The 276,012-nt window shown below is 35.5% G+C and overlaps 1 protein-coding gene across 2 annotated transcripts; it reads left to right on the top strand.

The window, feature by feature from the left end:
* The first annotated feature begins 100,256 nt into the window (after positions 1-100,256).
* Positions 100,257-268,191, top strand: TRANS11 (translocase 11). Of its 2 annotated transcripts, XM_089832319.1 has the most exons (8): positions 100,257-100,515; positions 100,792-100,872; positions 101,081-101,268; positions 194,516-194,963; positions 195,100-195,164; positions 199,077-199,270; positions 265,806-266,014; positions 267,329-268,191. In XM_089832319.1, exons 1-8 carry the CDS (start codon positions 100,378-100,380, stop codon positions 267,509-267,511), a joined length of 1,506 nt encoding a protein of 501 aa, XP_089688445.1. In that variant the 5' UTR covers positions 100,257-100,377; the 3' UTR covers positions 267,512-268,191. The 2 variants fall into 2 exon arrangements, with proteins under 2 accessions (XP_089688445.1, XP_089688450.1); XM_089832324.1 differs by lacking the exon at positions 100,792-100,872 and having other exon boundaries at positions 100,263-100,515.
* Positions 268,192-276,012: the final 7,821 nt, after the last annotated feature.

Below are 276,012 nucleotides of genomic sequence, written 5' to 3'. Positions count from 1 at the left end.
GTAATGAACTAAGATCAAGGATAACATGGAAGTATGGTGTGCATGGGATGATAATTCAAGAAAATTATGCAATTAAAATGCATTACAACGTTGTTAAATCTCATGTAATGCTCTAATGATCCCTAAATTGTTTTAATGGATTTCAATTGGTCCTTGTATATGCCAACCTAACATGTAACTTTAAATAATTCACACTTTAGTCAATTCATTATAGTTGATTTAATTGATGATTTATGAAATTGAATATATTTTTTGTTTTTCCATCAAACATGTAGTCAAATACGCAAATCATCAATTTAATTTATCATAAACTATGGACATATCATGCCTATAATAGCTTTTTAGGGAGGGAATCATGGGTGTGAGTTTAGAGTTTAAATTCATGAGATTAAAAAGTGTTTACATTTATGAGAAAAAAAAATGATCAATATCAAATTTGAGCTCATGAATTAAAATCGAGATGGTGACTAATTATATATAAATTTAGATTCAAGTCTTTCGTATGAGTGGAGGAAAGAAAAGTTAGAATAAGGTTATATGTCAACCTTCACACAAAACTCCTCAATTTGCATATTAGTTAATGCATAAAGAACAACCCGATTGCATGGGTCCAAAACATAAGGGAAAAAATGTATAGATATAGAAATTTCACCATTTATTTTATACCTTCCACTTTGACTTGCATATACACTACTATGAGGATTCAGGTTGAAATAAAATGAATTAATCAACATCAAAATTAAATATTTTAGATATTAAAAGGATTTGTATATGAACAATGATTCTTATCCTCTCCGCATAGTAGTGCCTCCATCTACCTACAAAAAAAAATTACAATAAATATCACGTATCACACTGAAAAAAGACATTAACTACAAATTACTTGTGAAGTCTCTTCAAAAACAATAAAAATTAAATAGAAAATTAGTTAGAGATTTCATCTATGTATAAATTGATAACTCTAGAATTTTATCAAAAAAAATGTAAAAAAAAACTCTAATCAAGTGGATAAGGCCTTTATTTATGTAAAAACATTATCAAAGGACTCCAACCATACAACAAATAATATGACACTATCATAATAAAGGATCCAACTAAGCCAATAGCCAATCTTTACATGAAAGAGACATGATGTGTATGCTTCAACTAGTATAAGACACATTCTACTATACTCACACCCATCTCATACAAAACATGATGGTGTTGACATTTGATAGAGAGAAACAGAACAATTTAAGACTTCTTGGCTAGTCTTGTTTCATTTTAAAAAGTTATCTCCTTCCCTAAATTTAAAATTAGTTTCCTACCCAATATATTTTTTAATTCTATTATCACACTCTTGTTATGCTATTGCATAATATTTCTACCTGTAATTTTTATGGTGCTCTTGTCATGTCATTTTTGCGTTCCTTGTTATTTTTACATTACTTTTAGATAGGTAACAAGTAGAAGCCTAGATTATTTATTTATTATTATAATTATTTATTAAAATTAATTAATATTATGTGTTAAGCTGGAGTAGACTCAAATCCAAGACCTCGCAAATAAGAGGCTCACAATTTACCATTGTGTTGTAGACTCTTGTCTTTTTGAGATAAAACATTTGGTTTCATGTTTTTTTTGTAAAATTTTATGGGTATTGCAAATAATATGATATTCATTATGTGTCTACAATATCATTATCATTGATAGTGGACAATGAGTGAAAATCATGAAAGTTGAAAGTGCTCGTAGCCGTGATGTATTTAACGTAGATTTAAAGGTTCCAATAAGAAATTTTCCATATTCTTCCTACCATGTTGGAAGTTATTTTGAGTAACAAGTTAGTGGTTTTTCTAAGGACAGCGTGTTCATCAAATATATCATGAATATTGACTTTTCAAAAGGCTTATAAAAGAAAAAATATTTTGTTAAAAGAGTGATTAAAGACTCTAATATTAGTATTATCTAGTCAAAAAGGTATTTTAGTGAGCATAATATTGATACAATGCATGAATCCATACCTAGAAGTAAGACAATTATTTGTTCTGCAGTTAGGATATATATAAGACAATTATTTGTTCTACAATTAGGATCTATATGATTCTCTTCATGAAATGGCTTCTCTTGCACTATCCATATGGGTTGTTAATTGCATTGTTGAACCAAGTGGGGTTACTATTAATCTTGATTGGTGTCATCCATATTAACAAGAAATTCATCTCAATTCTTTGAAACCTTGAAATAGCCATTTAAGTAGAGCCTTCTCGAGTCAGATCACAGATCCATTAGAAGTTTCTCGCCTACATTTGAAGATTCGTCCATGTACTTGCTAGACATACTCACTTCCAAGGTTTTTTTATGACTTTCATTTTTGCTATGCATTTTATTTGATTCTGTAATTTTTGTCCAGGGTTAATTTTAAAGTTTCTTATATTTATTTGTGTCAACTTTTTTAGCTTCGACAAGTCTATGAAGAACAAGGTATTAGGGTTTCAAGTAATTGATTCTACCTTAGAATTGGCTGGGAACATAATGATGGATATGTTGTTAATTATTGATCATATAAAACTATTTGCAAATGTGTTGTGTTATATTTCATTAGTGGTGGACATAATTAATTGTTTTAACAAATGAAATTTTGGATTATAATTGTGGTTTACTATATGTACATTGGCTTCAGAGGATATGAGGAATGTGACTGATAACAATCATTTGAACATTTAAGATTTATTTATTTTTTCAAAAAATTCTTATAAGATGTCTAAGCATAATGAAATTATTTCCATTATATTTTTTATAATTAAATAATTACAAATTATACATATATACTATTAAAAAAATTATAATAAAATAGAAAAATACTATCTAATCGATCTAAGCATTTTTTCAACTAAAAACAATAGCTTAAAATTATCGAATTGATTTATTTGTGTTATTCATTATTAAATTAAATTTATGAAAAATATAAACAATTAAGAAATATACATATATACTATTAAATAAATTATAATAAAATAGAAAAATACTACCTAATCAATCTAAGCATTTTTTTCAACTAAAAATAATAGCTTAAAATTATTGGATTGATTTATTTGTGTTATTCCTTATTAAATTAAATTTATGAAAAAATATAAAAACTATATAAATATTAAAAATCAAATGAAATAAATTTGAATAGTAAATTATTTAATTCTATATAATAAAAAATTGATATATCTTAACATATAGTGTAAAATAAATGTTACATATAATTATAAATATGATGTTTGAATTATCATTAAAATTCAAATAAATATCATAGAATATGTTGTTTTCCCTTATTTTATACCTAAACTTTAAAATATTAAATTAAAAAATGAATTTGTCTATTTAAGTTATACATTTATGTTATAAAATGGTATACATATTATTAAATATAAATTATAAACAAAATCAAAACAAGCATGAATAATAGGAATTTTTAAAATAGAATAACTATATTTTGTAATCTCCAACTTTAAAAGGGATAAAGATATATGTATTGAGGGAGAGGGAAGTAGAGAGGGAGATAGAGAGAGGGAGATAGAGTGAGATGAAGAAAATCATACAAAGGGAAGGAAGGAAGGAGGGAGAATCACAAAGTAGATTAATTGTGTGTGTGTGTGTGTGTGTGTGTGTGTGTGTGTGTGTGTGAGAGAGAGAGAGAGAGAGAGAGAGAGAGAGAGATTTGTGATGAAATTATTTCCTCTTTAATCTAAACTTAGAAATTTAATAGAGTTTATTAATAGTAGGTACACACACCCTTATTTGGAAAATGACCTCCTAGGCATGTGCATCTTTGCAATGTTTATTACTAAAAGGAATTTAGATTAAGATAAAGGTTGATAGAGTGGGATGTCAAAAGCCATACAAAGGGATGGAAGGAGGGAGGGAGAATCACAAAATAGATTATTTTTTCAAGATGGAGGGATCAAGGGATATGGAGATAACGAGAGAGAGAGAGAGAGAGAGAGAGAGAGAGAGAGAGAGAGAGAGAGAGTTTGATTTATAATGAAATTATTTCCTCTTTAATATAAACTTGGAAATTCAATAGAGTTTTCATATGATTTAAGACAAGTGATAAAGAGTTTAGTGATATCCTACAAAATAAAATGATAAGAGTTAAGAGTAGGGACACACACCCTTATTTGGAAAATGTGCTAGAATATTTAGAATCATTGGGTGGGGGGGTGGGGGTTTGAATCAATTTTCCTTAGGTCTGGATGTATAAAATTGAATTTTAACAACTCCATCAAACTTAATCAAACTCATGAACAACGCATGAAATTGTTCATCACCATTCAACTTATTCATTCTATTTTAGCTCTTTGTTTAGTATGTGCCAACTAACAGAATAATATCGCAGTTAACAACAAACTTCAAACTTAAAATAGTAAGTAGCATAAACACATAACAAACATCCACACAAATGTTTGACACTAGAATTTAATGTGGAAACCCAATTTGGGAAAAACCACCAAGTAGCATGCTACCACTTTTTACTCTTCTAAAGTGAGCTCTGTTAGGAGCCAACCCTATTAAAGGTTATAAAATACATTGTTATGTGTGACCCTATTAAAGGACTTAATCACCCTGTTAGGAGTGACCTTGTTAGAGGACTTTAGAATATTCCCTTAGAATGCCACCTTGTTAAAGGATTTACAAATGACTATTAGGTCAACCTTAATAAAAAGGATTTTACTACTGCCACAATGATTAGAAAGTAACAACTAGGTTTGATCTGATAACATACAAATCACTTTGCAAATTTAAATCTCCATTCGGCTCAATCTTGGTTCATTGACTAGGCCCCATCTCGCTTAACAACTTAGATCTACTTGGCAACTCTTCAAGCAATCTCCCGCATCATAAACTTCACACTTCTCCTTTGCAAGTCTATTCTCCACTTGTCTCTACAAATTCCAGTCCAAAAACTACATAAAACATAACCATGGGTAGTTGAGATCTTTGTCTGCTTAAACATAACCATAGATCTTAGGGTTACGATTAGATTTAACAAATTCAATGAATTTAGCCATCTTTTGAAACTTATAGAAACATTTTGTCAAGTCTTAGCCTTTGATCACTCAACTAATCTTTTCCTTGCATTAAATAATCCAACTAATCAATCCTTATCGTCAACATTTTGATTATTTAAAAAATTCAATTGTGGTAGCCACAAATCTTGATTCTTTCCCTAATAATAATTTGTTGACACTCGATCATAACTACGTTCTACTACTTGGTCATCACTAAACTGTCTTGCTCAGTTTACATTGTACAACTTGGTTGTTACTGTCACTCGATATTTTATGCCACTTGGCTAATATTGATACTCAACCAATGTTATTCTTCTTGACAATGCTTAAGTTCCTTAATCTTCTACTTCAGATACTTAGTTGCTTCAGAGCTAATCTTTCTTCCTTGCTTATTGTAATGAATAAACAACACATTATCTTGTCAAGTACTAACTTATCAAGTGTCCACTATAATTCCATCACACTTTCACATCATAACTTAACCTTTCATTGGGTCATCTCATGATCTCTTCTTTTCAAATCCTCTTCATCAATCAAATGATATGACACTCTACACTATTAGTAAAAATATTACCAATAACGTTTGACATCAATGACAACATAATAATTGCTCCACAGTTGTAGATTCAACAAAATGACCTCCTAGGCATGTGCATCTTTGCAATGTTTATTATTGAAAGGAATTTAGATTAAGATAAAGGTTGTGATACCCTAAAATTATTTGAGATAACACCAAAATGAAAAGAAGAATTACATCTTGGTAGACATTAATTAAATTTGTATGTTTAAACATATGATGGGTAGCTCAACCTAGAACTTCAAATTTACAATGAGATCCTATCAAGGTGAACTTACCTCTTTCGCAACATGGAGTACTTTTATTTAACCACTTCAAACAAGTTTCCTTCCAAATAAATATGGAATAAATCACAAACCAAAGTAACAGGAAAGCAAGCCTATAAACATAAATGATAGAAGCGTGGAATAAATATACAGAATAATATTGTGGACAAAAATACAAATATATTTCATGATTGGTAAGATGTACATTTTCTTTCTCATTTGGTGCTATTTAAAATTAAATATTGGATATCGAACCCATGTTTTTTAGGTAAAGGAGATACGTTGACCTTAATAGGATTTGATTGTAAATATGAAGTTCTATGTTAAACTGCAGATCGTGTTTCTCATCCTATAGAAAATTTGTGGTTGTTATGATATAATTTTCTTCATATTTAATGCTATCTGAAAATATAGGTTGGATATTTAAGATTGAACCTCTTTAGGTAAAATAGATATGTGTATCTCAACATTTGATTGTAAATATGAAGATCTAGGTTGAACTACACATCGTTCCTTCTGATCTACGCAAACTTAGTTAATGGCTAGTAAGATCTAGTTTTTTTTATCATTTGATGTTATCTCTAATTAAAGGTTTGATCATATCATTGTTGGAAATATAGATGGAGTAACTGAGAGGGGGGGTGAATCAGTTACCACAAAAATAAATCCACAGATCCCTTAGATGTCTAATAAAACTAGTTACTACTGTCACTCGGTAAACATACTTAAAATTTTGTAACTCGGTAAATGTAGTGTATGTTAATTTTAATAGATCTTAAACATTACAGAGATTAACATGCAACAATAAAAGAAATAACATGAACACATGAGACACCAAATTTAACATGGAAACCCAATATGGGAAAAATCACCAAGTAACTAGCTACTGATTTTCACTCCTCTGAAGTGAGCTCTGTTAGGAGCCAACCTAGTTAAAGGTTACAAAACACATTGTTAGGTGTGACCTTGTGAGAGGATTTAATCACCCTATTAGGAGTGGCCTTGCAAGAGGTCTTTAGAACAATTCAATGGAACTATCACCTTGTTAAAGGATTTACAAATGGTTGTTAAGCAAACTCTATTAAGAGATTATGGAATCACTGCTACAATGATAAGAAAGTAACAATGACATGACCTAAATGAGATGCAACTGAATTGCTGATTACAGATCTCTATTCTACTTCACTAGATCCTTTCTGATCAAATAAAACTTTGCTGCTCCTCAAGGATATTTGACCATCCTTCAAAGTTCGCTCACACTTTTCTCTTCAAACAATCAATACACTTGCATGCTCACTCATTACACCTTAGAATCTCAACTTGACCATTCATTTATACCTTACAAATTATCAAGTTGGCTAAATTACAAGTTACAATCTCCAATGATCATTACCTCAGTCGGCTAGAATCATTACTTGAAATAATTTAAACTTTATTCCTCAAATTAACAAAATCCTTCATTGGTCGACCCTGCCCAGTAAACACTGTCCCTAAAAAGATTTCCCGTGTTAACCAATAGAAGCTCGGTTAACACTGTAATCCTGCAAAATCTTTTGGTGACCGAGGGAACTCGGTAAACACTAACTTACCTTCATTAACCATGAGAGCTCGTTTAACACTGCTTTTTGCCACATTTTCCTTCGACACCCAAGTGAGCTCAGTAGACACTGTTTCCACAAAGTAATTTCCAGGAATGCTCGGTAGACTCTGAAAGTTGCTTTGTTGACCAACTAAGCTCGATAGATATTGACTGCCAACTGATATGACATTTGTGTAACATCAAAGACAACACACAATTAGACAATTGTATCCAACAATCATAACCTTATTCTTAATATAAAAGAGTTATGTACACCTTGATGGGATTTGATTGTAAATATAGAGAACTAGGTAGAAATAGACATTGTGGTTTTCAACCTACACAAACTTTAAAGAAACATCTCAATAGTGCACTTATGTCTTGCTAATGTGGGAGTAACACCAAGTTTTTCATCAGACAAACTAAAGAAAAGATATTAGATACATGCATATGTCTTGCTAACGTGGAAATCACATCATGTTTTTTATGACAACATCAAACACATGTCAAACATTATTGATAAAATTTCTAAGTGATATATGTATGTCTTATTGTGTGAGAAATAAATATAGTTTTTTATTAAATAAACTAAATAAAATATCCCAATGATGCACTCATGTCTTGTTGATACTGAAAATACATCATATTTTTTGAGGCTTATATGATAACAAAAGTCATTGTATTTTTAAGAAACAATGCAAATGGTACACAAAATACACTATGCACCCTTTAATTTGGAAGCTTAAAGATCTTGTAAGCCCCACTTTAGCAATATTCTCTAGAACATGGATACATTTATGCTTGATTTGTCATATTTTCCTCTAGTTTATGTCTATTTCCAACTATTTCTTTTTCACTCTCAATATTTTCAAGATAGTTCCAGTAAAAAAAATCTTTCAAGTATAGGTCAAGATCAACCTATACCTCATATAGGTCAAGGTTAATGTAATGCCCCACTCGAGAACCCAAAGAACCAAAGAGAAATAAACCTAACAAGTCACAATGTTTACTGAAACATTTTTTTTTTAAAGTTTAAACAACATCAAAGTAACAATGTGGAAGCAATATACACATACACATCAATTACACATAAGAAAATACAATACAAATTTTATTCCTCAAGGGTTCCTTCACGTTAGTTGTGTTTAAGAAGTTTTATTAATTAGTTTAAGTCTCAAGTACAATGTCATGATCACAAAGAAATAACATATACATTATCTCATAGGAACATGCATAAATACAATTGATATAATGAAAATATATTCAACAAATAAAATCCACTGCACATGTTGCAAGGTATGCAAGAATAGATACAAGTACATCAAAATAAAAGATACATTATAACATATATACATTCAACTAAATAGAAATATTTGAGTTAGAAATAAGGATGATAATGGTACAACTACATCAATGAGCATCCAACATTTGTCCAACTGAGGGGGACCCAAATGGTAAGAAGACACTACCTCTTGACTATGTGGTCACCTAGTCAGGCTTCCACTCCCACTGTACAAGGAAGATAATGAATGATCCACGTGCAAATAATCAAACCATAAAACATTCCTAGACAAGGAATCCTAATAGCCAAATCTACCTTAAGGGTAACACAAACTACTCAAGGAGAAAATATAATCATAATCAAATGAATACTTAATCCAATACCAAAACCACATAACAAATCAACATGCATACTATACCAAATATAAATTGAATACTAAAAAACCATGAGATAAAGTCAACAAAGATATCTACCTCAAGTCAAAAGCCACATGTAAAAGTACAACAACCATGAATCACCAATCACCATCAATGAAAGTAAACACCAACAATAAATACATCCAACAATAAGTATATAACCAATAATTACAAAACCAGAGGCAAATACAAAATCTATGGAGGAAACTTAGGCTACATAATAGGGAGTGTCATCACATGGTCAAACTACTTGAGTTACCCTAGACTGGTCTCTCATTAGATCCCAGATCCTGAAGCGTTGAGTTACCCTAGACTGGTCACTCCGGACCCTGGACCCTCAACGTGAAACATGTGAAACTAGAATACCCTCTCATGAAGATGAGGAAAATCAGTCATACCTCTCACTAGGTATCATCCCATTCCCATCCTTAGCTTATATGAGCACTCAAGGCATGGATGAGGCAAACATTTCTAACTTATCTTTTTAGTATGTCTCAAGGAAAGGGCTAGGCAAAATATTTTAATTACTATGTTATCACTTGTTATACAACTTACAATAGGTTACCCTAGTACTAACCACTTCGGGTCCTGGACCCCTATTGAAAGTCACTCCTAAAGACATGTACCTAGACAACCTCCCCTAATTGCATAAACCATAGTTGTGTCCCATACCACAACATCCATAATGATTGAACTCAGTTTCCTAATAGGAAACCCGACCATAAGTTGGTTCTTAAAGCCCAAGTCAAGTGTTCAACAACATAAAGCTTATAAAACATAATTCTCAATTCAAATCATCAAATACATCTTGACACCTAGTCAAATAAACAACATAAAATAATTCTTAAAAAAAAACCTTTGGTGCACATCTAAACTTGGCTAGCTAAACAAATATGCATAACCAAAACAAAATGAAAAAAACCTCAAAACTTGGAATTAGATACCCCAAGACCTCAAGTAAACACTTATAAAATACAGAGTTTTTGGTCATATGGTTTCAATTAACATCGTTCTCATAATTCATTTTGACCATAAGGGAATGTGTGATAATAGAACAACAATGTGTGTGTGTGTGTGTGTGTGTGTGTGTGTGTGTGTGTGTGTGTGTGTGTGTGTGTGTGTGTGTGTGTGTGTGTGTGTGTGTGTGTGCGCGTGTGTGTGTGTGTGTGTGTGTGTGTGTGTGTGTGTGTGTGTGTGTGTGTGTGTGTGTTATGCAATTATAAATTTCAAGGTTTTTTTTAATACATAATATTCCATATCCATAATAAAAGAGCTTACGAAAATTAGACATAAATATCATATGAATATATACCAATTTAATCACATAATAACTAATTATCTAATATATGGCAATTACTCATATAAAAAAATCCCTCAAATATGTATTTTAACTATTTTACTTAAACTTTACTAACTTTTAAATAAATTAAATTAAATCACTTTCATATAAATCAATTTATAAAAAAATATACTTATTAAATATCTATTTTATTTTATTTTTTAAATAAGGTTTACTCATTCATAGGTAGGGAAGAATAAGGTGTTCATTCGTTCATAAATAGTCCATCTTAGTTAACGTTCCTTCCCAACCAATCAATTAGTTGTTCCTCTACAGGGTGTGGTTATGCTCTCGAACTAGATTTTCCCATGGCTGATAACTTTATTACATAATAATCTAATAAACTAGACATATCTTTTTAAACCCACATACTTTTTACTTAAACCAGGCACCAAATAATAAGAGGGGGGGGTGGGGGGTGGGGTTTGAGGGGGGCTAGTTACATGACCCCTCCCCCATGTTTTTGATAAGTCCATGTGTGTACTTTTATAATAAAAAGTTGTCCCATTATTACTTTTAAACAGGAAGATGGGTATGATGTGGACAGAGGTGGGAGGCATGGCACATCTTCCCATAACAATATTAAATTTATTATTATTATTATTTATTTTTCAAAAATAAATTTTATGTTATTTTTATTTTGTGTTTATATGTGTGTGTGTGTGTGTGTGTGTGTGATGCATTCAATGTGTAAATTAAATCGATGTAATTTTTCAATCAAACTCTAAACGATCTACTACATTTTCTTCTAAGGAATTTAAATCAAAGGTTTGATAATCGCAAGTTTTTTTTATAAATAAAATGAGAGGAAATTAAACAAATTGTTTCTTCAATCTAAATAAATTTTTCATCAAACCCTAGGGCCATGATATAAAGGACTTATTCTAGATGTATTACCTTATATTCTTCTTGGGTTATGTTATATCTTTCATCTCCCTCTTATATTTGTATTATTTTATGGTACATTCTTTTATATAGATATGTAATACTTTGTTTCATGCACAAAGTGATTGTTGTTGCTTAATAATGGCTTACCATGCCTTGAATTTTTATGCTTATCATTTAATAATCTTTTATAGTTTACTTCATAAGTGATATCTTTTCTACCATATTATATTGTTAGTAATTGCATATCCTATGTTGTTTTTTTCGGTCTTTTGCTCTATGGTTTCAAATTTTTTCATGATACATCTTGTTGGATACGGGGTGTTTTTTTTTTGTACATGACACAATTCCATTATTGCTTACAATTCATATTTATACCTTGCAAGATTTTGTTTTATAATCCTCCATAGAATTTATTTCTTACCTCACACTTGGGGGGTAAGGTTGTTCATACATTATTTTATCTCTCTTTGTCTAAGGACTGATTTTCCTTAGTACAGTGGAAGTTTTTTATCATGTGACATTATTTTCCTATAAGGAATTATGTCTTGATCATGACTCTTTCTTACGTACAAGAGGTGCATGTCTGTGATCATTGCCTCTTCTTTATTTGCAAAATCATGTTCATTATAAAAATTTACTATGTGATTTAAAGTTTTTCACCATTCATCTAAGGATTCCTATCTCACCTATACACATGGAGCTGAATACGTGCATTCTTGTTCTTCTTCCCCTATTTTGTTTTGAAGTTCTTATCTTTGTATAGACACTCCTCTTAAAGTTAGATGTCTTGTAAATAATATCTCTTCCTTTCAATGGCCTATTCTCATTAGTGACATATCCTTTCATAATTTATCTATCTTCTTAGATTACAAGAGTCAATGTTCTTTACTAAGTTTTTGGTGTACATTGTTGCTAGATGATATCTCCTTTTTCTATAAGTAGGTATCTATGATTCTCTTCCTTATGACATTTATATCTATACAATCATGATAAGGAGGGGGGCATATATACGACCTCCTTGTACTATAGTTTATTAATACACTTTTTCTTTTTATTTTACATTCCACTCCCTAATGGTTATCAGTGATACATCTCCATCCTGTGGAAATGTACACATGCATTGTTTCTCTATGAGTAATGAATACTTATCCATCCACAGAGAGAACAAATACATTTGCACTCCAAAGTGATACCAAGGAATTGATCCATAGGTGGACATATGTACAGATGCATGCAAAAATCATCTACAAGTGCACATGTTTGATTATCGGGCATGCAAAACCACTAAACTATTTGATCTTTCTTTTTTGCTTTTTGTTTTTGTGATTCATAGTAAGGCACTCAAACCTTACTAGGCAAGATAATCATGCTCTATGTCTCTCTCCTATGCTTTCATCCTCACGGGATAAAATCATGAGGGATGTAGTTCTATATGGTGCTCTTGCATTTCTTATATAATATCTTATGCTTTGTAATATCTTTTCAAATATGATATTGGTGGGTGAGACATTTCCTTAGCTAAGGTCTCTTTCACTAGTTGATTTGAGTTTTAGTACAGAACCCCTTTTGTGCCTTTTTTATTTTCTTGTTTTGCTTTATTTTCCTTCTTTTTCCCTACTCTTATGCATGAGAATTGAGTTAGGATCCTAGGTTTGGGAGCTTGTGTCCTTAAACTTGGTGATATTCTATCTCATTATGACATTCTATCATCTTCTCTTCTCCTTCCTTTACTGAGAGTATGACTCGCTTCATACTCCCACTAAAATGGGGGCTAAATATACCATCCTAAAATGGACACACTTCATTTTGAGACCTTTTAGCCTTCCTTACTATGGTTTTTCTCTTTTTCTCTTCTTCCAAATTTGTCCCATATTTCTAGATCATCTATCATCTTCTAGAATGGTCCTTTAGGTGTTATTTTATTACTAGCCATATCTTTTGGCTACTTCATTTTCTCCATATTCTTTCTACACCCTATCCAAGGCCTCTAAGATCTCCCTTAGGAATAGATTGACTTGTTCTAAATAGAGGTTGACCCAAGTTGCCCAAGTTGACCTCTTCCCCATGAAGTTTTTATTGTAGCGCCCAAAGTGCATCGAGTTTTCCAATTATTAACTCTCAATCCTAGGTGGGTCTGCCTTATTTTTTATCCCAAAAACAAGCATATAAGGAGGCTTGGAAATTTTATTTTCACACATCAAGCATCATAAAAGTTATTATCATCCATTAAGACCAAGCGTACACATCAAGCATTTCCTTCTTGCATCAAGCTTCTTCCTTCAAGGTGATAGTGGAGTTTGGCTTCTAAGGAGGAGATTCATCATTCAACATCATTCAAGATCTTCCATCCTTCATCATAGCATGTCACATACATTCCTATTCATGAGGTTTTGGCTTCTTTGATCTCCTTTTGATTTCTTTGAATCAAGGATATTAAATTTGCATACTTGAACACATATTAAATTCAATTGCATCTACAAAGGCGATTGTATCTCTCATTTGATATATATTAAATCTTACCACATGTTAGCATTTCCTTTATCAATACATCTACATCTCTATTTCAAGTTTGATTCCTCAATCTAGAGATTAACCAAGGCAATACCTCATCAAACCAAAATAAAAAAACAAGTTTTACTGTGTGTAAGAGTAGGATAGTCAATTTGCAACCTCAAATCTGAAAATTAATCCTTGAAACACTTATGAAGAAGTTGGGTAAACTTTGATATTGTGCCCCAAGAAAATGTTGGCTTTGTCATAAAGCATTTGGAACATGTTGCACCAGGTCAATGTCTTCTTGAGGCCCTAAAAAACAACACTTTGTAGATTTTTTGTTGGGATTGCAAATCCACGATTAGAAGTTCAACCATAGTCTCAAATCCATGATTTCTTGAGAAAAAAGGTATATTCCCTTACACGTTTTGAGGTGAGTAATTTATCATTTATTTCACATTTTAGCCTAGACCTATTTCCATATCTTAACTAGTTTGATTGCATATATTTAGCAACTAGACTTATCTTACACTCCTGATTTAATCAATTAGCTCAATTTCATATTTATATTTACATATTGTTAATAAAATCTATATCACATTAAAGAGGACTTTCTTGCATTCTTCCTTGATGTAATTTGGGTTAAGAATTGACATCCCATTATCCCATAGGGTTTTTCTAATCTAACTTGAGTTATATTGAGAGTTATGTTTGGAAGCCCCTCTTTCTCTTATATTGAATGTTAGTGCAAAGTGGAGGCCCTATCTTATTGAGCACTTCCATTTCACCCCTAAAGAGTTCCTACAAGTATAAATACCTTATTTTGTTTACAAATTTAAACATGTCATTTAATTATGACTATCTTTGTAAGATGTTCTCAATTCCCATTTAATATTTTCAACATGATTGCCTCCCTGCCTTTTTTGGTATCCATGTTTATGTTGTCCACAAATATTTTCTTTATTTTATTTTCTTTAATTTTCACCATTTGTGGATTCTTATATACACAAATGTTTGCTTCCCACTTTTCTATCAATTATTATTGTGTGTATTTTTCAATTTCTCATTGATGTGTACTTATATTTACAACTTTATCTTTAATATATTATATTGATTTTATATATACTATTTTTTGTTCAACTTTTCCCTCATTTACTAATGAGGGATGATTTACCAATATGCCTTGTTCCTTGAATGATCATGGGTACTTTATATCAGTATAATGTTGATGAATCATATTAAATTTCAAGTTGGTGGATTATTTACAACTATAGTGTGATCAAAAAATGCTTGATAATGGGCTTTATTTTTTGGTATAAGCTACATTTTTTTGTGTTTCTATGTTTGTTAGAGGACACACATTTTCTATGCTTCACCCAAACTATACCATTTGTTGCAATTGTTACTTAATGTTATCATAAATTAAGTGCTTTAAACTTCATTTTCAACAAATAAACTTTTATCATTAATTAAGAATTACAATGAATTGCCTATTTTAAATGCTACTTAGACAATCATGAAAATAACTATGTTTTTCACATTATTTTTTGGAAATTACTTTTCTTTAACACAACTCCCACTTTATTTTGAGCTAGTATTCTACCTACTTACATATTTTTTTCAAGAACCCTTAGTCTATTCATCATTTTGAGAATCATATATTATAGGAGTTATGTCAAAGAAGGGGATGATGAAAAAAATTACTATAGTTGGCTCACATACATTATGTAGAATAATTGATGACTTTTATCTAACTAAGGAGGATCTATTTGAGAGATGAATCTCCCCTTACCCCATCTTTAATAACCACATTTATCATATAAGCCTACTCAATGGCTTCATATATCTTACTATGATAGGCATAATATTCTTCAACTAGACCTTTTATTTGTTTTAGGAGGATAGCTTTTTTACATTCTCAGGTAAAAGCACAAACTCGTGTCACCTTTTATGAAGAAAAAGGATCCCAAAATGCAAATTATTCAACTTTAATGAAATAAAAATGGTGTTTGTGCTTAGAATTTGAAGATGATGTAAACTGATGAAATGTGTGAAATTGGATGGATTTTAGGCCTATATTTTTTAATTAAAAAATTGAGTAAGAATTTATTCATTTAAAAAAAAAAATTAAGTCCTTTTTTAAACTGTGAAAATTATAGGGTGTAGCTCTTGTCAAATAAGTATATGCAAATCATCTTTTTTTGCTCTGATTTAAAAATATGTTATAGATCACATGTATAACCAGGGAATACAAAAATAAATATAGGTTTTTGATGTATATTTTCTTTGTTATAAGTACTCATGGATGACCTTATCAGAAACCACCAATTTTCTCCTCCCGTCAAAACTTCCCTATTAAACCTACACCTTTTTGAAAAAAACATACATATTCTTGAAGAGGACTCTCTCCTAGATAAATATTAATTTTTATTGATCTTAATATGATTTACTATTTTTTTCCTTTTTTGAGGGATCATCTTCTGAAATGTTAAAATACCTACTTATAATATTTTGAAATTATAACATATTATAACTAATCAAAACACTATAAAATTTATATAATGATGATATTGACTCTTAGATCTATAAAAGGGTATATTTAGTTTTTTTTTTTAAAGTTGATTTTTGATAAAGAAATGAGATTTGATCAAAATAGGTTTAAAGGTCTATTGTTACCCATATGGACCCAATATTAAAACTTTTAGTGTGGAGTCTTGAACATCTTTGAACTAAGGTTCAAAGTAGTTTGAAGTGGTTCGATCTGATTGGAAGAGGTTCAGTGTTTCCTTGTTTTGAAATGGTTCATCTTGCAGGTTCATTGGTTGTCAATATTGAAGTTCAACTTCTAGTTTCCATTCTAAGTTCATGTTTAATAGTTCAAAATTTAAAATTTAAAGACATCAAGTTAGCTTCAATGCGACAAGCTTATTAAGATTGCAATCTGAAGTCAGAGTTCTAGTTTCAATTCAAAGTAACCCAAGGCATAAGAATTTAAATCCCAATGTGAAATTCCAAATCCTATTCCACTTAATACATGAAAAGTTTGAGGAGACTCCCAACGGTGAATGCAAGTGATGTGATTTCAGGGTTGTTGGTATTGGCACCTTGAATCTTATTACAAGAATCAATCTTCATGCCTCCATATTGTAATATGGGTGATGTGTCCATCAGATAGTGTGGATTTCTAGCATAAGTTGATCCAATTCGAAAGGCCTTCACATCATTTCAAAGGTTGAACTCATCACCATGACCGTGGCATGTGCAAAAAGGCATTTGAATTGGGTTTTCAAATGAGATGCTTGATTAGACACCCCACAATACATTTCAAATATGTGTATATAGAAGACATCATAAAAGCTGCCTAAGCTCATCCTTATGTTATTTTATGCTCGGGCATACATCAGCGATGTATGTGATATGTTTGACATAATGTCAAAGAAAATATTCTGAAGAATACTGCAATCATGTTTTCTCCATCAAGATAGAAGTATTGAGCATCATGTCTAAGGAGGAGGGATGATACTCTAAGCATTTGGAAGGATTGAATAAAGCCAAGTGTGTGCGAGACTATTCATGAAGTCAAGAACACGTATACCATGTGTCTATTGATATGAATCTCTACATCAGTCCAAAATGGGTTACGTATATTAATACAAGAGGAGGAATGTCTAGCAAGGTGTATACAGTCATGAACCCACCAAGCACATGAAAATTATCGAACAAATACAGATATTATTGCGTAAAATTCAATCAAATTGAAAAATGATGAGAATGCAAGGTACAGAAGACTTAAGGATGGCTCCTAAATCCAAAGGATAGTGTGAGTAATCTTTGACCTCATGGGTGTTTGAATCTCTATGTGAGATAGATTATTCCGCCAAGAATTTTGAATGGCATGGGTGCAACAAAACTGACATACACCCTAGAATTGACTCTTTGATAACGGCTCAGTGTAATGGGATTCCCTATTCCCATATATCTGCATAGAGGATGTCTATGATGTGCTTAACAAAATGTGATCACCATTATTGAGGGGACGCATGATATTCCCAAGAAGATAATGATGGCTGCCACCCATGGGGTTGAAATAAGTTCATTAGAAATAATGGTTTTTGACATCAAAAATCATTTGCATTGGGTTCCCAAATAGATGATTATTCTAAATGTTGTCCTCATCAAAAGATGACTATCATTATATGAGACAGTCCATAAATAACCCGGCGCATGCAAATGAGATGTTCTAGTACCTCTATCTACTCATGGTCAGTTCTATATTAAAGAGGTAGGCAATTTGTTTGATATAATGGCTTAGGTGGGGGAACTCGGTCTATCCTAAAGAAGAGCAGAGGGACACGGGCCATTGGCGAGAATGGTGAATTAAAGCCTTCGTGATGCTTTGTGTCGAGTGCAAGGAGTGAAGCTTCATCAGATAGAATCAAGCCAACATATGGATGTGCACCAGTCATTTGAGAATTGTTTTGAAATGGGAAAACCACACAGAGGATGAAGCTCAAGGACCCCATGACTCTTTCCAATATCAAAGAATGAATTTAGCTAAGATGGAGCACACCATGATGTCGCGATAATGGAATCTGAAACACATTCTCTATATAAAGAAAAGATTAAACTACAAGATTAAGAATCTTCTATTTTCATAGACCCTGAGGTTTATGTCACTAGAAAATGGAGGTTTCATGCATAAAGAATGATTATTGAAACATCAAAGGTGCAAAGCTAGTTGATTCCCACATTTCAAAAGAACGGCTTAACATATGAACATCTTCGTGTGAATCTCAAATTACCAAAACTACCAATTTTGCAACTTGTCTGATTTGCAAATTTCCCAAAATGCATTGAATATCATAAGAATCATGTGGTTCAGGCTTTCGATGGTGTCGGGAGTCTTTACACATCAAAGGATTACTACAGAGGCACGACAAATCTAAGGAGCAGTTGAAAGGAACTCATAAATCTTAAAACTCAGTTCAACATTGAAAATGGGTCTTCATTAAGGCTTTCAAATTATTTTATTCCTTCAATTTAGAGTAGCAACACTTGCCAAATTTAAAGGAAGATTCTCCAATAGGTTGAAGTCAATGAGGACAACTCAAGTGCCAACTATTTAATTATGGAGTGACTCTTAATTTCACAGGCACCTTCTTTATTTATTTATAAATGTAACACTTATAAATACGGGGCCCAAGATTTAATGTAAAAGGGGAAATCAACTTATACAACTTTCAAAAAGTTGGTCATTTAAACTAATTTGAGAGGGAGATAGTTATTCAGATAACACAAGGAAAGAAGAAAAAGAGTCAATTGTAATAACTGAAAAGTCCTCACTAAGTGAAGGGAGACAAATATGTAAAATAGATATGAAACTAGGTTCCAGTCCGTTAGGGAGGGAAAGAAAGCAGAGCTCTTGTTCTTTTTTTGAATTTTGTGTTAGGAAAAGGGGGAAATCTTGATTTTAAGCGTAATGTAAGGGAGGGAATTTTTGTTTTTTCTAGGTAGTGATTCTGATGCAAATATGTAATGAGATCTATGTAATCTTTTACATTTTAGAGAAGGCAGATTTGAGGAATAATTGCACATCAAAACTTGGACTTTGGGCAATTATCTTTCTACTGATTGTGATCTTTATTTAACTTCCAGTTTTCTCTAAATGCATTTTAGTGTCATTTTTTCTGAATATGTTTTGATTTCAAGATGTCTTTGAAGCTTTGATTCTTCACTTTCTCAAGAGGACAGAAAGTCCATCCCTTGTTTTTGTTCTTTTTGTTATGTAAAATTTGGGTAAACGAACTTTGTGTCATTTATTTTCTTTTAGCTGCTTAGTTTTTTCGCATCTATTTTGTGTTTACAGATAATGTAAACCTTTTGTACTTTCTGGTTAAAAGCATCTGTATTTGTATTTCTATGAATTCATTGTAAATCATACATGGGGAGCTATACCCGGATAAATTCAGAGGGCACTTGCACTTTTCAATAGCAAAGTGACCCAACTGTTAGTGCATATTCAGTTTTTCTATCTGGGCTTTTGGGGTTAAATTGCATGTATTTCTTTGGAGGACAATCTATTCACTAACATATTTTTGGTTACTCTATTGGGGAATCTAGAAACAAAGATCAGTCTTAATGTTTGTTTCCTTAGTTTTCTGATTATCGCCATGTGTAGGAGATTTGCGACTCTATAAAGACCATGCTGAATATGAAAACCATGAGAAAACCAAGGCCCAATCCCACTCTCATGAAACTTTATTCGATGGAGGATAAAGTGTTGTGTGAATTCGTGGACAGCTACAAAGAAAGCATTTTCGATCTGTTAGGAATAATATAAGGCTAGAAAATGATACTACATCTTGGCTATTGTGGAGAAGCCTTTGTATTAGATTCCACAAGTTGAAAGAGTTAGAAGAAAAGAACAAAATGTTGCAAATATACTAGAAAAGGGTATCCCAATTAAGTAAAGAGTTGAAAGTTGATGATGAAGAAGCTCTGGTTATCTCAATTTCATCCTTTTATTTTAATCATCTTGTCATAAATGACCAAGAAATCCAGCCAAATTTACTCTAGTCTCATGTTGATCCAGTTTTAAAAGATGAGAATATCTGTGACAACACTAGAGAAATGGTAAGCAATAATGATGCAATCTTGCCTCAAGTTCCCTTTTCACCTCATGTAGAAAGTTTCACATTTGATTCTTTGTATGTGAATGTTGGAGAAGGCCCCATTCTAGGATCCTTTCACTTTGAAAATAATGCAGCAGTAGATCTTATTGTTAATGTTGATGTTGAAAATGGTGTTGAAGTTTTTCCTAAAGGGGATTTTGTTGTAACTAAATATTTGGCTAAAGGACTGAATATGGAAATAAAATTGGAGCAAGTGGCATTCCTGCTTAAAGAAATGTTGCAACCTTAAGACAACCAGACATGGGTAGATAAAGACATTCAAGCTAAAAATGAAAACCATGGCAGTAGTGACAACAAAGATAAAGAACAGTTGACAGTGAAAGAAAAAGATTCCCCGGTAACATCATCTTACTTCACCTCTCAAAATTATGCAATTTTTGCTGAGCATGATGGATCTCAAGGAAACATTGATGAAGGTGATCTTGAATTCTTTTCCTCTTCAATTTTAGAAAGCTTGGAATTTGAAATTAATGATGGTCATCTTGCTATAAATTTTCTTGTTTGTGAAAAAAATGCCAATAATATGTTACCAGAATTTGAATCCTTTGTCTTTAATGAGAAAGCTAAAAGTAATTTTTCCTGTTGTGAAATTGGTGGTCAACCCATGGGAGAATCATATCAATCTGAAAAGAAAAGTGATGTTTGTGATGAAGAAAAGATGCCTTTGGTTGGAGCTTCTCACAATGAAATTCTTTTTGAAAAACTTGATGACTCAGCTAGAATGCTGAAAAAACTCTTTTTAATGAAGAAGAAGAAATCATACATGTATTTCTATCATCACTCAAATTGGATCATCTCTTCAATAATGACTTAGGTATTTGTTCAAATTAGATTGAAAATGAAATATTCATTGATAACTTTTCTTTTCATTCTTCTATGTGTGGATTTACTGATTTGGATTGTAGAAGTGATGACACTTTGGGAAAGAGAAGGGACAACATACATTCCATGCTTGATGGCAGTTTAATTCTTGAAAGGGATGAGGAGAGCATGTACATAAGAATCAACCCTATGTTGGATGAGGCATCTCTTTACCCACAAGTTGAACATGATATCAAATTTCACGTACAAACAGTGAGTCTCTGTGATGACATTTCTAGATATTATGCATCTTTTCTTAAGGAGGTTTCTTCATTTCATTTTTTCAGCTTGAAGTGAAACCTGGCCGAATGCATGTTGAAGATAAATTCTTAGGTAGAAAAGAGTGTTATGATGAGTTATGGTTGTTCAGGAAGAAGTGCTTGGTCAACATATTTATATGCACTTTTAGTTTGAAGTTCAACATTGAAGAAGTTGTTAGTAAGCAATGGTTTGGAGCTACTCTATTTAGACACAATTTGTTGTGGTGGAAAGGCTCCTACTTCTCGCAACTGGTAAATGGATTCATGTGACTCTTTCTTGTTTTTGGTTCTTGTGGTAGGTTCTCTTCCTACCTTTGTATATATTGTAAATGTTCTTTTGGTGTGCATAGTGTTAGTTTGAATAATGTACAAGCTTCGCGCTTGCTATTAGTTTTGGTTGGTTGATTTTTCCCTGCTCCCCTCCACCCTGTTTAGTAGCAACTCTCAATTTCCTTTTTCTTGGCGACTCTGTCGCCTGATGGATAAGGCACTTGTCTTTTGCCAAAGATTGCTAGAGTTCTCTGCTTTTGAGTCAAAAGTAGTCCCACAATTAGAGCCCTTGTTGGTACCCATATGGACCTAGTATTGAAACTTTTAGTGTGAAGTCTTTGACTTCTTTGAACTAAGGTTCAAATCAGTTCGAAGTGGTTCGATCTAATTGGAACAAATTTAGTTTTTCTTTGTTTCAAAATGGTTCATCTTGCAAGTTCATTAGTTGTCAATATTGAAGTTCAACTTATAGTTTCTAGTCTAAGTTCAAGTTCAATAGTTGGAAATTTATAATTTAGAGACATCAAGTCAGCTTCAATGCCATAAGCTTATTAAGATTGCAATTTGAAGCCGGAGTTCTAGCTTCAATTCAAAGTTACCCAAGGCATGAGAATTTGAATCCCAATTTGAAGTTCCAAATCTTATTCCACTTAATACATGAAAAGTTTGAGGAGACTCCCAATAGTGAATGCAAGTGATGTGATTTCAGGGTTGTTGGTATTGACACCTTGAATCTTATTACACATTTTAGCAAAAGATCTTTTACATTTTAGAGAAGGGAGATCTTTCACTGATTGTGATCTTTGTATAACTTTCAATTTTCTCTAAATGCATTTTAGTGTCGTTGTTTTCTAAATACGATTTTGATTTCAAGATATCTTTGAAGCTTTGATTCTTCACTTTCTCAAGAGGAAAAAAAGTTCATCCCTTGTTTTCATTCTTTTTGTTATGCAAAATCTAGGTAAATGGACTTTGTGCCATTTATTTCCTTTTAGCTGCTTAGTTTTTTCTCATCTATTTCATGTTTACAAATGGACATTTGTAAACCTTTTGTGCTTTTTGGTTAAAAGCATTTGTATTTGTATTTTTGTGAATTCATTGTAAATCATACATGGGGAGCTATACCCAGATAAATTCAGAGGGAGCTTATGTTTTTCAATAGCGAAGTGACCCAACTATTAGTGCATATTTAGTCTTCCTATATGGGCTTTTGGGGTTTATTTGCATGTATTTCTTTGGAGGACAATCTTTTTACTAATAAGGTCCTAAAGGGTGACACATGTTTCTACTTTTCTCCTCTCTTCCTATGATACCGTCTTTATTTGAACTAAACTTAGGATAATTCTTTGCAGATAAATATAACCAAGGTTTTAAACAGTCTCCATGTACAAAAATAATTAGTCTAATTATTTTTTTGTATTGAAATTTTCATTGAAGAATATTAATATGAATTTATGGAAGCAACTGTAAAACATTATATTATGAAGTTTAAAAAGTAGGATGTTGGTTAAGCCAACAAATATTACCTAAAATTCATAAAATCCTTCATGAGTACTGAACCTATATTTCTTTAAACAACTCTTGTCTCTATATTTGCAATTGTCACTTTTCTAATGACTTTTTTGGTTGTCCCACATAGAAGAGAAAGATAATATTATTCACGTCTTTCAACACTAATATTTTTTTGTCTTGCTTCTATCTCTAATCTGTAGCTGCAAAATAATTTATGGTTTTAATCAGTAATCATTAATTCTCAAGTATTTTTATCTAGATTCTCTATATTGGAAGCAGATTGACCATATGCAAATATATATGTTTTTTCACATACACTTTATAACTTATTCACATCATATTTAGTACTACAAGGTTTCAATAAGGGATAGGGATTGGGGTTATGGTTAGAATAAGCATTTTCATAATGACTAGTATTATGGTAATTAGAATTCGGTTTATGATTATTATTTGGGTTAGAGTTATAGATTTAGAAAGGGACTAGTGTTATGGTTTACATCATGGTTAATATTATATTTACAATTGTGGTTTACGATTTGTAGTTAGAATTCAAGTTTAGGGTTAGTCTTGGATAATAGTTAGGATTATGGTTAAAATAAACTATTAGGTTTAGGAATAGGTTTTGGTTTAGGTTAGGATCAAGGTTTAGATTTTAGGATAAAAATGATGGTTAGGTTTAGGGTTTAGGGTTAGTGTCAGGATCATGGCCAGGATACCAATTAAGAATATGGACAGGGTAATGAGTTACATTATAGTTAGGATTATAATTTAAACTATCCCAGCTAGATAGAACCAAAACAGATGAATTATTACATGCTCATCTGATAGATGTTAGAGGTGAAATGATAATTACCTTTGATGTTACTTAAGAATTAGTTCAAAAATTTGAACAAAATAATGCAAAGATCAACCACTTTTATAACATCGTTCCTTATTACTCCAAAAATGGATTATAATTATGGAGATTATGATTGTATTCTTATTTTAAAGTAAATAAGTATTATTGAAAAAATACCTTACCTTTGCAAAGAATATAGTTTCATACCAAGCACAACCATTAGTCAACTATTGACAAGCATATATGCTTATTCCATTGGATCAACTGGTGCACTAGTGATGACCATCACAAAACTACCTTTATAATATGTAATCAAGATAAAAGTTGAAGATTCTAGACTAATAGAGCATATGTATTTAAATATCCTTCCAACACTTTCTCTGTATTTACTTTAATTCAACTACCCCTTTCTTTGTATTCTTTTAGCTTAACAAAAAAAATCTCTTTCCAATAATTAATAGTTGATATTGCTTTTGATTCTAGCACACCATTTCATCACTATGGAGGAGAAAATGCATAGATATAAATTTCCCACAACTCTATTAAAAAATATTGTAATACATAAATATACAAATAACAAAATTTACAAAGGTCAATCAACATTCATTTGCAAATTGACAAACAAAAGAATACAAATTTTTTTTGAACCATTACTACTATTAACATTTAAGGTACTGATCTTGAAATCATAAAATTTAAAAATTTAAAATAAAAGTAAAAACACCTTCAAAGAATAATAATTTATATTGACATATGTTGCAAGTTAATGTAACTCTAAATGTTGCCAGTACACTATTGAATCTATTTCATGTACTCTATCCAAAATGAAACTGCAAGTTTGACAACTATAACACACTTGAGAGAAATAATACACATTATGTTAAATTCAATGAAGATTCTAGATGTATCCACTCCTTAAATCTCAAAATCATTCTAGTAGATGACAATAAATCTACCATAAATTATTCCTTTGATAAATCCACGATTCAAGTGCTCTTTCCCAATCTACAAAATTTTACATATGAATACTACATTAAAGACAAGAAAACTATCATTTAATTAATGGTTCATGATGTAATGTCCCTATTTTAGCTAACCTTGGGTCACAATGTGGATTAGCCTACCAGTGCTCCTCATAGGATAAGTTAGAAGGATAGAGGGTCTCAAAAGGTAGAACCAAAGATTGATTCCCACTCTAGAGGACATGAGTATTCAAGATATCTTTTCATTTGGAATTACTTGGCACACTTTATTTATAGTTCATGTCTATTTTAGGAAAGTTAGGGTTTTTATCTATAGTAGGGTGCCTAAATGACTTGGTTACAATGTTGAGATTGGTATCATTGACTGGAGCAATTATTCAAAGACTTACTATTTATAGTAAGTCAATATTGAGGAGTTTCTATCTCTAGCAAGGTACTCAAATTTGTAATACCCATCCTTTCTTACTATCATTGTGTATTCTCTGTCAAGCTCTATTTGAATCTCCTATGAGCATATTAGGCCTTAAGTGACATTTCAATGCAAATTCTTTAATGTGATTATTTTCTTGAGTACCATATTATATGTATTTAAATGATGATTATCGTATATTCCTGATGATGAGTTGTTATAGTGAAATCTGATATTATTTGTATTCATGATTTATTTGTGGTACTTACCCTATACTTGTATGTGTATGATGTACATGTTTATTTTTTATTTCTGTCTGCCATGCCTGATGTGTTGATCTTAAATTGGTTTTGACTAGTGAGTGTCTATACACGTAAGTCATTTACTTAGTTCATGTTGAATAAGTAGTATATGCCAAGCACAACATGTATAAGATAGAACATGTCGAGTCCATAGTGAGTGTCAAGTCACTCATGTGCCAAGCAGATAATATATGTTGAATGATTCAGGAGCTAAGTTAGAAGTGTATGCTGAGTCATTTAGATGTCGAGTCACAGTATAGAAATCAAAATATGTCGAGCATAAAAGACTTCAAATGTCGAGTAACATAGTTTTGTCATAGTTTTTTGTATTGGCACAAACTACTATGTAAACCATTTTTTAGCTGACTTATAGATTAAATTATGATATTCTGGTGATAAAGATGAATGTTAAGTTGGAATCCCTATTAAGTACATGCATCTAATCAAGTAAAAGGGAAGGTTTAGTGGCAAAATGGATGAATCAGAACTATTGATTCATACCTAACCCTAAGTCACCTAGGTCTTCTTAAGGAGGACAAACCCTAAAATTTCAAGAGTATGTAGAAGGAGCGAAGAGAGAAGTTTGTATGCACAAACAGAGTATTCATGGTGGCTAAGGAATTGTGACTTGAAATTGCATTGTAGAATCAGTTAAAGGAGAATAGAGGAAGGAATTATTAAACAACAAAGAGACGTATAATTAAGAAGGATAAAAAATACATCAGTTTAGAGGTGATTTTTCATCAAGAAACAAAGTGCTAACCACAAAATCAATGCTGAGACATTCTAACAGGTGAATCAGTTAAATCTCTTAATAGAGTCGTCCTAACATGTTGTATTGAAATCCTTTAAAAAGGTGCTTACTTTATTTTGAGTTAAAGTCCTTTACAAGGCACACTTTTAACAGGGTCTTGAAATCCTTTAACAGGGTAAGACCTAATAGTCTTTGTAAGCCTTTAGCAGGGTAGATCATGTCTCATGATCAAATATTGTAACCCTCATTAGATACACTTTATTACTGCAGTAGTGAAGATTTGTGGGTGTCATCCCTACCCTAGTTTTACTTTCTCATTGGAGGGATTCTGGGTAATCATATCTAGTGTCATATATGTGTGAATGCTTACTTGTTTACATGATTTAGATGTACATGCTTTACATAGTATTTTAGTTGAATTATTGAATGTGTCAGTGGATGTGTGGTGAATATTTTATGGGTCAAAGTTTGAAGCAGTGATTCACCCTTCCCCCCTCCCCCCCTCCCCTCTCAGAAGTTTACCTTTTTTGTTGTAAATTCCAACAATTGGTATTAGAGCATAGTTGTCTGAAAGAAATGCTTTGCAGCTTTGAGTAAAGATTTTGAAAATAGAAGTTTACAAGTTGGGAAAGATCATTGAAAATCAAGGAATTGAAATACAATTCATTGTACATCAACTAAATGAAGCAAGAGAAGATTTTAAAAAATCTTTAAAGAGAAGGAAGGAAATTTCTATTGAGGAGAATGACACACAATATAGAAAGATGGACACTACTAAGCTATTTGCTAATGGAGACTCCAATGAATTTGATGCAACAGTTACAAATTTGATGAAAAAGAACAGAGCCCAAGCTGAAGAAATTAGAAATCTCAAGTTAGAGCAAGAATCACAAGCCATACTACTATGTGAGGTGACTGAACAAATAAAATAAAGCTATGGAAGACAAAACCATGATTGGAGATGACAAAAGAGTTTTGACCAATAGACTGGAAGAGAAATCATTAGAGCTAACTAGGATTGCTAACATGTAATTGGATACTCTAGGTCAAATGATGAATACCAACTATGAATTGAATGTCAAGAACATTGAGATAACAATATTGAACTTACGGAATGAGAAATTGAATAATGACCCTAAAAGGGAAAAGAAATTTGCTAAAAGTGTTAATAAACATAATGAAGCCATAAAATACTTTGAGCAATTATTGAGATCCCCTAGATCCAATAATGATACATCTGGACTGGGATACACAAGTACTAAAGAAGGAGAGTCATCCAAAGTGCTGAAGAAAGGAGTAACAAAGGTAAGAATTCCAAACCTACTTGTCATAATTGTGATAAGAAAGGACACACTACAAATATATGTAGGAGCAAAACTGTAAATCTAAATGTTAAGCAAAAGAACATGGGTCACTGTCATAAGTGTAACAAACAAGGTCATCAAGCACATGAATGTAGAACTAAGACCATGCACACTCAAAGATTTGAAGAATAATGTTATAACTATTAGAACTATGGACATAGAGCTTTTGAGTGCAGATCCAAACCTGTGTGGTCATCAAACAGGCAAACAAAGGTAAAGAACAACAACAACTCTTATAACTAGGATTATAATACAAGGTATAGTTGTCACTATTGTCAAAAATATGAACATGTTCCTGAGAATTGTATTAGAACACACTTTAGAAGTGACTACAAAAGGTGGTTGAGTCAAACCACATGTTTTAGCTATTTGAAGATTGGTCACATCGGTCGATATTGTCCAACAAGGTCAAAGGAACCAAGTTGTGAGTTCAATAAAGGCAAAGGCAAGGCAGATATTGAAAATATCATAAATAAAATGAACATGACATGGAAGAAAAAGGAGGATTGTAGCATAGCAAGTGGAGAAGGGAGCACATCAAGTGGAGAAGCAATCACTTCACCCAAGGGGTTAGGTGATCACACCTCATCAAACTAAGCAATCAAGAGGTATGTGGGACTGATATTCAAAATTTATATATTACATCATTTCCAAAGGATTTAGTTCTAAAAAGTTTACATAAGCATGAATAAAGATGCAAGGTGTTATTAGGAATCAAATAAAAATCTTTAAATTTTTTATGTTACTACCATGCATGAAAATTTTCCTATGAGTGTTGAGTGAAATTCTCGAGGATGCTAAGATAACAGATTGGATAGTTATTGCCAAGCTCGTAATGGTTTCCGAATGAATGAAAAGACTAGTGGATGTTGAGTGAGCCAAAAATTAGTTGATGTTGAGCTTACAGCTAAATAAGCACTCAACATTAATTGTAGTATTTCAAAGGATTATTTGATCGATTTCTACTCATTTGAAATTGAGAGAGAGCAAGAAGAGATAGAGGCAATTTGGAAATCCATCCAAAGTGATTGCAGGAGATTTGAATAGCTATTCAACATCATTTCATCAAATTTTGCAAGGTATTTATTGTGTGCCAAGCTACGCTATTTCTAATTTTGTAAACCCTAGTTTTTTTAAATGGTGTATAGTTCTTCAAATGAAAAAGGTGTTGAAGGAAAAGAAGTTTTAAATGTTTAGTTATTTAGCAATAAGGTGAAACAACCTATTTTTAAGGCCATTCTAGACATTGCATATAAACAAGATCCCTCAGGTGCGTTATCTATGATACATTTGAAAGTTCTAATGATACAAGATGTTAAAAAAGTGTTACAATTGTAAGATTGGTAGTATTGGTGACATGGAAATTAGAGAAGCATATGATAAACTATGTGAAAAATGGTGTGTTAAGGGAAGAATTCAAGATTGTAGAAAAGAAAGAGTTAACTCGTGCCCTAGATTTCCCTAACATTTTCAAAACTAAATAGACCAGGATTGTTTTGATTAGGATTCATGATAGTTCACAGTGGTTAGATAATGGGCCAATCAAAATATCAAAGAGAATAATCCATAGGGTAATAGGGTATCCAACCCTAGATCTGCCAAAGGCTATGAGAGTGAGTCCAAAGAAGTTATTGAAAAGAACATAGGGGTTGTGTGGAATAAGTGGGGAATGACCATTGACACCATCACAGATCCTCTAATAGATTTTGTAGTAAGGGTAATTGCACATAAGTTTTACCAATCAAACAGATTGAATAGTGTACCCTATATTGTAGTGGATGTGGGTTACAAGATTGTGAAGAAGGATCATACATATGATCTTGCCGAGCTGCAACTACAACAATTGATTGAAAACCTAGGAGCAATAAGGAAAACAAAGAGTGCTTAGTGAAAATTTGGATCTATTTTGATATGTATTTTCTTTTATGTTCAAAACACATTTCCTACATTTGGCACTATGGCAACGAAGACAAACAAGTTTGTAGCAATTCAAATAGGAGAATTCATTGAACAGTTAGATGAAAATTTTGAGTTAGTAATGACTAGTTATTTTGAAGACTTCAAGTAATCTATGAAGAAGAGATTGAGGATTCGAGTATCATTAGTGGAAAAACATTATGATGATGTTTGTTTCCTACTTGATTTTTATTATACATATGTTCAAGTAGCAACTCCAAGAGTAAGGTGGCTAAGGCCATTAGGCTATGAAATTAATGTAGATGAGGCTTCTACAGCAATAATAGCATTACTTGCAGAAGAAATAAACAAAGATACCAAAGCATTTGGTAACTATGAGATGGCCAAATATAAGATTACTATGGAATTAAAGACTACCTCTGTCATCAAAAAGAAGGAGAAATTAGTAAAGAAATTGAAAGCAAAATTTGGTGAAGGTGTCAAGCAAGAAGAGGATGAAGAGGAAGAAGACACTCAAATTCAAACACCACTTACATTGACACAAGGAAAGATTGAAGATTAGCAAGAGGAAGAAATAGAAATTGTAAAACGTGTCAAGGGAGAAGAAGCTCAGGAAGCACCTATTCCTACTTATCAGAAGAAGAGAAAAGCTAAGGCACAAATAGTGACAAGACCCAAGAAGGTTGCAAAATCAAGCCAACCCAAACCTACTGCACCTACCACAAGGGATAGTGCACATGTCACTATACAAAAGGCTAAAGAGAAAGCCAAACCTATAGAGCAGGAAGGAGGAACACAAAAAAGACCAAGGAGAAAATACATTACTCAGGCCAAATCTAACAAGGAAAGAACTGAATCTGATGACAACAACCAATTTCAAGTGGTGAGTCATAATCCATCTTCAGATCTAGACAACCTATGTGAGAATGTTAGAAATAATGCAGATTTATCAGGATTTTCTCGCATTGATTTTGAAAATCTTAGAAAAATAGAAAAGAATCAAGTGGAGGAGGAAATATATGCCATGATGGAAAATTTTAAGAAAACTCCTCTAAAAATTTCCAACTCTATGCCTAAAAGTTTATATGAAAGAATTGAACAAAAAAGGCATTGTTGTTTGAACTTAGAAAGGGAAATTAGGGAGATGTCCCTTGCTCAAGTTATGCCTAAACTCAGTAAGGCACAGATAGCTAAAGCCATAAAGAAATATGCTATTATATTTTTTCCTAAATATAGGGCATTTAGCATGCTGCAAAACAACATTGAAGATGTAGTAAACAAGACCACATAAATGTGGAAAATTACATATGGGCTAGCTATAGCCAAAGCAAGTGAGCAAGAGTCTATTAAGGTTAAAGATAATGAAGATAATGATGAAAATGAAGAAGGCACAACTGAGGAAGATACTGCTGTGCACATAGATGGTCAGACAACAACTCGGGTAGAGCAACAACAAGAACAGAGTGTACAAGATACACAAATGCCAAATGTTAGTTATCCACAAATAATAAGTGTAATTACTAAAACTATCACATCAAAGGATGTTTTTGATCTCACTATTCAGAACATCAACCCCTTAACAAAGGAAGACTTGAAAAAGATACTTGATCAATCTACGCTACAAGCTAAATTGTGTAACAACCCTATATTGGTGAGTGTAGATGAAATTCAGAAATCAATGACTAACATTACAAGGGAGGAGGTGAAAACACAAGAACTTACTACAATTACCCCTCAAGTCACTAATGTACAATCTTCAGATAAAGTACCAAAAGTTACACTAGAAAGGGTTGATACAATTGGAGAGGATAAAGTGGAAACTCAAGCCACTACTAAAACATAGAGTCAAATAGGTCAAAAAGATTCATCTGCACCTCCAACACAAGTTCAAGGTGCAATTCAAGGTAATGTGGTAGAAAATGGAAAGCCTAAAGAGACTGAGTTGACACCAAAGTCGAAGGAGCACACAACAATTCAAGCACTAGTAACTTTACCAGAATCTGGCACCCGTTCTAGTCACACTCTTCAGAGGCCAAGCATAGATCTAACACCTTTGCAATTCTTAGTGCCAAGTCCAAGTTAATCAAAGGAAAAAGAGGTAATAACATATGGATATGTAAGCCTAGATGAAGAATTTTTTTTGCCAAAATAACAATTGAGCAGATGGGTATACTTCAAGAAGCCTTGGCTAGAAAGAAACATCAAGAACTAATTAGAAGGGAGCATAGGTAGAATAAAGCTTTTCTTGATATTAAAGACATCTTCCTAGATGCATTTAGTCTACCTACTCTAGATGCAACAAAGCCACTTACTGAATAATTGACAAATATAGTGGAAAAGGTAAGTAATGCAAACCTTGATACTAATGCAAAATTACTAGAATGGTCTGAAAAGAAATTTCAAAGTAAAGTGAATGAGAAAATATCCAGTGATATAACACTTACACAAGTTGCATTGGAAACTAAGGTAGAAAGTGTGAAGAACGTAGTTGAGAACATTTTCTCTCTATACACCAAACTATGTAATCCTACACTCTTCACACAAGAGACAAGGAATCATATTCTAAGCTTGGAAAGTCAAATAAATTCACTAGGTGCAAAATTGCCCATGACTCTAGCTCAAAGTGAGAAATATTTTAGGACTTTATTGCAAACTCAGAGTTAGTTAGCAACATTATCTGTGGATGAAGCCAACATAAGGGCCAAATTGATAAGCATCCAAACTACGTTGACTCCTCACATGGAGATTTTACATAAGGAGTTAGGCTATGCAGAAACTCTTATGAAGAAAGACCCCAATCTTTCTACATTATATGGCCTAGTTCACCTTGCTACCGAGCTAGTCATCCAAATTAAGTCTTTGGAGGTAGCTTGTGAAAATTGGGATGTTGCCCTTAAAATTATCCTTGAGGTCCATAAATATTTCTTGGATAAACACACTATTAGTGTATAACCAATTGACATCAATGTCAAAAAGGGGGAGTAAGATAAGCTTAGGAGAAAGAGAGCTAAGCTAAGGAAGAGAAAGAGAGCTAAGTACAACAAGCAAGTAAAAGAGTATCAATTGAGGCACATCTACTTAGTAGGAGTAAGTTGAGGCACATCTATTTAGCAGGAGTAACATTTTGAGTACAAAACCAAATCTAACAACTCAGGGGGAGTTATAAGATTTTGAGGTATAAGTTGTTGCAAAATTTTGATATTTTGAAATATTGTATAGAAGTTGAATAAGGGATATGTTATGCTCATAAGAATAAAATTATTAATGCATGACCAAGTGTTTTTGACACTCATGTCAAAGGGCAAGATTGTTGATCTCAGATTGGTTTTGACTAGTGAGTGTCTATACACTTAAGTCATTTACTTAGTTCATGTTGAACAAGTAGTATATGCCAAGCACAACATGTATAAAATAGAACATGTCAAGTCCAAAGTGAGTGCCAAGTCACTCAAGTGCCGAGCCAAATAGTATATGCCGAGTGATTTAGGAGCCGAGTAAGCAATGCATGTTGAGTCATAGTATAGAAATCACTATATGTTGAGCATCAGAGACTTCACATGCCGAGTAACACAATTTTGTCATAGTTGTTTTTATTAGCACAAACTACTATGTAAACGATTTTTGAGCCGACTTACAGATTAAATTATGATATTTTGATGATAAAGATGAATCTTAAGTTGGAATCCCTATAAAGTACATGCATCCAATCAGGTAAAAGGGAAGGTTTAGTGGAAAAATGGATGAATCACAGTTGTTGATTCATACCTAACCCTAAGTCACCTAGGTCTTCTTAAGGAGGACAAACCCTAAACTTTCAAGAGTATGTGGAAGGAGTGAAGAGAGAAGTTTGTATGCACAAACAAAATATTCATAGTGGCTAAGGAATTGTGAATTGAAATTACATTACAAAATTAGTTAAAGGAGAACAAAGGAAGTAAATAGTAAATAGCAGAGAGATATTTGATCAAGAAGGATCAAGAATACATCAGTTTAGAGGTGATCTATCATCAAGCAACAAAGTGCTAACTGCAAGATCAATGCTGAGATATTCTAATAGGTGAATTAGTTAAATCTCTTAACGAAGTAGTCCTAACAGACTATATTGAAATCCTCTGACAAGGTGCTTACTTTATTATGAGTTAAAGTCCTTTAACAGGGCACACTTTTAATAGGGTGTTGAAATCCTTTAATAGGGTAAGACCTAAAAGTCTTTGTAAACCTTTAACAAGGAAAACCTTTCATAGGGTAGATCATGTCTCATGATCAGAAATTGTAACCTTCATTGGATACACTTTATTACTGTAGTAGTGAAGATTTTTGAGTGTCATCCCCACCCTAGTTTTACCTTCTCATTGGAGGGTTTTTTGAGTAATCATATCTAGTGTCATATATGTGTGAATGCTTATCTATTTACATGATTTAGATGTACATGCTTTACATGGTATTTTAGTTTACTTATTGAATGTGTGAGATGGATGTGTGGTGAATATTTTGTGGGTGAAAGTTTAAAGCACTGATTCAACACCAGCACCCCCCCCCAGAAATTTAACTTTCCTATTGTAAATTCCAACATGATGTAGTTAGGGGAGGGAGTCACAGCATATACATGATGTACCACTTCTTGTAATTAGTTGTTTAGCTTAGATATATATGCACATGTACATGCACTCATCATTTATGCAGGTTGCAGATACTAGGCATTGACTTCCCTCAATTGTCAGAATGAGTGTGTCTTATCTCAATAACTCAATAATAAGAATGGGAAGATAATGTCCAGGTCCAAGCCTAGCCAAAACCAAACTACTTTTCTTGAGAAGGAGGACATGTATCTGCCTACCTACCCTTTTTAAACCTGTGAGTCTTTCTTTGCATGTGTTGTTTGACTTTAACTTTGGCTAGTTTTGCTTATGTATTTTTATGTGGTTTTGGCTATGTGATTTATTTTGTAAATAATTGAACTATGACTTTTCGATTAATCTTATGATATTAAAAATATTAAAATATGATGATATTTAATTAATTAGAAATTAATTACAAATGTGCTTTAATTTAAAATTCTAATTTGAGAAATTGGATTTATATATATATATATATATATATATATATAATATTGATTCGTTATAATTATTTAATTAAATAATGATTAAATTAGAGCTACACTTAAATAATGGACTTTTTTTTATAACGGTAATAAGTTTTGTATTGATTTTTAAAAATAAAAGCATTACATCAATTTCAAGTCCAAGAATCATCTATCTCTACATTTCTACCTCCCTACCTTACTAAAACCCCCATACAAGCTTATAATCCCCTACATTCTTCACATCTATATTAAAAACTAACTAATAAGCCTAAAAGTCCATACTTTAAAGAGCGAAGCATAGTAAAAAATGCCCATGAGCTTTAATGTATACACAAAAACAAGCTTTGTCGATTTGTTGTCTATGGCTTCTTCCTATCTCCGCCCATCCACTTTGACAGCAACAAAAAACCAAAATCCTCCTAGCCCACTCCTCCATCAAATCACAACCCACCAAAACTATATTTTCTTCTATCACCCAGTGTCCAATCTCATTTCCTCTTGACCCAAACCAAGGCCCAACACTGCTCCTTCGACATTGAGGGATATTTCTCCAGGGTCCTAAACTAGCTATGTTCTCTGCCTGTTCCACTCATCACAACTCTCGCACAACCCTCAACCACACTTCCTCTACCTTTCAATACATTAAAGGTTTATCAGCCCCTACCTTCCATCACAAGAAGGGCACATATCTATAATGGCGAGCATCCTCTTCATCAACAAAACACTCGCAGATGTCCTGCCTTATTCCAGGGATCGATCAGTCCATGATTAACCCCAACCAGTCTAGCATATCATCTAAAAATAGGGTACACATCACAGATTCCACCTCATAAGTGTTCTTGTTTAACTCCAGACCCCACGCTATGAATATTGAAATCACGTCCAAATTTGTCCTCCTTTTAATCGCTCTTTCTTGGAATTGGTCTCTAATCAGCCCTAATATTGTTGAAATCATCTCCTCTGTCTTTATTTTTATTAAACATTTCACCCTTTCCCATCCAACTGGCCCTTTGAATGCCATCATCTATCTTTCTAAGTCTATAGAGAATGTAGCTTCCATCTTTACTATTTATTCGCTTTAGTTCATTACAAAAATCTCCCTTCACTTTGCTAATTTATAAATGCATTCATTTTTGCTTTCCCTTCACTCTACCCTTCGCACACTTAAATCACTTTTCTTCATTAATTCCTTTATGATTACTTATTTGGTGAAAAGCCACATCTTATACTTTCCTTTACTGCATTTAATAAATCCCATCATTTCACTCTGTTAGCACATCTCCCACCTTCTTAAAAGGGTGTTGTCAACCTTCCACCTTTAACCCTCACTTTTTCCTACACTGAATTTATCTATGATTATATCACCAATGTTAGTTAGTGATATTTCATAATTCACTAATTTATTAGCTTCCTAGTTTGCCTCTCTGTAGGTGTGACTAATGTTAAACTTGGTAAAGCTATTTAACAATACAATGATATCTTCTATTTAACTCTGTAAAAATCAACTATGTGATTTTATTTTTTTCAACATATTGGCTATAATTTATGAATCATCCTTTAGATGAATATTATTCACCTTCAACTTCACCCTTAATTTCACAGTGAGAAGAGTTGTTTGTGCTTCCCTTACATTGTTAGTCCCATCTGACAACCCTTTTGCTGCTATAGCTAATAATTCTCCATTAGCCATTCTAGCAATTACCCCTACTCCTGACACTCTTGGGTTCACTTTAGATGCTCCATCAAATTTAAATTTCACCCAATCTTTATTCGATAGTTTCCATATGGCATTCTCCCTTCTTAAATTCTTGTCCACTCTCTTGTTTCCATCTATAGACCAATCGATTCTAATCTCTAGCAAATATCTTTGAATCAAGCAATCCCAAGAAGAAAAATTTCTATTAATTTGCCCCTGAAAAGTAAAAACTTACAAGGTTTTTCCTATTGATCTATGGTTTTGTTCCCTACTCTATCTACAAACTCCATCTTTTCTTGAAAAAATTGCTTGTTTCTCTCCTTCCACACCTCCCATATTACTATTGAGGGGCTTATAATCCATAATTTTGAAAATGTGGATTTTTTGAAGTCTCTTGGCCATCCTTGGAACAAAGATAGCTTTTTTGGAAGTGGACACGACCAATTTAGATGTTATCTTAGATTTTTCCAACACTTCTATGCAAATTTGCATTGGACTAAGAAATGATCAGTATCTTCCTCCTCCTTCTGACATAAAATACATCGAGTTGGTCCAATGAATTCATATTGCTTTCTTCTTTCACAAGTTAAAATCCTCCCTTGGATTGCTAACCAAGTGAAGGCCCTTGCCTTCTGCAAATAGGCCTTATCCCAACATAAATTTGAAGGCCATTCTTCTATACATTCTACTCTACATAACATCTGATAACCCACTTTTTTTGAATAAGCCCCACTTTTTGCAGCACACCATATGATCCTATCCTCTTTCTCCCTAAAAATCACACATTTATCACTGAAAATCCTCTGCATCACTCGATTTTGATCTGCATTTAGTCCCAGTAGAGTCTAATCTTTCCATCCCTAGTAAGATCCTATAGTAGATTCCTTTTTTTTCCCATATAATCAACAACTTTACCCCCCTAAGCTCTGACAAAAATATCTTTCAAACCTAAAACCTCATCTAATTCTACAAGAATAGGTGCACCATTCAAGTATTCATCCCAAAAGGAAAACATTTTACCATTTTGTATCTACCATGAAAGATGATTTGTTATAACTTGTCTACATTCCAAAATAAAATTCTAGACAATAGAGCCTTTTGGTGGATTTCACACTGTCAAAATTCTTGATGCCTCCCTAGAATCAAGATATTTGGCTTGTAGAATCTACACCCACAATTGAGAAGGGTTAGTACACATATCCCACACCAATTTGGCTCCAAATTCTTTGTTTACCAAGTGCCATTTCCTTAGACCCACACCCTTTTGCTTCTTTGGGTTACAAATCCTATCCCACGCTATAAGTGGAATCTTCTTCTCCTCTTGAGCCCCATTCCATACAAACTTTCTCATTCTTTGTTTGATATATCTCAACACTTTTAAGGGATTATTAAGGAAACTCATTGGAAAGATTGGAATACCTGATATAACTGATTGTAACAATAGAATTTTGCCAGCATATGTTAACCATTTCCCTTTCCAGCTATCCAATCTTTTAATACATGCATCTATCAGATCTTTCCATAGATTGGCTTTGTTAGCTCCATTGAAAAGAGGAATCCCAAGCTACTTATTAGGTAGAGAGCCTTGCTTAATACCCAAAATTCTACTAATATGCTCTTGGGTAGAGGTAGGTGTATTAAAGAAAAAAGATTTCTAATTTAGTCCAATTAATGAATTGTCCAAATGCTTTACTATACTTTTCCAAAATTGATTTAATACACCTTGCTTTCAAAACAGAATCCTCTCCCATAAAAAATGTATCATCCAGTATGTAATTGGATCAAGTCCTCTGGCTATAATTAAGCCTTTCTACACTCTATCCAGATTTGTGTTTTTTAAAGACCATCCCAAGGCCTCTATCATAATAATAAAAAAGAAGGGGGAGAGAGGATCCCCTTGTCTAATACCAGTAGTAGTCTTGAAAAAACCTTTTGAACTACCATTGATCAATATCAAGATCCTTGGTTTGGAGATACAACTACATATCTAGTTACACCAAATAAAGGCAAACCCAAACCGATGAAGAGCTTGAAGTAGGAAGGCTCTATTTACATTATCATATACTTTCTTGATATCCATTTTAATCATCATTCCCATTTCTCTAGCCAATTTAACAAAGTGAATGACTTTAGGCCCTACAATAATCTTTTCATAAATAGATCTGCCTAGAGCAAGCCCACTTTGCTCCCTTGAGATGACTGTTGGCATAACTATTTTCAATCTATTTGCAATTGCCTTGGCTATGACTTTGTATATAGTATTGCAAAGGGCAATTGGTCTAAAATCCTTAAAAGATTTCTTAGCACTTTTTTTTGGAATCAAAGTTAAAAAGGTGTTATTAAAGTCTTTAAACAAAAAACCACCCCTCTGATATTCATCCACCACCTCCCAAAGGTCCTTACCAATCGCACTTTATGTTTTTTTGATAAAATAGTATTTGAAACCCATCCAACCCTGGGGGTTTGTCACTTCCTAGACTAAAAACATCCTTTTTAACCTCCTCATCTAAAATAGGTTTCATTAACCGAACCTTTTGTTCCTTACTTAGTTTGGGAATTTCTTCCAACAAATCCTTAGTATCATTCTGCTCCTTATTGTCTTTAGCAAAAATATCTGAGAAGAAGCCTATAGCTTCCTTATTAATATCATCTATCTCTTCAAGCAATCTACCATGTCTATCCTTGATAGTAAAGATCTTGTTGATTTCTCTTCTCCCTTTGACTGAACTATGAAAAAGCTTTGTGTTTTCATCACCCTCTCTTAGCCAAAGCTCTCGAGGATTTTGTCTCCAAAAGGATTCCTCTCTTTGCAAAGCCTCATTATACTTCTTTAACAAACTCACCTCGTGATTGTATAGGGATTCATCCATTCCCCCTTTCATTATTGCATCGTTAACATCTACCAACTTAGTTTTAATATTGAGATTTTCATCAAAAATGTTTTTTAAAAACAACTATATTCCAAAATTTTAACTATTCCTTCAAGGTATTGAAGTTTCTTGAGAAAAAAAAGGGTTAAGTTCCCTGATCAGACAGCTAGTCAACATAGAATAGATTGAGTTGATAAATGGAATAATCGACTTCACCAAACTTATATCATCCCTATACAACATATATTCAAAAGTGTGGTATGGAGGAAATGTCAGCAGTGTGCAATTAACATTGATAAACATTGATATACTGACATACATCTTCAAATGCTCAGAAATCACTTTAAAACAAAAGCATTGATTCCAAATCATTAGTGAGTTGTCTAATTGAATCACAATATCACATGTAGGTGCTTTGTCAGCTCAATAAAAAGAAATAATTAAAAAATAAATGGTTGAATACCAGTCCAAAAATAGTCCTCTTCATTTCCTTTTGGCTTCATGGAGACTCCAAGGTAACAACAATGGGTGAGGTGCTTCAAAGGTGACCTCATCACCAGTCTCTCAATGGTGACTACCTCAATTCCCCCCTACCATGGCTAATTGTAATAGTCAGAAAGCATATATGATATTTGGCTCATAAACTCTATATGACAATATGCAAGCATTAGCAGATTACAAATATGCAGATGTATATAATTCTTGTTGAAAGTAGATTATAGACATGTGTAGGAAGTCCCAAGATGATAAATATACCAATCCATTTGATCCCATAAAGAATGGAGATGAGTTTTGACATGATATTATATGTACTACTATGAGAAAAGGTAAAAAGTAGAGGGAGATTGATATTGAGAGGGAAATTGATATTTTAGGCAACCTTGAAAGAGAGGGAGCAAATAGATGATGTGATTCAATCAACCTTTGCTACTCTTGATCATATTGATTAAGAGGGAGTAAATCATGTTCTAATGATTCTTCGGTGATTAATAAATTCTAGCAGACAAGAGGACAATGATTCATGAATATGCCTCCTACGTGATTTTAGTGGGCCTATCCCCTATGTACATCATGAGGAAGTGACGACTTCCAAATGATGTCACTTGTATTTGCAAAAGTTATTGTAAGGTGACGATCTTACAATAACTTGTATTATGAGATAAAACAAATTGAGTATATGGTGAATGTCTTGCATCTCAACATTCTAGGAGGCCATTACTCAAAGAGTATTTGGTGAATATCTTTGATTTTCTGGGAGGCCAATACTCTTGATATCATATGTGGTATCAAACCTTATTTTGAGTAATTGGTGAATGTCTTATGATATTTTGGGAGACCAATACTTGTGATGTCAAATGTGATATCACACCTTATTTGAGTACTTGGTGAATATTGGATGTCAATATTTTGGGAGGCCAATACTCTTGATATCAGATGTGATATCAAAACCTTTTTGAGTACTTGGTGAATATCTTTGATATTCTGGGAGGCCAATACTTGTAATATCATCAGTGATATCAAAATGATAACTATCATCTAATTAAAGATTATTTTATTTGCCATACCTAATATTACCAATGATGTAATACATATCCTATGTTTATCCTCCCTAACTAAGAGGGAGTGTTGATGTTTTGTAGCTTCACTTGGACAAATTGTAGCATATATATATATATATATATATATATATATATTAGAGATAAGATATATATAATTAATTATAAGATTGTAATTATGTTAACGAATAGACATGTCCCTTCATGGGACATGTATATTCTTTACTCACTTTCTTATATATATAAGAGGTCACTTCCATTTGAAAAACATATACCAAAAACATGGCAATGTGAATACATTTGTAACAGACCTCTAAAAACTAACAAACCATTTCTCTTTCCAACTATACAATCTTTTAATGCATGCATCTATCAAATCTTTCCATAGATTGGCTATGTTAGCTCCATTGAAAAGAGGAATCCAAAGATACTTATTAGGTAGAGAGCCCTACTTCATACCCAAAATTCTACTAATATGCTCTTGGGTGGGGGTAGGGGTATTAAAGAAAAAAAATAGATTTAGTCCAATTAATGAACTGTCCAGATGCTTTACTATACTTTTCCAAAACTGATTTAATACACCTTGCTTCCAAAATAGAATCCTCTCCCATCAAAAAAGTATCATCCACAAATTGTAAGTGTGTAATTAGATCAAGTCCTTTGGCTATAGATAAGCCTTTCCACACTCTATCTAGATTTGCCCTTTTTAAAGACCACCCGAAGGCCTTTGTCATAATAATAAAAAGGAAGGGGGAGAGAGGATCCCCTTGTCTAATACTAGTAGTAGTCTCAAAAAAACCTTGTGGACTACCATTGATCAATATTATGATCCTTGGTGTGGAGATACAACTATGTATCCAGTTACATCAAACAAAGGCAAACCCAAACCGGTAAACAACTTGAAGTAGGATGGCTGTATTTACATCATCATATGTTTTCTTGATATCCAGTTTGATCATCATTCCCATTTCTCTAGCCAATTTAAGAGAGTGAATGACTTCATGAACTACAATAATCCCTTCATAGATAGATCTACCTAGAGCAAACCCACTTTGCTCCCTTGAGATGATTGTCGGGATAACTATTTTCAATCTATTTGCAATTACCTTGGCTATGACTTTGTATATAGTATTATAGAGGGCAATTGGTCTAAATCCTCAAAAGATTGCTTAGCACCTTTTTTTGGAATCAAAGTTAAAAAGGTGTTATTAAAGTCTTTACACAAAAAACCACCCCTCTAAGATTCATCCACAACCTCCCAAAGGTCCTTATCAATCACACTCCCTGTTTTTTTGATAAAATAGTGCTGGAAACCCATTCAACCCTAGAGATTTGTCACTTCCCAGACTAAAAATAACCTTTTTAACCTCCTCCTTCGAAATAGGTTTCGTTAACATAACATTTTGTTCCTCACTTGTTAGTTTGGGAATTCCTGCCAACAAATCCTCAGTATCATTCTTCTCCTTACTGTCTCTAGTAAAAATATCTAAGAAGAAGCCTACAGCTTCCTTATTAATATCATCTATCTCCTCAAGCAATCTACCCTGTCTGTCCTTGATAGTAAAGATCTTGTTGACTGCTCTTCTTCCTTTAACTAAACTATGAAAAAACTTCGTCTTTTTGTCACCCTCTCTTAGCCAAAGCTCCCAAGATTTTTGTCTCCAAAAGGATTCCTCTCTTTGCAAAACCTCATTATACTTCTTTAACAAACTCACCTCGTGATTGTATAGCTCAATTTTAATATTCATCTTTTCATCAAAAATGTTTTTGAAAACCACTATATTCCAAAATTTTAACTGATCCTTCAAGTATTAAAGTTTCTTTGAAAAAATAAAGGCTAAGTTCCCGAATCTTATTGGTACATTACTCCACTAGTTTTGAATTAAATCTACAAACCCTCTTCCCTTAACCATATTTTTTCAAATCTAAAGGGGCCCTCTCCAAAGAAGAGTCATCCCAAACTTGAAGACAAATAAGGAAATGATATGGACCACTTAAAGGCATTACCTTTGTTTGGCATAGCCATTTTGTTTCATTCCAAGCACCCCCAAGTAAAAATCTATCTATCCTTTGAGCAATATTTGTGAAACCTTTATGGTGGTTTGTCCATCTGAAGTTACCATTATTTAAATCCACATCCTACAGACCATTTACAGATACAAAATCTACAAATTCCAAGTGAATATGACTGAGGCCTCCTTTATCCCCTATTTTTTCCCAGGGTGATAGAATAGCATTGAAGTCACCACCTAATAGAAACAAACTTTGATTTAGATTATTACACTTATCACTTAGAACTACCTATACCTGAGATTTTAGAGCTTGATTGCAAGGTCCATAAACATTGAAAGAAAAGAAACCTAGTTTGAGCTAAAAGGAATGCACTTTAATCATCTATCAGTATGTATATGAATCTATCAACTATACACTTACAAAGACTTCCTTCCATAAGATACACAAGTCTCCAGAAGCTCCCTCTGTCTCAATAAATAAACTACCCCACATCCTAAACCTTTTAGCAAAATATTGTAAACTATCCCCACTTAACTTTGTCTCCTAAAGAAAGATCAAGTCTAGTTGGGTTTGATCAAGACCTTGCTTGATCAAACATCTTTTGTCAGAGGCATTGCAGCCTCTGACATTCCAAAGAAGGGTCATCATTACTTATGGGAAGAGGTATAGCCTCTTCCTGATCTCAACAATTTTGACTGGTATGCTGCATTGCCAGCTATAATTGGTTTAAATTTTTTCGATTTAGAGCCTCTCTTCTTCTTCTCCTTATAGTTTAGTTTCTGAATTTGTGAAGGTTTTTGAGAGATAGTTCTATATATGTGTGTGTGTGTGTGTGTGTGTGTGTGTGTGTGTGTCTACTTGATCCTCCATCCCACATTCATCATGTTCCATATCGTCCTCATGAGAATAATAGTTTGACTCTGAGACGAGGTTGTCTCCCCCACTATCTCTCTCTCTCTCTTTGCAAGGCCAAATCTAAATTTTTGATAGGTGAAATTTGAATATCTTTAAATCCTTCTTCATATTCCTCTTAGTTGCCTTTTGGGGTAGAGGAATTTCTTATTGATATATCCATCCCTAATTTAAGATATGGTTTTTGTCCTCTATCCTCTTGAATACCTTCTAGACTAGGGAGGTCCTGATCAACTTCCTCCAAAGTATCGGGTACAATACCATAAATACATTCAAGATTTACAACTAAAGCACTTGCTTTAAATCCTTCAATTCTACCAAGACTATACAATGTATCCTTTATGACTTGAGTTGATCCTTAGGGATTAATTATCTCCATAATATGATCATGTTGTGGATTCCTACTTGTTCCAATCACCTCCTCACTTATATCCTCCAGAATGCTCTTATTTGAAATCATTTCCTCTTCAAAGGAGATAACCCAACAAGGGATAATTTTCTTTTGTTCCTCAATGCTTTTGACAATGTCCATACATAAGTTTTCATCCAAGCCTTTTCCTTTTCGGCTATAATTCCCTTTGCTAATTTCCTCATGCACACAATCCACTTCCTATTTTAGCCTCCATTCCCCTAGATTTGTGCTCAACATTATGAAATTTGGAACCACATAACAATCCTGCATTCTTATAAGTATTCTTGTATATTGGTAAAAATAATTTGAATCTACCATATCCTCATATCCATGATAATACCCAAAACAATCTCCTAATTTCTTTAGGGTTTATTCATCCTTAAACTCCCATGGCAATTTTCTTAGGTCTATCCATACCATTACATCCTTAACCTCTTCTAAACTAGGGTTGAAATCAGGATGCCAATCACAAATATACACACCTCTACCACCTATCATGTCAGGTCCTCCCTTCATAATGGCTTCCTTTTCTGATTTTGAGGGGCATATGATCATCAAAAACTCATTTGAAAGCAATTTCAAGGTAAGAATCTGTCCCCAATTTTGGTCAATCCATGCCTCTAATTTTGTTACAACAACCCATGACCCCGACCATTTTATAAAGAAAGTTAGATGTCTTAATCTACTCATTGAATCTACCCATGCATGATTATTTATAACTAATGTAGTGCCTCTTTGAATTTCTTTGAAACTTGACTCAATACCTACCTTTTCCATAGGGTCATTTCTCTCTTCTCGATATGTGAAGTTTGCCTCCTCCTTCTTTCTCCAGAATTTATGTGCTATATTTTGAAATTTAAAATTGTTTGGCACTGGATAAATGTAATAGCTATGTATTATGCCATTCCTATGGGGCTTTCCTTCCCTTCGATACCCACCGAATCTTGGTACACCTGATGCATTCTCCTTTGGAACATTTTTGTTCACCCTTCCTGATAATTTAAACCCAAGATTGAAAGACCCCATCTATGCTTTCTAAACACTCCTGCATCTCTACCCATAGGTTGTTTCCAAGCCTCATTTTGAGCAATATTAAAGGACCTTCTCCGAGACTAAAAAAAATTTTCCTCCATGGCACTTGAAAACTGCTATTTGTTCTTCTATCACCTCCTTGATCTCTGTATCCATACCTCCTTCCCAGGCCTTGACTGTTAGGATCACCATTGTCACCCACCATTTTGCAAACTTAAATTCATAAAGAAGGGTGATTAAATAATGAACTTTAATTATTATTATTAAATTATGTTTTAAAAAGTGTTTTTCATAAATAGTTACATGGAAAAAAAGAAGAAGAATATTTTAACTAAAAAGAGTTTTAAGTGTGCATGAAAGAATTAAACAATTATAATATTCATATTGTTGGAAATCTGATTGAAAAAGATCATTGCAAGAAGAGGATTGATTGCAAAGAGGGAGATTATTGATAAAGAATGTTTTCAATCATTGTTTTGTCATTGATGTTAGACCTACTATTTGCTAGAATGACAATTGCTTATAAGATCTAAGTAATATCGCTTAGTTGATTAATGAAGAGGATTTAATCAACAAGATGTAACAAAAGCACCTAAGGGAAAGGTTGAGCTATGGTTTTGTAATGAAGTGCAAGGATTAGTTAAGATAATGATAAAATGATGTATTGATAATATACTTGAAGATACAAAGGTTGGCCATACTTAGAAACATTGGAAGAATAAGTTGAAACAAGGTTGACTGCAAAGCTTAACTAAATTCATTAGTGAGTGTCAAGCAAGCTAGTTAGAGTCAAGAAAATTTTCAGTTAGAGCTGAGCAAATGAAAAATCTAGTATGTGTTGAGTGATATAGAAGGAGTTGAGCATGTTCAGGTGCCAAGTAAAGTAACAAGTGTCAAGCGTCAGAAAATCTTAGTGGATGCCAAGTGAATCCACAGTAGGTGTCAAGCATCAATAAAATGTAGTTGATACCGAGTAACATAGTATGTGTCGAGCACCAGAATTTCAATAGTGTCGAGCTGCTGCATTATTGGAAAAGTTAAAGATTCGCCAAATCTAAGCCGACAAGTTTGTTACCTTGAATTTTGTGAACCAGTTGGAGGATAAGGATGATGAGCTGGAAGCACAAAATTTTATATAAACCATTTCTGAGTGAATTCAAGAGGATTCTTCAAGATGTTTCTAGAAGGAACAAGATATGGGTTATTCAATGAATCCTACCTAATCCATTCAAACTGAAATTAAAGGAGGGAAGAATCGAGCAGAAAAAGCAATTCCAAACTTCTATTTAAGGAGTCATTGACCAAGAAGCAAGAGTTGCTGGTGTGACAAAATTGTAAAGTGGTTGAAGGGTGTCAAGGATAAGGCATCAAGGAGAAGGAAGAATAGAGCACAGAGACTCTGCTTTGATAAGTGGTTAGAAAGAGAGGATTACACTAGTATAATCGAGCATGGAGACTTAAGGAGACAAAGCTTGAAAGGAGGACAAGCTGTCAGAGCTGTAGAGATTAAAAGCCAAGTAATGTTATGAGCTAAAGAGAGATCTGAAATCTACAAGATAAGTTGTAAGTTGTAATCAGGTCAAAACCCTTACTCTCTAGCAATTGTATCAGTTAGGGTAAAAATCCTATGGACTTAGTTTGGTTTAATAGCCATTTGTAAATCCTTTAACAAGGTGACATTCCAAGTGAATGTTCCAAAGTCCTCTAACCATGCCCACTTCTAATAGGGTGGTTAAATCCTTTAACCATGTCACATTTAACAATCTGTTGTAGCCTTTAACAGGGCATGTCTTTCATAGGGCATCACTTTAGAAGAGTGAAAATTGAGTAGCATGTTACTGGTGGTTTTTCCCAAATTGGGTTTCCACATAAATCACTGTGTTATGTGTTGATCTTTCATGTGTTATGCTTGCATGTTGCTTTACAGTAACTTGCTAAGTAGAAAAGTTGAAGCTTGGATGAATGAACAGTTTAATAGGTTCACTTTACTTGATGAAAAAGTTTGAATTGAACAATTGGACCTTGAATAACTTATTCACCCACCCTCTCGATTATTCTAAAGCATTTCTAACAATTGGTATCAGAGCCATCTACTAATTTAGTTTAAAGGTACTAGAAGTAGGAAGATCAAGATGTCCAAGAGAGAAGTTCCCAAGCTCAATAGAGATAACTTTGCTGCATGGCAAAGCCTAATGAAACTGCACCTTGGATCAATAGGTGATTATGAAAAAACCTCAATTGGAGTGGAACATGTAGATACAACTAGATCCCTTTCTACAGATGATTTGAACAAAAGGAAGGAGCATAATTAGGCAATGCTGGAGATTACCTCAGCACTCAACTATGCTAAATTTGATGACATCAAAGGACGTGATATTGCATTCAAGATGTGGAAAGCCCTATAAGATATCTATGGAGGAGATCAGAATGTTCAAAGAGCAAAGAGAGAAAGCCTCAGAGGAAAGTTTGATGACATGAAAATGGAGGAAGGTGAAAATGTTGCTCAATATGGTGCTAGAATGAAAGAAGTGGTAAGTACAATAAGAAGTTTGGGTGGTCAATTTGAAGATGATACTATCAATAGAAAATACTTAAGAACCCAGCTCCCTATTTATGCTATTAGAGTTTGAGCCATCCAAGAATTAAGGTGTGTATCAGGAAACACACTAACCTTTGAAGGTATGGTGGGAAGACTTACTGCATTTGAATTGTCAAATTTTGATAACTACAGACCTAAGAATCTTGAATATGCTTTCAGAGCCAAGCTGACATTGAAAGACACCGAGGAGGTGAAATCAAAGAAGAAGAGTAGAAAAGGAAAACATGCATCCAGTGACAACAACATAGATGAGGAAGATGTGGAACAATTGGAAGCATTATTGGCCAAAAGATTTCATAGAGGCAAAGGTAAATTCAAAGGTAAGCTACCTATCATTTGTTTTAATTGCAATGAAGTAGGACATATTGCTGCAAGGTGTACATAGAAGAAGACCTACAAAGAAGGAAACAAGTACAAGAACAAAAGAGAAGATGATAGCAGAGATTACAAGGATAAAGGCAAAAGATGCTACATTGTTGAAGAGGATTCTGATGAGAATGATGATGAAGTAGTCTATGTAGCCATAAGGATGAGTCAGATGAAGAAGAAGCAATAGCATTGGTAACCTGTGTGAACAAAAATGACAAGTGGATCATAGATAGTGGATGCTCACATCACATGATAGGAGACAAAAGTAAGTTTATTACCTTTACTCAGTATGATGGAAATAGTGTTAGATTTGGAAATGATGCTCCATGTCAAATCAAAGGAAAAGGTTCCATTAAACTTACAAAGAAAATTCCATGTGATAATGCATACTATGTTGAAGGATTGAACTACAATTTTTTGAGTGTATCACAATTAGGCAATGTAGGTTGCAAAGTAGAATTTGGAAACAAAACTACCAAAATCTATGACACTGATGGAAATTTGATAGGAAAAGGTGAACAAACTAGGAGTAACTTGTTTTACCTAGATATGGAAGATGCAACCTGTCTTGTTGTTAGACTTGATGATGTGTGGCTATGGCATAAAAGATTGTGTCATGTTAACTTTGACAATCTGATTAGCATCAGCAAAAAGAAAAAAGTTAGAGGTTTGACTAAGTTGAGAAACCTGAAAACACAATGTGCAAACAATGCCAACTAGGAAAGATGACTAAATCTAGTTTCAAAAGCAAAACATACACTTCCAAAGAAGTAGTAAAACTAGTCCGTACAGACTTATGTGGTCCAATAAAAGTACAAAGCTACCAAGGAGATAGATACATAATGTTATTTGTAGATGAATACTCCAGGATGATGACTGCCATGTTTTTAAAGAAAAAATTTAATGCATTTCAAATGTTTAAGTGGTATTTGGCCAGAGTTGAGAAGGAACAGGAAAGAGTCTGAAGTGCCTGAGATTAGACAAAGGAGGAGAGTTTACATCAAAAGAATTTGAGAGATTTTGTAATGATAAAGGAATCGAGAGACAAACATCAGCACCGAGAACTCCATCTCAGAATGGCATTGCTGAGAGAAGGAATAGATCAATGATAGACTATGCTAGAACATTGATGATGGAGAAAAATGTTGCTCTAAAGTACTGGAGAGAAGCTATAAGTACTGCAGTTTGCACCCTAAATCGAGTTCAAGTCAAGAAAGGAACAAATGCAACACCTTTTGAATTATGGTATGGTCACTCACCTAATGTAAAACATTTCAAAGTATTTGGTTGTAAATGCTATATTCTTAGAGATACTAGAAATGGCAAGTTTGATGCAAAGAGTGATTAAGGCATATTCCTTGGATACTCCACTAGAAGCAAAGCATATAAGTGTTTGAATACTAACAATAAAAAGATTGTGGAGAGTGCAAATGTAAATTTGGACGAGCATGCAGAAGTCCAAGTTGATGAATCCAGGAAATCAGAAGATTATAGATCTTTTGTATACTTCTATGAAGGAATACCAGCTGAAGATAATGCTACCAATCAGGTTGGAAATCAACAACAAATTTCAGTTCAGTCGAGTCACAACCAGTGAATGTCGAGTTGCATTCAGAAGTTGAGTTGTAGAATGAAGATAATGTACATTTTGATTCTAAAAATAGTACACATGGGAGAGATGATGAAATACCAAACAGTGATGTGCAAAGTGACTCTGAAGCTGAAAAACCAAACATGGAAAGAAGGACAAAACCAAGACTAGCCAAGTATGTGAGAAGACATCACCCTGTAGAACAAATCATTGGTGACAAGGATGCCAAACCAATGACAAGGAATAGACTAAGGAATGAATCATGTTTATTGAGCAAGATTGAGCCCAAAACATTGAAAGATGCACTACAAGATGATAATTGGCATAAAGCTATGGAGGAGGAGATAGACAAGATTGAGAAGAACAAAACTTGGACCCTAGTTCCTAGACTAGCTAATAAGAATGTAATTGGTAACAAATGGGTGTTTAGGAAAAAACTTGATGAGAATGGTGAGATAACAAGAAACAAAGCTACACTAGTCTGCAAAGGCTATGCACAAGAAGAAAGATTGGATTATGGGGAAACATTTGCCCCTATTGCAAGGATGGAAGGAGTAAGAACACTACTTGCATATGTTGCCTATAAAGGTTTCAAGGTCTATCAAATGGATGTAAAGTCTGCTTTTCTAAATGGTATACTAGAAGAGGAAGTCTACATAGAACAACTAGAGGGATTTGTTGATGACAGCAACAAGGATATGGTTTACAAATTGCATAAGGCACTCTATGGTTTGAAGAAAGCACCTTGAGCATGGTATGGGAGATTACACAAATACCTTGTGAAGATAGGATTTGAGAGAATGGATGACAACAACAACCTGTATATCAAAGCAGAAAAAGGTGAAGACATTTTGATATCTAAAATCTTTGTTGATGATATAATATTTGGAGGAAAAGATGCTCTATGCAAAGATTTTGCTGATCAAATGAAACATGAGTTTGAGATGTCAATGTTTGGAGAAATCAAATTCTTTGTTGGATTGCAAGTACATCAACTAAAGCATGGCATATTTGTGACCCAATCAAAATATATCAAGGAGATACTCAAGACATTTGGATTAGAAAATTCAAAACTAGTTAGTACACCAATGGTAACAGGACATAAGTTATCCAAGAATGATGAGTCAACTAAAGTGAATCAGACAATGTATAGATCAATGATTGGAAATTCGTAGTATGTTATACATAGTAGACCAAACATTGCATTAGCAGTTGGAATAGTGGCAAGATTTTCTACAAATCCAAGAGAAAATCATCTGATGGCAGTAAAAAGAATAATGAGGTATCTAAAAGGAACTGATGACTTTGGTTTATACTACAAGACGAGTGAAAATTTTGAGTTGAGAGCTTACACTGATGCAGATTGGGGAGGTAATATTGATGATAGAAAAAGCACCAGTGGAGGAGCCCTTTTCTTAGGGAAAAGATTGATCACTTGGACCAGAAAAAAGCAAAGTTGTAACTCATAGTCCATAAAAAAAGCTGAGTATGTTCCTACTACTATAAATTGCACTAATATTGTATGGATCAAATATCTATTGCAAGGTATGAATGAAGAAGTAACTAAACCTATGATACTCTATTGTGATAACACAAGTACCATCAACATATCAAAGAATCATATGATGCATGTCAAAAACAAGCATATTGCAATTAAGTATCACTATGTAAGAGAATTGGTAGAAGACAAGCAAGTAAGGATGGAATATGTTAGTTCAAAGGAATAGATTGCTGACATCTTTACAAAAGCACTACCTAAAGATGCTTTTGAGTATCTTAGAGGTAAGTTAGAGGTGATACCCTAGCCAAGGCTACTTAACTAATAGCAAAGATTGCCCTACATCAAATGAGTTGATTGTTGAAATACTACATTGATGCAGAGGATACTTACTTTAGGATTTTTTCTGAAGTAATTAAAGTGCTAAAGTTCCAAATCAGTCACAAGCAAGGTGACAGAGGGAGAAATTGGAATACCTGAAAATGCTACACTAGCATGTTAAGATGTTGAAGTAATAAGTCTGGCATTGTTGTCAAAGAGGGAGAAATATGCAAAAACTGATCAACAATATTCAATTGGATAGAGGAAGAAGTAGCAAGAAACTGATCAAATCTACAGGATCAAGTGGACAAAGGGAGAAGAAGCTGATAACAATACATCAGAAAATGATCAATGTATGCAGAGGGAGAGATAATGTAAGAAGAAGTTAGGAACAATACAAGATCAAAGTGAATAGTGGTAAGCCACAAAAAAGAGGGAGAAAAAGGATGTTAAAGATGACATAGCAAAAAGGAAAGAAAAAGGATACAACAACTAAGAGGGAGAAGCATAAGTAAAATAATCAAGATAGCATATCAGAATGGGAGATGTGAAAACTAATGGTAACACATATTTCTTTTTGGCATTTGACTTACTAGTCTAACCTAGTTAGCATTTTGATAACTTGGTTGAATAGTTTGGTCTGATGGTTGATCAGTTTGGTTTGCCATCAATGCCAAAGAGAGAGATTGTTGGAAATCTGATTGAAAAGATCATTGCAAGAAGAAGATTGATTGCAAAGATGAAGATTATTGATAAAGAATGTTTTCAATCATTGTTTTTCATTGATGTCAAACCTGCTATTTGATGGAATGAAAATTTCTTATCAGATCCAAGTACTATCACTTAGTTGATTGATGAAGATAATTTAATCAACAAGATGTAACAAAAGCACCTAAGATAAATAGGGTATAATATAGTGGAAAATTTTTATATTTGGTGAATTTGACATTTTGCTAGTGTTATTTTTGGCAATTTGTGAGCCCTTCTATGGTTTCCTAGTCACCAAGCTTTGTTGGGTTTACCTGGTTACCTAGCATTGTAATCGGCAAGGCAAATGTTACGTTTGAGTTTTTTCCTAGCAGTATTCACCTTTCACATAGTTGACCAAGTAATGCTTATCATGGAATGTTCGTCGTGTTTCAAGTTTCTATTTCATGCAGTATGGGGGAATTCATCATCCCAGTTTCATTTTACCGTGGAGGAGTCAACTTGTTTCACGTTATGGAAAGTGGAGGAGTCGACTCATTTTTCCATGGAGGAGTTGGTTCGTTTGGTGTGGTGAATTGGTAATTGTATTGATTTATAATATATATAAATCCAAATTTGACCAAGAAATGAGACATTCACTAAATACCACTAGCACTCCATCAAATTTTTGGTAGCGCAGGACACATCGCGGGCATAACTCAGACTCTAGAGATAACTTCCACAAGTGGTGGTACACTAGTATGTGCTATAAAATACTCTCCTTGAGCTAATCTAGTTTAATTTAATCAGAAGCTTATCTACAGTTTCCTTTCTTATCTCATTTTCATTAGAAATTTTTCAAAAAGTGGATGCAATGCTGAAAGTTGCTGGCAACTTTAATGGTTTTTAAAGCTTGCATGCATGGATATTGACCACCTTTATTTCCTTTGTCATGGAATGTCAATTCACCAACTGTCAAAAATCAGATATGAAATTTAACTTTTTTTCTTTAAGTTTTAATTCCTAGTCTGAAAGTAATATTGCTTATTCTCACGAAAGTAAACAGATTGTCAGTGGATTGAGATGTTAGGGGAGGGTGAGTCTATAACTAATATTGCTCAGTCTCAGGGAAGTGACAAGGGTAAGACCCCCAAGGGCTGTGAAGGGATTAATCTTACATCAAAATGCCAAAAACTTAGAGATACTTCCATAAAGGCTTTCTTTGGAATTGACAATGTTTCTGGTCCACCAACTTGTGCAAGTACAAGTGCAAAAGGAAATCACAATACCTCACCACCACTAGAAGACCAAGTTGTTATTCAATTAAATTGAAATGCATCAAATGAGGATAACAATATTCAAACAATAGAAGATGTTGTAACAAAAGATAATATTGATGTTGGCAGGAAAAAAAGAAAAAGGAATGCAAAAATGGGCTAGGAGTGGGAAATGAAAAGGACTTTCCAAGTTGATTGGGTAGCAAAGTACTGGTTTATTGAACTAGTCACAAATAATGATGAACCACCAATAGAATGCAAGTGTACAATTTGTACCTAGAAAACTAAAAGAGAGAAAAAGTTATAGCTACAGCTTGACACTATAGAAAAACATATTGGTAAGGTTTATGAAAAACAAATCATAGATGGAAAGGAAGTAGTGGCAGTGAGATGGAAATCAAAGGAAGAATACCTTCATGTTAAGTATGCCATAGAATATGAAGAGCATTTCAAGAAAATAGCAGTAATTGGTAGTGCTAGTAGCGGCAATCCAATCAAGGATGGGCTTCAACATGCAGCCAATGATGCAAACTTGGAAAAGATTGTTCAGATGAGTGTTATTTTTCATATTCTATCTAGAGGGTGTCCTATGAGACACTTTTCATAATATAGTAATTTATTATCTTTTTTGAGAGTTCCTCACTATCCTATGTCACATTGGTCAATATACATTGGATGGGAAATGGAAAGTTGTCTTGTTGAGGTGGAAAAGAAAAAATGTACAAGAGAGAGTAAAAGAATCCAAGTTCATTTCATTATCCTTAGATGAAGTCACTACGGTAGATAAAATTGCTTGGGTCTATATGCATGTATATACTGTAAAAGATCATGTCCGTCAAACTAATCTACTTTGTGTTCATAAAATGAGGGCCAATTCAGCTGCAAAAAAATTATATTTAGAAGTTAAGAAAGCTTTGAATGAAATTTTTGGTATGGATGACTTAACAATTGCAAAGAAGTTAGTGTGTGTCGGAGCTGATGGAGCTACAGTAATGCAAGGGCAAAGGACTGGTCTTTGTGCAAGATTACAAACTAGTATTGCACTTTACATGCTTGGCATACAATGCATGGCTCACCGAATGAATTTAACATATAAGATTGTAAGTACTTTTCCTACAATGTCAAAAGTTGAAGATCTAATCCGTGAGCTCCACTCGTACTTTTGCAAAAGTCCTAAACGCTTTGTAGAATTTAAGATTTTTTCTAAGGGAGTAACAACAGGGAATAAAATTCTCAAGGATGAACAAACTTGTTAAGAAAGCCCAAGACAGAACTATGTATATTCATGAGTATTGTGATTTACATAAAATGACATGCATGGCTCTGGATTCTTTATATTTAGATCTCTCAGGTCATAGCCCAATTTTTTCAAGGTGGGAGATAATTACAGATTTGAATCATGCTGAGAATTTTTTACGATTCAATGGAAAAAATGAGCTATGTGTATTTGTGAAAGGATTTGAAATACCAATGCACCAATCTAAAACAACCAAGAGAGGCAGAGTACTACCAGTTAGAAAGGATGATTTTGACAAGATTGTTAAATCTATTAGTGAAAATGTGAAGTCTATTTCCTATCAACTTTCAAGTGAGATTCGTAAAAGATTCCCTTGAGAAGAAATTCTTGAAGCCATGAGTTGTGTGTTTCCTCAATTTTGGAAACACTTCGAACATAATCCAACTGATGCAAAGTTTTTTCATAATATACTTGACGAATTGATAACACAGTTTTCAAAGCATACAGATTGCAATGGACAACTAATACAGGGAATCTTAGATTCAAATAATCTTAAAAGACAATGTAAACTTTTTGCATTGTGTATGAAACAACAGATGGAAAACTTTGAGAATCCATTCAATCCTGGTGCAATAACACGGCTCTAGAAAAGGATAAGTCAGAGTGAAGTATTACGTACAAGTCAATATCAGAATATTTCAAACTAGCTGATTTATGTCAAACAATGATATTAGGGTTGGTGGAAGATAAGAGAGTTTTTAGTGCATTGGGGTTTTTGAAATCAAATGTCAGAAACAAACTAGACAAAAATTTGAAAACTTGCTTGAGGTTGTTTGTAACTCAATACAATGTTAGAGATTTTCCTTATGATAGGTCATTGGCCATTTGGAATTCCACACGTGAAAGATGAGGCCTTTGCAACACTTTAAAAGATGGTGGTTCTACTTCTACTGTTGACTCCAACATAAATGATGAATTTAGGTCTCAAAGTCAAAATGAAGATGAAGATTTTACGAATTTTGAATCCCCGATTCAGAATGAAGAGGAACCTAATAGTACTAGTCAGTTTCAAGATCTGGAGTCCATATGGGATATAGAAGCATCACATTTGAGACTGAGTCAATGAAGTGAATCGTGATTTAGCAGTGTAGCATTCAGTTCTAAGGAATTTATAGTAACTCTACTTCAGTTCTTCCATATTCAGTCATATTGCAATTATAATTTACAAAAATTGAGTTCAAGATTTTTGTTACTCTATTGTTGACATAATGTTATTTTTGTATCTTTCTCTTGATTTGAGTACAAGATTTTTTTTAGTTGTTTCTCTATTCATATTGTTGACACAATGTTATTTTTTTATCTTTCTCTTGATTTAGTTGTTTGATAATAAAAAAAGAGAGATAATAGAGATATGTGAAAAGGCCATAATATCAGCTCAGAATATGACACTTTTCATTAACACTAACATCATAGAGAACTACTGACTACAAAACATAATGGAAATACATAGAGTTGGAACAATATGTGCTCTTAAAGCAAATTATACTTAATTTAAAAAATAACAACAGATCGGACCATTTCTAAGCCTTGGGAACTCATATTTATATCACTTGAGTTGCAACAAGCTTCAGGCTTAGAAAGGTTACACCATGATTCATTACAAACGACAAAAGATAACAACAATTAAGATAATCATTACAATTTGTTGAAACCTTTTGTAACATCTTTTAACAGAAAAAGGAGAAACAGTTAGTAAAAGTGACAAGTGGCAAGTGATCATTAAGCCTGTCTTCTAGTTATAACTGCAGCATTACCCATAGTGAATGTATTGCAAAGGTAAGGTAATCTGTTATGATGAACAACTTCTCTTTGATATTCTTCTACAACACTTGTCCTCCAATTGATTTCCCAAGGCCACCATCTTTTTTGCTAATCATCTTCTACTGAAGGGATTGCTTTGATATCTGCTATAACCTCCCAGATGGCAATATCTATATCCACAACAGGCCATGTTGTATTTCTAACTACCTCTAATTCACTGATGTTTTTAGTCCATTTTGCATCTGTGATGGCTTTACCCTCTCCAGTAATTTTGTTCATATCTGCTTCAATTTTGTATGTCATATCAATCATATCATATACAACTTGAGCACTTGATTCATGTCTTGAAAATGCTAGAAATATTGGATGGTCTAATATTAGATCAAAAGATTCAGACCTCTCTTGCCAAGATTTGACATACCCTTCATTGTTCAAAATTGTTGGAATGAAATCTGGGGTACCCATGCTATGCTTTTCAATTTTCCCCTTACTGCTTCGATCTTACCATTGAAGAATGAATTCAATTCTTTAACTTGATGTATCATTTTCCTTATAGGAACAATGATCTCCTTAGGTAGTTCCTTTTTCTGTGTGAGTAAAGGAACTAACCTATCAAAGAATTGAATGTCTGGCCCCCACTGGGCAAACAATGGAGATAATAGTGATAAAGCCTCAGAGCATTGGTATTCATTACTCTGTAGAGTATTGTACAAACTATGTACATTTACAGAGGCTCTCTTTAAAGTAGTGATTCTATGAATCAAAAATTGTTTCATTGTCTTGATCTTTGCATCCTTGCTAATCTCAAACTCATCCACATCCATATGTGTTACTGGATGTGGTTCTTCTGCTATCTGGTCAGTTTGAATATTCTGGTCTTGTACCTCCCTTACTCTTAGTGACCTTTCTTCTCTCTTCAAATCTTCATTCTCCTTTTTTGATTCCTCCAAAGCGTGCTGCAAAACATATGTTCTTTTCATTTCCTCTTCATACTTCTTCCTGGCATCAAGGTACTTTTCATATGTCTGCACCAGTTATTCTTGAAGAATATCAATCTTGTTCTTGCCTAGCATAGTAGCAGTATTTTGGAGGTTGTAAATTTGATCTGAAGAAGTTGAATGTGCATTCCAAAAAAATGCAATACCTACTAGTGTCTTTTTAATTTCCATCAGGGTAGGCTTCTCTGATTCTGGAGCTATACTCCAAATAGCCATTGTCTTACTATCTATATTAAATCCTGCCCCCTGCAACTCACCAAATGGATTAATCTCCTCATAAGAGATTGATTTTTCTTGTCTCCTCATTTGATCAAGCAGGAATGATGAACTAATATCCCATCCTAGGAAAACTATCATACCACTCCTTTGTACCAATTCCCTAGCCTCCTCTGCAATGAGGCTTTCACTGTTAGGATCATAGGCTTGGAGCTTCTACACCATTTCAAACACTTTTTCATCTGTGTCTCCAGGTTTTACATGCAAAGAAAGTTCATTTTGTTTGAGTTTATATAGAAATTTTTTGAATTCTTCACTCTTGATAAAATCATCATCCTTCATGAATTCCTGAGCCTGTATAATTCTATCATCCAGCATCATGGACTAGAGTTCTAAACTATTGGGTCTCCTCTCCTCTTGAGTAGCTTGATCAATTAAGAACTTTTGTCTGGCATCATCAAAATACCCAGTTCCTTGTGGAAGCACTTGTAAGGCTTTCTCTCTAGCCTTTTCCGAAACCTCAATCAATTTTTGTTTCTTCTTGCCCCTTTTATCCCATTCTGAAGGGCCAAGCTGATCTTCTTCGTCACTAATTTCCAATACAACATCTACCTCTGGAGAAGAAGTGTTTACCCTATCTCTAGCATTTTGAGGAACTTGAGCCATAATGTTATCAAACTCCTCAATACACCTATTAATTTGTTTAAAATAGCGTAAATAAGAATAGAAGCCCTAGAAATTAAGATCTACTTTCTTCATTTCTTCCTCTACTGAGAGAATTTCTCTCCACTTCTGCATCCTATCAGCACAGACATCTTCATCCAATTGATCCCTAATGACATGTAGTGCCTCTCCCATTTGACTTCTGTAAGTCATCCTAATGGATGCAACTTGTTGATCTTTTGTTGTGTTGGATCATGAGTGTGACCATGAGTGGTCTACACCGTTGAGGTGTTTGGATTTATATTTCTATATCAGTTGTTTTGTTTATGCTTTGACTGATTTATGAGATTATGATTTGATTTATGGTTCATTGAGGTTTGTGCCAGTGCTTACCAGGATCGATGTGGTATCATGAGGTTGTTTCGTGATTACCCTGAGATGTGTGCAGAGATTGCATTGTGTAATTTTTACCATGCTACACTAGACTAGGTTCATGTAGCAATGATTAGTCATGTTTATGACTGTGTTTGCTTATGTGTTTTAAGTGCCCTTTTGTTGATTCTTTAATCAATCATTATTAAATGCTTAAGTGATTAAAATGGGTTGTTCTTATTGGATTCTTTGGTTAAGTGTTGCAGACATTTGCCTTGTTATATTTTGATCTGTGAGATATCTATACTTATGTGATGTTTTACATTTGAGATGACTTGAGGGTCAAATGTTATACTTTGATTTCAGTATCATAGGTTTTAGACTACTATGTTGTTCAGTTGATTATATTGCATGATGATGCCATTTTGAGATGACAGTGTGTTTTATGATGATATCTGGTTATCTAGTATTTGGACATACCTCTGATTATGTTAGGTGATGGATTTAATGCTATGGTTATTTACTTCATTCTTGCGTTGTTATGCTTTATGCGAACGTGAGTGATGTAAATAGATTATTTTAATAAAATTAAATAAATGGTTAAATTAGGTGATTTAATGCATTTATTGCTTTGGCTATGTTATTATATGCAATTGCACTTGATCGTGTTGTTTAGTGTGTAGGATTTATATCCCTAGCAGTGGCACATGGAGTTAGTGATTCAACCTTTCATATTTTACCAATGTCATCCTTGTATGGTTGACGTATCCTTAATTAAATGTTTAATTTAAACCTTTCAGTGATTATTAAATCCAAACTCATTTGCATTATGTGATTTGACCAGTGAGCGTGTCTGTGCTTTTAGAGGTTTGCATTGTCACGAAAGTTGTTAAGGAGATTTTTGTGTTTTTGGGCTTTCGGGCTTTTTAATTGATTTATTTTAAATTCTGGCAACTTTGCCATAGATGAATTCCTATTTATAGGAATAGCATTTTTTTTTTTGGGTCGATTCAGGGTTTAACTAGGTTGGCTAGTTAATTGCCCTAATCGATTATTCATTTGAAAAGTGAATAAGTATCCAAAAAGTAATTTAATTCCTCACTTCTCACTTTTGAAATAGAAAGTTTGAGAGTAAAACCCAAAATCCTCTTCATGAGGATTTACTGTTTTGTTTTTTGTGGGAGCTATGGGCGTGGGATCATCGCGAGGTTGAGCTCGTTGGATCCAACTCAGGGAAACCTTGGATTATCACGATTTTTGGCTACTTCTGTGGGCATTTTATTTTTTGGTTCAAATTCTCGTTTTGCCCTTTTGGCTATGAAGTAGGGCTTTCCCGTTTTATTATTTTTGCTCTGTTTCTACTTCTATTTTGTATAGCTGTTTGTTTGGAGGCTGAGAACTAGTGTTCCCCTTCATTTATGTATGTTAGTTCTACCCGGTTGGGTGGGTACGAACATTTCCCTATTTTTGAGATGAGGGTTTGGAGTTTTATGCCGTTATGCTGGTCATTTTTGCATACAGTGTCCGAATTTAATTATTTTTGGATTTTTGGAGTTTTTGTGCCCAAAGGCCAAATGGGTTTAAATTTTGCAATGTTTCCAAAATTTGGGATTTTTGCTTTGTTTTGTGTGCCGCCCTGTTTTCTCGAGTTTTCTTGGCACAATGTGGGTCGTGGACCTAGATGATCCATTTGGATATCAATCAGACCACTATTGCACTTTTATGTTTCATTGGGATGTGTGTTGCATCTGTACTCCCGACGTGTTCAGTTGAGTGATTTTATACCTAGTGTTATTGTTTCATTTAGACCGTTGCTTTTGTTTCATGAGCAATAGGATTCATGTAGAATCCATACTCTTGGATTGAGGCTGGTTGAGTGAGTTCATGATGTTTGGTCTTGTTACATCATTGGGATTCATGTAGAATCCATACTCTTGGATTGAGGTCGATTGAGTGATTTTATGATGAATGGTTTGATTAGCTTTGGGATTCGTGTAGAATCCATCCTCTTAAGTTGCTTTCGGTTTGGTGTTTTGTTTTGCATTGTGTTCTCATCCTGTCCTTGTGTTTGATCTTCATGATGGTGGTGCACCATACATGAGTACATTCGCGTACATTTGTTGGTGACTTGCAAGGCCCGTTCTTCCGTGGTACTTTCAAAAGTTATGATCATTAGGGTTAGGATGGGAATATGCATGCACAGGGGCACTTGTCATAGGATGAGCATGGGTAGGGTAGGGTAGCATATGGAGGGAGCTTCTATCTTGTAACCCGACGTTCATGGTGCCATGGGTTGGCAGAGGAAGCTTTATATAAGTAATAACTAAAACAATGTGTGATTGGTAATAAAAACTTAAGATAATAAAATGTGTGAGCACCCGATTAAGTTCGAGGACACAATGTGTGAGCACCCGTTTAAGTTTGAGGACACACGATCTTGCTTGGGCTTGTTCATGCCAAGCGACTCTCCATGATGTGAGCCCCTACTTGGTAGCCTAATGAGTGTCTAACCAGGACCTGTACTCCTTGCATTGTCTTAAGTTCTTGGTTTCAGCCATCATATTGCCTGGCGTGAGTGTTAGCCATGGATGTTTGTTTTGCGTGTGTGTGTGGTTGGATCATTATCTCCATCAACACAGCAGGTGTGGACCTATGGGTGCCACGTGGTTGGGAGGCGTAGCTACCTTCACCACTGCTAGGGACCGGTGTACAGAGACGATCTTTTGTCCTAGTGCGACCATTGTTGGATGTTTTCACTTGGTACTTTGAGTTCTGGAGTATGCTTTATTATGATTTATGCTTTCATTGGAATGCTTGGATATCATGTTTAGATGATGTTAGTTTACTTGACGCATTCCCATATTATGATGTTTAGCATATGATTAGATGATGTGAACTGTTGTAGTAGCATATCTATTGCTTATTGATGTTTAGCATGTGATAGATGATGTTATCTACTGTAGGATTATCTTATGTTTTTCTACTAGCATGTTAGATTCCTTATACTTATATTGTTGCATGTTTTAGTAGTGACGTCCCTATTATGACAGTACTGACAATTTGGTCAGTGGCTTGGGATGTTATGCACAGGGGATGGCTAGGATCCATGATGGTCTTATGATGCTATTAACGGTTGGGAGGAACCACGTACTTAATTTAGTTGTTTTGTTATTGGGATATTATCACTGTACCTTGCGATGTTGTTTATGTTCATTGTGATGTTGCTTTCAGTACGATCTTTTCTGCTATAGTTTTAGATGGATAGATGTATCTCCTTCTTGATCATGACATCTTGTTGATTATGCACTCAAGTGTTCGCTCCTCAATCTTTGTGGATTCGGTACCCCCGGTGTGGAGGTTTTTATCTATGTTTTAGCTTGATGTTTGTCCTTAGATTTTTCTTGTTTTTTCCCTGGGTGACCACATGTCAACATGGTGCGATACAATATAGTGTCGTACACCCATTTGAGGAGTATCGTACGATACTTTAAAGTATCGCACACCCTCAGAAGAAATGTCATACGATACACTTCCAATATCGCACGCCCTTTGGAGAAGTATCGCCCAACCCCTGATTATGTCGTCCTCCTTCTAGAGAAATGTCGTGTGATATTGGTAAAGTATCGCACAATGCTGATAAAGTGTTGCACAATTTTTATGAAACTTGCGCGGATGGGCAATGGGTACTTTTCGGTCTGATCCAAACTTTTCAGAGATGGTTCGGGGTACCCTCTTAGGTGTTCTCCAATCCCTTGTGTAAGGAAACTTGGCAATAAAGAATATAACCGTTTCCACATAACCCATAATAGATCTAAAATAAACACGAAATTAAAATCCACATGCAAGAGAATAGATAACATACCCACAAAATGTGACACAAGATATACCCTGGGAAACCCTCATTGAGGGAAAAAACCCAGCCTCCAAAAGCATCCATCATCATGTATTATTCAGCAAAAATACCATTGCCATACAACTATGGAAGCCTTCATGGCCATAGCCACAACCGAGCAAACTATGTGAACAAGCATGAATCCACACATCCCATGCCATGCTTTCAACCTTCACAAATGCTCCCTTGGCTAACCTGTCAAGCCTTGTCCCGCTCGACTCTTGCCTTTTGTCTTTTCCTTGTCACTCTCTCTCTCTACAACAACTACCCTTGTGGCTGCTTATATAGTAGCAAGTCCCACAAAACCACCAAGTGGTATTACATAAACCATGTGCTAAAACCATGTGCTACCTAACCCACTGACCCCACATTTAATATTGGGCATTTAATTCTTTCCCCCAATATTAAATAATTACATCAAATATTTTTACAATGTTACAATACAACTCATCAAGAATATTCCATGGGAATCTTTACATGTTGCACGTCCATCTAGGCACAACATTACATAATAAAATAACAATATTATGCAATGTGTGCAACACCCATTATCTCAACAATCTCCCACTTGTTGTATACATTGCATAGGGTCAATCCGTAGCCACATAAATGAACAAGGGAACAATCCCCCCCAGCACATCCACCATCATGGATCAAAATACACCAAGTGCTCCATCCTGGTACCCGCAACAAAATCAAAGTATCCAGCATCTCAAACATGAATGATCTCACCTCCTATTATGCCACTACCACTGGACATACATAGAAGCCATCCAAAGAGAAAACCACCCAACCTGTTGCATTAGAAGATCATAAAATCCTGTACCAACTGAAATTCCAAGCACAAAAACCTGATCCAAAGGTAATCACATGTATCCGTAGTTGTCAAAATATCCATAGCTGAAATAGCACCCACAGCAAAGTGCCAAACCCATCCAACTATCCATACCTCAAAGGTATAACAAGTGAATCTTATATCACCGACATATCCAATATGTAACCTGCAATCACAAGCTTCAAGAGCAATACTTGCCACATATATACCAAGAAGCTCCCACTGCAAAAGATAATGTCAAATCTATAACCAATCCACTCAACACATCTCAAAGAAGTGAATCCATGTAGTATCAAGGACATCCACAATACATAAACTAATATCCTGCAACTCTCATAACAAGTCTCCAATAGTCTCCCAAATTTTCTACAACCAACAGAGGAAAGAGATAAAGGAATAACTATGTCATCTCTCACATGACATACATGAGCACAAACCAGTGATCACAATATCCAACCAATCTCAAATCCAATATAGTCAAAATTGAACATCCAGGAAGATAACCAAGACCAAGAGAAAACATGCAAATCATAACCTGTATCATGTCCTTCTACACACACCTCTAGATGTAAACTGTGCAAGTATGATCTCCTCCATAAAACCCCAACAAGAAGCCTCAAAAAACACCCAAACCATACCATATAACTCATCATGGATGTAAGCCTCTCACAAGAAGATCAAACTCAATAAAACCATTCCTAAACCAAGGAATAACCATTCCTAATCCAAGGAATATGCCCAATATAAAACCATCTCCCAAACTCAACCAGCATAACAATATATGCACATGGAGATAACCAATGCTAAACCATCTCTCAAATGAACCCTCCAGAACTAACTCATGTACCATAGCTCAAGATCCATATCCATGAAAGATAAGCATAAATATAATGCAACTGAGAGAAACAATGGGCTATACCTCTCAAGTAGCAAACCGCCGAGTAGACCAAGAGTGGGGAATGAGAATGCTCGTCAAGATACCCAAGTCTCCAACCAAGACTCATCTAAGAACAATCTCCTCTCAAGTCCATATCAGGTGACTGCCCCTCAGACTTCCTGCTGAAACCATTAACTGTCCCAACAAATACTTCTCTAATCCAAGAGAAATTAGCGTCACCACTGTCTCTAAGTATCCATGAGCACCTGTAACCAATCAATCCATGCCAACTCCAAATGCAACATAGCAATATCATGAAGTATCCAGCTTATGATCAGTGTACTCAATACCAAGAAACTAAATCAAGATCAATGTCAAAGTTCCAACCATGGCCTCAGGAACATAAACATGACAACATGATCTTACCATCTCAACTAAAGAGATAATATGCTCCATATGAACATACCATAACATGTCACAACTCTAAACGCGTATCAAGAGTATACCATGACATAATAATGAAACCATCCTCATACCAAGGATAACATGCCAAATAAAAGCATAAACCACACCTTTGCCAAGAACCTTGTGAGTCCTCAAGATGCAACCATCTCTACACACCATGAAGAAAATCATCTCCACATACCAGGAAGAACCATCTCCACACACCATGAAGATAACCAAGAACTCCATGAGTCCTCAAGATCTAACCATCTTCAAACACCATGAAGATAACAAGTGCACCATGCAAATGTCAAAGACGCTTCTGCAGCAACAGGATCTAAGACAAACCTCCAACATCTGCAAACACTCAATAAATATATCAATGCCAAAAAACTCCCACTCAACCGTGGTACCAAGTCACCTATGGCATCATAAAATCCATCCTCTCCAAATCAAGAAGATATAAACCAAACCAGGAACTAATCCTGCACTGTCACCCCATCACTGTCACAAACTCCCACTAAACCGTGTATCCAAGCTATCCATGACATCATGATGAAAATACCATCCTCTAACCATGAGAATCAACCAAGGCATCAAACCATCAAAGAACTCAAAGTGCACATCATGAGCTCCTCAAAAGAAAACTAAATAACCATGATCCTCAACCAAGAAGATATACCACCATAACTGAATCAGAAATCCAAGCTAAAGAACATCAAGGATGTACCTTTATATCCAATCATGTCATGCCAAAATCCATGGCACCATGATCACATCCATGAACCGAGCATCTGGCTCTCAAAGTGTCCAACCTGTCAGCATAGTCAATCATAATCCTCCACCATGACTGTACCTGGTAACAACATCTCATCCCTTCTACATGAAGATAAAATCATGTGACTTAGGGCATAGACAACCCAAATCCAAGCCACCAATCTGAATATGCATCAATAATGAAAGATCAATGGGCAAAGACAACCCATAACCAAGCTATAAATGCAACCTGTAAGTATAGACCGCTTACAACACTGCACAACTTGTAGACCCAACAAGTCATCATGCATATCCAAACCAAACACTGATAACCATATCATCATGAGACCAAACTTGAGTATACAATGACATCAAAACTTAAATTTCCAATGCCATAAACTCACAATGTTACCATAGTCAAAATATACCATAAACTGTTCAGATCAATATATCAATAAATAAATCATGCCAAACCTGCACCAAATCTAAATCAATGTGTAGAGCTCTCCAAGAGCTTTCTGTTGACTACTCGAAGTCCAAAATCCGACTCCGTATGCCCAAGTTATGCCCTAATCCGTGCTCAAAATAAATAACATCTGACTTTAGGGCTCTCAAAACTTGACAAAATTTCAAAATCATGGAACCAAACCTACACCATCTTTTAGTGCTCTGAATTAGCTTTCCAACGCCTGTAAGAACTCTGAAATCTGATATTCTGAGAGAAAGTTATGGCCATTTTACTAAGACAGACTTTTTACCATTTTCAGTACGATTTTTCATTTTTAATTTTTTCAGTGACGAAAATTCCGACGGGATTAAATTTGACGGCCATCATGGGCTGAAACCAAAAAACTCTTTTATTTTCTCTGAACATGGCCAAACTAGGGCATATTATATATCAAAATTTATGGAAATGTTGACCCGGATCCAATGGTGAGGTCTATTTTTACCCAAGAGGTCATTTCTACATGCTACCCCCCAAAACCCTCATTTAAAATGAGACATCCGAAAAAATCCTTTTGTCCAAAAAATTTCACATGCCCAAATATTTTAACATCCCATCATAACAGCAAATCCAAAGTCCTCAGATCTGCAATAATTATTCATATATCTTGCCCTTTTCTTTTTTATCCTCTCATGCATTCCCATGGATTCAATCTAGGGTTACAATAATAAAACCATAGCTCTGATACCACTTGTAAGGAAACTTGGCAATAAAGAATATAACCGTTTCCACATAACCCATAATAGATCTAAAATAAACACAGAATTAAAATCCACATGCAAGAGAATAGATAACATACCCACAAAATGTGACACAAGATATACCCTGGGAAACCCTCATTGAGGGAAAAAACCCAGCCTCCAAAAGCATCCATCATCATGTATTATTCAGCAAAAATACCATTGCCATACAACTATGGAAGCCTTCATGGCCATAGCCACAACCGAGCAAACTATGTGAACAAGCATGAATCCACACATCCCATGCCATGCTTTCAACCTTCACAAATGCTCCCTTGGCTAACCTGTCAAGCCTTGTCCCGCTCGACTCTTGCCTTTTGTCTTTTCCTTGTCACTCTCTCTCTCTACAACAACTACCCTTGTGGCTGCTTATATAGTAGCAAGTCCCACAAAACCACCAAGTGGTATTACATAAACCATGTGCTAAAACCATGTGCTACCTAACCCACTGACCCCACATTTAATATTGGGCATTTAATTCTTTCCCCCAATATTAAATAATTACATCAAATATTTTTACAATGTTACAATACAACTCATCAAGAATATTCCATGGGAATCTTTACATGTTGCACGTCCATCTAGGCACAACATTACATAATAAAATAACAATATTATGCAATGTGTGCAACACCCATTATCTCAACACCTTGGTGTTGCTTTTTGATTTTCGTTGTGTGTGTTTTTGTAGCCAGTCTCTTGGGGTTCAAAATATATCATTTACGTATAAGAATCTTATACTTAAGATATATTTTAATATATGCAACAAATCTTTTGAGATAGGTTTCAGACCTCTCGGAGATAAGTTAAAGATTCTAGGAAATTTCAGGGCTTTAGAAATCTAGACTTAGCCAATTTTCAAGGCTTCAAGATTTTAGGCTTAGCCAAATTTCAAGTTTCTGCATTCTACCCCAACTTGGTGTTTTGTTGATGAGTGGTCATTTCTTGAGCCCTCATCATGTGCATTTGTCATTGTTGGCTTTGTTTATGTGTGTCAGTTTGGTATTGGCATTTGGAGATTCGTTGGTTGTCGAGATTGTGGTGAAATCTTCTATTGCGATCTTTGTGATCCCTATATGATGTTGTCATGTGCATTCATACTTGTAAAAAATAAATTCTTGGCTTGTATTTCATCCTTGTTTCCAAGGATCTATGGGCGGGGCATTACATGACATCTTCCCAAATTTTCCTTCCAATGATGACATTATAACCCCTCATTTGTTTAAGAGCACTTCTAACAATGTTATATGGGTCATAAACCCTAGTGGGGGCATTGGGGAAGTTTAACTTAGGAAGGCATCAACTTCCTCAATGGCATCTTTACCAATTTCAAAATCCCCTACTTTGAAATTTCTACACAAAAAAGACCCCTTTTTGATGGTTGGCACTAGATATTCTCTATTCATGGATAACAACTGCCAGAAAATTTCCACTACACCCACCCTCTCTGGTACATATCTTGGCAAGAAATGAGGGGGTTGGGAACAACCAAAAATTCTAATCATTGTATAGTTATCTAACAAAAGGCACTGCCCCAATCATGATCAACTGGTCCCTCATCATCAAAACACATAGTTGGTCTAACAATCTTCCTGATTAACCTAGGTAATCTTTCCAATTTTGAACCTAACATCCTATGAATAGTTGCAACAAAATCATTATAAAAAGAGAGGGAATTAGAAAAAGAGTAGAACCTCTGCCATAATCTTGTCCATCTTTGAATAGGCAATGCCTCTCTGAAATTGTCCAAAGCTTCAATGAAATTGGAATCCACATGGCCCACATTGTAGAAGAGGATGAGATGCATAAGCAAAGAGTAATGTAGAAATTTGAAATTTCCAAGCTCACCTTATTGAGCTGTCACCATCTGCTGATGAATACTATCAGCAATGAATGTTCCAAAATCATACCGCACATTAGTATGTGGGTCCTGAATGTCTAGAGCTATCACATACAATGCTGGGGAGGCATCCATGGATCCATCTACTCCCAATAGTTTGTTCAACCCAAAAACTATTTTTTGAAAGTATGCATAGAAATATGACAAGGGTATAAAATCAGTAACCTTTTTCAGGAATTTTCCTTTCATCTTGTTTTCCCTCAAGATATGTTGCAACATTGCATGTTTTGTATAGAAACCTCTCTATTTCTAAAATACTGCTTCCAATTTTTCTAGATTAATAGGAACAAACATGGGACTCTACAAATCAAATGCTTCAACAAAAGCATCCTTACTTAACGTACAGAGAATGCTAATATCCTTTCTATGAAAGGACTGAGTGGTTGGATTATATGCATTTACTAGTGCCTTGATAAGGTCAACATCCATGTATACCTTCGACATTATCAACTTCCCCAGGTTCTTTGGACATTAGCACTTTGAGCATTGGAAGATTTAGGGAGAATCTTCAACCATTCTTTTACAAATTTGGCAGACAATGAAACCTTGCTACCCTCTCTAGTGCCCTTCTTTACTGATGATTCTACTTCTACCATTCTGATCTTACTGCAAATTCTTTTTGCTCTGTTAGCTCTAGATATTTGAGAATTCTAGTTTTCTGCAACTTGGTGATGGGCCACGGCTTTAAATTTTGAATGGCTTTAAAATCTTGCATGTGCATGGATATCTATTATCGACCACTACCAGTAGTAAGTACTGCCTTTACTTCATTTGCCTTAGAATGTCAACTCATCAACTGTTGAGAATCAGATAATAGATTTGAAAACTTGTTTTTTTACTTTCAATCTTTAAGAATACAATCTTATGAGTTGTGAAATCCTTCTTTCTATGCTCTGTCACAAGCAGTTTAACTTAACCTTGAATTCTTTTTACGAAACTGTGAAACCCTTCTTTCTATGCTCTGTCACAAGCAGTTTAACTTAACCTTGAATTCTTTTTACAAAACTGTGAAACCCTTCTTTTTCTTTTCTCAAGCTATCGCAACCGTTAAATCAAATATTCACTTTACCCTTGCGACCCTACAACCTCTTCCAATAAGATTCCCCTTCTATCATAGCTTTGAAACTTAAACTTTTCACATTGTGGTCTCACAGTTGTCAAAATCCATTTCCTTCTAACCGGTGCGAAGTGGCAAAGACGGCTTCATCTTAACTTTTAGCGGCTTCACAGGATGATATATCTTTCTATCAAAACCTCAGAACATGAAAATCCCTACCATCGCAGTCTTACGGTTGCCAAAAGTCTTTCCCCTTTAACAGCTACGAACATGAAAAAATTGCCTGAATTAACATTTTGCAGTCTCGCAACCAACAAACTAACTGCTTGGAAAAAACCTTTGATGATGCGATCTCCCTTTTCGCGACTACCAAAAGTCTTCTCCCTTTAACTGCTGCAAACATGCAAAAATTGCCTGAATTAACATTTCATGGTCTCGCAACCAATAGACTAACTGCCTGGAAAAAACCTCCGATGATGTGATCTCCCTTTTCACGACTTTGCAACATAAAAGTTCACAGAATCACCATCATTTAACCGCTACTGCCGATGCTGCAAAATCTCCTTTTCACAAAGTCATAATGTTAACTCTTCATTTATCTTTTCAATTGACGATGATGCAATCTCTGGCCTCCTGACGGTTTCACAACAAACAAACTATTAACTTTCACTTTGACAGTGACATTGTGATAGACCTGTTAAAGCCTTTCTCGTAGTTTTGCAACCGCCAACTTCAAGTTGAGGAAACCCTTTACGAACCTTTGATGCCATCAGCTTCTCATATATTTTTTTTAACCTTGAATACAATGAAATGATTTTCCCAAAAAATTAAAATTTTACTAATTATTTTTTGTTCGCCAATGTATAAATTTTTTGTGGTTTTAAAATAACACAATTTGCCCAGATTTTACACATTGTTTGAAAGTCCTCTAACCAGGCCCACTTCTAACAGGTTGGTTAAATCCTTTAACCAGGTCACATTTAACAATCTGTTGTAGCCTTTAATAGGGTAGGCCTTTCATAGGGTATCACTTCAGAAGAGCAAAAATTGAGTAGCATGTTACTGGTGGTTTTTCCCAAATTGGGTTTTCACATAAATCACTGTGTTATGGGTTGATCTTTCATATGTTATGCTTGCATGTTGATTTAAAGTAACTTGCTAAGTAGAAAAGTTAAAGCTTGGATGAATGAACAATTTAATAGGCTCACTTTACTTGATGAAAAAGTTTGAATTGGACACTTGGACCTTGAATAATTGATTCAACCCCCCCTCTCAGTTATTCTAAAGCATTTCTAACACATATTTTAATAAAGCAAATGGCTTTTGGAAATTAGTGAATATAAACCCTAGTTAGGGTTATGGCTCTTTATTAGAGGGTTTGTAGTTCATTTTTTGACATACCAGTTTTGGTAGAGCAATTTGGGAATTGAACTTAAAGAATTTTTGAAAGCTTAAGAGAATTTAGATTGCATTTTCATTAGATTGTCAAAAATTTTAGCTATCAAATTGAGGTTGGGTTTGAGTACTACATTTTAGAAATGATTTTAGATTGTCTGTCTACCTTGTGTCTACCATGCTGGTGAGATTTATTTTTTGAAGTTTATGGAATGAAATATGTAGAATACCTTTGAATTGTAATTAGGAAATAGAATTTGATTCATGCGTTATTTGGAAACAACTGTCGAATGTACATTGTAGGATTATGCTACTGAAAATGATTTAGAAATTTAGATCTCACAACTAGTGAAAATTCAACATTAGAATTTTAGAGGAAAATGATTATTATCAGCTAGTGTTTGAAAGAAATTATTTGAAAACTTCAACAGAAACCCCCATAAAGAATTCTCAACCAAAATTATATATTTGCCTCTCATTTAAACAAAATTATTGGTTGAAAATGTTAAATATTTAGCCCTATATGAAATTATGGATATTACGATTTAGAAATGGAAAATTTATATTAAATATGAATTAACATATTTTTGGAGGAATTTGTTTGTATATTCAACATGTGTCTTATATTTTATCTCTTATCTCATTCTGGGTCCCGCATATTTGTTGGCAGCAGTTATCTTCCCTTTTGCAGTTATGTATTGTCAAGAGGGATATCACATGAAGGCAACCATATGCATTAAGAAAAATGACAATCAATGTGGGTCTTTTTCTTTCTCCCATCACCATTCATACAGGTCACCATTCCTTCTTGAAGTCATGATGGAATCAGGAGCATTGATTTTTATCCTCAGTATTATCTTACAACAACATTTCATTATTGAGCATTTTAACAAACCTTTTTTAGGAGAGCAATATTATTCAATCTACTCTCTCTTCATTAATGGATCAATGATCTATCAGTTGCACTCTTTTCAGATTCATGTATGTTGCCTTAGTTTCTGTTCAAGTTTTATGTAGTTTTGGTAATGCATTCAATTTACACTAATATGTTTTGTATCATTAGGTTTTACCTGCCTTGATCAGAGGTGATTGAACGAAATGATTGTTCATGTGTTAATAGAGCAGTACCTCCAACTTTTGTATTGAAGTTTTTCTAAATATTAAAAGGATTCATTTTTGGGGCTAGGTTGTTTCCCTCATTTCAAAGGGTTTTTCCCAGGATATATGAAGATGTTTGTTTTTTAGTTTCTAGTCCAAAATTAACATGGTATCAGAGTTAGGCTTATGATCTTTAAGGCTAGAGTAGATTTATTTTTTAATCTTTCTTCTTCATTTCCATCATGGTGCCTGGTTTGAAGTTGAAGAACGACTAGAAGGAGCATCAAATTTCATTTCTTGAAAATCCATAATCTTATTAGTACTTGACGAAAATGATCTTCTTTCTTTTGTGGAATCTAAAGTTCAAGAACCCACTGACCCTGTAGAAAAAAGCAACTTGGAAGAAGAATCAAATTCTAGCCAAGAGGATAATCATTAACAACATGAAGGATCATTTACTGCCTATTGTCTCCAAGCTAAAATTTTCCAAGGAGATGTTTGATTCACTACATAGTGTGTATGAAATAAATAATACTAGCAAAGCTCTAGCACTTTATATGCAACTTCTTCATATTAAGATGTGTAAAAGTGACTCCATTGTCTCTTTCTTCTTGAAGATTTATGAGTTAAAGGATCAGTTAAGTACCATTGGAGAGATTTTCAACAATAAAGAATTGGTTATGCTTGCAGTCAATGGTCTCCCTCATTCTTGGGAATCATTTATTCAAGGCATCAGCAATAGAAGTGATTTACCAACTTTGAAAGGTTGAGAATTGATTGTATTCAAGAGGAATGTCAACCAGAGGCTAGAGGGAGTTCTCGTAAATCTCACAATGTGGAAGATCAAGTGCTTACCTCTCATACTTCAAGGAAAAGAGGAAGAAAGAGGTACTTCAAAAGGTTCGAAGATAAAAATACTTCCTCATATTTTGATTGTAAAAGAAAAAAGACTTCTCCAAGATTAAATGCTTTAGGTGTGAAAAACTTGGTCATTTTGCTAAGCATTACACTGTGAAACTCTATCTTCATAATGTGGTTGTGTTTGATACGAAAGATTCTTCTCCTTAAAAGGATTCTTGTGATCATTTAGAAGGTCTTGTATTTATATCAACTTTTTCTAGTCATGTACAAGTTGATTGCAATACTTAGTTGATAGATAGTGGTTCTTATCATCACATCTCTTGGGTTTAAGCAACATATTTCCAATATAATTAAAACAGATTCTCATCTTCAAGTGATCATTAGTGATGATGTATCCCATTCTATAAAAGGGGAACACCTTCTTAAAATTAAAATTTGGTATTCCTCTTCATCTTAGTGATGTTTTATTTATTCATGGTATCAAGAGGAATTTAATTTCCATTTTAGCCTTAGAATATAAAGGTTTCAATATTGCTTTTTCTAATGGAAGTGTGGTTTCTTGGAATCAATATTCTAATGTTAGTTCTACTCAAATTATTGGAGAGTGTCATGGAAGTCTCTATAAGTTTTCAGCTAATCAAGTTCAAGTTCTAAATCATGTTGCTTCTAATAATATTTTGTTATGGCATAAGAGATTTGGTCATCTCAGCTTTAAATATTTTTCATCCTTAAGGAAGTTTGTTGTAGGTCTCCCTCTTCGCAACCCTTCTCATGATGGTGTTTGCAAAGGTTGTTTCCTAGGAAAATTTTCAAAGAGTCCTTTTCATTCAAGTGAAAGTAGGGCTAAGCATGTATTAGATATGATTCACTAAGATCTTTGTGAACCAATGTCATCAGCTTCCTTAAGTGGTTTTTGGTACTATGTCACTGTTGTCATAAAGTTTGCACCCTTGCCTAAAGTTTTTACCTAAAGGAAACCTTGTGAAACATGGAAACAATCTCCAAGTTGTGGGACTTGAACAATGAGATTGAGTCTCTAGAGAAGGCCGACTTCCTTACTATCAGGGTGCACCTAACTACTCTTGAGAGGAAGAGGGAGAAGGAGATGCATGAAAATAAAACTACCTAATCTAATCTAAAGGGGTGATACACCAAAATAGTTTGTTTGGTTTTACCTCTACCTAACAATGCACTATTCATCAATACATTCTCAAAATACACTGTTCAACCTTTGCTTTAACTGAACAGTAACATGCAGATTAGGAACCAAATGAGATGCTATAAGGAAGGAACTTCGCCCTATATCACTCAAGGCCAAATAGATACTGTCATGCAGATTGAAGAATGAAAAAAATACATTAACAAAAGCAAGAAAGTTTTGCACTTCTTATCAATGGGAGAATAAGGTACAATAGAGAAATATATTCATTCATGGACAAAAGAAAATTATAGTAGAAAAGCATAGAATGTAATACTATAGAATCAAAGAAAATACTGACGCTTGGAAGGGTTACAAAACTTGCTTTTATAGTTCAAGCATAATTGAGATAGATTCTACCCTAAAAAAAAACTCAACTACTACGATTAAAGTTGCAAAGAACAATCACTGCAAATCTGGGGAAAATCTGATCATGGTACACATCTAGATGAAGGAAATCATATCCTTCACTAAATAGGGCCTTAAGAAGACAAAAATGACAACCATTATCATTCTGAATGGGTAGATGAATAAAAAAGAATGGCGGGAAGATGAAACTCCATTTAAATAGGCATGGAGAATGCACAAATGTAGTTGCAAATGATCCAACAGATCTAATTTTCCATTAAAGATTTTCCTACTTCATTCTCGACATGCCAAATCAGATATATTAGCTAGTCAACTATTTTCTACCTTCACCCTGTACCTTTCCTAATATTTTATTGGTCGGGGACCCTCTCATTTTCCAACTTGGACAAGCAAAACACCCTTTATCATGGTCAACCTACGGTCCTATGATCATCAAATTAAGTCAAAAACCCTCATATCATCTTCAGCCTAGAAGCTGGCCCTTATGATCTTATACTTGATCAAAATTAAAATCCTTAAGATCTCATGACAACACAATTTATCGTAAGATTGGAAGATCCTTTGTTGGCCTTTATCGGTGAATTATCCCTTCAAAAATGACCCTCATGATGGTACAACAATAGGAACTCATAAGAAAGGGCCCACTTGCATGCGTGTCTAAAGCTTGCTTCCTCGCATTTACTAAAGTGTGTGCATTTTTAGAAAGCATGCAAGCGATGACCATTGATCCTCTTTCATCTGATGGTTGGGAGGATGTGGTCCCTCTGAGGTATTTCTATGCATTTTTGATATGTGACCATGTGAACAAGGGTTTTGCACAACCTCACAACTTGAATCTTTGACCCATCACTAACCCTTGTGAAAGAGCAAATGAAGACTTTGCACAATCGCCACCTTAACCATGGTTTGCATCATATCCCCTATGAGCATGTGAGAACACTAAGATCGCCACTTCATAGCTTGAACCTTGGGTTAACCTTAATCACTTGGGATAGAGAACAACACTAGAGATCACTGATATGGTTTGATCGTAACCTCACAACCTTTGAATCCATAAGCCCTTAACCACCTATGAAGATGTGTTGACTGTAGAGATAAATGTTTCACACCTTTGTTGTCTATCTGAGGGTTAAGCTATAACTACTTGCGACCATGTGAATCAAGCATGAATCGCGAGATTGCAACCTAGATTTACACAAACGTATAACATGAAATAGGACTGAAGACTTAGGAAAATAAAATATATGCTAAGGTTATGTATCCTTATTAGGGCAAATAAATTTGAAATATCAAATGACTATTGGCCATGTTGCCACCCAGGAGAATTTCAAATTTTGGTAGGCAAGGGCAAAAATGACTAACAATTTTGGCGACTCAAAGGGCATGCTAGTTTGCTAAGCATGGACCAATGGCCTTAAGCATTTGTTGGGCTATAAAGTAAAGGGAAAAAATGACTAGCTGCTAATTGAAACCCCTCAAAATTCTATTTTTCCCCTCTGCAATTGCAAAACATCAAAATTTTGCTATCTCTTCATAGAGAAAGATTGTGCTTGTGCACTTCTTGGAAAATAGGGACACTACTCTATATGTACAGGAAACCCTAACCCTCTCTAGAAAAAAGTTTTGAGGTGGATTCCATTGATTGGAATTGGTAGAACATACCATTAGGCCTGGGTAGCTAGAAAGCATTGGTCTGCTTGCAACTGGTGATAACATAAGGGCCACTCCACATAGTATCAAATTTGGAGTGCCTACCTAGTTTAGCTCTATTAACATCCCACTTGAGAATGAGGTCTCCCTCTTTGAAAACTCTAGTCTTAGCCTTTATGTCAAAACTCCTTTTGATTTACTGCTAATGTGACTCAAGTGTTTGCATAGCCTTCTATCTCTTTTCCTCTAACTCCATTAGTTCTTCCATCCTTATTGTCATGGCATCATCTTCAACTAGTTCCAACTGATGAGCTAATTCAAGAGAGGGGAACTCTAGCGATATAGGAAGCCTGGCCTCTCTTCCATATACTAGCATGAAAGTTGAATTTCTAATTGCTCTCTTAGGTGTAATCCTATCAGCCCAGAGGGCTATATTTAACTTTGAATGTCAGTACCTCTGATTGTCTTCAATTGTCATCTTGATAACCATGATTAGCTTCTTGTTAGAGGACTCAACTAGGCCATTCTTCTGGGGATAATATTTTGAGGAACTGCTCAAATAGATACTATGGTCAATTGTCTAGGAGCAGATGTGAGTCCCAACAAAAGATTTGGCATTATCTGATATTATTGTTGAAGGAATACCAAACCTGGTGACAATTCCATCCAAGAATTCAACTACTAAAGTCTATGTAGTGTCCTTCAAAGCCATTGCCTCTGTCCACCTTGTAAAGTAGTCTATGGCTATCATAATTCACTTGTGACCAACACTAGAGGGTGGGTTTATTGGACCAATAAAATCCAAACCGCATTGAGAAAAGGGTTGGTCAACTTGGATGGGATGGAGAGGTAGAGCTACTAACCTTTATTTTCCTATAAAGAAGGCACACTTCTCACATATCCTCACATGTTTATGAGAGTCATAGAATAGAGTTGGCCAATAATAACCAACTCTCATGATCTTCATGCCTTTTGTTCTAGCTGAGAAGTGGCCACCATCAGGGCCATCATGAAACTCTCTGATCAACCTATCAGTTTGATTAGGGGAAATGCATCTCAACAGGGCTCCATTGTGATCTCTTCTAAAAATAACTCCATCCACAAGGACAAAACGAATAGATTGCAATCTAAAATGTCTTCTTTTAGCCCTATCTAATCCTTGTGGGTACCCTTCCCCCAAAAAGAAGGTTGTCATGTCATATATTCAACCATTCAGATTTTCATCCCCTACTGGTTTTGCATCTTCTATAACTAGAGCAACCTCCTCAGTTGTCTCCTGGGATAAAATCATTCTCTCACATAGTCCTTTACCTCCTACAAGCTTGGTGATCCTAATATCTATGTCATACTCCATGACCTTAGTGGTCCATCCAGCTCTTTTTTCATTGATGTCTCTGTTCAGGAGGAACTCCTTCACACTTGCATGTGGAACTATGAGTTGGACCCTATTATGTGATAATCGTCACCTTTATTGATGATTATTCTCACAAGACATGGATTTTCTTCTTTAAATCCAAAGAGTCTAATGAAGTCCTATCCAAGTTTAAGGAATTTAAAGCCTTAGTTGAAAACCTTTTAGAAAAGAAAATTAACACTCTTAGATCTAATAATGGAGGTGAATTTATTTCAGGTTCTTTTGAATTCTTTTGTGTTGAAGTAGGAATCAAGAGGGAGTTGTGTGTTCCTTACAATCCCTAGCAAAATGGGGTTGCTGAAAGAAAAAATGGGACTATTGTTGAGGATGCTAAAGCAATAATTCATGATCAGAATTTGTAGAGTTTTCTTTGGGAAAAGGCCTGTAGGACAACAATCTATGCTCAAAATAGAAGTCCTCATCATGTCCTTAATAATATGACTCTAGAAGAAGTTTTGTCTTAATCTAAACCTAATGTAAGTCATCTAAAAATTTTTGTTTCATCATTTTATGTTCGTATTCCCAAACATAAAAGATCTAAATTAGATCCTTCAAGTAAAAGGGGAATCTTTGTTGGTTATAGTGAATCTTCAAAAACTTATAGAATCTACATTCTGGGGAAAAAATCAATTGAGCTAAGTAGAGATGTTTCCTTTGAAGAAAATTTTGATTGCTACAAATTTGTTGATTATTCTATTAATATTGATTTGGATGTTCCTTCTATTACTCAAAATCCTCCTCTTACTACTCCCACTTCTTCCAGCTTCTCTGAGAGGGAGGATTCTTCCCCTTCTCCTAAGATTCAAGACATCTTTGAAGCTGGTCCTAGTGTTCACATGAATGAAAAGAAGAGACCTTTGCGAGCAAGAAACATTATGCAAGAAGCTGAAAATTTTTTGGCTCCAAAGGGAACAATTTGGGAAAGTAAAAGACCTCAATATTTTGATAATTATTCTTCTTTAATGTGTAATCTCATTGATGTTGAACCTTCTTGTTTTGAATCAACAATAGGATAGTAGGTTTGGAAGGATTCCATGTTAGAAGAATACAAGTCTATTCTAAAAAATAAAGTCTTGGAGATTGTTCCTTGTCCCAAAGCTAAATCAGTCATCTCCTCTAGGTGGTTATTCAAGACAAAGCATGTTGTTGATGGGAGTGTGGACAAATTCAAAGCTATATTTGTAGCTAGAGGTTTTAGTCAAAAGGAAGGTATAGATTATGATGAATTTTTTTCTCTCATAGCAAGGTACACCTCCATTAGAACCATTGTTGCTATTGCTACTAGTAAAAAGTGGAAGCTTCATCATATGGATGTCAAAAAATGTCTTTTTCAATGGTTTTATTAATGAAGAGATTTATGTAGAGCAGCCTGATGGATTCATCATTCATAAAAAAGAAGCTCATGTATGCAAACTAAAAAAGGCATTGTATGGCCTTAAATAAGCAACTCGAGCCCAGTACGAGCACATTGACGACTATCTCTTAAGTTTGAGTTTCACAAAAAATGAAGCTAATCCAAATATTTATCTCAAAAAGTATAATGACCTTATGTTGATCCTTATTCTTTATATTGATGATCTCTTTATTATAGGAGATGATGAAATGATTGTCAAATGCAAAAAGGATTTAACTTCTGAATTTGAGATGAAGATCTGGGTTTAATGCACTACTTCCTTAGTCTAGAAATTTGGCAACAATCTAATGAGATCATTATCAGTCAAGGTAAATATGCTTTAGACATCCTTAAGAGATTTGGTATGCTTCTTGCAAGCAAAATTTGACTCCTATGGAATCTAATTTGAAGAAGCTTTAAGTAGTTTAAGCTGATTTAGAATTAATTGATTGTACTCGTTATAGGTAGCTTATTGGTTCTCTCATGTATCTTGTCAATACAAGGCTTGATATTTGCTTTGCTATTAATACTTTGAGTTAGTTGATGAGTAAGCCAAGAAAATATCATTTTATTGTAGCTAAACATATTTTGAGATATGTCAAAGGGACCTTATAGTATGGATTGAGCTTCTCTTGTTCTAATGATCTGGAACTGCATGGTTTCTCAGATTTTGATTAGGCTCGTTGTATTGTGGACAAAAAGAGTACCTCACGTTTTCGTTTCAGCCTTGGTTCAACCATGATTTCTTGGTGTAGTAGGAAGCAAAGATGTGTAGCTCAAACTATTGTCGAAGCTGAATATGTGGTAGCCTACTTAGCAGCTCGAGAAGTTGTTTGGCTTCAAAAACTTCTAAGTGGATTATTTGGAAAATCCTCTGATTCTACTACAGTTTTCTATGATAACCAGAGATGTATAAAGATTTCTATAAATCTAGTTTTCCATGACAAGTCAAAGCATATAGAAATCAAGTATCATTATTTAAGGGACATGGTACTCCGAAAGGCTGTAGAGCTGAAGTATATCAACACTGATGATCAGACTGCTGATATTCTCACTAAGCCCCTTTCTAAGGTGAAATTTCATTATTTTACATGTAAGCTAGGTATGGTATTAAATCTTAAGACTTAAATGGAACAAAGTCTAGTTTTGTAAGATTTATCTATTACCATTTTTGATGTGTGAACTAATAAATATTGTAAGATCAACTATGACAACTCTTTCACTATGCGATAGCAAATATCATGTTGAGAGAGTCCATGATATTATCACGTTGAGAAATTATGTGATGAGAGTTGGATGTCATGTTGATAGATTCCATGACTATTCATGTTGAGAGAGTTTGTGAGTAAAGGCTTAGCTATAAGTCTTACAATTTTTTCATGTTGATCAATTCCATGATTATTAATTATGAATAAATTATTTTTCATGTTGATCAATTCCATGATTATAAATTATGAATAAATTATTTTTCATGTGAGCTATTCCATGACTATAAATGATTGGGTTACTGTGTTAAGCATATAAATGCATACTCATCTAGTTTCTAAATTTCATATTAGCTAAGACGGAGTGTTAAATATTTAGCCTTATATGAAATTCTGGATATTATGATTTAGAAATGGAAAATTTATATTAAATATGAATTAACATATTTCTGGAGGAATTTGTTTGTATATTCAACAAGTGTCTTATATTTCACCTCTTGTCTCATTCTGGGTCTCGCATATTTGTTGGCAATGATTATCTTCCCTTTAGGGTTATGCATTGTCAAGAGGGGTATCGCATGAAGGCAACCATATACATTAAGAAAAATGACAATCAATGTGGGTCTTTTGCTTTCTCCTGTCACTGCTCACACAAGTCACCATTCCTTGTTGAAGTCACGATGGAATCAGGAGCATTGATTTGTATCCTTAGTATTATCTCATGGCAACATTTCATTATTGAGTATTTTGATAAGCCTTCTTTAGGAGAACGATATTATTCAATCTACTCTCTCTTCATTAACAGATCAATGATCTATCAATTGCACTCTTTTCATATTCATGTTTGTTACCTCAGTTTCTGTTCAAGTTTTATGTAGTTTTGGCAATGCATTCAATTCACACTAATATGTTCTATATCATCAATTTTTACCTACCTTGATTAGAGGTGATTGAACGGATTGATTGTTCATGTGTTAATAGAGCAATAACGCTGACTTTTATATTGAAGTTTTTCTAAATAATAAAAGGATTCATTTTTTGGGTTGGGTCGTTTCCCTCATTTCAGAGGCTTTTTCCCAAGATATATGAAGATGTTTGTTTTTTAGTTTCTAGTCCAGAATTAACAGAAAATCTTTCTACAAAAATAGATGCATTCAAGATAGAAAATTAAGTATTTTATGTTTGCATGTTTTAGAAGATCATATAAGTGTGAAAATAATAATTGTATGATTATTATTATTTTAAAAATATATAATTTAATTTTCAAATATATATACAATAATTAACATTTATTAATTCCAAAAAAAATTTAAAATATTATTTATTAATTTCAAAAATTAAGTAAATATTACTCATTTATTTGTAAAGTGGATTTTATATTAATGGTTTCTTAAGCCTAGTTAAACTATTAGTTGCATATGAGTGATTATATATTTATTGATGCATGTGGAAAGTTAATAAATTTTTTTTATGATTTTGTTATATTCTAAAAGAAGTTATGGTGCAGTTCGCTATGTAATCATCTAGTTAAGAATATTTAGTATTATGAGAGGAATTATAAATAATTTAATTAAAATTATAACTTCAAGTTTGAGTTATTTGTAGTTGCATAATGAATCAAAAGAAAGTATATAATAATATTAGACTTAAATTGAAGTCAAGTTAATATTTTAGAAATGAAATTGATACTAATATTTAATCTAACAAGTTAGATCATTTATGATTTAAGATTATTTAAATTAATAACATGATAATATTGCATGATATTTTATATGCATAAAGAGATTTGACATGTAAATACTTATTCATTTAAATAAGTATATTAGTCTAAACAATTTATGTAAACATGCATATTCTTACTTTATTGTTACATACCTCTTTATGGCTCAATCTAAACATAGTCAATGATAGAATTAAATCATATGGCTGAAAACTATCTGTTCTTATGTTTTGTCTGAAGTCTCGTGATATTTATTTTGTAATGGTTAAATATGTAACTTGTATAGTTGGCCAAGCTAGAATGTGCATCAGAGGTTTTTGTGATTTGTTTTATGATGATTATTTGAAATGATATTATGATGTATTTTATGATTCAAAGTAAGATTTATGCTATTGGTTTTATCTTTAATGAGAAATGATTTTAACTTGGGTTTTGAAAACCAACTATTTTTTTTTTGGTTGCTTGTTGTGGAACCGAATTCTTCATTATGGCTTTAGTGGTATAGGACACAATTATGGTTTGTGAGCTTTTGGAAGGTTGTCCAAGTGTATTTCTATGGGAGTGGCTTGTAATGGGAGTCGTGGCCCAAAGTGACTACCAGGGTAATTCATTGTAAGTTGGGTAATAAGTGATAACATAATAATTTAAAATATTTAGACAGACATTAAAAAGACAATTTAGAGATTTTACCTTGCCCATGCCTTGAGTGCTTGTACAAGCTAAGGATGGGAATGAGATGATACCTAGTGTGAGGTATGACTAGTTTTCCTCATCTTCATGAGAGGACATTCTAGTTATGCATGTGTCACATTGAGGGTTCGGGGTCTAGAGTGATCAATTTAGGGTAACTCAATGCTTGAGGGTACGAGGTCTAAAGAGAGACCAATCCAGGGTAACTCAAGTAGTTAGACCATGTGATAATACTCCTTTGTATGTAGTCTAAGTCTCCTTCATGATTTTATATTTGCCTTTGGTGGTATAGTTGTTGGATGTTAATCTTGGTGGTTTACTTGTTGGATGTTGACAATTGTATATTTTTTGGTTATTGTACTTTTGACATCTGGCATTGATTCATAAGTTAGTATTATTTCAGTGGTTGTATCTCCTTGGTTTTGACACTTTATTGTATTTTGTATTTAAATGTTGACTTGGCATGTGACGTTGGTATTAGATGAGTGTTCTTTCAACTTTAATCATCTTTCTTTAGCAATAGTTTGTGTACCCTTGAGGTAGATTTGGTTATTAGGTTTCCTTGCCTAGGATTAATTTTATGATTTGATATTTATATGTGGATCATACATTATCTTCTCTGCATGGTGCAAGTAGAGGCCTGATTTGGTGACCATGCAGTTGGGAGGTAGTGACTTCTTGCCATTTGGGTCCCCTACAAATTGGCATTGATGTTAGATGTTTGTTGATGTTGTTGTACCTTTATCATTCTTGTTTCATATATTAGAAACTTCTATTCAATTGATGTATATATGCATCATGTATCTTTTTGTATTTTGAGATCCTATGAGATGTAAAATTGTATTTATTATTACAAATCCTATAACATGTGTAGTATGTTATCTGAATGATCTTTATCATATCAGTTGTATTTATGTATGTGCTTATGAGATTATGTATTTGTTATTCATTTATGATTGTGGACATTGTGCTTAAGATTAAAACTAATTAATGAAAAAATTCTTCAAAGTGACTCAATGTGAAGGAACCCTTGAGGAATGGAAACTATATTTGTAATTTCTTATGTGTGCTTGATGTGTATATGTATATTGCTTCCACATTGTTATCTTATGTTGTACAAACTTTAAAAAAATATTTGGTAAAACATTGTAACATAGTAGGTTAATTTCTCTTGGGTTCCCGAGTAGGGTGTTACATCTGGTATGCCCAAGTTTCAACACTAGAAACTCTGGGCATATTGTGCACCATCAATTAATAAGTAGTTAAACTTGCAACAAGATTAAACACCAAGACTTATCAATAGAAAATATAGACAATAAAATTGGAGACAGTAGAACTTTTGGACTATGAAACTTGGATTTGTAATAGCTAACTTTTTAGACTCTTGTTTGTGGTTGTACATTTTATCTTTATTATCTCTTAGCTTACTTGGAGTTTGTCTTTATTAAGTTATTATGCTAGACTCTGTTGTTTATGCACCTATTTATTTGACATTGATTTCTAGTTGACGCTTAGACTCATGTGTATTGATTTAATCTTATTGAGCATTGTAAATATTGCATGATTGTTGGTAAACTAAGGATTATAATTGTATGGAATGACGTGAAATATATTTGTAATAATCATTAATGATCTATCTATTTATTTTGTTTAAGGTACATTCTCTAACACATCCAACATACTAGATCCCTTGATGTTGTGAAGAAGTTACTCACTAGAGTGTGACTACCATTAGTCACCTTGTTATGTGAAACATGTTATTGTTGAAAATTATTTTTAGTTATTTATGATGTGTTCATGTCATGAGTGGCATAACATTAAAATTTTGAACTTTCTTATTCCTCGATTAGTTACCTCGCTCTCTCTTCGCTATCTATTTTGTGACACTGGTCACCCTTGACTTACTATTGAAATCCTTGCAAGGTGTTTTATGATTTACTGTTGAACTTGGTATTCACCCACTTGGGTTCTCCATTTTAATTCTACGATGACTATCTGAATGTTTGATATTATTCACCTTGCTATGTGATAAGCATTGTTTCTATCAAGTTCATTAAAGACCTTTAATAGTAAGTATAAGGGAGGACATTGTGAGATTGCATTATGATTGCATGTAGAATGGGGAAAGTATTTGGATCACATAGGTTGTGTGAATGCTACATTAATTATGATTTCATGGATATTGCATTAATTAGGATTACATGAGATTCTCAAGGCAGTAATATATTTTAGATGTGTTTTATGATGCTTAATGAACACAAATTTAAACTCATTTAAGAAATTCTTAAAAGATGGATGTATGTTGATCAATGTGGTTTTCGGTTTATGCCCAAACCAAAACTACATTGCTTGTAATGGTTGAATATGTATTTTTAGTAAACTTGATTGTGTTAAATTTGTATTTGATCCTTTTGTATGATAGAAAGTAGTGCATTTGCGTTTTAAGATATCTTAGTAGCATTAGTTGGCTTCCAAGAGTGAGCCTATTTTAAGGGGGGAGGATGTAATACCCATACCTTTTTACTATCATTGTGTATTCTCTGTCAAGCTCCATTTGAATCTCCTGCGAACATGTTAGCCCTTAAGTGATATTTGAATGCAAATACTTCAATATGTAAATGTAATTATTTTCTTGATGATACCATATGATATGTCTTTAAATGATGACTATTGTATCTTCATGATGATGAGTTGTTATAATGAAATATGATGTTATTTTTATTTATGATTTATATACGGTACTTACCCCATACTTGCATGTGTATGTTGTGTGTATTTGTTTTATATTTATGTCTAAAGTGTCTGATGTGGCTAGGGGAGCGAGTCGTAATCACCTGCTAGTTAGGATCTACTTGATGTACCACTCCCCGCTATTGCCTATTTAGATTAGATATATATGCACATGTACATGCACTCATCTTTTATGCAAGTTACAGGTACTAGACATCGACTTCCTTGAATTGCTAGGATGAGTGTGCCCTATCACAATTACTCAATGGTAAGAATGAGGAGATAATGTTCAAGTCCAATCCTAGCCAAAGCCAAACTACTTGTCCTGAGAAGGAGGAAATGTATCTAACAACCTACCCTTTTTAAACTCTTGAGTCTTTCTTTGCGTGTGTTGTTTGACTTTGACTTTGTTTAGTTTTGCTTATGTGTTTTTATGTGGTTTTGGCTATGTGATTTACTTGGTAAATAATTTATTATGATACTAGAAATATTAAATAAAATTTGATTAAAAAGATAATATTAAAATATGATGATGTTTAATTAATTAAATATGTGCTTTAATTTAAAAGATTTAATTTAAAACCCTAATTAGAGAAATTAGAAAATAATAAAATACTAAAGATTTAATATTGATTCATTATAATTATTTAATTAATAATGATTAAATTAGAGTTGCACTTAAATAATGGGTTTTAATTATTATTATTAATTTAAATAATTAATTATGCTTTTAAAAGTGCTTTGTATAAATAATTAAGTAGAGAAGAGAAAATTAAAAGAATATTTAATTAAAAGGAGTTAAATTTTTTTCAAATGTTTATGTTTTAGTGAAGCAAATGACTTTTAGAAATTAGGGAATAAAAACCCTACTTACGGCTATGACTCTTTATTAGAGGATTTGTAGTTCATTTTTTGACACATAGGTTTTGGTAGAGCAATTTGGGAATTGAAGTTAAAGAATTGTTGAAAGCTTAAGAGTATTTGGATTGCATGTATTCACTAGACTGTCCAAACTTTGAGTTGTCAGATTGAGGTAAGGTTTGAGCACTCCTTTTTAGAAATTATTTTGGAATATATGTCTACCTCATGCTTGCCATGTTGCTTAGATTTATTTATTGAAATTTATGGAATGAAATATGTAGAATAATTTTGATTTGTAATTAGGAAATAGAATTTGATTCATGTGTTGTTTGGAAACAATTGTCAAATGTAAATTTTAGGATTATGCTACTGAAAATTGATTTAGAAAACTTAGATCTGAGCAACCAATGAAAATTTAACATTAAAATTTTAGAGGAAAATGATTATTACTAGCTAGTGTTTGAAAGAAATTATTTGAAAACTTCAATAGAAACTCCTATAAAGATTTATTAACCAAAATTATATATTTGCCTCATATTTAAACATAATTATTGGTTGAATATATTTCTAAAAAAATAGATGCATTCAAGATAGAAAATTAAGTATATTATGTTTGCATATTTTAGAAGATCATAAACGTGTGAAAATAATAATTGCATGATTATTATTATTTTTAAAATATATAATTTAATTTTTGAATTTATATAATTTATTATTATTACTCCAAAAAAATAAAATTAAAAAATTAAAATTAAAAAAATTAAAAATTAAAAAAAAATAAGACTAAAAAAATTAAAATTTGAAAAAAAAATTATTTATTAATTTTTTTTTTTTAAAAAGTAAATATTACTCATTTATTTGTAAAGTGGATGTTAGTATTAGTGATTTCTTAAGTCTAGTTAAACTATTAGTTTTTAATTAAGTAAAACAAGTTTTAATGGGTGCCTGAAACCCAATAGTAAACAAAATAAAACCAAATTAAAGTTCAAAGCATGAAGTAGAACAACAAAAAACCACAGGCTATAGAAGGCCACTAAAACTAGTCATATGGAAAAACAATCTCTAAAGGAGCAAGCAAACCTAGCAAACCGAAAAACTAGGAGAAAAAAAGAAAGGCTAGGAGAACAAATCAGGGCACCGTATCTTTGACCAACTCTACAGCCTTGAGCTCCAGCTTTTCCATGGTCTCTACTGCTTTAGTCATCAACTGAATGTCATCTGAAGAGTCCTCCATGTCCCTCTTCTTCTTGTCTGATCTCGTTTTATTGCTTGGGCTCTTAACCAGGGGGTTGTCATCCTCTTTAGAAACCTTGTTATCCTTAATGTCTATGTCTTCTTTCACTCTTGTGCTAACCTGCATCATAGAATGCAACTGTTTGATATTATCATTTAAGCCTTTGATAATATTGAGGCTCTGGATAGCAGAGCTGTGGAGAGTGCTCTCCATCCTATCCATTCTTTTTTTCGATAAACTATTAGTTGCATATAAGTGATTATATATATATATATATATATATATATATATATATATATATATATATATATATATATATATATATTTATGCAATTGGGATGTTAATAAATGAATATTTATAGTTTTGTTATATTCTAAGAGAAGTTATGGTGGAGTTCACTATGTAATCATCTAGTTAAAAATATTTAGCATTATGAGAAGAATTATAAATAATTTAATTACTAGCGGTCACATGCTTCTGTGCATGCAATGGTGAGCTGATAGGAAAGATAAATTAGTAAAACCATTGATTAATTCAATTTTAAGATATTTAAATTAATTTGTGCTTCTATTATAATAAAATTAGACATACAGTTTAAAAAAAAGTATTGTTTTATAATAAAAATCTTAATAAAAAATGAAACATAACAAAAAATAATAATCAATAATTTAAAATAAATATACTTAAAAATTTGTATTATATAATGAATCATTAAGTGATAAGTTTCAAGAAATAATACAATACATATTCAATGCTAGTAGATGGTGAAATAAAATGTAAACTGTATACATCTGAAGAGACAACCATATCATAAAAGCCAACTTGGATTTCTTCCCATAGTCCACAAAAAGCTTCTTAGAAAAGAGATCTCCACTCCGTTTCGATCCTGCCTCTGACTACATGGAAAACAAGAAACCCATGTAGACTAGTGAGTTATCTGTAAGGTTTAGTTTCGATCCAAACATAGATCTACAATCTCCTTACCAACTAAAAGACACAAAAACAAAAACAATGTTACTAGATTTTCAAAATAAAAGAAAGAAGAATGTTGGGAACACTTACGGTTTCAAAACAATTAAAATTACAAGTTCACTCGTTGGTTTAGTGGTCATGGGAGAAGTTATTTGCAATGCCTCTTTGTCATTGATGAGCTACTTCATGTGAAAAAGATGGTGATTAAGTTCCTTGATGTTTAAGTGAAAAACATCGCTGATGTTCAAACCTCATCGATGGTAGTTGGCCTCAAATCTAGAAAGCTTTCGTGTGCTAGTTTCACTGAAAAAAGTGTTGAAAGTGTCATCACCACTGCCAATTGTCTTAGCACTTGGCATCTAACCTTAAGGCTAAGCACGAAAAATTCAACCAAAACAAATCAGTCATTGTCTAAAAAAAACACAGGAGACACTCTGTGAAAAGAAAATCCATTGGAGAAGAACTGATTAAGAAAGGAAAATCAATGAACTCCCATTAACCTAGGCACACAACATGCATAACTCAAAATTTGCCACAAAAATACAAAAGCATGCATATCTAAATATCATGATTGAGATAGAAAAGATTTGAACATGTATTGTTGACCTAAATACGCGCCTGACCAATGCGATAATTCATTGTTGTTGATGAAAAACCCTCAAAAACTTCACAAAGTCAAAAGATCAAAGACCTTGTTAAGCCTATACAAAGATTACAAAACAAAAGAATTGAATACAAATACAAAGATGTTCACATGAAAGAGATGATATAAAATTGCACAATCATAGCAAGAACAAAATAAGCACATGGATGGAGTTTTGTAGAAGGCAGAAAGACCTAGCCATGGAAGATGAAAGAGGATAATAGGAAAGTTGGGAGTGGTTGGCTTTTGCTAGTAGTCTATGAAATAGAATGTAGAATGTTTCTATTTCTCACATCACTTTTCTACATGATTTAGTCTCCTTATTTTAGAAATGTTGATTATTTACTATGTGAGAAAATCACCGAAAAGATAATTATCCACGAATAGTCTTACAACTTTTCTAGCTACAAATATCATTTCTAGAAGCAAAGCTCCGACATAAGGCCTATCGACTTAAAAAATAAAATTTCAAGTTTGAGTTATTTGTAGATTCATTATGAATTAAAAGAAAGTAAATATTAATATTAGACTTAAATTGAAATCAAATAAATATTTTAAAAATGAAATTGATATTAATATTTAATCTAACAAGTTAAATCATTTATGATTTAAGATTATTTAAATTAATAACATGATAATATTACATGACATTTTATATGCACAAAGAGATTTGATATTTAAATACTTATTTATTTAGATAAGTATATTAGTCTAAACAATTTACATAAACATGCATATTCTTACTTTATTGCTAAATACCTCCTTATGACTCAATCTAAACATAACAAATGATGGAATTAAACCATATGATTGCAAATTATGTATTCTTACATTTTGTCTAAAGTCTCCTGATATGTATTTCATGATGGTTTTATGTGACTTGCATAGCTAGCCAAATTAAAATGTGCATCAGAGCTTTTTGTGATTTCTTTTATCATGATTATTTGAATTGATGACATGATGTATTTTATGATTCAAATTGAAATTTATGTTTATGGGTTTTATCTTTAATGAGCAATTATGTTAACTTGGGTTATGAGAACCAACTATTATTTTTTCGGGTTGCTTGTTGTGGAACCAAATTTGATCATTATGGCATTTGTTGTATGGGACACAATTATGGTTTGTGAGATTTTGGAAGATTATCTAGGTGCATTTCTATGGGAGTGACTTGCAATGGGGGTCGGGACCCAAAGTGGTTGCCAGAGTAACTCATTTTAAGTTGGGTAATAAATGATAACATAGTAATTTAAAATATTTAGACACACATTGAAAACACAAGTTAGAGATTTTGCCTCATCAATGCCTGGAGTGCTTGTATAGGCTAAGGATGGAAATGAGATGATACCTAGTGAGAGGTATGACTAGTTTTCCTCATCTTAATGAGAGGGTATTCTAGTTCTGCATGTGTCACATTGAGGGTTCGAGGTCTAGAAAAACTAGTCCAGGTAACACAATGCTTGAGGGTCTAGGGTCTAGTGAGAGGCCAGTCCAGGGTAACTCAAGTAGTTTGACCATGGGATGCCACTACTTAGTATGTAGCCTGAGTCTCCTTCATGGTTTTTATATTTGCCTCTTTTGGTGTACTTGTTGGATGTTACTTTTGGTGGTGTATTTATTGTGAGTTGTTCATATTGTTGGAGTTATTTTTATAATTTACTCTCATTTATGACAATTGTTTATCTATTGGTTATTTTAATGTTGACATTTGACATTGATTCATAAGTTAGTATTCTTAGGTTGATTGTATCTCTTTGGTTTTGATACTTTATTGTATTTTCTATCTGGATGCTAACTTGGTATGTGATGTTGGTATTTGATGAGCATTATTTCAATTTTGATTATCTTCCTTTATCAATAGTTTGTGTACCCTTGAGGTAGATTTGGCCATTAGGATTCCTCACCTAGGATTGACTTAATGATTTGATATATATATGTGGATTGTGCATTACCTCTTTTGTACAGTGGGAGTGGGAGCTTGATTAGGTAACCACATGGTTGGGAGGTAGTGACTTCTTACCATTTGGGTCCCCTACATATTGACACTAATGTGGTTGTACCTTTATCATTCTTGTTTCTTATCTTGGAGACTTCTATTCAGTTGATGTATATATGTACCATTAATATTGTATTTTGAGATCCTACGAGATGCAGCATTGTATTTTGATGTACGTGTATTTATTATTACATACCCTAGAAAATGTGTAGTGGATGTTGTTATCTGAATGTTCTTTATCATATCAATTATATTTATGTATTTTCTTATGAGATTATGAATTTGTTATTAATTTATGATTATGGACATTGTACTTAAGATTAACACTAATTAATAAAAACTTTCTTAAACATGACTCAACGTGAAGGAAGCCTTGAGGAATGGAAATTTTATTTGTAATTGCTTATGTGTGCTTGATGTGTATGTGTATATTGCTTATGCATTGTTATCTATGTTGTACAAACTTTAAAAAAAATTGTTTGGTAAAACAATGTAACATAGCAGGTTAATTTCTCTTGGGTTCTTGAATTCATGGTATAACAGTGGTTAACTTATTCACCTTTTGGCTTATTGGAGTTATTTTTATTGATAACATGTGTAATATTTATCATTAATAAATTTGTTTTATTAATGATAAAGTATTTACAAATTTATAATATAATGTTATAAAGGGGTTAGTCAACTTAACAAGTGCATTAAATGAATATTATAGCATGAGGGTGTATTTATTTATTTTCCTTTAATGCATACTATTGTACGAGGGTATATTTATTCTCATAAGTCAATGTGGGACATTTAGAAAGTCATCATTAATAGTTACTAATTATATTATGAGAGTTGGTGCCAAAGTTCAAGGAGTTAATTATTTTATTATTAAGTTAACTTGGCATCAGTAGCAAAGACCTTTAAGGAATCAATGAATCTTGTTTATGAAGCCTCTTGGATTGAATTGTATTGAGGATATATACAATCTAAAATGGGCAAAATGGATTCATTATGTCAATGAATGAAATGGCTTATTTTTAAGAATCTCTAGATACTATCCAATGGTTTCAACATTTTCATGAAGGATTATTAATTCTTTTGGTTTGAGCACTTTGAAGTAGTGAAAGATTCAATGAAATTGTGTGATTAGTTATGAATTCATTCAAAGGGCATGATTGGGATAATTGGTGATGATTTTTTTTGTTTTCAATCAAGTCTTTATTTAGATTATTTGCATAGAAATAAGGAATAGCTAGGAACCAAATTACATGCTTTTTGGACCTACATTTTGAGTATCTAATGACAACCACACTTTCATTTAAAGATCACATGAGTTGTCGTGGTTGATACCAAAGCTCCCAGATGATACATCTTGGGTTTTGAGTTGTATCTAATCATTAGACATTGGTGCATAATGATCTTGGACATCAAGCATTGACCACAATTCATCTCGAGTCTATAAATCAGAGTTGTGTTCTCATACCAACTTCATTTTTTTTGTAATAAATTCATCCCCATTTCCATCAGCTAAACATTGTATGTAAAATCATTTCCTCAAATTGAATAAGAGGAATTCTTGTGAATAGTTTGCAACACTTTATTTGTATGCAAATTGTGTGAGAATGCCTTTGAATAGTCTGGTGCATTTTCAAAATGATATATGTCCAAGTGTTGTTCTTAATGTCTCTTTTGTTCTTTTGTGCATGTGAGAAGTTAAGATATATATAATATGATTTGTACGTGCAAGGGTCTAATAAAATACTTATCTATGAGTTCAAGATAGTGCAAATTGACAATTACATGTCAATTATCAGAAGTAATTGAATTGAATTAGGAGGGCTCATTAAATGGTATCAAAGCTTGGATACAAAGTGTTTGAAATTACAAAATGACAATTACATGTCAATTATTAGAAGTAATTGAATTGAATTAGGAGGACTCATTAAATGGCATCAAAGCTTGCATGTAAAGTGTTTGACAAAAAAGTCAAACATCTAAAATTGAAAACATAAACCATATTTGAGACAATCTCTTAGTTTGGGATACTACATGTGATGTAGGAGAATCCAACAATATTAGGGAAATCCTACATCACCCAAAAATATGTATAGTAATAGTTTCTATTTGATGATTTTATATTTTGGGATAACCATTTGGGAAAATTAAAGACTCTAACTTTCAGATTTTCATTGCTACTTTTCTAGGCTAGTTTTCAAAATTTTAGACCAACATAAAAAATGTAGAAAAAATGTAGAAAAAATGAGCTATTTGTAGGAGGTCCATAATTATAAAGAATTGGAGGGTGTGAGTTAATGGAAAGGTGGCAATTTAAATTTTAAGCACTCTAGAAAAAGAATCAATTCAAAATGTTTCACCATTTGAAAGTTATTGCAGTTTTAAGTTTTTAAAGATCTCCTGAAAAACCTTTAGAGTTAGATTTGAGGCACTAAACAGTCTCGTACATGCAATGCCTCGCCAAGGGATCCAAAAGAATTAACCTAAAGTTTTATTAAGTTTGCCAAACATTTTTAAAAAAAAAGAATAACATACACATCAATCATAAAGTAGTGGAAGCAATAACATACAATCCTACAAAAGGAAACATAACAAATTACATTCCTTAAGGATCCCAAGACGTTGAATTACATTTGAATTTAAATAATACCAAGTCTAAAAAATACCACATCCACATGAAAGAATAATTATAAGTCCAAGTCCATTTAAATAATATACATTTGTTCTGAATGCCACTTGGCAGTAAAATTTGGAATGCTCAATCATCCACTGTACATGTCATAGGGTATGAAAGGCTAAAAGAATATACAATTATAAAAATAGATTACATCATCCCTTTTGGATCCATGAAATAAAGTACAATACAATAAGTGAAACCATCCATCATAAATATATAACTATCCATCATAAAGATCTAACCATCCATCATAATACACAAAGATAAAATGAAAGGAAATGCAGACGCCACGACATCAATGAACAAATCTCAATGGTAAGAGTAAAAAGAAGAGTAAAAAGCACTACCACTTGATTGTGGGGTAACGCAAAAAGGCCCACTCCCACCATGCTAAGGAGATAGTCTCAAGTCCCAAACAAGATATCAATCCAAATATCAAAAGTAATCTCTAAGTCCAGAAAACCCTAAAAGTAATCTAACTCAAAGGTTCCAAGATAAATCAACATCTAGACCTAGAGGCACACAAAGACATGTAGGGAATCTACTATGTAAGAGGGCAAGTTTCATCACATGAATCAACGCTAGAGTTACCCTGGTAGTCTAACTTGACCCTGGCCTCCTAGTGACTCTATGCATTGCTAGTATCATTTCGTACTAACAAGGCATACTAATGATGCATGGTCACAACCAAGCGTTCTCTCTACTCCCATCCTAGTCTGTACTAGCACTCGAGGCATGGGCAAGAACATACAAAGACTCTTATTAGGTTCATTTTACTCTCATTTAGTGTAGTGTTTTCACTTATTAAACAACTTATAATGGGTTACCCTGATAGCCACTTAGGGCTCTGGCCTCCATTGCAAGCCAGTTCCCGACATTACATATAGATAACCTACCCTAAGCTCATGAAATCACAAATCAAATAATCATAGTATATCACCTCAGTCCTATACAAGTGACTAGAAAACATCAAAAGATAAATCACAATAACCCATCAGATCTCTACAAGCAACTGGAAAGTACCCCAAAATATACTGATCAAAGACTCAAAATGGTTAAGTCAAATATATCATAGCATTTATCTTGCTATCCCACAATGACAATGAAAGCAATAACCAACAATATAATCAAACTCATCATAGAGCATACCAACACATTACCATGGTTGAGTTTAAAAGATCAAGATCAAATCAACATAATACCACGATCACATAACTCCCAAGCCTTTGGTAAACGTCCTAAAACTGGTCAACACTCTAGTCAACCCAAACCCAAAACATGGATAACATACATATAACATAGTGTAGGTTTCATAGTTTGGTTTGATTTTGAAAACATATTGTTGAGTTAAATGTAAGGTTTTAGTTTTAGTTTCAATGTATGTTTCAAGTAGATGAGATTCATAGTTTACCGTTACAAATTAACCCATTCTTATATATGCATAAAATACAGAATTACCCCTACTTGATTTTAAGTCAATTTTCTAAAATACTCTAAGGGTAATTATTTATTTAAATTATTAAAATAATAACTATTGATCTTCCAATAAAATAATTTCAGTTTTATTAAAGACAATATCATTATTGTTAAAATAAATCTAAAATCCATTAAATACTTCTATTTATTAATTAAACTTAATTAAATTACATTTAATTAAATTAATTAATAATTATATAAAACAATATCTATATTAATATTTTTGACAACACCCAATAATAGGAACAATATTGTAGGCCATCCATAGTGTTGTAGATCACACAAAGAGATTTCTAATGGTGTAAATAATTTGTCAATTAGACTCCTCGATCAAAAGTTATGCTTATCGAAAGTTGGACCACTTTTTTGAGAACTGCCTATTTTCAAAATATAATTTTCATTATTGGCTCTAAACCTAAATAGGCTATTTAAGGCCCATCTTTGTAGTGGAAAGTCATTTCTCTGAAATTTGATAACATTGTAGCTCATAGGGCATATAATGGGGTTTATTTTTTTATCATGATAAATGTAATAGATTCTCAATTCATATAACAAAAAATTCCTTTATTGGTGTGATCATTTGTGTCTTGAGTTGTGCCCATCAACACATGAATTTTAAGTAAGGGGACAATTCACATTAAATCAAAACAATTCTATTGTCACTGTTAGTTGGACTTAATCATAGTAAAAAATTTTTAGGCAAAAGGGTATATTATTATTTTTCATTTGGTCTAGAAAAATACTTGTTTTTATTATTTTTGTAGTTGCATACAAAAACCATTAATGTTTAATGACAACTAATTATAGAATTTGTAGGAAGTAATAGGACATACAAAAAAATTAGATGGATTTCTACAAATTAGGTTGTCACTACTTGTCTCAAATAATATCCTATGAGGCAAGAAATTGTGTTCACAATATTTTATTAGGCTAATTATACAATCCGTTATAATGATTACTAATCTAAATTTGTTTAATTTCCTATTGCTATAGCATTTTTCTATATTCTTTATTCATGCTTTTGTTTTTCATCATTACTATAGATTGCAATTTAGACTTAATGATTTTCCTATATGAGACATTATTGTAACTTTAGTGTTAATATTGATCACCTAACTTTGTATTTTGCATATGTTAACATTATATTAAGATTTTGACAATCAAACAATTGCCACTAGAACAATGAATAGATAATTGCATATGCAATAATAACACAACCAAACAACTACATCACTAACATGAACATAACACGTCCTTGTCCTATTATTTTAAATATACAGAAAACAACAATCATAAAAAAATCTATTATGCCTAGAAATATCTCCTATATAACACCAATATTTTTAGTCAAATAATAGTTTTTTTATAAAAATATAAATCTCAACTTTTTTTTGATGAAACATACTAACCAATCAGATTAACTTAGAAATCTAAAAGTACATCTTAATTTAAAATTAATGGAAGGAAAAGGTCACTCCCTAAGAGTCACATGGGTGTAGCTTAGAAGTTTAAGAAATTAGGGCCTAAACTTGAAACATAAACATCATAACACTAAATGGGCCTAGCCCATAAAAGAAACACCCTCAAGCAACTGAAGTAATCGACAAAGGATGTAGATGGTCTGGTTCATCCTTATGTTCATAGCCTGACACGTGATTTGGATTAGGGTTTGGAGATGTCCAACATTTTGCATTATGTTCATCAACCTCCTTATCTTCACACCAAGGGAAAATAGCCAAAGCTATCTTAGGAAAGCCACTCGAAGAGGATGACCAATTCAAATCACTCACATTAGCTAACCAAGAAACACTTATTGGTGGAGCCCAAGTAAGACCTTCCGTTGGAGGCCAAGCCAAGGGAGATCCATGTCAATGTGGATGAACAATAGAGATATGTTATGATAACTAACTTTGGGGTGAATGACGGTGAGGAGGCTGAGAGTAGGAAGTGTTTGTATGTCACCAAGAAGAACTCCAACCCTGATGTTGACCACAAGAAGTATATCAACCACTGAAAATGAAAGCTTATAGATGGACTCTAACTATAGTATAGGAATCATTTCTCCAATGTTGTAATAACTCATAAAGAAGCAACCTGATCTACTTGAACTAGTATCTATAACATCACATTATTGTTTATGCAAGCTTTAGCAAAGATGGATACATTATAGTCAATTAGGATGTGTAGAAAAATCACCACATTTATGTCTTTCCAAATGGAAAAGATATTTTCCAATCTAAAAGTGTGCCAAAGTTGAAGAAAATGAAAGGGAAGTTTAGGGTTATCTCCCAAAATAACCATATGCTAAGAGAACATTTGAGGGCATAATTGTGAAAAGAAATTATGAATCCAAACCCAATAATAATGAGCCATATGATAGAACCATAAACAAATGAAGGAAGGACTCATAATGACTACAAAAATGGCAATGAGGATCTAGAATACCCAAATGATGGAGACAAGATCCTAGTGGAAAGCCTTGGAAAAGAATACACCAAGTGAAATGTGTTATTTTGGGCTCTGTAATAACAACCCAAAGAGTAATAAAGTGTAACCTTCAAGTGGAATGGGAAGATTGCAAATGGAAATGTGGTTTAAAACATCCACCATTGGTAAATGGTGTGAAAGCCAACAATATCTTTGGTGACGTTCATATATTTGGGAAGCAGTTTTTGGGTGTCATCGCCAATCCTTCCACTAGAGTGTAAGGTTAGTGATGCCAATTTTATGCAATAGCTCACCTAGAAAAAGAGAGACTAGCAATTCAAAAGTGGCTCGATCCTGATAGGTGAGTTGAAATTGAGCCTCACCATTCTCCCAACTACAAAGAGATAGAGTAGACCCACATAGGGTTTAAATGCCACGTTTTTGGAAATACAAAGCATTGAGACTCAAAATATTGATAAGAGGGAGGCCCTACATTTGAATTGGTGGAGACCACCAAATGTTGTGTTGGTTGAAAGATAAGCCATCTTTGAGGCCACCTCCATGGAAACGTAGCCACAGTCTAGTTGCTTCCCATGCACGCCAAATGCTTTGTGCAATAAAAGAACCCCATGGATATGAACTAGTTCTCTCATGATCAAAAGAGTCTAGAAACCAAACTCTCTCCATCCAGGACGTTGTAGGGGAAACCCAAAAGGAATGCAGTGACAAAGAACTTTTCAGGCTTCATTCCATGAGACACATCTAACAACCCACTTGACATAACACTCCCAACCTACTCAATGAAAATCACATTTCTTTGTATCTAAGGTCCGTAAAAAATCTCATTGCAACCTCTCAAGCTTGTTTAAAACCCAATAAATGTTTGCATGCAAAATAATCGATTAAGTGTAACATCACTAATTGAATAATGTTATATAGACAAGTGGGGTTTATCACATAGTGCGATGGCTAAATAACTGTATTGTTTATGGTGCAACCAAGGTTCAAATCCCTGCTAGGCTTACATTGTGCTTATTGGAGCTAGGTTGTTAATGTGGGCATGTTGGTGATGGTGATAGAGAAGAAGGTTATATAGCCCCTCATGGGACGTAGAGAGGATGTGAAAGTTGAGGCAACAAAAGGACAATCAAGATGAGGAGGTAGTTGGAAGACAAGAAAGATGAGGATGACTTGAAGGAGGAGGTATTAATAGAGTGTTGATGTTGGGGATGAGGTCCCTCGTTGTGGTCAACGATGTGTTAATGTTAGAATGAAGCCCCCCCACCCTTGTGATTGACATGGTATTAATACTAGGGATGAGGTCCCTTGTTTGTGGCATCACTTGAGTGTTAATGTCAGGGAAAGAGGAGGTAGCTAGAGGATGAGCAATATGACTGTGCGTGAATGTTAGTGGGTCGATCAAGTGTTAACTTGTTATTAGAGGTCCTCTATTTGTGGGCACCTTAGTGTCAATACAAGGAATGAGATCCCCAGTTTGTAACCTCATTTGAGAGTTAATGCTAGTCCCTCATCTGTGGGCCTCACCCGAAACAAGGACGAGACTAAAAGTCCTTGAATGATTAAAAAATAACTTTCAACATTATACTAGTTTTATACATAATTAAATTAAAATATTATTAATTGATCTAAAATAAAAATTTGAACTCTTTATCAGTTTTTCAGCTGAAATTAAAGCATCATACATCACATTTTAATTACTCCAAATTATTTTCCATTATCTTTATGTTTAATATTATTATATAGAAAAATTAAAATAAAATATTATTAATCAGCCTAAATTATAATTTCAAGCTCGTAATCAATTTTTTATAGCTGAAATTAAAACATCACATATCAAAATAGAATCACTCCAAATTATTTTCCACTATTTCCATGTTTGATATTATAATTTCTTAAAAACATTCAACCCAAAAAAATAAAAATCCATTACCTCTTTTTCATTCTATCTTTCATTCATTCGCAGTAATACGACAGCTTTTTTCGAAGTATATAAAATCTGAAGAAATGTTTGTTTTCATGTCTTTGTTGCACGAGTTGCACGAGAAGTTTTTTTCAAAATCTATAATTCCCCTGTAAATGTTTGGCTATGGTAATTTAAGAATGTTTCGAAGCACAACGCTACCGTTCGGAGAAGGATTACCCCTCCAAAAACCAAAAATTTCAGCTTATTCAAAATTCTCGTTGAGATCACGATTCCATTTTCAGATAAACCAGGTCAGTCTCTAAACTGAGATTGATTTGGCAAGAGAGAAATCCATATGAACAGGGAAGTTGTATTCGAATGCGGACTATTAACTGTAGGCTTTATTATTATTTCAAATATTTGAATTAAGAACTGCCGTACAGTGTTGTCTGCCAATTGAGTAGCAAGGATAGTTTATGGTTTAAGTTTCCAGCATTGCATTGCAAAAGGTATATCAAATATAATTGCCATTATTAGCTTTTTCTTGGTGATTGGAGTAGCTGTTTTACTGCACATGGGTTGTGCAGAAAACTCAATTGAGACCGACGAACATGACATCCAGATTGGAATTAAGAAACCACTTGCTCAGAATAAATGCAACACCAGATGTAAGCCGCCACTAAACAGTGTTCGATACTTTCAGAGCAACATTTCTTGAATTATTGTTCGAGGGATAATTTCTTGTATAAGAACAAATTGGCTAAGAGATCGCTTAGGTTTTTCTTGATAAATTTAGGGTCACAAATAACTACAACATAGATGAGTATTTGAGAACTGGTTGTTGTTTTTTAAACTACTTGGTATTTTGTATCTCAGGTTGCTGGTGATAATCAAGAATCGGAATGTGCATCAGGAATGGCTGAGGCTTCTTCAAGTGTTTCAGAAGAGGAAGTTGTCATCAGCTCTGCTAGCGATATTGAATTCGTACGGGATGTCAGCCATTCAGAGAACTCAATAAAGGGCCGCTTGGTGGTTCCAGATAAGCCAACCGTCCGTCTGGCAAGGTATGAATGAGTGCCAGAATTTTTGATATCAAAAGTTCAGGTCATAATCTTACCTAGATTTGGAGATTCAAATTCCCCTTGCTTTTTTGAAGGAATCTGTAGCTAGCAGTGCGATCTATTTTGTTGATTAATGCTTATTTTAAAACAAGTAATGCGTGCAGAAAAGGTAAGTTAGTTCCTTTATAATAGTAGATATACACTTAGAAGAGGAAGAAAGAAGTCGAAAGCATGATCAAAAAGTAGGCCCGAAGACGATCAACTTGGATTCATCAAGTTGAAAGAAGACACGCAAGCATTTCTTTACCTATCGGGTTGAAAGAAGACATGCAAGCATTTCTTTACCTATCGAGGGGCTTGATTGGTTGGAAAGGATTATGGAAACCGATGCCAAGGCATCGAAAGTTGAAAAAACAATCTTGAAAATGTCAATTTCTCATAACCCAGCTACAGATTAATTGCACAATAAATTCACAGAAAGAAGTTCTATTTGATTTATAACAATTGATACTCTGGGTTAAAAAACTGAAACTAAATAGTGGAAGCAAAATAACAGAAGCCAAACACACATAGACAATAACACAGATATACCAAGGAAAATCCAATTTGGGGAAAAACTTGCAACTGTTGAATCTTCTATTCAGCCTAACAACAAACTTTCTCTTCCAAAATACAATAGAGTTTGCTACAACAACTTTACATATATAGAGCCCAACTGCCAAGAAAATAATCTTGCCTTGCTTTCTTTGGCTTTAAAATCACATAAAATCACTTTTGCTTTATGTAAATTCACAAACTCATAATTATCCTATTAAAGAATAAAAACTAAAGCTGTTGCTAAACATCCAACTCCAGTTGCTTTAAAGCAACCCCACCTTCCAAGTTACAAAAAAAACAAAAAAACAACACTCCCTCTTAGCAAGGAAGATGTTTTGCACAACACCTAGCTAATCCCTGAGGAATATAAACTTATTCTTCATCAAAGCCTTTGTCAGGATGTCTTCTATCTTTTCTTCTGAAGGAATGAACTGGAGTTTCACAATTCTCTTCTCCACACAATCTCTGATGAAGTGGCACTTGATCTCAATGTGCTTGGACTTGTCATGAATTACTACATTCTTAGAAAGTTTGATGCAACTCTAATTATCACAGTAAATGAATGTAGGATCTAGCTTCTGATCAAAGAGCCCAACAAGAAGTTTATGAAGCCAAACAACCTCACATGTAGGCATGCTGGCTGCCATATACTCAGTCTCTACAGAACTTCGTGCAATTGACTTCTAGTTCCCGTTGTACCAAGAGACGACAACTAATCCCAAATTGAAACTACACCCTGAAGTGCTCTTCTTGTCTCTTCTTGTCAATTGTATTGCCTGCCTAATTTGCATTAGTAAACCCGTCAAACTTAACTCCATCTTGCTGAATATATTTTAGTCCATAATCAACTGTGCCTCAAAGATATCTCAAAACATGCTTTATAGCTATCTAGTGCACATATCTAAGCTCCACCATAAACTGACTGAGAGAGTTCACCGCAAAACAAATGTTTGGCCTAGGGTTAACTAGATACATAAGAGAGCCTATCAATTGTCTATATAAAGTAGGGTCCATTGCCTCCGATTTGGAAGCATCAATCTTTTTCCAATTGGTCACTAGTGGTGTTGACATGGGCTTATAGTTCTCCATCCCGAATCACTTCAAGATATCAGTTAAGTATTTCCCTAGTCCAAGGAAAATCTCTCCCTCTTTCTACCACAACTCTAATCCCAAAAAGTAGTGCATCAACCCCAAATCCTTCATCTCAAACTCTCCTGCAAGATCTCACTTGCAATGTGTTATGAGCTCCTCTGCCCCTGTGAGAAATAAGTCATCAGCATACAACAACAGTATGAGAAGTTCACCCTTCACCCAAACATAATACATGTTTGAATCTGCCTCTTTTTTGATGAAGCCCACATTGTGCATGTAATTGTCAATATGTGAATACCATCCCCTAGGAGCCTGCTTGAGTCCATATAGTGCTCTTTTAACCTGCAAACATGAGAATCCCTCCCATGTGCTTCAAATCCTTTAGGCTGCTCAATGTAAATTTCTTCCTCAATTACTCCATTGAGAAACGTTGTTTTAACATCCATTTGGTGAATCTTCCACCCCATCTGTGCAACCATAGAAATTATAGCTCTTATGGAAGAGTACCTGGCTACTAGGGCAAATGTCTCATCATAGTCAATTCCTTCCTTTTGGGAAAACCCCTTAGTCACAAAACAAGCTTTGAACTTTTCCACACCACCATTTGCAAAATGCTTAATTTTATACAATCATCTTGAGCCCACCATACACTTATCTTTTGGTCGTGGTACTACCTCCTACACGCTATTCTTCATTATGGGGGAACTTTTCTTCTACCATAGCATCCTTCCAACCTTGGTGCTTGGACACCTCTTGAAAGCTGGAAGGCTCTACTTCAATCAATTCACTCACAAGTGCCACATAATTAGAATAATATTTGGGAGCCTTTCTTTGTCTAACTGAATCTTGTGGATCACCAACATATTCCTGAGCCTCTCTCAAAGTTTGCTTGGTTGGCCTTTTTTTCCTCTTCTCTGTAATAGGGATACGAGGTTGAGGATTTCTTTGTTACTCCTGATCATCCTGTTCGGTTTGCTTGCCTTGCTCTCCAACTTGAGTGACTGAAGTTTGAGGAACTTGTGCTACCTCAATTGTGGATGATTGCTCCTCCTCATTGATCAAGCTGCTAGACTTTTGAAGAGCCCTCTCCTCCTCAAACCTTACATCTTTGCGAACAACTGTTTTCCTTAGGAAAGGATTGTAAATCTGTTAAGCCTTATAAATTTCACTGTACCCAACAAGGATACCCTTCTCTGCAATTGGTTCTAACTTTGTTTTTTTCTCCACAGGAATGTGACAATACACTAGGCACCCAAAAATGTGAAAATGGCCCAAATCTGGTTTCTTACCACTAAATGCCTCTTTTGGAATCAATTTGCTCAACACTTTGTGAGGACTCCTATTCTGCAAATATACAGCTGTATTGCAAGCTTTTGTCCATAGGAACCAAGGCAAGTCCTGAGCATGAAGCATGGGAGATTAGCTGCTCCAACTATAGCCCTGTTCTTTTTTTTCAATAACCCCATTTTGTTGAGGGTTGTACGGAACTGTCAACTCTTTCTTGATACCTTCTTGAGCACAAATTTTTTTGAAGACATTCGAGGTATACTCGCCTCCATTATCTGACCTTAGTATCTTGATCTTTCTCCTTGTTTGCTTTTCCACAAGAGCCTTAAACTCTTTGAACTTGCTAAAGACCTCATCTTTGTTCTTCGAAAAATATATCCATGTCTTCCTGGAGAAATCATCAATGAAAGTAACATGATACTCATACCCATTGAAGGATCTTGTTGACATAGGCCTACATGCATCTGAGTGTACAAGATCCAAAATCCCTTCAGATCTACTGTCAGTACTTGGAAAATTGGTGTTGGCATATTTCCCAAGAGCACAACCCTTACACACCTCATGCTTTTCTGTCTTGTTCTCAGGCAGTCCCGTCACTATTTCCTTGAGCACATTAAGTGCTCCATGATGAAGATGACCCATTCTCCTATGCCATAATTCTCCTTGCCCTCTACAATTGCTTACCAATGCATGTGTAGGCTCAAACTGTAACTGAAACAAGCTGCCATGCCTGACTACAATCACTTTTGCAACTTTGGAATCCTTGAGACAAATATAAACTTTTCCCCTTTCAAAGGTTACGATGTAACCCTTGTCTTCCAAAGTAGAAACTGAAATTAAATTCTTTGTCATTCCAGGAACATACAACACATCTTCCACCAACAAGGGTTTGCCAGAATCTTTTTGAAACTTGATAGTGCAAATACCAGTTGCATGGTACTTGGCATTGTCATCGAGCTCAACTTCTTCTCCTTCAACTTGGTAAAACACTCTCTAATTCCCATAATGTGGCAAGAAGCCCCACTGTCAATATACCAAACCCTATTGGCAATTGAGCTTGAGAGACAATCGATTAGTGAAAACTCATTCTCAAATCATGATGCAAATTTGTCCACCTCGGCTATAGCAGCAACCTGCTTCTTCTGATTGTCCTTATTTTTCTCATTCCTATTCGGACATTGACTGGCATAGTGACCCATTTTATGGCAGCAAAAACATTTTATCATGTTGAGATCTTTCGTTTGAGAAGAACCTTCTGTTTTCCCTTTATTAAACTTCTTCTTACCCTTGCTGGCAAGAGCGAGATTTTCTTCGTCTTGACTCTTCTTTGTCTGGTCTCCTTAATGAGAACCTTCACAGATTTCCTCTTGAACAAAATCACCCCAAAGTCTTGCCCAATCAGGTAGTCGATCTTTGTCGGCCAAAAACTTGACAAAAACTTCCTAGTGCTTTAAAAAACCATTTAAGGCTATACACACCAGCTCATCTTTAGCAAACATCTCTCCAACAACAGCCAACTCTTCTCTGACTTGTGTCAGCTTGGACAAATAAGAGGCCACACTCTCGCCTTTGGACATCTTGGTATTATGCAATTCGTCATTGGGCATCATCTTATGACTCTGGTAGTCGCTCTGATAGAGTCTTTTGAGCGTATCCTGCATCTCCTTGGCAGTGTCTTTCCCTAATAGATGATGAATTAAATGATCTCTCACTCCGTCAAGAATTACTCTTTGAGTATTACATCCCAATTTTGACCTAATTTAAAATATAGCCGTTGTGGTTCACATGAAGTCAGTTGACAGATAAATTTGTTATAATCATGCGAAATGGTAAGATGGTTAGTTGTTATATTTATTTATCACGAATTCATGGAATTGAATAGGCGGTTAGCCGTTATGATTATTTATGATTAAATAACTTGTTATGGTAATATGATTTTAATTGCGGAGAATTTCCTTGTAGGAAGCATATCGAAGGGGTGTAAGCATTGTCAGAAAATAATTAGGCACAGGGGCATCACCATCACTGGGCAAATGGGTTGAGGACCTAGCGACTTGAACATTAGGATACAATCGATGAAATCGCATGAGCTATTAAATAAATAATTTAAAACATAAAATAATGTAATTAAATAATCTAATTAAAATATAAAACATACCTCAAAGGATTTTAGTTGATCTTTCATCATATTATTATTATTATATATATTTATATACGAACATATAAATATAAAAATGAAATGACACCATTATATTAAAATAACTTAATAAAATTATGTCACCCCATTGATATACTTAACATGAACGTATATATATATATATATTTTTGTTGAAAAAAGAGGGGTAAAAATTTATTCAATCAAAATCAAGATACAGAGCAAAAGCCAAAGGCCCAAAACAACACTACAAACTCCTGTCCTCCAGAAGCATCTGATCAATAATCTCATAGTACTCAGAAGGTAACTCATCCCTACCCTTAATATCCCATCTACCCACATTCTCTGAAGCCCACTTAGCCAGACAATCTGCCACTCTGTTCCATTTGCGAGGGATATGACGAAAGGAGACAGAGTCTAAGGACCTATAGAGATTAAGAATTTGTCTGGCTAAAGAGGCATGTTGCCAGCTAACATCTTCCAACCTCTGGTTGTTCAACATATTCACAACAATCTGTGAGTCAGACTCACAGATGAACTTCCGCCACCCTAACGAGCAGCCACGTTCAATAGCAACCTTAATAGCCAGGGCCTCCATCAGATTATTAGAATGTTGACCCTTGTAAACAGAGAGGAGAAAAACTACACCACCATCATCGCCTCTACCAATAGCCCCGATACCGGCATGTCCAGGATTGCCCCTAGAAGACCCATCTGTATTGATCTTCAAGAACCCAGTTGGGGGAGGGGACCACCTCCCATCTCTACACACTCGCTTCTTACCATGGTTCAGTCTTTTTTCAGGAAAGCCTCCTTGACAGTTATCATCTAGGTTCAAATTCCTCACAATAACTTGATCCTAGGATCAATATTAAGAGACATATCACACTTTGCATAAATCGTTTCCTAGAGCCTATTAAGAATCAACTTCCACAATTGGGAGTTGCCAATTTTGGCATCACAAAAAATCTTGCTATTCCTTTCCAGCCAAAGGTTCCAGAGAATGAAGACTAGACCAACCAATCAGGCAACCTGTAAGAAAGACGTCTTCGCTAGAGGTTTGCCCAAGCTTTCCCAGAAATCAATAAGAGAATTAGCATGAATACAACCATGACCCCAAGCCTCCCACCATCTATGCCATATCCCTCTTGAAAAGGGGCAGAGAAAAAACAAGTGGGAGACACACTCATTGTGCAAACAAAGAACACAAATCGAGGGACCCTGAAAACCTCGTTTGCGGAGATTCTCCCAAGTGAGACATTTCTTCTGAGCCAACAACCATTAGAAAAAGTGACACTTGGGCCACGAAAAGCTGCTCCAAACCTTCTTCCACCAATGCACTTCAGCCAGACCGTGAAGGTTCTTGCCAAGAATAGCATAGCCTTGAGCCACTGTAAATTTACCTTTTGGACTTGGACTCCAAGCCAAGCTGTCCCTCCCACTGAGAGAGCTGCAAAACCTATCCTCTAGAACACGAGAGAGGAGAGCACGATCCTCAACAGAGCCACCCATTGGCCACTCCTGAGAATCCTTCCAACAAGTCATCTCAACCTGCCCCAAGTGCTTAACAATCTTAAAATGCTCCACCTTAAGCCACCCAGCATTAGTAAAGGCTTGGGAGAGGGGGAGAAGTTGGGGAAAGCTAGAAAGAATAGAGGATGGCCATCCCACGAGTTCTGCCAAAACAGAGTATCCGAGCCTCTGTTACAAATCCAGAAGAGCCCCTCCTTAACAAGTTGTGCTCCCCTCTTCAAAGTATTCCAAGTACAAGAGCCTTTACCTACCAAAGGAAGTCGTGGCACCTCAGAGCAATCTGCACCAGGAAAGTACTTATGGGTGAGAATCTTGGCCCACTCTTGATCTTGATTGTTACACCATCGCCAGTACAATTTGGCAGCCAACGTTGTGACAACTAGAGCCATCAAGCGAAGCCCGAGGCCACCCACATGCTTAGGCCTACACACATACTCCCACTTGACTAGGCTCCACTTCGAAGGAAAGAAGACTACCAGACCAAAGGAATTGCCGAGATAAAGCATCAAAGTCTCTCACAAAATTAGAAGGGGGAATTTGAACACAACACACCTGTAAATGGGAAGAGACTGCACCACAGTCTTTAGCAGAACCAATCTCCCAGCAGAAGATAACCATCTACAAGTCCAGTGACTAACCTTACTCCTGAATTTAACCAAAATCCCCTGCCAGTAATCCTTCCGTTGAGCACCCAAGGACAAAGGGACCCCAAGATACATCAGAGGGAGAGAGCCAATTTGGAACCTAAGAATTCTAGCAATCCTGTTCTGAATAGGTCGAGGAGTGTTAAAGAAATAAATAGAAGACTTATCCTCATTAATTTTCTGATCTGAGGCTTTCAAATAGATATCCAAAGCTTTCCTGATATTTACTGCCTTACTGATTCTAGCCATGCCCATCAATCTAGTATCATCCAAAAACCGAAGATGAGAGTATGAAGGAAGGTTATTACTCCGACTCCAACCTTGGATAATCCCCTGCCGCACCTGAGCTTTTAAAAATCTGCCAGGACCGTCTGCCATGATAATGAACAAGTAGGGAGATAGAGGGTCACCTTGCCGAAGTCCCCGAGAGGCACCAAACAACTCAGAAGGTTCTCCATTAATGAGAACAGAGAAGGAGGACGAGGTCACACAGCTTAGAACCCATTTGACCCATTCCACTGCAAGCCCAAAAATCGGAAGGATTTTCTGTAAGAACTCCCAACTCACCCGATCATAAGCCTTGGCTTCTCCTTAGAAGTGGCCATAGAATGGACAACCTCTGTTGCTATCACAACTCCATCCAAAATTTGTCTTCCGTCAACAAAACCACCCTGTTCAGCAGAGATCAAAGAACCGAGGAATGGCTTGAGCCACTTAGCAATCAGTTTGGCGATGATCTTATAAACAACATTACATAATGCTATGGGCCTGAATTGACCCAACCTATTAGCTCCTTCCTTCTTAGGTATGAGAGCCAAGAAGGTAGAGTTCAGAGACTTCAGCATTTGTTTATTCCTGGACAACATCTAGGAGATCATACTTTATTATCTCCTAGAATTCTTGGAAAAATTCAATCGGAAACCCATCTGGACCAGGGCCTTACCTTTCTTCATATTAAACACAATTTTCTCCAATTCTGGAAGCAAGATAGAATTTAAGAGGGCTTCGTTCATTTCTGTAGAGACAAGGTGAGGGATGCAATCCAAGATGTCTCGCTCCTCAGGCCCAGCTCCAGGATCCTCCCTAGAAAAGAGATCAGAGAAGTAATTGACTACTTCCCTAGAGATATCTTCACAAGAAAAGATCTAAGTTCCATCTATTAAGACAAGAGAGGAGAGAGAGTTCCCATGCCGTCGTGCCTTAACGGAATTGTGGAAAAAAGCAGTGTTCCTATCCCCCTCCTAAAGCCAATCAATACGAGATTTCTGCTTCTAGAAAATCTCCTCCCGAAGCTCCCATTCTTCTAGCTCCGTAAGAGCTAGAGACTTAGCTTCACTCATCTCAAAGCTCAACCCCTGGTCAAGAATTTGACGGGTAATGTTATCTAGCTTGGTTTGAGCAGTAGCCTTCTGAACATGTAGATAACCAAAATACTGTTTATTCCATCTCTTAAGCCTGTACTTCACATGTTGAAGCCTCTTACTGAAAGTATACATGGCTGTACCATGATCAGGCATCCCCTCATACCACCAACCCACCATAAGATCAGGTAAAGACAAGTCTCTGAGCCACATCAACTAGAATTTGAAAGAGGGATTCTTGGTGACCCTGTATGAAGTGATGGAAAGCTTAACGGGCCAGTGATCTGATCCCTTCCAGTCAAGAATTTCAGAACTGGTAATCCACCTGTTATCCATCCAATAGCATGAAACCAAAAATCTATCAAGCCTTTCCGAGATAGCCTCACCACCACATCTCCAATTATTCCATGTAAAGACACCATTATTTGGCTTCACATCAATGAGAAATAATGAGCCAATCATATCTCTAAGCAGATTAGACGAGTGATCCAGCCTAGTTAGCCCACCTCTTTTTTCCTACAGGCTAATGATTGCATTAAAATCTCCTGCCATGATCCATGGAAGAAAAGGTTCCAGGGAATGAATGAATCTAATATGGGTCCATAACTGAACTTTACCTGCAAAATCCGTAGGAGCGTAAATGTTGGATAAGAAGCACCTTTCTCTGCTCACAAAGCTAGTGGCAATCAGAGAAATGGATGACCGACTGGAGATCCACCATAATGGGAAGACTTTCCTTGGGTCCCAGAAGCAAGCCACCCCTCCAGAACTATTCAAGGCACCCACCCCCTGCCAAGAGCCATGGGGCCAGATATACGCAACACACTTAGGCAAACCATCCAGTGAAAGCTTAGTTTCTTGAATAAAGAGCATATCAGGAGACTGAGACTCAATTAATCTACGAACAACTTTTTGTCTGGGGATGCTGTTCAACCCCCTTACATTCCATGATAGCACAATCATTTATGCGGATGAAAGAAATGAGAATCGATGGGTCACACAGGCCCCGACTCCACCAAATTTTCACCCATTATCTTCACTTTCTCCTGATCAGTCTTCCTACCACTTTTTAACGGTTTATCTAAAGGCCCTTTTTTGAAAGACTTCTGTTGAATGCCCAAAGCAAGAGGAGCCTTATTACCCTTAATAGAATCAGATGTCCCCTTAGGCCTATGAGGGTCATTGGACACCACAGTTGGTCCCTGTGAACCCTATGCTCCATGAAGATCCCCGATATCTTGAATAGGAGGGGGCACTACAATTTCCAACTGCTCGGCTTGTAGGTCCCCTGTACCAAGAATCTGATCCTCACTCTGCATATCCCCTTCATGAATCTCCTGCTGAATATTGGCCTCAGAAGAGAGCTCAACTGGGATACCTTCCTCTTGGACCATGTTTCCAAGCGCATCAAACCTGTTAAAGGTGCCATTAGTCCGCCTATCCATCCAGGTTCTCTTCTTACCTTTGCCCTTGTTACGAGATTTAACCTGAGTAAATACCTCACTGTCAACAGGTCCATTAGATGCTTTAGCCTTTCCCTTGTACTCCCTAGGGGGACCTGGAGCATCCAAGGAGGGATTCTTATATCTAGGACATCGGCATAGAAGGTGACCATACTCATGGCAGATTCTGCATCTAAATGGGAGGGTCTCGTAATCCAACTGCAGGAAACTGAGCCCATACAAATCTCCATAGAATCTGGCAATGGATTATTCAAATCAACCTCAACACAAATGTGAGCAAAAGAAATTACCTTACTAACTTGAGTTTGTGTAGCCGATCCCACAGGTTTTCCTAGAAGCATCGAAATTGAATGAAGAATATCCTCCCTCCAGAATTCCAAAGGAAGTCTCAGCAAGCAGATCCAGACCGGAACTTGAGAGGGGATTTGCTCAGTAGAGTTAAAGCCCATGTGCCAGGGCTTGATGAATAGCCCCACCTGGTTAAAGAAATAAGGGCCACCTAAAAGCCTTATTCCTATCCGACATGCAAGAGAATATAACCATAAAATAATTATTAGTTGCTAATAGAATCTCCATATCTCCTTCCGGGTTCCACACCCGACGCGCCCAGGAATCCAACACCGGCAATGAAAGGCGAAGGCCCTAAAATTTGCATATAAGAGCATGATTACTCTAGTACTTGACATCCTTCGAAACCTATTCAGGTTGAACGACTAGAATAGGCCGAACCTCGGCTTTCTGCAAGCACCCATTAATTTTTTGTAGTCGGAGCTTTCCATTCGAAGAGGATTCTCCTTCCCTTGATTAGGATTTGCCCTTCATAACCTTACTACTGGCATGCACCCCCGAAACCGGCTCACCCATCTCCAGATCTTCACCAGAAGGCCGAGGGGAGGTGACACCAAGATCCCCCATTCACCCCGATCCTGGACTTAGCAATCCAACAAGGAAAAGAAGGGGCAGAAGCCCCTCAATCCTACACTGCCTTAGACTCCCACCCACGACGCAGCAGAATAACCCAACACTCGGCAGCAGACCCTTACCCGCGGCCAAGGACGAGTGAAACACCCCAATCACCACCCAACTCCCCACCGCAGTAGCTCATGAGAAAACCAGCCTGCACAACGACATAGGAAGTAGAGAAGTTGCAGGTTGGGCTATGGCATACAAGCCCTAGCAGTCCGAGCCAAGCCTTCCATCGCAGCCATCTTTCCCTAGGTTTTACTTCTTCGAATAGAATTTAACTATTATATATATATATATATATATATGTATATTATAATAATAGTTGAAATTATAATCTTTCCAACTCTTTCTTCCAACCTTTTTATTTTCCTTTCTTTTACAATTGATTTAAACAGTTGGCAATATGAATTTACATATAGTCTTTTAATCAGTGGAAGCCAAGAAGTCACAGCTAGACTTTTAAAAATGGAAGCTGTGAGGGGAGTCGGACACCCTTGTCTACATTTCCGAATTTCTTTCTGGTATCGTCTTCAAAACTCCTTGCTTCTATAGCATCGGACTCTATCTCATTGTCAGTATTTTTACTTCCGTCAATACCCTTTGCAATTACCGATTTAAACCTTGATTAGACAGTGTGATTTTACCCTTAGCCGAGCAAGTATTTTCGGCTAGAAATCAGAGGTATAAGCTCTGAAGATGACGTCCTAAGCAACGAGAGGGAGCCAATCAGATTGCAAGTTCTTCAAGCAATAGTTATCAGGTCACGAGTTACCTTTCAATGATTTTAAATACATTTTCTATTGTAACCGGCCAAGCTTAGGAATCTCTTTCTTTATGATAGTGATCATATTATTTAACTTGTTGAATATCCCCTATGAATTATATTGAGCTTCCTTTTTACTTCATTGTATCCAAAACTATCTTAAAAGAAGTTGAGTAGTATCTCTTAAAGAGGAGTCTCAAAACGTAATAAGAACCTTCATGAATGTTGCTGATATCAATAATAAGTTTTATGTTGTCACAAATTATGATAAAATATATTAAAAGCAAAATGCTCATAACTTTTCCAAAACACCTGGGATTCACTAGCAATATAGCCATGAAATGGTGAAGAAGCGTAAAAGGGCAGAGTGCTCATAATCTTTCAAGCACCTGGGACTCACTGGCTGTATAACCAAGTAAGGTGAAGAGGTGAGAGAAAGGAATCTGCAATAACATGAAAACAGAATTAGATGTGATACAACAATGTTTATCATTTTAAAAGAAATCATTTAATAGCTCATGCATGGTCATGTTTATTGTATTCTCATGCTATCAAGTTGAGTGGTGTGATTAGATACCAGGATGCTCAGGGGATGACAAGATGTTCCATGTCTACTCCAGGTAGGGAGGGCCTTTCTCGTTAGAGATTGTGTGGGGATAAGTTATGGTCCGAGGTTGGGTGGTTAATGTAGTGTCCCCTTTTTAGCGTTCATAGCATGATGTTGTCGTTAGCCTATTTCCCCACAGTCCCATAGGCTAACTAGGACATTAAAGGGACTTAGAGGCCATTTGGTCTAAATAGTTTCAGTTGCAGGTCTTTCTGAGGGGTTTTGAGGCAACTTTGGGCATACTTACTATTTATAGTAAGTCATCTTGGACATGGTCGGACATCCAGTGGCAGCGGTATGTCGATGGTAATTGTTTAAAATCTACAAGAAGACTTATTTATCATTGATAAGATTTGTTATGCATTAATAAAGCTATTTTATAAAGTTAAATTTAAATATTTAACTTTATTAATGCATAGACTATAGTTTGTGGGAAATATTTAAATTAAAAGAGTCCCTTTTATTTTATAACACATTGGAGACATAAGTTACATAAAGGGAGTTATGTTTTATCCCACATTGAGAAAACGAAGGATTGAGCTCTTGTGAGAACACTATAAAAGAAATAGAAGAGCTTCTTTTTAGGATGCTTGGATGAAGATTAATTTTATGTTGTTGAATATTTGTTTATCGGGCTTGGAGGACGGAATCCCTCTTTGCTAGCATTCTCTTCGCTGTTGAAAGACACAGTTAGGAGGATTAACGATGTTTCCAAACATACTGGGTTTTATATAGTGTTTTGCTACAGTATGGATGAATAGTGTTTTGCTACAGTGCGAATAAATAGTGAATTTGCTACAGTGCGTGAACAGTATTTGCAACAAGTTTATTGTTTATTCTTGCTGATTTGAGGGTTTGGAAGGCTGCCAACTACATCTGCAAAAATACTACAGCAACTAATTCCAGGTTTCTTCTGTCAAATTTTAATACTTTTGCATTGTAGTTGTTGAATACGAGACTGATATTTGTTGCAGCATGTTAAACAATTGTATGAGCACATTTACATGGCAAAAATCAATATTTAATTAGCAAATAAGAAGTTTCGGATTTTCTTATATATTGTAGTATGTGTGCCAAGTGTTTGACAAAAATGCTATGTTGAGTTATTAAGAAAATTAATTGATATCATAAAGTAGCTTGCAAGTTTCTTTATTTGGGAAAAATAGGGGAGGATATGACAGTGGTATCAGAGCTATAAGTCCTGCCATCCTGTGGGGGTCTTATAGGGAATTTGGAACAGTCGGATAGAGGGGAAAGTGTTTGACGAAATGTCAAAACACTAAAATCAGAGCATTTATGTTTGAACATGCGGCAGGGGCCTTATAATTTCCCCAGTACCAGAGCAAGACAAAATAGGATTTCAAACCTGTAGAGCAAACAGTCTAGTTCATCCGTGCAGGTGGACATAGAATCCAATCATACAGACACAGAGGAGGTATTCTTTGATCAAGACAACAATATGGGTGACCGAGATGACAGGAATACAGGATTAGGCAAAGGCGGGAATGCTGGTCCAAATCAGGAAAAGGAAAGATTTTTACAGGTATTAGACACCTTGGCACAGGGACAACGATTAGCAGAGCAGAGAGCACAGGAACAGAGTCAGAGATTGGAGCTTATGATGCAGATGATGGCTTGTCAAATGGGGTTGAATGCTAATGTGGGTGGAGGAAATAATCAGAATGGTAATAATCAAGATGGGACACATAATGGAGGCGAACAAGTTGGGAACAATTTCGGTCATGCACCCCAGCAAACTAGGACAGTGAGTTCGAGGCCCATGATTCCCACATTTCCTCCTAGAGCTCGAGAGCAGCCCGTACCAGAGCCCCAAATCACTGACATACAGGACTAGTTGAGGAGAGATTGGGAAGCCGGAGGTCCAGATTTTACTGTTGCAATTACCTTTAGGGAGTATATGGATGTGTGGATGAAACATATGCCACGTGGACATGACAGGAACCAGAGCTATGAGCTACGAAAGAAAGTAGGGAAACTTCAGTCACCATATTATGATGGCTCGGGGAAGTCTATAGCAAGAGCTTGGGTTCAAAAGCTTGACACATACTTTCAATTGAACCCTATGCCTGAGGAAGAAGCTATTAAGTATACAGCAATTCATCTGGATGGGTTAGCACACGAGTGGTGGCACCATGGTATGGTCATTATGGGACATGCACACATTACCTCATATGTGGAGTTTACGGAGAGACTGATCGAACGATTTGATAGGAAGGATCCAGAAGGAGTTAGCTCAGCTTAAACAATGGGGATCATTGGAAACATACATTTCAGAGTTTCAAAAACTTGCAGTGTTAGTAACAGATGTATTTGAACGGAGGATGCTAGTTCTATTTATGGATGGGTTAGCTGATCTGTTGAGAGGGTGGATTAAAGCTCTCAACCCTCCCACTTTGCAGGAAGCTATTAAGAAAGCTCGTGACATGGATTCCTCTTCAGCTTCTAAAAATAAATTCCAGGCAAAGAGTTTCCCTTCGAGGAAAGATAAGGACAGTAAACCTTTTCATAGAGAGGCTCAGCCACCTAAGGAGGAAAGTAAGAGGTTGGACAATGAGACACTTAATGATCTCAGGAAGAAGAAGCTTTGTTTTCATTGCAGGGAGCCTTGGGATTTGTCACATAAGTGTCCATTGAAAGCAAAAGCTAAGCAGATGGAATACTTTTCAGCCGAAGAGTCAGTGAAGCGAGATTCAGAGCAGTCATCAGAATCAGATGGAGATGATAATTCTTCATATGAGGAAGTACGCAGTGATAGCATGATAGCTGAGTTGTCCAGTATACAGAAGGCCGTCACTTTCAGAGTTAGGGGTACTTTGGATGGACAAAGATTTGTGGCACTCATTGATATAGGGGCAACACATAACTTCATTGATGAGAAGTTTGTGTCACGCAGAGGGCTACATACAGAGGAGCATAGGGGATTTAAGGTGATGGTTGCCAATGGCTTCAAAATCGACTGTACCAAGAAAATCACCAACTTGCAGCTTCGTTTGGAAGATTATGACATGGTGGGAGATTTCTTTGTGGTCAACATTGGTGATCAGGATATGGTGCTTGGGATGAATTGGATGAAGTCTCTGGAAGAGTTTACATTTAATCTCCAGAAAATGGAAATGAGGTTTGAGGCAAATGGTAAGAAGATAGTGCTCAGAGGTTTGTCAGATGGGAGATTTCGAGTGGTGTCACTCAAGCGGATGCAGAATTTCTTGAGACACGACTAGGTGCAGTGGACAACAGAGTTCAGAGTAATGCCTGAGGTGACAGAGCAGCATAAACAGGAGTATCCACCTGATGTATAGAGAATAATAACCAAACACACTAAGGTGTTTGGTGAGATACCTCCAGGGAGACCCTCGGATAGGGGAATCGAGCATGTTATTGAGTTAGAGGAAGGGGCTAAGCTAGTTATCATCACACCTTACCGCCATCCAAAGAGATATAAGGATGAGATAGAAAAGGCAATTAAGGAGTTGATTGACATGGGGCACATACGGCCAAGCAAGAGTCCTTTCGCTTCTTCAGTAGTATTGGTGAAGAAGAAGGATGGTACAATGAGGATGTGCATTGATTATAGGGAGCTAAACAAGAAGACAATCAAGAACTGATACCCTATTCCGCGCATTGATGAGCTTATTGATGAATTGCACGGTGCCTGCTACTTCTCTAAGATTGATTTGAGATCCGGCTACCACCAGATACGGGTTAGAGAGGTGGATGTGGAGAAGACAACTTTTAGATGCCACTACGGACATTTGAGTTCTTAGTCATGCCCTTTGGGTTGACTAATGCCCCCGCCACTTTCTAGTCCTGTATGAATAGAGTGTTCAGAGATCAATTGAGAAAGTTTGTGTTGATTTTTTTTGATGATATACTGATATACAGCCGTACTTGGGAGGAACATTTGAAGCATATTGATGCAGTGCTCAGCATTCTAGAGAGGGAGTCATTATATGCCAAGATGAGTAAATACGAGTTCGGGATGACAGAGTTGCTCTATCTAGGGCATATTATTAGTGCAGGAAGTGTTCGGGTTGACCCAGACAAGATCAGGGCCATTCTGGATTGGCCACCGCCGAGGAACACTTCACAACTCAAGGGATTTCTTGGGCTTTGCGGGTTCTACCGCAGATTTGTGAAGGGATTTTCACAGATAGCAACACCACTTACAGATTTGACACAGAGAGACAGTTTCAAGTGGTCAGAGAGGGCTCAGGATTGTTTTGACAAGTTCAAGGAGCTGATGAGTACATGTCCTGTTTTAGCCATTCCGGATTTCACTAGGCCTTTTGAGCTGCAGTGTGATGCCTCGGGAGAGGGCGTAGGAGTTGTTCTCATGCAGGACAAACATCCCATCGCATATGAGAGCAGGAAATTACGAGGTGTTGAGAGAACTTACAACATCTATGACAAAGAAATGCTAGCAATCATGCACGTGCTAGCTAAGTTCAGGCAATACTTAGCAGGGAGCCGATTCACAGTAAAAACAGATCATAACAACTTGAAACATCTCCTTGGACAGAAGGATCTTAATGACAGGCAACAGAAATGGGTGAGTAAGTTATAGGCCTATGATTTTGACATAGTCTATGTCAAAGGGAAGAAAAATATTGTCGCAGATGCTTTATCCAGAAGGCCTCATTTGCTTGCTGTTGGGATAGTCATGGATGATTGGAGAGAGTTGATCTTGGTAGAGTATGCCAAGGATAGTTGGGCATCTAGTGTTATTAAAGGAGCTATTCAGGATAGTCGATACACTGTTGTAAATGATTTGATCATTTACAAGGGAAGGATTTAGTTGGTACCCGAGTCTGCCATGAAGCAAAAGATCTTGAGAGCATTTCATGATTCGCCTTTAGCAGGACATCTAGGATTTTTTAAGACATATCGGTAGGTGAGAGAGCGCTTCACTTGGAAGGGGCTTAAATCAGAAGTGCTACAGTTCGTTAGGGAGTGCCCAGTGTGTCAGTAGAACAAACAGGAACATTCCTTTCCAGGCGGTTTACTACAGCCCCTACCTATACCAGAGAAGAAGTGGGATAGCATTTCCATGGATTTTATCACAGGCCTTCCAAAGGCACAGGGTCGGGATTGTATTTTTGTTGTGGTAGACAGATTGACGAAATTTGCACATTTCTTTGCGATTTCGTCCACATATTCAGCAGTACAGACAGTAGAGCTATTCTTTCGAGAGGTATTTAGATTACATGGGATGCCACGGAGCATAGTCAGCGACAGGGATAGTAGGTTTATGAGCCACTTTTGGCAGGAGTTGTTCAGGTTGTGTGGAACAGAGCTAACTCCGAGTACCAGTTACCACCCCCAAACTGATGGGCAAACAGAGGTAGTGAATAAATGGGTTGAGGGGTACCTTCGAAACTACATTGCAGGAGAGCAGAAGGCTTGGGTGAAGTGGCTACATCTAGGGGAGTACTGCTATAATACCTCTTTCCATATGTCTATTCAAATGTCCCCTTTCATGGCACTGTACGGGTATGACGCTCCTAATTTTCTGGATTTGTTATTTGGGGACAGTAGGGTGCCTAAGGCCAAGGATATTTTGCAGGAGTGTGAAGACATTATGCGATCCTTGAAGGAAAATTTGCAAAAGGCACAAAATCAGAAGAAGCAATATGTTGATCAGCACAGGATTGAGAGGTCTTTCGAGGTAGAAGACATGGTGTACCTCATGTTACAGCCGTATAGACAGTTCTCTCTCAAGAAGAGTGGAGCAGAGAAATTGAAACCACGCTACTATGGACCATTCAAAGTAATCAGGAGAGTGGGTGAAGTAGCTTATGAGTTGGAGTTGCCTGCAGACAGTAAAGTGCATAATGTATTCCATGTGTCACGTCTTAAGAAGGCATTGGGCCACAATGTGGTGCCTTCAGTAGTATTGCCACCTCTTGATGATGAGGGAGAGCTTATCTTGGTTCCCGAGGCTATACTTGACTCCAGGGAGAGGGTGCTTCGCAGGCGGATCATCAAGGAGTACTTGGTCAAGTGGAGGAATCTACCAGTGGAGGATGCTACTTGGGAAAATGAGTAGATATTATAGCATCTAGAGTTGAAATTGCTTGAGGACAAGCAATTTTGGGAAGGGTAGACTGTAATGTCCCCTTTTTAGCATTCATAGCATGATGTTGTCGTTAGCCTTTTTCCCCACAGTTTCGTAGGCTAACCAGGACATTAAAGGGACTTAGTGGCCATTTGGCCTAGATAGTTTTAGTTGCAAGTCTTTCTGAGGGGTTTTGAGGCAACTTTGGGCATACTTACTATTTATAGGAAGTCATCCTGGACATGGTCGGACATCCAGTAGCAGCGGTATGTCGATAGTAATTGTTTAAAATTGACAAGAAGACTTGTTTATCATTGATAAGATTTGTTATGCATTAATAAAGGTATTTTATAAAGTTAAATTTAAATATTTAACTTTATTAATGCATAGACTATAGTTTGTGAGAAATATTTAAATTAAAAGAGTCCCCTTTATTTTATAACACATTGGAGACATAAGTTACATAAAGGGAGTTATGTTTTATCCCACATTGAGAAAACGAAGGACTGAGCTCTTGTGAGAACACTATAAAAGAAATGGAAGAGCTTCTTTTTAGGATGCTTGGATGAAGATTAATGTTATGTTGTTGGATATTTGTTTATCGGGCTTGGAGGACGAAATCCCTCTTTGCTAGCATTCTCTTCGCTGTTGAAAGACACAGTTAAGAGGATTAACGGTGTTTCCAAACATACTGGGTTTCATATAGTGTTTTGCTATAGTACGGATGAATAGTGTTTTGCTATAGTGCGGATGAATAGTGAATTTGCTACAGTGCGTGAACAGTATTTGCAACAAGTTTATTGTTTATTCTTGCTGATTTGAGGGTTTGGAAGGCTGCCAACTACATCTGCAAAAATACTACAACAACTAATTCTAGGTTTTTTTTGTCAAATTTTAATACTTTTGCATTGTAGTTGTTGAATACGAGATTGATATTTGTTGCAGCATGTTAAACAATTGTATGAGCACAATACATGGCAAAAATCAATATTTAATTAGCAAATAAGAAGTTTCAGATTTTCCTATATATTGTAGTATGTGTGCCAAGTGTTTGACAAAAATGCTATGTTGAGTTATTAAGAAAATTAATTGATATCATAAAGTAGCTTGCAAGTTTCTTTATTTGGGAAAAATAGGGGAGGATATGACAGTTAAACCCTTGACAATGTTTCACCTCTCCCCAAGTTGTCGGACGTGCATCCGACAAAGATAAACTATGCATTCAAATATTTGTGGGAAACTTGTATTTTTACTTTATGATGTATATTCAAGTAGAAGGTAAGATTAAATGAGTTGGATCATTGTTATAGTTATTTCTTAAAATGAAAGCAATTCTTATCGTCAATATAATTGGCAACCAATTAGATCGGTTGATCTTCTAATTGAATATGAAATATATCTATAGGATTGTTATTTCAGTTTTTCAATATATAAGAATAATGATTATGAGCATATCTTCTAATTTTATGTTAATGCCACAGTTTAGCAAATCGGAAGGAAAGGAATGATACAATGGTATCTGAAGCCCTAAATGATATAGTGGTAATTGAAGCCCTAAATGATACAGTGGTATTTGATGCCCTAAATAATCCAATGGTAATTGATGCCCTAAATGATACAGTGGTATCTGAAGCCCTAAGCGATACAATGGTATCTAATGTCCTAAATGATCCAATGGTAATCGATGCTCTAATTGAAACAGTGGTATGTGATGCCCTAAATGATATAGTGGTATTTGATGGTAATTGTCATTTGATTTTGATATAGTGGTATTTAATGGTAATCGTCATTTGATTTTAATCGTCAATTTATCATAAGTGATATTTGTGGACTAATCTGGGTGATTGCAGAAGCATCCCTACAATGAATTCTCGGTTCAAATTCCATGGTATGCTTGTTTTAATTTCCAAAGTAAATTCATTGATGGTGTTTTCAATTCCTAGATAAGAAATTTTGTTTAACTGATTTTAACCGTTAATCTCATTCATATGAACGAAACTGATTTACTTGTTTTCTCTATGAAATGAAGTAATAACTGTATTTCTTTGTTATGTTAGTTGTTAATTAAGACCTGGAAAAATTGGATGTTACATTGAGCTTTGCCCTCCGCGACTTAATGTGAATCGAAAGCAATAGGATCATTCAAAGGCGGTGTCACTACTGTACTAGCATAGTCCACAACCTGTTCTCCTTGAGAACAAATGTAATTCGAACCTTCCACTACAAGAAGTTAGATGCACCCTCAAGTTTGTCCTTGTATCGAACACAAGTTGCCATAGCGACAAGAAAACTTGGAGAAAGAAATCTGATTTTTTTCTTCAGAAATTTGTGTCACAAATCTTGGCTATGTATGCAGAGTTTAGAGCTCTGATACCATGTTAATTTCTCATAACCTAGTTATAGATTAATTGCACAATAAATTCACAGAAAGAAACTCTATCTAATTTATAACAATTAAATACTCTGGGATAATTAACTGAAACTAAATATCGGAAGCAAAACAACATAAGCCAAACGCACATAGACAATAACATAGATATATCCAAGAAACCCCAGTTTGGGGAAAATCTTGCAACTGTTGGATCTTCTATTCAATCTAACAACAAACTTTCTCTTCTAGAATACATTAGAGTTTGCTACAACTTTACATATATAGAGCCCAACTGCTTTACTTAGCTTGCAAGAAAAGAAACTTTCCTTGCTTTCTTTAGCTTTAAAATCACATAGAATCACTCTTGCTTTAGGCAACCTCACAAACTCATAATTATCCTATTAAAGAATAAAAACTAAAACTGTTGCTAAATATCCAACTTGAGTTACTTTAAAGCAGCTCCACCTTCCAAGCTACAAAAAAAAACAAAAAAAACAATAGAAAAACACTCAAAAAAGTAGGTTATTTTAATTTCTTATAGGTGTTAGCAAGAAATCTGGGAAACACAGAATGAAGTTTTGAGTCCTAAGTACTTTCTCAGTGTTGTAGTTTATACCCCAGATTCAGCCATGTGATGGGAACATGGGTGAGACGTTGATTCCAACAGAGCATAAAGAACATCGACACTCCAAAATATCTATATTATTTCAGTACATCGTATACATCCTTATATCTCCTTATACATCATATGTCTTCCTCTATACAGCTCTACTACAAGCTTCTTCTGTCATTTGCATCTTTCAATATATTATATATAAGGGATGGGACATTAGCTGGACACAATATCTCTATCCTAGATACTATCTTCCTAATTGCGTGCTTCGTGGACTTGATACGACGAGATGCAGTAGGATTTGCTAGACTTTCTCTGAATTGTTTATCTTTCTTGCCAACTTTCCAAATCTTGACTTCTGCTCAAGTCAATTCTATTCAGAATTTTGATGATTCTGTTCAAGTCAATGCTACACCAAGAATATCATTAATTTGATACGGTCCTAACCATCTAACTTTGTGTTTTCCTTGCCTTTCGAATTTGCTATCTATTAGTGAACAGATTTGTTTTTATAAATTTATTGGATCTTAACTCCATTTACCCACCAAATTAAGTCAAATCCTACCAATAGTTGGACAGATCACCACTACATTGGTGATCTTCCTCTGGGTTTGAGAGGGGTGGCTCCCTCATAAAATATAATTTGATTTTCTAAGGTATGCTTTTAGTTTTAAGTTTTAACCAAAAAGCAGACAATGCAAACTAATATATGCATATAGCAATGCCACTAATGTGATTTGCAGATTTAGAATAAAAGGGAACGGAGACAAACAACACAGAGGTCACCCACTCCAAATCCACAAAGAATTATCAGAGAGAGGAATAACAATTCCTTTTAGATAATATGAACAACTGAAGACTCACTAGTCATATAATGAACACATCCATAATCTGATATAACAGGTGAAACATCAAAGTGTCATTGCAGATCACACAAAACATGAAAAGAAAAAAGGAAACACAAATGAGCACAAAGGTTCCAAATAAATACCTTTATATTCCTTGATAATATTAGAGAACTCACAGGCTCCACACCCCTGCTCAAAAAATTGTGTCTAAAAAGAAAATTCACTGCCATCTCTCTTGTATTTCCAGAATGAAAAATAATCTCGTCTTTCTTATTAATCTTCACCATAAATAGAGTACTCCTGTGACGTCTCAGTTTCTGATGACTACTACTTGGAGATAACTGCCTCTTTATATTTGTGAGTTTTATAAAGTTTCACAATAAAATATTCCTCTCAATGAATTCCTGTAAACATAATAATATTAATTCATTAATGAATTGAAATGTCATTATAGAAAATCCCCATTTCGATTACTTTCACTTAATATGACAAGCCATTTGATTCCATACTCAATACTCATATTGCTGTATAAGACTAGGTGTCGGTGTGCAAACAAGCTTGGCTTTAAAGTTTGCATCCCGTAACTCTACAACTACTTCCATCTGTTCTTCCAATAGGTCACCACCACCTCTCAAGCAAACCAGAACACTAGTGCCAGTTTCATTCTTACAACTTTTTGCGTTGAGTATAAAGTGGGATCATTTTAAGGGCAACACTATGGTTAACAGCTCCAAGAGAACTTGATATCACACGATTGTCCCAAATTTGACAAAGAAAGTGATCACATCAAGCCTTAATAGCCAAAAGATTGCCCTCAGAAAGTGGTCTACAACTATTCCTCTTCAACAAGTAAGTCTAGAATAAGATTCCATTATGATACTCTACAGTGGATAACATGTGAGCATCAATGAATATATGTCTTGTTGAGTAATACTTTGCAACTGATTTGATTCAACCAATAGCGAAATAGTAGTTGCAACTATGGTATGTAAGACATAGTCTCTCCTCTTTGTAAGGGGAGGCTCCCCCTACTGAAAACAACAAATACTTAAATACGATTATTTACACTACACGAGCAATAGGGTGTTACCATCACCATATTCTCCTTTAAAGATATATATTCTTTCTTTCATCATATTCTCTTTCTTCAGAATAGATGATTCTTTCTTACAGTAATCTCTTAAATACAATCTAGAAGAGTTAGTATCCAAGAAGCCCATGAATGCTCAAAGACTTTCCATGATTTCTTATGAAGTGTCAGAAACAAAGATGAAATATACATGCAGCTCAAAGACTCCAACGTGCACTACACCTTAAACACACAAATGTAGAAGATAAAGACAACAGAAAGACTAAAAGCTATTTCTTAGTTTGATTATATAAAGCTAGTTTTAAACTCAATGAGCAGCTCAAAGACCACAAGATTGAGTTTAAATTCCTTTTAGATAACATACGATACTCACAATGAACTCCGGATAATGTTGTCACATAACAACTTTTTTCATCACAAAGATTAAAAGCAACTTGCCTCTTTTATGGATTGGAATTTGATTAACATCTAATATCAAAGTTTTATAGTGCTTCCCAAATTTGCAGAGCTTTGTTGCATTTCCAAAAGATGCCTATTTACAATAAGTACCCTCATATATACAGTAGAGGGGCTTCAAGAAAAAGTGGGGAGAGATACAACTAACTTTGACTTATTCCATAGTACAGTCCTACTTTACTTTGACTTATGCTGAGATCGTATGTAATTACAATTTTTAATGTAATATGTCGAAATAAAATTACAAACTAATTGTTTGGAGGTACGTCTTGTTGCCAGCACTCTTTGCCATTGGAGTCTTCATATTTTCACCTAGGAGCTCATACCTTAGAGTCATCTGGTTCTAATGTGTGGATATGGGTATTTGGAGTGGAGTTGCAGGAATGGATTGAAGAATTCCCAGAGTTGGACAAATCCATGACAAGATCCATGTAAAGACAGGGAAAACCCAAAAATAAAGGGTCAAAATTGACTAAGTTTGGTAAAGTTGCAATTTGGGTTTTAAAACCCAAATGACAAATGCAGAAGGAAATATCATGCAAATTGGGTTCTAGAACCTGATTTGCAACTATAGGAGTGCATGAACTTACATGGAATTGGTTCCTAGAAACCTGATTGCATGTTAGCAAAGGGAAAGTTTCCTTGCAAATGGGATTCAGATCACGACTGGATATGTGCAAAGGATAGCTTGCAATCAGGTTTCAAAAGCTCGATTGCATGTGTGTCCATAATATGATATGTAAAATGTGTCTTGCAATCGGGTTTCAGAAACCAATTGCAATTCATTGGGATGATATCCACCTGTCAATCTGTTAAAGTATAGCTTCAGTTGGATCTGATAAACTGATGCCAGTATATAATCATATCAAAAAAAAAAAAAAAAAAAAAAAAATAAATAAATATATATATATATATATATATATCTGATATGATGTTTTACATCTGTGGTCACTGACATCGAAGATACATGATCAGATCAAGATTGATATCATACTCATGTCCAAATTGGACTGTATATATATTCTGTGATTGCCTCATATTATCGAGCATTGATAGATTGTGTTATCATCCAGATTACATCTGTATTGTCTCCCAAACTCATATTGAGTTGATGCTATCATAATCACCCAGATTGTAATTGGGTTTGTATCAAATGTGAGTGCCCAGATTAATATCGGGCCTGTCTTGTTATTGCCCAGGTTGTAATCGGGCCTTAACAAATATGATGATCTCAACACATGTTTAGCTATGAATAAATCATGTCCACGTAGGGACATGACCCTACGTGGCTCATGCCACGTAGAGTCATGTCTCTACGGTGACATGTCCATTCCATCTCATATTTATATTGATACAAATGCAATGAAGAACATATCAATAACAAGGAAATATTGCTATTCATTGTATCTGCTTTCCTCAGCAATTTATTCAGAAATTGTATAACATATTGTTGTGATCTCCTTCAACCATTGAATTGTAATGGGCACCCCTGTATGTCCCAAAAACTAAACCAAATTGCTGAAAGGAATTATGTCAAACAGTTTGCATTCAACTTCTTATTTCTCTGTTTAATATTTTAAACCCCTTATAACTCCGGAAATCAAATGTTTATTGTTTGTTGTGTTTCGTGCATGGAATTGGTATCATACAACATAAACAAGAAAGAAACTACAATGATATGCAAAATGGAAATGAACTGCTGCTAATAAAATGTTATTTTCAGAATTCATAAAACCAAATACATGGCAGATTTATCAACTTACTAATTACTTCAGCAGTATTGACATAATACTCCAGCCCATGCTTACGAACTTGTTGCTACAATACTTTGTCCTCCAATCAGTCCACTACCTTCATAATACCATTCCCTCCAAGCAGCATAAGCGTCAGACAAGTGGTGAAGAAGATATGAGCAAAATACCAAATCTGCTTGTAGCCAGAAATGCAACTAAATTGCCTGATAATGAAGCCAATAACAAAGAATTCCAAAGGCCAAACCCAAGGGAATGACGTCTAGAATGTTACAAGAGAGGATAGACGTCCTCAAATGCCAAGAACGGAGCTGCAACTCACACACCAATTTCTTCTCATATTCAACCTGCCTAATGAAGCCACAAATGCTTCCTTTTATTCTATTTCCAAGGGTCCGCTCAACTCATATGGGCAATGTGGGATAAAAGATGTGTAATATATAAAACATATATTAAAATACCCCTTATGTCTCCCTTGGGTACACATCACCATAAAATAAATATTAAAGTAACACTTTAATATTTTACAATTAAATTAGACGTTACTTTAATAAAACTTCAGGCATTAAAATGTATTAGCAATCGGACTCCGAATAATGCGAGTGATAGCTCATCGGAAAGCTCTCACCGAGGAGTATCGAATCCAATCACCAAAATTGACCCGCACTGTGTCTTGCCAACTTACTAAAAATAGTATGCATGCCTGAAACTGAGTAAATCAACTTCGTTTTGGCCCAAACTGGAAATGACTAGGCCAAAACACTCCAGGATCCCATTAAACCCTTCGTTAGCCCTCGGGACCATGTAGAACAAGGCTAACACACACACACTTGGTCAACTGCTAAAATGGGGACATTACATGAATACTTCATATACATTGTAAGCATTGGTAATTCTGCAAACACAATTCAGAGAAACAATATCTGTCATAAGTTCTGAAGATTCAAAGTACAGTACTAGGGAGAGAAATTGATAAGATAATCCAGTTGATATATCGGAAATAAATTATCATATTACTCTATAATAGATCCTATATTTCTTAACATGGTATCAGAGCAAGGCTGGTAGATAGAGTTTAAAAAAAAAGTGAAATCATCTCCCAAGATCTCTGAATTATTTAAAAACTATTCAAAAGTGCAAACATGGTGAACAGAGTCAAGTTAGAAGACAAACTTGATGGAGCATCAAACTTCATATCCTGGAGAATACGAGTCATGATTGTTCTTAGAGAATTTGAATTAGAACAATATGTGGAAGAAAACAAAACTATGCCTGAAAATGAGCCATATAAAACAATATGGAAAAGGCATAGTATTAATTCTATGAAAATTATAATTGATTCTGTAAAAGATCACATTCTTCCATTTATGGTAAAATCTACAACTGCATATGAGATGTTCATGACTATTCAAAATTCATATGAAATCAATAATGCAAGCCGATTGCTTACCCTAAAAACACAACCCATTCATTTTAAGATGAATAAAGGAGACAGTGTCACACCATATTTCATGAGAATATCATAATTAAGAGATCAACTTTCTACACTCAGAAATATTGTAGATGATCAAGAATTATCATTGATAGCTCTTAAATGGTTGCCAACTACATGGGAATCCCTCATTCAAGGGATTAGTGCACATCCATCTTCAACAAAATTTGACCAACTCAAGAATGACTGCACTTAGGAAGAATCACAATTGATGACAAGAGGAGTCATTCCTAATAAAGAGGAGGAAATTCAAGCTCTACATGCGAACTCAAACAATAAAAGGAAGAGACATTCCAAGAAGAAAAGAGGAAAGAAAAATCAAAACTATAAGAAAAGAGATTTGTCAAAAGTTCAATGCCACAAATGTGACAAATTTGGACATACTCACATGTATTGTCCAAAAAGAAAGAAAGCCCTTGCCAACATATCTGAAGTCAAGGAAGCTGAAAACTCACTATTCTTCCTTGCCTTATCAAGTGAGTTAAACTCTAATAAGAAAACCTGGATAATTGATAGTGGAGCATCTAGACACATAATTGGATTTAGAGATCAGTTTGAAACCTTCCAAGGACACTCAACTTAAGAATTCACAATAGGGGATAATTCCACTTATTCTGTGAAAGGAATTGGGACTTATTCAGTTCAACTGAAATTTGGAGTTACTCTACAATTAAAAGATGTTCTATTTGTACCAAGTATGAAGAGAAACCTAGTCTCTATTTCAGGCCTAGCAGATTAAGGGTATCGTGTCACCTTCTAAGAAGATAAGGTCCTATCTTGGCCTAAGAATTCAAATGTTAAAAGTGCAATCTCTATTGGATTTAGAGATGGAAGCCTATATAAATTGTGTAATTCTAAAAACCTAACCTTAAATCATGAAGTTGTTAAAAACAATGAGATTTGGCATAGAAGACTAGGTCACTTGCATTTCTGTGCTCTACCCTCCATAGAAAAGATTGTGAAAGACATACCTAACCTAAAAATTGAACATGATGGAACATGTAAAGTCTACGCATTAGGAAAGAGCTCCGAAACATCTTTCCCTCATAGTGAACACAAATAAAAAATTGTACCTGAACTCATTCATACTGACTTGTGTGGACCAATGTTAGTACCTTCATTGGGGGGATACTTGTGTTATATAATCTTTGTCGATGATTATTCTAGGAAAGCCTGGATCTATTTCTTGAAATTGAATGAATCAAATGAAGCTCTATCTAAATTCAAAGAGTTTAAAGCCTTAGTTGAAAATCAAACTCGGAAGAAAATTAAAATTCTAAGATTTGACAATGGAGGAGAATACATTTCTGAAAACTTTAAAGGGTTTTGCATATCTGTTGGGATTACAAGGGAGTATATAGTACCATATAATCCTCAACGGAATGGAGTAGTAGAAAGGAAGAACAAAACTGTTATTGAAGCGGCTAAGGCTATGATGCATGATCAAAATCTTCACATAACATTCTGGGTTGAAGCCTCCAATACAATAGTGTACATTCAAATCAGATGCCCTCATTCAATTCAAGAGAATTTAGCACCTGAAGAAGTTGTTTCAGGAAACAAACCTGATCTAAGTTGCCTAAGAATCTTTGGGTGCCCTGTATACATCATATTCCTAAAGAGAAAAGGACTAAACTAGAGCTCTCTGGAAAGAAGGGCATTTTTGTTGGTTATAGTGAATCTTCCTAAGCTTATAGAGTATACATTCCAGGATCAAGGACAATTGAAATCAGCAGAGATGTTAAGTTTGAAGAAGATGTTGCATATAAAACTTCTAAAAATATAGAACCAAATGATGATCACATCCTAGAGTTAGATGAAAGTTCCATGATTGAGAGGTAGAGTTGTATAGAAGATCGTGGACCCACAACACCTAAACCTAAGTATGACTCAAATCCACCCAACAAGAAAAGACCATTATGGGCAAGGAAAATGATTGAAGAAAACAATGTGGCTCTTGATGAAATCTTTAGAGAAAATAAGAAAACAAGAAGTCACTCATATAAATGAGTCCAATCAATTAGAACCTTCAGATGTTGAAGAAGCTCTGAAATCCCAAGCATGGAAAGATGCCATAATTGAGGAATATCAATCCATATTAAAAAATGATGTTTGAGACATTGTACCAAGACCCAAAGACAAATCTGTTGTCTCAAAATAGCTATTCAAAATTAAATACGCACTTGATGGTAGTATTGAAAAACACAAAGCTAGATTTGTGGCCAGAGAATTCTCTTACAAGGCTGGTATTGATTATGAAGAAACATTTGCCCCTGTTGCCCGATATACATTTTTTAGAACCATCATTGCAATTGTTACATCCAAAGGGTGGAAGACACATCAGATGGATGTAAAGACGACATTTCTAAATGGTGTCATTGATGAAGAAGTACACTTGGAACAACTAAAAGGGTCTGTTATCCATGACAGGAACACACATGTATGTAAACTAAAGAAAGCTCTCTATAGCCTTAAACAAGCCCCCAGGGCATGGTATGAGAAAATAGACAGTTACCTTATCAAACTGGGCTTCTCAAGAAATGAAGAAGATCCTAATGTATACTTCAAAGAATTAGAGGGTGATATGCTAATACTTGTTCTCTATGTTGATGATCTTCTATTAATAGGGGAAGATCTCCTTATTGCAAAGTGTAAACAAGACCTTACATCTGAATTTAAAATGAAAGATTGGGTCTCTTACACTATTTTTTGGGATTAGAAGTATGATAGAAGGAAGACTATATTTTCTTAAACCAAGGCAAGTATACTATTGACATATTGAACAAATTTGGCATGATGGATTGTAAACCATTGTCCATACCTTAGGAGACAAATCTTCATAAGCTCAAAAGTGAAGTATCTGAATCTGAAGTCACAGATCCTACATACTATAGACAAATAATTGGATCACTAATGTACTTGGTGAATACCCTGCCCTGATATTTGTTATGCTACAAATACATCAAGTCAATTTATGTGTGGACCTAAGAAGATCCATCTCATGGCAGCCAAGCACATTTTGAGATACTGACGAGACACTATTGGACTTGGTCTAAAATATGACAATGTTGAGTTGCAACTACAAGGGTATTTAGATTCTGATTGGGCTGACAATTTTACTGATCGGAAAAGCACTGCAAGATGTTGTTTTAGTCTTGGGTTTGATATGATATATTGATTTAGCAGGAAGCAATCTGCAATTGCTCAGAGTTCTACTGAAGCAGAGTACATAGCGGCATCTATGGGAGCTTGAGAAGTAGCGTGGTTAAAGAAGTTACTAGTTGGACTATTTGGAAAGCCCTTGAATCCCATAATTATACATTGTGATAATCGAAGTTGCATTAAACTCTCAATAAATCCAGTCTTCCATAACAGATCCAAGCTAATAGAAATTCCTTATCACTACATCACAAATATGGTGGACAGAAATGTTATCAAGTTGTATATATTAGCACTGAAGAGAAGACTGCCGACATATTTTGATGTAGGAGCATCTTGGGTCTTTGAGCAATCTTGTATCAACCAAAAATATTTCTTGTTTTCTATTATAGTTTGCTGTTCCCGAAGTAGCATTTGCTGCTTTTGGTTTCGTGTTGTGCACAGTTGATATCATGTCGAGGACCTATCCTAGATCCTTGTCCTAAGTGCGAAAGTTCTAATGTTGCATATTTCTTGAGTTTTGTGCCGTTCTTTACGGTCTTGGTTTTTAGCTGTTTTCATCCAGTGAGGTGTACTGTTTCGATTGGCACTATTTCTTATGCTTACGTGGTGTCTTGCGCAGTTGGGACCCAACTCCTAACACATGTGGAACTATCTTTAAGTGCGCGCAATCTTATGTTGTCCTTTGCTTGGGTTTTGGTTTATTCTTCAAGACTGGACCTATAATGTAATTAAATGCTTGACTAGCCGACTTGTGGCTTAGCTGGCTATTAAAGAAGCTTGGTTAGAAGTAGGAAAACAATTTTTAAAGATCGGATCTTAGAGAGAGAAGATAGGAAATGCGAGCTTGGACTTTGATTTCATAATTCCATTTGTATATGGTCGTAACCCAGAAGGCCTCACAGCCGAGCATGTTGTGGTTTCTTTGTATGTGAAGTTAAATAATTACACCTATGAATATGCTGCATCTGGCCTTGTGTTCTTTATGGTTTATCTGATTTTGTGTATAGCTTCCGTGTGTAACTTTGAGTAGAGGAGTGTTGGTAGGTCTAAGTTGAGTCTATTCCTCTCTTACCCCTTCCTTACCCCTCTCCCCGTGTCAGGTGGTATCAAAGCCCAGTTCTTTCTTGTGGCTTGGATCATGAAGAACCTTGTTGAATTTGGTTGTAGGGTGGTAGATGTGAAATCTGACCTATAACTTGCAGAGGTTACGATCTTGCAGAAACTATTGTCAAAATGGTTCGAGGTAGAGGAAATGTTGATAATGCTATAATGGATATGTTAAGGTAGATTGCAGCACGGCTTGAAGCTGTTGAGACAACCTTAGAGAAGAGATGTACATCTTGAGGATGTTAGTGATGATGAAGAAGGAACACCTAATCCCAATCTTGAACCTGAGGTTGAGCAAGATGAAGAAAGGCTTTGGAGAGTTTTGTGTAGGGGTAAATCCAAAACTGTTGTTGAAGTTTCTTGCTATGATGGACAACTTGAGACTAATGTAGTATTGAATTGGATTGCTAAGATGGATAAATACTTTGAGTATGAAGTCACTCCTGATAGCAAGAAAGTCAAGATAACAGTCACAAAGTTGAAGGGTCATGCTTCGCTTTGGTGGGGTCATTTGCAAATCAAGAGACAGAAAAGGGGAAAAGAAAAGATCAAGACATGGGTGAAGATGATTGAAAAGATGGAGAAGAAATTTCTCCTTGCAGATTACCAAGTTAATTTGTTGAGAAAGATGCAAAATTTGAGGCAAAAGAACATGAGTGTGAAAGAATATACTGAGGAATTATACAAGTTGGATATCAGATCTGGACATGTGAATGATGAAGTTGAGTAGTGGCTAGATACTTGAATGTTTTCAGGATATCAATTCAAGATGAGATCAGCTATTTAAGATGGATAGTGTGGAAGAAGTATATCAATACACTCTAAAGGCTGAAGAAAGATTGGTGAAGAGACATGATCAAAGACAAAGAGGAAGAGGTGGCAGATATCAAAGTAGAGGCAGAACATATGGAGAAAGTAATAGATCTAATAATGCAATGCAAGATAAAAGAAAAATAAGAATGGATGGAAGAAGCTGTTGGAAAAAGAGGTAATTACACTAGAGGTAGCTATATTGGTTACTCTAGGAATAATAGTGGTGGGAAAAGAGAAGAAAGATCTTGGTTTAAAGTTACTTGTTACAAATGCAGTGAAGGGCATAGAGCTTTTGAATGTACTAACTTTGGAAAGAAGATTGGAGGTAATAGGAGGAGCACTTTGGCTTGTGAAGAAGTTGCTGAAACACTTAATGAATCTGAAAATGGTGAGAACCTGATGTTGGGAAGGATCTTGTAGATTAAAGAAGTTGATGGAGAACCTGTTTTGAGAAGAAGTTTGTTCAAAACTAGATGTACGATCGTTGGAAAATGTTGCAAGGTAATCATTGATAGTGAAATTTCTGATAATTTGGCATTTGAGGAGCTGGTCAACAAATTGCGGTTGCAGAGATTGAGACATCCTAAGCCTTATTATGTTGCTTGCATCCAAAAGGAGCTTATTAAATTCAAAATTGGGAATTATCATGATGAAGTCTTGTGTGATATTATGCCTATGGATTGTTGTCACATTCTTTTGGGTAGACCTTGGCAGTTGGATAGACAAACTTTGCATGATGGTAGATTGAATCAATATACTATTTGGATTAATGGGAAGAAACAAGTGTTGTTGCCTTTGGTAGAAAAGCTTGATGAGAATCACTATACCATAGTCAGAGTATGTTTGTTTGCTAAAGAAGTTAAAGAATAGAATGTTTGTTTTTCTTTGATTCTTAGAAAGACTAAGAAACAAGATGAGTTAGAACATGCACCTGAGATTGAGTCTCCGTTGGCGAAGTTTCAAGACATTATTTCTGATAATGTACCTAATGGTTTATCCCCTGTAAGAAGCATAAGTCATTGTATAGATCTGCTACTTGGAGCTAGTTTGCCTAATAAAGCACTGCATAGATTGATACTTGATGAAAAGGATGAATTGAATAGACAAGTGTAAGAGTTGCTTGAGAAAGGTTTGATTAGAGAGAGTTTGAGTCCTTGTCTAGTACCTGCTATGTTAGCACCTAAAAAGAATGGGGAATGGAGAATGTGCACTGATTCTAGAGCTATAAACAAGATAACAATGAAGTATAGATTTCCTTTTCCTATGATGGATGACATAATGGATAGTTTGAGTAGAGCGAAATATTTTACAAAGATTGATTTGAAAAGTCAATATCATCAAATCAAAATTAGAGAAGGAGATGAATGGAAAACTGCCTTTAAGACTAATGAAGGTTTGTATGAGTGGTTGGTTATGCCTTTTGGTTTAACTAGTGCACCTAGTACCTTTATGAGGCTGATGAGTGAAGTTCCGAAGAGATTCTTGGGTAAGTTTGTAATTGTATATCTTGATGACATTTTGATATTCAGTCAAACTAAAAGGGAACATCTTGAGCATATCATAAAAGTATTGCAGCAATTGAAGGAGGAGAAATTGCTGATTAATTTGAAGAAACATTCATTCATGAAGGAAGAAATTGTGTATCTTGGTTTTGTCATTTCAGTTGATGGTTTGAAGATGGATTCTAAAAAGGTAAATGTTATCCTTGATTGGCCTACACCTGAGAATGTTGGAGAGGTAAGATCATTTCATGGATTGGCAAGTTTTTATAGGAGGTTTATCAAAAACTTCAGTTCTATTTGTAATGCTATGATTGAGATCATGATAGGAGATAAAAAGGATTTTAAATGGACACATGGAGCGCAAAAAAGTTTTGAAACATTGAAACAAAAGATTGTAGAATTGCCCACACTTGCTTTGCTTGATTTCAATAAAGTTTTTCAAGTTGAATGTGATGCTAGTGGAAGTGCCATTGGAGGTGTTTTGAATCAAGAAGGAAGATCTGTAGCTTTCTTTAGTGAAAAGTTGAATGATGCCAAGAGAAAATATTTAGTTTACAATTAGAAATTCTATGCTATTGTTCAAGCTTTGAAGAAATGGAGACATTATTTGATGCCTAAAGATTTTGTTTTGTACTGACCATAAAGCTTTGCAGTATTTGGGAAGTCATAATAAGTTGAATTAGAGACTCATGAAGTGGGTTGAGCTTTTGCAGTACTTTTCTTTTTCAATGAAATATAAGAGTGGACAGTCAAACAAGATTGCTGATGCTTTGAGTAGAAGGAAGAATTTGTTGATAGAAATGAGAGTTGAAGTACTTAAATATTTGTACAAAACTGATACTGATTTTGCAGAACCTTGGAAACCTTGTAAAGATCAGATGGTGAGAGATACGTGGATTGATTATTTCATTCAAGAAGATATGTTGTTTAAGGGAATTCAGTTGTGCATATCTAAAGGGTCTATGAGAGAATATCATAAAAGAGAAACATAGTGGTGGACTTGCTGGACATTTTGGGATTGATAAGACTGTGAAGTTGATTTCGGATAGATACTTTTGGCCCCAGATTTATAAGGATGTGTAGAAGATGGTTAGAAGTTGTAGAATTTGTCAAACAGTAAAAGGAACTAGTCAAAATTTGGGATTATATTCACTATTGCCTATAACTGATAGCCTTAAGAAGATATCAGTATGGACTTTGTGCTTGGTTTGCCTAGAGCTCAGAGAGGTAATGATTCTATTTTGGTAGTAGTTGACAGATTTTCAAAGATGACTTATTTCATACCTTGTAAAAAGACATTTGATGTAATGCATGTGGTTGGACTTTCTTTAAGGAAGTGGTAAGATTGCATGGTTTGCCTAAGACTATTGTTTCAGACAAAGATGCTAAGTTTGCTAGTTATTTCTGGAGGATGATTTGGAAGATGCTAAATACAAAAGTGAAGTTTAGTTCTACATTTCATCCGCAAACAGATGGACAAACTACAGTTGCGAACAAAATTTTGAGTAACTTTTTGAGATGTTTGGTTGGAAATAAGTCTACTAATTGGGATTTGATTTTGGCACAAGCATAGTTCACATATAATAATTCTGTGTTAAGGAATACTAAGAAGATTTTGAGGTTGTTACTAGAATGAATCCAAATTGAACTAATGAATTAAGGGATTTGAACCTTGAGACAAAAAGAAATGCTTAAGCTGAGGAATTTGCAGATTCCTGAAGACTTTGCATGAGGAAGTGAAAATGAATTTGGAGGATAGTAATTTGGGATACAAACAGAGAGCCAATAAGAGGAAGAGACATAAATCATTTGAAGTTGGAGATGAGGTCATGATTCATTTGAAGAAGAACAAATTTCCAGTTGGTACCAAATGAAGAAGTTTGGTCCTTGTAAGATTCTAAGGAAGCTTGATAGTGGAAATGCTTTTGAAGTTGAATTACCAGAAGATATGGATATTTTGCCTATCTTAAATAGATTGAAAGTGACTGATAATTCCACAAGCAATAATTAGACATCCACACTATTTTGTTCAATTGATAAATTATGTTAGTTCTTGATAATTGGTGTTTTTTACATTGTGTGGCGTCAATTTTTCTTTTGCTTTTATTGTTTTGTTGAATATTTGATAACAATTTAGTTTCTTTTAAATAAGTTCGAACTAGGATTTGTTTGAATGTGTAGTTGAGAAGTTAAAGGTCTGAAGAAACATGGGTGATTTTTGTGGAGACTACAATGGAACGCATCAAAGGCAAAAATAAGAACAAACACTGTTGCCCAGGCCATTCCTTAGGCATACTGCTTTGTCTCTTTGTTGTGGAAATGATGTAGTTGATACTCCTACCCAATGGTCACCATACACATTATGATATTAAAGCCAATTGGACAAAATAACACTTTACGAGGCAATGGAAGCAACAATAGTTCTTCTTATTGACAAATTCAATTCCTCTATTTTGATAGGCAGGCACCAGAGTGAGAGTTGCGAGAGATCGCTATGCAGGATTGACAAGTGGACGGTTGCAATGAAGCTCTGTTTGGGCCGCCATTTTTTTATTGGATATTTGGAAGGTTGTGGATAGATATGATGATTTTGACTGTCTTGCATTTGGGTTCCAACAACTTGTGCCATCAATGTCTAAAATAAGTGGATCCCTTTCAAATAAGGAATGCCACAACTTATCCTGTTTTGCATAAATCAACGGCTGAGTGTGATGCAATCGTCTTGCATCCTTATGGAGGAGTGCTAATCGTTCATCCTGCTTTCCAGGTCGTTAATTTCAAATATGAAATGCGTTTGGCGTAATTAACATTACAATCAAAATTTTCAGTAGATTATTATTTAGCTCAATCTAAACAAAGAACATAATGACTAGAATGGAAACAAGGGATAAATCTTAGGTGCAAGTGAGACACTTGAAATGACGTCTCCCACAGACAATGGGTTCTTGTCCATTGTCTTCTAGTTGGAGGTTTCCATCCTAAAATTGGCTAAAGATGAGCTCCAATTCTTCTAAGAGAAGAATTTTGAAAACCAAAACCAATATCCAAGAATAGCTGCCAAAGAGCTCCTTTCCCTTCTTTAAGTTCAACCTAGTGACTCTTCATATATCTCCTTTTGTCCTTCGTTTTCTTCCCCTTTTGCCACCTTTTGATCTCTTTTTTTATATTCAAATGACTTAAAACAATCTATCTTAAGCTCCATTTGAGTCACTTCAAAATATTTTATGTAATTGGCTTAATTCCTCTAATGTCCCAAAATTGGAACATTACAATCCTCCCTCCTTGAGATTGCTTTCCCTTAAGCAATCACAACTCTGTAAACCAATACTTGGGTCCCATATCTATCTGCAAGCTACTCCATAGCTCATACTAGTAACTATGTAATTAGGATGTGCCATATTGTGAAACCAAAAGTAAGGATGCAACTCATCCATTAGTAAGATCCTTGGATCCCATGCCAATTTCTGAAACACCATTGTAACTGTATGTTGCGTTACTTTGATCATAACTGTATAAAATCTCAAACTGTGGAGTCTCTCAACATAATCCACAGGGTGCAAAGCATCTATCCGTCAACTCCTGGATTCCAAATCAGCCTATCAACTTGATCATGGGAGTAAAACATAGCGGTCCATACATCCACTAATCTCCTGTATTAGCCAATGGCACAAGTATAACACTTTTTCCATGCCAAAAATATCTCCAGTATGAATGTAGATTAGCCCATTAAGCTACCAATTGTTGCTGCTATAGGATATACTGACATTTGGAATGATGTGGTAGGCTTCATTGTTTCCATATATAGGTGAAAAAACCAATCTATATGCAATATCTAACCCAAAGGCATGACTCTGCAAATACCTATGCAACTCAATATCTTTTGTATTCCAAGCTAAATCTGAAAATGTAATGACTCACCCAACAAGGTATCCAATAATAATTGGAGTAGGCATAAATATAAAATCTCCAATCAATAAGTTAACAATTGCTTTATCATAAAAATTCAGAGGCAAATCTCTAGCTGTAATATAGAAGCCTTCAGTATGCATTAATGATAACTCCAGAACTTCTGATTGATGATAACTGCTACCAATCAAATCTACACCTCCACCAAGGGAATAACCATCATAATATGAATACATTAATCAACGGCTTGGAGGGTAACACTGAAAGGAGGGTTGTGATGATTGATGTTGATAAAGAGTTGGATGAGTCGGGCCCGAGAAAGTGCACCAAATCCAGGAAGAATAAGATTGCTACCATTGCTTTGGTTGATGACCTTGAAGACCTCAAGAAGGTGGTGAGAAACATGACTTAGGTTGGGAACGGGGTGTCTTGCACCTTGAAAGAGCTGGTGTAGGCTTTGGTTGGTCATTGTGTTTTGCTATTATTGTTCCTGTTTAGTTTTTGCTGGCCTACTGGTGTTTTGGATGTTGGATCCCTGTCTCTCCCAGCATATTTGGTTGTATTGGACTTATATTGCTTTAATCTCCCTCTTAATGTATTGGTTTTGGGTCCATGTAAAACTTGTTTTTTCCTTAATTAAAAACCATCATCATAAATGGTGTTAATTCCTTACACCATTTGTATGATCTCCTTGGTTTTTGAATTAAGATCATCTTCCTTGCATTGCCATAGAAATATGATTTTCAACCTTGTACAATGAATAATTTGCGATACTTAGTTGAAGGAAAAGTTCATCTACCTCTGTCTCCTTGTCATCCCCAAATTTGATAGCAAGTTCTCTATCCACCAAGAGTTGCAATTTAGTTGATTTCATCCATCGAATGCTTCTTTGATTGTTTTGTAGTTGTGAACTAGTGACTCCACATGGAAATCTGCATTGCCTTTCATTAATTGAGTTTTCCACGTAAGCTCTTCAATGAATTTGTGAGTCATCCACCCTTGTTAACACTAATACAAATTTATCTTTTGTAGCTGTTTATGTTCAAATTCATCTAGGGAGCAAGGGCTGTTACATATCAATTTTTCTAATTTGTTTTCAACTGCTGAAGTAATATCATCATCTTACTGAATTGTGTCTGCAACTAGTGTCATGTACTCTTCATGAAGTGATAATGGAATAGCATCATGTTCATATATGGATTCATCAAAGAATTTCTCTTGCTCACTAGTTTTGTCAATAGTAATCAACAAATTACCAATTAAGAGCTTAGAATACTTCTCATTTGCAGCAATGGGTTCTTCCATACTATCATCCTCGGTTGGAAGTCAACGTTGTGTTTTCTATCTACATGCTTAAATTTAGGTGTATTGGCTTTAGCTTGTGCCTCATGTATCGAGTCTTTACTCTAATGTGTATCTACGTCCTTACCAATGTTTACTGCATTAACTCTTCTTCCTTATTGACTTCACATTGATGAGCAGGTGTCCAAGACTCATGAGATGTAAAACAAATATGTTCTCTTCTCATTTGGTTCTTACTCATTTCTAAAGATCTTGCAACTTGTACGCATGTTAACATTAGTTCATTTTCAGTCATATATTCCTTGAACCTGTAAAGCTTATGTTCAACCAATTCCTCCACGAGCTCATATGCTATGGGTGAGATTCTATTCCCTTCTCCATATAGCCAACAAATCTGATTGGAGTAGTTTGCATATGTCATCATCCTCATCTAATATTAATGAAATGATTGTTATTATGCAAGATCTCACAATGTCTGGATGATGTTTCTAAATTCTCCTACGAAACATTGAAACAATTGTCGAATCATCTTTTCACAACTGAGATCCAACATGGGAATAAACAATCTGGTTATTTCCATAAGTTCTAAAATCTTTACTTTCTTACCAAAACTAGGATGTTTGACATCATGTAATCCTTCTAGGCTGTTCACAATCTTGCATAAACTTCTTCAATACACTATCATTATAAGGTTTAGTAGGAGTTGTTGTTCTGACAATTTCACTAAGGCAAGAGACAACCGTTAGTCTCACACCTTCACTCGGATGCTCCATTAACCTTTATTGCACTAAAGCAACCCTTGAGGGCTATAAGGCTCAATTCAATAGCCTTCAATCTAACCGGTTCATTTTGGATAAACATGAATCCAATTTTTCCAATTTAGAAAGAAGACTATCCCGAGATTTCATGAGCTCCAATAGCAATCCAATACAGTACATTCCATATTTTTGTTTCCTTCTGTAAGTCTCTCAATTGTTCACAATTAAAAGTGTCATTAAATTCATTTGGGAAAATATGCACACTTCATTTTCAACATACAATTGAATGTATCAATGTGTGCACTGTTGAAGTTTAGCATCTGTCAAAGTAATCATCAGATTATATATATATATATATATATATAAGTATCTGAGTTTTATGATTGCCTCCGATTCATATCGGGTTGGCTGATGACACTTGCTATTACAGCGATCAGGGATTGGGTTCTTATCACTGATCTTGCTATGTCTTAACTTCATGCAAGCATCTGATAATGAATCGGGCTGTATATGATCTTAGACAAAGTTTGATTATAATCACTGTGCATTTTGGATATATACAATGTTTGTATCACAGCCGATAAGTATTGGACTTGTTGTATTGCTGTGTATAACACCTGATAAGTATCGGGCTTGTTATCCTTAACTAATCAGAGCTTACAGTATGAATCATGACCATGTAGAGTCATGCTCCTACGGGGGCATGTCTCTTCTATGTGATATATATGCTCACTGAACTTGGAGACAATGCAATATCAAGTACTAACATATTTGTAGTCCCAAGATCGTTCTTTAACCTGCAGTTTCAAAGTACACATTGTCAGCATTGGCCATTGAAGATTGAATTTGAAGATTTATACATCAGCATTAAGAAAGGTAAGACTGTAATTATCTTTACCAGTATTTCTATCAAAGATCCTGTATGCAATAACATGGTATCAGAGCCATTCTGATAAGAAATTATTACTCAATAATTACAGTCCTTTTGATAAGAAGTAATTATTCAGAAATTGCACATATTTATTTACAAAACTTAGAAAAAGATCTTCAATCTTCTCAAATCAAAATGACCAACCACGTAAGGCTAGATGATAGGTTGGAAGGGGCAACAAATTTTTCTTCATGGAAAACTGGTGTTATGATTATTTTAAGAGAATGGAATTAGAAGAATATGTAGAAACAAATAAAGTCATTCCTGACAATGAGCAAGAGAAAACTACCTGGAAAAGACATAATAACAAAGCTATGAAAATAATTATAGATTCCGTGAAAGATCATATTCCCCCTTCAATCTCAAATCTTAATACAACATTCTAAATTTTCTCTAAAATTAAAGATACTTTTGAGATTAACAATACTAGCAAATTGCTGACATTAAAACAGGATTTGTTATACATTAAAATGAACAATGGAGAATCTATAACATCATATTTTCTGAGAAAATCTGAACTAAAAGATCAACTTGCAACTATTGGTAATCAAGTTGATGAAAAAGAACTTTCCATGATTGCCCTAAGAGGTCTTCCATATCTTGGAAAAGCTTTATCAGAGATCTAAGCTCCCGACCTGAGCTTCCTAAGTTTGAATCTCTCAAAAATGAGTGTACTCAAGAAGAGTCAAGGTTAATTTCTAGGGGGATAAGTCTAAACCAAGAGGGAGATATTCAAGCACTTCAAGTAAGTACAAATAAGAAAAGGTCATTTAAACGAAATAAAAGAGGATCAAATAAAACATATAAGAAAAGAGATTGGTCTAAAGTGCGATGTTTTAAATGTGACAAACTTGGTCACTCACATAATGTTTGTCCTGAACGAAAAAGAATTCAAGTAGCCCTAGTAGAGATAAAAGAAGAAAAGGAGGAAGTAAAGGAGTACCATGCTATCTAGCATTATCCAGTGAATTAAATTCAAATAAAAACACATGGATTATTGACAGTGGAGCATCTCGACATATAACAGGATTCAATGGCAAAATTGAAAACTTCTCGAAATGCACCGCAAAAGAAGTTACCATAGGAGATAACTCCACCCATCCAATCAAGGGAATCATAACCTGCTCAAATTCAACTAAATTCTGGGATCACTCTTCAGCTTGATAATGTATTATATGTACCTGGAATTAAAAGAAACCTTGTCTCTGTATCCGGTCTCTCTGATCAAGGATACCGAATTGCTTTCCAAGAAGACAAAGTTTCGTCTTGGCCTAAAAAGGCTAATATCAAGAAAGCTGTCCCCATTGGAATTAGAGATGGGAGTCTATATAGACTTTGTAACCTTCAGAACTTTGCCCTATGTCATGAAACCTCTAAGGCAACAGAGATTTGGCATAGAAGACTAGGCCATCTCCATTTCCGAGCCTTACCATCTATAAGTAAAATTGTAAAAGGTTTATCTAGTCTTAAATCTGACCATGCAGGAGTTTGTAAAGGGTGTGCTCTAGGCAAAAATTCCAAACAGTCCTATCCTAAAAGTTTTCACAAATCAAAATCTATTCTTGAACTTGTTCACATTGACCTGTGTGGTCCTAAGTCCACACCTTCTATAAATGGGTGTCTCTACTATATAATCTTTGTTGATGAGTACTCTAAGAGAACCTGGATTTGCTTTCTAAAACAAAAAGAGTCTAGTGAAGTTCTTTCTAAATTCAAAGCCCTGGTAGAAAATCAGTCTGGAAAGAAAATCAAAATTCTTCGATCTGATAATGGAGGTGAATACATTTATGATATTTGTAGAGACTTTTACATTTGTGTTGGGATTAAGAGGGAGTTTTCTGTACCTTATAATCCTCAACAGAATTGAGTTGTAGAACGTAAAAATAGGTCGATCATAGAGTCAGCCAAAGCCATAATTCATGATCAAAACCTTCATACTTCATTTTGGGCAGAAGCATCTAATACTGCTGTTTATATTCAAAACCATTGTCCTCACTCAGTATTGGATAACATTACTCTAGAAGAAGTTTTTTACAGGAATCAAACCAGACCTCAGCCATCTTAGGATATTTGGTTGTCCAGTCTATGTTCACATTCCTAAAGAGAAAAGAACAAAGCTAGAACCATCCGGGAAGAAAGGAGTTCTCATTGGTTATAGTGAAAATTCCAAAGGTTATAGAATCTATATTCCAGGACAGAAAACAATTGAGATTAGTAGAGATGTTAAATTTGAAGAAGACACTACCTTCAATCTGTCTAAATACAATGATGAGTCAATCTCAGAGCATATCTCAGATTCAAGCGAAGGTCACCCTACAGAGAATGAGAGGCAGTATAATTCTGAACCTTCTACATCAAATCCTGAAGAAGTTGAAAATAACAACAATAAGAAGAGGCCACTTTGGGCCAGAAAGTTTATAGAGGAAAATAATATTGAAACTGATGAAGTGTTAAAAGAAAGCAAGAAGACAAGAACTCAGTCTTGTTATGTTGTCCTAATAACAAAACTTAACAAAACAGAACCGTCTAACTCTACAGATGCATTAGCAAGCCAACCTTGGAAAGAGGCCATGATTAAAGAATACAATTCTATATTGAAGAATGATGTATGGGATGTCGTACCTCGATCTAAAGACAAATCAGTAGTCTCTTCCAGATGGCTTTTCAAAATCAAGCATGCACTTGATGGTAGTATTAAGAAATACAAGGCAAGGTTTGTGGCACACGGATTCTCTCAAAAGGAAGGTATAGATTATGAAGAAACTTTTGCTCCAATTGCAAGATACATATCTATTAGAACCATCCTAGCTATTGCTGCATCAAAAAGGTGGAAAGTTCATCAAATGGATGTTAAAACGGCATTTCTAAATGGTGAAATTGAAGAAGTGTATATTGAGCAACCAGATGGGTTCACCACTCACAACAAACATGTGTGTAAGTTAAAGAAAGCACTATATGGGCTTAAGCAAGCTCCTCGAGCTTGGTACGAAAGAATTGACAACTACCTTATGAAGTTAGGGTATTCTAAAAATGAAGTTGATCCCAATCTATACTTCAAAATAGATAAAGATGATATGCTTATGCTAGTATATGTTGATGATTTGTTAATTACATGTGAAGATCATCTAATAAGAAAATTCAAACAAGAGTTAACAACTGAGTTCGATATGAAAGACTTGGGTATTCTTCACTATTTCCTAGGATTGGAAGTCTGGCAGAAGGAAAACTACATCTTTCTAAATCAAGGGAAATATACTATTGATCTTCTTACAAAGTTTGGTATGATGGATTGCAGGCCTGTTTCTACTCCTATGGAACTAAATCTACATAAATTAATAGATGATATGATCGAATCTGAACCTGTTGATCCCACTCTCTATAGGCAAATAATTGGCTCTTTAATGTATTTGGTGAATACTCGTCTAGGTATTTGTTGTGCTACTAACACCTTGAGTCAATTCATGTGTGCTCCAAAGAAGATTCATCTGGTGGCAGCCAAACATATTTTAAGGTATCTAAGGGGAACTATTGGTTTGGGTATCAAATATGACCAAATGGAAATCAGTCTTCATGGTTTTACAGATTCTGATGGGCAGACAGCTCTACTAATCATAAGAGTACTTCTGGATGTTGCTTCAATCTTGGTTCTGGAATGATCTCCTAGTTTAGTAGAAAACAATCCTCAGTTGCACTAAGTTCTACTGAAGCAGAGTACATTGCCGCTTCTTTAGGAGCTAGAGAAGTTGTGTGGTTACGAAAGCTGATATTTGATTTATTCAAGAAGCCTTTGAAGCCTACTATTATCTATTGTGATAATCAAAGTTGTATTAAGCTCTCTATTAATCCAATTTTTCATAATAGGTCCAAGCACATTGAAGTTCCCTGTCACTACATCAGGAACATGGTGGATCGAAATATTATCAGATTAGAGTACATCAGTACTACTGAACAATCTGCGGATATATTTACCAAGCCTCTGGTAAAGATAAAGTTGGAATAGTTTAGAGGAAAACTTGGTATCATTTATTTGTAATATTGAATATTGTTTTAATTTCAATATATATGTGTTTTGTACTTGTACAATTTTGATTCAGATGACGATCTTTCATTGACATATGCATTCAGAAGGTAATCTTTGTAAGGTGACGATCTTACAAATGATAGGCCTGTTATTATGACAGTGTTATGATTTTGTCAGAAGTCATGAATAACAAAACAAGTTATGATTACTCTAGATATTGTTTTGGACAATTAGAGATCGTATCTTATGCTTAATAGTGTTCATTGCATGAAAACTTAAATTATTTGACGAGTCTCTATTCTTAGAGTGGCAGTGTCAAATAATGTGTTAAGATTAGATTATTACTTCTCCCTTGCTAAAGAGGGAGTGTTGAGGTTTAGCATCTGTCAAAGTAATCATCAGATTATATGTACCTATGCACACACACACACACACACATAAGTATCTAAGTTTTATGATTGCCTCTGTTTCATATCAGGTTGGCTGATGACACTTGCTGTTACACCAATTAGGGATCGGGTTCTTATCACTGATCTTGCTATGTCTTAACTTCATGCAAGCATCTGATAATGAATCGGACTGTATATGATCTTAGACAAAGTCTGATTATAATCGCTGTGCATTTTGGATATATACAATGTATTGCTGTGTATAACACCCAATAAGTATTGGGCTTGTTATCCTTAACTAATCAGAGCTTACGGGGGCATGTCTCTTCTATATGATATATATGCTCACCGAACTTGGAGACAATGCAATATCAAGTACTAACATATTTGCAGTCCCAAGATCATTCTTTAACTTGCAGTTTCAAAGTACACATTGTCAGCATTGGCCATTGAAGATTGAATCTGAAGATTTATACATCAGCATTAAGAAAGGTAAGACCGTAATTATCTTTACCAGTATTTCTATCAAAGATCCTGTATGCAATAACATGCACTTCATTTTCAACAGACACTTGTACATAGAGCTTGAAATATTCTTCCCAGGTCAGTCAACCTAACAGGGAGTATGAAAGCACAATCATAGAGATGAAATGATGCACAATAAAATTGCCAGTAGGAGGTTACACTTAGCAGTAACAATCAGTCTGTGAAGATTTATGAACCACAATGTAATCTGCTCAAACATAACTTTGATAACTCGTTTAAGATATTCTCAGACAAGGCATAATGGTTCAGAATAGAAACCTTGGATTTTGGTGAATACATACAACTGGCATGACTAGGTAATACTTCCAGACATGCTTACATTGTTTGGTACTCAGTACATGAATTGATTGCCTGAGTTAATAGCATTCCAACAAATCAAATATTAGCCTGTAACTCCTGTTCATGATTATTGATAGTATCAAGAAGATGCTTAAAAAATTCATCCACCCACAACATGTGCTAAAGTCTAGAACCACAATATAAAAAACACTAATGTTTCCAGGTAGTAGTTTATTCGAGCACCATACAAACGTTTGCCATATATTATCATTACTCTTCCACTCTGATTTTTTTTGATTCCTTGAAGACCCAATAGGAATACTTTTCAACACTTGAATTTAATTTCCTGTGCAATAATAATCCACTCCAGCAATTCGGCCCATTATCCTAGATTCATCTTACATCAAAGATAGTATTATTCTGGAAGAATGCATTTCTATAGATTGATGATTCTTTGAATTTTCCATTCAAAAACCTGTCATTCCAGTCACAAATGAAGGAGTTGGACACGTGCAAAATCTCCTGGAAACAATAACCGCTGCTAGGAACTGGAGGAGACCATGCATATGTTGTAACCAAACTGACTTTTCAAAGAAATTTCCATTACTTTGTCTAGGCCATGTTGCTTCCTGCATGGATATCTTATTCTGCAAATAAAGCTCCCAAGAATGAACCTTCAGGTTCTTCTGCTCCTTCAATCTTCACAACACGACTTGTCAAAATCATACGGTACACATGGTTGCAAATCACCCAACAATTACTCCACAATACCAAAATAATGAAAGCGTCTGCAAAAATGAGTATGTGTGGTAAATAAAGATAGATGTCGTAAATAAACTCTCGACTATAGTAAGCCAAATATTTAAAAAAAAATGATCGAATTCTTCTTTGGGTAATACTTTCAACCAATATATTTGATGGACACCTCAAACTCACAAATACGATGCATATACTTCAAGACCATATAAAGTTTCATTTCATATAATTATTTCCTTGTATTGCCACGTGTTTAATATTCTGCACAAACTAAATACTCTTCTTGAATAAGATTTCTCTTTAGTTCAATTTAATATTTCATCTTCAAATATCAATCTCCACCATAAAGTAATGACATATTAATCCTCTAATAAGTCTTCCCTCAAGAGTTTGGGGCCCACTAAGTTTTTTTTCAGAATTAAAATAAGCTTGTATGGATCGATACCACCAACATAAATATTTAATAATAAACCTTTGATATAGTTCCACTTTATTTGTCCTTGCACGGACTTCTGAACCAGAAAATATTAGAATCAAAGAGCCACAAATATGTATCAGACCCTTATCAGCTTAAGCAACTTGTTAAATAATATCAGCTTGTTTGTTCAACCGTGATTTTCTTCCTTGCGACCTTTGACAATGATAATTATGCTCCTTAATTGAAATCTCTGTAGAGAGGATTTATGGCTTGGTCAATGGCCAGTAACTCTCCTTATGCTTGCTCATGTCCGCAGTCATTCATGCCAACAGTCTCAGTACACCCTGTCAACACATGATGCTCCAGTAATCACAAAAACACTCGTTCAACAGCAAGGAAGAGTTCATGTTGCTATTTTAGATTATCCTGTAGCATGTAACGTCTAATTGGATCCATATTTGATTTATCCTTAGCCTTCCATGACTACTCAACGCACCAGTATCGCTTTAATCTACTTCTAAATATCCAACCACTCCTGGACACTTCCACAACAACACCCAGGACCTTCAGTTTTTCCTTGGCAACATTTAACCATATGCTTTTGCACACCCATTCTCAACTCAAGCAAATACACCTTCGATTTGGGTACCGTTTCTACACGTCTGGTAACCAGATAACTCTGCTTAGCCGTCCCTGTTGGTTTTTCCTCTACCTATCTTTTTGTTCAATATCTTTCTCCGCATTTCTTGGAGTATTCTCTATTCAATCTCAATCTTACAGCAACTGCTTCATCAATTCTCATATAGGCATCGATATTAAACTCAACAAAATATTTTAAACTCCCCCTATCTTGTCAAATTTTGAATAAATATACCCTTATTCGTCAACAAAACAAGAACAAATATTATATCCTGTGAATGAACTTAGAAACTTGCAAAATTTTATTACTATCACTTTGAAACTCACGGACTGGCAGGAAAACCAGCTTTGATACCAACCAGTACCACTATAATATCTCAGTTTGGATATTCTCTCCATTATTTCTCACAAACAAATTTCAGAATGCAAACAAAAAATTTCATGCAACTTTCAGATTAAAACCAACAAACAGTACTCTCCGAAAGCTACTATTCCATCCCACATTTTAGCAGTACATATTAAAAATCACCAGGAACGGTATGATTGTTTTCCTAGAATGAACATTACAATCAAAATCTTCAGTAGATTAATATTCAGTCCAACCCTAAACACAAAACATAACTGTTAGCTTGGAAACAAGAGATAAATCTTAGGCGCAAGTGAGACACCTGATGTGATCTTTCCCATAGACAATGGGCTCTTGACCATGTCTTCTGGCAAGAGGGTTTTTGTCTTCAAGCTGTGGCTGAAGCTGAGCTCCAATTCTTCCCAGAGAAGAATTATGAAAACCAAAACCAATATCCAAGCATAGCTGCAAATGAGCTTCTCTCCCTTCTTTAAGGTCAACCAGGTGACCCTTCACATTCTTCCTTTTGTCCTTTGCCTTCATCCCATTTCGTTACCTAATGGTCTTCTTTTTAATATTAAAATGACTTCAAATAATCTGTCTTCAGCTCCATTTGAGTCATTTAAAAATATTTTACCAATTTGGCTTAGTTTTCTCTAATGTTTGTAAAGGTTGTAAAATACAGGCATATATTGTCCAACTTTAGATTAGTTTTATTTTATAAGAAATTCAAATTACCATTAACCTTTAATTTAAAGAGCGGTTTTTACACACATTTGTTTCACTTTATGTGAAAAATGGAATGTGCAAATTAAAACACTAGCAAGCCCAAGATGACATCCTATTTGTTTATTAAACCCTAGAGACCAGGATTTAGGTGTAAGCTTAAGCTTTTGGAGTTGTTTAAGTCTTATATCAAAAGAACCTATGCTGAAGAGGGAGGCTAGTTGAATTTTGAATTTATGCACATGCAAACATTCTTATGCCAACAAAAAATCTGATGATGAGTGTTATTATGAATATTAAAGCTATGCTAAGGTGAATGACTTGTTAGTTCAAAGACTCTTACAAGCATGGCCCTCGTGAGAAGGATTAACAGGTTTAAGATGGTTGTAAACTCTAGAGCTGAGTGCTTGCATTTGTCATGCGTCCTATTTTAATTTTACTTCAACTGGTATTTCAAGGATTTTATATTTACCTTTACTAACTGAAGTTTTTATTTTAGTAGTTCAACTGTTTTTAAGAAGGATACTTAATATCATTTATTAAAACTCTGAAGAGATGTTAAGAATGAAATCTAATAAATGCCTTTCACAGTTCATGAAACTGATGTCTCTACTCTGAGATGGAATCGTATCTTCTTCTATCATTCTTGGATGTGTTGGTTCCCAAGACCACAGGTTGGAATCCCATGAACCTTGCCGATTCAATACTGGGATATCAAACTGGTTATGGTCAACTTGACAAGACTTGATCTGGATGATCTTTGTCTTCTCCACTTTTGACTCTGCAGGACCAAGGTGGGTACACCTACTCCTAAGCCAATTTCCTAGGCCTTAGACTTTTTACAGCAGATTGTTTGATTTTGGATGCAAAATAGTTTTCCTCCAAATGGCAAGTGTATGGGGAGCCTTTAATCTGCACCACTTTAAGCTTAAACAAACGTGAGAAGGTATTGAAAATATGTTTACTTCAAAACCTTAAATGAGAACTTCAAAATCTAAATGCTTTTAGATAATTTTGTTTGAAATATTTACGTCAAGTAATTAAAATCTTTATATGGAATTTACGAGATAACTGAATTCATACATGTAACAAGGAAATATAGATATGTATCGCTAATTCCAATCATAAAACAAATGACAATCTTCCAATGGATTAAAAGATCGGTGCCTTGTTTATTTGGACAACAAAGTCTATCACAATACAAATTCTTGAGTACAACTTTGTAGAATAATATATTTATTTCAATATCGTAAACAATTCCAAATTTTAGAATGCAGAAGATTAAATCACATATGTTATTCAATGTTAATCTAAATGGGTTTTAACTTCTTTGAAGGGAAGACCAATAAGACGAGGACAAGAAGAAAAATACATATCTTTTTTGTTGAAAATTTGGTGTAGCTTCAATAGAGATCTTATCTCTGTTTGTACCCACTGCATCAACACGTGAAGTCACCAGCATTTATAAGCTTCTAGCAATTTTGGTTGTGCTCTGCTAAAGTCGAGCTTCTAGCAATTTTGGTTGTGCTCTTCTGAAGTCAATGGTTGATTATTGGTCACCTCTTGGCAGCTATGATATTCAATATATTTGTCTTTATATTTACCTCATCCTATTGTCGTCCTCCTACTTGGCATTCCACGTGGATGTGTGTTTGCTGGAAGAAATCTTTCTTGTATCACATATCATCATGGAGTGGCTCTTTTGTAACTGCCATTTCTTCTTATTGTGTTCACGTGTCTGACGCTTTGGTTATGACTTCCACTCTTCCCAGAGGCTGTTCGGTTTATGAAGTTAATTTAGATATCTTTGGTGATGACATTGCTCATTGACTGTGTTCTTGCTTTCAGTGTGTTTGTACTTTCAGAAGTATTTATCATTCAGCATGTGTGTGTCTTCAAGGTGTTCGGTGCTTTCAAAAGAGTTTATTCTTCAGCATGTTTGTGACTTCAGTAGAGTTTATTCTTCAGTGAGTTCGTGTTTTTGAGAGTGAATGGTTTCAGTATCATTCTTACCTTTGTTTATTATAGTTGCGTTCATCAAAGTGCATATCGATTTCTGTAGGAAAATCGTTTCTATATTGTCTTAAGCTTCATGTATATTTTCTGGGAGTCACCATGCTTTACATATTGTTTCATTTCATGTTCCTAAGGCGATTGCACTAGTTTATGTCTCATACATATATAGTTATTTGTGTAACGAATTATGCTCCTAAACAGATTACCATTTTGTGTTCAGCTTGGGAAGTTTTGTATGTAGAAGGATAGTCTTTCTATTTAGTTATTCAGCTTTGAGATTGTGAAAGATTGTGAAAAAAGATAGTGAAAGAACATTGAAGATTCTTCCTTAATTATAATAATGAGATCAATTTTTGTGGGGATAGGTTGTTTCCCATAGAATGGAGGGTTTTTCCCAGGATATATCATTCTTTGTGTGATTTAGTTTTTGTTTTTGTTAATCTGGTTCAAAATTAACATGGTATCAAAGCTTGGTTGTTGAAGATCGGATTTCAACCAGGTTGCTTTGTTCCTTGATCCTTAGTTCTCTTGTATTTAAAGATGGTGAATGGACTTAAAGTTGAGGATAGATTGGAAGGTTCCTCAAACTTTTTGTCTTGGAAACCAAGAATCGTAGTTGCTCTTGAAGAAAATGATTTACCGGATTATGTTATCTCTGCTTTTTCTAAACCTTCTAATGACGATGCCAAATCTCAGTGGAAGAAAAACAAAGTTTTGGCTAGAAAGGTCATGATAGATTCTATGAAAGAGAATCTTATTCCAACCATCTCCAAATTAGAATGAGCTAAAGAGATGTTTTGTAACAACCAGTTTTCCTAGGTCTTAATTAACAACTAACATACTCGAGAAATACAGTTATTACCAGTGTTCCACGGGGACGCATCCCCTATGGTTTAAGGGTCATACCCGTATCGAGGACGAAACAGGGATGCGTGGACAGATTTTGGCCATCCCCTAAGTTTTCCCCTTTTTGGCAAATTCGGAAACGTCCCTGAAATGGCCATTTTTTTTTAGTAGGAAACTTGGGGACGGCCAGCAATACCAGGGATGGTTCTGCTGTCCCTTATCCGTCCCCAAAACTGTTGGCCGTCCCCTTTTTTCCAGCCAATCTGGTAAAGGCAAAACGCTTCCAAAATATCATTTTTTTTTTCTAATTTTTGCTGTTTGCACAGCCCCTAGTCGTCTTAAAGACATAATAAAAATATGCAACCCATATTTGGTCCATTAAAATACTAACTCTTCTAATCATTTTTAGATTTGACATACTTGCTAAGAGGAAGAAAAAAAACATAAGAGCAATAGCAACAGTGAGGAAAGATTGTGTTTAGTGAAGAAAGCTTGCATTTAGTATCTACTAAATATTTTAGTTGGACTTCTTTTTATTTCATTCTGATTTCAGCATGATACTTGGAGCCTTTAGGCATTTTGATTTTTGCTATATATGTATGTGATATTGTTATAATGGAAGTACTTGGTATTTGTCATTTGATAATATTCCATGTATTGATCTTCTAAAATGTCTATGGTGAATGGTTTATCAATGTTATGATATGCATATTTGAATTCTGTTTCTATATATAAAAAAATCCCCTATGTTTTAAATTGATGTCCCTTGAGGTCACGTCCTCTAAATTTTGGCTTTGACCTATACCCGTGTTGGAAACACGTCCCCATCCCCTAAAACATTCCCGTCTCGAAAACTCCGTGGAGCATAGGTTATTACTTCATTTTCATAGGAAGACAATTAAATCAGTTTTGTTCATATGAAAGAGATTGATGGTTAAAATCAGTTAGACAAAAATTCTTAACTAAGAACTTAAAACACCATCAAAGAATTTACTATAGAAATTTAAATCCACTTACTAGGGAATTGGAATCGAGAAATCATTGTAGGGATGTTTCTGCAATCACCTAGATTAGTCCACAAATACTACTATAACAATATCATATAACGACTTCCATCCAATACCGCTATATCAAAATCAAATGATGAATACCATTAAATACCACTATATAAAATTAGGGCATCACAAACCACTATATCAATTCGAGCATCAATTACCATTGGATCATTTAGGGCTTCAGATACCACTGTAACACTTAGGGCTTTAGTTACTGCTGGATCATTTAGGGCATCAGATACTACTGTATCAATTCGGGCTTTAGATACCACTGAATCAATTAGGGCTCCAGATACCACTGTCTCATTTAGGGCTTCAGAGACCACTGAATCAATTAGGGCTTCAGATATCACTGTATCATTCCTTTCCTTGTGGCAATAACATAAGATTAGAAGATATGCTTATATTTATTATTCATATAAATGAAAGATTGATATAACATTCCATCAGATAAATCTTTCTCTCGCAACTAAATGTAAAATAACTGTAATGATGAGAAAACTCAATTAATCTTACCTTAGTCTTGCATATACATCATAAAAGTAAAATATCTGTTTTCGGTAATCAATTGAATATATAACTTATCTTTGTCTGTTGTACGCCCGACAACTTGGGGAGAGATGAAACATTGTCAGGGGCTTAACCACCCAACCTCGGACCTTAACTTATTCCCCACACAATCTCTAACGAGAAAGACCCTCCCTACCCAGAATTGGACTTGGAACATCTATCATCTACTGAGCATCCTGATATCTAACCATACCACTCGACTCAACAGCAGAAATAACAAGATCATGCATGAGCTATCAAATGTTTCCTTTTAAAAATGATAAACATTGTTATATCATAACTGATAATTTTTCATGTTATTGCAGATTTCTTTCTCTTACCTCATCACCCATTTCCTTGGCTAAATAGCTGGGTGAGTCCTAGTTGTTCGGAATTCTTAGAACAACCCGTTCTTTTTGTTGATTCTCAATTGTTTCATAATTAACATATATTCCAGTTTATCACAATCTGTGATTACATGATTATGTTCTTTAAAGATTTCAAAATTTAATGTTTAATTCTAATATCCAGTGACATAAGGATCCATACTATGGTTACTTGGTTATCACCTGCCATGAACAAGGCTAATTAAAAAGTTCAATCTATAAATTTAAACAATCTATAAATTTAAACAAGATATCAAACAAGATATCATCATGATAAATATTGAAACTTGCTGAAATCTGCTTTATGCATAGATTCGCTGCTAGTATGCTTATCACAACTATGACTAGAAGATTATATTCTTGAAACCGGTTGAAAATATTAACGAATTCTGATTTCCAAACAGAATATTTCATTCAGGTTTACTACACTTAGGAAACCCCTCTTTAAGAGATACAATTCAACACTCTTTATTATGATTCTAGAAACCATGAGAGTTAAGAAGAAAGTTCATCATAATTTATAGGAATTACTCAGCTAGTAAAGGAAATAGCATGATCACAAGCAAAAGATAAGAGATTTCCATGCCTAACCAGCTGCTATAGAAAATTAAACGTATTGGAATGGTAATCACATGACCTGTTAAGGAGTCGGTATGCTTGATAATCCTCAACTTCGGATCGGTTCTCCTCAGCAAATTGCAACGTCACTTACTGTGCTCACGACCTCTGAACCTTAGCATGATTTACTTGCACGGTAGTATGCACAAAATATCAATAATTAATCTGCAGAGGTTCTGAGTTTGTCAATGTTTCGATGGTAAATGGAATCCCAAGCTTGAGTATGGAATTATACAAGGCTTGAAAAAAGGGTCGAGTTATAGTAGAGATTACTGTTGAAAAGTGCTTAATGCAGCAAGGTAGTCGGGTTATGGTAGAGAATACTATGAAAAACGTACCTCTCGCAGCAAGGCAGTTGGGTTAATATAAAGGACGTCTGTCTATCAAACATGGCTTCGGTTAGAAAGAAAGATTAGTGCCTTCTTGGCTTCCGCTGGTTATAGAGCATATGTCAATTCGAATTTCCAAATGTTTAATTCGATTAAAACAAAGAAGAGGAAAAGAAAATTTAAATGGTTGGAAGATAAAGTTGGAAAGATTATTGTCAATTTATCATGCCAAGTGCTAATCAGTTAAAAGCAAAGAATATTAAAATGGAAAAATAAAGTTGGAAGATTATAGTTCGAATATTATCATAATTCAAATGTTATTATATCTTGAATATTATGATTATAATATATACTTGCATACGTTCATGTAAGTATATCAATGGGGTGACATCATTATATTAAGTTATTATAATATAATGGTGCCATTTCATTTTATATTTATATGTACGTATGCAAATATTTATTATTATAACATGATGAAAGATCAATTAAAATCCTATGAGGTACGATTTATATTTTAACTCAGTTATTTATGTTTCTCAATTTATTTATTTAAATAGCTCATGCGGGTCCCATAGATGTATCCTGTTTCAAGTCTCTAGGTCCTCAACTCATCTGCCCAGTGATGGTGATGCTCTTGTGCCTAATTCTTTTCTGACAATGCTTCCACCCCTTGGACGTGTTTCTTGCAAGGAAATTCTCCACAATTAAATCATATTATCATAACAAGATATAAATAATCATAACGGCTGGCTGTCTTTCCAATTCCATGAATTCGTGATAAAAAATCAACAAGCATGTTATCTTCACTTGAAATTATAACGACTAACCATCTTACCATTTCATAGGATTATACCCAATTTAATTGTCAACTGACTTCATGTGAACTTCAAAGACTATATTTTAAATTAGGTCAAAAATTGGGATGTAACATGTTTGATACCTTGAAGGAGTTCTATGAAATCAATAACACCAGCAGGGCTCTTGCCTTGAGAAGTCAATTGCTGCATGTTAAGATGTCTAAAGGAGAATTTGTGGTTTGTTACTTCATGAAAATTACAGATCTAAAAGATCAACTTGCTGCCATAGGTGAATCTTTTGGTGACAAAGATCTGGTAATGATTGCTATAAATGGACTTCTTCACTCATTCAAGGCATTAGTGGTAGTGGTAGAGGGAATGATCCATTCAAGGCATTAGTGGTAGAGGTGAACTTCCTAAGTTTGATCATTTAAGAGGAAATTGTGTTCAAGATGAATGTAGGCATGAAGCAAGAGGTATTAATAAAAAATCGTTCTCTGAAGATGATCATGTACTTTCTGCTCATACGTCCAAAAGAAAAAGGAAGAAAGAAAATTTTGAAAGGTTTTGAGAGAAAGGCCTTGATTCCTCTCCCAACATCAAGAAAAAGAAAAGAAATCTCTCTCACATTCAATGCTTCAGATGTGATAAGTTTGACTACTTTGCTAGAGTTTGTCATGTGAAATGAAAACCTGCTCATGGAGCCGCTATTGCAGATGTGGAGAACTCTTCTCTGAAAAAGGAATCTTGCAAAAATTCTGAAGGTTTTATTTTTGTTTCTGCTCTTTCCCACAATATTCCCTCTAACACTAATACTTGGCTGATTGATAGTGGAGCCTCTCCTCACATGACTGGCTTTAAAGATAGCTTATCAGACGTGAAGGTAAAAGATTCTCATCTAAATGTCATTATTGGTGATGATGCCAGCTCTTCTGTTAAAGGTGCTGGCTCTGCTTCTTTTCAATTGGATTCTGGTATTCTTCTCCATCTAAGTGATTTTCTTTATGTTCCGGGTATTAAGAGAAATCTGATTTCCATTTCTGCCTTAGAAGATAAGGGTTTCAATATAGCATTTGCTGATGGGAAAGTTTTGGCTTGGAAAAAGAATTCTGATTTTAATTCTCTTGTCAACACTTTCCCATCATGTCTCTTTGCGACTAATAACTAATCAGGTGCGCTTGTATTACAAAACTTATAACTGCTTCATTCCTCTACAATAAGCACTCCATCTTATTACTAAAATGATTACTATCGCTAAAGGTGATGGAGAGAAGAGCTTTCAAGATATACATGTTGGGTTCCAATCATATGAGTTTCTCCTGATGTCTTGCAACATAATCAAATTGTATCACATCTCGAGCCTTTGCAACTTTGAAATTCTGTATTGTTTTGAGAATTCTAATATCCACGGTCTTAAAATTAATGCCGTTTGATCAGTGTATATCAAACATGATCTATACACTTATTATATTCCCGAATATCGCTGGCTGTCTGCTCTAGGACTACACGTGTCTTTGAATCTGGAAATTCTAACGCATTCTCTATTTCTGTGGCCTGATGTTCTTTTCTCTGGCCAATGATTGAATAATGAAATCGACCCTTTCACTGCTAATTACATATGGTATTTCTCTCAAGACAACGCTAGAGTGTTTCTATATGCCTTTTCTTCTCCATTTTCAAGTGGTAGCATTCTTCATGTTTCCTTTCATAAATCTCCTGCCAGTAGACCTCTCCTTTTAACTACACGATCTGTCAAACTATGCGGCTCTTGCATTAACCCAGTCTGAGGATCAAGATACATCGTTTTACTGGAACTGTGATAAGCCTAGACATTGACTAGAAGCTCCAACAGATGGCAGTAACACTGTTTTTCCTCTCTTCTCGAAGCTCCAAAAATCTTCATTGCGAGGCATAGGTGCGAGCGCAATCCAATTTGATGGGAGATTATACATTTTCCTAAATGTATTCTCCAAAACAACTGTGCACATCCCAGAAAATTCACCGTGTCACGAAATAACCAGAAATAATTTTTATGAGCATGCCCCATTCCCTGAATATTGTATTTGTATCTCTATCCATTCGGGCCTAAAAATACATTGTGTCCTCACTGCTTGCTGACTCCACTGCTTTTGCAAGAATACTTTCAGCTTCAGGTGACAAAGAAACCTTTTGTTTGAGATGCACTATCTTTATAATAGGCAGAAGATGAGACATAGATCTCCAGTATTATTATCTGCAGAATGAAAGCATGGAGTAAGTTATACAGAGTGAGTTGTGTTGCTTAAATATGAGAATTCAAAGAATGGTGACACCTTTATAATTGGCTTATGCAAAATATTGCTTTGTATGTGACCTTGAGATTATGAAGATGTAACCTAAGGATATAGGAGAATGCAGAACTTGACTGGCTATATATGAAGATAAATAAATCTTGTCGTAATCAAAATAAAAATATAAAATTAATTGTAGGATAAAAGATTAGAGAGGGTGCTTAAATGGAGGCCTTGATTTGCAAAAAAATGGGCTCCATCAGTCTCTCTTGTTGGGGACATATGCTCCTTGTGGGCATAAGGAGCATCCCAACTTTCTGGGGATGAAGCAGATCTATAAGATGACAAACAAAAGCAATTTATTAATGTAATCATATCAAAACAATAAAAACGTGTAAAAGAAAAGAAAAATGGAAAAGAGAACCCCTTGAATATTTTCATGAGAAAAATGGCTTTAAGTACTATCCATGAACCAGAAACTCCTGCATGTGCCCATTTGTATTTTGCAGAAAGTAAGAGCGCTGTCCTTCCTTTTCTTAAGTGATGAATGGCCCTAACCACAAGGCCTCAAACTTATCGTGCTTTCCCTTTTCTTGGTCCTTAGCATTCTACTTCAAGACCCAATTTCCTACCTTAAAATATCTGCTTTTAGCCTTCTTATTGTGGAGAAACATAACTTGTTTCTGTTTGGTGATATTTTGCTCGTGCACTCCTAATTTCATCAAGTTCCACAAGTGCATTCAACCTCTCTTCCCTAAAATCTATGTCCTTGAGTGTTCTTCAGTCATGAGTTTATATATTGGCAGTAAGTTGTTCAAGGGAAGCCTTGCTTCTTTACCATAGACCAAGTTGAAATGAGAAAAACTAGTCGATTTCTTTACGGTGATCTTTGTTGATGCGTATTTAATGACCCATCAAATAGTAGAACAAAATATTGAAATATCTTATCCTCTCTTGAACAAAGTCTCACATATGCTAAGATTGCTAGAAGATCATACAATAACTTAAAGGTTCCTTCAACGTTAGGTATTGACTGTGGATAAGCTCAGTGATTGATGTGATTTGCTGATGATCACAAGGGGCTTGACATATGTTTATTTAGATTGGTTTCAAGCTATACTGGTCGTGGGAGCTATCTGAAGGTTTTGCAATGAAGTACTGTTGGGTTTTCACAAAATATGCGGAAATGAAATGAGATAGGTTTTAAGAATTTTATTCTAATCCTAAGGGCAGTGATGACAATAGATAATATTCCGGTGGACAAATTCCTTAATTTACTGAGCTCCGCTTTGCAAAGTTATACTACAACTACTCATGAACTGGTGCAATCTTCAAGGGTTATGTGAAAGATTTTCATACCACCATATACACCATCATAAAGAACAATGTATATGAATGACAAAAGTTAAACATATGCATGAAAGGGTGTAGAGTGGAAATATGACTCAAGTTCACAGAGATATGCAAATGATATAGAATAATGCAATTGAGTATACATAAAGTAAAACATTGAATGTACCTTTAATACCACAATACGAATAGGCGAGGAAATGGTTTATTTATTAATACCAAAAACATCATGCATACATTAGCAATATTCCAAGTACTTATAGAAGGGTCGGTTGGGAGAACCAACCGACGCATTCCCTCACCTCCTAGTGTGCCCAACCCAACTAAGCTTTAACAAGTACTAAACACAATAGTTACTTTATTCTGACTACATCTATCCTCCCCAGAAAAGAAGTCGTCTTCTAGACGATTGCTGAACATGAAACACAAAAAGAACTTTGATCTTAAGAAGAGGGATGTGAGGACATCCCAATACTTGGAGCTCCTCATAGCCGTTGCAGGTCACATTCAACTGTCTTTTGTTTTGTCCAAACACCTTGTACCCTTAAGGCGTCCATCTTTTTTGTTTCTCCTGTGGCGACCTTTCTAATTCAGCTTTCTGTATCTTCCAGGCCTCCTCCATGGCAACTTTCTTTGCTTTCCACTGATCTTGAAGAGTTTGCCTTTCCAACCCCCACACCTTAGCTAAGTTTTTTCCCTGGTGAAGTTCCAAGAAGGTCCCCCGAAAGGCAACTTCCATAGCTGCAAGGGCCTCCATGAGAGGCGTGAATTGTTCATATCCACTGGAAATGATAGAACTGCTTGTCCATGTAGTAGCCATGTCCTTCTATTAATCTCCACCTTGCTCTAATAGTCCCCAATCTATATGGCAGCCAGTCTGCATAAACGTGGCCAATGCTTCTGCTGCTGTTATGATAGCTTCCAAATTTCAAGACTTATCCTGTTGCATGAGCTCCCTGGTAGATGGTATGCAACTCAGTGAGAAACAACTCTTCCTTGGCTACAAAAGAGGCCATGTCAGGAGGCTCTCCATGCTCGCTTTGTATCTCTACCTACTCCTTAGCAACTACCGGTAGAGGGGAGGACACCATGCCTTCTTCCTCAAGTAATCTGTTAGCCTCCTCTAGAACTGTATACGGCATAGCCATAGCCGTCATACTCTCCTGAGGGTAAATTTCTCCCTGCTGGTTATCCACTGTTCTTGTCGACTACATGTTACATCCCAAATTTTCTTTTATGATAAAAATAGCCGTTGAACCAAAAATAAGATTTTCATGATCAAGTAGTTTATAACTGTTGTGTTCATGTGAAATGGATTTAGTTGTTAGTCGTTATATTCATGTGAAATGGATTTAGTTGTTAGTCGTTATATTCATGTGAAACGTATTTAGAATTTAGCCGTTATGTTTTAAGCAAAATGAATACAGTTTTATAATCATTATGTTCATATGAAACGAAAATAGTTTTAACCATTGATCAACCAGTTATTATTTATGGTGAAATTCTTAATGATATTATTAAGTAAATTATGAATTATGAAATTGATGTTTTGGCGAGAATGATTGTTTTGAAGGTTACAGGATAAAGACTCAAGAAAGAGGGGGAAGCATTACGAAATGAGGTTATTCGGCATCGGGACTATCATGTGACCTAGTTATCAGGAAGGTCAGGTTGATCAAAAGACGCCATGGCAGGGTTGTTAAGCTTGACAATTAAGGTTTAAAGTGGAAAAGTTACATGAGCTATAAATAATATAAAATTGTAAAATTAAATAATAAAGAAAAAACTTACCTTTAAATTCCTAAACAACGATATCATTTAATATTATATTATTACTTTGATTAACTTACAATCAAATATTGCATAGTGCCACTATGTATATACTTAATTATAAATTAACCAAAATAATAATAAAACATTAACGTATATCTTCTTATCATTGTTCCAACGTATCTTACCTTCTAACCGATGGGGAGTTTCATGCATAATACAATCTTGTAACGGCAGGAGACGAACAGCCGATTGATATCTTTATTTATGCTGCCTTATCGTTTTGGGAGAAAACCTGTCTCTTCTTACTTCCGTTTCAGTCTCTCAATTTATGTCTTCTGTACCCGTGCGGGAAAGAACAAAAAGTCTTGTCTGCAGAACCGGATACGCACGAACTCATTCACCCGACATTGCATGAAGCCATCCTTGCATGCTTCTGAGCCACGGATTCCAGAACCAGTTGAAGTTTACCCCACGCAGAAGCATACAATACACTGAAGATAAGTAAGGATGATCTGCATTTGTCCATATCTTCTTGCACGCGAATTTCATCTCTATTCTGTTCTTTATTTTCTGAGTCGGGTTGGATGAATGTGAAGAGTAGAAATATACAAATTGAGTCATAGTATCTCACATGTGCTTACCACCTTAGTAGAATATCACTGAGCATAGTAACTTGTTAGCAATAAAGCATGAAACGTCCTTGACAGTGGTGATAAGGAAATAATAAAAACCATTAGATCTTTCTTTCTTTTTCACGTATATGTTTGAATTTTATCTCTATATGTTTCCTTGTGATAGAACTGTATCGGAACCACCCAGGTCATAATCTGTGGAGATATGTTAAGAACTGATCCGTATCCATCCATCAAAACAGTAATAAAAATCAAGTCTAGTACCCATAAAATTTGAGAAAGCCGAACTAAAAACTTATGATTAAGTGTAAGATTGAAATGGATTCAGGCATCAAGAATCACTGATCTGAAGATCTATTGATGGTGAAAAGATGTAGATGAATCTGATACAAGAAAAATAAGGTAGATATCAGTAATTGTTAATAGATGAATAATTGTTAATGGTCTAATAATCTATATAGCTCATGTAAATCCACTTGAAGAATTAATTGTCAAGCTGAGCAGTGGAGATCAGGTTATAAAACCTACCTCTGAAATCCCTGGCTAGGGCGATAAAAAGGGCATTCATGCCACAACAAATGATCGCGTTGTTGTCCTGATTCTTCAGCTATTCAAAAGCTGTTGGGACCTCAACCCACCTGAGTACTCCGATGACTGGATCGATGAATATCCCAAGTCCGACCTCAGGGTAGGGAGGGCCATTCTATTCAATTAGAACTTGTGGGGATAAGTAAAAAGGTCCGCGGTTGGGAGGTTAAGCCCACATTAATGCTTCTCCTCTCACCAAAGTTAGAGCTTGGTCAATTAATTGGAAAAGACTCTCAGGAAATCAGTATGTATCCGGTTTTATTTAAGTTTCTTTATATATATATATATATATCTGTATGCATTTTTCTGAAAGATTTCTTCCATGCATTTAGTCGTTGCTTAATTTGAATTCTTTTAAGCATACTAGATAAAATTTTAGAATAATTTGATACTCAGTAATTAAAATAGATTCAGAATCTTAGATATTTGTTTAGATATCTCATCAGATGTTAAATTCAATAGATTTATAATTGTGGAATTAACCGTATGTTACACTGCACCACGAGGGCAACTGGATGTACTACTTCTAGCCCTAGAGGTGTTTGCAACCTCACCTTATGTGCACACTTTGTTGGCACCTCAGAACTATTACTTTGGTATCGATGTGCTTTTTTGGAGAGATTAGTTGCACCACCCTCGAAAGTGATAATCTCAAAGCCCCCCATGTCGGAATCTGTTGCCTGTTGCCTACTCCTTCTTGGACTCTCTCCTAGTTTGGGGCAGAACTATCTACTGCAGTTGTTCCTTCGGGTTCACCAGTCATGCTGTGGTTATGGTAAATCTCTAGAGATTCTAATATTCTAGTTGGAAGTGGCCCCTTGGCGGGTGGTAAAATAGCAATTTCCCATGGGGTCCCCTGTAGGTGAATTAGGCGGTTTTCTACCTCCTGAGAGTCTCAGGAAGACGAATCTGTATTGCTGGCCTCCTCTTTTGAACTCTCTTTGCCCTCCTCATCCTCTTTAAGTGTCTCAGCCACAACTGCCTGTTTCGGTTTCTTTTTCTTTGGTTTGCCACCGCTGCGAGATCCTAAACTCATGGTGTACACATGGAGCCAGTATTTCATAAAAGGTTTTAGTGTTCCACTCTATTGGCTGGTATCAGTGTCCCTCGATGCTCGCTGCTCACCTGAGTCCGTACTCCTAAAATTAGAGCCACAACATGATGTGGCATGTAAAAGGCCTTATGTTTCAACTCCATGAATTCCCGAAGTTTGTCAGAAAGAAATTGAGTGCAGTTATATGCCTGCTTGTGATATTGCTATCAGGATTTAATTGTGTGATTTTGAGTCAAACTCATTGACCCATGTTTCATGAATAGTGATTCAACATGAATCCATCTCTCACGAGAATACACTTAGTACTCATTGGATCTAGGTGATGCTCACAGGGGTGAAGCATCGGGACTTCCCAGGAGGTCACCCATCCTAGTACTACTCCAGCTTGAGCGCGCTTAACTATGGAGTTTTCTCCATGGTTAAACCTAAAGCTTGCAACCCCATTTGCAAAACCTTCACCAAGTGTTGTGCCTTATGAACCATTCATTATAAAGCCCCTTAAGCTCATCAATTGATAAGTAAGAGATAATTTCTACAGCAAGTCAAATTGTGATATTGCTATCAGGATTTAACTGTGTGATTTTGAGTCAAACTCATTGGCCCATGTTTCATGAGTAGTGATTCAACATGAATCCGTCTCTCATGAGAATAAATGAAACACTTAGCAATATCACAATTTGACTTGTTGTGGAAATTATCTCTTACTTATCAGTTGATGAGCTTAAGGGGCTTTTTAATGAATGGTTCATAAGGCACAACACTTGGTGAAGGTTTTGCAAATGGGGTCGCAAGCTTTGGGTTTAACCATGGAGGAAGCTCCATAGTTAAGTGTGCTCAGGCTAGAGTAGTACTGGGATGGGTGATCTCCTGGGAAGTCCCAGTGCTTCACCCCTGTGAGCATCACCTAGATCCAACGAGTGCTAAGTGTTCCATTTATTCTCATGAGAGATGGATTTATGTTGAATCACTACTCATGAAACATGGGTCAATGAGTTTGACTCAAAATCACACAGTTAAATCCTGATAGCAATATCACAATTTGACTTGTGGAAATTATCTCTTACCTATATGCTTGCCCTTTACACAGTCCATCCACCACGAGCAACATCCAGAGGGCAATATCGGAAGTACGGCTGTCAACTGTGAGCTTACTTTTCATCAAATCTACAATACATCGCCATTCATCATTTACAATGAAAACCTTCTTGAGACCCCTACTGTTCTTCAAAATTCCTTCCCATTCCAGATTTGAAAGATCTTTTCGGCACATTAATTTCAACCACTTCTTGTCCTCTACTGTCATAAGGGTTTTTTCTAGTTCCCACCCTCTATTGGGAATTCCAAAAACCCTACTTGTTTCCTCCGTTGAATAAGAGACTATCAGCTCCTACTACAAATACTGCACTATAGATTTATGACATGATCTATCATATCTTGTGATTAAATTCCGTAGTATAGGTTCAAACTCTTTTAATTCAAAAATTGGCATGAAAATTATTTTGTCTACCTCGGCTGTGCACAATTCCTTTTTCAGAGGATGATCCGCTCCTGCTTTCTCCCACTAGGTCTTGCACTCGCTTTCCATCACACTTTCAAATGTGATATTCTCCCCAATGATTTTCTATGCTATTTAACCCTTTCCCTTTGCCATCTTCTTTATCTCTTTCTTTGCTTTCAGTGCCACAGGCTTCTTCTTTTTGGAGTCAATAATGTTCCCTCTGCTCGGGTTTCCTATGCTTAATTTCACCATTGTGTGGTGATGCGTCAATTCCAAAATTTCTTTAATTGTTTGTATATGCCACCTGTACCAACTGTTCCTGTGATGTGATTGCTTGTAACAGACTTCTTCTATGTATAACAATGTGGTATGGCCTAGGTGTGTATATGAACTACCACCCTATGGCTGTGAGTTGCTTCCTACCTTGGAGATGGTGAGTACTGTTGTCCTGCATTTTGTCACCACAAAATGTTGGTAACAGCACGAAACTTTTCCAAGCTAGTTTCGTGTCTCTCTAAGCTTGAATTTGATATTCAATTGCTTAATGTTGATCGATTGATCCATTTCAATTCGAATATCAAATTGTTTTACTGAAGGCCTTCATCAAGTCGTTGTTTTTCTTTCTGTCGAGCCTTTGCTTGATTTTTGAAGCCTTCAGAGTCCGTTCTTTGCTTTTGAGTTTGTGTTTGCTTGTTTTTGGTCCTTTGAATTCGCTCATCTTATGCCTTTCATTTTTCCCTTCGATTTGGTCTAACCTAGAGGTCAATCGGAGTTGTCAGTCAAGAGATATGGTCATGTTAGTGTCTCAAAAGTGGACATTTTAGGTGCAACAGCACGAATTAAAAATATGATGTTATATTTTCATTTTGACATTCACTTTTTGAAAATATAACATTTTATTCACTTTTTGTTATGTTTTAAAGTTACTTTTCATTTAAATTTATAACTTAAAGTGACTATAGTGCACTTTATGTTATAATTTTAAGTTGAGTTACTTTTAAATTTTTCACTTAAAGTGACTATAGAACTATATAGTTACTTTTTAAATTTTTGATTTTTAAATCAAATACTTATATAAATGTCACTTTAACTTAATGTTTATGACTTATATTGATTAATATAATACATAAATGTTATTTTTGACCCATATTGTTGACATTTTTATAAAAATAAGTGAAATGCATAACTTAAAAATCTAAAAGTGGACATTTTATATGCATATACATGTAAAAAAAACTATGAAAAGTGGAAACTTTTCATGCTAATGCATATAAAAATTCATTTTGAGGACCTTTTTCAAGTCATTACATCAAAAGCTTCTAAAAGTGGACCTTTTTGATGCAATGACATGAAAAGTTGAGTTTTCATTCTTGTGCATGAAAAAGGTGAGATATGTTTTTAAAATATGTAAGTGACTCCAAAAAGTGAGATTTTGGAGACTTGCACATTTTAAAATATGTAATGCGCTTCAAAAAGTGAGATTATAACCAAAGACATATTTTAAAACATGCAATTGCATCAAAAAGGTCCTCTTTTACCTTATTACATGTTTTAAAAGATGCAATGAATACAAAAATGTCCTATTATGCGAAGAAAACGTGTTCTTGCTCCAAAAACCTCCTATTTTGATCATAACTTTTGATTCTCTTCATGGATTTGAATGAAATCAATTGCATTCATCATGTTTTGGAGAGGTGATCATTTTGCCCTCATCAAAAATCAAGTTATTGCACCCAAAAACATGTTTGAAACTTTAAGCTAGGGCACGTTTTTTGCATAAAAATCCATAAATCTGCCAAGTTTGATCACGTTTTTGCATGAGATCAAGTCGTTTTTACCTTTTTAGGTGATTACATTGGTTGAGGATCATTATTTTGGTGTTAAATCATCAAAATACTTTACTTTGAAGATCACGTTTTTTGCTTGTTTTGATGAAAACGGCTCAAGAACTTTCAAATCTTTAAAACGTGGCAATGAGGAGCTAATTTAGGGCACGTTTTGTGATCTTGCATAATAATCTCCTTGTTTGCTGCCCTCTATCATTCGGATTTTGGAGATTTGACAAATTCTCATCTTTTTTGAAGAAAATTTCAAAGAAAGAGCATCTTTTCCTTCATTTTTGGCACATATTCATCAAGTAAGTGGACTTCTTCTTTCTTATGTTTTAATTCATGCTTATCCTTGCTGATTTGATGCTTGAAATCGTTAGATGGATGCCATTTGTGAAAATCTTTGCCTTAGAATGTGCATTTTTTCTTTAAATATGAAATTTTTCTTCATTTTGATGTCTTTGGTTCTTCCCCAAGTTCCAAATTCGAATTTCATCTTTGGGAATGCATTACATCTTGGCATGTTTTGAGTTATTTTCAAAGGTATGTTATTCTCTTGTTTTGTTTTTGTGTGCTTGTTGCCGGTTTTTCTCCATTTTGGAGAAGTTGCAAGTTTTTTCCCAAAAACTTGTTTTTCCTTCACTACATGCGAAAGCATTATCATTTCATTTCACATTCCGTTTCCATGTCATTACATCTCATATTTCATCCGACAAATGCGATTACATGTTTTTCACTTCATTCGCCATCCGCACATGTATGTAATCCCATTTTTCGTTTCCATTTTCATCCATCTCATTTTTCGCTTTCATTCGCACGACACGATTACACGAAATGCTTTACGTGTAATTGCATCTAAAAGGTCCGATTTTGATAAGTCATAGTTTGAAAAGACAAAAAAGATATTATTTTCACTTTCCATGAATTTTGACTTCTTTCTTTCTCCAAAAGTGACTATATAATTCATTATCTCACCTCCATTGTTTCATTTCCATCTTCATATACGCATTTGCACTTACATGAATAAATACATGTTTCCACCTCATAACATATTTTACATGTTACCCTCCATCCGCATCCGCATATACATATAAAGTATATACTTACACCTCTTTTCATTTTTTTCACCTTCCGTTACATATTGCATTTACATATATGCATGCTTCATTCAATAAAGCGTTGAAAACATTTAAGTCGCTTTTGAAATCAGCAACTTTCACTTTGCACGCATTCCCATACGTTTCACCTTCACGCATTTTCATTCCATTCCATTTCACTTCACATTCCATTGCATATGCATACACTTCCTCTTCAAAAGTCACTCATTTTCGAATCTTCACTGCTGCTCTGGAATTCACTTACATGGAGATTCCTTCTGACGATGTATTTGTGTTTTGGAATTTTTGTGTTATAGTACAAGCACAAGAAATGTCCTCACCTTCCAAATCCAAGGGCAAGATGAAATACCAATATGACAAAGAATTGGCTCATGCAGTTCCTTCTTCAGTTACGTCTATTCTGGATAACATACTAGACACCAAGATTGGTCACGTAGATGTAGCCGATTTTCTACAAAGGATTGAAGCTCCAGCTACGCATGAGATGAAACGTATTAAAAGAAGCAACATCCATTTGGTTTCTACATTTCCCATGGCAGCCATAGAACCTGATTTTGTCTACGGATGTGCTCGGCGCTTTACTTCTAAGACAAGGAATATCAAAGATGTTGATGGCAAGGTTATTATTAGCCTTGACCCTGAAGTGATTGAACAAGTCTTCAAAGTTCCTCATAAATCAGAATGTGTTGATTTGACCAAAGATTATTAATTGGCTTGTTGGAATGAACAAAAAAGCAACTATCAGAAGTATGTCAACTTTTACTGGTTAGACAACAAAAGAAGTAATTTTTCCAGGTGGCCAAAGACTCTTCATCGATCCAATTTTAAATAGGAATACAAAGACCTCATCATCCTTCTCAGTAGAATCTGTGGTCTTAAGGATTCTTCCGACTTTGAGCCATGGAAGTACAAATTTATGTTTCAAATCATAGAGAACAAAGAACATATCTTTTGGGGAGCGCTTATTAGTACTGCACTCTGTCAACAGATATGCAATGTAGGAACATCAGTACCTTTTTACATGAATTCATTTTTAGTTTACATTGCTGTTGCTATGGGGTCTTTTTCGGGGCTATCCACCAAAGGTGATCGTCTTCAAGTACCTGTTTGGGAATACTATGACCAAATTACTTTGGCTAATAGTATCATTACAGAAGAGTCCAAGATGCTTTCTTTGGACATTACAGGTGTCTGTTCGACAAACAATTGTGTATCAAAAGAGTATCTAATGCAGCATGGGAAAAGGTAAACTAGTACGGCTGCATTTTTCTTCAATTTCCTACTTTCACATACTTGAGAGTTGGGTATTTCAAAGGAGAGCCGTATACCTTACCTAGGTATGCTATAAATCAAATTATTCTAATGGAGTTAGCAAAACAACTCATGGACGTGCAGAATGATCAGCATGCATCACATAGGTCTGGATTTGGCATCACCTCAGCTAGGCCTTTATCTATTGGCAATTATTCAATTGTTTCTGTACCTAAAGCGAAGAATATGGAAGCAGAGTTGCAATTGATTACATTGAAGAGGTTCAAGGCTAGATTTGACTTTGATTATCGAGAGATGAACTCTCAGATAAAGAGGGCTTATACTCATGTTCATCGCATTGAAGATATTTGGATTGAAATGAGAACAAAGCTTGATATTATGAAGATGGATTATTGCAGGTTAACCTTGCAACAAATAATTGATCTTAATATGTTGGAAATCCCTCCAGATTTCCAAGTTGAAGATGACGGCAACATCCTTAATCCGGAATTTCATCAAGCCGATTTTGATAAAACGTGTCCTTTTCCTATTCAATGGCAACAAAAAGAAGGTACATCTATTATGGACAGGTTTCAATCCATCTTAGCAAACACTAACAAGTGGTTGAAAAGTAAAGGCCTAAAAAGAGTAAATCCTAAAATGGGTTTGGATTGTGGAAGCTTTGGTCCTCCTGGCAGGAAGTCACAACTGGAAATTACAGGGAAAGATGGTGCTTCATCTTCAAATGTCAAGAATACTCTCAAAATCAAGTTAAAGGGTGGAAAAGTGACTAAATCATCCCAAGTTCCTGAACCAATTCAAGAATCAGTGACAGAATCAAAAGAAGAATTGGAAACATAATCTGAAAAAGAAGATTCAGATGAAGAAGGAGAAATAAGAATCATATCTCCTCCTAAGCCTGCACAAGCTTGTACGTCTTCTCCACATGAAGAGCCATTTTTGCATGAGGTTGATGATGATGTAGATTCATTTTCTACTATTTTCACTCACTCTATTCCATCTCAGAAGTTAATACCATGGCTCTTCCAATTTCATCTGCTGCTCCTCATGTTCCTACACAGGATCAATTTGAACACTTAGCAAATGTGTTTGAAGATTTTCCGACTCTTACTAGTGGTCAAGTTTCCCAACTTGATACATCTTTGATAGGATTTGAACTTTTCATGGCAGAATCTTCACAACATGTTCCTATGCCTACAACAGTGCAAACTGAATCTTGTTCAGTCGCTACGGATATACAATCTGGATCAATGCCAATGGTCTCCACTATGCTTGCTTCTACAGATGAAAGTTTCAGCCTACCTGCATGGTTGAGTAGAATAACAACGAAGAGAAGGAAGCTGGTTGTTCCTCCTGACAATCTTCCTGTGAAGAAGACTAAATCCAAATCTCTGAAGGACAAGATTGTTTCTAGAATTTTGGTTGATTCTGACAAAACCAAGTATGTTGAGGTTGCTGAGCCTTTAGTAGATAAACTTGCTGAAGAACTCACTAGCTCTGATTATAAATTTACTAAGGTTGAAGTTGGAAGGCAATATCGTTTGAGTTCTTTGCAAGATGCTCATGATGCATTGGCAAATGCATCAAAAGGCAGTCATGAGCTTTGGGAAAAGAAGAATCAATTGAAACAGGAAATAGCTCGTTTGAATGAGATCATTCAGAAGCAATCTTCTCAGAATTTTGTTACATCACAAACATCTAAAGAAAGAAGGTTGATTGAAGCTGCTAAGTCTTGGATACAGGAAATCATTGTTGAAGGAGTTCGAGCTATCACAGAAACACTTGCACTTCTAAAGCGTATCAAAGAGATGAACAAAATGGAACTAAGTTTAATTTCTTCTTTGACTCAAGAAGCAGATAACCTGAAAGAAATCCTTGAGGATTGGGATGAAATGATAAAATTTGATCTAAATGCTATGGTCTCATGTGACGTTCTTCCGTCATGTGAAATGTTCTTTAGATTTCAAGGACTCATTGGTTACAAGGAAGAGACCTTAAGAAAGTTAATCAAAAAATTGCAAGTGGCTCTTGAAGATTGTCAAGCAGTTGAAACAAGCCTTACTTGTGATTTGGAGCAATTGGGATGCCATGTTACTGATAATCTTGGTAATCTTTTGGCAGCAGAGAGAGTGAATTCAGAATATACAATTAGAATCAATGCTGATGTAGATTCTGAAGAATTTGGTTCGCACACAATGAACAAGTTCGTTTTGTACAAATCCTTGACAAAACACTTGTTGGATAATACAATAGCAAATTCTAAAGTTGTTCAATCAGCATATGAAAATGCAGTGAGGATCGAAGCCATACCAAAGACAATGGAGATTGCTGATCTTCCTACAGCGCGTGACGTCATTGTGAAATTCAAAGCATTAAGAAGCAATCTTTAAGATTGTTATGTAATTTTTACTTCATAGTTGTTTTAGATGCATTACATGATAAAGTGTAATTGCATGTAATGCGAATTGCATGTATGTAAAAGGTGTAATGCGAGTTGCATGTAACCCTTTTAGTTTCTGTAGTTAGACTTGGTCAAAGTTGGTTGAGTTACTCCCACTTTTTCCTCCCCCTTTTTCTCAACTTCTTTGCCTATATAAAGGAGTGGCCCCTTCATTGTAAAATCATCATTATCTTTATACAAGAGAGCTCTGGAGAAATTGTGCCAGCAGAACTTTGTTTGTGTAGCACTATTTTGAAAGAAAGTGAATACAAAAGAGCATTTGAGACTTAACTTTGATTAAGTGAAATTGTTATTTGTGTGAATTGTAAGCTGTGTCTATAATTCATTCAAGTTATCTTTGATTCGTACTATCTTTTGTTATTGATATTGTATCTTGTGATTGATAGAAAAGAGTTAAGAAACAATTGAATCTTGAGCTTTGACCAAGAACACTTGTGAAAATCCATAGCTAGAAGCTTTGTCTGTAGCTTGTATTTTCATCTTGATTCGCAAAATAGTTAGATTGTTGTTACTTTAAGGAGTCTTTGTGCCCTAATTGTAAACATTTTACCACATAGAAGTACAACAGGACTTAGAGCCAAACTGGTACGTTTTGGCTAGCCTTTGAGTTAGTTAAAATTTATCGGTATCACTGTTTCCAGCTCGTGATAGAAGTGTAATTAGAGATTCACCTTGCCCATTATTCGCCTTACGAATAAGTGGATCCTTTCTTGAAAGTTAAGAAGAAAGGATAATAGTAACACCCAGTTTATAAATCTCTCAATTTCTTGCTTACCTTGAGTTGATCCAAGGAACAGTGAGAAGGGGGAGCCTTTCCCTTTAAGGTAGGAGAGACTCTGTCTCACACGCTATGGCTGGTCATCCTATTTTGCGACTGAATTTTTACCCAAAACTGTCAGTTGCAAAATATCCACCCAACAAGTATGACTGCCTTTCTCCTTATTACCTTCGTCGTATGGACACCTTCTGCTATACAAACACTTCTTGCTGTACAAACACCTACCGCTGTACGGATGCCACCTACTTCTGTACGGATGCCTCCTCTGGTACATATGCTTCTCGTACGGATGCCTCCTTCGTCCGTACTCCCCTTTTCCCCTTTTGTACGGTTATTGATCCCCTTATGGCTATTGCTCTTCGTATAGATATGGCTCGTCGTACGACTATGGCTTCTTGTATGGCTATTACTCGAATGGATATGGCTCCCCGTACAAATACTGCTCTCCTTTGTACGACTCCTCTTTCTCGCACGACTAGTATGGCTAGTACAACTATTCCTTGTAATTGTTGTAGTATGACCTATATATAAAGGCTTCCAAGTACGATCGCTATATGTAGGTTGACAATAATGGTGATGTTTTGTCAAGCAATCCCTTAATGTAGGTTAGGGTAAAGGTTTTCTATTAGGCCGCTTTTTGTTTTTCTTATTTGTTCATTTCCTCCCTCCATACTTTTAAAATAGCCGGTTACTTGTTTATTCCTTTCTTCATATGCTTTTAACTTAGACTCGTTTACTAGGTTTCTTATAGGTTTATTATCTAGAGTAGATAACTTTATTGCCCCATTCTCTTTATACTCTGTGTACCCCTCCGGGTATCTTTCTTCCAACTCAGATTCTTGTATTTGCAACATATTACATTCTATGTGGAAAACTTTATAGTCTCCCATTTTCGAGTGGAATAATCCATTAAGGGAATTTGTGTCGTCGTCTGAGCATTTCCGTAGTTTGAGCACTCCCCTAGTTTGAGCATTCCTTCCTTGTCTGGTTCCATCCCTTCATAGTCTTCCCCTTTGGAATTTGATGCTAGGTCTTGACTTATGGACTGGTTCTTGAGATCTATGATGTACTTTCTTCCTTCAGACTCAATAGATGTATTCCGTTTCTAGTTATGGGTGGCTGTTGCTGTAACCAACCATCCTCTTCCTAAATAAAGCATCGTACCCTTTCTTCTCTAAGGTGATGACCACAAAATCCAAAAAAAATTGTTGAGTTCCGACTACCATCAAGGTTCCTATACTCTTGATTTTGTGTTGGTCGGCTCCCACTAGTTGAAATGTCAGTGGCTAGAGTGTGGGTTTTCCTATTTCCTTCCATGTTTCTTCAGATAAAACATTTATACTAGAACCTCCGTCAACAATAGTATTTGACAGTTTGCACCTTAATATCTCCATTTCCACTATCATTGGTTTTCTCCCCATTCCTATAGTGAATAAGGTATTGTTTTTTGTCTGTGCCTCTCCTTCCTTCTCTTTTTTAGAAGTTTCTCTTCTTAGGCTTGCCCCCTGTGTTAATGCTACTTGCAGTTGGGGTAATGTTTCTAATAAATCAACAATTTTCACTAGAATGGTGGTTTCCAGTACTTGCCTCACAATATTTAATACACCCCTACTCGAAGTAGGTTTATTTGGCGTTGTCTTCCCTTCCTCTCCCATGCTATCTTGAATGTCCTTCTTTGCTTCCTAAAATCTTTCCATCTTCGTATCAGCATTTGGATAGGCTAATTTTTTGGCTTGCAACCTCATAATGGCAAGGATTTCACTTTCCCGTTCTTCAATGTTTAACATGTTTACCCCCTTCTGTCTAGGGCAATTAGCATCTTCATGATTGCCTGGGCCACACCATTTACACAACATTCCTCCTTTTTGTCCTCCTTCACTCTAGCAATCTTGTGAAAAATGTCCCCATTCATTGCACCTCCTACATTGGATCATAGGTCTCCCCTTAGAATCATACTGGATTGCCCTCCGGGGTGTGTTGTTGTTGCTATTATTATTGCTTCCTCTTCTGTTGTTTCTATATCCTCCTGGTGAGGCTTTCGTATTTGTATTCTTTGGAGGGGTGGAGGGTGGTGTAGATTGCTCTCCTTGGGTGAAAAATACTTAAGCACTCCATATTTTTAGATTGTAGGAACAGTCTTTGATTGTGTCCCCCAATACCTAACAAATCTCGCAAAATGCTTTCTTTGGACATTCCCCTTTTGTATGGCCTTCTTTTTCACAGTCGGTAAACTAGAGCTCCCTCCCTTCTTTTTTCTTCCTTACTCCCTACCACTTCCTTGATTAATCACCTCAGGTCTTTTCTCAAGGCTTGGATGGTTTTGGATTCATCTTCACTTTCTTCTGAACTTTCACTCGCGCTTAAATGCCTTCTTGCCTTGGAAGTTTTGCTCTTGCTTTCTATGTCTATTGCGTGAGTATACACATCCCCAAAGGTTGCTGGTGGAACTATTTTATTCAGTTTCCTAAGGGATGGTGTTAATCCTTCAATGAACCATCTTTTCTTAAGTCCATCCGTAGGCTTGTCAAGTTTCCCTATTAGCTCTTTTAGCCTTCTACTATAGGCTTTAAGGGGTTCACTCTTTGCTTGCCTTGTGTTATAAATCTCCATTTTTATTTCATCATGGTCCCTTAGGAGTCTGAATTCTTCCTCAAAGGTTGTGCGGATATTACTCCATGTGTTTTTCTTTCCTGCCTCTAGAGTGGTATACTAGTCAATGGCTATACCCCTTAGTGTGGCAGGGTAAGCTTTTATCCACTTAATCGGGTCATTTTCTTTGTTGGCTTGCCATATGGTTATGCATGTTTTGCAGTGGTGAGCAGGGTCCTCCGAACTGTCCCTCGTGAACCTCGACAATTTTTGTTTGTCTATTGCCATTATGTTAGTCTTCTTCCCTCCTGGCGGAACACTTATTCCCGATGGAACACGTCCTCCCGATGGAACACTTTTTCATGATTCATGATTACTAGAAGTGCCCTCTTCTTCCAAGTCTTGCTCCTGTCGGAGATCTCTTTGTGTAGGTGTCTCTAGATTTCTGTACCCTAACTTCCTTCCTGGTGTCTCTGAGATGACCAAGTTGGCTATCCCTTCGATTGTATGCTCAATCAACCCTTATTGGATTCCGATGGAATCCCCTTGTCCTCCCCTCAAGTTACGAAGACTCTCCTGCTGCTGCTAGAGACATAGTGTCCTCAAGGCAACTTCCTCAGTTTCTTGTCCTTGTACCCGCCTTGGATATATGTTTGGACTCAAGGGCATGAATTAGTTTTAATGTCTGTTTCCCTTTTTGGAATTTTCACGTTCCTCCAAGTCACGTTCTCTGGTCCTCCTTTTAGCAAATTGTTGGAGTACTTGTTTTCTCCGTTCCCTTTGTGTCTCAGCTCTTTCCTCTTCCACCCATAACAAATTGTGTGCCAATAGGCGAGGAATCTCTCCTAGGAGATTGTACACTGCTGGTGGCACTGAAAATTCGTTGTGTTCAGTACCTTCAAGGACCGTTCTCTCATGGGCTTCCCTTTGTACCTACTGATCGACCGCAACTTCTTAGGTCGTCACCTAATCACGTGTCAACTGATCTTCCTTGGTTATTTCCTCCTCTTCTCCGTCACTATTTGTTACTTGTATTAGTGGTAAAAAGGGCCTTCCCATTACTCTATCTCGCCGGCCTCCAGGTTCGGACTTAGGCAGCAACGCCAAAAATGTAGAGTGGAAATATGACTCAAGTTCACAAAGATATGCAAATGATACAGAATAATGCAATTGAGATACACAGTAAAACATGGAATGTACCTTTAATACCACAATACCAGTAAGTGAGGAAATGGTTTCTTTATTAATACCAAAAACATCATGCGTACATTAGCAATATTCCAGGTACTTATAGAAGGGTCGGTTGGGAGAACCAACCAACGCACTCCCTCAACTCCTAGTGTGCCCAACCCAACTAAGATTTAACAAGTACTAAACACAATAGTTACTTTATTCTTACTATAAAGGGGTTGAGGCTAACTTTGCACGACGATTTAGAATCACTAAAACATCAAAAGTGTAATTATCTGTAGATTCTTATAACAAGATTTGAGAATAAGATCAAAGTTAGGTGAGAATCAAAGTTAACCCTGATTCAAACTTATATTTAGGTCTGGATATGCTGAATATTAATCTGACTGTGATTTTGAATTAATTGCAAATTGGAGTGTTGAAATTATTGTAAGGAACCCGAGTGGTAATGTATGCTTGTAGACCAGACTGTAGATTACTGTGTGTTCTACAAACTGCATACAATACCTGTCTTTATATCCTCATTAGAGGGTATGTCCCTTAAGGGACATAACCCTTGACATACACCTATTAGTGTAATATCTCTAAGTCGGCGACTAGGAATTAGTAACAATTCTTAACTAAAGTTTAGTTAACTGTCAAACTAACCAATCTCATCCTAATCGCCGGCTCCTGTAGAGAGATTATAAATAATACAAATGTCATTCATTAGAGGATATAAGACAAGAAGAATAAGGCACGATCTGTACTTATCGACTTGTAGGTTATTCAGGTTATTTTCTTAACACTCCCTCTTAACTTGATAATCCTACAGAGAGATTATATTGAGCAACATCAATACAGATGTTAGGCAAGAATTAATACTCTATATTTGTCTATCTCTTCATAATACATAGTATCATAAAACACATGATACAAAGTCATATTACTAAACTCGTAATATGACAAATCACTGCTACTAATGATAAGACACGTTGTGATTCATAGAAACTGGTATTTCTAAATCACAACTAGATCCTGAATTTAAGATCTACCAGAATACAGGATAAAACTGAAGAATTTCTAGAATTCTTTCTTTATCCAATTTGTGACCTATGAACATGTCAATGCCACAAGACAATCTAAAATTCACTTGGATCTTATAGTAAAATCTACTGTTAGGACATTATCTAAGAGATCGTCACCTCTCATAATGCCTATTGCACAAATATTCATTATTTCAGAGATCGTCACCTCTAAAATAATGATTACATATGGTGGAGCCCATAATAGTCAATAGCTTGACAAAATAAAACTTATCATTTTATTAATAATCAAATAGTACAAAAATGAATTACAACTCAACCATACCAAGTCTCTTTCTGAAATGTTCTATCTTTACTCTAGATAGAGGTTTGGTGAGTATATCTGCTGTCTGATTTGCAATACAAATTTATTCCAATTTCACAGAATTCCTGTCTACCATATCTCTTACATAATGGTAAGAAATTTCAATCTGCTTTGATCTATCATGGAAAACTGGATTCACTGAGAGCTTGATGTAACTTTGATTATCACAATGAATGATCATAGGATTCATGGCTTGCCCAAATAATCCCACAAGCAACTTCCTCAACCATACTGCTTCTCGAGAGGCCATTGCTGTAGCAATGTATTTAGTTTCTGTGGAGCTCTGAGCTATTGAAGACTGTTTTCTGCATATCCATGAAATCATAGTTGATCCTAAACTGAAACAACATCCTGAAGTACTTTTCCTGTCTCTAACACTTCCACCCCAATCTGAATTGATAAATCCATGCAAATCTGAAGCAACTCTCTCATACTTGAGTTCATAATTAAGAGTACCTTGTAGGTATCTCATAATGTGTTTAACAACAACTAAGTGAATCTCCTTAGGTTCACACATAAATTGACTTAAAGCTTGGACCGCATAGCAAATGTCAGGTCTTGTATTTTCTAGGTACATCAGAGATCCAATTATCTGCCTGTAGAGAGTAAAATCTATTGGAGGTGATTTTGCAACTGCTTCTTTAAGTTTATGCAAATTGGTCTCCATGGGAGAGGACATGGACTTACAGTTCCACATTCCAAATTTCTTCAAGATATCTGAAGTGTACTTCCTTTGATTCAGTATGATACTATCAACATTCTGTTGCACTTCGAATCCTAGGAAGTAATGGAGAAGACCCAAGTCTTTCATCTCGAATTCTCTAATAAGATCTTTCTTGCACTGATCTATAAGATGATCATGACCTGTGATTAATAAAGCATCAACATACAATATCAATATTACCATACCATCTTTATCCTTTTTATAATACAAGTTTGGATCGGCTTCATTCTTAGAGAATCCTAAGCCAGTGAGATATTTATCAATCCTTTTATACTAGGCCCTGGGAGCCTGTTTAAGCCCATAAAGAGCTTTCTTGAGTCGACAAACAAAGGCATTTGGATCATTGGTTTCAAATCCTTCTAGTTGCTCTTTATAGACTTCTTCTGAAATTTTTCCATTGAGAAATGTTGTCTTTACATCCATCTGATGTACCTTCCATCCCTTAGATGCGGCAATTGCTAAGACAACTCTAACGATAGTATATCTGGCGATAGGAGCAAAGGTTTCTTCATAATCAATTCCTTCTTTTTGAGAAAAACCTCTAGCTACAAATCTGGCTTTATATTTCTCAATACTTCCATCAGCAGCATGCTTTATTTTGAATATCCATTTTGAGGAAACAATGGATTTTCCTTTTGGCCTTGGAACTATTTTCCAAACATCATTTTTCATAAATGATTGATATTCTTTTGTCATAGTTTCTTTCCAGGCGGGATGTTTAATAGCATCAGAAGGATTGGTTGGCTCTGTTTTGAATAAATCAATCATATTTGTTGTATAACCAGAGAATCTTTTAGGTCTTTTACTTTCTCTGACTAATCCTGAAGGTGCAACAAAATCTTGAGCTACTTCAACTGTTTTTATGGCCCAAAGTGGCCTTTTCTTTGAACTTTCTTCAAGGTTTACTTCATCTTTGACCTCTTCTAAGTTCTCCCTTTGAGATTCAGACTCACTTATGCTTTTAGAATTAGATAAAAGAGAGGGTTCATGAGAATTTATTGCCTTTTTAAATGCAAGATTTTCTTCAAAGACTATATCCCTGCTAAGTTCAATAGTTTTCCGTCCAGGTATGAAAATTCTATATGCTTTAGAAGTTTCACTATACCCTACAAAGATACCCTTCCTTCCAGACGGTTCCAATTTGGTTCTCTTTTCTTTTGGCACATGAATGTATATAGGACATCTAAAGATTCTGAGATGACTTATATTAGGTTTTATTTTAGTAAATACTTCTTTAGGAGTCTTATCTTTAAGATACGAGTGAGGGCTTCTGTTCTTGATGTATACAGCAGTACAAGAGGCTTCTGCCCAAAGATAGTATTCTAGATTTTGGTCAAAAATCATAGCCCTAGCAGCTTCTATAATTGTCCTATTTTTCCTTTCAGCTACCCCATTTTGTTCAGGGTTATAAGAAACAGTATACTCCCTCTTGATCCTTGATTCTTTACAATTTTTTTTAAACAAATATGAGGTATATTCTCCTCCATTATCTGTTCTAAGGATTTTAATTTTATGACTTGAAAAATTTTCAGTTAATGCTTTGAATTCCTTAAATCTTTGTAAGATTTCTTCTGATTGTTTGCATTTAAAAAAGTAAATCCATGTTTTCCTAGAGAAGTCATCTATGAACAAAACATAATACCAAAATCCTCCAAGGGAGGGAACGGACATGGGTCCACATAAATCTGAATGAATTAATTCTAGTACATTACTTGTTTTTCTAGTACTATCATCAAAAGGTCTTCTAGTACTTTTACCTAGGGTACACCCTTTGCAAATACTAGGGTGATCTTGTTTTAATTTTGGTAATCTAGTAACGATCTTTTCCATAGTAGATAGGGTTTTAAAGTTTAGGTGCCCTAATCTTCTATGCCATATTTCGTTTGAATCTTTTGCTTTGTGAACTAGGGCTTGAATGGGTTCTATATTTAGTTCACACAAATATCCCTTTCTTTGACCAATTACTTTAGCTTTCTTGATGTAAGAATTCTTAGCCCAAGTTAGTACTTTGCCATCCATGAATGCAACATTGTGACCATCTTCTAACACTGTAATTGATATTAGGTTCCTTTTTATCCCTGGTACATATAGTACATCTTTCAGAAGGAGAGTATTTCCTGTTTTTAGCTTCAAAGTGCAGCTACCAATCCCTTTAACTGAATGTGCGGAGTTATCACCAATAGTAACTTCACCGTTGACTTTCTCAGACAAGAAATCTAGAGTTTCTTTGTATCCTGTTATATGCCTGGAGGATCCACTATCTATTACCCATGCCTTATTTGAGATTTCATTTGATAAGGAGGAATACAAAACACGATTCTCCGGATCATATGTTTCTTCTTCTCTAACAATATTTGTGCAATTCGCTTGTTGTTTGGAGTTTTCTGGACAATTAGATCTGAAGTGTCCAAATTTTTCACATTTGAAACATTTTATTTTTGATAGGTCTTTCTTGGACTTTCCATTCTTCTGATTTCCTTTATTTTTCTTGAAATGCTTTTTCTTGCCTTTATACGAGTTGGCATTAAGAACATGAAGTTCTTCATCTTCCACTTTAGGTTTTCCTCCTTTCTTTAATTTTCTTGATTCTTTCTGAAGACAATCATTCTTAAGTTTGTTAAAATCTGGGAGCTGATCTCTAGCACTTATTCCTTGTGCAAATGTTTCCCATGATTTTGGCAGTCCATCTAAGGCCATGAGCGTTAGTTCGGTGTCATTCATGATGGTTCCTATGCTTGCCAATTCATCTCTAATACCAACAACTCTTAGAAAATAGGAGTTGATTGATTCTCCTTTCTTTATTTGGATGTGATTTAGTTGTCTCTTGGGTGCAAGGACCCTCATTGCATTATTTACTTCAAATGCATTTTGTAATGCATTCATCATATCGTAGGCACTTAGGTGTTTTGTAAGCATAGGTACGATGTCATTCTTAACTCCATCCAAGATGATTTGAATGGCTTTCCCGTTTCCATTGGACCATATGGATTTGTGAGGTTCAACAAGTGGCTATTTGGATGCTCCATCAACAAATTGTCTAACATTATTTTCTTCGAGAATCATCAAGATTTTGAATTTCCATGCTTCAAAATGTTCCTTTCCGTTGAATCTATCCTCAGGCCTGATTGTATATGCCATTGAAAATGAAGAATTACTACAGGATATAAACAGCTCTGATAATAAAAAAATCTGCAGAGCCCTAGATCTGATAACAGGGCTCTAATACCATGTAATTATCTGCAGATTCTTATAACAAGATCTGAGAATAAGATCAAAGTTAGGTGAGAATCAAAGTTAACTCTGATTCAAACTTATATTCAGGTTTGGATATGCTGAATATTAATCTGACTGTAATTCTGAATTAATTGCAAACCGGAGTGTTGAAATTATTGTAAGGAACCCGAGTGGTAATGTATGCTTGTAGACCAGATTGTAGATTACTATGTGTTCTACAAATTGCATACAATACCCGTCTTTATATCCTCATTAGAGGGTATGTCCCTTAAGGGACATAACCCTTGACATACACTTATTAGTTTAATATCTCTAAGTCGGCGACTAGGAATTAGTAACAATTCTTAACTAAAGTTTAGTTAACTGTCAAACTAACCAATCCTATCCTGATCGCCGGCTCTTGTAGAGAGATTATAAATGATACAAATGTCATTCATTAGAGGATATAAGACAAGAAGAATAAGGCACGATCTGTACCTATCGACCTGTAGGTTATTCAGGTTATTTTCTTAACAAAAAGCACAAACCTAACGAATTCATCAATACGCCATCATATTCTCCATTGCAATCACAACACTTTAACTAAACTAGACTTAATCTCAATGAGGGAATTTAAGAGAAAAAGCAAGCATAAAGACACATCAAGTGTTCACCAAGCTTCACTTAAAACTCTATTATCTTAGTAGCTCATAGCAACAACCTCAGAAAATCCTTCTTTTACAAATGATAAGTGAGGCCTTTATAGAGGTCCTCCATTACAATGGGTGGCCCGGATGGTCACAATAACCAATGGTTCAAATCATGCCACATCAGCCCTAATTAGGTTTAGGGCAAAGAAAAGGTTAGGACAAAGAAAAGGAGTCTATATTTATGCAATAAGGAATCCATTACTATAGTAGGTAATAAATGCCCACTATGCATGCTTTGTCGAGAAGGGAGTGGGGTGCAATAAATGACCACTAAGAACACCTACTATGCATTAAATGCATCTATCCTTGATTCCTTTGCGTAAAGGCATGAGATCGATCCAACACCATCTCTAATTCTTCTGTATTGATGCTTGGTGCTAATTCTTGCTTGAATTCCAAAACTGCAACTGCTCTTTTTGTCTTTCCTAAACTTTCCTCCCAATCCGGTAGCAAGTCTTGAGTGGTGTACATGATATTCGAGAAGATGGAGAAGTTCTCAAAATCATATCTTTCAAAAACATTCAACTAAATGAACTCTTCCAACTTGACTTTCAAATTATCCGTTGTCATTTCATCCTCTCCCAATCTCTGTGACAACAAGGATGCAACTGTATTGGACACCCCTTGCTTGATGTTGTCAACCACCTTTTTCCATAGAGCGTATTCCTTGGTGAAGCTCTCAAACATTTCCTTTGCTGTGATCACTAAATTGTACCATTGAAGGAAATCATAGATGTCCCATTCGCTGATAACTCGACCATTGATCAATGCTTGCTTTGGGGTCTCCATCAGACTCTGAATATTGAAATCATTGCATCTTGGTAAATATGCTCATCTTCCCTTGATTCCTCCATGCATTGGATCCTGGAGAGTATAGCTAATGCCCTAGTATGCACTTGCACCAATTGTTCTGCATGTTTTAAGGCTTCTCTTTGAATTCTTCCCACCCAAATCTTCACACCTTGACCAGTCTGCTTGATCTAGTCAATATTGTCTACTGCTTCAATTGAAATACCTGTTGGAGGGACAAATGATGAACCTTCCTCTCTTACTGGACGAGGCAAGTTATTGATGTATTGACACAAGGCTTTGATTTCTCTTTTTTGTTTCTAGTATCCTTCTTCCAACTTCTTCAGTCTATCTTTCAAAGCTTGAGTGGAGTCATCAAATTCTTCTATGAATTGCTCACATGAGGCATGACCAAGATTGATTTCTATGACATGGTACTCATTTGGAGTGATCTGATCCTTACCCTTGTTAACTGTAGGAGTTGCAATCTGCAAAATCGTGGACCTTGATTCTCTTCTGACAACCTTAGTGAATCTTTTTGCCTTCCCTTGCTCTTCAGATTGGTTTGCTCGATCCAAAATTTGTTGCAATTCAATTGCTAGATCAATCTCCTTTTGTTGACTCTTCTGAATTCGTTGCTTTAACCACTTTGGAATGGGTATACTCTAGTCTCCCGGGATCACTAATTGTTCTTTCCTTTGAACCGCTTGAAATTTGATCTCTTCTTTACCTCCTGGACTATCCATCATCACTTTAGGAGTGGAAACTTGTACAATTGGAATTTGTATCACTCCTACTGGAGCTTCTTCTTCTTTTGGACAAACCTCAGTCTCCATCATTTCTTGCTCTAAGATTGCAGTGAGACTTTCCTCCGTAGTCCTATCTTGATCTCTTCCTTTCCCTTGCAGAGATTTTTCATAGGCATTTATACTCAGCCTATCATGTATTGGCCTGGCCAGATTTCTTCTCGCTCAAATCTCCTTACGCTTGTCTCTACTTCCTGCCTTTCAAATGTTTCTATTTCTTGTACACCGAGAGTGTGACTCGGGGAAGAGGGAACATTTCCAGATTTCTGCTTCTTCTGTTGAGACTCTTGGACATTTGTCTCACTCCTAGAACACTTTTCCCGAGCTACCTCTTTCCCTTTCTGGTTTCTAAACCTTCTAATGGAGTTTCTCTTTCTTGAATACTCCCTTCAGATATTTTCCTAGGTTGTTCATCCCTGAGTGGTCGGTTGGCAATTAATCTATATGTAAATCCATTTGCTGGCATGACTAATTTAGTGAGTTTACACTCAATCCACCGCTTTGTAAAATCCAAGACTAGCCTTGAAAGAGTGTCAAGATTTGTGACCTTTTTACTTTTCCAATCATATGGCTGAACTTTCATTTCTAGATTGAATCCTTTTTGCATCACATTTGGGTCCTCCTCCATTGATCAGGAACTTGAAATATGTTGCATGCTTTGTCAATGCTCAATGACAATCTTGAATGCATCCTCTTTCTAATCTTGTGCTCATCCGCAACATTTGTCCAAATATCCTCAAGGTGAACTTTATGTTGGTACTTTGATCCCGCTATTGATGCGATCTTGTTGTAGGGATTAAAATTAAACCTTTTTGGATAAAGAAGAAGACAAAAGAAGTGGAGTTCATTTGATGATCTTTCTACTGCCTTCAAACATGGGCACATCTCAGTTTTTCCTTCTCCTATGGAAATTGGAAACTGCAATCCTAACTTCCTCTTCCCTTTTTGAATCTTGTCATAGACTGTGAGTTGCCAAGTGAGTTCCAACAAGACCATCTTATTCGTTGGGTACCTCGGAAGTTAGTAAGGCTCCATGGAAAATCCCTAAACTCGGATGTATGAAAAGGTGGGAAATTGGATGAACCAAGCACCATAGTCTCCACCAACTTCATTGCATCAACTGATAATCTTATATGAATCTTCTTTTGTAGGGTCCTCACTATGCGTATGGCAAAGCCATCATTAACTCTTACATAATCATCCCTGGAATATAAATGCAACTACAGGTAGCATTCATGAACTTTGAGGTGTTGGGTTCCACTTCCAATCAGTCCTTTGTATCTTAGTCCATCATAATTCATCCTTCGTACTAGAATATAGACGGCGTAAGAGCTCATGTAAAACTTTCTTGTGTGCTCCAGATTCACCAATTGTTCATTCAGGGTATCACTTATCAATCCAACCCAATCTATCCTATCACCTTCTCTTGCCACCTGCTCAATGAAGTACCACATCCAAGATTCAAATTTATAGGAATGAGGCAGGCCAAAAATGCGACTAGGCATCATGATCATGTCACTATACTCTCGTTGCAAGTCAAGGCATACTAGTTCCTAAGGAATCTTGGAATGATGCAATCCATTCTTTTTCAACTATTTCTTTACAAAACTGAATTCCAGCAGTGTAGACTCTGAGTGCCTGCTCCTTTGTTTTTCTCACCATCCTAGGGTGTGAAGGAATCCCAAATACTTCCAATATGGATGTCAGAGAAAACTCCGCGAGAACATTGCTGTCTAAATCCTTAATTGTTTTGTCCCTAGGACTATAATGTTTGGCACATTCCATGATCAACTCTGGATGTTGAAAGGCGGGAGGGAAACTAGCTACAACGACAATTCCACTTCTCATGATCTTGGTGGCTAGGTGTGTAGGATGATGGTCGTTGTATCCAAACATTCTTTGATTGAACTCTCTCAAATTGAGGCCACCAAGGCTTGTATCTCCAATTTCTGCCCATTTCAACATGATTTTAGATTCGAGGTAGAATCCTCTCTTTTCATTCTTTATCAACTGTCCTCACGTCTCTCCTGTTGCTCGAGGTTTTGCCATTCCTCCCTACAAACCAAAAAATGTTTAGACGGATGAATACACAAGTATAAAAAAGTAGAGATAATTCTTCCAAAAGATGAAGATTTTGAAACTTTGTCAAGATTTCCAAATTCTTCTCCTTGAAATTTCCTTTTAACACTTTTCTTAAGAAACATGTAATTTTCCACAACTTACTGAAAAAGCTCTTCTTGATGAAATTTACCATCCTTTTCAGATTCCAAGAGAATTCCCTTTCTCTCTTCAAGGATCATGAAAATTTCTTTAGAAATCCTTCTCACAAATTTCATAAATTTCACTCTTGCTTTTAATTCGTTCTTCAACTTTGTGTGTGTGAGAGAAAGAATGAATGGTTTGATTATATAAACCATCCTTCCTAATATTTTCCTTCAAAACTGTAGGCTAAAATTAGGCAGTTGCTTTACTTAGTCACCACGATTCCAACTTTTGTGCCACTTGTCACTTTTTCTCCATTTTTTCAAAAAAAGTTGCTATTTTGATGTTTTTAGCTTCAGGATGAAGCCTAAGTCCGAATTCATCCAATTTTGATTTTTTTAGATTTAATTAATTAAATATTAATCAAGAATCAATGTTTAATCAATTTTCTTAATTCAATGCAAAAAATCAAATTTCTTTCAATTGCTCCCAATTTTTCCTTTTTTTTGGATTATTTTCAAAAAGTAATTTTTGTCACAAAAGCTTGCACCCTTGTCTAAAGTTTTTACCTAAGGACAACCTTGTGAAACATGGAAACAACCTCCAAGCTTTGGGACTTGAACTATGAGGTTGAGTCTCCGGAGAAGGCCGACTTCTTTTGCTATTAGGATGCACCTAGACTACACTTGGAGAGGGAAAAGGGGCAAGCAATGCATAGGAACAAACTACCTAATCTATCCTAAGGATGTGATGCACAAAAATAGGGTGTTCAGACCAATCTCTGCCCATACATGCACAGTACAACTATCATGACAATCCAAAGATATATGGATTCAGACTTGCTTTAATCCATTAGCCACATACAAATCAAACAACCAAATGAGTGACACGAGAAAAAATAGCTTCACTTCTTATCATTCATAGGCCAAAAGAGATACAAAAATGTAGGTTGTAGATATGCACGGTACATCGGTGGTTGAAGAAGATAAGATAGGACGTCATACAATTTAGAGGCAAAAGAGGGAATTTACAGTAGTATGAGAAGGCAATACTAGAGAAACAGAGAAGGTTCGACCCTAAGAAAGACTACAAAATCTACTTTTATAGCGTAAGCATAACTTAGATAGCTTCCACTCTAAGATAAAACTCAACAACTGCATTCAAATTTGTAGGGAATAATTACTGCAAAACTAGAAAAGATCTAATCACAGCGCAAATCCAGATGCGAGAAGATCACTTATCCATCAAACAATCTCTGAGAGGACAAGAATGATGGCCTTTAATCTTCTGACTGAGTAGATGGATCAATAGGCGGCGATGGAGTGTTCTTTTGCATTTATTAGACCTGGGGAACGACGAAAGTGGTTGTAGGAGATCAAAAGATCGGATCTATCACCAAAGAGCTACTTCCTCTATCATCAACTTGCTAAATCAGATAAAAAAGCACAGGTCAACCATATTCAACAGTCGCTCTGTACCTTTCTTGCTCCCTGATTGGTCGGGAACTCCTCTTTTTCCAGCTTGGCGGGTGAAACTCTTTATATGTTTTTGGTCAACACTGGAACTCACGATCCTACGAGCACCGACTGTGGTCAAAACCCTTCATGTCACCTTTTGTTCATAACCCTGACTTCTACTATCTTACGATCGCCTATACCTCATAGCATCGAGCCCATCCTTCATTCTCTTTACGATCCATTGACAGCAACAAGACCTACGATCTCACGACAAAAAAATGGCATGATAACACCCCTGGCATAAGGTCGTGGTGCCATTATTCCCCCCTCGCGATGTTACAGACACGGTTGATTTGACCGTTATGATCTTACAATCGCAGTCCATCGTGATATCGACAGTCGTGGCAATAACCTCGACGATCTTATGATCGTGGTTTATCTTTTGTCGTAACCAAGGGAGGCATCCCTGCTTGTGCTTGCGACCTTACGACACTAAGATCCTATGACTAACCTCCCCCTTCGTAGCATCGGCGACCTGGGAAGTCAACCCCGCGATCCTACGATCCTTGACCTTCGTAGCGTTAGAACACATCCTTTTGGCTCGCGATCCCTCGACTATTTGCGATTGTCACGACAAGCCGACCACTCGACCAATAGGAGCCTCGTAGCATCTTATCACTGCTTGATTCGCTCGATGATCTTGCGAGACATGAGTTATTGTAAGATCGGGACCATACCATTCTATCGTGACTCCGGGACTTGAAATATAACATGAAATTGAATCTTGTGACTGTTGGGTGGGTTTAAATATTTTAAATTCAATCCTTGGCGGGAGGGCACCTTTGGCCAACAGTAATCAATTAAATATTAATAATTAATATTTAATTTTATGTAAATCCAAAATATGTCTTGAAAAGCTATCTCAAAAATTGTTTTTAAATCCAACTTTTTCATCCTTGAAAAATTTTCAATATTCCGCTTTTTCGATTTCGATCAATTCTCCACCATTTCGCTTTTTTGGAATTTTTAAAAATTTCAAACTTTTACAAGATTGATTTTTTCCAAAATTTCCAAATTTTGCCTGTTTGGATGTCATAATTTTTACTTTTCAGAATTTTCACAACATTTTGGATTCTCAAATTTTCTCATTGTCTAAGATTTTTCAAAATTTTCAAAATTTTCCAAATTTTTGAAACTTTTTCAAATTTGCGGAATTTTTCAACTTTTCCCATTTGGATTTCAAAATTCCAGCACTCTTGGATTTTTTAATTTTTTCCATTGTCCAGGATTTTTCAAATTTTCACAAATTTTCTTCTCAACTTTTTTGACCGTTTGGATTTTGCAATTTAATACTTTTCAGAATTCTCATGCTATTTGGATTTTCAAAATTTCCCTCATAATCTAGGATTTTTCAACTTTTCTGAATATTTGAATTTTCTTAGAATTTTCAAATTCTCATTTTTTTTCGGATATTTTTCCAACTCTTATTTTTGCTCTCAACAGTTTGGAAAAGGTGGGAGTTTTCATAGGGTCGAGGAATTTATCAATGGGGCACAAAATCTCTAGCATAGACAAAAGCTGGCTTTGCGAATGACGGAAAATGACATTTTGATTGAGTCATGGATTTTATCCTTAGTTACCGGATTCATGCCCTAGAGGCTGGATCCGGATCAATCTGAATCCGGATCTGTGGTTGGGTTCGTCCAGAAACTTTTTTTTTAAATTAAAATTTTTAATTTGTTTTTTTTCTTTTTTTTCTCAATTATTTTCTTATAATCATTATGGATTTGATCCATAGATTTATACCAAAATCATATATTCATACTATAAAATGATTTAGAATCATAGATTCATACTTTGAAATGATTTAGTTTTAGAATTATGTATATTTCTCTCATTTTTTAGTATAAATAATGCAAATATATATATATATCCACGAATCATAATTGGGAAAAAAAAAATTCACGAATCTACGGATCTGATTCATGCGCCCGAATTGGATTTGTTTCACGAATCGGTAATTAAGATTTTATCCATTTGACCATTCCTTTGGATAAAAAAAATATGCAGTTGGGGTAAAAGTGCATTCTGCAACTTCTAGTGAGCGCGTTTTGGTAAGGGTGTGGAATTTCATCTACCATATACATTTCATGACAAGGTCAAAATTGTGCCCAATAAAGGGGACATGGTGGGGATTTCAGGTTGTTAAGGATTCTATTCTGTAGGACAAAATCCACGTCAATATCAAAAATGTGCTCCATGATGTGCGGAGAGCGGGATTTTAAGGGTCTCAAGGATTTTATCCACAACAAGAAAATTCCTACCATTGTGGAATTGTGCTCCAAGGTTTGAGGAGAGCGCTATTTTGATGGTTAAAATCTCACTCTGAGAAGTGCAGAGGGCGCGGTTCTAATGGAGTCATTGATTATTTCCATGCTAGATGAAATTTGCTATCATAGAAGAAATGCGCTCCAAGGACTTTGGAGAGTGCAACATTGAGGATGCCCTAGATTTTTATTCCCTTCGATAAATTCCATGACGATGTTGAAAGTGCACATCGTCTTTCACGGTGAGTGCGTTTTAGAGTGTGTAGAGGATTTTTTCTTAGTTCGAAGTTTTCCTTGACATAGGTGGAGAGGCGCTCCACAAATCGTGGTAAGCGCAAATTTTAGGGGGTCAAGGATTATTGCTTGGTTTGACATTCCTTGGCCAGCGTTGACGTGCACTCCACATTGCACGAGGGGTTCCATGCTGGACTTTCTTTCTACCTCGTTCCAAACAAAGCACCAAAGCTCAGAAGGGGATACTATATGGTGGACTGCTGCATCACATCAGCCATGCTTGCAAACATGGGGTCCCATGAATGGGCGGTGTATGGTAGGATGTTACAACAATCCTGTCTGTCCATAGTGCCATAATTAGTTTAGAATCTCAAGCTCTCTTGTTATCCAACATTCTCCTAATGATTTATGTTCTTGTTGCTAGATTTGGCTTGCCCATTGCCTTCGAGGTGGTATGGGGATGAATAGGAAACAATTATGCCACACGTCTTGCAAAAATTAGAAAACTCTTTTGATCTAAAACACATACCATTATCCGCAATAATGTTCTGAGGCACTCCAAATCTGGTTAGAATATTTGCTAGACAATATGGCTTCCACCCATTTGGTGAAATAGTCAGTTGCCATCAAGATCCAACTATTTCCTCCGCTCGAGTTGTCATTTATTTCTCCTATGAAGTCTATTCCCCACATATGGAAAGGTTTTTTTGTTTGCAAGCTCCTTAAGGGAAGAGCATTATTATACTTTACCTTTTTGGAGAACTTTTGACATACTTCACATTTCCTTACATAAGCATGAAAACCCTTGAAAAGTTGTGGCCAGTAATACCCTGCATGTAAGATTTTATTCGCTTTTGTCTTTGCTGAAAAATGACCATCACATACTCCCTCATGAAGCTCCTTAAGAATAGATTCTGCTTGATATGTATCTAGGCAAAAAAGCTGGATTCCATCTCTATTCTTCCAATAGAGGTCACCTTGAACTAAGACATATTTTGCTGCTTGAAGTTTAATAGTTCTTTTCTGGTTATCATTCAAGTTATCATGACATTTCATATGCCTTAGATAGTAGACTACCTCACTATACCAAGAGCACCTTTCAATGCTGACCTGTGTATGCTCAAGATCAACTTGATTTACCTGTGCTGCCTCTAGATTTGCATTTTCCATGAGTTTGGCTAGGCCTTGTCCTCTTACTAACTTTGTTATTTGGATATCAATATTGAATTCATGTACCCAATTTATCCATCTACATCTCCTTCTAGTAGTCTGTGATTGTCTGAAGATGTCCTTAACTGCCGCATTAGGCACATATGCAATTACCTTTGCTCCAATTACGAAATGATTTAACTGCCTTGTCAAGTGCATATGCTTGTTTTTCATTAATATCATAATTAAGTTCAGCTGCTTGCAAACACTTGCTGAAAAATGCAATTTGTTGCTCGTGCCCTTCTTCATTTTTCTGTAGCATAACTGCTGCTATGGTATGATAGGATGCAAAAGAAAAGATTTGAAATGGCTTCTTGAAGTCAGGAGACTTGAGCACTGGAGCCTCCTTTATAGCATAATTAAGTTACAGAGAAGAATCACTTATTGATGCTTTCACTGGATATCATGTGCCGTCTTTCTTTCTTCTAGCATCTCCTATTTATATGTTAATGAAAAGATGTACAATGTCTTTCAAACCATTGTATCTCTTCGTGACTAATAACTAATCGGGTGCGATTGTATTACAAAACTTATAACTGCTTCATTCCTCAACGATAAGCACTTTTTCTTATTACTAAAATGATTACTACCGCTAATGGTGATGGAGAGGGGATCATTCAAGATATGCATGTTGGCTTCCAAACATACGAGTCTCTCCTGATGTCTTGCAAAATAATTAGACTGCTACCACATCCCGAGCCTTTGCAACTTTTAAATCCTGTACCGTTTTGAGAATTCTAATGTCCGCGGTCATAAAATTAATGCTGTTTGATCAGTGCATGTTGAACATGATCTCCACACTTATTATATTCCCGAATATTGCTGGCTGTCTGCTCCAAGAGACACACATGACAACGGCATGTTGTGTTGCTTAAATGAGAGCCATGGTTACTGGAAACAACGCGAGACTACAAGTGTGTTTGAATCTGGAAATTCAAACACATTCTTTATTTCTGCGGCCTGATGCTGTTTGCTCTGGCTAATGATCGAATAATGAAATCGACCCTTTCTCTCCTAACTGCCTATCGTATTTCTCTCACGACAACACTAGAGTGTTTCTATGTGCCTTCTCTTCTCCATTTTCAAGCGGTAGCGTTCTTCATGTTCCCTTTCATAAATCCCCTGCCAGTAGACCTCTCCCATTAAGGGCCATAGCCACCTCCTGTTTGGATGATCATATCTGCCTCTTCAGCCAGATCCTCATCCATGGTTTTTAACAATGTAAAAGTGAAATATTTTTCCCACATATGGCCCCTGCGACCTGTCAAACTATGTGGCTCTTGCATTAACCTAGTCTGAGGATCAAGATACATCATTTTTCTGGAGCTGTGATAAGCCCGGACATTGACTAGAAGCTCCAACAGATGGTAGTAACAATGTTTTTCCTCTCTTCTCGAAGCTCCAAGAATCTCCATCATGAGGCATAGGTGCGAGCGCAGTCCAGTTTGATGGGAGATCATACATTTTCCTAAATGTGTTCTCAAAAACAACTCTGAACATCCCAGCATTGACTGTCATAAAATAACCAGAAATCATTTTTGTTATCATGCCCCATTCCCTGAATATTAGTATTTTGTCTCTATCCATTCGGGCCCAAAAGTGTATTGTGTCCTCATTGCTTGCTGACTGCACTGCTTCTACAAGAATATTTTCAGCTTTAGTTGACAAAGAAGCCTTTTGTTTGAGATGCAGTCTTTATAATGAGCAGAAGATGAGACATAAATCTCCAGTATTATTGTCTGCAGAATGAAAACATGGAGTAAGTTATACAGAGTGAGTTGAGTTGCTTAAATATGAGAATTTAGAGAATGGTGACACCTTTATAATTGGTTTATGCAAAATATTGCTTTGTATGTGACCTTGAGATTATGAAGATGTGACCTATAAGGATATAGGAGAACGCATAACTTGACTGGCTATTTACAAAGATCACTAAATCTTTTCCTAATAAAAATAAAAATATAACATTAGTTGTAGGATAAAGGATTAGAGAGGGCGCTCAAATGGAGGCCCTAATTTGCAAAAAATTGGGCTCCATCAGGATGTATCCATATTTTCTGTTTATGTTTGTGCCTCTTTGAAGTAAATTTCATACCAGAAAGTTGGTAGCCTTTGACTTTTAAAACAGGCATAAGAGCTGTACATTTTTTGTTATTAGTTGCATCTCTTAAGAGGTTTGCTTAAATGTTAGTGCCAATAAAGAGCTCAGAATATCCACGCTTTTGGGTTTCCTAGAGATGCTTTTCAAGTTGTGCATCGTTCTTATGGTAGAGTGACATTACAGAATGATGATTACTCAAACATCTTTTATTGTAGAACATGGTTGGTTACAGATTGACTTTATAATTTTCTATCAATCACAAGACATCAATGTGGTTTTTGGAACTTGCTAATTTGAAACAATCATGCATTTCAACTGCAGATGCTTTCCGGGACTCTTGATCACTGCAGGAGTATTACTTTTTATCACCAGTCTTTTACTTCTTGTTGATTGGTATACCCAGAAGATAGTCAGACCAGTACATTCATTTCTTTTGGCTCCTTCCTTCTTGGCTGCAGCAACCATAACAGGATGTTTAGGATGTGTTTGTGTCCCATTATTAAGAAAGTTAAAGTTTGAACAAATATTTAGGAAGGAAGGCCCAACATCACATTTAATGAAGACGGGGACTCCCACCATGGGTGGTCTATATTTTGTTCCAGCAGGTCTTGTCATTGCAAGTTTATGGACAAGATGTGCTCATATAGAAGTATTGGGAGCTTTGACAGTAACTCTGGCATTTGGAGCAATTGGGTTGCTTGATGACAGCCTATCTTTAATGCGCAATCACAACTATGGACTTCCAGGTTGGCTTAAACTTGTTCTTCAGGTATGATTTTAATTTTTGTATGGTGACATTCTTTTTATGTTCCAAAATCAAGGTTGATGGGAATCTAGGGCTGCCTCTTTCTTTTATTGTGGTATTTCCCATACCCCTTGTGATATTTTTGTGGGCAATTTCTCAGGTGGTTGCAGGCACTTGTTTTTCCATCTGGTGGGATTCTGTAAACTTATTATCGCCATATAAAATGTATAGCTTTCTTAAGCCTTTTGGTGCTAATCCTGTTCCAAACCTAGTAAAACTAAAGTCTTGGAATTTATGTTTTGTGATTTGTCTATTTTTTGGAAGTCAGCAAGAGCGTATGGATAATTGCGTCTGCATAATCAGGTCATGAATTACAATCACATACTATTGATCATGTTTATAATGTGCAATCTGAACATTGCCGCCTTGCCACTTAGAACAGGACCTTGCTTGTTTTTCATTGAAAGCCAGAATCTGTTGGTGTTACTGTGAAGTATTCCTTTTCAATTATAACTTTGTTACAGAAAAGTAATTATCTGATCGTCGAGAGATTATTCAAGCAATGATACTTAAATTCAAAAGCACATATGTTTTATTTTCTGTTATGGTACAGAACTATAAAAGGATATGAACTATATATATCCCTGAGATGGGGAGCTGCTCTATATGTAAAAGTAATGTTCAGAATAAGGGCTTTATTCTCTTATAATGCCATAGGTCGGAACTGGCATGAAAAATGGCAATGTATGAGTTTTCTATGAACCAGATATCATATATGAAAACTCCCTAGAATTTATCCATGAGGATCGACATGGTCGAGATGAAGGCAGAAGGTGGAACAATCCTGCAATAAAAAGAAAATATAATCATTAATAATACTCAAATCAGTAACTAAGTTAGCTCATGGAAATCCTTTGTACAAATTCTTGTTGTCTAGTCGAGTGATGGGTTGACACTCTAAATACCAGGATGCTCAGTGGTTGGACAGGGTGTCCTATGTCTATTTCCGGGAGGGAGGGTCTTTCTCAGATGAGATTGTGTGGGGATATTTAAGGGTCCGCGGTTGGGAGGATAAGCCCCTGACAATGCTTCCCCTCTCCACCAGATGCCAAGACATACACACGATAAAGATAAGTTATGCATTCAAACATCTGTTTGTAACAGGTATTTTACTTTTATGATAATTGAAATTACAAGTTTAAGATATGTTAGATTGAATTATATTGTTGAATAAGTTATTCCTTTCAATGAGATAAACTTTTCTCGTCAATGTAATTTGGAACCAGTTAGATTAGTTGATCTTCCATTTGAACATGAAATGTATTTGTATGCATGAGTTAGGCTTATCTTATGGTTGTTATTTCTGTCTTTAATTAATGGGAATAATGAAAATGAACGTATCTTTTAACTGTATGTTATTGCCACAATTAGCAATAGGAAAGAAAAATGATGGTACAGTGGTATTTTATGCCCTAGATGGTGTTTGTCTTTATGATGTGGTGGTATTTGATGCCCTAAATGGTAATTGACATTTCGAAAGTGGTATAGCTATTTGTGCCCTAAGTAGTATATGTGGACTGACTTGGATTTTGTAAAGGCTGCCCTAGGCAGATTCCAGTTTCGGAATTTAGGGTATGGAAATCTTAAAACCTCTATCTAGATAATTTGATGATGCCTTCAATTGTTAGTTTCAATATTTCAGTTAAATTGATTGAAACTGTTATTCTCTTTCGCATGAACAAATAAGATAACTATTTTAACTGCCTTCTTATGCTCATGAATATGGAAAAGTAATTATGCTCATTGATATGATAGTTGTTAGCTAAGGCTTGGAAAAAGTGGTTATTACATATACCCTGAATGAGTGTTCTAGTAAGAGAGGAAGGTTAGATTAGTTGCAAAATCTAATGTCTCCCACAAGGCAATACAAAGAAAAAACCATATCAAGCCCCTATATGTGATGAGTTTGACAATGGTTGAACCAGTGATCACATGTTATATAAACGATGGTCAAAACTGTAAGATGATTGCTAATTGAGTCTGTTATTGGATATACCTGAAACTTTCAATGGCCTTCACATTTGCATATGGAGAAAATTAGGTAATTTTCATTTAGAATTTGCATATCTTTAAAAGAGAAATGGGAATGCGTGAAAGTATTACAATTTACACAACTCCTTTGTGTTTTTTTTGACCCTGCCGCAATATTTTCATGCGGTCAGCACTTCAATTGTGTTCATATGTTTATCTCTTTTTTTTTCAGTCACTAGACCCTTCACTGGCAAAAGTTATTTTAGGGTGCAAAGTCTGGCCAGTTACAAGGGAAATCCCAAGGAGTTCCCTTCTTTGAATACTTGATGGAAAATAGAGGGGTTTACCATGTATAACTGGTGATTTTCAGACACTTACACCAATTATGTATGTCCTCTTTGTTATCTTCTTTTTGTTAATGAAGCATAGCCTCTTCAAGTTGCCTGGTTTAGAGGATGGTGCAGGGGTCTCTGTAGAAAGTTTTGTCTCTTCGAATCAAATTTCAGAAAGTGTTTGTTTTTATATTCTTCTGGATCAATAAATAATCTTTGTTTTATTGTTGATAAGACAAAAAAACTGACTTTTGTTTCATTAGAGTCAATCGCAAGTCTTTATTTCATGTTCATGGGTATACACCAATTTAGTTCTGGTTTATTCTCGTCTCTTACCAACATGAAAGTAGCCTAACTACTGCTGGCATTGACAATCAGGACTCATTTAAGAAGATGATTAACAAGTATCTTCTATTTATTGAAATGTCATTAACAAAATTATACTATGGCATGATTTCTCAATTTAATAATTTACAACCAAGAATATTGATTATGTATTAAAGCTCTGACAACAGTGCAATTTAAAAGAATGCTGAGAAGGAATAATGTAATGGCGGGGCTGATAAGATACCATGGTTATCCCCATATGGTATGAATGCTTATTTCTCATTGGAATGATGTGTCACAAATCGCCAAGACAATATGAAAAGCTGATACCAGCATAGCCAGAAAGTCCATGATTTGAAGAAAACTCACTATTGAAAAGGGAATGTTAAAATGGATTATATTCATATCAATTTCTTAAGTTTACAATATTCACCAATTTTTTCCTTTTAATTTTTGCAGGCAAAATATAACTTTAGGATTGAAGTTGTGGTACCACTAGAGAGCATGTTGGACTCCACACTTCGTGAATGTAGTTCAGCATGTATGAAAAACTACATCAAGTTTATATTTACTTTTGGAAGATATTCAAATATTAAGGATAACAGGAGAGATTGCTGAGGAAGAAAAGTAGATTAGAAACTCAGATGTTCAATTAATGAATTCAAGTGAAATATGCTGCTTCTGCATCTGCATTCATGTTCATGTGGCGTGGATGTGAATATCTATGTATTTTGGCTGCTAGAAATGACCAGATGGTTGAATATCCCATTGTGTTTACCCAAAATGAATTGTTTGGTTTGAATAACATGACAGTAGGCAGAAGCTAATCAGGCAAATTTTAGATAACTTTATTGCAAAGGAAGACAATGAACTAAGAAGCATGATGCCATAGGAGAAACAAATCATCTCAACCATTTGTTGAATTTTCAATAATTTCCTGCCATCACTTATATTTTGGATTCATGTGGTGTTTAAAGCTACAAGGCGAAGGCCATCTGTTGGCCATACCATTCTTCACTTATTTTAATATCTCTTTTGTTATATGTACTATTGTCCTGATGTGCTGTGCTTTTCTGGATGCATCTTTCATTGATCAATTTTTTTTTCAATTAACTTAAGTTTTATTTTTCAGTGGCAGACAGCTTAGATCCTCCACATTTTCTGAGTTTACAATTTTTTCGTGTTTATATCCTCCAATCCTTTTTTTAGTTTCTCCAAAAAATCCCTGTTCTAATAGATTTGTGTGGAAATATACATCTGTTATTGCAATTTTTTATTCCTCTCCATAAGTATTATATAAAAAGAAAACTGATTACCTTTCTGTGATTGTTAGAAAATTTTGGCTTTTCACATTGATTACAAAGCGTTTACTTTCCTATTTGTCTGTTGTCATTTCAGAACCTAGAAGGCATGTTTCTTACCATACACGAGTTTGATAATGTTGCAGGAAATTGTTGTTGCCTTTACCTGCACCTATAGGTCCATTATATTTGGGAAAATGGTACCTTCCATTAAGAGTATTTTGCTTTGCAGCTATGGCTAATGGCATAAACTTGACAGATGGTCTTGATGGTCTTGCCGGAGGGACTGCTGCTTTGACATTCATAGGGATGTCCATTGCCGTTATATCTATTTATCCTGGTTAGTGAAAGGATGTCCATTTAAAAAGATGCATTATTATGGCTGACACTTCTTTAAGTACATTTTTTCCCATTCATTTTGAAGGATTAATTTGAAAACTTTGTTGCTCTAACAAACTCTACAGTTATATATATGTTGGAAAATTGACCCAAGTGTAGTAAAAGTTGAAATGATAATAAATTTATGGGAGCAAGTCATTTTATGGCAGTCAATAATTCCCTCAAGTCAAGCTAGAGACAGTTTGTGTATAAATGTTGCTTTTTTGGCAAGCTAGAATATGCCTTGAGCCAATTATTTCTTGGTTCACAATAAAATGATACATCTTTTTAGCAAAGATTCATTTTTCCTCTTAAACATAATTTTTAAACTTGAAGTCAACTCTATAGATCATAGTAAAAAAACATGGCAACTATTTGACACATGAGGACTCTCTTCCAGGACAGTCAGGTGAGCAGCTTTTTAAAAAACATGCTGCAAGTGATTGGCAAGTAAATTGGCCAAAAACTCACCAAACTCAGTAATTCTCTGGGAAAAATTCATTACACACAGAAAATAAAATTTACCCCATCAAACACTCAAAATGCTTCATTTTCATGTCTTCTTTGAGGTTTTGACCTAACAATATATTGAGTATATTGTGCCTGTTTGCAAATGATATTGAGTGACCATGGACTAAGCAAGTGAATACTATTGACCACATTTGAAAGGCGTATAATAGTTTCTGTGCTTTGTGTTTTTTTTTTCGCCTCATTCTTTTTTATAAAGTGCCTCGTAAACCTTTTAACATGACCACTAACACTGACATGACACACCTTCCAGGTCAATGTGAAACACTTTTGACCTAGAGCTATGAACTAGTGAGGCAACAAATGGGGGATGTCATCCCCTTGTTACAAGGTCGAGGCCCAAACCCATGAGCAATTTGGATTAATGAAGACACAAGCCCATAATCACAATGGCCCTACGGGGGTTTGAGCTTGGGTGGGGACAACAATACCACCACCACTTAAGCAATACATTTAGTGTTGAACTCCATTTTGTTTCATTCTAGATGCTAAGGTATTGTTTTAATTTAATTTATTTCAAAACTTCAGTTAATTTTTAATAGATGCTAAGGTTTTATTTTGTTTTTACCATAGAAAAAAGGCATCTGCAAGTAACATTTGTGATGGAAAGGCTAGTGCTTGGAAATATGGTACAATGAGTATAGAGCTAGGGATAGCGTGTGCAACTATTTTGGGTTGTATACGAGGGTGGCCATTGATTGCCTAAAATTTCACCTTTTTTGGATTGCCAGTCTAGATTTGTGGATGTTTATGCAATGGAGGCTGAGTTTTAAGACACCTTGTGTCATATGGGTAGAAGAAAACTAGAGAGAGGATGATAGAGACAATAACCATTTTTTGATTGAAGGGGTAAATATGGGTGAAGGGAGTGTCGAAGATCAAAGAGAGGAAATGTTCTCAAGTTTATTAGAAACTTTGGTCAAAGGGCAGCAAGTTGCTGAATGCAACAATAGAACCAACGTTGAGACATCATTAATAGAAACAATGGTTCATTGACTCGGTATGAATGTTGGCAGTGCAATTACTAATGATGATCGCAGTGGAGATAACTCGATCAATGGAAGGGCTCACATTGAGAGAGCTATCGCTTCTAGTTCTACACCTATGATGCACAACTTCCCTCATAGGGTTAGCCTTTGAAGGCAATGGTCCAACATTGATTGGATGGATGAAGGTTTACAACCTGATATATCCCTCAAAGATTACATGGACCTTAGAATGAGACACATACCACACATGGGATATAGAGGTCATAATAATGATCTTAGAAGGAAGCTTGGTAAGCTTAGTTTGCCTTTCTTTGATAGTTAGGAAAAGCACTTTTACGTGCTTGGGTTCACAATGTTGGCACACGATTTTAGCAAAATTTGATGCTTGAGGATGAAGACACTCGATTGCATCCAAAGCATAAACTACATCATACATGGCAATCTAGATCATCATAGTATAAACAACCTAATCTAATCCATCACCATGTGAGTAACAACATCAAGTACATATACAAGTGCATCATCAAGTAAATAGATATCACATCAAGTAATTGCATCAAGAGCACAAGTACAATAATCAAGAGGACGAGAGACAAGAGAAGGTCAAGGCAAAGATCCTGCAACTAGAAGATAGCGATGTCTGTTCTCCAATCCCCAGTAATGGTATAGTTAGCAATGCCTCCCAACCACGTGGAACTTGTAGGCCCTCCCCGCTGTGCTCATGGAGACAATGACCCAACCACAATCACAGAAGACATAAACATCTAGTAGGCTTACACACACACCAAACAAAGCATGATACAAGTACCCATATGATCATGAATGCAATGCAATACATATGGTCACTAGTCAAAACACACTTCAGGATAACTATGTAGGGACTCTAGTGGAGCGTAATCACTTGACTCATACTAGCCCAAGTTGTATAGTGGGTATGGTAAATCAACTCCCTTGGCAAGCCGTATATCGTGCCTTTGCACCAACTTCGTTGAAGATTGGCTACCGTCTAGATACACTATCCTCATAGCTTCCTCGGTAGGCATGACTAATTGGTTGGCTCATACTAGCCCAAGGCGCATAGTGCGTATGGTAAATGATCTCCCTCAAGAGGTTGCGATCATGCCCTTACACCAACATCCACATAAGACTGGCTACCATCTGGGTACACCATCCTCGTACAGGCTTCCTTGGGATGCTCGACTATTGTTTGGATGGGTAGATCTCTTAGATTAAGTTTTATTATCCCATGTATTTAATTTGGTTTTCACTTTTTAGAACCTCTCCATGTTACCTTATCAACCACTTGTTGGTTCCCAAAATTGTAAATTAGAATCCTACGAGTCTTGCATGCTCGATGCTAGGATATCTAATCGGTTGTGGCCAACTTGACAGGATCAATCAATTCAATCTAGATCCTTTGCGCTTTTGGCTTTGCAAAACCAAGGCCTGTAGACCTGTTCTTGGACAACAAACTTGGATCCAAGGCATTTATAGCAGATAATTTCAATGCTAAGACAATTTCCCGAAATGGCAAAGATTTTAAGGAAATTTCTAGATTGATAACTATGAGTATTAATCTTCGAATCACAATTACTTTAATAAACTTGAGAATGCTGAAATAAGATTAAAAGTGAATTACTAAAACAAATAGATATCAAACCCTTAAAAGAAAAAGATTAGAATATTGCCAGCATATAAATTGAGAAATATGAGTGAGTTAATGATTAGTGCTGAAATTTAAAAGGGCGATAGAGTCAAAACTATATGTTTTTACATACAACTTTATGATATTATGTATATTAAATCTATAAACAATTTGATTATCAGGATGCGTCAAATTATTTCGTTTTAATATGTATTTAAACCAATCTATGATGTTTTAATCTTTATATGGACAAAATCGATACAAATAAAGAAAATAATAATAATATTTTATGATATTTGTATTTGTCTGGCTTAAATAGCAGCGAATAATTTTATCCACTTATCCTAATAATAGATTATTAATAGAAAATAAAGATGATCACAAAGGACGAACTATATAGTAATTTTAACTCTAAAGCAAATAAAAGTCTTACTGATTATACTGCGGAAAAATTCATGTTGAAGACACTCAAATTGATGGTCCACTCAACACAATTTTATATCACACAATATTGAAATATATGCCCAATAGTTTCACAATCCAAGAGCTTAGTTCAACTTCAATCTCTTCCAGAAAAGGAATTTTAATAACATATATGCTTCAGGAATGCAGAGAGTTTTTTTGAAAAATAATGAATGGTGTCTTGTTTGATTTTTTTATCGCATATTTGTAGAGCACCAAAAGGCATCGATTACTTGATCAAACCTTGCACCTTTTCAAAATCAGTAACTAACCATTTTTAAGTATTTAATATAATTTTGATTAAATCCAAATAAAACTGAAAATTTAATTACTCCTGCTTTATATGTCTTCATCGGCAGGTGCTTATATCCTTTGCGTTCACCATTTGAACACTTAATTCCATGATGTGTGTCTGGTTTTTCCATGGCACTTTGCAGAAATGAATGCGATTTTCTACAAAAACTCAATTCTTTTGCATATTTCTTCTAGACCGGCATCCGAGATCTGTTTCTCTATTGCGTTTCCATCACATCCGCTGGCCTTCATTTTTCACAGATTGAGCATCATCTGGGTGAATATCCTTGCCGCATATTAATGAAGTATTTAGGAAAGTCTTCATCCTCCGCGTACTTAGTCCAGACCTGCAAAACACATGAAACATCGTTAGATATACATCATTAAACGGTGACAGGCGTTGACGTCTCCATGATCAAGAATACTATATTGGGATCTCCCAGACTTCATTCATACTTCACTCGGATATTTCCCTGTGTCAGACTGGACCAATATGTTATCGCTGTAGATGCTTCCCTGGATCACGCATTTGTTAACATGAATGAAGGAGAATTTATATTTCTTTTTCTCTATTTCTCTCTTGATTTTGCCGGCTACCTCCTGTATGCTCTCAAAACCTGATTATAATTCTTCTAAGAATGATGCCAAAATCACAGTGACCAAATTCATCGGAATCATGAAAAAAACAAGGATAGTATATGTCATTGATCATTATTGCTATACAGGATTATCACTGCTATGCATTGACAACACAGGGTCTCACCAGGCGTCAGTACGATGAAAACTTTTACTGTTTATACAAGAAGCTTTGCCGTTGTTCCTTATTTACTCTATATCATGCCGTCTGTGGGTGAGATTCCATTTTACCTTCTCTGCAATCTTATTTGGATCTGAACAATATGCTCTGCTATTAACTGATACCAGGTGCTGTGTGTGCACTGTGCACAGAAGGTGCTGCTGGAAATGCATCACCATAAAATCATCCACAAAATTATAAGTCAAACCAATATTGGGTGACAATGACTATTTCTGTGCACCAGGTGATTAATTTGTTAATATTTCATGCGCAGTAGTCACTTCAGAAATCAGGGGATGCCATAAGAAATTCAGCATTAAATATCTGAAATATGTTCAAAAAACCTCATATCCTTTTATCATTCCTTTTTAAGAATAGACTGCTGCATGCATCTATTGTCTGATTCAAAATCTCTGATTGTGAACTGACACAAGAATATACTGTTATCATTCCGATGAATTCATCCATCATCAATTTGCTGTAAGGGTAAATATGACTTCAAAATCCTCCATACTTCGTGACACTCTGCTCACTCTTTCCTATCCAATCCTATTGAGTGAATGATTGGGTAAAATGCTGCAAATGGAAATTATAATTTGCAAAAATTTCAAGGTTCCATCACCACTTCCAGGCTGGGGTATCCATGTGAAGCCACTACACCCTGCTATTTTACATGCTCTCTCTCGTCATATGATGAGTGCCATAAGGCAATGCAAGTTTCCAACCCAACCCCCAAATGAACAACCACTCAACTGACCTAAATCCAGGAGTTTGAGTCTTGCAAGATCCCACCATAGGCACACACATGTTCTTGTGAGCAGGCACAACCAAATCTGCGTGAAACAATGATATAAAACTTGCAAGGGCTGGATTCAGGAAATGCAATATCACAAGAAAATCATAAACACAAGCAACCAAGTAGAAACCATAAGGAGATAAAATAACACATAGCTCAAAGGCCACTTCGTGAAGAGCATGAATTCCCATGAAATCCATAAAGCATCTTGTAGCACATGAGGATGGCAAAAAATGCCCAAAAAGGAACCAAAATTTCAAATTCTGGCAAAAGTCGGCAAGGAACCAAAATCATTATTTTAAACTTGAAAGAGAACTTTTGGCTCATGATATAAAAATATTTGGAATGTCCTCTAACCATTCCAACTCTAATATCCTACTCATTGCAAAGGCTGCTAACATCAAAATTCCAATCAACCCAACAAGGTGATAGGCAAATATTGGGTGGCACACAAAATAAGGCAACACCCAAAATCCAAATATCTCAGATATTCAACAAAATTGAAAACCCTTTTCCAAAACATACCCAAACTCACAAAAATCCAATAAAATTCAAGTTACAGGGACACATGCGAAATCCGGAAGCATAACTAGGTAAAAACTTTCATTTTCAAACATCGAATCTCATAAATAAACATGCCTATCCAATTAGGTCATGGAATTGCATGAACGAAGGGGAACACTAGTTCTCAACCTCCAACCATTTAGCTATCAAAAAAAGAGCTAAAACGAAACAAAACAATAAGAATGAGGAAGCCCTACCTCAAGTCAAAGCTCAAAAAATTAGAAAGAGAACAAATTGGCAGGTGTACCAAGTGGGATGAGAATCGTGGGGAAGGTTAGGAATTGTGCCACGAATCCAACAAGCCACTCCTTAGGAAGATATCGGTGAGCCAATCTCACCCAATGTGAAATGTCTAATTTCTCCAAAAGGGTTTTGGCGAGCAAAATTCTATTTTCCAAACACAGAGTGAGAAGTGAGTCTGAAGAACTCACTTTTTGCCTAATATAAGAACTTTTGTTGAAGTGACTTTTAAATTAGAATATTAAGCCACTTAATAGACTAAGTGGCTCCTTTCCCAAATTAAATAAATCATTTTTTGGCATTTGGAATCCAACTACGGAAAATTAGCATGAAAATAAATTAAATTATTAAAAATCATCCAACACATTTAAATCAGCACATAATTTTTTTAATTTTCACAACAACTATGGAACCCTAAATGCACAAATATGCTCACTGGCCTAATCACATAATGCATTATGAGTCCAGATTTACCAACATTTACCAAAGGGTTAATAATATAATAATCAGACACATCGCACATACAGGGACAACATTGGCTTAGTATGCAAGGTCAAATCATTATCTCGTGGTGCCCATTGTTGGATATATAGGCACACACTCAAATCTTATACTGAGGGTTAATGTACCTAGTAGCTATTCAATAAACAAGCAAACACCTAGAGTAGATACTCGATATATAAATAGCCAAAGCATAAATAGACAAATAGTCATGTTGAAGGAGAACGAGACACCATGTAGATCTCGCAAGCAAGTGATTACAACTCCATTCCCACTTCGTTCTCGCACCAATGGGTAACAACGCATAACAGTTGTATAATACAACATTACATTATATGATCACATGATATTGCATTTAGATTAAAACATTTAAATTAGGGTGTTTTTTAGTGGTGAATATTCGTAATTTTTTGAATTTTTGAATTTTTTTCTAGTAATTTGGCTAATAATTTAAGATTTAATGCAACCTAAATCGCCACATTTTTATTAAATTTAGTTCTAAAATATTTAAAATTGCTCAATAATTAATTTTATAAAAAAAGTTAAACTCAAAAATTCACCACACTATTCAATACACGATTAGATTTAATTCACCTAAATATTATATATTATTGAAGAAATTAAAATTAATTCACCAATAATTATCATAATTATTAGTTACTTTAAGGATAAATTACCAACATTTAGTTTTCACTATTCACTAAAAAAATAATGTAATTATCCTCATAATTTCCATGAGATAAAACATGTTCAATTTTGATTTGTAAGATTCCATGACGATTAGTGAACTTCCTATTATTATTGAGATTCGCCAGTATTTGTACTTAAAAATTATGATTCCAAAATAATCGCCAATGCAAATAAAATTTAAAATAAAAAAATTGAGAGATTTGTCGATAAAAATAATTTCGTTTTTCAAAATAATGAAAGATTCGCCAATAATTTATATCTTTTTTTGGAGGGGGGGTATCTTAAAGTTTACCCTAATTTAAATTATCATTTACCGCCATTTTGAGTGCGCACACACACACACATATCAGCTGAATTCAAAGACAAATATTTACATTTTAAAGTCACAGTAGCAATGAGTCCAAATGAACATCCTCTAGTTATATAGCCCATCATCCAAACTCGAATGAGAATAAACCATTTTCCAACTATTCTAAGCATATATCAATGGAAATAAGTAACCAAATTACTCACCAACATATATGACACAATACTTTAGAAATCCCAGACAGTCATCCTAGAGCAACATCAATAATCTCCAATGCAAGTAAATTAGACAACATCATAAGGAACCATTACATAGATACGGTCAAAATAAATATCATAATCTAACATAAGTTAGCACTACTGCAAGAACTAGAATTAGGTGCAATAGACAAATGCAACATATAATGCAACCGTTGTTCATATCTCACGGAATAACATCGTGATACTATACAATTACAAGTAACCACTGGCACACACCTCAGTGAAACCATTGAGTACATCATAAGCCTCATAAGTTAGACAAAGTATAATTGGTTTGCTTATATAACATCAATCAAATCACCCCAATGGTGTAGACCACTCATGGGTCCCAACATGATCGCTCAGAAAACAAGAACATGAAGGTCACAACCATCAAGATGACATATAGAATGCAAACAGGAGAGGCACTACATAACCATGTAGTGCTTTTGAGTGCGAGTGCAATTGGAGCATGTTTGAGCATATACACTTGAAAAAGTGCAGTAAGTTGGTAGTGGAAAAGGTGAATGATCTTGTGTTTGTTCATTACAACCTTCGCCTCCATCACAAACATATCTTGGGTATTGACACATCTATTATTTTAGAGGATGTTGACCCACAAGTAGAGTGGAGCTTTGAAGTTGATAATGTTGTCTTTAGTGATTGAAGCTTGGAATGGTTTGATCACATGGATTGAGAGGTAGAGGCAGTAGTGATGGTAGAGGAGGTTAGACTGTTAGAAGACCCTGAGGCTAACAGTGAGGAATCTAAGGATGATGCGGATGAGGATGTGGATGTGGATATGGATGTCATTGAGGATGAGTCTCAAACACAAGGAGAGAAGATGGCTACACAATCTTCCATGACCTAAGTGTAAATGTAGGAAGGTTTTGGGGTGGATTGGTCAATGATATAGGCTACTTTGAGCCTTAGTCTTCTAGGCGCTAGCTTTTATTTTGATATATGTTTTAAATTTTCAATTCCATGATTTCATATTCCATGAATATCGTATACATTTAGGGCTTGTTTGGTTGCTAGCATAGGAATTGAAAATTAGAATAAAAAATTGGAATGGGAATGGAAATAGAAAAGGGCAATTCCAATCCTATTTGGTTCACTTGGAATTCGATTGGGAATATGTTAATCCATTGTTCGGTTGTACAAAAATGGAATAGGAATAAGGTTAAGTTTTGTATTTTTAAAAATATTTCCCTTAAATTTTTTTGTTTTAATTGATTGTTTTTTGGTTTATTTTTTCAATAATAGTAAAAAGGTTAATTTATTTTCATTTTTATTTTATAAATTGAAGTTAGTGAGAAATATTTATTTCATTTTTTTAAACAAATAGATATAATAAAAAAAATGTTATAAAAAAAGGTTTAAAAAACCAATTAAAAAAAACTTAAAATAAATAAAAAAATAAAAAATAAAAAATCAGATTGGGAATAGGAATGGCCTATTCCAATAACAACTAGTTTTTAGAATGAACATATGCTCATTTTAGGGGCAGAATTGGAATATGTATGCCTATTCTGTATTCCGATTTGGGGTTCCAAACAGAGAATAAATTTCCTATTCCTTTTCCAACAACCAAACGGGCCCTTAATGTTAAAACTATTTGTATTTCTAATTTGTTATTTAGTTTAACTTATTTTCTTCAAAATTTTGTATTTATACTTATGTGATCAATTGAAACTTGTGTGTGTGTGCAAAGTAGCTTCTATTTATCTCAATTATTGTGTCTTTTATGTCAATTTATTAAATGATGCATGAAAAATGTTTTAAATTCTTAAAAATCTTTGAATTTCCTGGGTTTTTCATTTGTCGAGTCCTTGTTGAGTTTTTCTGAGTCTGGGTGTTGAGTCCAAGTTCAAGTCAAAAATCATCTTTCCGATTCTGAGGCAAGTCCAAGTTTTGTAACTATGGATCACACACCCTACCCCTAAGGTTTGTGGATTACCTTTGGAAGCCCCATCAAAGTTCAATTTGAACCATCTTGGATTGGAGGATACCATTTGCAACTTTCTCTATCTTTTTTAATTGATTGACATTGTTTACCGATTACTTTAAGGATTCTTAGCCCAAACCATCTTTTATGCATTCTGTCATACCACCGTGTGAAGTATCTCGATTTATATCTTTGAGCATATATTCTTGAATTCATTGTTTCTACAATTATTGGTTCCATCTTATTTATAAGCATATCCCATTCCATTAATTTCCCTTGAAAGATTCTTCCATTCCTTTCCTTCTAAATCTCCCAACCTACAATTGAGGGTGATACCTACAATTGAGGGTGATATTACCCAAATATTACCAAATAGACTTTTATTACATATTCTCGGCCAAGACTGGAATAACGCCAAAATATCATTTGGAAATGTAGATAACCATCCTAGTTTAGCAAACCGCCATTGCAGGCATTTTTGGGAGAAAGGGCATGCTAATAACATATGGCTGACATCCTCTTCACTGCTGTTGCATAAGAATCAAATTGAAGAACTATGAAAACCAATCCTTTTGAACCAATCTGTTAGAATTGTTCATTGCAAAGCTGCCTAGGTAAAGATGTCTGCCTTTGGCATATATAATTTATCTGAGCATAAGTGAATTGGTAATTGTGATCCGACTCTTTCTTGCTTCTGTGATACTACCTTATATCTATCCCTAGCATTGCATAATTCCGACTTGTAGCCATTCCATATTATTTCATCATTACCATGTTTGAAGGACATAGATCTGTTTCCTAAGAATTCCTCTAACTTTCTAAGTATACCAATGTCTGCAAGTGGCAGCCACAAGTTAAGATACTCAATTTTAAGATTTAGATGTGTGAGCACAATGTAATTTCTTACATGATGCCCCCAATTAGCTCGCAAATATGTCTGATTTTGTCCACCATTAGATTATTAACAATTGGGTAACCTCCCCAAGGATCTTGCCAAAAAATGGCTTTCTTTCCATTCCTTATGTACCATGATAGGGTACTAAGTATGATATCACTACACTTATAAAATTTAAAAATGCCTGAAGCCCTTGCATAATTTGGTAACCTTAAAATCTCTTCTTTGCTTGAGTTTGTAAGATATTTACCTTTAATGGCCCTTACCCATTTAAGATGTGTCTCCTTGTAGATTTTCAAAAACAAATTTTCCCCTAATGCTTTATTCTGCCATAACTGATTCTTGATACCCATTCGTCCAAACTTGATGGGGTTACATATCCTTTCCCATGAGATCAAAGCATAGTTTTTCTTATCAAGCATTCCTCCGAATTGGACTTCCCAGCAGTCTATTGTTTTTGATTAGAGGAAATTATATGCCTATCACACCAAATAATTGTTCTCCCTAGGATTTAGCACAACAACACAACTTTTGGAATATAGAAACCCGAGTCTTCTACATTTCGCAAGAGCCTGAAGATTATATTTTGATGTGTATATAGTGCCTCTCCCATTTGCATTTTGATGATTGAGGCTTGTTGTGTGGTCAGTTGAGCTGTTCTTGAGATGTGGTGATTATCCATGTTCTATACTTTTATGTGACCTTGTAAGATGCACCCTTTATAGTTGATTCTTGTGTCCTTCCCAAGATGACTATTGTGATTTTGATTGGTACTTGGCTTATGAGACTTTTGATGTGTTTTGATGGTTTCATTGAGGTATGTGCTAATTGTTACCTAGTTTTGGATGGTATCATGATGTTATTTTGTGAGTACCCTTATGATGTGATCAGTGATTGCACTGTATGATGCATTTGATTACTGCACCTTATTCTGGTTCCTACAGCAGTGCTGATTTATATGTTAGATTATGTGGTTAATACTATTTTGATCATATCTTTATAATGATGATTTATGTTGTTATCCTATTAGAATATTATAATGTTTCTTTAATGGTCATCTTAGTTTGTCTTTAGTTTATTAGGTAGTTTCTATTTCCACCTTTAGTTCACGATTGTTTCTTTTAAAAACATCGTCTTTGTAAATCTATATAAGGAGCTTTCATCTCCTCTGTTTAATACAACTACAACAACATCAATTTACCATAACATTCTATTAGAGCATGTCGATGTGATTTCATAAAATTTGAAATTTTTTTTAAGGAAAATTCGAGCCTCTTTTGTCTTGGAATTTTTTTGAGAAATTTGCTTTTTAATTTTTAGAAAAGAAATCATTAGAGGTATTTTATGAAACTTTTGTGGTTCGTCTTCGAGGATTTTTCTTGGAGATCGCAAGCCTAGTTAAGGGTTTTGATCTTGCGATTTCTTTGCTGCAGCAAAAGTTTTTGATTTTTGAGGGGTGCATGTACGTGCATGTTTGTTGCATGTACTGGTTTACCATGCGAAGTCTCGTGTTTTACTATCCTAAATTTTTTTTGATGGGTTTTGATGGCCCTTCAACAAAATTTCTGTTGAGTTTTCATATTGTTTCCCTTGAAAATTTTCCAGTTTTGTAATTCATAAAGTTGCGTGGGATTCCTTTGTGTTTATAATTTTTTCCTCAAAAATTATCTACTGGGTTTTATTGTTTTTGCCAAAAAAATGAAGCTTTGTATTGTTTGGTTTTGATTGATTTTTCACCTTAAAAATCATGTTGGGTTTTGATTGATTTTTTACCTCAAAAAATGTGTTCAATTTTTTCAATTTTTCTCTTAAAAAATCATAGCTTTTTGCAGTATGTTTTGTGGCATTGTGCTCTCATCTACAAAGTTTGAAGGGTTTGTCAAATTTTTCTCAAAATCGTACTAGTTGGTCGTAGTGTTTGCCTCTGTCTCCAGGGAAGAACAACTTCGTTATCCAACATCAGGTTGGATAACGAATGATGATTTCTAGTTAGATGTTTTGTTGATTCTAGAAGGGTTAGTGGTAGAGTTAGTGGTAGGCTCTTGTCTCTTGTTGCAAAACATTTTGAATAAGGGGCACCCTTCTCCATTCGTTTTTGGGCAGATTTTGGTGTTTTCCTTCACAGGGTTAACAAGAACTAATGCATAAAGACAAAATAAGTTACTGAACATAGGAGTAATAAAGAACTCAGAAGCAACTTATGTATTCATTCATTATCAATTGCAAGATTACATTTCCAATGCATAAGATGTCTCTACTTGTGACGAAGATAAGTACATATAGTAGCTGAGGGACGTGAGGTGAATCGTCACGTCGGTAACTGTCATCGGTTACACAAAACTATCTAACTACTCGATTACTTGACAACATCATCCCCCCCAAAACGATAGTCCTCTTCGGACGACAATATGCAAAATGTTCGGGGGCTACAGACAAAAAAATAAGGGTAATAATACGACAAAATACTAAGAAGAAGAAGGGGGAGGGGGCTTAGAAGACGTCCTTGTAGAGTCCAATATCTACTGGGGCTGGTAGACTTGCTCATGGCGAATCTCCAAATCTGCTTGTACCTCTGAATTGAGCTCAACGACTTCTTTCAACATAATTCCAATCTCCAAAGGCACAACTTTCTTCTTTGCATATGCTGCTCGACTCGTAGTCACTTTAACTTAGGGCTCCTCTAATTGCTTCTCAACCATGCTTTTGTCCTAAGTTGCTGGTTCGGATTCTGGTTCGAAAGCAGCTTCAAAATTTGCTCAATTTTTTTTTGGTCTGGGTTCGGGTTTGTTCGTGCATAATTTTTTATATATATGTAAACTATGCTGCAACAAATAAGTTCTTACACCACTATGCTAATATTAAAGCAAGTTAATAAAATACACCACCACATAGATTAACAATTTAGTTCGAATGGCATGACAAATGTCAAAATACACCACCATAGCAAAGTTTCAGTTAAAAAACAGCATTGTCAACATTATTAATCAGTTATATGTAATCAAATATCATAAAAAATCGTAAAGAAGTCATCACTAGGCAGTTGCTTCTAATGCTTGGATAAAAGCTTCTAATGCTTGTGTTTTTGCCTGGTTTTTTGAGAAACACCTCCAATGATTGCCATCGTTTCTGTAAGTGCTTGCGATAATTTTACGTTAAGTGCTTGAGCTTTTGCCTTGCAAAACTTGGGCCTGCAGACTTTTGTGTGTCATTTTTCAGACTTTATTGAGCTCGCGTCATCTTTTCCTAAGCTTGTTGTGTATTTCTCAATGTCATTTTTTTTAGTTTAGGTTTAAAGTTTTAAACTTTACGACAAAAAATATAGTAAAATTGGGCGACTTTAGGTTGGGTGAGAAAAAAAGATATTAAAAAACTTTACTAAAAATAAAGTGGTGTCACCATTATAGGAAAGTCAGTCAATATTTGCTGAAAATCAGACAAAATTGTTTCCAACTCTATTGGATTAGTCTAAATTCGGTCAAATTTGCTTCCCATTCAACCAGAGTCTTGCACACCGCTTTTTTGGCAAATTTACCAGTAAAAAACAAATCTGCTATGCTATGAATTTGAACCAAATTCGAATGTCGAGTGAATCGACTTTCAAATATGGTGGTCCAGCAACGAATATGGTAACTTAGCTTTTGTCTTGTAGGAGCACTGCTCGTTCTGCAGTCCACTCCGCCTATTGTGTAGCCAACTGGATGGTTATTTGCTCGCTAGACTTCTCTGCCAGCTTTCTAGAGGCCTTAGTGGCCACTTTATCAGCCTTAGCATGTCACTGAGCATAGTAGGTGCCTTTATACGCCTCTACTACCTCACGACCAAGCCTCTCCATAGTGGTGCTGCCCTATCCCAACTCCGGTTCCATGGCCCAATCTGCCATCATTTCTGGCGACTCAATTGCTAGCAAGCCTCTTGCCTCAAAGCAAGATCGAAATCGTACGAGCATCTTTTCCATATGTAGGCTAAGACAAGTTGTAACTCCTTTGTTTTGGTCATTGCATTCTAACCAATTACACGACCCATCTCCAACGTATCGCCTAGAGTTTTAAGGTATGCCATCATTCTCTCAGTATTTGAACCATAGTCTATCTTTTCCTCTTTTGCTTGATTCACCTGTTGGGTAGCTTCCACCTCCATTCTTTCGGAATTTCTTCTGCTTGTTGCAGCTATTTCCACCTTCGATGAGACCTCATTACCTTGCGCATCCTCCGATTGTGGAATCTCCATATCTCTTGGTGCTGCAATCACTGGTGCTCTAGGCAAGATATCTTCCCTTCTTGTAGATTGAATGGAGGGTCCCCTTACCATAGTGGCAAGTTCAAACTACTGTCTCAAGAGCTCATTGGCACAACCCATCAATGGTGTGGATTGCGATGGTGCGAGCAGTGTCCTCTCAGTACCGCCAACTCCTCCTGGCTTAGCTAATAATACCATGCGAATAGTCAACATTGCCTTTGATCCAATCACCTCAAGGAAAACTTGAGGCTCATGCAGCTCTTGTGATGGACTTGTTGGTTCCCAAAACCGCAGATTGGAAATCCAAGAGCGTGCCACTTCTTCGATGGGACTTCTCAATCAATTCTGGCCAACGAATGGGAATACTTCTCGATTCCCCTGCACTTCAAGCTCCACTACACCTAGGCGGGTAGACCTTCTCCTCAAATATTGACTGTTTGGTTCAAGGCTTTTCTATAACAAATTTAAACTTTTGGAGTTCTTCGGTTGGCAAATCCCTTGAACTCGATCTCACTGAAACTGAATATTGAGTTTTTGAAATAATTGAAAGAATTGTATGATGTTTGTCAATAATGAATTTTATGCTTGTAGAAGGAATATTATAGATTTTTTGACTTTGATAATAAAAAGACCAGTGTCTCTACTCATCTGGGCAATAGAGTCAACTTCAGTGAATTTTCACGTACAACTTCATAATTTTTTACACACTTATACTGCCAACAATTAAATAATCAAGATGCGACAGATCAATTATTACGCAATCTTTAAATTAGTCTAGATTGAATTTTAACTCCTCTGGGAGACAAACTGAACACAGATATGAAAACAATTAAATATTTCAGAGTACTTGTGATGATAGAATTTAAATGCTAAATGACCTTGTCCACTTATCCAATATTTAAAATGTATATAGAATTCCAAAAAAATTAAAGGACGATTCGCCTGTAGTTTAAATCTCCACACCTTTAATAATAAACAAAAAACATTTTATTTTATTATTAAAATAAAATAATAGAATTTGTATTACAAAGTCATAATGAGCCCCTTATTCCTCCATACAATAAAAAAAAATGAAATACTTTATCCTGAGAATATGAATGTGAATATCCGAATATGTCTTATGTTTTTCTTGAATATGTCTCTTTTCACCCCTTTATATATGAAAATATTTAAAAGAATATGACTTTTCCAACTCAAAAGTCACTCCCTTACATGAAAATAAATCATACCCCTTTGTAAATAATATTTAATTGGGTGTATAACATGGTCCAATTAAGTTTATAATTTGAACTTTATTAAAGTTGCATAATTACTATTTTATGGTATAATATTTTATGTTTATAGAAATAACGATGCTTCATATTCTTCTCCATCCTACTGCAAGAATTCCTCCTAATTTGTGTCTTCCTTGGATCGAAGAACTGTAGAGTCATATGCTTGAAACAATTATCCATTGTTCCTCCTGTTATGTATTCACACTCTTTAATATCAAACTAGAGGCATTAGTGCTAGGAGAGTAATAATATCGTTTCTGCCCCCTTTCAAAAACTATCACGTCTTCTTCATACAATTTCCGTCGATGATATTGTGACATGCAATTATTCCATCGATGCCTCTATTATTTCTTTTCCGGTAGATTGATGAATATAAATATGTTGTATTTCATTGTCGTATCATCATCCTAGCCTCCATATTATCACGTATAGACACTGTCCATTATTATTATATCATATGATGTCATATTCAACGCTTCTTGAGCGGCACCTGGAAATCAACCTATTACTGATATGTAGTGTTTTTGTTTCGAGTTTAGGTAGAAGAAACCTTTGGTTCAATGTATCTTTGTTCCAACTTTCTTTAGCTTCAGTGGTTATGGCTCGGGGTCGGTATTGCAAATCGCTCAACAAGGTTTACCAATGTGCAACACTCCTCACCCTTCCAGTTCTTTGTAAAAATTGGTACATAATGATGACAATGTCACGTTACTATGAATTAAATCATATGATCTTAGATTCAAGGGAATCCCAGTTGTCGTTCAGAGTCTTTTTCTTCAAATTATCATTCTAACCAGTCATGTGGCTATCAGGTTACATTAGGCTAGATGCCCACGATGATTGCTATTCAACATTTTTTTATTATTTAACCTCATCAATGCTATTAGACACATTTGGATCCTTCACACTTATAGCTGGAGAAATTGGGCTTCATGAGTGTTCCCTTTATTTATTGTGCCATTTTATCAATAGTCTCTTACATTACTTCACAAATGGAGACCCAAGATTTTGCAAAAAATTTAGAGTTCCATCAGGACTGTCTCCAATCTCAACAATCGCCATTGTTCCAGTAAGATTCCCTTCTTTTTCCAGAATGGCATCGCTCTCCTGAGGTACCATACTCGCAATCCCAAGTGCTTTGCTCTCCATCTGCTAAGCTGCTACTACAGTGTCTTGACTATCTCTGTAAGGATGCCCTCCTTTGCAAGTATTAATGCCGAATTTTCCAAACAAATATCGGAATAAGGTGAAAGATAAGAATGAACTAAGTACATCAAAAGAAATTTTAATTTTAACACAGCAAGCAGAACGCAGACAGAGAGTTCAACAGATTGCCGAGGAGCACCGAAGGGGTGAAGAGGCATAGACGGAGGGAGTGCACTCACCTAGTAGGCTGAGGAGTGCTGAGGAATTGCTGGAAGAAACTCGACAACGCTTGAATTTGGTGGAAGAAACAAGGGAAGAATTCCTTAACCTGTATATGCTGAGGGGAGAGTGTCCAAACGGAAGGGAAGCAACTCGCACAGCTTAGAGTGCCGAGGGAGCACGAGCGTGGAGGGATCTCTTCGTTCCCGATACATCGCACGAACGAATACAGGCGGAGAATAGAATGTCACTTGAAAATTTTTCACCAGATAACGTAGTTGTTGGAAACAAGACTGTTGTCCAGAATAGCACGGAACTCCAGAACAGCGTGGAAGTCCAGAACAACGCGGGAACACAGAACAGCGCGGGAGTCCAGAACAGCGCGAGAGCACAGAACAACGCGGGAGCTCAGAACAGTGTGGGTACACAAGTACCTTAGAATCAAAGACAAGTAACGATGGCTGGCACTGAAGAAAAGTTACCCAAGTTTCACGGCGATGGTTCAGCAGACCCTGTCAGACATTGTAAAACGTGTGAAACCATATGGACGGAAAATGGTGTGATGGATGAGGATGATTGGGTAAGACAATTTCCAGCGACCCTACGGGCTGTGGCGATAGATTGGTTTTCTGACACTAGTCCTCAGAAACTTAATACATGGGAAAATGTTAAAAAAGAATTTATAGCAGAATTCAGATTGCTACGAGATGATAATGAAATAGTGGCAGAAATCTACAGAACCAAACAAGGAAAGAATGAGACAGTCCGAACCTATGCCAGGCGATTGAAAGAATTGATCGGAAAGATGGAGAGTCAACCAGCAGATGGGTTGAAAAAACGGTGGTTTGTGGAGGGGCTACGGTCGACTCTTAAAAAGAAAATGAAGATTGTACCATCGGCATTGTACACCGATGCGTATACTCGCGCTATGGATTTGGAAAGTGAATAGAAGACGAGTAAGAAGAAAAAGCATAAGTCCTCTGATTCAGATGATTCATCCTCAAAAAGTAGTAGTGATGAGGAATCGAACAAGAAGGTGAAAGCGCTACAGAAAGACATGCTTCGGATGATGAAAGAATTCAAAAATTTGAAAAAGAATTCGGATACAGTAAAAGGAGAACTGTGGTGCACAGATTGCAAGGAGGATGGCCATACGAAGGGTTCATGCCCGAAGAAGCAGTTTTGTGACATCTGCCAGGTGGCGAGGCATTCCCTGAAAGATTGCCCGTTTAACTTGAAAGCAAAGGGACACCAGTAGGTGTTACTCATGCAGGAAGCGTCGAACAATAGCAATAACGCGGGCAATGATGCAACTTCAGGTGGCTATCGAAATAATAATAGACGCGGAATGGGTGGAAACAATAACAATAACAATGGAGGCCGAAGTAGAATACAATATGACGCAAGTGGACGGCCGATGATACAGTGCCGGACATGTAATCTTTGGGGTCACTTCGCGAGGGACTGTACTACGAAGGAGGCGCCGCAACTACTGTGCAGATGGTGTGGTCCAGGGGACCATGAAGATTCAAAATGTCCAAAGCAAAGCGTACATTTATTAAGTATTGAAACAAGTAATGAGAATGTGTTGACAATCACGCGGGAGCAGGCGAGGAAGGCAAAATATCCGAATGCGGAAGAAGAGAAGGAGAGGTTACAAAAAGCCCGAACAGAGATAGAGAAGTAGATGAAAGCAGAGAAGTCACAAGTAAAAGACACTGGTGAAACTTCGAAAAGAAACTTGGCGGAACAAAACATGGTGAAACAGATAATGCAAACGGAAGTGCCAATTAAATTAAATGATCTTCTCACCATGCCATAGTTGCGTATGACTATTATTAATATGACACCATCCCCGAGAATGACGGAGAAATCAAAGAATAGTAAGGAAACAGCCATGGTAGCAATAATAGATCCGATGTTACTAGCACTGATGACAGGTAGACATCCAGCAGTGGTGGAGATGGGCATTCTGGGCACGGTGCTAACGGATACAATAGTAGATGGAAGATTGGGAGTGAATGTGATGCCGGAAGATATCTGGAAAAAACTTGGACAACCAACACTATGGCCACCCACTTTTCAGTTACTTACAACAGATCAACATGGGATAAAACCCTTGGGCACTCTAATGGCGCAGCCGGTAACAATTGGGATACAACCATTTTTACTGGATTTCATGGTTATTCCATTAAAGAGAAGAGGGTACGACGCAAGCTAAGGTAAAACATGATTGGAAAAGGAACACCCTGTCAATGGAGAAGGGAGGTAGGAGATTTATAATCGATTTGCATACACAGATGGTAGGAGAAGAAGCCGCATCATCGGACTCAGAAGGCGGTGGCGAGAGTGATGACGAAGGGAAAAAGAGGATGGAACCAGATGATGAAGGGGTGCTAAGATTGGAAGGAGGGTCAACTGATGACGACTTAGATTCCGTGAATGGACTACTGCACTGGCAAATGGAAGACTATGAGGTCTTTCCGAGTTGCAATATTTTGAGTGTCGAGGAAGGAAAAGAAGGCCATAAGTTTTCAAAAGAGTACAGTAAACTGAAGGAAGGAGAAGCGTAGGTGGATGAAACACCGGCCCATACGTTTAGTAAAGATAAACCGATAAAGTATGAAGAGCCGACAGTGAAAGCAATGAACTTGGGTGATGGGGAAAATCCGAAGAACATTTTTGTAGGAGACGATTGGAACTCAGTATTAAAGGCAGCAACGTTCAGAATATTTATGGAGTACAAGGATGTTTTTCCTTGGATGTATAAGGACTTAAAAGGAGTACCACCAGAGCTATGTGTCCACCGGATACCATTAATTGAAGGTGCGGTACTTGTACGGAAGCGGCCGTACCGAAGGAATAAGAACTATGCAGCATGGGCCGTGGAAGTTGCACAAAATAGGTGGAAGGTATAGCGTCAGAAATGTTTAAAATTAAACAGATTTCAACCTGGTCAGTTAGTGCTAAAGTATAATGGACGAAATGAAATAAGGCCTGGAAAATTTAAAGTTAAATGGGTTGGACCGTACAAGATATGGGAAGTTGGGTATAATAGAGCAATTAAATTGTGGACACTGGACGGAAAAGAAATACCAGATGCCGTAAATGGATCAAAGTTGAAAATATATAGAGAAAGAAAGGATGTTTATACCGTACAAATAGCTGAACAAAGAAAAGATGTTTGTAAATAATGTATATATGTAGGAAGTCTATATTTTGAAATGAAGTTAGGATAGTTTAATTTATTAAAAAAAAAAAAAAAATAATAAACATGATAAAAAGCTAAGCAAGCAAAGTGAGGAAATAAGAACAAAGTAAGAGTTTTGATGACTGTACGGCCCCCCTAGATGACCGTACCGCCTCAAATGGAGTTATATTGGAAATAATAATAAAGCAAGCTTAAAATTTAACATGACCGTACGACCCTAGATGCCGTACGGACCCAAGACTTATGTGATGGGAAAAAATGATAATGAAGTAGAAGAAAGGACCGTACGGCCATATCCTGTACGGACTGATAATGAAGTAGAAGAAAGGACCATATGGCCCTATCTCGTATGGACTTGGAGAGCAGTGGAAACAAGCCGTACGGCCTTAAGAAGAGTTGAGAAGAAGTTTACATGACCGTACGGTCTCAAAGAAGTAGAAGCAGATTTCGCCATATGGATTGTGGCAAGGAAGCACAGGAGGGGATGAATTGAAGCCGTATGGTCAAAGAATATGAGAAGAAACTTGGAACTGTACGGCCAAAAGTAAGAAGAATTAAGACTGTACGGCCAAAAGGAAACACATTGTCTAAGGAAGACCGTACGCCAAAGGGGAATAAGCGATCCATGTGGACCGTATGGTGTCACTGTACGACCAGTAAGGAGCAAACGTACGGCCAAAAAAAAGAATAAGCAACGTACGGCTGAGAAAAGAGCCTTAAACTTGAAGATGCACACATGAGCCAAAGATAAAGACCGTGCATTAACAACTAGTAGAAAGCAGGAACCGAGGAAGGCCATACTACGTACGGCAGGAGAGCTCTAAATTAAGATCCGTACGGATGCATAGAAAGGAAGATACATAGCCGTACCAAAGAAAACCGTACAGCACATCTGAAGGAGAATTAAAGGGAAGAGTTAAGTTGTTTCAGAATAACAAGGAAACTATACAGAGCAGAGAGGAATCCAAGCCGTACCATCATAGGAGGAGCCGATTCAGTAAGGAAGAGGAATTGTTGTGGCCGATTCACAAAACAAGTCTGCAGGAAAGAGGAAGTGGAAGAGCTAAAAAAAAGAAAAAAGAAAAAACAATGACAGATTGAAACAGTTCAGAATGAGTAATGGATGATGCCAAAGGGAAGGGTAAACATAAGCAGTTGCCAGGAAGAGTGTGAAATCGGAAGAAAATGACAGAAATAGTGTGTTTGATGCAGTTTTGTGTGGGTTTCAGGCTGCCCCAGGTCCCCGCGGTGGCGCTGCCCCTTGACCCCCAGTCGTTGCGGATATCAGTCATGGGAAGTGTGACCAGTTGATGAGACCTAGAGCTGTTGCTGTAGGCATGAGTTTTTGTGTGTCAGAGGAGGCACTTGGAGTAGGTGTTGGGCATGAGGCTGTCTTGGTGGATGCGTAGAGAGCTCGGAAGGAGCTGATCATCCAGTTGAAGGCAATATGGTGACACTTGGCTTAGTGTAACCAGGACTTGGAAACAGAGAAAGCAGCACGGGTGGCTATCAAGGTCAGCTAAGGAGATAGTATTTTGTTAGCAGAGGCTACAGATGCAACGTGGGTTGGAGACCAATTTGGTGCAGGCATAGGATGAATGTGAAAGTGATGCGACAAAAATAGATCTATCTTGTTGTAGTTAGTCAGTTAATGTATTTTGTTGTTAATTTGTCTCAAATATTTTGTAATTGTCGTCCGGAGACGACCTTTCTTTTGGGGGGGGGATGATGTTGTCGGTAAAATGTATAGTGTAGCCGACGGGTAGAGTAGTATCCGAACGGGTGCGACGCTTGAGTCACCCCTTCGGAAAGGTATATGTACACGTCCGAGATGGACTTTGGAGGAGGGAGTTATAATTGATAGATCATTGTAGTCATTGTAATCGGATTGTAATCTGCAAGTGCATACATGAATAAAGTACTTGTTTTGAATTGAATCGTGTTATACATGTGTTGAACTTCTTACCCTATGCGGTAAACACCTCCTTCGTGGAGACTCTCCGTAGTGACAATTGGTGGAGTCATCACAATAGATGTTCGCAATTGCTTGAAAATAGGTATAAAGGTTGTGCTAGTACTTGGTGTCAAGTGCATTGTCATGGGCAATGTTTGTGGTGCAAATAATACCCGAGGTTCGAAAACAACTTCCCCTTCATACTCGTTTGCCTGAGAACTCTCATCATCTATGGAGGCACTTGTGCTCTCTGACATTGCCTGGTGCCCACTATCTATGTCGTCGTGGTTTGAGCATGCATCCTACCTTACCTGTTTCACAGATGCCATTGTTCTTCCAGTATCCAGATACCATCAGTAGAATATTGGAGGCTCCCTTGGTGCTAACTCTCCCTTGGGAGGTACCTCTAACACCTCCGCAAGAATCTAATGTAGTGCGGCTTCTAGAAATAAGTCGATGGCATGATGGGGAATATAAAAGGTACGGTGTTGCAATGGCATAAACTCATACATCCTGTCGGTCAACAAAGAAGCCCAATCGAAGACTACCCCTTTCATGATTCCTTTCATGAAAACTATCAGTGGCATTGCAATATCTGAAGTGCGACTTGCTCCCATAAGCCTACACTTTAACACATCCAGTATGCAATGCCAAGGCCCCTCCCTAATGAAATCTTGTCAGAATCCTCTGCTCCTTGTCTCCTTTAATATGAAATCAGACTCTACAGGTGTGAGTTCTTGAGCAATCATCTTCGTCCAAAACTCTTTCCTTTCTTGTGTCAATTTTTGGTTCTTCATTTCTACCTTCTGTCCAGTCTTTCTAGGAATACCAAACACCATTGTGAAGTCGACAACTTTAAAGGAAACGAAGATAAGATGTTTTCGGTACTCAAATGTGCTTTTTCTGGTGTATCCATCAAATGCTTGAATCATTATCCGCAAAATTTTCTCAAAGGTTCGAATAGGGAAAAAGCGCATCTAAATAGCCCGTTACACTTCGACCCGTTGCAATAACCACTTTACTGCATCTGTTGTAGGTGTTTCCAGTCACCACCTTTGACACTCAAACCCATTGAGTCCTACAAACTGTACTTTAAGATGTGTGACTTTCTCTTTTTGAGAAGCCTGTTGAATCTTGGGTCGGACTACTGGAAGTGGCCTCTTGCATCTGGCCTACAACTCGAACGCTTGAGGATAAAACTTTTGTGTTCTTGTCCATGCTCGAGCTTTTTGCTTCTAATTGATCTTTCCAACACCTCCACTTGCCTACTGAATGCACAACTTAATGTAACCATTTCTTGTTTTGTCTTTTATGTGAAAAACAGTTAGGGCTGGATCGTTTACTCCAAATCTCCTTGCTGTACGTGAATGCAATCGATTGTTCCTCTATTCAGCGGAACTGTGCTCTTTATACCTTCGAAAGGCTTCCAATTCCATCCATGGCTTCCTAGTATGTGCAAGAGCTCGTTCTCACATTTGTAAGGTAGCACCCATATTAAAGATTTCCTCCACCATCAAAATCGCAGCTGAACTAACTCTTCGAATACTTATTTGCAACCTTCCATTTCATGTCTGCGAGACTTAATATTTTTCAGGGGAACTTAATGCTTTTTGTGACAATGAATTTTCCCTTCAAACTCAAGAGTCTTTTCCAGGGAACTTTAGTCTTTTCGATAGGTCTAGTGCACTTGTCGCAGTCTCCTATCTCTATCACGGAGAATCACTCATGTCCCTTTCCATAGGGAAAGTTAGTAGCTTGCGACTTCGGTAGTTCCTTGGTGAATGGTGTTTGTTCTGCGGGCTTTTTCTACGTGTTCTGTTGTAGAATGGATGGTGTCCGTAAGAGTGAGTGCCGTCCTCGGGTGAGAGTTTTTTTTCCATCTGATGTCAATGTTTTCCACAGGCCTATATATCTGTTCCTCAGGGGTTGTGCCTTTCCTCGGTGGATAAGTCTTGTTCCGCGGGCCTATTTGCTCCTTCCATGAAAGATTCCGTGGACTTGATTGCTCCTTCCATGGGAAATTCCACAGACTTGATTACTCCTTCTACGGGAAATTCCGCGGGTCACTCTGTTTTTCTCCGCGGGAAATTACTTGTATAGATTCAAGCCTTGTTGCTTAATCCACGTGTCTTGGTGGCTTGTCCAAGGGATTTAGTTTCCATCAGCATGTTTTGGATTGCTTTTCCATGGATACTTCTTTGCCGCGAGGGCTAGCCCGTGGGCTCCTTGTGATGCAAGTATCATATTATAAACCATCAAGAACTCCCAAATCCACCATATAGTTCAGTGATCAACACAATTTCTTCAACATGATAGAGGCATTAACACATTTGAAATAAACTCTATCCTGGTCATGAAAATACAGGCATAAACAGTCATCGATAACTCTTCAAATATTCATAATAAAGACTATCCCACCGTTCATATTGTAGAATGGGTAATTATATATTATTTCTCCAATTTATAGCAAGATCCAACGGTGAAATAAAAAGTTATGAATGTTTTCCCAAAACTGGTCACCGTGAATCAGAGTTTTGGGTAGGTACAAACGGTTTTCACCAAAACTTTGATAACTTCCTCAATAGTGCATGAAATAAACTCAAACTCAAAGAAATGGAAGGATTATTCATTTTCCTACTCTACCATATCAATAATACATCGTTTTCAGGTTGTACATGGATGTAAAAAGCCTGAAAACAACAAGAGAACTAAAAAACCAATCAAAACAACAAGTTAGAATCACTCTAAATTTGCTTCAAATGTTACTAATTCCTTCCATTATGATTTGGTTTGAGCTTACAATGAATTTTATAGTTTCTTGGCCATTTCAGAGCTTACAAATACCATCCATGACCTTTGGGCTTCCTTTAACAACTTTAATGCAATTTTACATTGTTGCATTTTTTTGCAGCTCGTCACCTTCTTGAAAGCTTTTGAGACTTTTGACAAATGTGATGCCATGACTTTGCATAAACATTAAAGAAATATTGAAATGACTATTTAATAACCTTTTACATGGTTATTATCCTTTCAAAGTTCATTTTACAACTTTTGACATATTAAACCAATTGGGACCTTAACTATGACAATGTGGACAACATTACATTTTTGTTACAACTTTTCTTTTGAATTGGATTCTATTACATAGAATGACATTGAAACATATATGAATGAACATAAATCATTAAAGAATCAATTATGATCTCTTTTAATTATATGATGGCTAGGTGGTCCTGCACCATATTATCAAATAACAAATCACTCTTGAAAACATAGACTTCAATTCTGCCATTCGAGACATGGCTGCATACAGAGATTCATAACTTTTTAACAAAATCTTATTTCTTCAATCCAACCATCCACATTAGGCGCAATTAGGTTTCCAACAACATATCCAAAACTCATAAAAATCCAACAGTAGAATCCAAAGTTATGGTCTCTTGTAACATCCGGATTTTCTCGGTCTAATTTTAACATCTAACATAAGCGTAGAATTCAGTTATAACTTTGATTTCATAGGAAGGCAGTTACATCATTCATGTTCATGTGAAGAAGATTACCGTTAAAGTCAGTTAAACAAAATTGCTTAACTAAATACTTGAAATACTTTTTAATGAAATTACTTCAGAAATTGAAATCACATACCTCAGAAAAACTAAGACTGAAATTCATCTAAGTATGCTTCTGCAACCACCCGAGTTAGTCCACAAATATACTATAACAATTTCTCAAATCGACTGCTATTTCAAAAATCATTTGATGAATACCACTAAATACCATTATAACTTAAATTAGGGCATCACATATCATCTTCCCAATTAGGGCATCAATTACCATTGGTTTATTTAGGGCATTTGGTATTGCTTTACCACTTAGGGCTTCTGCGACCACGGATTCAATTTAGGGCTTCCGCGATAACGGATTTAGCTAGGGTTTTTGCGACGACGGATTCAATTTAGGGCTTCCGCAACCACAAATTCAACTAGGGTTTCCGATACCACGGATTCAGTTAGGGCTTCCAATACCACCATATCAATTAAGGCTCCAGCTGTCACACAATCAATTGGGGTTTTGGATTTTTTTTCCTTCTGATTGCTTATCTGTGACAATTTCTCAAAATTAGATAATTACTTATATTCAATATTCATTTATATGAAGTAAAATAACAATGAAATACCTCAATTTAATCTTACCTTCTCATAAACAAAAATGATAATACCTGTTTCTGATAGACAATTGATTTCATGGCTTATCTCTGTTTGACGCATATCTGATATCTTGAGAGAGGTGCAACATTGCCAGGGGCTTTACCACCCAACCTCGGACCACAATATATATCCCCACACGATCTCTTAAAGAGAAAGGTCCTCCCTACCTGGAATTGACAGGGAACATCTTACCATTCACTGGGCATCATGATATAGAACACGCCATACGACTTGGCAGCAGGAGATCATCATAATAGGAATACGCATGAGCTATTATTAATGATATGTATTAAAATGTCATAACTGATATTACTGATTCTTATTGTTGATGAATCTTTCCTCATGCCCCCTCAATCTCATCAGGCCTCCAAGCCCATGATTTCCAAGTGCTTGTTTAATATCAATAAATTCACTCTTGTAGGGTATGAATGTTTGTAATACATTCTGAATTGAATATCCATATATTTTTTTACATGTTTAATACTCTCTTATGAATAAAGAAACATTTATGGTTTATGACAGTTTTCCAAGAACAAGAATTCTTTTACTGACCATCTCAATTTAGTCTATAATTGTATTATTGAAAAAGAGACTTATTGAACATTCTTGATTCAACAGTTGCATTAGAAAGAAAAACATGATTGGCCATTCTAAATTCGGTAACATTCTTACTTGTCTCCTACGCTTATATCTTCAACCAATTTTTAATATCTATATCCTTGAAAAACAACTCCCAATACACACAAATACAACAAATGAACTCATATTATATCCAACTTGCAAACTAGAAAAAAACAACTCATTGCACTCACTAACCATCGACAGATCTTTGGATTGGTGTCTCCTCGGTGCCTGATCCGTTACATCTTATACCTATTCATAAAATTAAGACTTTACATTCTCTGAATTTCCTTGGTATTCTGAGTTGATCATTATTACTGTTTTTGTTTGTTGGTGATAGAACATTTCATGACACAATCTACAGATTTAAGACATGGTATGATAGAGGTATAGTTTTACATTCAAAAGCATTTTTGAATTAAGTGATGGCAATCAGTAATATCAGACAAATAAGATGAGAACATAAGTTTTATTTCTTCCTTTACCGGCTCTATCATAAGCATCAACTACCTTATTGGTAATCATGTAACAAACTCTGTTGGCATTTTCTAATATGCTGAGCTCAGGTAACAACAGACTCTATTCTGTGCACTCAACTCTTTCATTTTGTATCAAGCCGACCCAGAAAAGACAAAGAAAAACATGAGTGAAAGAATTTAAAAACGAAATAGCACATCCTTACTTGACTACGGATTATTGTGCCCTCCTTTGTGATCTCTTCAAAATACTCGCTGTATCCCCTGCTCAGTGATGCGCAAGAATGATTTCCGTGTGAGCTCAGTGGTATGATATCGCGCTAAGCAAGATTAATGTGGCAGGTGATGACGTTTTGCAGAATGGGCGACGAAACTTAGTAGAGGTTAAACGTATTTGCAGAATAAGGATTTGAGTCGGGTAAAACAGAATACAAGGCGAATAGTTAACTCGGGTTGCAAAATACTGAGGGTCTAAGACTATGGCGGAGTCAAGAACAAACGGTATAAAGTGGTGATCTCTGAAAACGACTAGGCAAGCATATAAAAAGATAAAGAATGGCTCTTCAACTTCAGCCGTTACAAGATTGAAATGCGATTGAAATTCCCATCGATTGGAAAATATGAAACGTTGGAATATGGGGTGAAAAAGTTTTAATAATATAAATATAATTCAAAAATTTATTAAAATCTTATAAAAACATCATTCTATTAATTTATTAACATATAAAGATGCCAAAGTATTTGTATATTCAAATACACATTTATAAACTATTATTAAAAATAATACAACGAAAGATTCTTAAAATCTTTTAAGAATACGTTTTATATTTAAACTTAATTAATTAAATTTAATTAATTTTTAACAACTCATGCAGTTCCAGAGATAAGTCCTGTTACAAATCGCTTAGTCCTCTACCTGTCTGTCCAATGATGGGGTGATGCCCTGCCTAATTCTTTTCTGACAATGCTTCCACCCCTTCGACAAGCTCCCTGCAAGGAATTTCTCTGTAACTAAATTATAGATTATAAATAATCATATTAGTTACCTTTTTGTCTTAATTCCATGAATTTGCGATTAACAAATAATTAGCATGTCATCTTCACTTGAAATCATAACGACTAACTATCTTACCATTTCGCCAGATTATATCAAATTAAACTACCAACTGACTTCATGTGAACTTCAACGTCTATATTTCAAGCTAGGTCAAAAATTGGGATGTAACATCTCTACACCAAGACCCATTGTCCATGACCCTGTTGAAGCTGGTTAAAAACCAGTTTTCACTAAAACAGTCATACAAAACTTAACAAAAATGTGTCAAACCAATTGCATTAGAAGATACTTCATCCCTCTTTCCAAAAATATAAGTTTCATCCCTTGAAACAACAATTAAATATCCATACACGTTGCTACAATATGACTGTAATTTGAAATTCTAAAAAAAACTATCATCCATAGAATGCTCATAACTTTCTGAAATCTGTATGAAATAAACTCAAACCAAAAGAAATGGAAAGATTATTCATTTTCCTACTTTACCATATCAATAATACATCGTTTTCAGGTTGTACAAAGCCTAAAAACAACAAGAGAACTAGAAAGCCAATCAAAACAAGAAGTTAGAATCACTCTAAATTTGCTTCAAATGTTACTAATTCCTTCCATTATAATTTGGTTTGACCTTACAATGAATTTTAGAGTTTCTTGGTGATTTTAGAGCTTACAAATACCACCCATGACCTTTGGGCTTCCTTTTACAACTTTAATGTGATTTTACATTGTTGCATTTTTTTGCAACTCTTCACCTTCTTGAAAGCTTTTGAGACTTTTGACAAATGTGATGCCATGACTTTTCATAAACATTAAAGAAATATTGAAATAACTATTTAATAACCTTTTACATGGTTATTATCCTTTCAAGGTTCATTTTACAACTTTTGACATATTAAACCAATTGGGACCTTAGTTATGACAATGTGGACAACATTACTTTTTTGTTACAACTTTTCTTTTGAATTGGATTCTATTACATAGAATGACATTGAAACATATATGAATGAACATAAATCAGAATCAGTTATGATCTCTTTTAATTATATGATGGCTAGGTGGTCTTGCACCACCTTCTTCTCTATGGTTTTTCCCAATTTTTAAAATTTATTTATATCCTACTTAAGTCTAAATTATCCGGCCTTGGCAGGTTCTCTTATTGCTCATTGCAAACCTTTAGTTTTGAGTCGTTCACAACATTGGGGATTTCTTGACTGTCGAGTGTCCACATCTTGATTGATCTGTTGGCTCCAACCTACCAAATTTTATACGGTCCGAGCCACTTTACATTGAATTTGCTCGGCTTGATCTCGTTCCGTCCATTAAACTTCAAAACTAACTAGCCGGGTTGGAACCTCATGCATTGAAGAGGCTTATCGTGCCAACACTTATGTTGTTGTTGTGCCACATCGGTCGTCCACTGTGCCAATGCCCTCTTCTTGTCTAATTTGTTCAAGTTATAAAGTCTCTCTCTCAAGCTCTCCATGTCGCTGAGCTTATTGTCGATAGCTATCCATAAACTTGGTACTATGAATTCTATCGGCACTAGGGTCTCTTGCCCGTACATCAATCGGAATGGTGTGTGCCCTGTGGTTACCTTGTAAGAGGTATGGTAAGCCCACAACATAGGGTAATTTGTCCTCCCAGTCTTCATCAAAAACCTAGAATGATTTATAAATAACTCCGACCATAATTTTGTTGGTTGCCTCTGCTTGCCCATTCACCTGAGGGTAGTATGGGCTTGATACTGTATCGAAAATGTTGAATTCGACAGTTAGCAACCTGATGACATGATTCACAAAGTACCCACCCCTATCGCTTGTCAATTGGATTGGGATTCCAAACCGTGTCATCATCTGTTCTTTGATGAACTTAGTCGTGCTTAATGTAGAGTTGTCTAGCAATGCTTGTGCTCCCACCCATTTTGTCAAGTATTCTATGGCCACCACAATATATTGACACCTTCTGGCCCAACTAACCCGTAGGGGTCCGACAAAGTGTAACCCTCATCTTTCAAACAGTTTCTGGGCATGTGATGGGTTGAGCGGCATGAAGTCTCGTTTGAGAGGCTTCCTTGCCTGCTGACAGGTGTCGCACCCAACAACCCATTCTTGTGCATCGTTGTGCAATGTTGGCCACCACAAGCCTGCCAGGAGCACTTTCCTTGCTGCGGTGTCAAGATCCACGTGTCCGCCCGCTGGTCCTTCGTGGGCTTCTCAAAGTATTCTTGGTATCTCTTCTTCCATCACACACCGTCTTAATACTTGGTTTGCCCCCATTTTCTAGAGTAATCTGTTAATTGAAATGTCTTGCTCCAGAGAACCAACTTCCTCCGTTCTCTTGGAGGCATGTCCCAAGGGAACGAAGTCGTGGATAGGTATTCCCTGATATCGGTGTACCACAAGGGAAGTATGGCAATTTGAAACAAGTGCACACAAGGGAAGTTCTTGTTTACTCCCACGGGTTGACAACTGGCCCACAATCATGTGGCTACATCCTAGCCATAACATGATGTTGAACGTAAATTCCTGAAGTAGAAGAAGCCAACGATTGACTCTCCCCTGAATGATGGGCTTATTGACCAAGCACATGAGGGCTTTGTGGTCTACATAGAAGGTGAATGAGTTGGCCAAGAGGTAGTGCCCAAACTTTTGTACAAAATACACCATTCCAAGGGCTTCCCTCTCCATAGTGCTATATTTTTCTCTGCCTTAGATAACAATTGGCTAGCAAAGTATATGGGGTGGTCCAATCTGTGCGCTCCTTCATGGGCCAAGGTAGCCCTGATGGCGTAGTTCGACACATCTACATGTACATGAAACTCTTTATCCCAATTTGGAAATGCGAGAATGGGTGTGCCCATCAATTTGGTTTTTAATTCTTCAAAAGCGTCTCCTTGTTCCTTTCCCCATACCTACGACTCCCCTTTCCTTGTGAGTTTATCCAATGGTTGGGATACCTGTGCAAAGTTCTTAATGAATTTTCGATAATATCCAATATGACCGAGGAGTGATTTGACTCCAGTCATATCGGTAGGGGCCTCATTTCAATGATCACTTGTACTTTGTCCAAGTCGATCTTCAGTCCATCTTTACAAATGATGTGACCAAGTAACTTTCCCTGTAGCACCATGAAGCAACACTTCTTCAGGTTAAGGGCAAGGCGAGCTCGCCGAGACTGCTCCATGCACTCCCCTAGAGCTGCAATGTGTGTCCTACCCACTGAATGCTGACCAGTGATCGAAGAATGTGGTGAAGTTTCCTACTGACATCTTATCAAAGCTGTGTAGGATGATCCACTAAAAAGTAGCGGGCACATTATAGAGATTGAAGGGCATATGGTTGTATGCATACACATCGTCTTCCACTACGAAATTCATTTTCAATTTGTCCTCCTCGGCAATGAAAATATGGTTGTACTTAAAAAAATCGATCCATAAATGAGTAAATTTCGTGATTGACCACTTCTTCTAGAATGCTATCAGTGAACGGAATAGGAAATTGGCCTTTGATGGTAACGACGTTGAGGCATCGAAAATCCACGCATATGTGGATATGGTTCATTTTTCTTCTTCAGAGAAATAACAATTAGAGAAATCCACTTGCTTGTCTCAACCCGGAAGATGATTCCTGCCTACAACATCCTTTCAATCTCCGTATTCACTCTTGCAACATAGTTTTTGTTCATCTTGTATGGCCTCTTGGGCACAGGTTGGGCTTTGGATACAAGAGGGATTCGGTGTACGCATAACTTCGGAGGTACACCCTTCAAATCTTTATATGTCCAAGCGAACACATCCTTGTACTCTGTGAATATTTTAAACGTGATAGTCGTCAGTATGGGGTCCCAATCATCTCCTACCATAGTCTTCAAATTATGCTCATCTCCCAAATTTACTTCCTGCAACTTGGCCTCTTGGTATTCAATAGTTTCTCCCTTAGGGAATTAATGGGTAGGGCTATCTCTAACTTCCACCTCCCCTTCCCTATATTCCATGTACTCCAGAGGGAATTGGTTCTCCTCCTCCGTGATCTCCAACACATTGCATGATGGCGTAAACAGTTTATAATCGCCCATCTGCCAATGAAATAGCCCATCCATAGAATTTGCATCGTCATAGAACTCCCTGAATTCGAGTAGCCCTTCGCCGTTAGGTTCCATGCCTTTCCTCCCTTCATCTACTTCGTCATTGGATTCTGAGTCCGAGGAGGATGCCATCTCTTCGTAACCCATCTGGGTTCTTAAGTCAATTACGTACTTCCTTCCACCCTTCTCAAATGACAGAGTGCTCTTCTTCCAATTATGATTCACTTTAGCCGTCACCAACCTTTCTCTTCCTAAGATGGTGTCATATCCCTTCCGTTAGAGGAGGATCTACGAAGTCTAGGATGAATGGTTGTGTACCAATTGTTACCTTTTGTGCCATCAGGGTCCCGAGGGGCTTGATACTGTGCTGGTAAGCTCCTAAGAGGTTGAAGGTTGGTGGCCATAATGTCAGCTTCCCGAGACTCTTCCAAGTCTCTTTCGACAACACATTCATCCTTGACCTACGATCCACAATCATGTTCGTGAGGATGGTGCCCAAGATACCCATCTCCACCACGACCAGGTGTCCCACTGTTCACCGTGAGTATCATTGGAGCCACTACCGAATTGTCTGGATCCTTGACTCGTTCTGAAGTATTGGTAGTGGCCGTTGGAGTGTTCAGGACGGTTGTACGAAGGTGGGACATAGTTTCCAGTAGGTCCTTGACCTTAACCCGTAACTTCCAGCTACATCACTTGCCTTAGAATGTTTTGATCCACCATTGCTCGAGTAGAGGTTTTGGTGGTATCTTCCAACTCTCTATGGGCTTGTAATTGTTTTTCAATCTTCGCTTTAGCTTCCAAGGCCCTTTTCTTTTTTGTACGAGGGTCTGGTTATACAGCCTTCTTAGCTTGTGTATGTGTAATCGCCAAAACTTCTTCCTCCTTGCTCCTACCTTCAACATCAAGGAGGTTAACGCTTGGTTTCAGACAATTTGCGTCTTCATGGTCGCGAGGCCCACACCATTCTGCACAACTTCTATGGGGTCTCCTCTTTCTAGTAATCACGGGCAAAATGTCCCCATTGGTTGCAATTCGTGCACTATATCATGGGCCTCCTTTTTATGTCGTACAGGATACGAGGACGGTTATTGTTATTGTTGTTCCCTTAGCCTCCCCGCCGATTGTTTCTATCCCACCAGAAGTGGCATTATTGTTACTCTGTTGGTTACCGGATCCAGAGGTAGAGGGTTGTTCTTTTGTGAACAATTCTTGTTGGTTTTGAGTCTTCATGTTATTGAGTCTTCATGTTATAGGGACATTCTTTAGTGGATTGTCCCATAACCTAGTAGATGTCACAGAATGATTTCTTAGGACACAAACCCTTAGAGTGTCCAGCCTCTTTACAGTCCATGCACCATACTTTGCCCTCCTCACTTTTGGTTGACCATGCTTTGGGTTCTTTCAGTTCCTTCATCATTCATTGAAGGTCTTTCTGCAGGGCGTGCACTTTCTTACTCCCTTCGTCGTCATTGCTTTCGTAAGAGTCATCATTTGATGATGAGGACTTATTAGCCTTCTTAGAGGTCTTGTATTCGCTTTCTAAGTCCATGTCTCGGTTATAAGTGTTGTCATACGAAGTCAGAGGTACGATCTTCATCTTCCTCCAGAGGGATGTCTTTAGTCCTTTGACAAACCATTGCTTTTTGAGTTTGTTTGTTGGTGCATACTCCATTTGACCAAGGGGTTCTTTTAGTCATCGTCTATACGTTCTAACAAACTCACTTTTCCTTTGCTTGGTGCCATATATTTCTACGAGTATCTCATTGTCATCTCGCAATAGTTTGAATTCCTTCTGAAATTCCCTCTTCTAGTTAGCCCAAGTTGTCAGATTGGTCTTGTCTACCCCTGAGTACCAATAGATGGTTGCTTCCCTTAATGTAGCAGGGAACTTTCTCACCCATTCATCTTGGTCAATGACCTCGTTGGCAGTCCAAATGGTTTCACATGTTTGGCAGTGGTGTACCAGATCTTCTTTTGCTTGACCCATAAATCTAGGCAACTTCCATTTGTTTGCAGCCATAGCTGTTGATTGTATCACCGGTTGAACTAGCGGTTGTGTTGGTTGTGTCTAGATCTGTGCGTGCGCTTGCATACCCACATTACTTTGTGATGTGGTAGGCTTTGAAAATAGGGTTTGGCTACCGAACAATACTCGCTCGTCTGATGTGAGGGGAAAGGACAGAGTGTGGTTACCCTGTATTCATGCTACTTCGGCACCTGTACCCGCGCTAGTTCCCTCTTCACTCCTGTACCGATTTTATGTCTGTGGTGTGTGAGACAAGTCAATGAAATCCCTCATTTCCTCAAGCCCGCTTAGTCTTGCCGTGTCTCTTCTATCAAATCCTCACTACTTCTCACCCACTGATGGTGAGGAGAACCGTGTTCTCCATCCACCAATGCACCTCCCGTGGCACCGTGGTCACCTTTGGTGAGTTGCGTAAGCCTTTGCCTCCATTCAACCTGTTGCACGAGGATTAAATCCTCATGTGCGATGTATACGACATCATTTTGTGCTTTTCTATTTCTATCTTTTTTTAGTTGGTTTGGCATCAATTCAAATAATCATTAAATAAAACAAAGAGCACTTTTTATTTATTTATAGTCTCCGTACATCATGGGTTGTCTATGTGACCATTATAGAGAGTTAGAGTGCTCCTTTTCCTTCAACATTCTCACGACCTAGGGCTCATGGGTTGGACCTCCGTCGGGTCTCATCTCGTTCCTCCTCTCGACGGTTTCGTTTTGCAAAATTCTTGAGAGTTTGTTGCTGACATTGCTCCTTCTCTATGTCCTCTCTTCGTCACGCCTGGGCAAGGAATGCTTGCTCAAATAGTTGGGGGAATTGGTGTAGGAGCCGGTGCGTCGTGAGGCTCACATTCAAAGCTTCCCGCTCGGTGACCTCTATGCATATGGCTTCTCTTCACACAAATGTTTCAATAGTTGCCCAAAATAGTATTTGGAAGTGTTCCGTCAATGCATGTTCACCTTTGAATAACTCGGTCACTCCGTCTTCATTAGTTCTTCCGATATGCTATTGTACATGTATTCCCATTTATTCCATTCGCTGCATTGCCCTTTCCGGATTCAAGTGGGCAAAAATGTTTTCCCTCTCAGGGTTAACAAGAACTAATGCATAAAGACAAAATCAGATACTAAACACGTGAGTTATCAAGAACTTAGAAGCAACTTATGAATTCATTCATTATCAATTGCAAGATTACATTTCCAGTGCACAAGATGTCTTTACTTGTGATGGAAATAAGTACATATAGTAACTGAGGGATGCGAGGTGAACCATCACGTTGGTAACTGTCCTCGGTTACACAAAACTATTTAACTACCTGATTACTTGACAACATTTGGCTTCTTGGTCATTTACATTTTGCAGATCCAGGGAGGGTCTCAGCAACAACAAAGTGTTTTTTAGAATTTGTAACCAAAAGACAATTGTTAGACAATGACCATTAAGGGATGGTATTAGAATATTATAATGTTTATTTAATGGTCATCTTAGTTAGTCTTTAGTTTATTAGGTAGTTTCTATTTCTGTCTTTAGTTCATAATTGTTTCTTTTAGAAACATCGTCTTTGCAAATCTATATAAGGAGGTTTCATCTCCTCCTTTTAATACAACTACAACAACATTGATTTACCATAACATACTCTAATACCCTCCCTTAATCTAACTTCAAAACAAAAAAAAATTATAGGAGAATCCTCGAAAGGTGTAAAAGGCAGACTTGGGCTGATCAGTGAGCTTTGCATGTTCTGCAATATTGGTCTGTGGTAGCATTGACTATGGTAGGACAAGTTTCAGTACCCAGAACAAGTGTCTCAAGCGACGAAACTTGAAGATCGTCATCATTTTGTACTTCTAGGTATTGTAGTTCTTTTTGTTGAATCACTAAGTGCCTTCCAAGAGAAGATTGTAACAACCAGATTTCCCTTGGGTCTTAATTAACAACTAACATACTCATAGAATACAGTTATTACTTCATTTCCATGGGAAGACAATTATATCAGTCATGTTCATGTGAATGAGATTTACCGTTAAAATCAATTAAATAAAATTTCTTAACTAAGAACTTAAAACACCATCAATGATTTTATTGTAGAATTTAAAAACCACATACCATGGAATTTGAACCGATAAATCATTGTAAGAATGCTTCTACAGTCATCCAAATTAGTACACAAATACCACTATAACAATATCAAATAACAACTACCATCCAATACCGCTACATTGAAATTAAATGACGATTACCATTAAATACCACTATATAAAATTAGGGCACCACATACCATTTTATCAATTAGGGCATCGATTACAATTGGATCATTTAGGACTCTTGATACCACTGTATCACTTAGGATTTTAGATACCACTATATCATTTAGGGCTTAAAATACCATTGTATCACTTAGGGCTTTAGATACTATTGATTCAATTAGGGCTTTAGATAGCATTGTATCATTTCTTTTCCTTCTGATTGCTTAACTGTGGCAATAACTCAAGATTAGAAATATGCTCATATTTGATATTCATATAAATGACAAACAATCTATAAATCTATCTCTCGCATCTAGGTGTAAAATAACTGCAACGATGAAATAACTCAATTAATCTCACCTTCTTGCATATACATCATAAAAGTGATAATACTTGTTTCCGACAACAATTTAATGTACAATTTGTCTTTGTCTATTGTACGTCCGACAACTTGGGGAGAGGTGAAACATTGTCAAGGGCTTAACCACCCAACCTCGGACCATAACTTTATTCCCCACACAATCTCTAATGAGAAAGGCCCTCCCTACTTGGAATTGGACTTGGAACATCTGTCGTCTACTGAGCAATTCTGGTATCTATACCACTCAACTTGACAGCAGGAGATTACAATAACATGACCATGCATGAGCTATTAAATGATATTGTTCTAAATTAAATGTATCATATCTGACTTTCATTTTCTAAATCTTTACAGACTCCATCTCACCTCTTCACCCTTTTCCTTAGGTGTTCGGATCTCAAAGCAATCGGCTTTGTCAATTATACAAGAAGATTACAAGCATCCAACATTTCACAATCTGTGATTACATGATTATGTTCTTTGAAGATTCCAAAATTTATTCTAATATCCATTGGCATAATAATTTATGGATCCATACCATGGTTACTTGGCTTTCACTTGCCATGAACAAGGTTAAATTTAAAGGTCAATCTGTAAATTCAAACAAGATATCATCATGATAAATGCTGAGAATTGCTGCTATGAAATTCGATGTTATTGTACTTTTTATTTCAGGTTTATTGCATTGGAAAACTCTCCCATAAGAGATACTATTTTTCTCTTTTATGATGAATCAGGAACTATGAAGTAAGAAGAAGATTCATTAATCATATCATGGATTATTCAGCAAGCTTATAACGTAATCATGGGTAAGAAAGATAATCCTGAGCCTAGCCGGCTGCTGTAGAAACAAATAAACATAATGGAATAGTAGTCCCATGACCTGTTAATGATTCGGAAATGCTTTGATGATATTGAACTCTGTTTGATCTCTTCAGCTGCTTGAGATGTCACCTTTAGTGCTCTCAGCTGAAATTAATCGCACGGCAAGGAATAGATATCGCTCTATTTGTTCAAGTTATTAATCGATATTTGTAGGGGTAAATCATTGTATATTGCTATGAAGTCGGCTAAAGAAATCTGGAAATAAAATTGCAGAAGGAATTCGGAACTATGGAGGTAATGCGTCCGACACTTCTCTTGGTTTCCATATAAAGGAATGAGTCGTGACTTCTTGGCTCCCGCGGGTTAGAAAAAGATTTTTCGCCCATTCGAATTCCAAGTATTAAATCGATTGGAAAAAGAGAGGGAAAAGAAAATAAAAAGGTTGGAAGAGAAGTTGGAAAGATTATAATACAATTGGAATTGCTAATATTAAATTGATTTTCATGCCAAGTGTTAATCGGTTAAAAGCAATAAATTTAAATGGAAAGAATAGAGCTGGAGGATTATAATTCGAATATTATAATTCAAATGTTATTATATTTTGAATATTATTATAATCTTATATTTATGTATGTACATGTAAATATATTAACAGGATAACATCACTTTATTAAATTATTATAATAAAATGGTGCCATATCATTTTTATATTTATATGCACGTAAATAAATATATCTATTATAATAATAAGGTGAAAGATCATATTAAATCTTTTAAGGTATGTTTTATATTTTAACTCAATTATTTATGTTTTTCAAATTATTTATTTATATAGCTCATGCGGGTCCCACGGATGTATCCTATTTCAAGTTGTTAGATTCTCAATCCATCTGCCCAGTGATGGTGATGGTCCTGTACCTAATTCTTTTCTGACAATGCTTCCACCCCTTCGACGTGTTTTTTGTAAGAAAATTCTCCATAATTAAATTATATATTATTTAATCATAAATAATCATAACGGTTAACCATCTTCTCAATTCCATGAATTCGTGATAAATGATCAACTAGCTTGTTATCTTTACGTGAAATTATAACAACTAACCATCATACCATTTTGCAAGATTATAACAAATTAAACTGTCAATTGATTTCATGTGAACCTCAACAACTATATCTTAAGTTAGCTCAAAAAATGGGATGTAACAAAGATTGGTGAGAGATGTTATGACACATTTTTTGATGCAAAAAAAAATATGAATATCCGAAATGGTAAACTTTGAGGTAGAATGATAGAAGACCCAGAAAAAATGAAAGGACACCTAAAAGAGCTCAAAAAACCTAGAAAGAATCTAAACTTAGATTCTAAATCCATTGGCTCAAAAATCAAGACACAAAAAGCTATGCACCAAAAAAAAGAGACCAACCCAGTTGAGATCTGCAAAAACCCACTAAAACTGCAAAAAGTTTTTAAAAACCAACATTGAAGAAGAGTGTTTCGAAAGAAACCCTAGCCATTTAAAAAATAACCAAAAAAATGGCAGATTTGATTGTAAACAATGGTGAAAGTGAAATTGCTGGATGAAAATAAGAGACAGAGGGTTAAAAACACCATAGACGTCGCCCTTTAAAAATGATGTGGGGAAAAAATAAGTCGAAAATGCTCCAAAATGCCACAAAAATGTAGAAAAACCTCACAAAAAATGTCAAATACAGGCGAAAAACGCCAAAAAGTCAGTCATTTTCCAGAGGAAGCTGGTCACACAGGTAGGGGAAAGGCAGATGATGCACAAGTTGTTGAAGAAAAGCTGCCTAGAGATTTTTTTTTTATAGAAACCCTATACAGATTTTAGAAAATATGATTATCCCTATAAACAAAAGTTTTGAATCCACTTAGGCAAAGGATGTTGAAAATCTTATGAGTCTAAAAATTTCATTAAGAAATAAAAGATTTTGAAAACATATTTCGAAAACCAAATCTAAAAATTTCAATAATAAAATTATTTTTTTCCGAAAAAATAGCTCTGATACCATATTATGGTAAAATAATGAATGTGTTATCAAACAAAGATCATAAATGATCTATATATACGAGTACACACAAGAATGTTTTTATAAAAAAACAAAGAGAGAAATACAAACATTCTGAAGAAAGAAAGAGAAAGTTTCCATATTGAACAATGAAAGAATATGGAAACATAGAAGAAGAGTGACCATTAGAAATAGAAGTAAATCTACGGAAGAGAGAGAAATAAAAATAGAGAGATTTAACTCTAATATATCCGACATATTTTGCATTCAAAATTATGGATGTTATATCAAGGTGATTTTATGGGATTTCGTTATATACTGTGCCATATATTTTGTTGGGTATTTTAGTCATTTACTTCTAGTGATATATGCTTAGGACAATGGTAAAAATGATTTGGTTTAAATGCTTTATCATATGATTCTATGTTGATTATATGTTGTTATGTTGCACTACACCCGTGCTATGCATGGATTGCCCATGGGTGCTTGTACAAAGAGGGAATAGAGCCATAGTCGCTTGCAAGATCTACACAGTGTCCTATTCTCCTTTACGTGACTTTTGCATGTTTGTGCTTCATCTATTTATATATCAAGTATCTACACTTGATGTTTGCATGTTTACTGAACATGTTACTAGGTACATTCATTCTGAATTGCAGGAATTGAGTGTGTACCTATATCCCCAATAGTGGCACCAAGAGATAGCTTTGGCTTTGCATATCGAGCCAAGGTCATCCCTATATGGGCAACATATCTGATTATTATTTTGGTATGTGATTGGTAAATCCAGTTTCATATTGCATTTGTGATAGACCAATGAATATGCATTAGAGTTCCTATAGTTGTTGCAAAAGGGTTTTATTTAAATGTTGATTTAATGTATTTTGAGGATTTAATGGTATTGTTTTTATTTCCGGCTAATTTTTCGTAGTTGGATTCCATTTAATTGGAATTGATCTATTTTAATTTGAGAAAAGCTCAAATGGATTATTTAAGTATTTAAATAATCTATTGCAAAGTTCACTTTTGGAAAAGTGCTCAAAAAGTGAGTTTTATTCACTTCCCATTTTTATGTTATGATAAGATAAATTTATTAATGTCCAACAAGAGACCACCAAAAGGGACTGAAAGCATACAACCAAGGAGAGAGCAAACAACAAGAACACCAAATAGTGTTGGGGAAAGAGCAAGCAAAGAACATAAAAGAAAGTAGAAGCGAAAGAAGACCACAGAGGCAAGGACTAGGAGTCTTTCCTCAGTGGAAAGAAGTCCAACATCAAAGGGTACGGACCAGGGCATTGAGGGGCCCTAGTCTGTCGTTGAATATAGTTGGAGGAGTGACACTGCCGAGTGAACCCACTGTAGGGTTTGACAGACCTAGAGTTATAGGTAATAGGAGTGCTTAGTGTTGTGGGAAAAGGAGCTGCAGAGTGTGGTCGTGGAGCTATGATGCCTCACGGAGGTAAAGTGCAAGGCACCTCTGATCCATGTATTTGAAAAAAGTGGAGAGGGAATGACACTCTTTGAACAAATAGTGGAATCTCCCTCTAATCTCATAGTAGGCGGGGCATCAAAAAACAAAGTGGATCTCCATTTCAGCCTCGACCAAAGAACATAACCGACAAATCTGGTCCTCTCTATTAATGTGGTGATCAGTCTGAATCCAAAGCCTGTGAGAACCAACACAGAACCCGGGGAGATATGTAAGGCATTGCTCCGGGGCCGAAACAAATAGCCAGGACATCCCATCCTAGATATCGAAAAAGTGCTCCACATAAAAGGTCATCCGCAGACATAGCCCCCTAGGGGGTTACTCCAGGCCGTGAAAATGTAACGTCCGTAAATGTCCAGTCTGATATGCTTGTTCAATTCCTATTGCAAGGGAAGTAGGTGAGCAGGAGCATCCAATAGAAATTGAAAAGGGGGGAGGCAGTCAATCTCAATCCCAACCAATCTCAATAGAGTGGTGGCATGAGCATACCAACAATGGGCCTTGGTGGTAGTGTCTGAATCAGCAATAACAACTAAGGAGAAATATGCTAGATAGGAGTAGTGGTCACGATCATCAATGGAGTCCAAATAACCACAAAGACAATGAAGAAACTAGATCAAATCAAAGATGGCCCCAAGCCTAAAGGGATGCATGCAAAACTTAACAAAGATAATACTGTGTGGGGTGGACTGATGACATCTGATGATGCGTCGAAGGAAAAGTGTTTGAACCCGCTCAATTGAGGCCCAATTCGAGTCTAGGAGGGAGGGACCCCCGCACCATAGAACCATAAAGCATGGTAGGCTTGGCTAAGGAGTCCAAGAGGGACAATTTAGCAAAAGTGTCCAGAAGGTGGTGTCTAAAGCATTGCCTCTTCAACATGGTAAGGGAGCCTAACCCTTTGCAAATCCTAGGTTGGATTGTGGATCTCAAGCTAAAGTGGGGTCCAGAGAACTTAACCCTGAGATAAGTATGAGATGAAGAAATCTTAGTCTCCTTTCGTTGAAAGTAGAAGTGGAGATGTGAGGTTGTCAAATAGTTGAAGACCATGACCCGAGTCATACTCAAGTTCACAACAAGATGGCGTAAGTCACAAAAAGATGCAAGGCCATCAAGAAGCCTTTGAAGACCCTTAGGAGAGGAGGCCAAAAGAACCACATCATCTGCAAAGAGAAGGATGGAGATCAAAACGTGGTGCAAGTAACAGCCATCCCCAGGGAGTAAGGAGTCTCTGAGAAATGCCTCAAGCTCATCGATATGGGCGAGAGAGGGAAGCCTTTCTTCACAACAATGGTGCTCTGGATGGGATCAGAGAAAGCCTTGGGAGTCCTAAGCCGACCCACAACAGTCTCGTAGAGCCTCGTAATAGTCATTAGTAAAATCTCTAGAATCTAGATGTCTCTAAGCCTTTGGAAAAGGGTCATCTGGGAGATGGAATCAAAGGCATTGTGAAAGTCTGTAAAACAATAGTAGATTTTTGCCAAGCAGTGTCGAGCCTCGTCAATAATAGCCCTTAGCGTCAAGATATGGTCCATGGTCTGATAATCTGTCAGAAACCCTGCCTGGCCCCTAGCATGGCAAAGTCTCCTATCGAGCTCTCTAGATAAGATAGTGTTCAACACCATGGTGTTAAGCTTGGCAAAGGTGTGGCCAATCATGACGGTCATGTAGTTGCTCGTGTCTAAAGTCACCCTGGCCTTATGTATTGGATAGATTACATGCCTTGACCAAGAATCATAAAAACCTGTGCACACCACTTTGTTGAAGAGCGTGACTCAAGACAGAGGTACCGAGCTTGAAGAGTTCTGCCTAGAACCCTTTCTCATTCGTCGCTCTGCTACATCTCATGGATCTGATAGCCTTGTAAATCCTTGTGGGAGTGAATAAGTGGACATGACATAGGGGGGGTGGGGGGGGGGGTGAGTGTAACATCCCGATTTCCCGGGTCTTAATTAACAACTAACATACTCTTAGAAAATTAGTTATAACTTCATTTTCATGGGAAGACAGTTTAATTAGTTTCGTTCATATGAAAGGGATTGATGGTTAAAATTAGTCAAACAAAATTTCTTAACTAAAAACTTGAAACACCATCAAATGAAATTACTACAGAAATTGAAATCCACGTACCATGGAAATTGAGATCGAAATCAAAACTAGGGATGCTTTTGCAACCACTCGGGTCAGTCCACAAATACCACTATAACAATATCACGAAACGACTTCCATCCAAAATTGTTAAATTAAAATCAATTGACGATTATCATTAAATACCACTATATAAAATTAGGGCATCACTTAAAACTGTATTCATTAGGGCATCAATTACCATTGGAATCTCTTAGGGCTTCTGGTACCGTTGTATCACATAGGGCTTCCAATACCTTTGATTCAAATAGGGCTTCCGATACCATTGTATCATTTAGGGTTCTAGTTATCACTCAATCAATTAGGGCTTCAAATTTCTTTCCTTACGATTACTTAACTGCGACAGTAACTCAAGACTAAAAATATACTTATATTCGATATTCATATAAATGAAAAACAATCCATGAATCTATCTCTTGCATCTAGGTGTAAAATAACGGTAACAATGAAATAACTCAATTTAATCTTACCTCCTCATAAATAACAGTGATAATACCCATTTCCAATAAGCAATTGAATGCATAACTTATCTCTGTCTAACACACGTCCGACATCTTGGGGAGAGGTGAAACATTGTCAGGAGCTTAACCACCCAACCTCAGACCAAATCTTATCCCCACACAATTTGTAACGAGAAAGGCCCTCCCTACCCGGCACAGATAGGGGTCATCTTGCCATCCACTGGGCATCTTGGTATTTATCACACCCTACGACTTGGCAGCAAGAGATTACAACAACATGATTATGCACGAGCTATTTAATTAATTATTCCAATCTGTTTTCTTGATTTTGTTTGCAGGTTAAATTTACACCTCTTCACCATTCTTTGGCCTCTCTGCGGGGTGAATCCCTCGGTGTCCTCATGATTCTGATTGGTTTCACACCTCTTCACCATTACTATGGCTTCATAGCCAAGTGAATTCCTTGGTGTCAAAATATTCTAAATTCATGCTTGATAATACTTTTAAGCATTGCATACTTATGGATTCATTCCAATAATCATGATTATCTTAGTTCAATGGGTTGTTTAATTGGTGTGAACTCAGGATCATTTTAATGATTGAAATCATAAATACCTCAGATATCATTAGTTAGCATAATGGATTATCTCTACATAAGGCACTCATCATATAAATTTGCATTCACCATACAAACTATATATATTTTTGGCATCAGAATTTATTTAAACATGGTAAGGAAATGATAACAAGACACTGCCTAGCATGGTATAAAGATTAAAAGGAAAGAATGGAAAAAAACGTTTCAACTGTACACAGCACCTCTTACGTGACTTCACAATATTGCTCTCATTCTGTATGGTGTAAAAATGGAAGGATTAAATCTTGAACAAAATCCTTAATTCATGGTTAATATTGCAATTTTGTGATTCATAGTCATGGTTGATACAAGCTTTTGGTTTAAGAACATCGGTGGCATGAAGAATAGACTCTATGAACTAGAACACTAAGTAAATGCCAACACGATTCAGTTTGTATTCAATAGGCAACATATGTATGGTTTTTATGAAAATCAGAACTTCCGACTGGCATAGCATTTATGAAATAATGTATGGACAGAATCTAAACAAAGCTTGGATCTTACATGACCCACAGTCGGCTCCTTGCTTGCCACGGCTGAAAAGATGAACTCCTCCCTTAATTGCTCTAAACTCCTGGGTAAGGAAAGCCGTGGAGGTGAATTGGAAAACAGGAAATAAGAGAGTGAAGTTGGTGCTACACACAGATTCTCTTCCTTTTGTGTAAACGTATGCAGAGAGAAAGAAAGCCACCGAATGTAGAGAGGGAAAATAGACTATATTAAGATACAATCAAGGCGACTCTTTATTAAAAGAAATAGCTTGGCTCTTTGGCTACCATTAGTTACAAGAAGCCATTCAAATGCATCTCAAATACAAAAATATATGGAAAAGAAATAAAGAGGGAAAATAATAAGGAGTTGAAGAGAAGTTGGAAAGACAATTCGAATTGCCAAAATATAAAATCAAACAATCATGCCAAGTGTTAACCTATTAAAAGAAAAAAATATAAAAAAGAAAGAATAGAATTGGAAGGTTATAATTCAAAAATTATAATAATTCAAATGTTATTATAATTCGAACATTATTATAATCTTATATGTACATGTAACAACACTTTATTAATTATTAACTTATGATAGTGCCAAATCATTTTTATATTAAATGCACATTTAAAAATATTTATTAAAATAATATGGTGAAAGATAAATTAAAATCCTTGAGATATGTTTTATATTTTAACCCAATTATTTTAATTAAATTATTTATTTAAATAACTCATGCGGGTCCCGCATAGATGTATCCTGTTTCAAGTCGCTAGGTTCTCAACCCATTTGCTTAGTGATGGTGATGCTCCTGCCTAATTCTTTTTTGACAATGCTTCCACCCCACTGACATGCTCCCTACAAGGAAACTCTCCACCGTTAAATTATATTATCACAATAAATTATTTAAATAATCACAACGGTTAATCATCTTCTTAATTCCATGAATTCGTGATTAACGATCAACTAACATGTCATCTTCACTTGAAATCATAATGACTATCTTACCATTTCACCAGATTATAACAAATTAAACTGTCAACTGATTTCATGCGAACCTCAATGACTATATTTCAAATTAGGTCAAAAATTGGGATGTAACAGTGATGTAGATAGAGGGCTGGCCGAGAACATGAGAATTTGGTGATTTTGCTCCGAACCTTCTTAGAGAAAATCGATCTTTTACTTGTTGGGTAAAATCTGGGTGTCCGATTTGTGTGGAGTAGTTTTCTGGCTTCATGCTGGAATTGCTCTACTTCCCCAAATGTAAACTGCTCTACTTCCCGGAATGTTTCATCTGATTTGGTAAACCTTTTATTTGTTTCTCCATTTTCTTGGTTTTTGCCATTTGTGTGAGGTAGGTCTCTTCATATCTTTTGATTCGCTCCGTCTTTTCAATTGAGGTAAATTGCTATTAGTTTGTGGGCTGAGAAGTAGTGTTCCCTCAGATTTTCGTAGGTTTCCTTCGCTCGGTTGGATGGGTGTAAGTGGTTGTTTGCCCATGTGTGGTTTGAAGGTTTTTGCAATGTTATGCTATCGGATTTCTATGAAGTGCTCCAATCCAAGATTTTATTTGAAAAGTGTGATTTTGGGTGGATTGGATTAGACCAAATGGTTTTAATTTCATCGATTTATTCAATGTTTTTTTTTGGGCTTTTTATTTGCCGCATCATTTTGCGTGTCACCCAGAACCTGTTTGTCGCCATGTTTGGGTTTGATTGAGATATGGATTTAGTAGTCCTTGCTACAAGGAGTAGGATCATGGGGTTAGAATGGCTAGAGGACATTTCGAGTTTTTATACCTCAATCTGAAAGTGTTCCTTCAATGTTAAAATGTTGATTTAAGCCCTTTGCCAGGCTTTGCCAGAAATTGGGTATTTGGTTGCTTTGGGGCGTTTTGTGCTTTCCTTGTGTTCTAACGAGATGAATTATCGATTCCATGTGAACTCGTGCTCTGGGCATATTGGCCGATTGAGCTATGTGTTGTTTTGCTTTTCTTTGATTTTCATTTGGTTGTTTGCCTTGAGTGTTTGGGAGTTGAGATATCCTCATTGTTGTTTCTTTGCCCATGCATTGGCACCTAACATGCTTGAGTCTGAACTCACATGTGATGTGAATGTATGGTGTATGAGACCACATCCAAGTATATAGTTGAGCTATGCTTGTATGCCAAGGTCTAAGTGACCCGAACTCTTGGTATTTGAGACCAATTAAGTTTACCATGTTTTGTGGTTTATGACTTTGAAAGTCTTTTATGGCTTTTTGCCATTTTATTTATTTATACCTTTGTTTTGTGCCTCGTTGTAACGAAATGAGCTTGTTTAGTGTCTGAGTAGTGGAGTGGAGTGGCTCTCCAAGGCGAGTTGGGGCACAAAGGGGTCCCAGCGTATCCCTTGGCAAAGTTCTTGATAAGTGATAACTAAATAAACGAATGGGATCTTTAAATGTTAACAAGAGATTTATGTGACTCACTACCTGGTTGTCGATTGAGGTCCGAGGACGTAGATATCGTATGTCTTGCCTTACTGTCGTTGATGATGTGATATAGTGCAATACCTTTCCATCATTTGAGGATGTTGATATGGTGCCGCTATAGCTTTGTCATCTATGGATGTTGATATGGCTCCATCGAACATTCTTGATGAGAGAAGGGCAGTTTGATGCTGCACAGGCTTTGTGAGTTGTGTGATGACACTCCTTTCCCATGTCTCCACACTAAGCCTTTGTTAGTACTTAGTAGTACCCTTGGTGCACTGTGATTGTTAGTGTCCTTGATTACTTTTGGATACTGGATATCATGTTGAGTGTTCTCCATGCATGACTGCATTTTGCCCTGGTATACGTAGTGGATAGTGTAGTGGCCTATGAGACTGTATTTTTTTGGTGTGTGTGTTAGCCACTCCTTGCTTGTGTGTATGCCTTTGTTTGTGGCTTGGTTACTATCTCCACAAGCACGACAGGTTGGGCCTACGAGTTCCATATGGTTGGTAGACATTGCTAACTATACTACTGTTGGGGACTGGTGAAAAAGGACAAACTTCCTCCAACTACAGGATTTGGAGCTTGCATGCTCACTCTTTATCGATATTCATCTAGCCTAGCATCTTATGCTTTACATTCTTGCATTGATGCACTCGAGTGACTATTGCCTCAATTTGCATGTATTTGGTACTCTGCGGTGTGGAGGTAGTTGTATTCTTGTTGTGCTTTGACTTCATGTCAGTGTATTCATTTCCTTATGCTTTTTCCCTTAAAATTTGTATATTGGTGTCTCTGCCTGTTGTTTGGCCTTTGCACCATCTTTGGTTTGTGACTTAAGACGTCTATCATCAGAACGACGTTTTTTGTTTGCCGTCTGCGTAGTTTGGCATCTGTGACCTCACCAGAGTGCCATTTTTGGACCTCACTAGTTTATTTAGCGTTTGCGAGTTTTGGTGTCTAGGAAGTTTGGTGTTGCGCTTGAGGTTTGTCGTTTGCGATCTCACTGAAGTGTATCATTTTTGGACTTCACTAGTTTATTTGGCATATGCGAATTTTGGCATTTGCGTTGATGACTTGATGTCTCTACATATACTTTGGTGTTTGCGATGGAAAACTGTTGTCTCTGCCCTATTTTGATCATTGGATGGTGGGAGATGTATTTGACCTTTTCAGTTGGTTCATTGGGTGCTCAGGGTTGCCTTCCAGGCTAATTCAACACTAGGATCATATATAAAATATCATTTAAGTAGTATACTTAAAGATATATATATATATATTTGAGAGGGGTTTCAACTTTCTAGGAGTTAAGATAAATATCCCTGATTTTGGAGATTTTCAAGAGATTTCAGATGTAGTCAAATTTCAGGATTCAACATTTGGGCTTCAACATGGTGTCTAGTGGACGAATGATTGTACCATTGAGCCCTTGTCTTGTGTAGAACCGTTTGAAGGTTGTTGCTTACTATTCTACTTATGTTATCGTTATTGGGAAACAAACATGTTTGTTTAATAATGCTAGAAACTTTTATTTTCAGTTTAAAAAAAACATTTTGCTTGGGATAGATAGTTTAGTATCCCCGTCTTGGGATCTGTGGATGTTCCAGATCTTCTTTGAGGACCCTTGTAATTGTGTGGTCTTTGATTCTAAGTTATTATTTCATGCTTGGGGATCTTTGGAAGTGTTGGAAAGATTTCCGCTTGCTAGGTGAACATGTAGGTTATGCCATGTTCCTTGTTTAATTATTGCACTTGGTTACTCTACATCGTTGTTAAGTAACTTATCTTAAGAAAAAATTATTTAGTGCATGTTTATCCTTGTGTTCCAAGGTTTCCTAGGCAGGGCATACAGTATACTGGATAACCTCAACCAACTCATATTGACTCCTGGGTTATTAGGAAGACCATTGTTCTGTACGTTCACACAACTACACACAAATGGAATAATTGGTGATTACTTATACATATATTATGGGCGCTGATATGAGGTAAGACCTTAGGTAGTTTGAACCAAAAGCCTATGTTTATGCTTTTAAATTATTGTGGCTTCACTGACGTCTCATATAGTAATAAAAGTCTCTGCCTTATTGTTTTTTCAAAAGTATATTTGTGTTATTCTTCTCATGTAATTCAGGACTATTTTGAGTAGATATAGTCTGGTTGTTGTTGATCCATACTTCAGAAAATATTGGTGTTATTTATGCATAAGCACACTCGGCAAACTTGAGGCAAATAGATGTAGACATCAAAGGAACTTGTAACAAACAAATTTTCTTAACTAAAAAGAATGAAACTATTATCTAATTTCATTGAAATATGAAAGTAACATTTCAACTAAACTACTAATCATAACATTTTAAAATCCATTTCATGAGATATTAATTGAAATAACTTTCAACTGAATTAACTACAAATTGTAATAACTGCTTTCTAACATCTTTATATAAAAGTAAAGTAAAACATTACCATTCATACTAAGATACAAGAGGAAGTAAATGCATAGCAAAGAGAGTAAAAATATACAAAAATAATCGGAGAGTCTTGAACTGGTTGTGCAAGCCTCAATTTCCGGATAAAAGGAGAAGCATTAGCTTAGGCTTAACCTCCCAACTACGGACCATATCCATCTCCACACAATCTTTTGAAAAGAAAGGCCCTCCCTACCCCAGGGCTAGACTTGGGGCACTACTAATCCAGCCATCCGAGTAATACTGGTGTTTAGAATGTCCACAGTTATGGATGGACATGTCTGAATAACTGGTGCTACTGACATCATATGATCTTTAGAAGGCAAGCATGCCTTTAACAACCTTGGCCAAGGTTTTTGGATGGGTTTCTAATACCCGATCACCACTGCTCGACTTGACAACAGGATAAATTAAGTTAACATGTATGAGCTATTTAATGATTCCTTTTAAAAAGTCATAAGTTCATTGAATCCCTTCTGATTCTGGTTTCATGTTCTTGTAGATTTTCTCTCACCTCTTCACCCTCTTTCTTGGCTATCTAGCCGGGTGAGTCCTAGGTGTTAAATCTTAGAGTGATTCAACTCCTTTGCTGAACTTCAGCTCATGAAAAGAATAATATAATTTCATTACTGTCATAATACAATTCCTATGAACCGAGAACTTCTTCTTAAGAATTTACAAAGAAATAAATTGAATATGGAATCTAATTGAAAACAAGAGGTGTCTTGGCATAACAAATACATTTGATTTAGACTTAATCAGGGAGAGATGAAATCATCAAATATACTATTCGATATACAGTCAAACAATAAGACATCGAATTATTGACTCAATTCTTACATCTGCAATTTCGAGTGCATACATAAAGCAATATGAAATGAAAGAGCTGACCACATAATGAAAGATCCCTGATAGATGCCCTTGCTGATCTGCTGTAGTTTTTAAATTAATAAACTATATTTTCCTGTGATTTCTTTGATGGTCTTTGAGAATAGACAGAAGTTGTAGAAGGTTTTGTTTTTGTTTTGTGTTTTTTGATAGTTTTCACAATAGTAATGAATAATGAACAATAAACATGAGAGGAGACTGAAAATAAATAAGAACATAGAACCAAATCAGAATTGTTATAAATCGTACCAGGCAGATTTCTGATTTATAAAGCCAAATAATAAATCCAATACAGTTCCAAAGAGCTTACATCCAACAATGATGCCAAACTGTTGCAAATAGCAGCCATAAGACTGCAAGGAATCACGTCCCATCTGAAAGAATCAATCTGTAACGCTGAAACCATAAATCTACAACCTGAATCCACAATAAAGAATGGTGTACTCTATCCCTGATAGCAATGCACACTGTCTAAAGAATCCAATGCCAATAACTGTTGAGGGCTACGTCCCAGCCAATCCAGAACCTAGGGTTTGCGTCCCAGATGAAGAATTGCTCTCTCGAAGCCAATTCACAAAAACAAGTTTTTCAATATGCAAAAGATAATATGAAATTAGGTCTCCATCTCCTTATATCCTCTTCCAACTGTAAATCGAACCCTAAAGGGAAATTACACTTTGTCCTTTAAATAAAATATAATAAAATAACATTTTCCCATTTAAAGTCGTCCTTGCTATAGGAAAAACATTACTTTATTAAAATTCCATAGCTGAAGGCACCAAAAAGTCTATAGATAGTAAAAATCATGTATAATAATTCGAGACCTTTCCAACGAGCTCTAACACATAGGTGTACCTGATCAACTGAAAGCCAAAATCCCCTTATTACTCCAAAATGGTTATATTCTTAACCTTATTTTAATTTATTTAATCACCAACTTAGGAAATATTTAAATATATTAAAATATTTCCCAAATGGTCCCAAAAGACCCAAAATGACCAATCAAACATGAATCTAGCCTTGTCACCTGTCTGTGACTGATGCCAGACAAGATGTGTCAACTGGTAGTCCATCCCTAAAATCTAGGGATGCTCCTAAAAAGTAGGAGACAGCCCCAATCAACCAAAATTGAGTCCCAATTACTCCCCTGCTGTGTGCACCTCTGAGAGAATTGTCACTGAATTGGAGTTCCTCCTAAAAAATAGGAGATGCACTCTAAGTCTCCAAAACGTTTGCCGAGGTCTCCAAATGTCTCCTAGACCACTCCTAGTCAATCCTTACAAATTAGGAATCTCTCCTAAATTGTAGGAAACTGTTGTCTACTGCTCCAAACTACTTGGGAAGCTCATGCATGACTCTCAAAGTCCCTGGGTTGGTTCCCTCTACACTCTGCTGGCCTATGGGAACCAGATAATAGACCAACCTTGCTAGAAATGTTGTCACTAAGGAAGGGCAGAAATTGGGGACATGACACATAACCTGATCAATAAAAGTATGAAGCTCGGCTTGGTTTCCATACAGTCGGCTCTTGTGAAATACGTATTCCAAATGCAAAGCTCAAATCGGATAAAAGACTATGACTCAGATTTGTCCTCGATCCCAATGCAGCAAATATAAATGATGAGAAAAAGAGGGAGCAGAGGTAATAATGCTGAAGTCGGGTTTTTTCCGACTTGTATATAAAAGAAGACATTCGAAGAAAAGGCTTCCAAGAAGCCGTGAGTCTTTGAGCAGTTATAAAAAAAAAGAAAAACCAACTACTTTAACCACCGATAAGAGATGCCAAGTGTACATTCTTGCCTCTTATGAAGACAAATAATTATGAGGAGGAATTCAAAGGTTACTAAATCAAAAAGGATAATTATTAAATTATACCTATATATATATATATTTTTTGCACATATATATATTATTTTGAATAGTGACATTATATTATTATTATTTATCTGAGATTGTACCTATTAAGGTATGCATATCTAAATACGTGTATTAATTGGAAGATTATTTTATCTTCATATCTTCTCAAGGTATATACATATTTAGGTATACGCATTTTAATAGATATGAGCTTGTATAAATTAATGCTATGGTGGCACCATACTTTTATACTTATGTGCACATACATATATATGTATTATTTGAAGTGATGAGAATCTCAATATAAACCATTAAAGGTATGTATTTTGATTAAGTTAAAATGTTTAATATTTTAATGATTATCCAATAGCTCATGCGTGTCCAATGATTGTATCCTGTTATGCAAGTCGCTAGGTCCTTACGAAGATAGTTAGAGGTCATATTTGTCGATCAGATGGACTAAAGTAGTACCCCATTCCATAGATCCCGTTAAGCAATGCTTCTGCCCTTTGTCTGCTCCTGCAATCACCCATGCAACATTTTCCACAATAATAACAAGTTCCCATGATAAATCCATATTAACAACTAACATAGATAATAATAAGGAAATTAGTCAATAACCATAATTCTGAAGCCAAGCAACTGCTAACTACTATCATCAACATATGACAAATAACGGTTAATGACTGTAGTGTCCCCTTATCTAACTCTCAAGATTTAGAGGACTATTTACTTTAACTTTAAGAAACTTCTTCCTTTAGAGTTCTAACATTAGTATTTTGATCATGTATATAGATACTCAATTATCTCTGAATCTCCTTTATTGATTTCCACAATGTATTCTAGCCAGGTGTTCCTTGTTGATTCTCAATGTAAATAGAAAAAATGATATGTGGATTTATTTGAGCAATTTATGAATAAGTTGTTGTGTCTAATATAATAGCTTAGTGTCTACAACATTGAAGTTGCCTTTAATCTTTCTTTGTATTGACATAACTGGTTAATACCAGATTATAAATATTGAGCAACAGATCAACGGAGATATTAAAAGAATAGATATGTTCTCTTCATGTTCTATTGATGCCTTGATGAATGAGCCCTAGATTGGATTGATTTTTCTCTCTCACACTTATTTACAAATTCTGATTAAATATATATCAGATCTATAATATCTGAATATATATTTTTATTTCTGATCTTCTCTCATCCCAGCTGCTGACCTCCATTTTTGAGAATAAAAGAGTCTTATTTATATCTTCACCCATATACGGTTGTGACTTTTCAAAATAAAAACTCACAACTCTTAAAAATTAATTATACTTTTACACAATTATAATTGCACCACTTCATAAACTTTGTATTAAATTATAAACTACTACATCCTATCAATGAATCTTTTAATCTCTCCATTTAACCTTTTCAAAATAATTTGTTTGGCTTTCATGGCTGACTTCACAAGTTTAAGCACAATATCATTGGTATCATTGAAACTCTACTTTTCAGACACTATAAATTACTGTGCTTTAATTGGTATTGCTGCAGCTTACAAATGAACTGATGATGTTAAATTAATGTCCTTCAACGTCGCACTATACATGGATTCTGTTTGTTGTTATATGTAGTATTATCTCCAATTATGTCTCTTTCATATCTGTCAATGTCTTATTTATACCACTCCATTTTTATGTGATCGCTTCCTCTATTGGTCAAGACGTTGATGTTTGATGTTTATTTTATCGGACCTTTAATATATTTATAGTCTTTAAATACAAACAATGATTCCTTGTCTTTTATATGCCATCGTTGTCTTGGGAAATCAACTTGGCTTGTTTATTTGCTGACTGCAATTCTTTATAACATATGTTTGAATTTTATGACAGGGCAAATGTTTAGCCGGTTTGATGTACACATCGGACTCCTCTGTTACTTGCCACCGTTTAATATTCAACCACTGCTCTGAATGTCGAACTCGACTATCCGTAATCCTTTCTCAATGTTTGGATACAACACGGCATATATAGTTGACTAATATCTCTGCTGTATAAATTGTTGCTGTTTCTAATCACTGAATATAATATGTTTGTATGGCCCTTTCTATATTCTGATTGTTCCTATACTGATTGCATCTGTATTCAATTTTATATTTATTTATTGATAATACTATTTAATTATAATATATTATTCTATTATAATAATAATTCAATGATAATTATATAATAGACATGATATAAGATAACTTAGTTTAATATTATCAATCTATTTATTAAATAAGAATTTGGATACTCTATTCTTATAAGATATTATTAGTATTTATCAATATAATTATTATTTTAATTATAATTATAATTTATTTGTTCAGTTATTTATTCCTTACGTTCACTCTATTATTAAAATTGATCTTGGAAATGGGGGACATTACAATGACCATCATCATTAAACAGTTATACATAATAATTGATAACAACGGTTACATTTAACTACCCTTTTCACATGAATAGGAAAGAGAAATCCATTCAACTCAACGGCTATAATAATTTTAATGAGGTCAAAATTTTGGGATGTAACAGAACTGAAATGTGGAACTTAAGGCAGAATTACAAGTGAGGTTCATTCTTAAAATATTTGACTTAATGAATGTACAGTTTCCTTGTATCTTTCTTTGAAAATCTGAAATCAGAATTAGCCAGTTGTTGAATATTTCAGTCTGTGATGCTCAACAAAGTATTTGACAGAATGACAGTACCTAGTTTATGAGATTTGGTTACCTTCTGCAGTGCAAATTGTAAATAGAATAGGTAGGGGATTGTACATAATCAATTGGATTCTTCCTCACTTTGCTAGCTTCTTCCAAAAACGTAAGAGTGATCTGGTGGATGCTTTAGCAAGGGTGAAGCTTATGTGTTGTCTAGAGTTTAATTGACTTGCATTGTGCTTGGGTCATATCTTGATTCCATAGCCTCATGTCCATCACTAAATTCACCTTTGCTATCTTTATCAAGGTAACATAGTTAATGTTTTCTAGAAGAGGATAAGTGAAGGACCAACGGAAATTCCATCTTTGAACATTTATTTGAAATATTATTGACATGCCACAAAAATTGGGATGGAATGGGCAAAGAAAAATTTGGCAATTTGAAGACTTTGCCACTTATTGTGCTTTATATTTAGCATCCTTGCAATTCTCCCTACTCCCTACCCTCTCACTACCACTATTTTTTCTCCTTTCTATCGTAGAAGCATCACTAGTACCAGTAACGACCATTATTGGTATGGTTGATTTTGTAGACTCTATTGCCATTGGCTTACCCTTGGAATTTTCTTTACCCTCCATACACAATCTATTAATCTTTGCCTTCTCAGCTGCCTTAAATTTTGGACAAACCTTAAACCCTCTATCTTGCAATATCCAAGAGGTGACTACATGCCATAGTGCAGCTTGCTCTAAATGTTAGATCATGCATTTATGTTGCACATGTGTAGTTTTGTTGTACTTGATATTGTTGCACTAATTAATTGTGCACATGCTTAAATAATATTCACGTGCATATTTGAGCACATGTTTGCACATGCATGCATAGCTTAAGTTCACTTAGTTGAGCTTAGTTTAGTTTAACTCAGTTTGGTTGGGCTCCAAATTGCTTTTTCAGTTCTAGTTTGCATATCACACACCTCTAACTTGCATATCACATATTACTTTATCTTATCTTTTTAAGTTTTTTGTTTTTTAAGAGATGTGCTTTTCTATCTAAGCATTACATTGTATTCATTGTAATCAATCTTGCAATCTTGAATCTTTGCCTTTTGAGATATGTAGCAATTCTTTTCTTGTTGGTCTCCTTGTTGAAGGTGCTTTTGTTTTGTTGTTTGATCCTCAAATGTTTGTGTTGCAAATTTCAACATAGTATCAAAACTTCATAACTTCAACATGCTATTAGAGCTTCATAACTTCAACATGGTATACGAGCTTCATAACTAGAACATTAAAACCTTTGTTGCAAATATGACATAACCACACCCTGCCTTTTCTTTCCCCAGTTGTTATTTTTCTTTTTATTTGTCTTGAGTTGTCACAAATTGGAAAACAGTCTTAGAGGTTTCAAAATGTCCTTTGGCATAAGGGAAGAATAGGGTAAAATGGTAAAATGACACTTAAATATTTAACTTATGGGTCTGTTCTCCTTGACTCACACCATTTCCACACCTTGATGAGTCATCGCTACTGCTCATGTTATTTTATGAACAAAAGGAATATGATGCATATTGAAAATAGAAAAAATAAAGTTATTTGTAAAAAACATGGGAAAAAAACATTACACCTACCTCTGCTAGTGCCCTACTTCTGCTTGGTGCTCAATGCTCACTAATGGTGCACCTTGCTGCCCTAGTTTGATATTTTAAGCTGCTTGCTCTTCATAATATTTCTTACCTGGAACTTTGCTGCTGCATTTTTTTGGTAATGGATTTTAGGAAATGGACTAGGGAGATACCTTTTGCACATTTAAGGCTGAATGTGGCATGAGAGAATTTTTTTAATTTGAACTATGTGATTTTCTTTTGGATTGCCTGATGCAGTTTTTTGTCTGTTCCGAGACATTTCTGATTGTTGTTGGGGGTTAGGGACAGTTTAGGGATGTTTCCAAGGCAGGCTCATGTCCTTCGAACAGCCTTTGCATGGGTATGTGTTTGTATGGGTAGGGAATGCTGCCTTGGAGAACATAGCATATGACCTAATTAATTTAATATTTTAAACATAAATTCATAGAACCAAAAGAAAACAAGAAATTGAAATCAAATACAAAACAAGAGTTCATTTGTAAAACAAAAATGTAGGAAAAATAACCTGAAAAATCTTATATATTTTCCAAAAACCTTGCTCTACAATCTCTTTAGTAGTTAATAGGCTCTTGCATATGCACAAGAACAACAATTTACCCACTTTGAAAGCTTCATTGTTTAATCTTCAATTCTTTTTGTGTAGTTGCAAGCAAGAACGGAAGTTCAACAAAAGTGATGGTAAAACTACTATTTTTTAATATTTCAAACGCTTTCAAAGTGACTTATAGGGTTAGTGATCCTGTTTTTGTGAAACAGTGTCAAAATCAAAGGTAAATATTGATTAAAATAGGATAAAAAAACAAGAATCGTCCAAACCAATGTAGGTTTGCTCTAGGTTCTCTTAGGTTCATCCAGGACAAACCCACAATAAAAACCTTGTTTGAATCCTTGGCACTTGGATCATGGGCTCGCTTCACACTAGATCTAGATCTAGGGTGTACACTGAGGGTACCAACTACTTCATCAAAGACTATTAATTGGGGTATTTAGGTAGTTGTGGCAAAATGTGGTGTGTTGAGACAACAATATAATTCAGCACTATAGAAACAGATAAATTATTCACAATAAATAATGTCTAAAATTAAAGGGATTTTATAATATTCAGGAAAAATAGAAATTAGACAGGGAAGATATTTAATTATCTACGATCATTTTCTGCAAATGTAATAACACTGCCATTGTAATTGGTGTGTTTCAAATGTAGATTTGAAGACTTATAAATATGAGAGGAGGAGACATGTGTTATAATGAAGAGACATGTCTCTATGGTTATCATCATTAGATAATAATAACATATAATATAATATATATAAGAATATTTGTCTAAATAATGATTTACCACCAACAATGTATCTCATGATCGAATCAATCCTACTGAAGCTACAAACTTAACACTCCCTCTTAGCGAGGGAGGATTGTTATAGAGCACATTATGCTCTAAAATATATGAAGAGATATCATCTCAGTATGATATTCTTGGAATGACATATTTAAGGATATCAACATATATCCATCAACTTAGATGCTATCTTTCAATAAAATCCGAAGTATGTTTCAACAAGAAATATCAATTATATGATATTCATCATACTTATATTGTATTGGTATGTGAACTAGCTTCAAATCCTTGATGCCTACCAAAAGAATATGTTATATCCTAGTAGGATATGAGTTATTTGATTTCCAACACTCCGTGACAACAACTTAATGAAGTCGATCAGATAACTAGTAATCAACATGTCATGAACTCTACCATGAAAAGTATCATGATCTCTAACACTTCGGGACAACAAGTTACTGTAGACCGATCATGATATGTTCGTTATCATGACTACCGGCTTTCCAGGACAACAACTTAATGTAGTTTGTCATGATAATAGGTCAAGCTATTAATAAGATCGTCACCTCATAATAACAACCTTCGAATATATATCGATGAAAGATCGTCACCTTTCATTACATACCACATATGCAAAATAGAAACCACCATGAACCAAGTCAACAGGTGGAACAATGGCTTTTACCTCAACTTCTCTCTCACAGAGAAGAATGCATTGCAAGGAATTTCACTTAGAACTCCTCCCTCATAGAGAAGATATCATTCACTAGGGATTGCACCTCAAAATTCTCCCTTTGAACAATGATCCTGGGAAGTCAGGTCCTGTAGTTACTCCCTTAGAGGCTCTCTTCGCTCAAGGATGCTTGTCAGACTCCTCTGAATTTGGGATCGATCTTCTGACTTTTTGGTGAGAAGTCATTACTTCCTCATGATGTATATAGGAGTAGGCCCATCAAAATCATACAGTCACACACATGTATTTCTAGACTCTCTCTGAATATCAATCTTTTGAGCTCCTACGTTGCCTTTGCAAAAGTGTGAGACTCCCTCTTAATATAGAAGGATACTCATAATTTCAATCATCACGAATATTTTCTTCAAAAGTCTCACTTTACCCAGCCTTCTTTCCTTGCAAGAACATCCTCAGACACAAAGGAAAAGATCAAGGCAAACAACTCTTATAGCATGTGTAGAATTACAAATAAGAGAGAGACTGCAATAAGTAAATATAAAAGATAAGAATACTTATCTGCACATGAGCATCCTTGATACAAGTTGCTCAAATGAAGATCCATGTGTAGAAAACCAAAGGATGGTTCAAATGGAAATGCAACATTGGTTATTATTCCCCACCACAATGTAAAATCCCCACTCTTTTCATTTTATAGAGTTTCTAGTCACTTCCAAGACCCAATTGATTTGAAACTAATGACCACGAATTTATTGATAGAGGAAATGGTGAGCAGCCCATCTATAGAGAGCTCAACCTACGCAAAGACTTTATCTGTTTCACTACAAAACTTGGCTTTTAGAGAAGTGGAATCGATGATCAAAGAGACCACGTAATTGATGTGTAGGATCTCTAAGTCCGTGTTTCTACCATTTACAAGAACACCAAGAATTGAAGCAAAATCACTTATAGAATTCCCCTTCTACTTCTCTATGCATTTTATCTTCAATCTGTATTGTTCATGACATTTGATGCGCCTTCACAAATTTATTACTCAAATATATATGGTCGAATGATCTCATTGATATCCCTTGAGATTGTGTTATTTCCTTCCAGCCCATGAAATGAAATGCTCTGCCGAATGCCCAAACCATCTTTCTATGGGGTAATATACACCAAACCTCTATGTATATTATCTGTAGGATTAATTTGTTTTGCTCCTCTGTTATGTATATCAACCAATCTATACAAGACTGTTGCCTTAATACCACACTTTCATCGTAGATAATATATATGTCTCCTTGATAAATTTATATAATTAATTAATATAGGATTCCCATAGAGTCCGATACTTAAAAATCCAGATCTTGAAGTCAATCTACTTATGAACCTCGTAAATATTGATGTCTTAATATAGGTGTTCACACACTATTCCATGTGCAATAAAATATAGCTCTTCAACAAAGGAATGATTGCGTATTGTTCTTAATCATCCAACACTCCTTTTGCAGCTTCTGGATCTTTTACAGCCTGTCATATAATGTACTGTCAGATTTATATGCAATCTGTAACATGTATAGCTATTGCCCTCTCTTGGCTCTTTTGTGGCCATATTTCCATCATATTATTATTATCTTTATTTATAATTATATCAACTACTGGTGAACATAAGCTCCACTGGTCATATCATTTTCAAAACAGAACTTATATAATTATAAAGAAAATATCAATGCCACTGGACTTCCTAATATCCAACGTACTTCCTAGCATTAACATTTCATTCTGAGTTATCATATTTTGGGAGTATGATGTGCCTCAGTAATCCAAAAAAATGATACAACCACAATGCATTTCTATATATTGAATAACGCCATCTGTGGTGATTCTAAATGCCTTCACTAATGCAAGCGATTGGAATTGGTCCAAGCTAGGATGACTGCGATCTTGTTTGTGCGATACAAACTGGTTAATAAATGTGTTACCAGTGAGTCTGGGCGATGCCCATTTATTCGGCTCTTTATATTCTCATACGTTGATGTCTTTCTAAGACTATAGTGAACGTCCATAATCGTTCCTTCTTTCTCCATTGCAATTCCACCAGTTGGCATTTACTCTTATGTGCTGATGCCTTATTCAATTCAATGGGTTTCTTATAAACTCGTTCAATATCCTTTGATGCTACATGTGTTCCTTCTTGTTTGATTCCTACTGTAATCTTCTCCTTGCTGTCATCTGTTGTGCCAGTAGTTCACGGTGACCAGTGGTTGAATGGATGCATTGTGTATCTATATCTTCCTTCTATGCTAGTCGATGTGGAGGAGAGTGATTCTATTTTCTTTGGTGCTTGTGTTTATATCCGCTGCAAAGAATATGTTTTATGTTGATTAGCATGTGTTATATGCATCTTCGTTCATCTTTATGATGTTTCCAGATTGATGTTCAAAGTCTATCTCTATTTCCTAATACGGGGCTTAGCATAAAGTCTTCAGTAATATATGTATCAAATGATTTGTCATTTATGAAATTTTTTGATGAAGTCACTCCTTATTTCTGAGCGTACTTGTCATCCCTGTCCAAGCAAATGTCTACAAAATATTGCCAGACACATCCAAAATATCTCAAAAGTTTTTCAAAAGATGACCTAGATATCTCCAACACAAATGTCGTATCACAATCAAATGCCAAAGCCTCATATATGAATTTGAAAGCCAGACACAGAACCACGATCCAAATTCAACAAATTTTCTAGATAATTTATCACAACTCGAAGTGGGTGAACTGAAATTTCTTTGTTATTGTTGGATCAAACCAAGACACCATGCGTCTATCCATGTTGAATTCTGGTGCTCCTTGTGCCAATTCCTCGCTCAATTATCCTCTTGTAATTATGAGCCTTTAATCTACTTAGATATATCCCCGTGCCTATTCCATCCATTCCTACCTTCGTCCATATCTCCATCATATAAAATGGCATAATAGATAAAAGAGACTAGCATCCGCAATATGGAGAAGGGTTAAATCAATAACAACTATAATATTGACTTTCTAGTCCAATCGATGTTTTGTAGTAAATGTCTGCTTTGTATTCCTCATTGGCATATCACCTTTCTGATGATTGTTCATCTGTTTGTAACTCTTGACTGAGATAAAACTGTCTTTTCCATATAGTCGCTTCTTGTATTTCTTTCTCAGACTTTCTTACTAATCCATTTTTTACACGTGCAGCCTCGCTCTGATACCATGTTGAATTATCTAGGATCGTTTCTGCAAATGTAATAACACTGCCATTGTAATTGGTGTGTTCCAAATGCAGATTTGAAGACTTATAAATATGAGAGGAGACATGTCTCTATGGTTAATCATCATTAGATAATAATAATATATTAACAACAATACAAATAACCATATATATAATACTATATATATATATATATATATATATATATATATATATATATATATATATATGTCTAAATTATGATTTACCATCAACAATGTATCTCATGATCGAATCAATCCTACTGAAGCTACAAACTTAACAGAAGAAAGAGTCCAGATTGTTTAAAGTTTAAAATTTTTTAAATACCTTTCTTAATTTAGAGAATCTTCAAAATTCCTCATCCATTTCAAACAATTGTTTCAATTCTGAGCATAGCCTATAAATTCCTTAAAAACAGCAGCTTCTCGGGTCTGAGCATTAGCAGTGAATTTAGGCTCATATAGAGGACAATGTGCAGATCTCATGGAGAAATCATGTATATTGTGGGTATTGTCTCACAGTTCATAGATGAAAGCTTTGGCATTTCCTCTGGAACATAACAATGTTATCACTGGTGTTTAGTATATCAGTTCAACAAATGATGGTTACAAGATTTTCTGATGAGGATTTTATCAAAAGCTATTAGAAAAGAGAAAAGTAGAAAAAAATGCCTCCATTCCTTTTAGAATAATAAACTAAAACTGGCATCCATGATGCCCTTGATATGATGGAACCCAATTCAATAGCCAGTTTCAACTAGCAGATTGTTGTTGCTAGGTTGAAGGAAGAAGATTGGAGTCGATTTATTCTTTTAACTGATGGATACAAATGTTTGATCTTCCTATATCCTAAATTATTATCTTAATTCTTTTATTTAATTTTGGTACAGAGTTGATTTTCTTGTAGAAGTTTGCAAACCTGGTAACGAAGGTTGATATATAAGGGACGGCCATAATTTTGTTCTTTTAATCGTCATTGGCAATTGCTACCAGCCCTTACAATGAGTTACCTTATATGGTAATCTTTATTACTTTCCTTACATTTGAAATGGAGGCTTAAACATGATGTAATGTCCCCTTTTACAATTTCTTAGTGTTTTGCCTGATTTCTTATGAACCAGATTGCAAGAGATTTCTTTCTATCAATAACTTGTATACAATTCTTTAATTTGTCATTATCCTTCGTATTATTGATTACTAAATTAGTTTTCAGTCTAATTTAATTACTTGATGGTCAACCCTTCTAAAACACAAAATGGCTATACCAAGGGTTTGGTAGTTCAACCAATGAGATTGATGGAAATGTCTTAACTCAAAGAATGCTTCAAATGATGGATGCAAGTGAATTATACAGCTATCTGCTATATCATCTAATTGATAGCATCCTGGGAATGACAATTTGAGTTGCTGATATGATACATTAATCTGTAGCTTTTAAGGAAAAAGATATTGAACTACAAGTGAGATCCCAGCATGGAAGGGATGCATCTGGCTTTGTATCTGCTACTTTTTCTGCTCATGGCTCCGCCACTGGCTGTCACATATCTAGATATGCTGGTAGATCTATTAATGGGCTTGGCCAGGATAATCTGCAATATCTGATATGACTTGTAGAACTTCTGTCTATGGCAATTGACTTGATCAAATCAATGCAATACAATAATCTTCCATAATCAATACAAATTCAGAATTTCATTCAATGAAGTTAGTCTGAAATCTGAATATATATTCACTGTATATTGTGATTATTGTATTTTTTAGTCTAAAATCTGACTATATATTCATGGTATATTGTGATTATTGTATTTACTCATTCACAATCGTTTCATGCATATAAACTCTTCTGATCTTGTTTGGTCCTATTGCTATTTCTAAATATGACAATGATTATGCATTACACATATGGAGACTATTTGTCAATCAGATAAATGTTCCTGATATGATCTCTATACTCCTGCTGTACATTTGGCACTGTCTCCGAATTTTGTCTTTGTACTTGTGTTCTTTACCTTGTAATGAGGTGAGTTGATATTCTCTCTTGCTCAGCTGTCTAAGGATCTTTGGAAAGCTTAAGATAAATGAGAATAAACATATAAACTCTTCACATATCTCTCAATGGGTCCTTGCCTTATGATTAAATATCTTCCTCCATTCCCTTGTTAGAGGTGGCATGTCTTGAAAGAGGAACCCTTTCGAATGGACAGAACCCTTTTTTGATTTATGTAAACAATTCTTTTTAACTTAATAAAGACCACACCTTCTGGTATCTTGATTGGCGGCTTAGCTTGATTATTTCTTATCACTGTCATAGTCAAGAGTGTTGCGTTGCCTTGCTAATTAATTAATTTTCTCAGTGAATCACATCTTCTCCTTGGATTGGCTTGTTTCTTAATTAGTTGGTACATTAAGTGCTATTTATAGACACTGCAATATTTATCTTGCTCTTTAATAATAATTGCCCACTGCATCATGCGCTCTTTGGATCATTGTATATCATTCACAGTCATTTCTTCTCTAGAATATCCCTACTCTTTATCATCCTGTCTTCAAACTAGATCATCATCTTTATCACAATGTTTGTTAATTGGCGCTTCTAATCTCTCCCTGCTCATAGAGATTGATGTCTTAACATGATCATGCATTGTGTATGTCTTGTTCATTGATTTAGTCGTCTTTGGCCTTTAATAATTGAGATGGTTATTACATATGATCCTCACAATGTCTCTGCGAAACATTGGTCATTGCCATATAAAATATAGTCAGATTTAATATGTTGAAATATTGAGAAGCAAGTCTTCCTGTTCACAACTCTTTACAGATACTATCTTTTGCTGTATTGCACTATAGCAATTTTGTTTTTATCTGTTGTCACTTATTGTTTCCTTTTATTCTCTCCATGTGATGGGTAGGTAGTAGTAAACTTTGTTTGCAATTTGTTAGAGAACTCGAAGCTGTCTAATTGAGAGGGAGACGAAAAATGTTTTTCTTACAAAATTGCATTTTTTGTTTTGGATTTTCATAATTGTATGCAAAAATGGGGTTTCATTTTTTAATTCATGATGTAGGCATTGCGCAGTTGCTTGATGTTTTCTTAGAATTTTATCTTTTTTTGCAGGTCTTTCTGTATTTGGAGCATCAATGGCAGGAGCTTGTATTGGTTTTCTCATGCATAATAGGTATAAGGCATCTATCTTCATGGGAGATACTGGATCTATGGCACTGGGTGGAGCTCTGGCTGCTATGGCTTCTTGTTCTGGAATGTTCCTTCCACTTTTTATTGGATCCGGAGTCTTTGTTGCTGAAACTGTGTCTGTTATCTTGCAGGTATTCAAGAAACATGCACTAATTTCTTGTTTTGAGTAATACGTAAGCCTTAAGGCTTCTTACGACGCATTTTATTTGATTTGGTAAATTCCCCATGTCTGGGGCAACTTTCTACTTAGATACCCAACCAAGGGAGTAGCTCATCTAACTAAGTCGGGGATTTTATCTGCCATCATCTATTGGTCTAGGCCACACCCAGCATGTTAGATCAAGATCTGATATTTTAGCCAATATGGATAATTTTTCATGTCCGTTATGGGGTTTTAATTTTGGAGCTCTGTTTTGGAAGCCCATTTGCTCTTATCATTTAAATGTATCCCATACAATAATAGCTCTCTCTGTCGAAATTTCAAATGCACCCTTAATATTTAAGGAGTGGAAATTAGAGTTCAGGGATCTGTGATGTACCTCAGATGAAGACGCTAAATTGCAACCACAATTAGTTTGAATTTCAAAAATACGAATGGCTTGACTGTTTAGCATTGGTAAGTTCAAGCTGATTATTCAGCAGTATATAATGGTCTTAATCATGTAACAACCCACCTTAGTTATTGTCAAGAAATACAAAATCATTTGTATTAAAAGATCTGAATACCCTAAACTCACAGGAAGAATCCTCAACAATATTCAGAAGGAAAAGTACATAATTATACACTTTTTTTACCTCTCAGATTGGTCCCTTCGGTGGGTTTCTTTCTCTGAACTTGCTAATTTGTTTTATCCCTCAAAATAATTTATTATGTAGATTCCCTGATTCATGGGAACCATGGCACGATTTTCTACATATGAATACTTTAAGCCTATGTTTCAGGGAAAGAGACATAATAATGTTGATTCTTGAAAGAGTCAAAGCTTCCGTTTCATAAATTAGAGAAAAATACTGGAAAAAAATATGAAGGGCAACTTTTTGAAGAGTTGAAATTTTGATCACTCTTCAGGAACCATTGTTGGGATGAAGAAAGCATTCAAATTGAGACCCTTCTATAGATATTTATTAAAAGCACATGATGTCTAGTGGATCTAACCCAAAATAGAAAATCTAAAAAATAATTAATCTCACATCTAGATCTAGACCATAGTAAGTTCCATGTATGGGAATACACTTAAGGCAAGTCCAAGAAAGTGAAAAAGAAAATAATTAATATGTTAATTACAAAACTAGAGCATACCCATTTCTAAGCCCATGGATGAAAGTCATCTAAGATTGACTTGTTAGCCATAATCTTCTTATATATATTAGTTATATTTTGTATTTGTAAATGGTCTGACTTATATATATTCTTGAATACTAACTTATGGTATATTATTCAACAGGTAATTTATTTCAAGATCACGAAATGGCTTAATGGTGTAGGCTCTCGATTGTTTCGCATGGCACCTATCCATCACCACTTCGAGCTTAGTGGAGTGAAAGAACCTTGCATCATTGCAAGTGCTTATGCAATCTCGTCTGTCTTGTCCTTGTTTGCAGCTTATGTAGGCCTCATTTTGGCATAATCCTTGAAATTCTTTAGGTGTAAAATTGAAACGTTCAAGGCTTGATGAACTGGAGGTCTAGTGCTAGAGCTGAAGAATGAATTGTCCCTTATTCTCTGAATGAAACACTGGTTATCCAAAGCTTTTATACCTGTTATCATGTATTGCTAAAAAGTGCCCTGTTGAAAAGAAAATGTCAAGCGGAAATTTCCAAGATGGGAATAAATAATCTAACCTATGATGACTTGAGCATTTTCCCTTACTGAGACGTGATCTCAAATTTTGACCCATTCATTTCCTTCTTATGTGCATGCAAGGACATCTCTGTTTCTTTCAATATTTGTGCATTTTTTTTTTACTTACATTTGCATCTGCTCAATGCATAGTGAGAGATGTTGAAAACAAACTTTGATTATGTCATGGAACTTGGATAGAGGTAGTTGCAAACATGCTCGAGTGTACTTGCAATCACAGGGTGTGAATAATTATTTGGCGAGCAGGAAATTGGAGAACAGATAAGGAAATAGATTGAAGCCTTCATAAAATAAGATTTTCTATTTCATAAAAAGTTGCCTAAAAGGTGATCCAATTGAATTCCTGGTAACACTTTCAAATCAAAGCCCGACCATTCTCAGAGTCACAGAAACTGGCTAAAATGTTCATGTAAAGTGTCTTGTAAAATGAACTTTTAGTTTTGAGCCTTTTTGGGTGCAATTCTTGTTATCTTTATGTGCATTCATCCGTCTTTTCCAATTTTGTTTTGTGAAATGCAGCTAGGTCTGGTTGCAGCACTCACTGGTCATTTTAGTCTTAAATTACTTTGTGTACTGATCTTTTGCTCTTGAAATTACAAGACATAAAGAAATGAAATAGGCATCATGCAAACCTATTTAACTACTTGAAAGTTTATTGGCATTAAATCATTTATTAAATACTGTTGTACAACAAACATACCTCTATGGGCATGTAATGTATGGTTATCTCGACATCTCGTTGATCATGTTTCCAATTTCCTTTCAGTCCAAACCGCCATCACAATTCTTTGTACTTTACTCTTATTGCTGTGATTATTCACATCCTAGAGCTCCCATTAGTTGAATAATCTTAAAATGTGACTATTTAATTCCGCGGTGGAAAGTCCAATGATATAAGAGTGTAATAGTCGGATAGGTAGAGTACCAATCATCCAGGACTTTAATGTAGTGTCATGTTTATAATGGGTAGGTTTCTTGTATATTATGTTATTTCCCTTTCCTTACTTGGCTATTAACCATGTTAATGCAATGCTGGTTTAAAGATTGTATATATGCAGTAACAAATCCATAATGGACATATATACAGACATATCTCTTATCCACATAAAAATCCATTCAGCTTATTGCAAGACTAGTGGCATAAAACTGATACTTCATCTTGTGAATATTATGTTCCATGGTGTATAGCTTAAACCGTACATATTAAGTGTTGAGGCTTAGTGCAGGCCCCCCAAAATTTCAAATCATGATAGCATCTACATGTAGAAATCATCTTTCAAATCCACACTGAGGCTGGGGTCCCAAGGAGGGGGCTTCCTTCAAAATAGAGTAGGTTGTAAAGTTTCTTACTAGATTTCAAATTCGTGGCTGACTGATGCACAATTTTTATTGCAGGTATGAACACTATTGAGAAATGATAGATTTGCTCTAGAATCTGTACAAGTTAGTACAGAAATAACAAAGATAATATAATGTTCTTGAACTTGAAATGTCCTTTGATCCTTTGATATGCTTGCATTAATCAATTTTGATGCCTTGTTTATTTGGGCGGATCAAGTATACACATTATGCAAAAGGGTGTGAGGGTGAATGGTCATGTATCTGAATGGAGACATGAACATTCATCATCACACCAGTTCGATGTTAACTAATCATGTCTGATTTGTTACAAACTTAACACAAGTCTAATAATGTATTACCAATAATTATGAACTACAACTTGATATAAAGTATAGATTGATAGTGATCTAAAATCAAAGGAATCAAAATAAGTTTTGATCATGCCTTAAATGATCGGTTTCAACTGTGCATTGATTATATCGTTGTACATATATGTTGATCACAGTTATTGTTAGACCAAAGTTATATGCTTTAACACTCCCTCTTAGCTAGGGAAGAAAAAATGCATATATATAAGTTCTCCCTTTTGAAAATGATATCATCTAGATATATTTAAGAAAATCAAGTCTTATGATATCTACTATAAAAGATCATGGTATATCCATAGATATTATGTCACATAATATCCATCATGAGTTTGAACATATTGATCTTCAATAGATACCAAGTCGCATGATATCTATCAATATGCTCTTTTAACTATTATGATTTTACCATGAATATCAAGTCACATGATATTCGTCATGATAGTAATCTAATAGTTATAAAGTCGTCACCTTATAGTATTAGAATCAACATTTCATTATAAAAAATTGTCACATTTTAATAATGTACATAGGGTAGGCCCATAAGTCATAAAGTTACACATATGACAAAGGAGTTTACACTTTAAACATCTTTATTAAAATAATACAAATCTATAAAGTTGAGACTCAATCTCATAAACTTACATTTCAATCATACCAAGTTTCTTTCTGAAATGATCAACCGTCACTTTAGGAAGAGCCTTGGTGAGAATGTCAATGATTTGATCACTTATATTAATATATTCCATTGGAATAGCTCTCCTTTCCACCATGTCTCTTACGTAGTGGTAAGAAATTACTATATGCTTAGTGTTAATGTTTTAGCATTAGAAGAAGTAAATGATGCTTGTTTAATATACTAATCTATATTTATGTTCTCAAATAAATGCTCATTGTAGTTATATATATGTATGTATGTATGTATATAGTTTGGATTAAACCAATAACATTATCGACTGAGAGAACATCGACTGGTTGCATTATATATCAGCAGAGGTTATGATATTATCAAACATTGCAAGTAGCGGCAATATTACTTGTGATTGTCGACTACATTATGTTAAAGATTATATTGTGTTAACAAGGCAGTTATTGGTCATGCCATCGTAAAGGCATGACTCTTCGTGGCCAAAGGCCATGTAGAGCCATGACTCTACAGGGGTCATGACCCTTCGCTGCTATATATATATATATATATATATATATATATATATATATATATATATATATATATATATATGTTGAGGGAATCAGATCATTGTAGAACAACATCAATATATGACATCTCAGACTCAACAATCTGCACTCAAATAATCATCAGCACTTTTCTTTATTATCTAATCTCTAGGATCATTGTTACATACAATATACATCTCACATTATCAGCAATATTCGAAGAAGTAGATTTTACATACAAAATCAGAGGTCATTAGTATTTGGAGGGCAACTTTGCTCTCCAGTAATACAGGTAAGAGTTCCATTGTTCTCATATTTATTGTAACAGTTTTATCTATCAGAGATCCATAAAACTTAATATGGTATCATAGCCATTTTAGTAAGAAAAACTATTACTCAGAATAAAATCTAAAATCTTAGATTTTAAAAGAAAAAGAGGTTAAATTATATTATTAAAATGGCGAATCATGTGAGACTAGAAGATAGGCTTGAGGGTGCATCTAATTTCTCTTCATGGAAAATTAGAGTAATGATAATATTAAGAGAAATGGAGTTAGAGGAATATATTGAATAAAAAATATCCATGCCTAAAAATGAACTAGAAAAAGTAAAATGAAAAAGACATAATAATAAAGCAATAAAAATCATAATAAATTCTATAAAAGATCATATTCTTCCATCCATATCTAGTCTCAAGATTGCATTTGAAATGTTTTCCACTATTTGAGATACATTTGAAATCAACAATACTAGTAGATTATTAACTCTAAAGCAAGATCTACTATATATAATGATGAAAAATGGAGAATCTATAACTTCATATTTTTTAAGGATTTTTGAACTAAAAGATCAACTTGCAACAATGAAAAATTGAGTTGATGACAAAGAACTCAACATGATAGCTCTAAGAGGTCTTCCTCTATCATAGGAAACATTTATCCGAGGTTTAAGCTCTCAACCCGAACTCCTTAAATTCAATTTACTTAAGAATGAATGCACACGAGAAGAATCTAGAGTAGTCTCAAGAGGACTAAGTACAAATCAAGAGGGAGAAATTCAAGAACTTCATGTTAAATCAAACAAGAAAAGAAAATTCAAATACAACAAAAGGGAATTTAACAAATCATACAAGCAACATGATTGGTCCAAAGTTAGATGTTTTAAATGTGATAAAATTGGTCACTCCCATAGCTTTTGCCCCAAAAAGAAGAAAATTCAAGCAACCTTAGCAGAAATCAAAGAAAAGGGTGTAGAGAACGAAGAAAGAGAAAACTATGCTTTTTACTTAGAGCCCTTTCAAGTGAATTAAACTCAAACAACACTTGGATCATCGACAGTGGAGCATCCAGACACATTACCAGTTTCAAAGACAAATTTGAAACTTTCTTTATACAGTCCTTAGAAGAAGTTACCATTGGAGATAACTCTACTCATCCTATCAAAGGAACTGGTTCTTGTTCAATTTACCTAAATTCAGGAGTTACCCTACAACTCAAAAATGTTTTATATGTACCAGGAATAAAGAGAAACCTAGTCTCTATTTCTGGTCTTGCTAATCAAGGATTCAGAATCACATTCCAAGAGGATAAAGTTTTATCTTGGTCCAAGAACTCTAATATCAAGAAAGTCATTTCCATTGGATTTAGAGATGAAAGTCTTTATTGTTAGAGAAAAAGGATAATTTCATTTCATTTATTAAATTACTTTTTCTCCCTTCTTAAGATTTCGCTTTATGTGTCTTTTAGCTTTCTCTATTTTATAATTATTAAATAGCTTTCACCTTTAGGTTACCCTTTGTAACTTATTAGGTCACCCTTTTCAGGTTTCGATCTCTTTTTATAAAGATTGATCTCTTTGTAATTATCATTCACTCTTTAATCTCTTCTTCATCTGAATATACAATTTACATGTTTTTCAGATCAAACGCTTGCCTTTTCTTGTATTTTTCTTCTCCGTGACAGGTTTTCTACATGCAGGTATTCTTGGGCTTCGTGGATTTGATTTGCATATTTGCTCAAATCCTACATGGTATCAGAGCCAGATATGTTGTAGCTTGTTCGGTATTTGGAAAAAAATGGAGAACAAGGGTTTGGCAGATTAGATCTGGTGTTTATTGGGTATTTCTTGAGAAAACAAAGGGGTCACTAATTTTCGGAGCAGTTTGAGGCCAAACGGACTTCACGGATGGATCTAGAAGGCGTCAAAACCCATGTTTCCATATAAAGTTTGTCTAATTTGGACAACGTTGTTCGGGGAGGCAATAAAAATTTGCCTGGCAGGGTCGTACGGCCTCTGACATGCGTTATGAGGCAAAAAAATTGAAAAAATCACAAAAAAATTTAAATTTGTGTGGTTTTTGGCCACTGCAGTTAGGAAAACTGTTGGTGGTCACGGAAACCGCTAGCGGTTGTGGTAAATCGCCGGTAGTTATCACCAGTGGTGCCACCCACCCACCGCTGGCACCAGCAGCTCCACCACCCTTTGCTCTACTCCGCCTCCGCCCAGCTTGGTGGCACATTTTTTATGAAATTTTTTATTTAAAAAATTATATTTTTTATGCATTTCTAGGGGCCCTATTGGTTTTTTCTCTGTAACTTGAGCATACAAGCATATTTTTTCGATCCAAAAAATGTGCCAGAAAGCTGGTTCCAAGACGGAGATATTGGTGTAAGTATTTTTTGATTTTGATGCAGTTTGGTTGCCTGTTTTAGCAGTCAAAGATAGTTGTTCATTTTTTTCACTCTAGAAGACATATCTTGAGCGTCCCATCTCTGTTTTTCGAAAACGTTATATTTTTGAAAAGCTGGTTCTGTCTACTTTCAAAAATACTATAATTTCTTCTAGATTCTGCTCCATGCTCCTTCTATCATATTTTTTGCTTTTTTGCTCTATGGAGAATATCTTGGATGTTTCAAGTCCGGGGATCATTTTCTTGACATGGGATCCCTTCTTTTTGGTTGTATTATCCATTGTATTGGCTCTTTTCCCTTTTTTATTATTGTTGATATCATTTGCAAGCATTTTTATGCAAACACACTAAGATAAACTGTCTCTCCTTTTTTTTTGAGATCTTTTTCATCATTGTGATTTATTGTACTCGCACTATATTATAAAGAGCCATGGGGGGACAGTTGATTGCCATTTAGTGCCCTCTTCCTTACTCAAGTGAGTGCCCCTTCCATAACATTAGCCCCACGATGTGTTAGTGACACGTGCCTTTATAGGTGTTTGTATCTCTTCCTCACTTTTGATGTTCTTGGTTCTTTCTGTTTTGTAGGAGATTTTTGGCCCACTTTCTCAATTGCCTATCACCTTACCCTTGTCCTATGTACTAGGCGATTGCAGTGGATGGATGCCTATGCATTTTGGTGAGATGGATCATCTACCATATAGACATATTCTTTTCATTTTTAAAGGAGGTTCTTCAAATCAACAAGTTTCTTTTGACAGAGTTTGTGGCTTCTTCATGCTTCAGTGGTTTTCTTCATGATCTTTCTTTGTTCCTATATTTTTGGAACATTCCTCTAGTTGGAGGCGTCTATATCCTTCACTAGTTTTTCTACTATCTCTTTTTGGAGTAGAGTTTTTCCCACCAAATTTTTTTTATTTCTCCCTTTCACAGAGATTTTGTTGTGATTGGGTACTTCATTAGGCTTTGTTTTGGGACCCAAGTTTGCTTTCTACATTGCATTGTAGTTCCTTGCTCTTTCTGCATTGTTTGTACTTGCATTGTTGCTCATCTTAAAGGAGAGAAAAAGGATAATTTAATTTCATTTATTAAATTACCTTTTCTCCCTTCTTAAGATTTTTCTTTATGCGTCTTTTAGCTTTCTTTATTTAATAATTATTTAATAATTATTAAATAGCTTTCACTTTTAGGTTACCCTTTGTAACTTATTAGGTTACCTTTTTCGAGTTTCGATCTCCTTTTCTAAGGATTGATCTCTTTGTAATTATCATTCACTCTTTAATCTCTTCCTCATCTGAATATACAATTTACATTTTTTTCAAATCAAACCCTTGCTTCTTCTTATCTTTTTCTTCTCCATGATAGGTTTTCTACATGCAGGTATTCTTGGACTTCGTGGATTTGATTTGCATATTTAGTCAAGTCCTACATTTATAAACTTTGTAATAATCAAAACCTAACTTTTAGTCATGAAACTTCAAATTCCACTGAAATTTGGCATAGGAGGCTAGGTCACCTTCACTATCATGCATTGTCATCCATAGGAAAAATTATAAAAAGTTTACCTAATCTCAAAACTGATCATTTAAGTATTTGCAAAGGATGTGCTTTAGGTAAAAATACTAAACAATCATTTCCTAAAAGTGTTCACAAATCTAAATCCATTCTTGAACTGATTCATGCTAATCTTTGCGATCTTATGTCTGTACCTTCTCTTAATGGGTGTTTCTTCTATGTAATTTTTATTGATAATTACTCTAGAAGAACTTGGATCTATTTTTTGAAACAAAAAGAATCAACAGAAGTTTTATCAAAATTCAAAGAGTTCAAAGCCTTAGTTGAAAATCAGTTAGGACAGAAAATTAAAACACTAAGGTCAAACAATGAAGGTGAATACATTTATGATATTTTAAAGAATTTTTGCATTGCTGTTGGGATTAAGAGAGAGTTTTCTATACCTTATAATCCTCAACATAATGGAATTGTTGAACGTAAAAATAGATCAATTGTTGAATCTACTAGAGCAATGATGCACAATCAAAAATTTCATACTTCCTTTTGAGCTAAAACATCTAACACTGTAGTTTACATTCAAACCGATGTCCACATTCAGTATTAGAGAGCACCACTCCAGAAGAAGTATTCACAGGCATTAAACCTGATCTAAGCCATCTAAGAATATTTGGATGCCTAGTTTATATCCACATTCCTAAAGAGAAAAGAACAAAACTAGAACCTTCCGAGAAGAAGGGGATATTTATTGGATATAGTGAAACTACAAAAGGATACAAAGTCTTCATTCCAGGTCAAAGAACAATTAAGATTAACAGAGATGTGAAATTTGAAGAAGATATTGCCTTTAATATCTCTAGAAACAGTGATGAATCCATTACTAAATCTATTCCTAAAGTAGATGAAAATCAACAAGTAGAAATTGAGAGAGAGAATGATATTGAACCATCCTCTTCCACTATGTCTAATCATGAAGATTTTAAAAATGTCAACAATAAAAAGAGGCCACTTTGGGCTAGGAAAATGATAGAAGAAAATCAGGTTGAACCTAATGAAGTGATTTGAGAGAGCAAAAGAATAAGAAATCAATCATGTTATGTTGCATTATTAACTGAAATTATAAAAATTGAACCTTCTAATGTTAAAGAAGCGCTTTAAAATCAGTCTTGGAAAGAAGCAATGATT

Source organism: Cupressus sempervirens, chromosome 1 (genome assembly GCF_028749045.1).
Source record: "Cupressus sempervirens isolate cs-2001-9-10 chromosome 1, ASM2874904v1, whole genome shotgun sequence".
In the NCBI taxonomy this organism is placed as follows: domain Eukaryota; kingdom Viridiplantae; phylum Streptophyta; class Pinopsida; order Cupressales; family Cupressaceae; genus Cupressus; species Cupressus sempervirens.
Note: the sequence above shows the minus strand (reverse complement) of the source record. Positions and strands in the feature narration are given on the sequence as shown.

Coding starts and splice junctions, on each gene's coding strand:
- TRANS11 (XM_089832319.1), top strand. CDS start 100,378: ATGTTTGGCTATGGTAATTTAAGAATGTTTCGAAGCACAACGCTACCG. Junction 100,516..100,791: donor TCCATTTTCAGATAAACCAG/GTCAGTCTCTAA, acceptor TGGGTTGTGCAG/AAAACTCAATTGAGACCGAC. Junction 195,165..199,076: donor TTATTATCGCCATATAAAAT/GTATAGCTTTCT, acceptor ATAATGTTGCAG/GAAATTGTTGTTGCCTTTAC.